At 41.8% G+C, this 253,478-nt stretch overlaps 6 protein-coding genes across 8 annotated transcripts; 3 read left to right on the forward strand and 3 right to left on the reverse strand.

The window, feature by feature from the left end:
- Window positions 1-9,376: 9,376 nt before the first annotated feature.
- Window positions 9,377-17,858, reverse strand: LOC146611096 (YTH domain-containing family protein 1-like). The gene is made up of 6 exons (XM_085343890.1): window positions 17,415-17,858; window positions 16,578-16,602; window positions 13,701-13,780; window positions 11,783-13,429; window positions 11,591-11,635; window positions 9,377-11,417 (listed from the first exon to the last, which is right to left on the reverse strand). The coding sequence occupies exons 1-6, from the start codon at window positions 17,439-17,441 to the stop codon at window positions 11,391-11,393; spliced, it is 1,851 nt and encodes a 616-aa protein (XP_085200016.1). The 5' UTR covers window positions 17,442-17,858; the 3' UTR covers window positions 9,377-11,390.
- Window positions 17,859-19,046: 1,188 nt separating this feature from the next.
- On the forward strand, window positions 19,047-22,468 carry birc7 (baculoviral IAP repeat containing 7). Its single transcript, XM_085345174.1, has 7 exons — window positions 19,047-19,587; window positions 20,072-20,171; window positions 20,557-20,638; window positions 20,765-20,810; window positions 21,564-21,773; window positions 22,022-22,087; window positions 22,269-22,468. Exons 1-7 carry the CDS (start codon window positions 19,047-19,049, stop codon window positions 22,466-22,468), a joined length of 1,245 nt encoding a protein of 414 aa, XP_085201300.1.
- Window positions 22,469-24,564: 2,096 nt separating this feature from the next.
- nkain4 (sodium/potassium transporting ATPase interacting 4) lies at window positions 24,565-77,065 on the reverse strand. The gene is made up of 7 exons (XM_085344393.1): window positions 76,802-77,065; window positions 58,379-58,516; window positions 57,118-57,198; window positions 48,960-49,160; window positions 35,221-35,281; window positions 25,752-25,836; window positions 24,565-25,013 (listed from the first exon to the last, which is right to left on the reverse strand). Exons 1-7 carry the CDS (start codon window positions 76,853-76,855, stop codon window positions 25,004-25,006), a joined length of 630 nt encoding a protein of 209 aa, XP_085200519.1. The 5' UTR covers window positions 76,856-77,065; the 3' UTR covers window positions 24,565-25,003.
- Window positions 77,066-82,827: 5,762 nt separating this feature from the next.
- LOC146611099 (uncharacterized) lies at window positions 82,828-129,318 on the forward strand. The gene is made up of 9 exons (XM_085345034.1): window positions 82,828-82,891; window positions 120,511-120,712; window positions 122,115-122,169; window positions 122,332-122,422; window positions 122,546-122,949; window positions 123,307-123,459; window positions 124,058-124,219; window positions 125,557-125,697; window positions 128,728-129,318. The coding sequence occupies exons 2-9, from the start codon at window positions 120,585-120,587 to the stop codon at window positions 129,235-129,237; spliced, it is 1,644 nt and encodes a 547-aa protein (XP_085201160.1). The 5' UTR covers window positions 82,828-82,891; window positions 120,511-120,584; the 3' UTR covers window positions 129,238-129,318.
- Window positions 129,319-133,296: 3,978 nt separating this feature from the next.
- On the forward strand, window positions 133,297-173,746 carry slc2a4rg (SLC2A4 regulator). 2 transcript variants are annotated; one of them, XM_085345137.1, is made up of 9 exons: window positions 133,297-133,756; window positions 135,495-135,730; window positions 156,751-156,851; window positions 158,925-159,163; window positions 161,681-161,781; window positions 163,226-163,499; window positions 164,545-164,685; window positions 166,506-166,633; window positions 167,944-173,746. In XM_085345137.1, the coding sequence occupies exons 1-9, from the start codon at window positions 133,487-133,489 to the stop codon at window positions 168,053-168,055; spliced, it is 1,602 nt and encodes a 533-aa protein (XP_085201263.1). In that variant the 5' UTR covers window positions 133,297-133,486; the 3' UTR covers window positions 168,056-173,746. The 2 variants fall into 2 exon arrangements, with proteins under 2 accessions (XP_085201263.1, XP_085201264.1); XM_085345138.1 differs by lacking the exon at window positions 164,545-164,685.
- Window positions 173,747-177,948: 4,202 nt separating this feature from the next.
- On the reverse strand, window positions 177,949-237,178 carry zbtb46 (zinc finger and BTB domain containing 46). Of its 2 annotated transcripts, XM_085344655.1 has the most exons (9): window positions 237,033-237,178; window positions 214,480-214,700; window positions 213,423-214,362; window positions 189,865-190,146; window positions 184,861-185,198; window positions 183,364-183,406; window positions 183,120-183,245; window positions 179,487-179,662; window positions 177,949-178,410 (listed from the first exon to the last, which is right to left on the reverse strand). In XM_085344655.1, the coding sequence occupies exons 2-9, from the start codon at window positions 214,663-214,665 to the stop codon at window positions 177,970-177,972; spliced, it is 2,532 nt and encodes an 843-aa protein (XP_085200781.1). In that variant the 5' UTR covers window positions 214,666-214,700; window positions 237,033-237,178; the 3' UTR covers window positions 177,949-177,969. The 2 variants fall into 2 exon arrangements, with proteins under 2 accessions (XP_085200781.1, XP_085200780.1); XM_085344654.1 differs by lacking the exons at window positions 177,949-178,410; window positions 179,487-179,662 and having other exon boundaries at window positions 182,449-183,245; window positions 214,480-214,703.
- Window positions 237,179-253,478: the final 16,300 nt, after the last annotated feature.

The following is a 253,478-nucleotide window of genomic DNA, read 5'->3' on the forward strand; positions in this document are numbered from 1 at the left end:
ATGCGCGTGTGAGTGTGTGTGTTCAAGTCATTGTTCTAAGCCACACAAAGTGACAGTCCATCTCTCAGCAAATGCACAGTGCAATTTTTCTCATTGTGAAATGATGAACAGTGACATCGTAGATGCTTTTTATTTGGTGGGTAAGAGCTGATAAAGTTTCCTTTTCACTGTACCAAGATCACTTTTAGGACAACTTTAATGGGAAATGCATAAACCTTTCTTTGCTCTTATATTTTCTAATTTAATTTGCAAGTTATCTAAAACTGTGTGGGTGCAATTATATATATATGTATATAATATTTTTAATACTTAAATACAGCAGGTTGCAAAGAGATTCCAAAACACTGCAAAAAATTAAATATCCAATCAAACAAAAAAGTTGGCAAGAAATAACTAATTGCAATTTAATTGATCCGAAAAATGTCTGGAATAAGAGTACCTTTATAGTGCAAGGGTAGGCCTTTATTCCTATTAGCTAACATCATATTATTATACAGCTTCACGTATCATATGGTATTTTATATTATTATATGACCCTTAAGACAATTACAGTAACAGACGAAGGCAATTATGGATATCTGTTTAAATTTAATTGTCTAGAGCACTAGAGAGTTATATGGTCAAGTTAAAAATAACATAACTTGTCAGGAAACAATTCAGCATTAATGGAAGCTTACCTGTAACCATGTGTACCACAGCTTCATAACTGAAGTTTGAAGGGGGGGGAGTGAGGTTTACTCTGAGCGCAGGTGCAGCCCATTGCATCCAAAGTACAGTAAAGTGTTCTTCAAACTTCCAGCTTCCACCTTATCTTTCTGTCAACTGTGTTTGTGCTTGCATTTGTACAGAACTTGGTAATAGCACGGTTTAATATAGGATACTGTTTGGAGTATCTTGCCATATATTACCATTTCTCCTTGGAGGGGCCCCTTGCATTCAAATCAGCGGCTGGCTGCCTGATCGTAGAGGACAGCTTACTAGGACCCTTGAATTGTTCACCAGGAACAATGGATTCCTTTGTCAACGTGTTTCTCTTTCTCTCCCTGGACAATACTAGAGGGTCCTTCTGGCTCTGTGCACTTAAGAAATGTTTGCAAAATTACACCTTTTTATATGCCTCTCAAAACAAGTAGCAGTGCCAGTATAAAAGTGTGGGAGGTTTAGAGGAAAATGCACCGGACACTTGTTTTTTTGTTTTTTGCTTTTTGCTTTGTTTTTCCCCCTCTTTGATAAACCTCATGCAGCGTTTTAAAGGAAATTTCCAGCATTTAAAGATCTATTTGAAACAGTTTTTTGTGTGTTTTATCCTTTTCTTTTCCTTTCTTTTTTTTTTTCTTTTTTTTGGGGGAAAACCCCGGCGTCTTTAGCTGAAGTGTAATGTGTTTGCTCGTGATTAAAAACTATATAAAACAAGAAAAGAATTAAAATGCAAATGCTAAAAAAATATGAATATTATAAACAAGATAGGAAGAAATGAAAATGCAACTAAAAACACAACTAATACAAGACGCAAAATTATATAAGTGTCATTACGGGGTTTTTCTTGTCGCCTGGTGAAGGTAATTTTTTGAAAACACCCTTTTCCCTTATTAAAGTTATAAACTATAAGCTGTGCATCTGCATAACGTGCTTATAGTGCAGAGCTGCCCACGGAGCAGCAGTGCTGACCTCTCCCTCCTCTTGATGAATAGGCCCATAAGCAGATGCCCAGCTGTGCCTATTCGGGCCTTCAACAGCATTTCGGAAATCGGTATGATTTCCCTGGGAAAGTTGTCTTCATCCGGACTATTTCTCCACAATCGAACTGTTTTCGCTTATTATTAGTATTTTTTTATTATTATCATTATTCTTATTGTTATTGTTGTTGTTGTGGTTGTTGCTGCTGCTGCTGCTGCCGCTGCTGCTGCTGTGTCAGATTTTATGATGACTGTGGATGTTTGTTTTCTTGCACTGGTCATTACTGCAGGACTTCCAGATGTTTTTTTGTTGTTGTTGTTGTTGTTGTTGTTTGTTTGTTTTTAAATTAAATTTTTGTTACAGCACAAAAGCTGCTAATTTTTAAATGTTACTATTAGCATAAAAACATGTTTCATTTTAAAATTACATTTTTCCGCAATGTTTGCAAATGCATTCATTTTTAATTGATTTGCATTCTGATTTGCAATTTCGCGCAGAGAGCGAGAGAGAGAAAACTAAACTTCACGCAGCATGTGCATGAATATGCAAAACTGTGTTTGAAACTGATCTATAGCTCACCTCTCTTTGCGCATTCTCTCAGCATTTTTTTTTTACCTGTTTGCGCCAACTTAACATAAGTTAACATTAACATTAATAGGCAGTTAAATAAGAGAGCGTTTTGTGTTTTACCTCATAACTGCTTTGAACGTTTATAGGAAAGCTTGCTGCACCTGCTGCAGAAAAGGTCAATATGTTAAAAAGGGATAGGCATTGAGAAATTATAAACAGCACGCAGCATACAAACCGTTTATTTTTGAAACGTTTTAATGGCGTGTTCACGTTAAACTCCACCGCGGCACGTTTCTTAATGTAATTCACATGCACAGGAATATTTTCCCAGCATACCTCAAAAGTCCAGGGGCCGCAGCTCGCACAACTGGGGCCGACTCTCCTCTCTCTTTTGTTGGGGCTATTGTGGGGGGCTCCATGTTGGGATTGGGGGTGTAATGAGGGGGCTGCGACCCCCCGATGGGGGTGCATTTGCTGTCCAAAGACCGTTAGACAGTGGCTGAATGAATGGGGCCTGAATGTCATTGTAATGCACAGGGACAACTCCCCCTTCATTCAACTTAAGATGTGGAGGCCGCTTAGCTCGGCAGAGGGAGAGACGAGGAGGGAAAAAGCAACTGCAATTCAATTCACAATCTAGCTGTCTTTGCTTCTTCGTCCATGTGGAGAGACACGGAGGGCATTTCGTTCACGTTTAGGCGTAATTCCCGCTCTTGTATGTATTTTTCTTTTATTTATTTATTTATTTTGTTAGAGCGTTTTTTAAACCGTGAAGAAAACCTGCGCTGCACAAAGTGGAGAGAAGATATGATGGAGCCACACTGTGGTGCATAGCTGGAGGATGCCAGGAACGACGAGAGTAAGACACTGAACAAAGGATTTCGAGTCCAAGCCGACGTGGATTTATCAGTATAGGCTATATTTGGATAGAGGACGCATCTCCTGTAGCAGGTGGCCGCTGTGCTATATGGGTTATTGCATTTTGGCATCAGGAACCAGCAGGCTTATAGGCCTAACGAATTAGGTGACTTGGGGAATTGACTTGAATTAAAGTAAATGCTGGAAGCTTGTTTAGCGATGCAGATTGCAGCGGGGGCTGGGATGAGTCAATAGAAAGCGCCTGGTAAAATAGTTAATAATTACATGTGCTCGAAAAAGACCACATTTGCGATTCTATGGGCTCAGTTATCGAGAGCAACGCAGCGGATTCTTCCTAAACAAGGCTGACGGTTCTTCCTCTCCCTGTCTTTGTTCAGCCAACAGTGGGAGGTAGAGCCACGCTACGGAAGAGGGGAGAAACATTTGAAAATCCAATGACATTTTCTTCAGGGACAAAAATCAAAATAGTGAAGGATTTCATGGGAATGGCGTTTAAATGTATAATATGCATACGTGTTAGTATGCGGCACTATTTAGGGGACTTGTGTGTTTACGCAAAATTGCGATGAAAACAATCATATAGATTTAATAACACTGTTCGATGCTGGTATGGAAACGGCATCTAAAATAATAAAATAGATCCAATGGAATACAAAAAAGCAGGGAACATTTAATTTGGCCCGAATGATATTAAGAATATTTAAAAGTATTTTACAAATAGGAACTGCAAGATGGAAAGTGAAGGAGGAAGCAACAGGCAAAAATATCTCCTCCAAAACAAGCAAACCAAAAATAAATAAATAATCAAACCTACCTTTAGGGTCACTGACAAATATACACCTAAAAGGCAGACAACCTAACAAGTCAACGCCTCTAAAACTAAAACATAAAAAATGTTTAACGAGACTGCTACAATACTATCAGTCAGGCTAAAGAATAAAATAATAACCACTTCCTAGTGTCTTGTACACCATTTACAGAGTGTGCATGATGTCGTGGAACATTATACACTGCGGCAGCATGTGATGATGGCCCTGACCATCCAGGATCACAGACCGCAGACCTTAGAGGCAATAACCGTGACTACAATCACAGTTTTGCAAACTGGCAAGCACCGATTTTCTGGATAAAACGTTTAACACAGAAAGCTTTACATGCTGTGTGACTGTTACATTTGCAACATGCTAACTCCAAAACCAGTGGTTAGTTTGCAAAGCAGAAACCCCTTCACCGTTTGCCACGGTTAACATCTCGTTAACATCTCCTAATCTAGTCATAATTTAAGATTAGACGCCAACGAGCTGTATTTTGGGTCCCTGAAACAAGCGAAAACTTCATTTTGTTGCTTTAGGAAATTATGCTGAACTCATAATGACAACAAAGTGCTGGTCACGTTTGAGCATGCTCAAATTTAATTATTTATTTATTTATTTTTACCACAAGCCTGAAACATCACATGAAGCAGGAATTGGCCGCTGCGCCTGCATCTGGAAGGAAAACCTTCAAGGGGTTCAGGTGCACACAAGCGACGCTGGACATCCCACGTATATTTGGCTTCTTCGGTAACCAGGCTAACTTGGATTTGTTAGTAAATTCTGGCTATGGACTACAGCTACTCTATTATCTGTAAGCATACACAGTAAAATGCACCGATGCATGCATGCATGACGCGTTGCAGAAAGTCAGGTCGGTGGTTTCAAGGACATTTGGGGCTGATGAGGATTTGGTTTTAATGGGGGGAGGTGAGGAGAGAAGGGGGGCGGGTGGTGGTTTGGGCCCAGGGCCATGACGTCATTGTGCGCCCATGTAATCCTCTTGCGCTGAAGCCCAATCAGCAGAGACTCGCGATTGTCTAGGATGGGAAGAGAGGGGCGCTCTAATCCGGGAGACAGTGGATCACACAGCCCGAAAGAGAGAGAGAGAGAGAAAGGGGGGAGCGAGAGAGGGGGCATGCATCCAGGGCTGGATTGTGCCTGAAATGGGTCAGATTAAAAAGACACGAAACGAAAGGAACCGACTGACTCTTGGTAGAGGAGGACATTTCTGAAGATGAAGAAGCCATTTTCCCCTCACCTCAAGCACGAGAAAAGCAGCCTGCCGACTCAACGAGCTTTAGGGATATGCTAGAGTGCTGTAGAAGAAGCGACCTGGGGTCTCAAGATATTCAGTAGCCTATTGTAAAACTAGCCTTCTGTAGTTTGTCAGCAGCAGAGGAGACATCGCGCGTTTTGTCCGCGTTGATCGTGGACAAGTCGAGGAACTGCACTCAAGCCAAAATGAAATGGAACATACAGTACTCTTCGCACTGGGATGTATGACTTCAAATAGCACTGCCATCGTGGTTGCTTTCTTTTACATTTACCTCTTTGTGTTTTTGGTCAGGCTAATGTAAAATGAGTGGGTTTTCTTTTTCTTTTTTTATGAGGAAGGACAAAGCGAGAGGCTGTGTAGCTTTGAGGTGTCAATCTGCGCGAAGTATCGTGCCAAGAGATGCGTAAAGACTCGCAACCCGCCGAATTAGACAGTGCAAGTGTTTGCAAAAACGTCACGCTAAGGTTTGTTTCTCATCTTTATGGATCGTATTCTGATATGATGGGGAGAGGGGGAGGAGGGAGGAGGGCTCCGAGTTGTGGCGCAGTGATATCAATATTTCTTTGCGTGCAATCTAAAGAGGCGCGGGGGAAAGAATGTGGCGGTGCGCATTATTGCTGGTGTAGGCTACAAATCGGCTTTTAGATCTGAGTGTCCGAAATGCTTGTGCGCGCGCGTGATTGTGTTGCAAATCGGCTTTACTTTTGCCTGTATGCCTGTAAGATAGAGAAGATGCGTACCTGTGTGTGTGTGTGTGTGTGTGTGTGTGTGTGTGTGTGTGTGTGTGTGTGTGTGTGTGTGTACACCCGAGCGCGCGCACGGAAACGGGAGCAGTACTTAAATCGCAGTCAAGCAGTCTTGCATCCTCCTTGGCAGAAGATGCTGGGGGTTTGAGCGTGTGGAGGTCAGGCTTTCTTAGAAGCTGCTTGCTCGTCTTCATTCTGCACCCGTCGGCGGGGTGAGAAGGCGACTTCTTAAAGGGTTGTCACTCTGCGTGTTCACAGCGGACCTTGATTTAATGTCCATACAATTAAGGCACGCGGTGAATGCCAAGAGAGGAATCTACACAGCATCATGCTTCACATTTTATTCCTTCGTTATTTCATCAGGTTGTCGGCTTAGAGTGCGCTCCTTTGACCCCGAATGCTAGGAGGGGAGGGGGACAGGCCCTGACTGCCGACCATAGCAGCAGGATAAAGCTGACTGCTGTACTGTCACTCAACGGCGCGTGTGTGCGTGCGCACGCGGAAGCTCGGATGTGTGTGTGTGTGTGTGTGTGTGTGTGTGTGTGTGTGTGTGTGTGTGTGTGTGTGTGTGTGTGTGTGTGTGTGTTGCTTTGACTGTATGGACGCAATGCGTACTTTAATAGGCCATTTTGGTATAGAATTGGGATAGTCCAATCTAGCGTTTATTTCAAGTCATTGGTGAGAAACGTATTGCTTTGAAATCCCTGATTAGTCCGGGATGTCCTTTAAATGCAAAGTGTATCTGAAATCTGGATACGCACAACGTAGTTGCCAAGTCAGAAGTCCACCTCTTGGTTTTATAAAACACTCTCGGGAATTATTTTAAAATATGGTCTTCTTCAGCCTTCTTCTTCTTTTAAATTTAGTACTCAGTGAAAGGCTTTCATTTTTAAGTGCGCCAATCCTAAAACAAAAACACAACAACAAACAAACACATGACATTTCTAAACCCAAGCGGGAGATTTGGGACCAATTAAATAAAAAAATAAAATAAAATGTTTTTATATTTGTTGTACTTTTAAAATTAAGCGAGACCGTTAAGCAGCAAATTGTTTTGGTGCACCAGCTCCGAAGCTTGCCAAGAAATCGCCAAACTGTATGTCTGACAGCGGAAACAGCTGTGAGCGCATGAATGCTAAATCCATATCGGTGGGATTCTGTGCTGTCCTTGTGTGGCAATTTTTTAAAGGTATTTTACCAAATGTAACAGAGGCCACCAACGAGGTGTTGTGGACTTTACTATAGCTTCAGCTGGGGTTGGCGTCTGATATATTATTTCTAGAGGAAAAGTAGGACAGCAGTTCCACTCCGACACACCTCACGGTGTGGCTGAATCCTCGGGCCCACAGCACAGGCTGAAGAGCCTCGAAGGGATACAAACTGACCATAGCGACAGGGTTTATTCGCACGGAGTCAGCATATAGAAATATAGGCAATTCAATGCCACCTACAGGCGTCCCTCAGACAACGCATCGCGGAAGCTGTTTATCACTCAGGGGGCATAGCAATGAATACTAAATAAGATAAAGTCCCACAAAATAATTGAGTGCTCCTTTTAGACCAGCTCGGATTTCACTCTGCTGTTAAACAGGCCATTGATTTACAACCAGCACTACAGAAGAATAGTGCCTGTGATAGTCCTTGTCTCCACTGGATGCTTTTGGTTGATACCTCGATCAAATTTAGCTCAGATGGGTATGCTTCTAATGATCATCTGAAGGTCTTCAAAACATATTAATAAATAAAAGCTTCATTAGATATGAATAAATGAATGGTCCAACATTACCACAAAGAGCCAAAGGTCGTGTTTTCTGTCATTTTCCAACACTTTTAGTTCAGTATTTGCTGCTGTCATGTAACTTGAAGCCTCAGGTTTGGAGCTTGTGCCACCTAATAAAATCTTTTTTTTCTTTAATTCACTCAGAAAGATTTCCAGCAAAAAGAACTCATCTCATTCTATTAGCAGTTATATAGCACCTTTTGCTGCTTAATCTGTATAGTCTGAAAATATTGTTTGCCTGTTGTTATAGCTGAAATTATATTTTGTAATGATGCAAAACAAATAAAGAATAAGCTGCACTGAGTTTTCTATCTGTTCTTGTAATTATTTTATTACCGATTGTATGCCCTCATCCCAGTTTTGAATCCATGGACTGTTTGCATAAGCATATTTTATAAATGTAGAACTAAGAGTTACACATTAGCAGTCTTGTGATTTAGGTTTTGTTCCACAGATCTTCCCTGATGATCTGGAAAGGATTCACTCATTTGTCCACACATCCTTTAAAATGATCACATTAATGTATATCTAAGGTAGAAGAAATTCTCCATTTCAGAGTGTTTTCACGCCAGATTGTGACTGGAACATCCTACCAGCAGGTCCTTCAAATCAAGAATTCAGCACCACGGAGAGCTCCTGTCAAGGGAAGAAAAGAAAATCTATTGTGGATCAATTATATCATTAACGGAGTTTCAAAACAACTTACATTTACAGCAAGCGAAAAAGACATCTCAGACTAAACAACTAGATTACCCCCACCCTTTTCCTAATTCAAACCTAAAGCCTCTATCTTGTATTATTTTAGAAGCGTAAAATGGCTAAATCAATTTCAATAAATGTCAAATCTGTTTTTATTTTTATTCCAGGGTGCAGTAACTCCATTTGTGCACTCAAATTCTTCTCTAGACTACTTGAAACTGTGGACACATTTGCCTTATACTACAATAAAGTATTTACACTGTTGTCAGCATCATGGTGAAAAACACAAAGAAAAACAAATTGCAGCAAAGAAAACCTTTCAGTGACATTTAAGCTCTGCAGGCTGCACTACAGAGATTTCACTCATTATATAAGGCCACATGTTTGTTTAGTTACTCACAAAGAATTCATGAGATCAAGACGAAGTAATTTCTGAATGGACAGTTTATTAAGGCTTGATTTTTTTTTTAAGATAGAAAACCAAGATAGATCTTTTGAACAAGGTATCGTCACTACAGTTGTGGCCTACAAGATAAGGTTTATTTAGTACTTTGTATTTCATTGATCCTTTAATAAATATAATTTCATGGCTAACCTGACATCCCTCTTGCAGCAAACATTTCCTGACAGTTTACATTAACATGCATTTAGGCCCTGTCCTACAATCACAACCAGTCGCTTCCCGAGAGAAAGACGGCTGTGGCTGCGATGGGTTGGCGGCGGCATCCTTAAGCTTTTCCCTGCCTTTACGCTACTTGGTGAGAGCGGTGATGGTGAAGTTAAACATGTTCACCGTATTGCTTATATCCACCTAGCTATTGATTAGTGCAGATTTAAAATAAAAAATAAAAAAATGAGGAGACAAAGAACAAAGGCTACTGTTAGATGGCAGTTCTCTCAATGATTTTTTTTTTTTTTGGGGGGGGGGGGGGTTTACACTGGTCAGGTGCAAACACACACCTGGAAAATACTGCTGTGAAGCAGACAGTTCAAATGATTTGAAGTACCTCAGCACAGTGCAGCACTTGTGCCATTTCAATGTTTTAACGGTGTTAACAGTCAAGACAGATCGCACAACACTCACATAATCTAACATAATCTGAGAATACAAACAGCTTATTTCCAGGACATGTTTACCTGACATTACTGTTAAGGTGACACGACTTCAGAGAACTGTGAAGTGGAATCTGAAAATTGAATTAGCTCACTGTAAAATCACAACAGATTAAAAATAAGAATTACACAGACGAGAGAAACAAAAATAAAAATCCCTTAAAAGGCAAAAAGGCAGTCATGAATTCCTCTCTTCATCTTTGTAATCTTTCAGTCCAAGATTAAATGACAATCTCAAACTAATCACGAGGCGCGAACCAACTGATCTCACAAATAATCTTGCTGTGAATGCTCCAAAACGGGCGTCTGAACACCCGTCATCACCCGAAAAAACAAGCTGCAGAGTAAATAATACTTCAGCCATCCCCAACAGACTTCCATTATGCAGCTTGCCATGCATGGGCACACACATCTATTAATATTTTTTATTTTTTAATATCCAATCTTTTTTTTCTTTTTTAAACATACCTCAATGTAGTTTACAGTATCATAATCAATGGCTTCAGTCTAGAACAAACTATAATCGCAACATCCAAAAAACACACAGAAACCACATCTCATTCTTCGTATTTTTTTCTTACTTGATATTAAATCAGTTACATTAATTTTTAGGTTATACATTTTTAGGCTTTCTCCATGAATATATAGGCTCCTACGTTAAAGCTTAGCATTATGACCAACATGATAGACTTAGCGAAACCAAATTAAAGGAAAAAACAAAGAAAGGATTAAGACAGAATGACGGTGACTAGACAAATATCGGAACCTTCCCCCTTTTTGTGGAACAAAAATATGATAGCAACAATTGATTCAATGCAGCACTTACATCATTACATAAATCTGATAAAGTAATTTAAGGTGGTGGATGCGACAATTCTCTCAGACTGGGTTGTGTACACAAGCAGAATCTCCTGATGAAACATACAAAGGACCCCTTCACGACAAACATCAAAAGAAAGCAAAGCAGAGGGGTGTGAAGGATGTCAATAGTACAATTTTTGATTTAAATGGTGAGAGTTCTGGTTGTGGAGGACACATCCATTATTTCTTTCCCAGAGGCCTTTGCAATTCCTCCTCTGAAATGTCTCGAGTCCCGTGTGACTTCACACTATCCCTGATTTCTCCAGCAGTGTCACTGTTTGAGCAGTTCTTTTGAGAAGTCACCAATAATTAGAAAAAAAATGTTAAGGCTCCAGAAAACAGGTTTCTGAAATGAAAATTGTCAGTAGTAAGCCAAAAAATAGAGATTTTGTCGATCTGAATGAAAAATAGATAAAACCTTGAAGAAGTTTTATTATCGCACAGTTCCAAGTCCAACATTGCCTTTGTGATCCTCCAACCCTGTTGGCACAGTTAAACCTCTGAAGCATGGCAATGTTGCCCCCAAATGGACAAATAGGGGCAGGACACATCCGTTCCTGATTGTACTGAAATATAAAGTGGCAGATTTATTTTTTCCTCCATGGTGCAGTCAAACCCTGATTCAATTGTAAAGAGGGGGGAGTGGGTGGGCAAGAGAGAGAAAACCAGTCTGTTGAGAGAAGAGTACGTCATGGAATGGGAAGAAAAATGTTTATAAAAAACTGAAATAAAAAGAGTGGTGGTGGTGGTGGCTAGGTAATACATTAAATCAGCTTGTTATCCCTGCACAAAACGTGGTGGTACATGGGGCAAAAAAAAAAAAAAAAAAGCACAAGTGTCAATGATGGCAGATTCACCAGGATTAAATTAATAAAAATAAAAAAAAGAAGGGTTTGCTTGCATTTTCATAATCTTCTGTCTTTTTTAAATCAAGTCCTAGTGTAACTGTTGATCAAGCCAAGGATAGATGTCTTCTATTGTTTATTCCTGTTCTGGCGCTCCTGTTCAGAAAAAAAAAGAACAAAAGCAACAAACAAACAAAAAATTACTCAAACATTACTCATATGATCATTAGACAACAACAAACTAAGTGCAGCATTTCTTGGTGAACAGATGTCTGCATGTATTTAAAGTGCTGATCAAACAGCAAAAAAAAAAAAAGTCAGCTTTTTACCTGATCCAACCAGGAGCGGTTCTGTATCTGAGCAGGTTCAAAAGTCTGTCAAAAAAGAGCAAAGAGGAGACAGACAAAAACAAGATCAGGAACAAATCAAGAGTCAAATTATCTAAAGAAACTTTCACCAGTTTTCCACTAAAAAGGTACAAAATCCTATTTTTAAGATAACAGAGAGATGACTGTACCCACCTTGCGCACCTCTTCCTCTTCTTCCTGTCTCTTCTCATAATGGGAGAAGTCATCAAAGATGGAGGTTGTGTGTTTGTAGGTGGCAATGATTTTGAGCACCTGCTTGGCCTTTTCCAGGGGTACCTCCTGGGTATCACGGGAGTTGGTCACTGGCTTGTTGTCGTTGTTCTCCAAGCGGATGTGGCGCAGCTGGCTATTAGGCACATCCTTAACAAACAACCAGTCCACATCAAACTTGCCTTTCCACTTGTCCTGTGCCCAAACACCAGCACTGGTCCCATAGTCCACTGGTGAACGCATCTCTGCCACACCACAGAAATGACCACTGCCATTGACACTGAACAGGAGGTATACAGGACCTTTACCATTCATGGCCCGGAAGGCTGAGTCCAGCCGCTTGTTGCCATGCTCAGTGCTGCACCAGATGGAGTACTTGATGGAGCGATGAATATCATCCTCAGAGTAGCTCTTAATGATGAAAACACGGCCATTCTTCAGGTTCCAATCAAAGTCCTTGGGGTTGTAGCTATGGGAGGCCCGCAGCTTCTCCAGCACTGGGTGCGACTCTCCACAAGGTCCTTGGCTGGAAGATGCTTGGGGACCATTGTTCCCACTACCAACCACACCCATCACACCACTACCATCATGGCCAGGTCCACCCTGGCCATAACCTTGGTTACGGTTGCGTGGAGCAATCCAGCGGGTCTGGGGTTGTGGGGGCTGTGTGTGGTTTTGGTAGGGCTGGGGTGGTGGCTGGTGGTGATGGGGGGGCTGGGGCTGTAAGGCCATAGGTGGCATCTGGGGTTGCACCAAAGACTGAGGAGGAGGGGGCTGCATGGGTCCTTGCTGCATGGGGGGTTGAGGTGGCATGGCATGAGGCAGGCCAAGAGGCTGCTGCTGTTGCTGCAGTGGAGCTGTGGCTACTTTAGTCACTGGGCCCTTTTCCCAGGTCCCAATGTTCATGTTGTGTTTGATGGGTGGTGGGGGAAGAGCTCCCCCTGGGTTGGGCATCCCTGGCTTCACCTTAGCTTTTAGCTGCTGTGGTTTGGCAGGCTTGCTGGCAATGGCCGCCCAAGAGGTGGGTTTAGGTGGGGGCATTCCAATCGGCGTTGCTCCGTTTCCTGTGGCTGCCACTGCAGGTCCACCAATCACAGATCCTACAGCCTTTACTGCTGACCCCTGACCAGTGACATCCCCACCGATCTTCAAGCCAACCATACCCTGCTCCAGGCTGTTCATACCAGGGGCTTTGTTCAGGGTGTCACTGTGAAACCCTGTCTGACCATCAGGCACCAGAGTGCCCCCCAGGGAGCTGGGAGGATAGCTATAGCTGCCACCATAGGCTGAACTTTGAGTCTGCTGGCCCTGGGAGCCACTCGTCCCCCAAGCAGAGAAGGCAGGGTTTTCAGGGAAAAAGTTAAACCTGTGGGGATAGATACTGCTTCCCAGGCCCCCTGGCTGGCCAAACACTGTGTCCGGCATGAAGTGATGGTCTCCATTACTTAAGGGTCCATATGGGGTGAGGTATGGAATAGGGGGGTCACCACCTGTGGACCAGGGAGCCTCACTTAGGGGGTATGGAAATCCAATGGAAGGAGCGTAGTAGCTTGGCAAGTAAGGGTCGGTGATGGACTGGTAACTGTTGTTCTGAATGAATAGAAGTCAGAATCACAACATTAGCAAATAACTGAGTTAAACTTAAAAATACCCCACAACAAATTAAATACAACTCTGCTAGTTGTGGATTTTTGATAGGTAAATAGCTAAAGGCTTCTTAACAAATCCCATTTCATTGCGTAGGTTACAAGGTTCACTTTTTTATAAAAAGTGACTGTGCATACATTTGCCATGCTGTGGCATTCGATAATGAATAACATTCTTACAACTCATGTGAGAGAAGCTGAAGAGCAGACTTTACCTGAGTTGATTGACTAGTGAGGTATGGCTCAAAGTCATTGTCATGGACAGTGTCCTTCTGATGCAGTGAACCATTTTGCACTGCAAAAAAACAAAACAAAACATTAATGGATCGTTTAAACTTATTTTGTACTGAGGATGCAGTTATGTTTTGAGGTCTATATAGCAACAGCTTTTTTAGCTTTCAAGATGTAGTGTGTTCAGGGATAACCTTATGATTGTATGAAACTCTTAATATATTTTTACAAAATCAAAAATCAAATCACACTGATGCTGTCTTCGATTTCTCAAACATATTAGTTCTATAAATGTTAGTTTAATCAGTTTTTAATGTCTCTGCTTTTCCAAAAGCACCCCCCCCCCCCCCCCCCCCCCCCCAAAAAAAAAAAAAAAACCCCAAACATTACACCAAAACTGCCAAACCATGCCAGACAACCAGATGTGGATGAGCTTGTGGCCTGCTGCCAGCCAGACCTGAGATGAGCACAATTTAAGACCTGTCTGTCCAAAAGCTGCAGCAGATCAAATATACCAATATCAGTGTTCATGAAGAACCAACAATAATAAATTGCAAGTAAATCTTTCTGTGTAATAATTGGTTGGGATAAAAAAAAAAATGTTCATTTACACAAATCAGCTACAACATTACAGTACAAAGGAGTCATTGTTTTGGACAGCTGCAGTAATAAGAATTTTGAGGCACAGGTGGAGTAATAATGTAATAAAAATGTGATTTATCGTCAAAAACTACATTTTGATATTTAAGGCTCTGAGTACTCAGGACTTTTGTGTTTTACACTGAAAATACCAAGTTTCTGGAGACACAAGTGTGCCCCTCACCTGTGAGATGAGAGCAATTTTGAAGCAACAGGAAGTTCTTATTGTGCCTTCAAAACAATATTAAGCAGGTTCTTTTCAAAATAGCTTTTTCATTGCAATTTTTAACAATTTGGTGGTATGATACAATTCACTCTGATTACAAGGGTTTCTGATTATGTTGGCCCATATGGAAAAGAAATAGAAAAAAATTATAAAAGACTTGCATCAGATTTGGCTTGCTTCATATAGTGAATCATATAAGGCTTATATGATTTACTCATGAAAGTGGCCACTTTCTCATTACTTTCATATATTGTTTTAGGAAGTATCCAAAACATACAGGTTTCATTTATATAATTTTTCAAGGGATTTTATATCTGTTTTCACTCTTGTGTGTTCATACAAGTTTCACACAAGACAGATACAAACTTTATAAGATTTATATATATATTTTCCAAATGGGAGTATTCACTGGAAAAAGACTGTTAATGTGGATGGAAAGTGTGTGAAGGATGTGAAATTTTATCAACATGGGATTTAGGAAATGTAAACTGGAATATAGTGCATCTCCAGTGATTGGAACCTTTATCCCCCCACCCTTTATTATATTGCAAAAATTTGCAGGCTATTTTCTAGGCTATGTGTGTGTGTGTGTGTGTGTGTGTGTGTGTGTGTGTGTGTGTGTGTGTGTGTCATACTGCAGAGATGGATTTGTGCCCTTACTATAAAATCATGAACTAAATAAATGCCAAACCATAAGAGACATAAATCATTGCATTTCATAAATATCAATCTCGTATGTAAACATAAAAATAAAACACGTTCGCCCAAATGCCACATTCTTCAAAAAATGTTACTGAATCCACAGGAAAGGGAGGATGTCAAATTTTACATCATAGGCCATATACACAAATGTAAGGCCACAAATGTAAGAGATCCGTCTGTACAAATAAAAACATTCTGCCAGCCAACTGCCAATTAAATGTCCATCCCCCGGGCCGGAACGGGGTCTTTGCCAGACTAATTCTGACCCACGGGCCTTGTGTTTGACACCCCCAATCTACCAATTTAGAGGTTTCTGAAATTTTTATTTTTAATAGCAAAGGTATTCTAATCTAGTATGTCCCTCTGAATGTGAAATAGTACAATATTTTGCCATTTGGCTTTAATATTATTTGTATTACATGTTAACACTTGACTTATGAAGAATAAGAGCATAAATTTTTTTAAAAATCGCTAGCGGAAAGGATATCACCTTTAAATGTAGATATTCATCTACCAGTGTCAAACACAATAAACAATGTAGTTTGACAATCCAATTAGATAATTTTAACTATAAATTTTCATTACACTGTATCAATCTCCAGCATAGTGTACTAATTACTCAGAAATATGGTATTGCACACCACAGAGAGGACAAGGATGCCAATCTCACTGGTTTAAGTAAAACCAGACTATGGTTCTTCGGTCTGTTGTAACACAGATGTTGTTACATGTTGTTACAGTGTTTTAAGTAGTACCAACCTGGGAAACTATCTCCTTTAATTGCTACATGTGGAAAAGGACAATTTTGGACACTGACCCAATCTTAATCTGCCAAATTCTAAAGAGTTCATCTATGAAAGTTGGCATTTATTCTAAAAAGTGTCTGTGTCTGGGGGGTGGGGGACTGTAAAAACATTGTACTAAAAGATATTTAGTGTTATGATAATGGTGATGGTGCACTGTCCAAGACATTGGTTCAAAAATCAATCATATGCTACTTGTGACATGGCTCTGGTAGCATATAATTTATATTTGAGGGATGAGGGTACTATCATCCAAAAAAGGCCACTGACATCTAATTAAACTTATTCGTCATAGAACAAAGGTGATCTTCAAGAACAATATTGTAGTAATTCAGATACTCTTCCCTCTAAGGTGATAAGTGGACTCAAACCACAACAGCAAAACAGATCCACTGGATATCTCCAGGCCAAGCATTTAAAGTTTTCCTTTAATTTGTCCTGGTCTTTAGATGTAAAAAGTAATTATCTTGATACAGTCATCCACAACTCACCTTTAGATGCTTGTCCCTTTGATCTCTGTGTCCAAGTAAATCATAGGAAAGGGGGGAAAAGAAGACCAAAAAGTTATTTTGAGTCGGCCTGAGATATCACACGTAGCTTGTGAGTACAACCCATAATGTTACCTATCCATTGCCTAGAAACTGAACATGAGACTACTTCCCGAAGAGAGCCATCTGAAACACTTGCCTTACGCTATTCTATATTAAAAGGTGTATAGTAATTACACTTTTATTTGACATATTGTACAATGTAATGGTCTATGATTAACTGTTTATTTAAATAACCAGTTTATGATAGCTCTAATCCACATACAACTTTGCTAACTACCATAGCTCCCTTAAAATGGCTCTACAAAAGCCATCAGACTTAATGCAGCTTTCAGCTTAGTGTTTCTTAGCAGATTCAAATATTTTTCACAGCCCAGACACGAGAAAATATTCCATTATAAAAGTTACTATTTAAAGAATAAGTTAGCCTGAGCCTTTATGTAAATCTGTTGACGTTAACTAGCTTTGGGTTTCACGTATTCAGGTATTGGCTGCTACTTTTTTCCCCGTCCCCAATAGGCAACAAAACATATCGATTCTGTTAAAGATACATCTGACAACAGCCTGAATATTTTCGCAAAAGTGTCATCTTTCTTACTCGTCCAATAAAACATTTAGCAATTTCACGGAAAGTGGCTAACTCGCTAGCTACAAGCACCGGCCAAATGCTAGTGGCTTGCTAGCACTTCCGAGCAATAGCCATAGCCCAATAAATCGTTAACGTTAGCGGGTGAGGTAGCCTAGAAGCTCTCTACAGACGAAGTAAGTCGTCCTTCCTACCTGAGGGTCAATGCTTGTGGCAGACATAATTCATTAAGCAAATCCCTGGATTCTCACAGAGCCTGAGCTTGTGACTGAATTGCAACCCCCGTGATTTGAAAAGCAAGTTCACAGCTCAGTTACAGTTAGCTTTGTGGCTAGCTGCGCCGCTTAGCGTGTGGCTAGCAGTTGTAGCGCAGGCTCAGCTGTATATTTTCCACTGTGTGGACGTATCCCAACTTCCACAGTTCAAGTCAGTCGCTTCGGATACTGCGTCCGAAAGCAGTCAAGTCCCCGGTAAAGGTATTCAAGTTGATGGTACGTGTCGCCGAACGGGCCTTTCCGACCGTGAATATTTTCGGTCGCCTCTTACTTTGTCTTTTTTTTTTAATTCCACAGAGGGAGAGAGAGAGAGAGAGAGAGAGACCTCCTCAGTTACGTTAAAGCCCTGTACACTTCCCCAATGGCTGCTCCATCCGGGCTTTGAGCCGCCGCTGTAGTTCACGTCGTTCCCCACGGGGTGGCAAAAGTTTGAGGCATCCTTACCATCGGCAAAGTGCATCCATGGCTGTGATTTAATGGTAGCAACGAATAAATCCAAGTCGTTTAACAAAAAACAAAATAAAACAAAAAACACAAAAACATAATTCTAGTTCTATAAGTACTATTCCAGTATCACGAGTGCTATTTTCTGCATCCCCTGTGGGTGTAAATAGCGCCAGGAGGTGTCAGCAGACTGCTGGTGGTTTTCTGCAGGCCCCCTAGAACTGACAGTTCAGTCAGACACAGCGCTCATGTGAGACTGTGTGCACAGCGCCACTGGTTTCCCATTGTTATGAATTTGGTATATAATCAGCCTGAAACACAGTGAGGAAAACAGTTGAGTTGTCATGATTATTTTAGTATAGCTAATTTTACATAGATTAGAAATGCAATTGTGCAGTAAATGTTACACCCTTTAACCACTAGGAGGAAGCAACGAGACATACGCAATCCCCTAAACTCAGTCAAAGGTCAAATTTATTTACTGTGTATAGTGTAAATAGATGGTGAAATGTTTGATTATCTATAATCAAATCAAAGTCGCTATAAGAGCTGTTTTATTTTCCCCATCTTGTGTAGGTTATGTTTCGACTTGGCTTGCCTCGTGGCTCATCATCTAGATATTCAACATCCCATATATTATAGACTATTTAGATAGAAGGTCTTTTAATTAGATTTAAATGTACACTTTTTTCCTTCCAAGAAAGAAGATGACACATCTTATTATTTTGTGTATTTAAGCAATTTGTTTTCACATTTTATTGTGCAAGCTCTCATTTTTATTTACCTGTATTCTCATGATCTATACATTAAGTTGTTTTCTGCTATTTTGTTTAAAGAAAAGCATCCTTTTAAAAATTATTAGTTATTAGGGAAAGGCATGCCGCTGAAATGTTTTGCAGTGTTTTCCTAAGAGGCGGAGCAACATGGCATGTTCAGGCTGTCATTCATTCAAGGATCAAAGAGCAAATATTCTGGCATTTGGGGGATTTTCTGGAAAGCAGTCTCCTGTAGGTCACTGTGCAGGCCCCCTGCAGCTGATCACATTATTTTCAACTGGATGTGCTGCGCTGACCTTCAGTGTGCACTCCACTATGGACCGCAAAAGGGATGACTGGCACAGAACAAAAAGGGAAAGGGAAACCTATATGCTACACAATGATGGATGACAGGCAAGCTATGCTTCACATCCTTGAGGAGCCTCAGATGCGAAGAGAAGGAGAGAGACTTCGAACTTTTCACAACTGGCCAGCAGATGCACCTGTCACATCTGGAGATCTGGCCAAGGCAGGGTTTTTCTTTCTAGGCCCTGGGGATAAAGTACAGTGTTTCTGCTGTGGAGGGATTTTAAGATGCTGGGTACAAGGGGATAGCCCAGCCACTGAGCATAAAAGACATTTCCCTGCTTGCAGCTTCATTCTGGGTCGAGCTGTAGGAAATATCCCACTTCAAGCTGACTCCTCAGATTCTGTGGATGGACAGCTTTTGAGTCAGCTCCAGAGGATGACTATGGATGACCAGGGAACAGCTGGGCAAGCAGTCTACCCAGAGATGGAAGCAGAGGATTCGCGGCTCACCACTTTCCACAACTGGCCCACCGAAGCCTCAATCCAACCCGATGTTCTTGCCAGAGCAGGCTTTTTCTACACAGGTACTCAAATGTCTGACTCTAAAGCCTAATAATGCTGATCACCTCTTGTTTTTAACAAACGATGAGCAAAACTATAGTATTTACTCGTATTTGTAAGTAAAATATCCAGCACAGATCTTGTCACTGCTAGAGTGACCAACCCCACTGTGTGAGAGTTCATGGTACAATTGTCCTGCTGACTCATGATGTTGTGGACAGAACAACCTAGACAAAGCTGGAGCTGCTAAAGAGGTAGGATGTGTACAGCTTCAGGCAGTACACAGGGTGTGGACACAATATCATGAACAGCATTCCAAGTAGTTTTGTCAAGACAGTATCAGGGAAGGCTTGATTAACCTTCATTACAATTTGTTCAGGTTATAGTTTTTGCATGTATTTTATTCCTTTGGTGCGTGAGAGATTTTCTGAGTTCGTTCTAAAGCTGCGAAGATTAAGTGGGCGTGTGTCATTGCTCCCTTTTCACAGCCGTCTTATATTATCGCAGGTCACGGTGACAATGTCAAATGCTTCTACTGCGACGGAGGGCTGAGGAACTGGGAGCCAGGCGACGACCCCTGGCAGGAACATGCCAAATGGTTTCCACGGTAACAACAGGACATTTCCAGGCAGATATTGAAACATCAGCTGAATGCTTTTTTTGTGTCATGCCATGGCAATATTTCTTTTTATAACGAGAAATGTGCAAAGGTTTTAGTCACTCTGGATGTCAAAATTCGCATCACATAATATCATCAGAGATGCACGTGATCAGTCCCAAATTCGTTCTGCAGCATGACCTAATTACCACAAACCTACAGCCAGAGTTATCAAGATCTTTCATGTTTGATTTGAGAAATGAACTGAAAAAATAATTAGGTGGTATTATATTTGAAAAGATGCTCTTGGCCAAATCTCTGACATACACATATACACCATATGCATAAATGTGTGTCTGTATATTGTAGATTATAAAGCAGCTTTTGTTTTCAGATGTGAGTTCTTAATCCAAACGAGGGGGCAGGAATACATCAGCAACATACAGGACACTCATTTCCACCTGGATGACACTATGGTGAGACCTTTTGCTTCTTATCTATTTGGAACATTGGAGATATTATAGCTGCACATTAATGAGCTGTAGTTTGTCACTGCTGCATTTAAATCTGTAAAAAAAAAAAAAAGTATATTACTTCTCCAGGGAGGATCACAGACCTCCTCGGGTAGAGATATCAGCTCCAGAGGCGGTAAGTCCTATAAAAAACAAAAATCTAACTTTTGCTGAGGAGATATGATTAACAACATAGCAGCCTTCTGCTTTCATGTCTCTAATTATATATGTGTACTCTATATATAGCAAAGATTTAAACCATCAACACTCAGTCTTGCTTGTTCACACAAGAGAGAAAAAGGGGGATCAAACATTTCTGTTTGCACTGCAAGTCACACAAAGAGAGAAAAGAGGTCTGCGGCCACTTGATTGATTTATTCCTAAGTCAACCACTTTTGTTGAAATACAGATCTGATGGATAAAGGCATACCTTTCACAAACTCGATTTAATACCTTAAATTAGCCACTGAGTAGCAGGTCCATTTCTTTCTATTCTCATTGCTTTGGGGGCAGCTGAAAATGAAATTAATGGGCGATCAATTACCTGAGCTAATGTTTGCTCTAAAATTGAAGTAATTAGGGAGAGCTATGGAAGCCATTTGACTATTGCTCATGGTTGCAGGGCAGGCATGACAGGGCAATTATTCCATACAATGAAGGAAGCACAATTATAATCCATAGCAGCTGAAATGCAGAAGGGGTCTGTGCTTTGAAATGTTTATATATTGGCAGACGGAGGTAAGCTTGCACAATTTGGCAATTATTTACACATTATCTTATAGAGGGTAGAGTGTGTGGGGTGCTTAGACTAGTATAAAATTCACATAGTGTCCAGTGAAGGCTGCTGCTTCTCTAATCATCCTGGCATCTCCCTTCCTCTGATCCCCAGATCTGGTTGGAGGTCTGGGAGCTTCATCGGCCATGCTTTCTCCTGTGGTACAGTCTGTGCTCCAGATGGGCTTTGAAGCCAGCCTGGTGGAGAGTCTGGTCCAAACCAAGTACCTTCTGACAGGCCAGCATTACACGTCTGTATCTGACCTGGTTACTGATGTACTGCAGGCGGAGGAGGAAGACAGACAGAGCAGGCCTCGAAGCAGAGGTAGCTGTCATTGTTAGAAAGCAACTAAGTTTATTTACATACATTTTCTGCTACTGTATATATTTCCACTTCACAATAGAAAGGGGGGGTGGGGGTTTCTACTTTTCCTTTCACTGTATTTGTTCAACAGCCATTGTATTTCAATTAGAATTCAAATGGTTTTGTTTTTATTAAGGAAAATTCACCATTTTAATGGATCCTTAAGTTCCGAATATATCTGACTGACTCTTAATGTTCGCATACATCAGACCCAGAGATGAGGCAAGGCTCCAGTGCTGGAAATGTAAGAACACAGACACCTGTCAGAGAGAAAGGTCAGCAGTCAATATCTCAAAGATTTTCAAAAAAGATCAAAATTTTGTGCTTGTAGTAGTTTTATTTATTTGAAATCAACCAATTAAACAGTAAATGTGTATAATTACTATAGGCTTGACTTACAACATTGTGCTTGAACAAATAGTTTGTGTGTTTGTCTTCATCGGTTTCTCCCAACAGTTAAGGAAAACAGTCCAGAGGAGCTGCTGAGGCAGCTGCAGGAGGAGAGGACCTGTAAAGTGTGCATGGACAAGCTTGTGTCCATTGTCTTCATCCCCTGTGGTCATCTGGTGGTTTGTGGTGATTGTGCTGCCAGCCTACGTCACTGCCCCATCTGCAGAGCTGTCATCAGAGGCAGCGTCCGTGCTTTCATGTCCTAAGGCTGTAGTGAAAAGCCACCCCTATACAGGTGTTGCATGAGTGGCCTTGAGTTTTCCACAGGCCCCAGTTTCTGTTGTACTGGAAAGAATAAAGAGTGCTGATTGCTTATTTTGTCAGGGTTACCAGATCATTTTCTACAATAAACAGTTCAAGCTGCCATCATATTTATAGCTTCTGGATTTTATTTTTTATTTTTTTACAAAAACAGAATTACCTACTAAATGACACATGGGACCATCAAAAGAGCACATTCTTTTATTAACAAACACATATTTACATGAGCACAAAGCACAGTTCTGGATAAATAGGAATACAAATTCAGGTCACATCGGGTTGGAGGAACACAGGACGCAAAATTGAAGAGAAAAAGAACCATTTCCACTTTCTATAAAAACAAAAAGTATCTACACAGAGATAGACTCTTTTCAGTGGAAATTTAACAAATATAACATGTTTCAACTAATACTAGTCACCAGGTTAGGAAAAGGCTGTATTGCACTGAGAGGAAGACCTGTTTTACATTAGGATTTTAGAAGCATTTTCCTGTTAATACTGATTATGTTACAATATGAGGTGCTTTGTGTTTTTACTCACACGCTAGCTGGCTTCCCAGGAGTGTGTAAACTTTAAATTATAAAGAAACAATGACACAAAAATTATTGCATCTCTCAGACAGCGAGGTGATCAATCGAATGGAAACAGTATTCAGATCATTTTAAGAATCCTAACAGTTGAAAAACTGTTTGTCTGGCAGTAAAGCACATTTAAGATCACAGAGGACTCTGACACGCACTTGATAGCTGAAGTTGCTGAAAACAGAAATGAAAAAACTTCCACAGAAAACAAGCCAAGTGGCCAACTATTCCAATCAATTAACACAATGCAATTACTTTCAAATGGACCAAATCTCAGTCTATATGATGTAGCATACAACTGAAGGCAAATACAACTATGACAACACAAAAATAAGAAACAAATCCTGGCCAGGGAAAGTGCTAAAAAAAAAAAGGGAGTTTTATGGAAGGTTAAGCATGCAGCAGAAACTCAGTAGCCTTGAAATTTGCACATGAATACTATGAACACCAGAGGGCAGTAGTGATTCACACAACCAGTAAGGCGTGAGCGAATCTGACTTCTTGATGACACTAACAGGAACAAAAGAAGTGCTACCAATCAGTATGGGAGATATGAACTTTTTCATTTCATTTCATTTGAATAATTGTCGTTTTTCTGGGTCAGAATACAAGAAATTTAAGTTGCCAGTTTATATAAAGCAATTTAAAGACACCAGTTTTGCTTTTTACTTATTACTTAATATGCATAAAATTACAAAACAAAAAAACACCCCAACATGCTCTCAAACAATCACAGCTGCGACTATTAACACTGACAATTTAATTTAAACTGCTGAAGTGACAGGAGAAAACTCTCTGATCTATTCATGTATATGCCACGCTACTTCTACACTGAAGACCATACCCAGACATCTCAGCACTGTTGTGCTTAAATATGAACAACGAAACAACTTCTATTGTTTTCTTCAAGTTAAAAATATGCTATGTAACCTTTGTTTGAGTGTGTGTAATGATCACCCTTGGCAGATCTGTCAGTAGTTAGAGGGGGACTGACGTGAAAACAAAGCTTTCAGCGTATCATTGAGCACAAACACCTGACACTTCAGAAACACCGACTTTGTTGTTGGTGAAAATAGTCACAATAATAAGACTCCCGAAATAAAACTAAGACTCGCATGCCATCCTTTGTGTTTGAATGCCTCTTGCAGGCTCACGCTATTTTGCATTCTTGATAGCTCACATTTTCAAACTCTAAATCAAAAGCTAATTTTAACCCTCCCACTTTCATTATTTACATTTTCTATTTTTGACAGATGCCCCTGTAGGTTTGGTGCTTTTGTTCCCTCCCCACCCTCTACCTCTACACTCCCCTGTCTCTTCCTGCTCTGCTTCTGTATTTATGCACACACATCCTGGCCTAAAGTAAACAGACAGCACACAATAGCTCATTCCACAGGCTCCACTCTGGCTAAGATTTGAGCCAAACCAGCAATAATATGCTAAATCAGTGAGTCCTCTAAGACACAGCACCACAGACTGGCAATGATGGGCAGCCCCTGATTACATCCACAATGTATTTAATAGCTGTACATGTTCTATACAGTCACAGTCTGGGAGGGGGGTATTTGCCCATTGTGGGCAGGTTGCAGCAGTGGGAGCACAGCAGAGAAATCAACACGAACAAAATGATTGATACTTGCCCAAATACACAAATACCTCTAAATACATGCTTTGTTTTACTGCAATTCCCCAGCTCCCTAAACCCGTCACGATGGACCCTTACAGAGAAATGTTGGCTTTTCTGGGCAGTACATCAGCAAATTACACGTTTAAAGGACTGAAATCAAAAGAGGGAGGAACGTCTCGTGCACCGAAGCGCACTGGGACGTTTGTGTCAAAGCAACCATTTTGTCTCTGTAGGAATTTGCTGCATCACCTCCCCGCTGGATGTTCTCCTATTTACGTAGACCTGGAAGGGACAAAAAGATAGACAGAAAGGGCATAGCTTTAAGACTTGTTGAACAACCAAAGGAAAAAGATATTTCTATTCACACAAACACACACACACACACACACACACACACACACACACTTAGAAGAATTTCTCCAGGATATACAGGTAACTCTCAGTAGGTTAAGAGGGGAGATGAAAACTTCCTCCTATTAGAGACAGAGTTGATTAAACTGTCAAGAAGCTAATAAAATATTAATTTCATGTTGGCAGAGAATTATTACATTACTTCCCAGGCTTATTTTTATTAATTCCTCTGCACGACTTAAGTGATTAATCCAATTGTAGACATATTTTTATGTGTTTTTCTACCAGTAGCTGCCTGTGGACACACACACACTTACGCACACGCACACAGTGCTATGAAAGGTCTCCATATTCCCCAAAGCACACTGACAGGATGTAGCATGTTTCAGACACTAGTTTACTCCCCAGACATGAGTCATTTCTCCAGATACTGAGTAAGCAACTCTGTGTAATCTCTGTCAGTAAACGCTGTGTTGCAACCTAGAGATGCTGACACTAAACTCTGGCACGGACATGAAAGTGGAGATTATTTTCTTGCACTTTCCAACGCATGTAAAAGTTTCACGATCACAACTTGCACCAACAACAATGTGAAAGGTCACATAAATATGCTTCCAACGCACAGAGACAAATACACATGTAATGGGATGAGAGCGCACTCGTACTTACGGGTACATGGGCTTTAAGAGGAGATGAGATGATTTCTCATTGACATGGTAGAGTGGGAATGGGTCAAATCCTCCAATAAAATCAACTGAAAACAAAGTATTGAACACATAAATCCCGGAGTAAATCAAAAGACAGACAACTAAAAATACATGCACGATTAAAAAAAGAAACTGAATGAAGAATGAAATGGAAACAAAAAGACACAATGGGAACAAATGGAGTGCACAGATGTTGTAAGGTAGCTTGTGAACAACAGTGCAAACTTTGAGTCTCTTTTAGTTTGACAAAATCTACAAAAGTAGAAGAGAGAGAAAAAAACTGTTTTTCATCTGTGCATCTGCCTCAAGCCTAAGGGAAAGCTTGGGAACAGGTGAAAGCTTGCCAGCTGTCAAAATAGCTTAAGCCTTTTTATCGCTCAGAAACAGAGGTGACCTTCAGCCACCAAATTGATCCTCAAACCTTTCTGTTTAATTTCTCAGTTAAGAGTTCAGACTCTAGGCGAGGTGCAGATGAGCGAGCGAGTGTTATGTCATGCGAGAAACAGAAGGACATGCTGGTACCAAAGTGCAGTGTGTTTTTCACACATGCGGAGAGAGGGATTTTTGAGATGGATGGAAAAGGCTTGGGGCTTTTGAGGGGACATAAACGGCAGAGAGGGAGACAGACAGAGAGGGGAGGAAAAAGGAGGAGAGGACGGGGTGCGTCACGCTTGTCGGTCTGACTGACAGGGAGCCAAGGAGATTAGGGAGTCCGTGTGAAAAAGGCCAGCGTGTCCAGGAGCTGCGAGTCTCCTCTAAACACAGCGAGTGGAAGAAAAGTAGAAGCTGCACCCTATTCAGTGGGAAAAGACACCAAATATATAAAGGACCCTAGCTGAGTGAATAACAAAATGAGCACATCTGTTTCTTTTTTGGAACCCAGCACCTGTGGTGGAAAAACACACATACAAGCCAGCCATAGAGACTAGTGGAAGGCCCAATCAGTTCCATCCAGATAAGAGGAGGCAGGGGTGGTCTGCTAAATGCTGATAGGTAGACAGGATGCGCACACCAGCCAGAGGGGTTGTGCTGTGTCACCCCTTTCCTCTGACCCTGTCCCGGTTTCCAGGCATTCACTGTTTCATCTGCACACCACAAACACACACACATGCCACCCACCCACCAAAAGATACAAAGATGCACACACTCACACACACACAAAGCCCTCTCCCCTGCTCTTTTCTGTACGAGTGATTTTCTCATTATAAGCAGGTGGGGATCCATCTCCTGCCATGATAAACCGTGCTGAGGAATACAGCTGGATGATAATCATGGTTGCCATTTTTAGACACGCTACAGCTCGTGGGATAGCAAAGCAATATCGCTCGGTGGATCCCTCCACCAGTCTGTGAATCTAATACTCTGGCTCAGAGTGAAATATCAGCTTGACTACTGGATGGATTGCCACAAAATTTGACACAGATATTCGAGGACTCCGGAGCAGAAATCCCAATGACTTTGGCGATATGTGTGCCTTTCATGTAAAACTACAAATAGGTCAACTTCTCCACTTGGAAAGTATTTGAAAGTCAGATTTCTGTAAAGAATCTTGTGACATATGCACTGACCAACCTAAACTTAAACTGGGCCCGGTGTGTATGATGTACTATTTTGTATTATATCCTTATTTTCTGTCATGTATATACACTGTTAGGATGCTAGTCTCTCTTATTTAGCAAAGCCAGAGCTAAAAATAATAAGCTCGGGCATGTGCAAGCAATCCACATAAGCTCTTTTCACAGTAGTCTTTTCGCATATAATTGCTAAGTAAACACAGGTATTACTAATTAACCAGTAAGATTAATTATGGCTCTGTTTTTTAAGACAGGAAACAGCTGTGAAACACTAAATAGAATGGGGCCGCTTCTGTTTAATCAACCTGAGCTACAATGCTTAAAATTGCTGCTTAGAAAAGGACCTATGAACTAAAAACTAAGGCTTTTACAGTACAGAAGCCCCACCCACCTGCTGTTCAAACCTTTTGTTTACCAGGGACAGCCAATCATAAGAAAGCTGGCTTAAAGGGAGGGGGAAGGGTTGTGAAAGAGATTGTTGCATATAGATGATGAACTGAGGGGCTGTGTCTGCCAGGACCCAAATAAGGATTATTTTGTGTGAATCATTTAAATCTGCTTTATTAAGATTTCAAGAACGAAAGAAAGAAATCCTGGCTTGGGCATAATAGGCTGCCTCTAAAGCTGCCTCTTTTCACTCTAATGAAGACATTCAGTGTGTCAAAACATTACTTTGCTCTCTATTAAATGCTTAATTTATAACCCCGACCTCTATTCCTCCTACAGACTATATTGTTTTTCAGCCAGTTAATTGCTTGTTCCATGTTGAATCATTTCCCTATTAATTACAGCATGCATCAGTCTGATCCTGCTCTGAGGCCGGTCTTCTGTGCAGCTCACTGATTCTTGATGGTTGAGAAATTACTGGAAAAAAAAATCCATATGACTGTGTTTTCAACATTAAATCTAGTAACACCAGTGCAAACAGAAAACCTTTAACAGGAGAGATTATTAAAACAGATACTGGCGGTTTTTTGACACCAACACTGACAGAAGCAAGATCACTTTCTTCCCAGCAGATTGAGCAAGCTGGTTTTTTCCCCCTTCTGCAGACACATGCAAGATATGAAAGGTATGTAGGTCAGTAGTTAAGGCATCTAAGTAGTGCCCCCAAACAAGCAGGGAGTAATGTAATGTAAAGCAGAGATACAGACAGTCAGCAGACAGTGGTGTGTGTGTGCATGTGTGTGTGTGTGGTGGGTGGGGACAGCGGGGCTTCGCTTGAAAAATTAGACTAAAACAGACAGAGTATAGTGTAAGGAAAATCATGAAAAACAAGGGTGAGAAATGGCAGAGACAAAGACAGAGAGAGTGATAAAAGACTGGACAGCTCATTCAAGACTTCTGTAGAGAGAATCTGTAATGATGGAAGAGGTCAATTAAAAGACAGTTGTGGTCCCTTTCACACACACACTCCTAGCTGGCTCTGCATGTCTGCATCTCTCGCCTCACACACGCAGCCATCTTTGCTGTTTTATGCATTGTTATTCTGCACATAAAAATGTTGGGTGTGTTTGATTGAAAGTGCATTTAAATTTTATGATCCATGCAAAGATGAGTGAGAGTAAGATGTTCAAGGGAGAGATGGAGTCTGTAGAAACTTTGTCTGCATTAATGATGTTTCTAAACTCCAACATCCAGCACCGTCTTCACTGGTTTTCACTGGAATTTGGAATTGCTTGCGCTTATTATGAGCTATTATTATAAAGTCTTTGAAGATAGTATATCATAAACAATTCCATTAACCGTCTAGCTTATGTTATCATAGTATGACCAAAATTATTGCAACTTTGTTCAATGAACTTGCGACTTTGTTGCCATTTTCAAAGGCAGGGACCAGATCTGTGATGATAAACGGGAAATGAAAAGAACAATTCAGACTGATTTCAATGTGTTGGCAATTTGTCTGTACTTATACAGTAATGTGCAAACCTGTCTGAGAACAACTGCAATCACTGGTCAACCACTAACTTTTACTAGTCGCAAAGAGGTTGCCACCGTAATTTTACTTTAATGTGACTGCTGATCCATTAAGCATGTATTGATTTTGAAATTTGCTGACCAACATAATAATATTTGTTTTATTATTATTTTTGCTTCAATTGCTTGTTGGGCAGCTTATAGACAGAAATTCATGCATCTTTGCTGCCTGGATCCTTGATTAGCATATATTATGGGGCTGGCTAATCACCCCGAAACACTTGCTTGTTGGCTTTTTGTTTGTTTTGGCAGATCACCCCCATTTCATTGTGTTTCTGCAAAAGACCCTGGAGAGCACACTTGTCTACTGTAAAATTTGCAATATTTAATGCATTCTCTGGTTCCAGCCTTTCCATTGTTTCTTTTTGTTTTCATATGTCTGGGTATTTGACTCTTAGTTGGGTAAAACAAGACCTTTATATTAGAAACTGATTTGTCATCTTGGTTGACTAACTTAAGTTTATTTGCATAAACATCAGCTATTAGGTCAATGCATCAGTGGAGCGATGTTTGATCCTCCAGTTTCGGGGATCTGATGTTGAACATTCTGACCCAGTGTCACACTGATGAGATGTTCATAGGTACAACATAAACATCAGATTAATATCAGCCATTATTTAGTTTGAACTACAGCAAATGAAAACAGCTTTGGTGAAAAGGGACTGTAGTTTAATTAGCACAAAATCTCTGACAGTATTGATTTCCAACTTGGTGGAATGCCACAGTATCATTAAAACCTCCAACTCTAGTGTCAGCTTTAAAAACAATGCATTTTATAATTCAGTTCAGTTTTTATATATTTTATTGCTGTGATATTTTACTTGTAACCCACCAAGGGACTGCAGATGCAAATTAGCTCTAAGCTAACTCTGATACAATGCTAATGTTAATATTAAACATGTTCCCTTAAAAAACAAACAAACAAACAAACAAACAAACGAACAAGCAAACAAGCAAATAAAAAAGAAAATTAAAAATTCTTATCCCTAAGCAAAGATCTGGGCTTGTCCCTACTGTTTATATCAGGATACTTTTGATGAACATGTGTCTCTGCCTCACCTCACACTACCAAGCTATGACTGGCTTTGTTTCTCAACCCATCATGAATCCACAAAATATGTTCGATCTCCTCTACTTAACACTTTGCTACTGTTTTAAAATTAGCATGTTTTATTCTTTTGGTCAGTTGCTTTATTTTCATGGCATAAAAAATAAGATGGACAATGAAGTACAGGTACCTCAGATTTGCAATATGAGTAAGTTAAATTTCATTTGTAAAATTGTGATTGGGATACTGTTAAATGTCAATGGAAATTATCTTAACGTTACAGTGTGTAAAATATCATTGCTAGTTGTCAGTAGATTGCAGACTGCAGTTAACCGAGTTCTGTTTTTTTTTGCCTACTTCAAGGGTATAATGGTAGTTATGGTGGCCACTGTTCATCTGTACTGACTGTAGGCTATAAGTCTGCTGTTCACCTCAGCTGGTGTCTACATGTATTTACTCTGAAGCAGGCTGTAAAACTGTGAAGAAATTCTGATACAAGTCAATGAGTCAGTGAAGTTCACTTGTGTCTATGACAACAACACTGAAATGAGTCATTGAGGATATCCTGAACTTTTCTCTCGGTACGTGAAATTTTCTTTGAAGTCGACCTATCATTGTTGGACTCTGACGCTTAGTGAATAAACTCTCATATGATGTGAGAACGTAATCAAACTGTTTATCAGAGGGAACGTGTGATTTTTAGGACACTCAAGCGTAACATTAACTGTCATAACGTTAACTTAAAACTAGCTGTTGTTGTTTAGTGGGCTCATTGTTGAGTTTCTCATCTGCTGACAGTAACTTTGTTATTATCAGGAATAAATCAGCACGCTTATACAAACTTTCACGTGTTAAAGTCCTGATTTCAAGAAGAGGAAGATTTTTACTTCTTTAGTGGGGGGGAGGGGGGGGACCCTTTCTTAGACGATAAAAATATGAACCTTCATATCTGAAGTCTGAAGGCCTTTACTCACCAGGCGTGTAAAATTCATGTGAATATTTTGAAGCTTAAAAATATTTTTCAGACTAACCTATTCATTCATGCCGACCACATAGTTTTGCTGGACCAATTTGTGGCATTTTTCTTAAACCCAGCTTGATTTTCCAGACTTTTCGGATACGAATAAAGATAACGGACCAATCTGATCACTGCCTTTGGGAACAAGTGGACTCGTAGCTCAAAAATGCAGTGGTACAAAATATACAAATAGTAAAATAATACTATTTTACCTCAGACACACAGCTAGACGCTGCTCGAGTCAGTCTGCACTGGGAAATCGTTTTTCTGCGTCCTCAGGTGTGGTCCTAACTCTGCCAACAAGAGCTTAACCTGCTCCACTGACATCCTGAAATATGTACTCCCGGATTAAACCATGAAATTCTCCCTGCTGCTGCCTTCTCATTAGAAATGGATGAACCAAGAATTTCAGTTTCTTCCTTTGCTTGTTTAGAAACATCAGGACCAGCTCATCATCACTTGATGTCGACTTCATATTCTGTGTGTTCTTTGTGAACAGGTTTTCCAATGCCTGCTCCTGTGTATTTTTAATGGATTCATTCAAAGTTCATGAGAACACATCAGTTTGTTGCACACTAATTAATGTATTTTTTTTTTATATGTACAATATTATTTTTTATGTATAAAATGACCTCAAAAATGACTGACTGCACTACTAAGGTTAGGTTAAAGTATTAAAAAGGTCCTGAACACGTGCATCCATGTTTTTGAAGATACTAGAACTTTTGTTATTTTGACCTTCTCACACAACTTGATGATACTGCCCCCTGTGCATCCTGCCGTATAGCTCCTCTGTCTGTTTTTAGAGCATTTTCTGCAGATGTGACTCAGCACAGAGGGCGGCAGCATAATTAGCAGACAAGCTAAAGCAAGCTTATCCCAGTGCTAGGCGGCTAACTCCATGACCTACTTTACAAAGAGGATTTTCCCCACCACTCACTCTGCTGGTGTGTCTGCTCACCGCAGATAACTCTGTGTAACAAATTCATGCACACAAATATAGACAATCACCTACACTCAGTCAGTCAGTCACACACAGTCAGCTAAACGCGCACACAAACGCATCCAGGTACGAACGAGTGCGCGACCACGTATAGATGCACTTGTGAGTGACAGAGGGAGAGAGACTCACATCAAAAGGGAGCTCACTCATGCACACGCATACACACTCTATCAGTAATAAAGCCTGAAAGCCATGTCAAACCCTGAGCTGATGGTATATGATGCTTGTTATTCTCCCCATTGTGTCTTCTTGGCTTTTTGCGAGTGTGTATGTGCCTGTATACACGTGTGTGTGTGTGTGTGTGTGTTCATTTTGCTAGTCTTTACGCAAGTCTGAGCACTCAAATCCAACTCAGTCCTGTCCCTGGAGAGTGAAAGAGTGCTTTGCGTGAAAGGAATTCCTCTCTTATCTCCTTATTCATGAAAAGCTCATCATGTCTCTTGTTGTTTGCATACTGGGTCCTTTTTCTCCTCCCAACTTGCTCCCGATAAACACCTCCCTCTGCTCCCCTAACGTATGCCCACTCTTTCTCGTTCTCTCTCTCTCTCGCTCGCTTGCTTCCTTTTCTCTCCATCCCTCCAGAGGATTGTCTCTACCTTTCTTCTCTCAGTAAGGCGCAATCAGCCGTGGAAGTTATTGACCAGCAAGGCGCTTAATGAGGCTGATACAACGAGTGACCAGAGACCTTTAACTTTTTACAAGCACACCTCATTAAAGTTCAAAAGCCAGATATGGTAAAAGAGCGGGGGAAAGAGAGGATTTCTTAAACACAATAAACCTGGGCTATGATATATTATCATTCCCTAAACCTGTGAAGAAACTGGGAATTGAAATGAAGCAAATGAGAGAGAGGAATATGGAAGATATACTTCTGAGTAGGAGGAGAAATGCTGAGACAGCCAGGGAGCTCAGTGGAGAAACTGGCTTTAATCTACACATCAAATAGGAGGAGAAAATGAGCACAGAAAGTGGCTTAGCTGGTGTGTGTGTGTGTGTGTGCACCTGTGTCTGCTCGAACAAACATGTGTATATTGGTGGGTGCGTACAGGCAAAGGGCTGATTACAATAACAAAGAGCTAGCACTTGGAAGCGATGTAGCAGCGTTTCACTTCAACACAGCCTGGGCCAGATAATTAAAACCAATAAAAATCACACCACAATCTTTTTTCACCCCAAGCTTTTTTCTTTTGCCATCCTTTCGCTGTTCGTTTGGGTTTTTTTTATCTCTTATTTTTGAGAGAGGATAACTATCCACTTCAGTTTTAATGGATGTTCTCACTGGGAATGAACAGAATTCAAAAAAGAAGGAGTTGCTGAGGGAAAAAACCCTACTTTTTTTTTTTTTAAAGCCCTACTTGATAGAACTGGTTTTGCCTTCAAAGCAGTACTTATGGTTGACTGCTGATTAAGTTGTACCAGCTAGAGCTAAGATGTGGTGATGCAAACCCCTCACAGCCTTTGGTATGTGACCACCTAAGAACTGCTTAGACCTTTGTAACACTGGTGTGTAGGAACACACACACACACACACACACACACACACACACACACACACACATGCAGACATACACACATGCAGACACACACGCACACACACACACATACACACACACACATATACATACACACACCACATCTCAATTCCACCAAATTACAAGAGCCTGCAGTTTTAATTCAATTAGTGCATGTAGTGTTTTGTTCATTACTCTGTTTTCAAATCACATTAAAAGCAACAAAAGAGACACGAACACAGCCAGGCTCTAGAAATTAGTATTCTAAAAATCGTGTACATAACTATGCCAGTGGTCCATTTAACTACTAAATGATATATTTGTGAGGACAGATTCTCAAGCTTGTGGACAGGCTTGTGTAGCTATGAGAGCTACTGCAGAACAAATCAGAAATTTATGACTACCATTGACCCTTAGATCAAATTTTTCCTGGCCTGTGATTGGCTAACCTCTTGCAGGACCTCCGACCTGCTGCCTATGAGGTCACAGCAGCTGCTGTCAAAAGTGTCCGTCTCTGCTTCCCCCCCATCTTCTCTTATTTATTTCATGGTTCCCTGCTGTCTTTTCCCACACTCTTCACCAGCTCTGTGCTTGTTTATGCTTGACAGGAAAAGAATGAGCCTCTCACCCTCAACTAACTTTAACTTAAGGAACTAACACAGATCAGCATACACCAGAAGAAAAAGAGCCCTGAGATAGCACATTGCGAGGAGCCGCTTCAGAGAAGAAATCTAGAGGTTTCAGTTGCTCCAAAAGAAACAGGCCTGGGGGGGGGGGGGGGGGGGGGGCAGAAGGTTTGTGTTTGTTAACAAGAGCCCCATCTCACCTCTACCAGGTATGAGACGGCTGGAGTGTTAAAACGTGGGGCACACAGAAAGAAGAAAGTGAGAAAACAAAAGGCCACAGTACATTAAAGGAGGGAAATAACAGGTTTCCAACAACAGCAAGGATGACAGGCTGCGAGAGACAAGGCGCCCAGCGTACACGTGAAAGCGAAAGGAGAGGAAAGAATGGGCTGAAGGAGGTGTGGAGAGTAACACAGGGCTCCTTTGGTTCTGGAGGGAAAGAAAAACAAGAGGGCCCAGCTGGTGTGGGGGAGGAAGGAGGTACAGATAGGAGAGGTATAGGGTGGGACAGGAAAAGAGGGAGAAGAAAGATGCAGCTTTATTCCCCTCAACTCAGGCGTTTTCGTCTCCCTTGTGCGAGTGGCTCTGGGTGTGATTCACTCATTGTTGTGAGGCTCCTTTGCAAGAATGAGTGTGTGTATGTGTGTTTGTGTGTGTGTTAAGTCACTCACAGCTGTCCTCCTCCTCAGTGATAGCGCTGACAACATAGCAGGCGTACACGAAGCCAAGGAGCTGCGAACACACAAGCAAACATAGGAGGTTAGACACCACAGACCTGCAAGGCTGAAGTTAAGCTGCTGAGTGCTTTCCTCGATAGACAAAGAGACAATAAAGGAGGAAAATGGGTTTGTTCTCCGCATCCTTAAGTAACTGGTGATGCAACACTGCTCAAAGAGCAGGGTCAAAGCCAGAATAACTTGTTCATTAATTAAATCTTTCTGTGAACAAGAATATCGAGTAATCATTAAAGACATTTATTGAGCAAAAACATTTTAAAAAGACACCTTACAAATTTGTGCTTTACTTCTTCTTCTTTTTGCAATTTTGTACAATTCTAATGAGCTTGGAAGTAAATATTTGGTATGAACACCTTTCTTCTTCTACACAGCCTGAACTCTCGTTCATTTGTCAAGATGATCCCACACTGCTTTAATAATGTTGAGGTCTGCACTCTGATAGTGTTCCATTGTGTATCCACGTATGGCTCTACTGCAGTGCCAGTATGGCGTGCTGAAAAATGAAGCCCTTGCCAATCAGACCCTTTCCAGATGGCGTTCCAGTGTGGCTCAAAATCTGAAAGAACTTTTCTGAGTTCATAATTGAGATAACTGTAGCCCCAAACCGTGACACATTGCACGTAATGCCGAGATATGAAAAGGTTTTATGGTAACAGCTCTAAGGGAATCACAAATATTTGCAAAATAATCTTTTATGCCTGGCAATTTGTGCCATCATTAGTTTAATTGTAGGTTCAACTAAAGAAATTAGATCAAATGATGTGTTTTTGCAACAGACTGCTTGTAACAAAGTGCCTAAAACTGGTTCTTTGCTAAGCTGTCTGTTTATGTGCAGACACAACACTGATTCATAACTTGAGTTAGATCCCTTTTTTTAAATGCTTGAATGATTCACAGGTCAGTATTAAGTGGCTTAACAAAAAACCCCAAAAACAACATTCCTCGGAAAATGATCAGGTACAACGCCTAGACTGAAAATGACTAAATAAGCAGCCAGTGTCCAAAGAAAAACTTTGGAAGACCTCCATAAAGCGTCTTGCTTTATATAACTATTCCTCAAGAGCACTTTAATAAAGACAAACAAGTCCTGCTCCTTGGAAGTAAAGTATAAAGACATGAGAGGTGTCTTAAGCACTGTAAATACCTGCCAAAGCACTTAGAAATTCTCTTTTGATAATGTGATATCCCTGTGGTGAGGAATCCTCAGAGAACTGCCATCTGACTCTACAGTTTCCCTCTGCTCTACAGAGCTTCATAGCGCCTCTCAGCAGTGTGGCTGGAGCTTTACTGTTTTGGACCATTCTTACTGCTGATACTAAATGTTTTTCTTGGGAACCAGGCAGCAACAATAACCTCTAAAACCTCTTTGCCACAATACCTGCCCGGCATAGAAAGGCAAAGTTAGTGTCTGGCTGGAATACACAAAGGAACATTTAGTCAGTAAAAGATACTGCAGTCGAGGGTTTCTGCCAGAAACGTTGTTAAGCCCAGTGGCTGGATTTGGCCCCACAGTGGGAGATTTAATGTTGCACTCTATTAGCACAGTTCTATTCACCAGCTGCTTCTGGTGAAGAGAAAGAGTCAAACACAGGGGAGTTTATTTCCCCTTTCTACCAAGAAACGTAGGATACAGCAGGAGAAAAACACCAAGTCACGGTTTCCCTGAGTACACATTAAACAATAACTGAAGGAAAAAGTGTGTTTAGTCATAACACTTCCCCATTTCTTTGTTTTCCATTTTATTTCTACTAACACTGCAACTCTTTGAGCTTTTAGACACTTATAAAATACATTAAATAACCCAACAGCTGCAACTTTTGTCACCAGAAAAATGTCCCTATGCTCAACCCTGTCCAGGATTCAACCTTGGCTGATAGAAAGAAAAGTTCCCTCCCAGAAAATAAAAATACAAAGCCATTATTATGATAGCATTTCTCTATACTGGCTGTATATGAATAAGTGTGTGTGTGTTCGCTCTAACTGTAATTTGCTTTACTTTGGCCGTAGGTTATGGAGTGTGCATAGAGTGGTTGCCCGTGTCCACAAACACAGCAGAAAGCAGCAGAGCCAGCACACAGCTGACTATAGGAGGAACACACATGTGGGGAAACACAGCACTGGGAATGGCCCGTGGCACTGGCAGATGGCTGTCATCAACTCAGAAATATACACAGCGAGTCTCTGCACCCAGCCACCCATCCATCACTTGGCACTCTGCCATGCCAATTAAAACAGCGTCGGGCACGCTGCCCTGCTCGCACACTGGGTTCACAAACACAAAACCCGAGGGGGCAATGACTGTGCGCGATGATATCTATTTATGTAAGATTCATTCAACATATAACTCAGCTTGGCTGATGTAATTATAGATGAAACAAAGATAATGTGCTGTTCGTCTCTGTCGCACAAAATCTGTTGGACCTTGTTACACCCCGGCCTAGGCAACCGGGGTGCAACGCAGAAAAACAAAGATAAGGAAAAATAAACCACGAAGGCCCTCCACCAAAATCCCAAAACGAAAATATCCCATGACGAAAGTATTTACAACAGACTATTTATTTATAACAAAACACCAAACACAAGACGTCAAACTATTTACAACGGGGGGAGATCGCGACCATGACATACTGAAACACAAGGCTTAAATACATAGAAGGAGCAATTAGGGAATGGACCACAGGAGGGAAACACAGCTGGGGCAAATTAGAACTGACGAGACAGGGCAAAACGTAAACTAAAAACACTAAGATAACACAGACTTTCAAAGTAAAACAGGAAACACATAACAGTCACGCCAAAAGCAACACACCGACAACACCGAAACGTAACATTTCCCCCCACCCAAAAATCAAACATGTAACCCCAAGTGAAATGTTTGATCAAACAAACGAAGGCTGAAGTGAAGGCAGACGAAGCTGATGGAGGCTGGAGCGGTCCCACGGACCCTCCAGCAGACGACGAAGGCTGGGGCGGTCCCACGGACCCTCCAGCGAAGGCGGATGAAGGCTGGAGCGGTCCCACGGACCCTCCAGCGAAGGCGGATGAAGGCTGGAGCGGTCCCACGGACCCTCCAGCGAAGGCAGACGAGCAGCTCACTAGCTGCACACACGGACACGCAGCCCACCAGCTGCACACACGGACACGCAGCCCACCAGCTGCAGAAGGCTGGAGCGGTCCCTCGGATCCTCCAGCGAAGGCGGATGAAGGCTGGAGCGGTCCCACGGACCCTCAAGCAGACGACGAAGGCTGAGGCGGTCCCTCGGACCCTCCAGCAGACGACGAAGGCTGAGGCGGTCCCTCGGACCCTCCAGCGGAGGCAGATGAAACTGATGGAGGCTGGAGCGGTCCCACTGACCCTCCAGCAAACGACGAAGGCTGGAGCGGTCCCTCGGACCCTCCAGCGAAGGCGGATGAAGGCTGGAGCGGTCCCACGGACCCTCCAGCGACGACAAAGGCTGGGGCGGTCCCACGGACCCTCCCCCCCGGCGAAGGCGGATGAAGGCAGACGAAGGCTGAAGCGGTCCTCGGACCCTCCAGCGAAGACAGAAGGCCGAAGCTGTCCCTCCTTCGGACCCTCCAGCGATCCCGGACGAGCCCCCATATGTTACACCCCGGCCTAGGCAACCGGGGTGCAACGCAGAAAAACAAAGATAAGGAAAAATAAACCACGAAGGCCCTCCACCAAAATCCCAAAACGAAAATATCCCATGACGAAAGTATTTACAACAGACTATTTATTTATAACAAAACACCAAACACAAGACGTCAAACTATTTACAACGGGGGGAGATCGCGACCATGACATACTGAAACACAAGGCTTAAATACATAGAAGGAGCAATTAGGGAATGGACCACAGGAGGGAAACACAGCTGGGGCAAATTAGAACTGACGAGACAGGGCAAAACGTAAACTAAAAACACTAAGATAACACAGACTTTCAAAGTAAAACAGGAAACACATAACAGTCACGCCAAAAGCAACACACCGACAACACCGAAACGTAACATTTCCCCCCACCCAAAAATCAAACATGTAACCCCAAGTGAAATGTTTGATCAAACAAACGAAGGCTGAAGTGAAGGCAGACGAAGCTGATGGAGGCTGGAGCGGTCCCACGGACCCTCCAGCAGACGACGAAGGCTGGGGCGGTCCCACGGACCCTCCAGCGAAGGCGGATGAAGGCTGGAGCGGTCCCACGGACCCTCCAGCGAAGGCAGACGAGCAGCTCACTAGCTGCACACACGGACACGCAGCCCACCAGCTGCACACACGGACACGCAGCCCACCAGCTGCACACACGGACACGCAGCCCACCAGCTGCACACACGGACACGCAGCCCACCAGCTGCAGAAGGCTGGAGCGGTCCCTCGGATCCTCCAGCGAAGGCGGATGAAGGCTGGAGCGGTCCCACGGACCCTCAAGCAGACGACGAAGGCTGAGGCGGTCCCTCGGACCCTCCAGCAGACGACGAAGGCTGAGGCGGTCCCTCGGACCCTCCAGCGGAGGCAGATGAAACTGATGGAGGCTGGAGCGGTCCCACTGACCCTCCAGCAAACGACGAAGGCTGGAGCGGTCCCTCGGACCCTCCAGCGAAGGCGGATGAAGGCTGGAGCGGTCCCACGGACCCTCCAGCGACGACAAAGGCTGGGGCGGTCCCACGGACCCTCCCCCCCGGCGAAGGCGGATGAAGGCAGACGAAGGCTGAAGCGGTCCTCGGACCCTCCAGCGAAGACAGAAGGCCGAAGCTGTCCCTCCTTCGGACCCTCCAGCGATCCCGGACGAGCCCCCATATGTTACACCCCGGCCTAGGCAACCGGGGTGCAACGCAGAAAAACAAAGATAAGGAAAAATAAACCACGAAGGCCCTCCACCAAAATCCCAAAACGAAAATATCCCATGACGAAAGTATTTACAACAGACTATTTATTTATAACAAAACACCAAACACAAGACGTCAAACTATTTACAACGGGGGGAGATCGCGACCATGACATACTGAAACACAAGGCTTAAATACATAGAAGGAGCAATTAGGGAATGGACCACAGGAGGGAAACACAGCTGGGGCAAATTAGAACTGACGAGACAGGGCAAAACGTAAACTAAAAACACTAAGATAACACAGACTTTCAAAGTAAAACAGGAAACACATAACAGTCACGCCAAAAGCAACACACCGACAACACCGAAACGTAACAACCTTCACTGAAGTTCCAGATGTAGATTAAATGTTTTATTTATGAGTGAAAAGCAGGTGTCACATTTAGTATAAAAGGGAAGGTCTCTGTCTCTGTGTGGGCTAGATAAGATACTCTTCTTTCTGCTTCGCTGTCACTATATTTTTTCTTTCTAATATCTAATTGCTGGTCTCACCCCATCCATTACACTGGCAGTGAAATGGAGGTGAATTAGCATATGTATAAAGCCAGTGTCAAACACAAGATGGTGTTAACAGCAGGGGGCACACCCCGTTTTTCAATTTTATTGTGTCTCGGTGTGTGTGCCCATGTGTGTTTTGCCTGTAAAAGTGTGTGCTCTTATGAGTTAATATATGCATGAGTGCATGTTGATTTAAACTTCATAAAAAGGGCCCTGATTTCTCCAGTCTGGGGTTGACCCAAACACAGGATAGGCAAAGCATCAGCGTAGAAGGCCAGAGCAGGAAGCAGATGCCTGTGTAGCATACACAAGTGAGTCGAATTAAAGTGCGCGTCGACATAAACTGTCTACGTAAGGTTTGTTGGATAACTGAGCTGCCAGAAAAGCTTTCATGTGCTGCTTCATTGATTTTGTCGGTGTCTGGACATTCTTTCACGAATAAATATTTTGCCATTTTGATTGAATACCTTTGCTGTTATGATTATGGCAGTGAAGAACAATGTAATAGTTCATGGTCAATTCAGCGATAGCAAAGAAAATATGGGCAGTAATTTTAAAGCAAAGCTATGTGCACTGCAGTGCAATTACCCAACACTGCTTTTGCCTAATACATGTAGAAGCAGGTTGCTGGTGGTACAGATGTCTGGCAGATTACACTGTAATGTGAACAGGGTAATTCTAGTGTGTACCTTTTGACAGATGAAAAATATTTCCTGTCTCTTAACAATCGAGAGATGCAAAATTGTGATTCATAGTATCATAAAATGCTGAGATGTTTTGGTGTCTGATATAACAATTTTACTGACTATCAACCGAAGCCAAACACTCAAAGTGTGCCCATCGAACGGTCAGGCATGGGAAATAAATGCTGACAGCAAGACAGATCAAACACTGCATGTTACAGCTGATTTTTATCTTCCATTCCTCTTTTATATGGTTTCCACTAAATTTGGACAATTTAGGAAGAATCAGGTCAGGATATTTTTCCCTGTTGTGCTTTCTCAGATTTGGCACACAGCAGGAAATAGTCTGCTTCAGATGCGTTTGCGCTTCTTCAACTACTCGGTGCGGTTAAAGCGAGACTGCTGCCTGCAGGCGGGAACACACATGATTCCAATTCACAAACAGTAAATGCACAGTTTTATTAGCTGCGCTATTCATGCACTGGTTCAATCCCAACACCACACAGACTTTGCACAAAGGAGCTGGCAGGTAGAAGACTTAATGTCATAAGCCTGAACCAACTCTGTCAGGTGATGTCTAGAAAAGTCAGGACTGCAGCTTTGATTTTATGTGTAAAAAGCCGAATTTTGGTGTCTGATAGAGCTCTGAAACTCCCACTGACAGCAGACCATTTTCACAAAAGCAGTTTGCAAGTACTGACGCGTAGCTCACAAATGGGAAAACTTCATGTGTCAAGAGGCCAAAAAATTCCAGCAGTTCTCCTGTTAACAATTAACAGCTAACAAATTACATCTCTCTTACTCATTCGCTCATAACAACTGGCTGCAGGAAAGTCGGACACTGCATGTTAGAGCTAATCTTAAACCGATCTGTCTTCAAGTCCTTTTTTATATTGCTTCCATGCAGGAAATGCGATTTAAAAAAAATCAGAGACGCGAACGCTGGGCGGCTTTTTGCTGGAGGCAGCAGCCAATATAGGTCGGTGTCCTCAATAACAAGTGACAGAGCTCCACTTATGTATCATTGCATATTAAGCGTCCTTAAATGAAGCTAATAAAATGCCTGTCTCTCTGTGTCTCACACTCAAACTTACACACACACACCAACACACTCAGTTTTCGGCACCTATGTGTAGAAATGAATGTCATATTAATTAAGCACATAAAGCCCCCGCATGTCCTCGGTGACTTGACCTCAGTCTTTCTGTGAAGACGTGCCACACTAAAGCCAACTAATTTGGCTGCCAATCATTTTTCCTTCTCCTTTGCGCTGTGCACTTTATGTGTCTTTCTAGTAGTCACTTTTCTAAACACAGGTCTATATGTTCCTGTCACTCTGCGATCTGCAAACCTCCTCTACTCTCTTTCTCTCCAGCCCTCGGTGATTCCCGATTTTCGGCTCTTCTAACACTAAATACCACTCTCTTCTTTGTTTTCTCTCCTTTGTCTCCGGGGCTGCTGAGCAGTGAACAGTGATCTCCAGAATTAATAACACAGAGAAAGAAGCAAGCAGGCGGACAATTGGATACTATAACTTCAGTTCAGGAAAACAAGTAAAGATGTCCTCCAGTGGGTCTTCATGCTGCCGAGTGAACTAAGCAGGTATTAATAGTATTTCAGTGCCATTTGCATTTCTTCTCTCAGATAATGAGGCCGAAGAGAAGTTAAAGGCTCTGACATTAATGTGTGTGTGAGTGAGAAGATCAGGCACAGAGCTAGAGAAAGGTTACTTTTATTTGCATAGGCTAATGAAGGTCAAGTTTACAATGAATGTGTCTGTCCAGAAAGACACAAAGCCACCTTTGAAAATAGACTTTCACTCATAAACATAAATCCACTGGGCATGCAGCTACTTTGGTCAACCGCTGTAAAATGAATGCAAAGTGCAGCTCACGATGCTCTGGTGTCAGTTTTTCAGGAAACGAATGTCAGGAAATCACTAATGTTATTTAATTTTGATCGAAATCATAAAACATCGAGTTCATCACTTGGAGATTATGAATGTGGATGTTAACTATAAAATCGGACCTGCCTGTGGTTTTCCAGTAAAAAAAAAGTACATTTGTCGTTGAGATATTTTAGTCATGCCTGATTGGAGCTGGTAGGATAAAAACCACTTCATGTCTAATCTGAGTCAGACAGTTGTGCTCTCGCATGCAGCTCAGCCAGGTAAAGTTAAAGGCTGCAGTTCATGTGTGATAATGACTTAGGAAGGCATTCGTTAGTTACAGCTTTTCTAACTGGAAGAAATGCTGCTTTACTATTTCAAATAAGTAATTTGATATTCATATAAATGACAAATATCAACAAAGGATTTTGTGAAAGATAATTAAGACTCCACAAAAAAAATATTTGACAGTTTATGAAAATACTGATCATTAGCTTTTTTCGGTCACATTAGAGTAGGTAAAAGGTAGCCTCTTTGCAACTAATGCTGAAATTGTGGTTCACTAGTGGTAGCATGTTGGGAGTCCATGGATATGAGAGGAGAAAACATCTGTGGATGGATAGAGTGCATAAAATATGTGGTAAAACTGGTCTGTGTGCTACTACTCATCTCGTTGTTGCTTTTTCCAGGCGGCTGGGTAGAGAGTAAAGTTATAACACACAAAGAACTAAAGTGAAACCGAGTGTTAAAAACAATGCAAAGTGTCCACAGCAGCCCCTGTTGATACCTTTTTAGTCTTTGATTCTTTTTAAACTTCTTCCTTTCCTGGTGATTTCTGCTGTTGGTTTCTTCCCTGCTCTGGTTCATTTGTCAACCAATCAGCATCCACAGCATATACAGCATCATCTGTGTCCAGCAACGTGCAATTGGGATTTTGAAGGACTTTATGGAAGCACACTTATAATGTTTCAAAACCTCTCTGTATAACGTCCATCGCAAAATACATACGCAAATTTGCACTATTGCGATACTACAAAAAAAAAAAAAAAAAAAAAGTTGTGGTTGTTGGGAAGCAACTTGTCACCAAACAATTGCAGTCTGCCTTGGAGTGACTGCAGTCACTGCCTGACACAGTGCAGTTTGTCAAAACTATGTATGTAGACGTGCTGCCAGCATGTTGCAAGCAACTGGAGTCAATCTGTGCTGAGGACATCAGCCCTGCAATTCATTTTTCCAACTCAATTAGTTGCCAGCAGGTCATATTCGAGGGTTGCCTGGTATTTTGCTGTTAAATAGCTGTTTTGCAGCAATTGCATCACTTTTTGTGGAGGAATTTCAGTTTCAAATCTGAGGCTCTGGCTGGACTCTGCATTTCCGATGAACATAGACTACAAACGAGTCGTAATTTTTCCAGATTTATCAAAGTTAATCACCATATTATCACAAACAGATTGCATTTAATTGCCAACTTGTTCCCATTCAGCCACAAACTGATAGAAGACTGACTGTCTTATTGCTGTTTTATCACCATCCATCACTTTGAAGACAGCAACTGACTGCAAATGGTCACAGGCCTGACCCCCTCCCCTTCAAAGCAACCATTTCAAAGGCAACAAGATCTCAAGTTGTCTCCAGCCACTGTTTTGCCTTGCACAACTTCAGCCTTAGTTAACAGTTTTAGCCCCATATACTGCTCTTTCCACCATGCCACACTTAAATTCAGTTTATCTCAAGACGTCGTCAGTTCTTTGCTGCCTGGTTAATGCATGTGCTCGTAACGACGGATATCTGGGTCGATCTGACAGCTAATTAACACAGTATTGACTGTGGCTCAGTGTCAGGAGAAAACTCACTGAGTGCACTACAATTAAAGGAATTTGCAGGTAAAACATACCACATGGGAGAAAGGGGGAGGGGATGCAGAGAGGCGCAAAACAGATAGAGAGGTGGTACAGATGTCCTGTAGGTTAATTGCACAGGACTCTGCCTGACAATAAGGTGCCAACTCATCTGCAGAAAATTAGATGTGTGTGTTCGTGTGTAGACAGCTGCATGTTTAATGACAAACCATTATAAGGGAGTGCACAGTCCACATTTATCAATGTTTTCTCCCACATACGCAAGAACACGGGTCTGTACAGCTGACATACAACCACAAGGCATTGGGAAGTGTCTGCGGTGCTTATTTGCATCTTCCACATCAAGTAACTGCACTTAACAGCGTGCTAATGTCACACAAACACAACAGGCTTACCCAAGCAGAAATAAAAGCTGCATAAAGAAAGCAAACACAGGCTGTTCTTCACACGCTGCCCCACACAATAGATTTTAGATGAAGTCTGAGTGAAGGAAGGAAAAATGGGGCTCTGTGGGATAAGAAACGAATGGACTGAAGCCGAAACAAGAAGGTAAATAACAAAACAAGTAGGCGCTCAATGAGCAAACAGGTAAGCGAGCATCGCACTGGAGATGAAGTTAACTCATTTAAACTTGCTTGTGTTTCACTTCCACGTTCTCCTCTGTTGACTCTTCTTTTTGCGCTCTCTATTAAGTTTAAAAAGACCAAATACTATAATAAGATAATCTTTATCCTTCACCCTGCAAACCAGATTAACAATTAAAGCTCTTGGCCGAGACAGCCTTTGAAGTATAACAGCGACCAGTTGCTTTTTTTTTTCTCCCCTTCTTCTCCTCTGGTCTTGAGGTCGTTCTCTTCTCCTCTTCGCTTTTGGCTGCAACCAACAGCCCTAATAACTGCTCACTACTGCATTATAAATCTTTTAATCCCAGAATCTTTATAATCCTTTGAGGCAGAAGCTGTAAAACTTACAGTGCAGCTAAAACGCAGTGTCAATGCTGACATATCAGAGAGGTGCTTTGTGCCATTGTTATACTGGACGATGCACAGCTATTTAATGTTTTTGGAGAAATCCTCCACATGGCTCCCAGTGCATCTTACACAAAAACAGAAAAAAAAATGCATTCCCAGTAGTGCTGCTCAGCACGAGAGCTGGAATAAAGAGCATGGACTAAAGGACTTGCCAGAGAGAGCACTCTGACCTCTCCGATGTATCAGGGGGCAGCCTGGGTGCCCGTGATGTTTTAACGCTGGTGAGCTGAGAGATTCTCAACAGCCAAAGAACACACACAGACCCTGTAGACAAACAGACCCCAGAGTAGTGATCACAGCGGTCTACTCATGCCAACCCTGCTGAAAATACCCATCTAATCAACTGCGGCTGCTTCATCCACCATATTACCCTGCCCCCTGGTGCTAAAGCAAACTGCGCCTTTAAAACAGAGAGTAGACCGACATCACAGAGCTGTCAAAGCGCAAGAGAAAAAGGAGCACAAGTGACACTGAGTGAGCAAGAAATGCATTGTCATCGTTTGTTGTTTAGGTTCTTGTGAATTTGAATGACGTGAAGGTCAAACAGTGCGAGATCTGTTCAGGAAAAAGACAGGAAGACGGGCTGAGCTGTGAGAATGTGATGTGGGAAAAACATGAAAACAGAGGAAATGAGCAATGGAACGAGAGAATGACGCACACTGCCGATTCTCCCGTTATCATCTTCCACCCATTGCGGGTTTCTAGGGAATAGAGATGCAACAGAAGAAAGCATTGCCTGTGGCAGCAATAACCTACGCTAAATGATATGATATCTGCGTGTGTATGTGTGTACACGAAAGCACTTTCTCCGGCTGTTTTATGAGTAGCACAGCATCTCAGACAGCTTTCACTGTTCCCTTTAAGCTCGTAAGAGTTATGTCTACAGATGTAAACTAAATTTCACATCCTGCACCATTTTTCTTTTCCTTTTTTGGCCGTCTTCCTACCCACACTCTACCTACCACACTGGAAATGTTTTCTCAGACACAACTGTTTTATTTACCAGTAAAGCAAGTTCACAGGAGTGAAAGAAGAAAGACGGAAGACGGGACGATACAGAGAGACGACAAAAACAACTGTGGGTTTTCTGCTGACTGCATTGATCTTTTAATGACTCATTCTTATAACGGTACTATGATAACCAAACCCAGTAAACAGCGATGTGTACTATAATATCGATTTAGTGAAGGCAACAAAGAATAGAAGGACAGAGATGAAGGAAAATATCCCTCGCAGTGATAAATGAATAATACATTAACCCAGTTCGAAAAGGTTGCCTCCACTTCAAGCTCATCCTTCAAATCTTGAAGTTCCTTTTTTGGCTGAATGTTGCCTGCAGCAGCAGTAAGCAACAAAACAAGGCAGACTCCCCCTAACCCAAAGCTTTACTTCTGAAGCCCTTCCATTCAGCTTATGACAAATCTGAGCTGATAGATGACAGCGATGCCTCCATTATTGGCCGATGGATCCACATTTTTCAACTTAATGAAACATGCTCCTTGGAGCCCAAACTAAATATTTAATGGTCTCTCACTGCGACCTTGAAACCCTTCTAACAAAGACAAAGGGACACCCCACTTTCTTCCTTTTCTTTTCAACCATCCCTTCAGCTCTTTCTTTTTCCCCGTCTGGCCCCGTTTTCCAGCGAGAGAGGAAAAGGGGACTAACCAAAACAACAGTGGACATCTCAAAAGGATTCAATTTTCCTAAGCAGAGCCCTGCATTTACCCGGAGAGGAAGTGGGGATACAGGGAAAACGATGTCACTCGTGACGCTAAGATTTCAGTACCAATTTCCCTGCTCCTCTAGGGAACGAGTCCCGTGGAGTTGCAGTTGAATGCTTGGTTGAACAATTTCATGTAAATTGCAGGCAAAAGGGTGTTGCCATCTCATGTGGAGTAGAAATCCAACGAAGGCGAAGGATAAACCAATTCACTGTGCATAATGCAAGTAGTAATGAGGTTCAGCGAGAGTGCCGGGGCTGTAAAGTGAGGCCAGCCATTTTATTATCCTTCTCCGTGGGGGCCATGGGATGAATGGTAAAATCCAGTGCTTCTCATGGATGGGTCCCTTTGCTTGTTTCCAATCTATCAAACTGCATTCACGACACTTCCCCAGTTGTAAATAATTCCAGCATTAGATAAAATCAACAGGACTCTGAAACACACTGGTACGTCGTAGTTCAAGGCTGACAACATCACTGTGTGTTCACTCTCTCTTTCTGTCTGTCACCTACTGCCAACATTAACTACTCCACATGTATTAAAGTGACAATAACTGTGAAAAACAGGTGTGGGTGTGTCACGGTGGAGTCAGAGGGTAAGTGACTGTTAGTGTGAGTAAATCTGTGCCATTGTGCGTGTCTTGAACCCAAAACTTCCTGCAGAGCTGGTCACCAAGAGTGCCCCGGCACCCATCCAGGATTGGGGCAGTCGGTCATATATGTGTGTGTGTGTGTGTGTGTGTGTGAGAATGTCCATGCTGGCAGGATGGGAGTTTTTGGCGAATTGATACAGAGCTTATAAAGAGAACAATAACAGTCCTTCCAGTGTTTGAGTAACCTGTTAGCATCTGGCAAGTCTGAGCCTCAGCAGACAAAACAACTGAGCAATTTTTCATTTGGAGACCAGGGCAGAGGAAGCTGTCCCGGACAAAATAACTTAAGCTTAAAGTAAGACAAAAACATCACCTTCCTTTCTATTCTGTTCACATTTAACTCACAGATATCCAACTTACTGTGATACAATGAAGTCCTGGCCATCTAGACTCAGCGTATGAACGGTATTTTAATGTGCATAATGTCAGCGGGTATTGTTAACTTGTACTCACAGCAACAAGAATCTGTGCCCCACTGTGCATGACCTCAATGTACTGATAGTCCACGAAGCAGCCCATGACAGTGATGTAGGAGTGGCTCTCCGTGGTATGGTCCCCAGGAGCCTGTGGCATCTCTCTCCGCACACAGCCGGGGCCATGTTCACTCCACCAGGAATGATGAGCTGAGATGTTAAATGTTAGCAGGTCACTGTCCTGGAAGGAGAAGGAAAAACATTAACTTCTTTGCTAGGACTGTATTCTTTAGTTATTAAGCACATTCATGTATTTTTTATAAGGAAACCAAGGCTGGCTTTCAAAGCAACCAAAGCACCGATGCTCAAAAGGCAGGGAGCTTAACTTTGGAAACTTACAGAAGCTGTTGGAAGACTTTTTATGATTGTAATCCTTTGCTGAAAGGGTTGGTTCATAAAATTACAGACAAGCATCTTTAGACTGCTAATGACTCTCCAAAGCCTTACTTATGTTAGCGCTGCATTGAGCTGGTTCTCAAAACACAATATAACAACATGTTCACCGTCTTTCCTTAGTGTGCTAGCATGTCAACGTTATGCCAGTGCAGCTTTGACTAATAGAAAATCACAACCAGGAAAATGTGGTTTAAAAAACCCTTCAGGCAAACATAGTGGTGACAATTATTACACTTCATCCAGCTGCAGAGCATCTGGTTCATTTGAAGGCAATCCACCAAATAACTCACCACTAACGTTTTAGTGCAAAAATTCTTAAATTTTGACCTCGCTGTAGCATTGAAGGGATTGCGAAGGTACACTCATCAACCACTTTATTAGGTACACCCTGCTAGTACCAGTTTAGACCAACTGATGCTTTCAGATCTGCTTTAAGTCTTTGTAGCATAGATTCAACAAGGTGCTGGAAACATTCCTCAAAGATTTTGGTTTATATTGATGCATTACACAGTTGCTGCAGATCTGATGCAAATCTCCCATCCCACCACACCCCAAAGCTATTGGATTGAGATCTTGTAACTGTGGAGGCCATTTGAGTACATTGGACCAGTGTGTGTGTTTTGAGTTTGTGACATGGCGTGTTATCCTGCTGGAAGTAGCCATAAGAAGATGGGTATATTGTTGTCTTAAATGGAATGGACATGGCCAGCAACAAGACTCAGATAGGCTGTTGCATTTACATGATGTTCAGTTAGTACTAAGGGGTCTAAGTGTGCCAAAAAATATCCCCCACACCATTACATCACCACTACTCTTAAACTTTGATACAATCCAGAATGGATTTCATTTTTTTTTATGTCAAATTGTGAAAACAAGCAGTCTAGTCATTCTCCTCTAATCTCTGTCCTTAACTAAGAACAACCTCCCAAAGAACTACCATTCACTAGATAATTTCTCTTCCCAGTACATCAGCAGTTTCTGAAATACTCACACCAGCTCGTCTGGCACCAACAACCGTGTCACTGTGTGTCACATGTCACTTAAATCACCTTTCTTTCATACTTGGATTTGAACTTCAGGAGGTTGTCGTGACCATGTCTGCACACAGATGAACACATTCATCTAATACAATAAGTGACCGTACATCACATGTATGTCAGGTATTTAGTATGAGCACATTTTCATGGCATTATATACTGAGTGGACTGAACTTGTCATACCAAAAAACACATTCTACCACTTAGAAAAAGTGCGATCTCTCCATGTAAACAGTTATTGTTTGCATTATTTTTTCAAATGTCTGCTTCCATCACTATATTTGACGTAAATAAAATAGCATTTATAGTTTAAAAACATTAAAAATGTCATAATTTCAAATCATCTATGTGCCTTTCCAGAAGCTGCTTGTTTCTCAGGATAACTTGGAAACATCTCAGTCCCTTTTTATGGAACTACTTTCTGAAAAAGAAAAAAAAAAAACAGCATAAATGATAATATTAATGCCATCTTTCTGTTGACATCTTAAAAATGCACTCCTCTCTCTGGACCTCAATTGTCTTGGGTTGAACAGAGAAATCTTCAGAGGCTTATATCCTACATTTAATCGAGTAAAATCAAAAACAACTGCCGGACTAGACAAATAATATTTCAGAATTTGGCTGAACTAAATATTATTAATATGTGCATAAGTCTCAGCCAGGAGATCTGCTGTTTATGTGAGGTTTATAAATTCTTAAGCCATACTACAGCAATACTGCAGCTTTTGGAGAAAACTTTTTTATGCATAGAAGTCTGCACGGTGTTGCTCAATTTTTACACAACCATATGAGCTCATGGACACACACACAACCAAACACACACACAAATCAATACCCCGATACAGCAATCTAACCTTGCATCTGCCCCTCAGTGACAAGACATGCATTATTAACGTTGCCAAGTGCTGTCAGGAAACATCTGATTCCTATCAACCCCCACTGGCACATACATGGACACATCAACAACACATACATCATAATATAACCAGATTATAAGAGCAGGGGCAGAACTGGCTCAGGAACACCGATCTTCCGGCTCAGGATTCAGATGTTTAGGGGTTCCAGTCCCCAGAAGCTGTAGTCCACATGCCAAGATATCAAATCTAAATGTGCACCTAAGACAGGCATTTGCGTGCATAGAAGAAAGCACAAAAAAAAAAAAGTGTGTGAATGTGGCTCGCAGTGTTAGAGCACGTTGAGTGGTCAATAACACCAGAAAAGTGCCACATAAACACCAATCCATCTGTGCAGTCAGTAGCAAAGTCTTCAAGGAGTCAGAAAAATATTAATCATGATGCTGATATTATCACTCTTTCTTCTTGTAGATTACCTATCATCCCCCTCAGTTTCTTATTTTATTTTGCCATCATTCTGTCATTTTCTCAACAGTCACAAAAACAAGGACAGCTGAAGGTCAATAGATAGGATTGTGAGGACTAATGACTTGACAGATGCCACTGATGGATCCTGCAAGCGAAGGGAACCATCCCTATCCCAGCTGTAGCCATGCTCACAACTGCATTACGTCAGCAGTCGATACTGAAGAGGCTTTGGGCAACTTACTGTCAGGAGTGTTATTGTTATGCTTCCAGCACCCCAAAGCAGAAATCAATCCCCCCATATCATAGATTTAAGATTAGTCTACTGATGTTACTCAAACTATTTTCTCTAACAAAAGTCAATAGAGATTTAGAGACAGCTCTGTTAGAGGAATACTAGGAACACGAGGCAATCTATGAGGCTAAACGTCGAAATGATTAGGCTCTTATTTAATTTGTCGTTTGTGAAATAAAAAGATTAGAAACTATGCTTGAGTGATCGCATTGGGGAAATAAACCTGCTTAGATGCTTTAGATTCTTCTAGTTCTGATTAGTCTCGAATTTACTTAAATTTCACAACCGTGAGCACACACCGTGAGCCGCATATTGATTCATGAGCTGGAAAGAAAGTGCTCGCGGTGGTCTTCTATCATCTCTAAAACACAGTCAGCAGACACAGTGTGTGCTGGGGATGAGTGACAGAGAGAGGCAGAGGGTAAAGTTTCACGCTCCGTTCACACTAAGGTGGATCGGTATGAAAATTTGTCCGAGTTATTGTTTTAAGATAAGAAAATAGAGGAGAAAAAAAACACTAAAAATTGATTTAAAAAAACCAAAACTAATGGGAAGTCGAGGGAGCTCACACACAGTCACATAAAGGAGAACTTAATCCCATTTGACTAACATCTGTCCAATGCTGTAGGAGGAGCAGGGATTTTTGTGAATTGCAGAAGAACGGACAACAGACTGAACATCACAAAAGCTCAAAAACTGTAATTTGTGATCAGCTGCTTTCGTCAAAATAAATTAAGCGATCACAGAGGTAGGCATATTTATGATAAACACAAAAGTAGAGTTTTCAGATTTCTCTACTGTGCAGCACTTTTATTCTTACAGGAAGAATAAATAATTGTCCTTTCACTTTCAGACCAGATAAAACTAAGATTAGGAAAGTATTTACTGTAAGTATTAGGCAATATTAGTCACATGTCAATTTCGGACAGTGTCTGCAGGTTTGGACACTATCTGAGCTGCGTTAAATCTACAGGTTTGATTTAGGCGAGAAGCTGCCAGGAATGAGTCAGGACAAAATGTTTCCTTTATGAGTTAAATTGAACATTACACAGATTTTGTACTAGACATCTGGCTGGCTGAAGTCTTTTTAATGTGTGGTCCAACTAATTTGGACAACCCCTCTGAAAAAAATTCAGAAAAAAAGGGTAAAATGTCAATTTTCTGTGAACCAGTGTCTCGTGTGCAAAGCATGAGAGAGAATTAAGACTGTGAATGACCAGGGACTCTTTAAAACAGAGGTGCGTGCAGAGTAGCAGGGGTCTGTCTGTCAGTCTGTGCTGTACCATGGGGGAGGGGATAAGGGATCAATAGGAGGTGACAGAGCATGTGGCATATGACTCTGACAACCTGCCCCCTCACTTTGAGGGTCTGGCTAGCACACACCACTCACACAAACACATGCACACCCTCCAGTAAAGTTCTGTCAACATCACTCAGAGCAAGCCAGATAAAATTAGCTGACGCTGTTTTATGATAAAATGTGTTAGGGTCCTGTGTGTCAAGTTTGGCCATGCATGTGTGCATGGGATATGGTTGTGTGCGTGTGTGTGCTCCATTAGCCAGCCTTTCTCCTGGCCACCATATGCAGAGCTTGGAGCCCAGGCCGGCTCCATCTGTCGGGTTAATGCCCAGCCTCAGCCCCGAGCAGCTGTCCCCTACAAGCCTCATTATTCTAGCAGGAACCATGCAAAAAAATCACAACCGCCACACGCACACCCAGCGGACGCACAAAGACATTCGCAGTGAGAGACAGACACAATTGATGGAGCCAAGGACTATCACACAATGACAAAGTCGCCAGAGCCTGCCTGGGAAGGTGTTTCTGAAACTCATTTTGGCTGTCTGAGCAGGTGTCAGATGAACACTGCCGACAAGAATTCATTATTCTCAACGGTCAAGCCTGCAACTGGACAAGCTACCCATTAGTGAAGTGGAGTGGAGAGGAGCTGCATTTTCTAGGCTTTATAAGTTTAGAATAAATAAAAAAAATATTTTTTATATGTATGTATGTATGTATGTATGTATGTATGTATGTATGTCTATATATAGATATCTATATATATCTCTCAAAGGCACAATGAACAAAGTGAAAACACTTGGAGAAAGAGGGAAAGAGGAGGGGGGTAGAGTGAAGGTGACAACCCAAACACTTGCCTTTGTCTGGTTGAATACCAATTTGATCTGTGCTGAGGAACCACAGGGGATCCAGCCACAGAGAACTCAAAAGTATGCATGTGTGTGGGTTTCACACTGCTTTGGGAGGGATTGTTCCTGATTATTTACCTATTACATTTAAGCTTCCACTTGAAACACAGCAGGGTAACCCACAGGTCGACAGAAACGCACCAGCCAAATATAAGAAAACACACACATACATGCACACACACATGCTGGGGGTGTTGCTGTTGTGGGTGAATATTGTACAGAATCCTCAAGGGAGTGATTTGTTCAGAGAGTGGATTCATAGATGGCTGTGTCACACATTCATTATACACTGCAAGTAATTGTGTTTACTCTGCCTTCACTGTTATTCTCACCAAGGCCTTCGGGCTTGTTCAGGCAGAAAAGACCTGGCGGCAATGCATCATATCTAATTAAAGCTGAAATATGTGTTCAGTGCCGATAAAGCTCAAGAAGCCTTAATTATGCTTTTATATTACATGGCAACAATTCTTATAGGTGCAGCCTGCATGGTGCAATAAAGCAACAGCACTGGCACAAGGTCAAAAGGAAGCTGAATCATTTTCAGGAAAACTATTACTTGAGGCTTTTTTTGTGGCTTCTTTTCCAGAGAACCATCTTTGCCTTCATCTGTCCTGGCTCTCAGGACAACTGCACCCTTTCTCTTTTGGAATTTGTAATCAAACCTCAAATTTGAAAACACTAAAAATTTAATTAGCTAGCCTTTCACAGAGATTTCACCCTCTGTCCTCGAGTGGAATAACAAAAATAAGATTTTAAACCTTATCTAAGTGTGGTTTTTGAAAACAAATGCCTTCCAACATGGTTAGAGAACACACCTACCAGAACCTGACAGTTACCCTTACAGGATTTAACCCACTCTCTGCTCATCATATCAACACAGATTGTACCAGACTGAACAACTCAAACTGAACACCTGCAGAACAAAAGCGTCAACAAAAAAGAAATGCAAAAAATTTTAATGGCCTTAAACAAAAGCAAAGGAAAGAAAGCAAGGATTCAAGACGTCCAGGTCTGCATCTGGTAACATAACTAAAGTGAGGCATATGTACACATTATAGCTCATTGTGCAGAAACTCTTGTATTTTCACTTAAACAAGCAGCTGTTTTTTATGTGCATTAAAGCTATATAAAAATTTAACAGTGCAAAAGCAAATTCCTTGCTGACAGTTTAACCAAAAGGCATTTCCAGTGGAAATTGGCCGACATACCCTCTGCATAACCATGTATAATATCCACAAAACTTAACGGAGGTTAAACACACACAATACGGTAATATTATGTTGAAGCACAGTACGTATTAATCCACCAGGCTCCTGACTACGGTAGCCGTAATGCTCCAACAATCCATCAAGAGTTGCAGCTTCGTAGCTTGCCAAAGTCGTATTAAAACTAGTTCTGTCAGCGTTAATCTCATTAAAATGACGTTAACGCCATAAGCGCGTTAACGCAGCAAATCTCCGTTAGCCAGTTAACGCGGATCGGCCCGTGCGTGGGGCTGGATGGTAGGGCTGTGCGATATGACCAAAATCTCATATCCCGATATAAGAATTCTATCGTCCGATAACGATATAAATCACAAAATTGTAACATTTTCTGTAAATTCTGTGAATCTCGGGCAGCTCGACTTGCGAGAAGTGTTTCCAGCTGCGCGTCATGTAGCTGGAGTCGAGTGTTTTAACAGATGCATGAAACTATACATTTCTAGACTTAAGTTGTAGCGGCCGCCGTTTTCTTTGTGAGTATTTATTACACGGCGTGCTGCGGGGAAAAGCCTGTTCTAACGTTTGAGTCGAAGGTTTATTTTTTAGCACCTGGCGGCTCTTTTTTACTTCTCATCCGTAAATAATCTGCTCTTTCATGTGATTTAGTTTATTTTGAAAAGTCTCAACAGGATCTTGAGCTTTATTGTGAAAGGTTTATGTGGAACATAAACAAGCGGACACGCAATGGTGTTACCGTTGTTGTTGCTAACGACAACGCATAAAAACAGGCGCTTGTCCGTCTGTAGTGTGGTTATATTAAATATAAGAGAAAGAGAGAACTTTAAGAAATTAACATAGCCACTACAGTGGCCATCAAAACGATGAAAAAATATTGCCGTAAACAGTTTATTTTGCGACACCACGAAACAAACGATAGCGTAAAATGAAACGATAGACGTTTTTATATCGTCATCCGATATATATCGTTATATCGAACAGCCCTACTGGACGGTGCTAATGCGTTGACGCTGTGCAGCCCCAGGTTTTTCGGCCCGCTTGCATGTTCTACCAAAAACTGTGCTTTGGTGGGTATCTGACGGATGAAAACGAAACCAGTTCCACACTACTGAAGTTGGCACCATTTTTACAAACCAATTGTGGTTCATCTGTTTCATTCAACGATCCGCTTTTGCCCTTCACATTCTCTGTCGCCGCCATGCTTTTTTTCCGCCATGTGCATATGAAAACAAAGGCACTGCGCATGGGCGTTTTACCCATATTCTATGGGTCAGTTATATAAATATATCTGGCAAGTTAACTTGTGATTTTTATTTTTGGTTTATCATCAGTGCTACAATGGATTTCAAACAACACCATCACTCGCATTTTGAATGTATATTCCCGGCCCTTTCTCTCTCATAATTTCGTTGCTAGCTGGCTCACTGACCAGGTTTGGCTACTATGTTACTCTTTTATTTAGTACTCAGAAAGTATTAGGGGTACATCTTACAAGTCACATTTTTTAATAATTAATTAAAAAAAGTGGGAATGTTTCCATCCACCTGCATGTGCACATACATAACAAACATTTATCTCAGGCACAAACAGTAACGCTTCAATGGGACGAAGACACATGAAGGAAGATCCTGAGAAAACAGCTAGGCTGGAATTTTGACATTCTCACCTTGGACAGGCCTCCTACTTCCAGGTAAAAACAGATGATGAAGACGTTCCAGGCTACCCAGATCGCGGCCCATACCGTGTACTGGAGGGGAATAAAAAACTGTTTAGCTGCAGGGAAAATTGAAGACAATATGACAGTTTCAAAATAAATGACAGGCTGGATGAATAAGGTAGTAAACAAAGAAAAGGTTGTGGCCACTGGGCTTTCAAACCTACATAGCTCTATACACATGCAGACACTATACACACACAAATTTATATGGAAGACCTCTTTTTTTTCTTCATGATGCCAGTAAGTTCAGCAAGTCTATCTGAGCCCTAAGGGGGCTGCAGGTTTTTAAGAGCTGAGTGAAGTTCAAAACTAAACCACTTCTAAAATTGTACGCTTAGACAGCCAACTGTTGACAGCTATAGAGTGCTACTGAGCGGTATTCACTGACAGACTCATCACAGAGGATTGTCAAATCCTCTGACTCATGATGAACTGTGTGTTTAAAATGTCAGCGAAAGAGTAAAGGGCAAATCAGCGCCCCTGTAAAAATGTTCGTGTTAGATCTTGGAACCCCTTAGCTTGCACTCTTCCATTTTCCATCTGACAATAGACAATGGCTGAAACTTTTCCTCCTTCCTCCCCTCCCTTCAATTCCTGCTTCCTCTGTGTCTTCATTTTATCCTGCGTGGCTTCAATCTATCCTCCCCTGCCTCTCTTTATTTATTCTGTTCTCTGTATCTGTTGCACACTCCTCCAGTCTTTTCCTGTCATTAACATCGCCATCTGTGCTTCCACTAATGCTGCTCAGAACAGGCTTTTAATGCCTTAGATGAACGTTACGTTGTCAAATAAAAACCGACGTGCGTAAAAGTGCATTTATAAAGCCTTGTAGTGGTGCTTTCTGGCAAAGTAATGAACAAGCTGCATATGCATTCCACTGCGCTTTAAAGAACGACCTTATCTGTCCCCAAATTTGAAGCCGTGTATAAATCTGATGAGCTCCTTAGTGGCCCACCACCCCCTCAAGATCCCACCCCCTTTAATTAGGCCTAATTACCAAGGGATTAGAGTGATTTAAGGGTGTCGCACAATGCACAAAAGAGTGCAGCACAACTGAAAAGCAACAACATGTCCGAGGTATGGTACATGCACAGACAGAGAGCAGACGCAAAGTGATGCAAAACCCCCACAAAAAATAGGATTATGTGAGAGACTGTACAGAGTTTCAACTGAACTGCAAGACAAATGTGATTTATTTATGTGCACTCACCACTACAATGTAGCGTGGCCGGTACTGGATAGTGCCAAAGAGGCCGAGGATAACGATGATGATGTGGAAGAAGTTGGCGAGGATGGGGGCCCACTGGTAACCAAGGAAGTCAAAGACCTGTCTTTCTAAAGCCAACACCTAAAGGGTGAGAAGAAGAAGAAGAAGAAGAAGAAGAAGAAGAAGAAGAAAGTCAGGTTAACATGCAATGGAAGAAAACCGTCTTTCTCGAGGCTGCAGGGAACTGCAAGAAATGAAACCTGATTACTTAAATCTGGAAAACACCAACGGGCAATAATTAATAATAATAAAGAATCAAGATAAACACTACAAGCCTGTGCTGCTCTTGGTTTATTGAAGACAACATGTGTCTCCCTCAAAGGAGACACTGAGCCACTTGACATGAACAGCTTGAGAGTTTAGCCTCAAACGATGGAAGCACCCAGGGTGGGGTGGTGGTGGTGGGGGGGCAGAAGTTTTATAAAATAAACAATGACAGATTTATTGATTCAGCCCCTGCTGAGCCATGGACTAGATCACTATTTCCAACCTTTCTGCCAATGCCTGCCAGGAAAGAGAATGCTCTGGGATCTTTATGGGAGGTGTGGGCCTTCCTTAATAATACCACTGCAGTGAGCTTACGGTATGTGCTTACAAACAACAACGAATATTCACATGCACAAGAAAAGTAAAACCATCTACAATTTTTAAAAAAAGAAGAGAAATTCCACAGTTTTCCCAGTACAGTAATCATTCTTAGTCCTGCATCAATAATGTTTTAAGGCTAGTTACGTTTAAATAAAGATTTGTTCTAGTATGATGTCTTTGGTTTTTGCTTTATTTCTTCTTTTTTGTTTGAAGAGGACATCAGTCTCTTTCACCTTTCTTTGTAGCTCCAATCTTTCTGTGCAGTATTTTGTGACATGAAAAAAAAAAAAAAAAAAAAAACACAAAACAAAGCAAGCTGAACTTTCAAGAGTAGCAGGCCCTATTTGCATCAACGCAATTAGCATGCCATTTGCTGGAAAATACAGGGAGAGGGTGCAAACCGCTTAATTAAAATTCCATTGCCAATCCAATTCCACTCCATTCCCAATGTGTGTGTGTGTGTGTGTGTGTGTGTGTGTGTGTGTGTGTGTGTGTGTGTGTGTGCATGTGTGTCTCAACCAATGATGTGTTTCGTTGGGTGCTGACATGTCATTTACAGCCAAGCGCTTGAATACACCACGGTGGCTGCGCTCCTTGATGTAATGGAAATGTTACTAGAAACTCAATGAGACATTGTGACAGGGAGGGGAGGGAGAAGATCAAACACTGAGTGATAATTAAAAATGAACGAGGGGAATAAGTCCACAGGCAGGGTGTGAAGTGACAAAAGGGAGAGGTGAGTGAACTGCATCAAGCCTTACCATGCCAAAGTCAACGAACATCCCCACGAACTGCACTTTTCATGCACATGAAAATAAGACAACAGACAAGAAAAGATGGCTGGAAAACTGAGACAGATCGGGAAAATGCTGGGGTCTAAGTCTCTAAGTCTTCTTCCTCAGAAGACTTAGAGACTTCCATCTGCCACTGAAGGTGCTCAAGAACTTCTACTCCTGCACCATCGAGAGCGTCCTGACGGCAAACATCTGCACCTGGTTTGGGAACAGCACCAAGCAAGACAGACGAGATCTGCAAAGAGTGGTGCGCTCAGCCGAACGCATTATTCAATCAGAGCTCCCTGACCTGCTGTCCATCTACACCAAGCGGTGTAAGTCCAAAGCTAGGAAGATTATGATGGACCTCTCCCATCCCAACAATGGACTCTTCTCACTGTTGAGGTCTGGGAAGCGCTTCCGCTCCCTTAAGGCCAAAACAGAGAGAATGAGGAGGAGCTTCTTCCCCCAGGCTATTCGGGCCCTGAACCAGGTGTAGGACTGGACTCTCCCACACACGTCACTATAAGACTGGACTCTCACACACGCACCACCACACATTTCCTATAATCCTATAATTCCTATAATTTATAATCTTTATAATCTCTTCTGCTATTTGCACATTCTTTACTGTAAATTCCTAAGTTAATTTGTAAATTCTGTAGTAAACTGTAAATTGTAAATATTGTAAAACTTTTTTTCTGTCATTTAATGGTCGGGCATTGTACAGCTACAAGCATTTCACCCCCATGTCATACTGCTTATGGTTGTGTGTGTGTGACAAATAAAATTTGAATTTGAATTTGAATTTGAAATACATGGTATAAACTCAGAGAGATGGGAAAGGATAAAGGGGGGGAAAAAATCACAAACAACATATGCTAATGCAAGACGACTGAGCTCCCCCAACTCTCCTGATAACTTCTGTCTATCCCCAGAATTGAGAAAGCCTGGAGGGAATGAATAAAATCAGGAGTCATAGATCTTCTGGCCAGCTCTGGGTCACGGTTAGAGAGCTAAATAAAACTGATGCATGAGGACTTCAGCAAAAATTAGATGCAGCTATAGGCTGCAGTTAATTTGTTTGAAGTGTTTGCCGGCTTGACCCAGACCCCATTATTGGAGTTATAATTCAGCTATGACTTTTAGATGCACGTCTGGATAAATATCTGAATTAATCCCTCCCTATTTTGTGAAGACATAAGAGAAGGTTAATAAGAATCAAGTGCTACTCCTGCATCACACTGGCTACAATCAAACATGAAAGAGACCCAGTTTTAAGCCTGATCAATGATTTTAATGCGATACCTCAGGCCGATCAATAATAAATTTTAAATTTTAATAATAAACTTAATGGAAGACAAGCAAACATGTACTGTTTGTGGTTTTAAAGGAGCTTTTTAAAACAGGCTCTTGAAGTTGATACAGATGACTTTCTAAAAAGCAGCTTTTTTAAATCCATAATTGATTGTGTAATGGTTAAATGAATTAATGCGCTGTACTTCTCATGTGGCAGGATGGATATCAGCTCTAGTTATCCAGGCTTGTGCTCCAGGCCGATGAACACAAAGTCCTGCAGCCAATCACATGCAGGAGTATTGAAGGAGCTGCACTTTGAAGTATCTTGCACTCCTTTCCTGCCTAATGATACCCTGTATATTAGCCCATTGTATGGTGGTGTGAGGTATATCCCATCTCCCTGTCAGCCTTCCTCAGCTCCACAGGGAAAGCCTGACATTTTGTTATACGTTTTTTTTTTTCTTTTTCTCCCATTTCTCTTGTCCTTTCAGTTGAGAGGAAGTTAAGATTGCAAAACTTTTTGCTTTGGTCTGTTTATCCAGTATTCACTTTATATTTGTTCTGTTCTCGGTTACTTGCGCTATATTTTTTTTGCCAGGATTCTCCCTGAGGTTAAAACTGAGCTTTATTACTGTTGCAAGAAAATCTGAAATAAGAACAAATTGACTTCTCATATTTTTCATCTAGTTATATGTTACTCCGAACTCCCCGAGCACCCTTGATCTCAAAATAATTATCTAAGTGGGGGAGTGAAATGTGGGTGGGGTGGAGAAGAAAAGAAATCAGAATCAGAATCAGAATCAGAATACTTTATTGATCCCTGGGGGAAATTATTTAATAACGGGAAGAACAGATGATACAGCTCCCCCAAAATGTTGTGCGCTAATCCTGGTGGAAGAAAAAAAAAAGAGATCAAATTCTATTAAACAGCTTTTATTCTCTTTGGCTAGATAAGTGAAAATAGCCCCGGGGTCTTATCTGCGTGTGCTTGGCACAATTTCTGAAAAGGCTAAAAGAATGAGGAAAAGTCACGAGGTAATTTTAGATATTTTCTTCATTAAAACTTAGCGTGTCTGTCGGTTTAGAGAACACAGACTGCAGTCAAGTCTACCATCTTTCAGTTCTAAGGTTTTATGCATAACAACGTAAAATAAAAACACAACAAAACCAGGTTTAAATTAGACATAAGATGAACAACAACACATGATAAATGGCTGTGTGTCATTTTTTAAGCTACGCAAAATGCAGAAGCAGTGAGGAAAAAGTACACCCTATGATTCAGCAGCTTGGCGAACCACCTTTAGTAGCAATAAGCTGCTGTTCCTGTATGACTTTATCAGTCTCTCACGTCGCTGTGGATGAATATTGGCCCACAATTCTTTAAAACGTGGCTTCAGTTCAGGTTTGCAGGCATTTATTTCTGCACAGCTCTCTTAAGCTCCTACAGCACTTCAGTCAAGTTGAGGTCTGGACTTTGAATGTGGCCATTGCAACACCTTAAATCTTTTCTTTTACAGCCAGTCTGTTGTAGATTTGCAAACCCTTTGGTTTGCATAATTATCCTGCTGCTTTAGCTGTCAAACAAATGGTAAACAGAAGAGTTCATGATCAACTCAATGACTGTGGCTGCCAAACAAGCCTGAATCCTGATGTGCTGTTTGCTTTTCCAGATGTGGTGATGCGTATTATGGCAAACATCTCCACTTTGGTTTTGACTATCCAAAGGACATTGTTTCAAATGTTTTGTTGTTTGTTCACATTAAACTTTGTAAACCTAAGCCATATTCTTTTTAGAGACAAGAGGCTTTCTCCTTCTAAACAAAGCATATTTGGTCAGTATTTTTCTAATTATACTGTCATAACCGTCAACATTTCACATGCTAACTGAGGTCTGTAGAGTCAGAATTGTTGCTGTTGGGTCGCACAGCGTGCAGTGTTGCACACTCTGATCTTTGGGTGAATTTGCTGACATACACACTCCTTTCTCTCTGTAAAATGATGGACTTGAAATTGTCTGGAAATGGCCTGTTAACGCTTCCTAGATTGACGGGCAGCAGCAATTGCATCTCTAAGATCATTACTGATGTCTTTTCTCCTTGGTATCATGTTAACAGACAGTCGATTGCTCCAAACAAGCAAAATCTCAAAACTTCTGCTTCTATCGAGACGCTCGGGCTTGCTGATGATCACTGAATCAAGTGCATTTAAATAGCAGCATCTGGCTGCTACTTACCCTCTTAATTCCTCAGGAATCAGCGAGAAGTTTTTCACCCACTGCTTCTGCGTTGTGGTTTAGGTTTTGTTAAATTGTTTGTCAGGTTTTATTGTTCATCTGACGCTGTATTTACCTGATTTTAAGACCGGTTGATTTTTTTTTATTGTGTCCTAATACTAAAACCTTAGAACTGAACTGGTGTACTTATCTTTTACGTATAGAAGATGGATGTTACATTTGGGTTTCAGAAGCAGCACCAAACAGAAATTGCCTTAACGCTGCATTTTTTTCTAATGAGTAACAGAGGTCAACTCCTTTGGATTCAGAAGGAAGTCTGATTATATAGAAGTCCATGGAAAAAATACCTCACTGCTGATGTAATTTATAACCTCAGTAAACACGCATTAAAGCTTTCAGTCTCTTGCCTTATTTAGCGCAATGTGATGTTCATGATGTAAAATACAGTTTCATTTAGAGTGAAATAGACAAGAAAGCAGAGTGTGCTTTACCGCATGGCCATCTGTTGTCCGTGACATCCATTTTGCAATGTGGCGCCAGCCAAAATGCTAAACTGTTTCCTAATAATTCTTATCCTGACACTGATTTTTTTTTTTTAATATTGCTTACTAATGTAAAAATACACACACACACACACACACACACACACACTGTCCTCAGCACATATGTTATCTGACATGGACTGCTGTCGCGGCTTGGGACAGAAGTCTAGTTAATAAGCATAAAAACCATCCATCCAACAAACATAATTCAGATCCCATGATGTATTTATTACACACAGCCATAGACCTTTTCCCTGAATTATTTCCACCAGTCATTGAATTAAAGATCATATAAGCATGAGGCATGTGTGGGTGTGTGCGCGTTGGTATGTGTCCTCTCCTCTGAGAAGCTGCAGTTGCCCTATCACGCAAGCTGCTAACTCAATAATACACCAAGATGACAACAATCAATCAAGGATAGAAAGGCCTTTGCCCACCCCCAAACACACACACACTTACACAAAAGCTATATAGCACAATTAGCCCACAATTCAAAGGGAGTGGGTTACTGGAGAGTGGGGTGGAATTTGATCAAAAGATACCAGGAATATTGAGCCGGCTACATAACGGCCCGTAAAAGCCTCCCACTGACCTCTCGCAAGCACAAATGACTCCCTCTTGGGTGACGGAAACTCTTAGTGTGCATTTTGGTTTTGGGTGTGTATATGTGGAGAAGCATGTTGGCCACACATACCACTCCTCCCACTATAAATAACTGCCAATTATGGGATGGGTACGGCAGCAGGATGCAACAAGCACTCCTCACACTTCTACTACTGTCCATTCTGAGTTCTCTCTCTTCTCTGCTTTTTAATATCTATTTAAAGCTGTCAATTACATGGCCATGCAATACCAAATTAGGAACACAGACCTCAGTGCTGCTGCTTCTCTCACTTAGCTGGTAAATATACTCAGTCTCTAGAGGTCTGCATACATGAGCAAACACAAACAGAGCAATAAAGAACACAGCCCGACATTATAGACCCCATTTTCTCCAATATGAAACTAGTGAATATCAAATCCAAAAGACATTTCAATCACCGCCACCTTTTAAATGTGCCACAACAGAAGGAAAGAAGGAAGCAAGCCACACATAAGAGTGATGTGGGGGATCAGAGTGAACCTGTCTGAGGGAGAAAAAAACGTTTGATCTGCATCGTTTGAGAGCTAATTAAGACGCGTATGTGTGCTCAAGATAAGTGGCTGAAATGAATGAAAGGCAGCGTGCTTTGACTGCGCATCCAACCGGGGTTTCAGACAGAGACCGAAACATGTGTCGCGCCGTCTTGGCAGTTGTTTATGATTATTAACTCAAACCGTGTTGCCGTGAGTTCGAGATATCCAGAAAGTAGGGCAGATTTCTGGTGAGGTGTTAGGTGTGATTTCCACCCCGAGCTAGAAGATAGAGGTGACTGCTGACCCTCTCATTTCCACAGCTTCCCACCTTAGCCTGCAGATACCAGAGATCACATCAGTGTTTCTCTTTCTGTTTGTCCTCAGTGAAATGTCCTCTAATAACATGTTACTAGATGTGTCATCAGGATAGGTGTGTGTGTGCGTGTACGTGTGTCCATTCTTTATGACTTTAGGCTGCATGAGTCAGACTCCTCTGTGTTCAAGCGTATAACTCTGACTCACACTGTCAGGCTGAAGGACAACACTGAGGCGAGCCAGGAGATATGAGGGGTAAATTAAAGACAACTCCTACTTATTCGGCCATCTCCCGTTTTCTTATCTCATTGGCTTTAATGGTTGATTTTACTTGCATAAAAACACACGACTCAGTGAGAGCAAGCCAGATAAAATGAGACTCACAGGGCCAATTTGTATGTAATATTCAAACAGGCACTAATGTTTCACGTGTGTCTTGCCCTCTAACTGGCACTATCCTGCCTGCTGGAAGTTACTGGGAATAGAGACAAAGTCAGCGCAAAGCATGGCAGACTATTAAAAAAATCTAGTCCAGATTCATGCTTGTCTCTTCTAATTTTTTGACTTTTCCACACCTAATAACTGAAATATGAGTTCCTGCATGGCCCCGTTAAAGGGGTTGCCAATTTGGGTATTGAAATACCCCTGAGGGGATACTAGTCTAAGGGGTCTGGACGAGACAGCAAATTAGAAAACTTTTCTGCTGCACATTTTATCCGAAATGTCATTTTCATGTTTTTTTTTTTTTTTTCTTGTGAATTTCTGGAAGAACTGAGAGACAGGTGGATCAGAGAAACAGGAAATCACCCTTTCCATGTGGATTAGGACAATCCTTAAACACGTTTTTCACAGGTTCACTCAGTCCTGAATAACAAACGAAACAGACCAGGTTTAGAGTCAAACGAACATCATCTTGGGTCTGTGTGTCAATATGCAAATGAACCTCAGTGATTCCAAGAAGACACCGTGCTTAAATGAAGTGCGACCAAACTGCTGTTACTAGAGGTAACTACTAAAATGCTTTACTCTGAGACTAAATAAGGAGCAGGACAGTAACAGGGACAAACCATGAATCAGAGGCTGGCTGTCATATCTTTTCTTTTTTTGCTCTGACTTGTCTTTTATTCTGTGACTCCCAGCAGGCACTAAAGTACTTCTCAAAAACTTTCTACAATCCAATTTTTCACCTCTTGCCTGGGTAAAGTTATTATACTCTGGTGGCTGCCTGGTCCTTGTGTAGCAGTGTAACTAATGGTGCCAATCTCAGTATGTGTGTGGTGGTGGTGGTGTGTATGCGTGTGTGTGTGTGTGTGTGTGGCTTTGATTGGGCACATGGAGAGTTGGACAGATAGATAGCCCTTGGTCGTGCCTAGTCTAGCAGAGCTGAGACAGGGATTAAGAGGTAGGGTGCCTTCATAAGCCACTTTCTTCTTCACTGTTTGAAATATGGCCTGCACAATGAAACACAGAGAAGCTAGTGCCTTTAAATATCAATTGCTTAAGTGGCAGTGCTAAAGAGAGGGGAAGAGAGGTGCTCGGGGCATCTCTTTTTTGAAGAAGAAGAAGCTATTTCAAGTATATAAAAAATAATCAACCTTATTTAAGATGAAATATGTAAAACCGTAAGTGTTCCTACTACTAATAACATGCTAATCTGTCAGTGCTACTGGGAGCACGTAAATCTGCCCCTCCTGAAAGAAACGTGACAAAAGCCAGCGCTTTGAACTAACTCTCTCTCTGAACTGTGACAAACCACTTTAAACTTTTTGGATTCTGCCCTGTGTTGTTGTGCTCGCTCTCTCATGTGTTTGCTTTAGGATCAGGTTTTAAACATCTTCTGGACTGGAGGCAACAACCAGCTCAGGTAATTGAGCTTAATCAGTTCAAGTGAATCAAGCTTACTTCATAGCATACGTTCACGCTGAGACTCAGAGTTCTTAGCCTGTCTGTCCACTGACCTCATTACGGGTAAAAGTTGTCCCACTTCCATTTCTCCATCTGCTACGAAGTTTCTTCACCCTGTACTTCTTTTATTTTGAGTTTGCTGTACTTTGCTTAAAAATTATTACATCCACTCTCAGAAATCTTTTAGATGGACGTTAAACATGATTTTGATGAGACAGCAGTCAATCTATAATGTATTTAAATCAGTGTTTGCGCAGCAGACATACAAGACATACTGTCTCAACGAAAAAGCAACAACTGTGAGAGACTATCATCAATAGGCATGGAAGATCAGTTTTCTGCATACCTTTATTTCTCTTGGCTTCTCTGGTTTTGAAGTGGGCAGGAATGTGAAGCTGCAATGTTAAAATCACCTACCTAATCTTTGGAAATTTCATGGTGATTACTACTGAAGCCCCAGAGCCTAAAGAAACAGTATTCAGGACATTCCTAAAAATAATTTCCTCAGAACTTAACTAAGACCTTGGTCCCCGTGGTGGAAATGTACTGAGCCCATCCAAAGGTTCTTGGCAAATCTTTAGTTACAAGTAAGGTAATATTTTTATAGTTAACCTTTAATGCATGCAGTCTTAGAGAATGGAATAATACACCTGGAAAAAATTGGCCAGCACTGAGAGGAATTAGCACATGTTCGTCATGAAGCTGACTCGGTGATTAACACTGAGAAATAACCCAAATGTGTACACTGTGACACCAGAAAGCCTTCTCGTTTCTGGTAAATGGCTGTCTTGCTCAATATCTCTTCCTCTTTCTCCTCCTTCAGATAACATTTTTAAGCTAATCAGGGACAGTAATGCTCACGTTATTGAAGGTTAAACGAGACTTTACTGCATCATCTTTCAGGTAAATGTAGCAGCTCTTATGAGTTTAGCCTCAGACCAGAGGTTTAATGTAAGTTTAGTGGGTATGTGTGCTTTTCTTGAAAAAAATGACAGCAGACTGAATCTTACTTCATCTCCAAAAGAAATAAATTATATCAGGTCACGTTAAAAAAAAGGTTCATGTGCAAAAAATATAAAGTAACAACATCTTCTAGGGAGATGATAGAAGAAAAGCACTACAAGAATAAAGTGGTGATTAAAACCCAAACACATCAACCATAGATGGGATGGTAGAAAAAGTTAAGAATGGGAGCAGCTTAAACCAGCCAATCGTCTCCGCTCTTCTGCTTCATCATGTCCCAGATTTAACAAAGAGCTGTTTAGGTTTCGCCCCAGTTAACAAGTAGGCAATTTAGCAGCGACAGAGGAAATTCTCATCAAAAATATGCAGTCAAGAACAGCAAACAGCTGTCAGCAGTTTGCACCCTCCAGCTCTGCTTTCCATAATTGAGTCAGTAATGTTGCTCTTTTCATCATAATACCATCACTCGTAATCTTTCATCCACCGTAGAGGAAGTTACGCTGCGTGTATCCGTGCTGTCCGACCATTTGATCACAAAACACAATTAGAGCAAAAACATCCGTGAAGTCATCAGCTGCTTGTAAAACAAGGACAGGCTGCCAAAAACTGTGGGGGGCAATTTGAGTGGGATGAATATGCATTGCAGCCATTCAATTGAGTATGATCTGTCAAGATAGTCATCCCAGCTGTGGTGCTCCCCAAGCAATTTATTCGATGCCACACTATAACAAATGACACCACTGGAACCACTGGAATGGAAAGAGAGAAATGGGCTTGCAAATAGTTCTAGTTCTATCTCCATTATAGCTTAATATTGCAATATCATTGATGTGGAACACACACACACACACACAGGCACACTGGCACAAGCCTCTGCATGGATGGGCATATGTGCACGGTCACATTTTCCCAGTCCACGGCTTTCTCTCTAAGAACATAATTAATGGTCTAGTAAATTGAAGACATTAAAATTGCAAATAGTTGTAAAAAGGGCAACAAGGGACAAAGGAGATGGGTTTTTTGACAAACACTCATATTATTATAAACTCACATCCATGAGCAATATCGTGACGGTGAAGGTCATCACCTAGCTGCTTTAATCTGTTAAACATCTCATCACGGACAGAGGTATATTATAAACACATTCCAGTCAGGACCATTCTTTTTTTTTTAGTCCGAATCAGGGTTGCGGGTGGAGGACTAAGACAGCTGTCACAGGGTGAGAGGTACACCCTGGAGGGTTAGGGTCACAGAAACTCACACCTACAGTCAATTCAGAATCATGCATGGGTGTTTTGGAACTATGAGGAAGCCGGAGTACCCAGAGAGAACCACTGCAGACACAGAAAAGCCTCAGTCTGGTCTTGACCCAGGACCTTCTTATGAGGCAACAGTGCTAACCAATGCATAACCATGCCCGCTCCAGTCAGGGCTACTATATTCAAAAGAAGGCTGTTATTGCCATCTGCACTGGTAGCATGGTTATGTACTGGGACCTCCTCATCTTCACATGTGGGGACACGCAACACTGACCCATTAAAAAAAAAAAAACTGAGAAAGCATCAGTAACTGGTGACACAACAGCATGAAGAGGAGATTGAGGTGGACTGCAAAGCGGCTTGCAGAAGCAGCGGTAGGCAATTTAAAGTAATATTCCCTGTAATATGTTAGGCTTTGTCGGTTGAAGGCTATCAGACAAGCCATCGGCTGACGGTTGGCTTGAGATCAGCTGATTCTTGCTCTCAGATAAAGTTTGTGAACAAACCAGGTGGGTCATACTGATTCGAATGTTGGATTTCAGACATTTTTGCGGCACGGTTAGAGGATACATACTGCATGTAAGTAAGGTTATCTTTAGAGTGACAGCTGCCCTGACAAAAGGATGTGAGCCATCATCGTTGCAGTCTAACGCCCAGAGGTTGTCTACTAACACTCATCTCCCTTCTCAGCATGCTAACTCAGATTTGCATCATACATTACCAAGCTTCCTTTTGACAAGCTGGCTTTCATTACCTGCAGGCTCCTCAGCATCTTATTGTATAAGTAAAGGTTTCCCTGATAACAGCGCACCAGAAAGAGGGCCGGAGAATGAAAGAAAATGAAAGAGAGGGGAAGGGGAAAGTGAAATGTAGAGATCTCAGGTCTCGAGGGTCATGCTCATAATTGGTCTAGGGTGAGAGGTTGAACTACCACAACCGCCCCTCTTTTGACTCCCTGCTTCTCTCCCTCTTTCTATCTGTATGTCTTCCAAATCTCCAGTGACTGTTGCCCCACTGATAAATTAGATGGTAATCAATAATGCAAACATATTCCAACCTGCCCGCGATCCCAGCAGGGGGAGAAAAGAAAACAGGGTGGGTAGAGGGGTGGAGGATACAAAAAGAGGGAAAGAAGATCGCGCAGAGCCTTATTGTCTTTCCACAAAGGATACATGCTAAAGACATTCATTACAGATTCAAGCAGTGCTTCCCATCCCCGAGTACCCAGGTTACATTAAGCTCTAAGGTGAGATGATGACACATTGGAGCTCCAGAAGTCAGCGATGTGACTGTGAATTTATTACGGAGTCACCTTGTCTTGGTGTCTCATTGTAAGCTGTTGTTTAATCAACTTTCCAGCTCAGGTCAGGCATGACCTGTCAGAAACTGCTCTTCTGTGGATGAGGGTTGTTCAGGAATAGCAATCAACAGAGCACCTGGGTCAAGACCACAATCAGCATTGAACACTGGGGGTCTATTTGACAGCACAAGCACAGCACTTACACACATACACCTACGGTACCTAATTACGGTGAACCGCATGACCTTCAAAACGAAAAGAATATGGGCCCATAGACAATATAAGATGAGGTTAAGACCTTCATTTCTGAGATTATCTGAACTAATGGAGCTCTGTGAGCTATAGTCATTTACTGTCAGACCTTTGAGCTCCCCGTTTCACACACAGCAATTTTTGAAAGGAAATAGGCTTCTGCATGTGAACTTTCTTTTAGAAAAATGCTTTTTTCTATTTAGCTAATGCAGTTTGAAGAGCAATTTGTAATGCAGAAAGAATTAATCAATTATAATAGGTTGGGCAGGCTGTTACATTATTATTTTTAAATACATTTAAAAATAATAATGTAATAAATGTATTATTAAGGCCTCATAGTGTGTTCAACTGACTCCAGATTAGTTTGATTTATTAGTTTATAAAACAGGAAGAACACTTAACTACAGTATAGAACAATTCTACATCGGTTGTCCCTGGTCCGTTAGCTGATAGGTGCTGCTCTAGGATTTAACAGGAAATTGTAACCCTCCCCCACCTAGTCCACTTCTTGCAAATCTGTTAATCAGCTTGTATAAACTGTATGATACAAGTAGCAATTCTTCTAAGACCAAAGCACATATCGGGACAGATCCAAAGCTACAGTACTGGACAAATGTCTTTAGCAATTCCTCATTTCTTTATGTTTTGCTGGGAAATAATTGCAGCAATTTGTGGACACATGCAAACATATATGGAAATACACTATGACAATATATAGAATTTATGTAAGTAGACTTCAGGAACAATTCTGAAATCTTGTAGAAGGACATTCATAGCTGTTCTTTGGATGTTGGATGTTCTCTTCCTAACAAGATGATTGCACACTGCTTCAATAATGCTGAGCTCCTGGCTCTGGTGAGGCTAATCCATGACAGATAGAGTTCAATTGTGTGTTTTTCTGCATTAGCGGTGTGTTTGGTATCATTGCCATACTGAAAAATGGAAGTAGTTGCCAAACAGATGCCTTCCAGATGGTATTGCATGGTGGAACAAAAACAAAGTAGTATTTGGCATACCTTAGCATCTTCTACCCAATTCCCTTCCATAAGAATAATCACTTGATCTACTGAAAATCCAGTTGCATCTTTCAGATTCTGTGTCAGCTCTTTGCTGGATTACCTACAGCATAACCTGATGTGCACCTCCCCAGAAATGTAACTACATGTAGGGCTGACGAAGCCTGCAACTGTTGAAACTGGCCTATACAGTACTGTCAATTACTCTTATGCATTTCTAGAAACTTTTTTTGTTGAATTTTGTAAATTTATCAGTGAGAGAGTAACAATTATCATCTCAATGTAAGAAAAAAATTAATGCTGCATCAACCAAAAGGACTCACAAATGACAGCAAATTCATGGAGGGACATTGCTGAAACCATTGGAGTGGATGTGAGAGAATTTACAAAGAAGTGGAAAAACTCAGGGGCAAAAAGATTTAAACAGTTTATACAAGCTCATTACCAGATTTGCAAGAAGTGGACTGGGGGCAGGGATGCATTTCCCTGTTAAGCTTAAGGCAGAGCATGATCACTTATATTGTTTTCAACATCTAACTGCCAGGGGACAGCAGATGTAAATTTGCTATATACTGTAGTAAAGTACTTGAAAAAATGACAATGACTTCAGTTCTGAAGAAGCTTATCGCATGAGAGGTGCAACGTCTTTGAGAAACTTAAAGTCCAGTCACTTTTCTGTCCAAGCTCCTTAGATTACTATGAGATTACTATGACTGACTGAGAGTGTACACAGACCGACCCAAGAAGTCATTTTGCTATTGGTATTCAGTGAATACACAGAGTTTGCGAGGAGTCTAACATACACTGACAACACATTTTGTTTTTGCATGGATAATTCAAGTACGGGTGCTGCCTTAGTCCTCCACCATCTGTGCAAGCCAAAACAAATAGTAAAAAATGTGCTTGTGCCCACAGTGATATAAATCACAGTCCAGAGAAGCTTTATAAAACATAATAGGAGCACCAGAGAGGTGAAGACAATGAGAACGGAGTGGAGCGATAAAGAGCTACGACCATTCATTTTATTCCTGCCGGCCTATCTCCTCCATCAACCTGGCAATGTCAAAGAAATGCAGTTTATTATCACTGATCAGACAGCTACGACTCCAGGTTCACTCAGGCACTCTGTAAAGAAGTTACACACAAATGCACTTAGCAAAACCCACTGAGCAGATGTCCGAGGCATCTGTAACTGGGAAAATTAAAATATTCTAGCACTTGCGCTCATATTTCTGTAGTAAATAGCTTTCAAAACATCACGCCACCAGTAAATTTGCAAGGCACGGAAGGATTACACAGCAGCAGTAACCCTCACACCCTGGTTTGCTGGTCTGACAGCATATAGTGTTTTATTGCCACACAATTTGCTCCAGCTGCAGTAATTATTCTTAATTATAGCTGTGCGACACATCAATATCAAAGCTACAGGCCAAGACCTTCCATGTGTTGTGTGCCCGCTAGCACACACAGATTAGTGAGGAGAGAGAGACAGTATGTTAGAGGCATCCAGCATGTCTGAGATCATGAATATTCAGCAGGAAATTTGAATGTTCGTGCCTCCATAAAGCAGATGAGTTAGCAGAGGAAACTGGGGAGAAACACAACCTAAATCCTTTGTAATATGTAGAAGATGACGTGAAGCTTGCCAAGGGATGATGTTGCGCCTTTAGAGATAACACTCTTCAGGACGAGGCGCTCTGTTTTTCTGCTAAAAAACTTTCTTGGAAGTACTTTGGTTGAACTCGCTTTTCTTCTCTGAAGCTTTCTCTACCGAGTATATTCTCCAGCTTTGTCATCAAAAGACTAGAGGAAAAGTGGGCAGTGTGATGCAAGATGTAACACACAAACACTCACACGGTGCTTGTGGGTAGTCTCCTTTAAAGGGTGAACATGAGGTAAAACTTGCAGTTCTCCTGTGCCGCTGTACCGTGGGTGACTTTTTCCTTCCTAGACACAAATTATGCAGCTACTGTGACAACAAGGACATTGTTTATTCTCCTTGCATGTGATCAAATTTAAAAAATAAATAAATAAATTTTTTTAAAAAGCTTCAATTTTCTTCCTTTGCTTGCCTCGTCTCGTCAGAGGTCAAACACAGCTGCACTCGTACGAAGGCTCTAATCTTTACCCACCACTAGACCTAATAACCTATAACTCAAAGTTAAGAATGTGCAGCTGTGACTGTGTGGGTGTGTCTGCGAGACGCATCTGTCAGTGTAGCCAGACTAGTTATGTCAGGGTCAATGTTCACTTCTAAGTTCATTGCCTTTGCCCACTGTGATTGTGTGTGTGTGCGTTTGTGTGCTGGCCTGTCTGCCCTCTCCTGAAAAACCACCATGACCACTGAAAAGGCCTCCTTCATCTATCATCAAGCTCCGCTGAGCCACAATAACCATCAGCTCTATTAAGGACAACCTCCTCGTCATTGCAAGTCGCTGACATTCATATGTCTAGACTGGGTCCTGTATCTGACCAATGGAAGTGCTTTACTTCCAGGTCAAGTTAAGGTCAACACCTCAAAAACCCAACCGGTTGATAACAAAATGAGCTCCCTGGTGTCTCTGAGTACAAACAAATCGTTACACAGACGGGGCTTCCTGCCAACGCTCGCTATTCTCTGGAGCTGATCGGGGTTCTGACAACCATCCAGCACTACTGTCTGGAACAGTTAGGCTGCAAAGAGAAGAGGGAACAGAGGCGTTTTCGATCAATACGGGCTCATTATCTGTTGCCTTCTGTCCCAGAGAGATCAGTCCCAGCACTCGGCCTGTTGATGAGGAAAGCGCACCACAATTCAATTAGGGGATGGCCGAGATGCCAAAAGAGGTTTGATCAAAGCACTCTGCCAGGCTAATTAGCACACAGCGGTTCACAAGGGCTTTTTTTTTTTTTTTTTTTTTACATCTGAGGAGCAGAGTATGTTGTTTTGTTAATGGTAGTTTTACCCTTTAATGGACTGGGAATAACCTGGCTCATTTTAAATGCATAGGTTTCAGCCAGGGGAGATTGAGGGTCCCTCTTGCTGCTCTACATACACATGTATATTCATGTGAACACATACGTAGACACACACACACTGCCTGACGACCTTTTCAAAGGTCAGGCAGGGTTTAATACAACCCCTCGCTGCAGTTTAAACGTGTCAATGTGCAGGTGTGTGTATGTGTGTATGTGTGTGTTCCTCCAGACAGGAAGTGTCAGGTCATCCAGAAATACTGCCAGGGGAAAATAAAGCTGTTTCCAGAAGTCTTTGGGGACTTTTTAGGCAGCTAGTTGACAGCTTTATAAACCTCGTAACAAATGGTCAGCCTCCTTCTCTCTAATGAGGCAAGAAGGTCCGAGGACTGTGAAGGAAAAACAGGTGTGTGGTTCAAAGTGGGCTGATAGCCTACTGTATTCGTGCGAGTGTGAGACGATTGTTTGTGTCACCAGTGAAGCAAGTCACATTTTAATCAAGAGGCAACACAAAGACCCCTGTGGCCTAATAAGCAAACTATCAAGAAAAAGTCTGAGTTCCCCGTTCTTCACATTGTGATGAACAGGTCCGAGACACAAAAGAACAGCAAGACACTGAGCAGCAGGAAGATAGCAGGAGCTTAAACAAATATTTAGGAGCTGAAAGAGCGATTGAGCTCTTAGCAGCCTTGCAGTATTTAAAAGGTATGACCGCGAGACAACCCAGCAGCCAGAAACCTAAAAACTGGTGTAAAATGTTGGTTTTAGGGCCAAAAGACTTTACAAATTAGAAGTTGTGGGCTTTGTTATTAAATCCGGATTTTTAAAGTTTGACACCAGCTGATACTTGCTTCCTTTTTGTTTTTAATGCTCCATTTTGAATTCCCTTCCGTGTGGTGCAATATATCACAACTTTCCCATTACACTCTTTGTCTTGAGACGATTTTATAGCTGTGTTTGTTTCTGAAAGTGGCATTTACGTGGGAGCTTATGGTGTGAGCAAGCTGAGTTTTAATGCCATCATAAATAACACTGTCACAGCCTGTCAGGTAAACTTCACTCGGGATAATGGCAAAGGGAAGCTAGCCTCTGAGTCAATAGGAAGCATCATCCGAGACGTATCATCAGTAAAATGTCACAGCCCACACACCACTGATCAGAAACTAAAATCTCTCAACAACCTTTTTCCTCCTCTTGTTATTAAAAATTCGCAAATTACAGCTGGTTAGAATTTCCAAGAAACACATTTCGTAGAAATTAATTTCAAAATTCACAAACTGACATATTAGCCAATGTTTTACATGAGAACTATACTACACAAATGTGAAATACATTAAGTGGCTATATGAACACTTAAGTAACACCAATACAAAGATGATGGTTAGTTAGAATGATGGTTAGTGCAGGTGGAAGATGGGACTCAATTATAATATTGTGATTAGTATAAATTTGCTCTGTCATATCTCTGTACAGCTGCTTAAGGCTTCTGGTGCTCAGAGAAGTTGAGTTCTTTGGACCAACAACTCATGTCAACACAACACTTCTTCACTAAAACACAAAAGTTAGAAATCCACGATTATTCCCAGAACTACTATGTTTAAATAAACTGGATTCAGTAGACATGACGAATGAAGATTTGTTTTAAGTAGGATCCTACTTAAAGTTAAAAATAAATAAATTATTTAACATGTCCTCATCAGTTTTCAGCATCCTCCAACAGAAGCCGAGCTCCTGCCCATGTAAAAACAGACACTGTATTGGAAACTAATTCCTTTGTCACACACGCAGTGGCTTCCTCGTAGAATACAACTTCTAACAGCTAAAAAGTGCAGAAGTGTGGAACAACTCACCAGCTGTAAAGTGCAAATAAAGATGAGAGTGCATCGTCCGCTGCAGCAGCCCATTGTGTCAGCGGTGAAAACACGGTGACTCTGGGAGGGGGAAAAAGAAAAAGTCAGAGGAGCTCTCGGTGTGCCGGCAGGACTCAGTGTTGATCCAAGCACCGGCGTCCCATTCTTCTCTTCCACCCCGGTCTCTTTTACTTGAGCCCAAAACACGATAGACGAGAGTCGCTCCGGATGCTCTGGATGTGTTTGTTTGCCTCCGCTCCAGCCGCTCGGCCGCACTTGAGGTGACTGACTGGGAGGGTGGTTGCAAGCCGGTGTGTAAAAAAAAAAAAAGAAAAGAAAAGAAAAGAAAAAAAGGGAGGAGGGGGTGGGAGGTGGTCGCGGTGGTGGGGTAGTAAAACCGAGGCTGAGACAGGGCTGACTGAGGGCGTCAACTGGTTTCTGACTGTGGCAGTCGATAAATTTCGCGCTTTATAAGTCGAAATATTTTAACACAGGTTAGTTTATTATCGTGGCGAATAAAACTCGGTCCCTGTTGGACTAATTAAAAAGAAATGAGCCAATTAGATTTGCAGAAATGGAGATTAATCTCATTTGGGCAGTGGAAATTGTCAAGAAGTGCACTTGTGTTTTTAGAATTTCGTATTATTTGTGAATTAATGACGCTAGAGAAACTCGGACGTATATTAGAGCGTCAGGACGGATACCAGGTTACACCGCTGCTATCTGTGAGGTTGCAGTTGATGGAGAACTGGCTCCATCTCGTGGCTGTATGTCGACACACACCCTGGCAAGTTTCAACAAAGACCTACATCACACAAAACATAATTTTCTACTATTTGCGTCAAGGCGTCTCTTTTCATATTTAATAAACCATCGTACTGGTGCTCTTGACAGCTTCTTCACTAATAATTAAAACTATTTAAGCTCCTGTGTGTTCCTTAAATCTTAACCCTCTGATGCATAGTGGTCACTGGAGTGGACAGCTACTAAAACGTACATATCTCTTTAATGCATTGGTTTCTATGGTGGAACTGCATATTAGCCTTTAGAGTGCTCTCTGCTGCCATGCTCCATTGAGGTCAATTCAGTGTTCAGTTAGTGCAACTGCAAGTAAATTTCCTCTGAATCAAAGATGGCAGACAAACTGTCACCCCTGCCGACCACTGCTGGCATATCCTGTCAATCCTTCTATGCTAAAAGAGCCCAACAGGTAAAAAAAATATGATGATATGCAGTAACATCTAGGGAAGGATATTATCTGTTTGGAATAAGAAATTGTTATGTCTAATATGTAGAAAACTACGATTAACCATGTGTCCACTGTAGTGGACATCATGCATTACCCACTATATTTTTTTAACATAAGTCATAAATTGTCTCACTGTTTTTTGGGACTGTTTTGGTTATAAGTAAGCATATAATTGTTACATTTATAAGCTACTCATTTAAAATATATATTTCTGTGCAGATCAGCTGTAGTTTGAGTTACTATAATAATTATTTTATCATATTTTGTAGACTTCAAATGCAGCAAAGAATAAGGCAGCGTACAGAATAGTCCAGGAAATTCCATCCAGCTCCAGTGATGATGATTTCATTGATGAGTGCAGTGATGATGAGTTCAGTGATAAGTCCAGTGATGATGAGAGTGGCTGCCAGAGCAGAACAGAGACATAGGAACTACGGACAGCCTAGGTGTGATGAACACAGAAGTGTTTGGAGATGCAGAGACTAAGATGTCAGTTTGTGTTTTCTTCCAGCATGCTACTAAGGGCTTGGTAATACTGTCCTGCATCGTTATAGAACTGTGTAGACTCAAAAATGTTTCTCTTGTTGGAGATAGTTTGCCATATTCAGGTGTAGGATTCACAGCTAGGACTGTTGATTGGTTTTGTTATTTACGTCTAAACATTGGGGCCTTATGAGTTGAAAGTTCCAAAAAAATTGCTGAGATGTTTTTCAAAGGATACAAGCAAACAAGTGTTTGTATATTTACAATAGAACACAAGGTAATTAATTTTTATAGTAAATTCACAGTATTTCATGCTAAGTGCTCAGGCGCATGTAGTCCACTGGAGTGGACAAGTTTATAACTTTATAAAAAAACATATTTTTGGGAAAAAAAGAGTTGAACATTTTTTTTCATGTCCTGAGAAGAATAAAAGCACTTAAGAAAAAAATCTTGACCAAGGCTTTCATAATTCATGCATCAGAGGGTTAAGGGGTTCCGTTTAAAGATGTTTTTAATTCCGTGATGTAATTAGCTTAGTTTATTTACGCACAACTTCCAGTCTGTTTTCACTTTACGTGCATCTTTTGTCCCCCCCCCCCCCCCCCCAAAAAAAAAAAAAACCCTCTTGCCCTGCTTCCCCAGACCTTTTGTGTGAATCTCCACTTGCCTTTTAGGCAACCAGTGGTCGGTATAATTTAAAAGAGAGAGGATCTTAGCAGCAAGTCTCTCAGTCTACCTCTCCCTCTGCAGGAGCGCACGAAGGCAGGTCCCACCTCTCCCCTCACTAGCTTCTTAAATCTTTTACGTGTCTGCAGGCTCTGAGTGAGGGAACACTTCACATCTCATTTCATCACACACTCCCGCGCTCTTTCCCTTTAAAGTACTGTTCCTCTCCTCTCTCCTCCTCCGTGCGCCGCCCTGCCCTCTTGCGTCCAGCCGGCCCAGGAGGAGCTCCTCCCTCCCATCGCCAAAAATAACCTCAGGGTATTTGAGGAAGCCGACGAGCAGGCACGAATCAGGCATGGAAAAAAGAAAAAAGAAAAGAAAAGAAAAACTGAAAAGCTGAAACCCGAGTAAACGTTCTGGCAATCCACCTGCCCCTGTTTCCCAATAGAGTGATGACTTACAGTTTGCGTATGCTCCGGTACTTTTATTTCAGAGAGATAAGCAATGGCGCATCGTGTTACATAATCTCAGCAGGTGAGCATTTACTACATGTTGTACAGCTGGACTATGAATTACTTTTTATTCAAAATTTGTGACGATGGCAATAAATAATTAAAAATCAAATCACTAAAATATGAAAATATTTTTTGCCAATGTATTCTTCCAGGCGTCAGACTGTCAGCCTTATATTTTTTCGCCAAATCACACCACCTTCATCAGCTGTCATGGTGTGCTCGCTTATGTACTCAAGATCCACCTGGTTCCTGTAAACTAACAGCTAGAAGTTATTTAAAGACAATCAAATACATTATAATAGAAGAATGACAGTAATTGCAGTTAATGCTCAAAAGGTTACGGGGACCTGAGTTAGTTATAGCCAGGAAATACTGTTCAAGCTTAACATTCAAGTGATACTGTTTTGTTTTGGGTTGTTTTTGTTTTTGGGGGCTAGGGGTGGTTACTTTCACATTTTTATTCCAAATTCTAAATAGTATTTATCTTGTCATATTTCATTGAATAAAGGTGTTTGCTTGGTTCCGTGTGAGTGATTGCTCTGTTTGCCTGTAGCAGATGGCATGTTTCACTGTTACACATCAAGCCTGTAAGTGCAAGACATACGTGAAGCTTATTTATTCCTAGGCCGCATTTCTCATGAGAACACGGCTTCTGAACGTGTGCCATAAATCTGTGCTTGTGTGTATTTGGGTTGCTGGTTGGGTGGGAGAGAGTGAGACAGAGAGGCAAGCACAAGGCTGAAATAAGGTCACTGTTAAAAGTTCTGTTGGAAGCCTTGATGGAGGTTCTCCTTGTGTTCTCATTTTGCCTGACACCTCCTATCTTCACAGTCTGCATAATGTGTGTGTATGCGTGTGTGTGTGTGAGTGGGTGGGTGTGTATCCAGAGTACTTCTTTCATGACAAGTGTGGCCCTCCGGGGCTGCTGTTCTCCATGAAGACACTAATGTGAAGTGACAGGAGAGCCAGTGGTGCACTGCTCTGAGGGGACCTGCATTGTGGAGGAGACCCAAGAGTCTGGCCCACAGTGGACAACAATAGGAAAAGATCTCAAAAGGACAAGGCCTGTCTGTCTTTGAAAAAGCGTCTTAGCCTGTCGCTTTTACTTCTCTTTCTTCTCCTTCTCTCCTTCTTTTTTCCTCACTGATTCTCTTCTCACACGTTTTTGGCGCTCAAACACACCAGTGAGGATTTTGTCCTGCAGCACTCAACAGAAGTCTTTTTCACTTTTATCAAAGGGCCAATTCATCATTTCTGAGACATGAGAGCAAAAGAAATTGAATCCATATAATTACAGCAGCCTGAAAGACTTGATTTCCCCCAAATTATTGTTCTTGCAACAGTAGTTTGCTCACACCAAAGGTTCGCAAATGATGTTATTATTCAGGCAGAAATGAGTATGTCAGCTAGGGGGGGTTAACAAAAACAACACCGGATATTTTTGCAGTGGTGCAACTGAAATACATTACAACCTAACTTTAAATCAAACGCGAAATGAGCTGCTCCCTTCAGCTCTGTGGGAGATTTGTCAACACGAACTAGCTTACACAGCTTCAAATTACAGCCACCGCCGGCTTTCCAACACGCATATGAATGTTTTCTTTATTTAGGCTATGCTCATAAAAGTTTAACGATATACAGTGCATGTGACGATGGGGGCGCAGTCCCATCTGATTTTTTTCCTTTTCTTTGTTTGCTATTAAAGAGTTCAGAACTCGATAAACAAGGAATACAGAGGCTGCTATAAGGAACACGTCAATAACTGACAATACTTCGGAAAGGAAATATTTCTCCTCAGGATAATTTTTTGAGAAGTCGGTGTTACTCTAACTGCGGTCGCTTGGAGGCACTCTCTGTGAGGTCAGTCTTAATTGAATGGGTGCCTTCACAGGTGCGTCAATAGAGATTGAAGCCGGAAAAGAGGTGAAGAGGAACCCCTTCAAAATAAAAGTAATATATTTCGTGCTGGTTAGACTTCAGGGGAAATCACAAAGTTTTCCTAACCAGAGAAGAAATCAGCTTGAGTTTATGCTAAATCAACAGCAGATACTGCTAGAGAGAGATATCAGCCCCACAATCGATTCAGACCAATTTAAGACAAGAAAAGATGAAGAAGGAACTAAAAAGACATAAAGAGAAAAACATGCAAAATCCCCAGATGACCATGTCAAATCTTGTCCTTAATTTTAAACCTATACAGGCCTCTCTGTTGTGTGGTATTAAAAATAACTTTTCCTTAGTACAGGCTTTAATTCTACGTTAATATTTATTAATGATCTGATATGAGAAAGACAGTGTTTGTGGCATTCTAAAAGGACAACAGCGCTAGAGGCATACTTTCCATCACTATTTTTTTTCTAATTTTTTTTTTCTTCTTTTTACTATATTTTATTGCCAGTTCAAACGTGGGATTCATGTTTTTGGTATTCGCTGTTGCAAACTTAACACGTAGCTGGGAATGGATATAAATAATATTTTATATGCAAATAAAAGCATTGTTTACTTTGCTTTTTATTTGAATTAATATGTCGGAGATTAGCTTTGATCAATGTTCATAAATGTCAACTATACTTTATTCTTTTAAATATTCGAAATAAACCTGTCTAATTTTATTTATTTATTCATTTTGCAAGATGAAATCAAATTTAATCTACTATCGTTTTGGTGATTTCTACTTTACTATTAATGGGATTCTTCTTCAGTTTCCTTTCCCCAAAACTTTAGATATAGTGTTTTATTTTGAAGTACGGTAACAGGAAGTAAGCGTGCCATCGCGTGTGTTTGACGCTATTTTCAGTCACATGGTGCTGTCCAACCGAGGGCTGCTGATGGAGCCAGATGAAAAAGACAGGAGGCGAACCCCTCCGGTTGCGCGTCAGCATCCCCTCAAATAGGAATCCGCTTCTGTCACTTCTGCCCTGCACACCGAGAGACGGACGAGAGCAACCCCGAAACAACACCTGAAGGAGAATTTTATTTGGCATGCAACGGGTTTGATTTTCTTCGTTGTATTTTTTTTCTTTTGTAATGCCAAAGAAGAAGAGTAAAGGGAGGCTGTGAGGAGGCTGAAGCCTTGCAAAGAATGATAGTGAGGATCAAGGCGCGCTGTCCCAGGAGAACTCATCTGAAAAGCTGGCCGTGAGAGACCGGGATGCTCCTCTAAGGCACCGGGGACGAGTGAGTACGACGCATCTGGTCTCCGTCGTTTTCATTTTTGCTTCCACTTTGGCGACATCTGGGCAGTTTTGGATAGTGTCCCTCCTTACCTCTGGTTTATGCCGTAGCCACTACTCGATCCCACCTGTCTGATCAATGATTCACGGGCGTCTTTGTAAAGCGCGCATAACCGTGTCTTCACCGACGTGTGAAAGTTGCCCCTCATTTGCAAATGGTGCACTTTCAGCGGCAACTTAATGCACGCAGGCGTCAGGGGTTTGATGTCGTGCGGGTGATTGGGAGGTCGATCGTGCCCCTTTAAAGTTTTGATTAGCGGGGACGTGTTGCACACTGCGGCCACAGCGTCGGTGTTAGGCTAATTAATAAAGCCTTTGTGAGGGGCTCTCCTATCAAAGGCACTTATCATTAATCCACTGATGGCTCGGAGGGCGTGGGTTGCTGTACGTGATGTTAAGAGAAAGGCACCAGTCCCGCTCACACGCTCGGGCTGATTAATTATGGACTCAGAACTGATGAACTCGCTGACTATTAAGTGCCGAGGAGATGCGGGCTTGTCAAAAAGAACCAGTGGCTTTTCAGATCAGCTTAAAGTTGGATTGTCACAATTCAGTCGTGGCATTTGGGCTCTTTTTTTCTTCTTCTTTTTACTCAAAATACAGGTTCGGGCCGTTAAGACACGTGGTGTGTTAAATATAAGCTCGCCAGTTAGAAATGACATCATTTCATAACATCTGATTCACTCAGTAACCTGAAATAAGAGTGAAATCCTTGCTGTGCTGCTAAATGTGTGGGTGTGAGCAGAACTTCTGCAGCAGGCTTAGTGCATGTAGATGAATGAATCGCACTTAACTATGCAATAAGGGTTCCCATCTCCTCTCTCTCTCTCTCTGTGTGTGTGTGTGTGTGTGTGTGTGTGTGTGTGTGTGTGTGTGTGTGTATTTCACCTCATTACACCCATTGTGTTGACTTAAGCAGGAGAGTCACCCCTGAGGCCCGTTCTCCTGCCTTATTGAGGAGTGATGCCCTGAATTTCACCATGCTCGCCCTGATTACAGACGAGGGAGAGGCTTTTCAGCTTACGTGTTAAATTCACGGCCTGTTATTTCGACTGAAGCATCATGCATGAGTGTGACGTATATTTCCTGCCGCAGATATGCCAGTGCATTACACAATCACCACAATGAAGAAGTACCCCCCTCAAAACAAGTGCTTTGTTTTTGAGAGGTGCTTAACTCTTGCACGTAATAGATTTCCAATTTGCTACGGAGCTCCGGCTTTGGTCCGAGTCTTCAGCAATTATATTTTGCAGCCTGCCCACGCATGCTTTGTACAGGAGCCCCACTATTCTTGGTTGTTCTACAAACTGACCAAAAAAAAACCCTCTCTCCCTTCCAGCCCGTGTGCTGCATTTCTCCTGAGGCATTTTCAATATTCTCCCTGTGTATGTATTAAACATCAAGCTTGTCGAACTGCGAGCGCGGGGCCGAGCACTTTAAGGCAGAGTTAGCCTTCTGTTGAGGGTGACAGAACAGTCAGATGGCCCCCACAGGGCAGAGAACAATTCCTGCTGCTGATGCACCCAAGGCGACAGGACTGGAGCGCTCTTTCCTCCTCCCTTTTCTTTCATCCAACCTACATCCCATCATCCCTTCCCACCTTCATCTCAGAGAAATGGAAAAAAAAATGAAAAAGGGGGGGAAAAAAGAGTCTCACTGGTTCTCTTGCACACCTGCACCACGGCGTCTCTTCTCTTTCCGTTTTCCTTGCGCTTCGACATATGAAACATTTACACCCTCCTTTATAAACACACATGCAGACGTGTGCCTCAGGACTAATATTTATGAGTGGCTGCTTAGGTCGTAAATCAGACCTGTTCTCACACACAGCACAGCTCTACTTCACATGTAATACCTACAATCACGTTTTTTAGCATTTTGTCATAATTACATACCCTGCTGTTCTCTACAACACACACATTTATTGATTTATTTGCAGTCAAATGCATTTGTTCTCTTATAAAGTCTCATTTTTATGAGTGTTAAACTGTGTTTGAGTAGAATTTATGTCATAAAGATGATTATGTAAAGGACTGTATTATGTTCAGAGGTGTTTAAAAAAGTACAAACACTTCTCACAATCATGCACCGCATCTTTATCAGCGATCTGTCAACAGCCTCTCAGTACTACAAACTTAAAATGTTATAGAAGAATTAAACTGCAGCGCTTTGTCATATACATGCAGTCAGTGTGTCATAAAGGTAGTATTAGTCACTTACACGTATACATTTGCTCATAAAGTCAGGCTGTTTTGTCACACTGTGAGATCAGTCTGATTTGTTGCACAAGCATGACCTTAAACTCACTAAATGCTCACGTAACTGCTTGCCAGCTGGGTAAATTAGCATGCTTAGAAAAGAGATACTGCAAGGCTGTACTGGAAGAGAAAAATCATCTTTGTATAAAATGTTGCTATTCTTGGTGAACAACTTGAACTTAGTGAATTTTTAAGTTCTTCTGCGGTTGGTTTGAAATCTTCTCTGAAACGTAAAGATAGCCAGAAGATACGATTTCTTTCCAAAAAGGCTGCGAGCCAATCAGAAACTGAGAATCTCAACAGCTTCTCTGTTCAGAGAAACTACCCCCTGTTTCAAATAAATGCTCTGCACACTGACACAGATGTAAAGTGCCTATTCACTGTCATTTTTTTTCTTCTGGTACAATCGTACTGACTCATAATATTCATGCAAACAATTATACAACAGTTATAGTCTTTCATTTATAATCTTCCCCACACACTGATGTGTGCCTACATGCTAGCTTTTAGCAGATATCCTTCTGATCCCACTCACAGTATCATGCTCTCTTTTAAAAAGATTTTTTTTAAATCATGCAAACTACCATTCAGTTATGCATACATGATAAAAAGAGGGATATGTTGCCCCGACTTTAAGTAAGAATGATAATGTTTAGAAGAAAAGCCACACAAATCTTCCTTTTTAAAATATGTTTGAACCAAGTGCAATTTTTGTGTCCAATTTCAACTTCTCTCTTTTGTGGTTTGTTTGTTTTTTCTCTAAGTGTGATTTGCCAATGCTAACTTTTGTCAGTTTTGATTTTCTTTAAAAGAACTACAACTGACAGCGTACAGAATCAAAAATCAACTTTTCATTTTTGTGCACTTTTTTTCATAAGAAACAAAGGTGAAGGTGATTTAAGTGTCTCATTAGGTTAGTTGTTAGGTGGTGTTCCTCTGCAATTTAAGTGAAGTTTGTGCCCTCCTCACTCACAGTGAAGAACTTGCTAACAGCCACACCATGGCGACATGTTGGTGTATGGCTGTGAGTGTGCCGGTGACCATTGTGTGCATGTTGCACATCCATGAAATGGGTTGACTCATAATCTGACAAATGTGAGACTGACGCTAAGAACGCTGATTACACTGATCCCAAATCCAACAACGGCTAACTTGATTAGCTAACTAATGTTAGATCTATGTCAACTCTGTTCTTCAAACTGCAGCAATACTGACTCATCCAGATTCAAAATACATTGCACGCTCTGAAGTGATTTGTGAAACCAACACTTTGCAGTTGCAAACTGTGCTTGTAGCAATGGAACAACACAACTGACTTTACAAAGCAGATTACTTTTTGGGTTACATGTTGCCGCTACAGAGTTTTCCCATCAGGATTCTTTATTATTATTTATTTTCCTTTTTTGTCTTTCTGTTATAATCTCTCTGGCAGAGACCCTCGGCAGCACGTAGTTGTTGAGAGCTTTGAAAATGTAAGCCATTGTCAGTGGCTTTTGGTTTGCTTGTTAAGCGTGATGGTAACTTTACAGATCACAGCGTTAATGGTCCATGAATCCTCAAAGTGTGCATGTGCATACACATGCAAGCATGTCAGCTGTGTGCCTAATAGCTCAGGGATCGAGGGGCTGTAGATTGGCCAGTCAGCCAGACAGATGTGCCCTAGCCTTGACTTGTAGTGCAGGGCTTCAAACTGGCCTGCAACCCAGCATTAGTGCCACGGATCTGTTACCAAAGGGCACCAAAAGTTACTCTCAGCATAAAATGCTCTAAATTATTAATTCTGTTGTATAAGGCAGTAAATGGCATTGCAGTGGCCATTCAAGGATAACATATTCAATAGATACATATAATGTGCATTCTAACAAATTTATATCAGATAAAATTACCATACCACAGATCAATACAGTGACTGCACAGCACTTCTCTTACTATTTGCTTAGCCTAATTAAAAAAACAAAACAAAAACAGGTTCGTTGGGCCTTCATCATTTTCACCATATTTTCCATGAAAAAAGCCTCGGAAGTGGTTACCACGGCTCATCCCCTGAGTCATCACTTGACGCAATTAACTAACAATTATGCAGGATCCTCCCGACTAATTGTCGAGTGCATGGAATGTTTAGTGTCCATTGTCTCGCTGTGCACTAAATATATTTCAGGCTTAGCGTGGCAAAAGCTTGCCATTAGAGTCTGAGCACGGTAATTCATACAGTAAGTATTGATTCATGTCTCAGCGGCACTACAGCATAATGTCCCTGAAAACAAACGCGAACAATAAATAAAGTAAAGAAAAGGCAGTGATTTACATAGTTATGCTTTTAACTCCCCATTATGTCTATTTGTAATGCACTTATAATCCAAACGACATAAAATAATGTACTTAGAACATTTTAGCTTTACTATTACATGTAAGTAATGTACTACAGCCTCTTCTGCTGAACGTGACCTGAGAGAAGTTATTCTCCTCTTTTGAACCTTGAATCAGAATCAGAAGACTTTATTTATCCCCAAGGGGCAATTAACAAACAACAGAGCAGCATGACGTTGAAGATAAGCACAATAAGAACAGGCAATAAGAGTGAAATAATGAATATACAGTATATACAGTTTTAAAATTAAAGTGACTGAAAGGTGAATAAATAACTGTAAGTGACTAAAAGTGAATAAAGTGTCGGTAGTATAAGAAGAGTGTAGTTTATGTTTATGGGTGTGGGAAATGGCCTTATCGGCTGGAGTTAAAAAGCAGAGTGGCTTTGGGGACAAAGGTGGCTCTCCTCCTCTCAGTCTTGCAGGAAATGCAGCGTCGCCCAGAGGGGAGCCATTAGAATGCAGGGTGAAGAATGTGAGATGGGTCGTAGATGATTTTGGCTGCCTGTCTAAGGGCCTGTTGGCTGAAAACCTGTGCCAGAGTTCTGACAGGCAGGCCAATGATTTTAGAGCACACTGATGGAGTGTGCTGCAGTCTGTTCCTGTTCTGAAGGCTGGGGGAGTGGAACCAGCAGGTGATGGAGAAGACCATGATGCTTTCCAGGAAGGCATAGTAAAAAGTCATCATGATGGGTGTGCTGACTCCAAAGGAGTTGAGTTTCCTAAGGAGGTATAGCCGTTGGTGGCACCTCCTGAGAATCTCCTCTGTGTTGGCAGAGAATTTAAGGAGGTTGTCAAAGATGGTTCCCAGGTATTTGTACTCCTCAACTACCTCTACTGGTTTCCCGTGGATGGTGGTGGTGACTGAAGCGGCCAGATCCCTCTGCCTACTGGAGAAGGTCACCACCATCTCTTTGTTTTGCTCACGTTCAGTTCAAGTTTGGAGCTGTCACACCACTCTACAAACTCCTGAAGAGCAGGCCCGTGGTGTTGTGAGGGGCCTGACAGCAGTGACAGGAGAACTGTGTCGTCAGCATATTTAACCAGGTGACAGTTGGGCTGTGTGGATCTGCAGTCATCAGTGTAGAGGATGAAGAGCAGGGGGGAGAGCACACAGCCCTGGGGGGAGCCAGCTTTTGGGCTTTATTTTATTCAGCATTACTTCTTGAAGTAAGCAACCTCATCCAGTAATTTGATGAAAAGCTGAAGAAAATGACCCTACTGTAATAAAATGCTGCAGTTTTTACATGTCAGGTTATTTAGGCAGAGGAAACTGTAGTAGACACATGAATCTTCTCGCATTAAACTTCCTATTAGCCGGTTTTAGAAAGTCTGAAACCCTTTAAGTCTCAACTGCAGGCATAGTTGTCAAATTATGCTTTGAGGAAATATTCCTTCCATCTTTAGCTCATACTCAGCATTGCCACTGCATGTGATCCATTATTTCTTTGGTAGGGTTGCATGAAGGCGAACAAAATGCGCTTGTGTGTTGGTTTTTTCCCCGTTGTGGGAACCACAAGTTAACTCATAACCTAGTTCATGTTTCAATGCAAACACGATAAATCACCCACAATAACGATAATGTGATAATGCAACCGTACAGTTCTTTGATACGTGTCACGTAGCAGGACAGTTATTTACAGTAGATCGAATCTATCTGTGGAAATGAGGGAGAATAAAATAACCATAAAGGTAAAAACTGGTAATTTTGTTTGATTTATTGTATTGTGTAATATTGTTTAATTAATTAGCTCTCTGAGTCACTTCGTCCAGCTGTCTGTGAAATGTCCCCTGTGAGTTTCTTCGTCATCTTTCATTCAGTAAGCTCCACCACAAGAACTCATGAAGTAGTAATTCCAGAAAATTAAATTTGGGAATCCACTCAGGACCTCTTAATGGTTTAAAAAAATAGTTATTAAAATATTTGGCACTGGTGTAGACCAGACCACTGTATCACATGGAAAGAAGTGCTATATCGGGTTACATAGTTTGTCCCAATCCTAATCATCACCAAAGTCCTTTCTCTTCAGAGTGCCAGACATGTGTAGGTGCCATTTTTGCCCTACTTTGTACTTGAGTCATGAGTGACTGAGCCTTTTTATTTCTTTAGAAAAAGGGGGGAAAAAATGAATGCATCGTAAACCAGTTGCTCAGTTTGCACAATGTGAATCCACAGAATTCATAACTGTGTGATGCATTACAGGTGCAACTTGAGAAGGTGGATTTTTTTCTAGATGATTAGTCAGATCGCTAAATGAGTCTTTGAGACTTCTAAAATTACCTAAGTAGAGGTGATTTCTGATAAACTCTGTCTGTATTTTCAGACTTTTTTCTTTTCTTTCTTATAATTTAGAAAATGTGGTGTGTCTAAGCATGTCCAGGGGTTGCAGAAAAATCTCTTCAGTTGTTGTGGCCAAAATTGTGAGTAACCATAGAATGTCAGTAAACAAATAAAAATAAAATAAATAGCTGCATGTGATGTCTTGCACAAATGTCCCCTTTTTGTGCGTGAACCGATTTACCATTTGCGACATTTGTGTAGTCACAAAGTGCGAAGTGTGCAAAGTTCCTATTTTTAAATAAAAAGTGAATCTTTTTAGTTTCATTTGCCTAAGGAAATTTGACTTGGCTCGACCTTTTCCAGCACTCCCGACAGCGTTCTGCTGTCTGCAGTGTTGCTCCTCTGAATGTTCAGGGCCACACTGAAAAAGCCTTACAGCTACAGTACAACAAGTACCCTGTTTCCATGCTGATAAAAGAGGGAGGAGAGTTTTTCATTCTTAAAGTTAGAGTTTCTGACTTCTTGCAGAGGTGGGACCAAGTCATTGTTTTGCAAGTCTCAAGTAAGTCTCAAGTCTTTATCCTCAGGTCTCAAGTCAAGTCTCAAGTAATGTCAGGCAAGTCAGAGTCGAGTCTCAAGTCACTGGTGTAAAAGTCCGAGTCAAGTCACAAGTCTGAAACTTTGAATTTCAAGTCCTTTCGAGTCTTTAAAAAAAAAACGAAAAAATAATGTTGCAGTTATATGCTAAATGTAAATATTAGACCATGTAATTTTAAAATCTGTGTTTTTCTCAACACATGACAAAATAGTGAACTTAGAAAATATACACAAATTGTGAAATTGCACCTCTTTAAAATGCAGCTCAATTAAACCTAGCTCCAAGAATAATTTTCACTGACAGTTCTGAGATAAGCTGCATGTTATTCTTGGATGCGGTTGTAGGACCAGCTTTAAAATCGCATGACAAAAATATCATACACATTAAAAAGAACTGCATCACCAACGTAGCCTGGACAACATTTGCTAGTTAGATGAAGTCAGCTATCTCATCGTAGCATATTTATATGCACATTTATAATTATACGGTTCTTGGAGTGAGTGCATACACTCGTGAAGTTTAGTAACTTCAGGTCACTGCAACAAGTCCAGGTACAGTTTACCGACGGATGGGTGCAGGACCTTGAAATGCACCGTGTAGAACGAAAGACCATCGTACGTATCATAAGTTTACCAGTCTCACAAATTGTCGTCATAAATACACATTCGTTAACCGTTTATTAATAGGACCTTTGAGCTCAAGGGTAATTAATTAGTAGTGGAAATAATTTCTGGTAGCATCACAGAAATGTAGCAGTGACAATAATATTGGATGCTGTAATCGTACTGGGCAATTAGTGATACAAAAAACCTGTTTTATCCTGTGAATAAAAGTATATGTTTTTGTTAATGTACCATAATAACAGAAGCGAAACACAATATTGTGTCAGGACAATTCACTATTTATGCACAATAAATAAAGGAGCATAGCGCGACAATTTCTGTTCAGCGCCAGACTTGCTTGTAACCTATATCACCAATTATGTTATGAAAATGACGTATTAACTACTAAAAAATACTGACCTTCGTGTAAATGCTTGGAGCAGACTAACCTGTGAGCTGGAGTGTTCTGGGACGTTATATTTGATCTTTGAATGGCTGCAATCCAGGCCATCCGTCGCGTCTTTGTTACTTCGGAAACATGAACAATTTCTCTTCAACGACGTAATCCGATAACAACCGATCTCTTTACCCGTCGGCTTCCCGTGGCTGTCATGCGACCGGCTATTGCAGTTAATAATACAACAGCTTCTTGACATTTTTGTGTTTCTTTTTATCGCTGTGTGACTGATTTCAATTGAAAGCCTGCATGCGCTACTACCGCTTGCCACGAGTTCCCAGAATCCTTTGCGGTTCTACCCGTGAATGACGTCACATTTTCAATCTCTATATAATATGCATGTTAAATTTTATATTTTGGGTAAAATATCAAGTCTTTTCAAGTAAACCGGTTCAAGTCCAATTCAAGTCCCAAGTCATTGGTGTAAAAGTCCAAGTCAAGTCACAAGTCTTAGAACATTTTTTCAAGTCAAGTCTAAAGTCATAAAATTAATGACTCGAGTCTGACTCGAGTCCAAGTCATGTGACTCGAGTCCACACCTCTGACTTCTTGTGGGTGGAGAAGTGTTTATACTGTAAGTTTAATCTGCACAAACAGAGCATATCTTCTTGATCTCATTAGCGAGGATGGGATGCTCTTCTTTAGCTTGCCTCTTGTTTTGTACTGCTGTAAATAACAAAAGAAATACTCCCTACTCTTGGTTCAAGAAAAGAGTGTTACATATGCATTTTCCATGATCAGATTTAGGCTGAGCTAAAGCCATCGTCTATATAGTTACAGAGGTGTTGCATCAGGTGTTTTACTTAAGCTTAATACCGGCATCTGTGCGAGAGACCTCTAGATTGGCTTTGGCTGCAAATAAATCACATTTGCTACCACCATCTAGCAAACATACATGGAGTTAGTTATTGGAGACATTTTTAAGTGTTTATTGATTGCAATGAATATCTGTTTGTGAGTGGACGTCAGCAAAAAAATGTACAAGAGGAAACGAGCTAAAAGTTCTTTATTGTCTTTTGAGTGCAGCTATATCTTCCCATTGAATGTATTAGATTTGATGCTATTATACCAGCCATCTGTCTCTGTACTTCCACTTATGTCGTATGCATGTTTGTTATATGTTTGTTCTCACTGGCGACTCACACTCATGCGTTAATTTGAATGTGAGGTGTTCCTCCGCCGTAAGTCTCTTTCTGTTAGAGACGCAGACAGTGGGAGCACAGTGTGCACTGGTGGGCGAGTTCACCTTTGCAACAGTAGCTGTTTATTGATTCCTCTGACAGTCACACAGGTGTTAGCGATGGAAGATCAGCCTCTGCACTCAGAGAACACGGTGACAGTGGGGCATTCATGCTGACTTCCCTGTTTATTTATTCATTAACAGGCGGTTTGCTCCTCAGCTCCGCCTCAGAGGACTATTTTCACCCGTTTCACCTCCTGAGGTTTTAGATAGTGGCACATCAGGCACCACATCTGTCACACATGCACACGCATGCACAGTAGCGTCAGCTTCACCCTGTGCTTACCATGAATGAGTGAGCCTGTGAAAGCCAGAGGAAGAATGAAGGGTGGAGTCGAGGGCTCCGGGGACCATGGCAAGACAGATCCTTTATTGATTGGTTTAGTAAGAGAATCCTCAGGCTTTTAGTGGGGCTGCTTAATAAGAGTGGCTTGTGGAAAGAGAGATCACATCATCTGAACTCCACTCCAGAGGCTGCCTCTGGCTTTAAAGAATAGTTCACAGCAAAATCAAAACATAAACAAGAGGGGGGCTAATCCGTTTAAATAATGGTTTTCGGCACTCCACAACTTTCAGGATTCAGAGGTATCTCGTTACACAAGAGCTCACATCAGAGTCGTTTACTTGCACTTTCTCCCTGAGGTCAGTTCAGGTTTTCAAACATGCAATATAATGGCCCAAAAAAACTTTTGACACATGGCCAGATGAGTACCCTGTCACAAGCGCGTCCATACATCCGATTCAAAACCTAAAAGGTAGAATTTATGTATCTACCTATCACATAGTACATAGCAGGATCACACAAAACGAAACTTGAGATCTTGCGTTGGGTTTGTGCGCCTGTCACAGCGGGGATGGTGTGGTTTTTTGTGCACTGACGTCTCTTTTTCTTTTTTCCTTTTTTGCTGCACGCTCCCCTATCTGCCTATCTTGGTGTTAAGTCAAGTGCCTGGCTTCAGAGAAACTCTGAGCTATTTAAGGAGGCAGCACATTGTGCTAAGCGAGGAAGTAAAGTGACACAACTGGGGTTGAGATTTCTTGGTGTCTGAAAACCTTGAAAATATCTTTATTTAGTACTCTGCTCCCCCGACACCTTGCAGATTGCACCTAGCTACCATCAGATAATGAGTAGCTATGGAAGCAAGCAGCACATCAAAGCTGGAAGATAAACAACGCATTACTGACAATAGTTCTTTTACATTTTATTGCAAAATGACATTTCTAATCAGAAAGCCTCTTATTGCTATCTTTAGGTCATTTTAATTTTTGAGCAAGTGCTAACAAAAAAAATAGTAATCATCATTTTGACAATTCAATTTATAGATAATTTAATGTCAGGACTGATACAGACTAATGTGACTCCAGTGAATGTAGAACATGTAATATGGTGCGTATATTATTGAAAGAAGGGCTGGGACTATTTTGGGCTGTTTTTGATGATTTAATTTTATTATTTATGTATTCACCTCCACATGAAAGAGCGCTTAGGTCCCATGCGGTTTGTCTTTTTCTCGCTCATGCACACTTTTTCATGCAAACACATGCACAAATCCATATTTATTTAGTTATTTGCTACCATTTGTGCAACTACCATCACCCTTTTTTATATATATATATGTGTGTGTGTGTGTGTGTGTATATACACATATCCACATACGTCTGCCCTTTTGCAACCAAGCTGGTGCAGTTCATTTCAGTGTAAAGAGACACATTTGTGTGCTGATACAGTCTGGTGGGTTTTTTCATGTGCTTGGACTTGTTTAATTAAAGCACCTGCTGTTTGTCCCCTTCATTCACCCATTTGATCGATAGCAGGCTGGCTCTGTCAGTGTGGTAGCTGTAATGGAATCTTTGCTAACCCAATTAGCAGTGCCCCTGCACTATATTAACCCTATTTACATCGGTACACATACATCTCCCTGACATGAAGCATGCAAGGCCATGCAGCTGGTCAGACATTCAGCGAAATGAAGTCAAGTGCATAGAACATTTCATATAACAGGTTTAGACCTAATGTCCTTATCACTACTCATACCCTTTGGTTCTTCCATAGCGAGCATTAATGGTTGTAAAATATTAATGGCCTGTAATGTCTGTTCCTTTGTTGTTGTTGTTGTTGTTGTTGTTTTTATTCAAATAAATTAAGTATTGGATAATTCAGGAAATAGGACTTGAATAGGATGTTTGGTACTTTTCCAAAGTCATTTCTGTTCATGAATGTTATCAATACCTATACTGTTTTTTCTATATACAGAAGCATTGTGACGTCTCCAGTTATGTGTTTTTTTCTTGTTGTTTTTGTGTTTTGTTTTTCTGCTGGCGACCATTAGTAAGTCGATGATTCCACAGCAAAAACGGCTGGTTCATTATGATGATGTTTGTTTATCCCGTGCTTATGTTAAAAATGCGTATTTTTATTGAACTTTTCTCAGCTAATGCTTTTCATCATGCTCAAAAATTCACTGCAAGTGGAGCTATACATATGATGTCAGCCATCATTGTCTCCTACTGTTAGATGCTTATATAAGCATATTCTGTTTATTTCACTTTTCATTATTTATTTATCTGCTATTATTTGTGCCAATAAAACAAAGAGTTATAACAACATATATGAAAAAACAACTGTTATGACGTTTTTTAGCTCTCATCGTGCTGTGTTTGAACATTATAAAACATTGCCATTAGCAGGTTTAATACATTATACTGTATATTTATGCTACAGAAGTTCATCTGTTTGGCTCTCATTTCGCTTGTTTTTGTACTATGTTTAGTTTAATTAATAATTAAAATGATTAAAATACTCTTGCTGGCCACTTCATTAGGTACACCTGCTCATCCACTTGTTAACCCTAATGTCTAATCAGCGGCAGCAACTCAATGCACTTAGGAATGTAGACATGGTCAAGATGATTTGCTGAGGTTTCAGAGCGGAGAAGAAAGATTTAGGTGAATTTATGTGATGGCTGTTGGTACCAGTCTGGTTGGTCTGAGTATTTCAGAAACTGCTGATCTACTGGGATTTTCACACACACAACCATCTCTAGGATTTACAGAGTATGCTCTGAATAAGAGAAAATATCCAGTGAGTGTCAGTTCTCTGGGAGAAAATGCCTTGTTGATGCCAGAGGCCAGAGGACAACAGGCAGACTGTTTCGAGCTGATAGGAAGGCAACAGAAACTATTGGCTTCTCTTCACTGGCTCCTAGACTCTAACTCAAAATCCTTCTGATCACATACAAGGTCTTGAATAGTCAGGCCCCATCTTATCTTAAAGACCTCGTAGTACCACATCACCCCAATAGAGCTCTTCGCTCTCAGACTACTGGCTTACCTGTGGTTTCTAGGCTATTTAAAACTAGAGTGGGAGGCAGATGTTTCAGGCCCCTCTTCTGTGGCGCAACCTTCCGGAGACAGACACCCTCTCTACTTTTAAGATTAGGCTTAAAACTTTTCTTTTTGATGATGGTTGATACACCACTCTGCATTTATTCATTAGTTATTATTAATCTCTGGCCTGTCATCCTCCCCTCACCCTAACTTGTCGCAGCAGTCCCTGAGCCTGGTTCTACCAGAGGTTTCTTCCTGTTAAAAGGGAGTTTTTCCTTCCCACATGTCACTAAAGCACTTGCTCATAGGGGGCATCTAACTGTTGGGGTTTTCTCTGTTTTCTGTGTATTATTGTAGGCAACAGCACCTTGTGGAAACAGTTTTTGTTAAATGGAGCTGAACTGAATAACCGTTCATTACAGCCAAGGGATGTAGAATGTTACTGTATCTCTAAATACACATTGTGTTAAACATTGTTAATAACCATTTCACGTTTGTGACCCGTGGTAGGTACCTATTTAAAATAGGACAGAGCCGTAGGCGCACAGTCAGTTTAAAAGAGTTTAATTTTTAATACAAAATAAAAGAAACAGTGTAACAGCAGCACCTAAAAACAATTAAAAACGTTACCTTATTAAAAAACGATAAGACTGTACGATTGCCCGTGAGGCAGGACAAGCGCTGCGGAGAACAGTTTAAAAACAAATCAACATAGCACACAGGTTAAAAATGGACGGCAACTCACACATGACCCCAAATGGGTAAAACACTATAGAAAAAAAAGGCAAATCTTCGGTGCCGTCTTCACTCGGGCCCCCCGCTGTGCATGCAAGAGCGGGGAGACAAAAAAAAGGATTTGTTTTCCCTGCAGCGCCTTCACCGCCTGCGAATCAATATCTGTGGTGCCTACTGATACAGAAAAAGTAAAACAAAAAAACCAAAAACCATCGACAGCCGCAGCAGTCAGTCTGTCGGCTTACACCAGTTTAAAACAAATTAAAACACACGGATGTGTCGGGTCCTTTGCCCGCAGCCAGAAATCCACCTGGCAAAGCAGCAGCTCGGTACTCTGTGAATAAAAGGCAGGAGATCACTAGCTGGACAATAAAACACAGGAATATTCCTCCACTGAATTGGTTTTGTTACCTGTCCACAAGTTCGTGTCACACCCTAATAAATGTGGGTCAGTGGCGATGAAGTCCACTATACCGTTCTCACGGGAGCAATGTTTCCCACCTACAAGGGTGCAAATAACTGTAAACCTCTGCCAACAGCCAGAGCTCAAGTGGTACATTTTTGTGTAACCTACCGTTCTAACAGAAGTTTAGGGGAGGACGCGTATCAGACTTTCATAGTTAAGAAACACCAACTTGCCCAACTCGGACCAAGCACTCGCAGCTTCAGGTTTGCAAAGGAATACCCAATTGCCCACACCTGCGCTTATGAAAGGAGCGAAGACCAGCTCCGCCCACCAGGGGCGGTCCCAAATCTCCAGGTCTCACCTGTCACACTTCCTTTATGACTATAGTGTGCACATCTTCTGATGGTTGGTTGGAAACATGGCAAGAAGTTCACTGTACTCAAATGGCCTCCAGGGTTTGGGGGCAAAAGGGGGTCCAACCTAGTACTACAGGGAGTGCAGAATTATTAGGCAAGTTGTATTTTTGAGGAATAATTTTATTATTGAACAACAACCATGTTCTCAATGAACCCAAAAAACTCATTAATATCAAAGCTGAATGTTTTTGGAAGTAGTTTTTAGTTTGTTTTTAGTTTTAGCTATTTTAGGGGGATATCTGTGTGTGCAGGTGACTATTACTGTGCATAATTATTAGGCAACTTAACAAAAAACAAATATATACCCATTTCAATTATTTATTTTTACCAGTGAAACCAATATAACATCTCCACATTCACAAATATACATTTCTGACATTCAAAAACAAAACAAAAACAAATCAGCAACCAATATAGCCACCTTTCTTTGCAAGGACTCAAAAGCCTGCCATCCATGGATTCTGTCAGTGTTTTGATCTGTTCACCATCAACATTGCGTGCAGCAGCAACCACAGCCTCCCAGACACTGTTCAGAGAGGTGTACTGTTTTCCCTCCTTGTAAATCTCACATTTGATGATGGACCACAGGTTCTCAATGGGGTTCAGATCAGGTGAACAAGGTGGCCATGTCATTAGTTTTTCTTCTTTTATACCCTTTCTTGCCAGCCACGCTGTGGAGTACTTGGACGCGTGTGATGGAGCATTGTCCTGCATGAAAATCATGTTTTTCTTGAAGGATGCAGACTTCTTCCTGTACCACTGCTTGAAGAAGGTGTCTTCCAGAAACTGGCAGTAGGACTGGGAGTTGAGCTTGACTCCATCCTCAACCCGAAAAGGCCCCACAAGCTCATCTTTGATGATACCAGCCCAAACCAGTACTCCACCTCCACCTTGCTGGCGTCTGCGTCGGACTGGAGCTCTCTGCCCTTTACCAATCCAGCCACGGGCCCATCCATCTGGCCCATCAAGACTCACTCTCATTTCATCAGTCCATAAAACCTTAGAAAAACCAGTCTTGAGATATTTCTTGGCCCAGTCTTGATGTTTCAGCTTGTGTGTCTTGTTCAGTGGTGGTCGTCTTTCAGCCTTTCTTACCTTGGCCATGTCTCTGAGTATTGCACACCTTGTGCTTTTGGGCACTCCAGTGATGTTGCAGCTCTGAAATATGGCCAAACTGGTGGCAAGTGGCATCTTGGCAGCTGCACGCTTGACTTTTCTCAGTTCATGGGCAGTTATTTTGCGCCTTGGTTTTTCCACACGCTTCTTGCGACCCTGTTGACTATTTTGAATGAAACGCTTGATTGTTCGATGATCACGCTTCAGAAGCTTTGCAATTTTGAGACTGCTGCATCCCTCTGCAAGATAGCTCACTATTTTTGACTTTTCTTTTGACCCATTTTGCCAAAGGAAAGGAAGTTGCCTAATAATTATGCACACCTGATATAGGGTGTTGATGTCATTAGACCACACCCCTTCTCATTACAGAGATGCACATCACCTAATATGCTTAATTGGTAGTAGGCTTTCGAGCCTATACAGCTTGGAGTAAGACAACATGCATGAAGAGGATGATGTGGACAAAATACTCATTTGCCTAATAATTCTGCACTCCCTGTAGTAAGGGGTACCTAGTAAAGTGTTTGGTGACTATATGTACTAAGTGCATTCAACTAAGTGCTGTAGTTGAATGGGAGCCTCTAAAGTGTGTACGCTATCATTTGCCCTGTAACACCTGGGATAATGAATGTATGGAAAATTAACCAAACTGAAATGACACATAAACCCCATCTTCCCCTTGGTTGGCAGCTCTGTTTGTAAGCCAAAGTGAACAGATATTAGACTCAATAGAAAGGAACTCCAAGCACAGTCAAAATGCTGTTCTTAACATTATTCACACAGGCGAAAGGCAGAAGATAATGATATTCTAGCTAACTGGTATGGGTCTCTGCTTCAAACCCCACATATCATTTTAGATGTAGCAGCACGATTTGTGCTGATAAAATTAGTCATCTGTGGCTTTTCTTCAGTGTCAGAGGCTGTGAGTAGTGTAATGGATGAGCAGGCGTAGTAACTTGGCAGCAGCTGTGCTACAGTGGAGGTGTAAGGTAGGTGGCCTTGGACAAGGAGTGTAAAGAAAGGCAGGATGACTCACCTAGTGAGGAGCATGCAATACTCCATTGACGAGCAACCCACAGAGCTCCCTCTCCTGTCTCTTCTCCATCTGTGGTGTTTCGTAGGACAGTCAGGGAAAGCAGGAGAGTGATGGGAAACATGCATGTAGGTTAACGTTTCAGAATTCACCTGGGGTAATGGTTTTTCCATAAGCTGCCATTGTTGAGGCTGACCTGGCTTTTAAGACTGAATCAAATCGATGGCTTCTCCGTCTGAGGCTGGGAGGAGCGAGGGAACCTGTCTCTGTCTGCACAGCAACGATAACACTGCTCAATAGGCACTAACCACCTTTCAAATGGAAATGTAGTATCCAGTGAAATTAGACACAGTTATCTGGATGGTACTGAGTAGCTATGGGGCTGTGAATGGGAGATGGTAGGGCGACTGTTGAGGGTGTGTCACGCTTTGACTTTGTTGTCCCAGAGCTTAGTTTGTGCAGAACATTCGAGGTTCACGTTTCATGTCTTTGAGGTTCGATAAACACACCCAAAAACACGCAAAAAGAAATTGTGTTTCATATCAAAGGCATGTACGATTGGATGCAAGCTTGCAAGTGCAGAGGGTGACTCACCACCCAAAACCATGGGGGTGTGTGGTACAGACAGTATGCTAAGTTACAGTACACACTCATCACAGTGCCAGTTCGTTCTTCCTGCGTCTCCCCCTCTCTCTCTCTCTCTCCCTCACTCGCCATGTCTTTGCTTCCCACCTCTCTCTATCACTCATTAGCTTGCTTGCAAACACACATGCGCATCCAGACAAATTCAGACTAAGGGGGTGGATTCACAAATTGCTGACATAGAAAGTGAGTGCTGTGATCAGGTTCAGTGCTGGCTCAATCCTGTAAAACCCCCAGGGAAAGGTTTAAAATAAATCACTCATAGATTCTGCCTGCCCTGAAGATTAAAGTGGGGGAAGAGTGTGTTTGTGTCTCTGTGTGATCATTCGAAATAAGACAGTTTGTCTGCATTTGTGTCTCTTTTGTTTCTGTGAATTTACGCCATGTGCATGTAGTCTGCGTCTTCGTGAGAGTTACTGACTGTAAAGGTGATGAAAAGAGCCACTGGGTGGGTGTGCTAAATGGCTGCATGAGAGTGTTGGCATGTGTAACTGCTCCAATTGGCTTGCCGGAGTTGTCCTCGGGGAAATAAGGGCACCGGCACAAGCGAGATAGCCTGCCACTGATACAGAGTTATGTGTCTTTCCCATATTTGCAGGTTTTTCTTGTGCATTAAGACTGATGCCTGGAGATGCAACAAATGTGCAGAATGTGCAGATACAGGATGCAGTCATTTACATTTTGTATGCGTGCATGTTCATGCATCTCATATCTAGCTAGACCCATAGAAGTTTTATCTATGAGCCTGGAAATGTCTTTGTTTACATGAACAATATGTCTGAGCATATGTAGACGTACTGTCTGTGTCCAAAGGCTACGTGTGTACAGTGGGTTTAGTCAGGTCTTCCAAGAGGTCCATATGGCGTTAGGGGCAATAAATGGACTCTAGGGGGAACAATCGGCAGCTGTTTGCAGAGTCACCCTGAACCATGACCTTTACCCTCCAGTGTGTAAGGGCGTGTGGTTAAGTGGCTCTCTGCTCATTATAAAGTATAGAGTGCTCTGGATTTGAACCCACCCAGACCACCTCATTTGCACATTACACCCTTTCTAACGACACAGCTGAAGATGCTGCACTGTCGTCCGCTGTTTTTGTCATCCGGGGTTTTTGTAGCCATGTTGCATGCCCTATAATTAATCCTATACAGTGTGCATCATCAGACCAAATCCCATTTATAGCTTTACTGTTAGTAAGTGCTGTTATTTAATAGATTATCGATACTGGTCAGTGTGTTAAGTGTTGATCAGCCTAAAGGAAACTAACTGGAAACTTTGTGATGAAATCAGATTCAGAATACTTTATTAATCCCAAAGGAAATGATATGACTTCAAAATTTAAGGAGTCAACTCTGTCAAATATACTGTCAATACAAGGTCAGATACTTTCAGGTAGGAAATGTTTTCTCACTTAATGTGGTTCATTGGTGGAAAAAGAACTAAAGTGCCATGAATCAGTCATCAAATAACTCAATGACATAAAAACATTCAGTCGTGACAAAATCATTCTTTCCTATTTAAGGATCGGTTGACTTGTACAGCGTGTGTGCACATAACTTGTAGGTTGTGACCTTTCAGAAAGGTCGCTTAAAACGTGACGTGAACACATTGTGTGAGATCAATAATTGTATAGGGTCTGCCTGGGTTTCCAGGCTAACTCTATCAGCATAGATGATACCTGGTGCACTGCCAAACATTTCTGGGATTTGCAGTCAGGAATTTCTACTCTGCTGTTGCAGGATTGTGGACATCCATCCATCCATCCATCCATTTTCATCCGCTTTGTCCGGGGCCGGGTCGCGGGGGCAGCAGCCTAAGCAAAGAGGCCCAGACCTCCCTCTCCCCAGCCACCTCCTCCAGCTTATCCGGGGGAATACCAAGGCGTTCCCAGGCCAGCCGAGAGATATAATCTCTCCAGCGTGTCCTGGGTCTGCCCCGGGGCCTCCTCCCGGTGGGACATGCCTGGAACACCTCACCCAGGAGGCGCCCAGGGGGCATCCTTGTCAGATGCCCGAACCACCTCAGCTGGCTCCTTTCGATGTGGAGCAGCAGCTGCTCTACTCTGAGCCCCTCCCGGATGGCCGAACTTCTCACCCTATCTCTAAGGGAGAGGCCAGCCACCCTTCGGAGGAAGCTCATTTCTGCCGCTTGTATCCGCGATCTCGTTCTTTCGGTCACTACCCACAGCTCGTGGCCATAGGTGAGGGTAGGGACGTAGATCGACCGGTAAATTGAGAGCTTCGCTTTTACACTCAGCTCCCTCTTCACCACGACGGACAGGTGCAGCGTCCGCATTACTGCAGCTGCAGCCCCAATCCGTCTGTCGATCTCCGGCTCCCTTCTCCCATCACTCGCGAACAAGACCCCGAGATACTTGAACTCCTCCACTTGGGGCAGGAACTCATCCCCGACTGCCAAGACTGGATTGTGGACATAATTATAGTATTCTGACAGTAACTGTTTAGATAAGATGACGTACCAAACAGAAGTCTCAGACGTCGGTAACGAACAGTTCAGACCGGATACATGTAATGTTACACCCATGCTTGTAATGATTAATTGCATGTTAATATGGAAACATGAGCAGCAGTGCCAACATAACAGAATACAGTGCATATCACAATTATACCAATACCAAACAGTGCAACAACGCAATTAATCGCCCCTTGGCATAGTCATAAGTCATCAGAGAAGCCGTCCTTCGGTTTTCTGCATGATACTGAGGTTTCACTGCGTTGGGCGGAACAGACACCCCCTTTTTAGCTCCAGTTTAGCTTTGGTTCAGCTGAACCTGTGCTTGTTTTGACAGAGCAATCAGGTCTAGTTTGGCATGCAGCTGCGCTTTTAACCCCTCTGGGTTCGAGATTAGCTGGAGCCACTCTAGACCACGGCTAAGCACATCAGATGCTAAGTGTTGGGTCTGTGTTTCCACAAACCCCGCTAATTCTAGAGACTTATTCATCATGAAGAAAACAAGACAGTCGATCGATCCATTACTTGCACAAGGGAGGCCTCGTCTGTGTCCAGCACGACAAAGAACCCCAAAATGGTGGCCTCCTCTCGCTGCCTTTTATTGACAAACTTCAAACAATAGTTTACAAAGCACCTCCCCTTGCAACCCCCCTTTGGTTACAAAGACAAGGCACTGTATGTAAATGTATACACTGTGTGTGTGTGTGTGTGTGTGTGTGTGTGACCTCCTGCTGACCAAAGGGTCATAAACCCAGGAAGCTTACATCAAAAGAAACAGATCTTTCAGATAGGATGTATCTACAATAAAACCTCCCCCAGCACAGAGTGGCTGGAGAGGTGGTCAGAATCAAAGGAATGGCTTTGATCCTACTGCTTAAACTAAGACTGTACAAATTTAAGAAACACAATGGCAACATTCAACAATTAGACTTAACACTAAGCGACAGAGTAATTGTCCCATTAAGTTTAAACTGGAAAAGATTAGGTGCACTGTTAATAAAAGGCTGAAATGTTATGCTTTATTTCATGAGTACAGCTGCTGAGCAAGAGTACGCGAGGTGGATAAAAAAAAAAGAAAAAAAAAAGCCTCTTGTGCTGAAAAGGTTGAGCGCCACGGTAGCTGAGTTTCAGTTTTGCTGGTAATTCAAAAAATCTTTTTTTCTTTGTAACTGTTGATTGAGCTGTAGAGGATTGGAAGGTGCGCGGTTGGCTTAGAGAGAAGATAAGGGAACTAATTCCTTGCCTCTTCTCTTTCTGCTCTTTGATCCTCACCTCCCGCTTCATATCTCTTTGATTGCCATGTTTATGACAGCTCCTTTTCCTTTTCTCCTCTTGCCTCTTTCCTCTCCTGCTGTGTGGTGTGGCATGTCAGCAGTTCATCTTCTGTTGGAGGTCTTCGCACACACGCGCGCACGCTCCGAATCGAGCATAGACAAGCGCGAGTGGAACACACACTCAAAGGAAGACACACCCGCCTCCATCCTAACTGAGGTAAAGTGAGTGCACCAGCATCCGTGATGAATAATTGAGTTATCTGGCTCTGCGCAGAAATAGCAATCTCCCCACATAAGTGTGAAAACATCACTTGCCACCGGAAACCTGGGAACTGGTGCTGCCATGTGGGTCTACACGTGTATGCGTGTGGGCTTCTGACTGTATTAGCTTATATTGGGACCTTTGTCATTTTTTGTGTTTTAATCTGTGAATATTTTAGAGAGGGAGTCACGGTCTCAACATGCCTTTCATTACATGCTGAGGTGGTGACGTTTGCGTATCTGAGCTACAAAATGAAAACGTATCAAATATTGTGACGTTGAAATGAGAGCATGCCTCCTTCAGCGTGATGCTCCGATCACTCAGGCCTGTGTGATTTGAAGAAGAACTAAAATGTGGAATCTTTTTGAGTCCATCTCCAGTCGTAAGAGCAGCATTTTGATCACACACCCTGCCCATGTAGCTCAAACCTTAAAAATATAATATTTTGCTAGAAAAATTTAAAGAGATGCACAAACATAAATGGAAATGGAATATATAACCAAAAAAACAGGCTTTGTACACTTCTAACAAGCTTTAAAGTCAAGTAACCACTTTTATTCTTCAATACAGCCTAACTCTCTTTCAAGCTTTCTTGCTATTTCTTTAAGTAGATTTCAGGAATAGTTGTCCAGGTTTCTTGAAGGACATCCGAAACTCTTCTTTGTATTGTCGAAATGATCTCACACTGCTTCAGTAATGTTGATGTCTGGGAGACCGGCACATGAATGATCCACTGGCATGGCTGTTGCTCAGGTGGTGGTGGTTCAGGTGGTTTGATCCTTTGCTGCTCCAGTCTCCATACCGAATATCCTTGGGCAGCATACTAACCCCAAGATGCTCTCTGATGCATCGGAGTGTGAATTTGTGTGAACATTAGATAGAAATACCTTAAACATAGAAAAAAGCACTTGTGTGAATAATGGGTGAGAATGGGCAAACGAGGCCTGTTGTATAATGTATTTTGAGTGATCAAGTAAAGTAGAAAAGCGCTATAAAGGAACCAGTTTATTTACCTTTAAAAAAAAAAAAATCCAGTTATGGTATGGGATCATAATCACGCTGAAAAATTAAGCCGTTACCAATCATACTCACAAATTCTTTCTTCAGGCAAAGTTACTTAAATTCCAGGATCTGGTTAATTACAATACATCCATAATTTTGTATAAAGCTTTTACTAAACTTTTACCGGCAAATTTACAAACTAGATTTGAAATTCGAGAAAAGGTTTATAATGTGAGAGGCTTTGGAGAATTCAAATTACCCAGAACTCGAACAACCCGTAAAGGCTTTTGTGTGTCTGTATGTGGTGTGAAAATCTGGAACAGTCTGAGTTTACAATTGAAACAATGCAAAAATATTCATAGATTTAAATTTCTCTACAAACAGTTGGTCTGGTCACAGTATACTCAATGATGGGTTTTAGTGTGCTCTGTAATGTCTGTCCTCTTACCATTGCTGGTATGGATTCCAAAATAAAAAATAAAAAATAAAGTGTGCGTATGTATGTACATATATGTACTTGTGTGTGTAGATATATATGTATGTATATGTATGTGTGTCTGTTACTTGTAGTTATTACTGCCTGTTACCTGTGGTAATGCAATTTATAATTTATATATTCTGTATTCAGTTATGAAGGCTCTAATTGTTGGTTGCGAGCTGCCGCTTAGATGCTTGTATCTGCCCGGGGCTGTTGATGGGTCTGTATGCAATGATGGGCGTAGCTGCGGGAAGTTTATTGTTTTTTTTTTGTTGATGAGTGAGTATAGGGGTGGGATTTAATAAGTTTTCTTCGTCCCACTCCTTTTTCAGGCAAGTTTTGTTTTTTGTTTTGTGTATTTTATGTTCAATATAGGTATTTGTTGTGCCTGAAAATGAATAAATAAATGAAATGAAATGAATGAAATGAAATGAATAAGATGCTCAGATCAAAATCGATACTACTAATGATCCTTTGTATTCAGTTATAATATATATATATATATATATATATATATATATATATATATATATATATATATATATATATATATATATTACAGTTTTCCAATAGTACTGCAACATGACATATTTTTCCATAAACTGTCGTTGCTAAATATAGGACACGACCTGTTTCTGTAGTTTGATTGTGGTAACAGCAGCTCTGGAGATTATCGTAGTTGTTTAAATAATCATAACTAGTGTTTTGTGCGGAGCTTAAGCATTCCATCTGTCTCAGAGAGGACTGACCTGATGTAAATCAGCTACAACGCCTGGCATATATTCTCCCAGCGAGCACCTCTCAGGAGCCCTCTGAAGCAGTCGAAACGGTGACATGACAAAGCTGAGGGAGCAGAATCACAGCAAAGTGACAAATAAGGCCAAATCTGACAGGCGAATCCTCTGAGCAGCTCCACATTTTGACAGATCCTTCAGCGGAGAAGCACAAGCCAACGCCCTCCACGGGAGCGCGATTGGTTAATGCTGTTTCATAACACTACGGTGGAAATGATGACGTATGTGGCAGATCACCTATCAGATATGGTACATATACTGTACTGTGTGCTGTACAGTATAAAAGTGAGGTTATATAATAAGGAGGAAACCTTTGAAGAGTAAGTGTTAGTGCTGCAGTAACACAGGCTTGGGGGTGGACTCAACCAGCTGTTGGGTCTAAACACCCGGTGTTCCGTTATGGGGAGACAGCAGCAGATTAAACAGCAATCCCGCTGATCCAGCCCCACACAGTTAGCCCGCCACTCCCCCTCCCCCTCATACACGCCCACATTCATCACGGCGAGGAGGTGCTACTGTGAGTGACCATTTTATCTTCTGCTGGGCTGTAATCTGTTCTGTTCATGTGGCAGTGTTTTGCCATAATAGGTAACAAACCTGAAAAGAGGGCGAGGGTGAGATAGGGTTAAATCTGGGGCAGGCTGTCCCAGGATGGATAGCTTCCACAGCTGTCAGCGTGATGGGGTTTACTGGGAGGGAGTGCAGGGATGACATTATCAAGACACTCAAGGTAGTAAGAGATGATGATGGAGCATGCTGTGAAAAAAATGGTGAGTTTCTGGTGTCATCATGCCGTTAAGCAGGTGTTGGCATATGTTTGACAGCACGCTTGCACTGACATTTACACTGCTGCGTGTGTGAAACTGGGATTTAGCGATAGTGTGCAGTTTGGTTTCAGGCAAAAAGAAGTGAGCCTCATGCCCCTGCTCTTTGCTTCCTATGTGTTTTCTAAGGGGTTAAGAGTCTTTAGTGTGGAAATCGTCATTAATCTGCTCTGTGCAGACGAGTCAAACAGAGCTGGGAATATTAAAACATGTAGGGAGAAGTCTCCCTGGATCATTCGAAATCCTGTTTGGATGTTTCACTACATTGCAGCTGAGAGATTGAGCCATTCCCAATCCCGCTTTACTGCATCTGTCTCACCCATTCTTTGTTCTGGTGTTTTCCTCTCCCTCTTCTCTCTCTTTCTCTGTCTTTCTTTTTTTCTGACATTCTTGCGGCGACTTCTTTTTCTCTAGTCTGCCTGTCTCTCTTTCTCTCTCTTTCTCTCTCTCGCGCTTCTCGTCTTTTTGCTGCCAGCTGGGGAATTGGGAGGGTTCCTCCAAATTGGCACACAGATGAATAATGCATCTAAAGCAAAAGCAGAGAGCTGGTGTTGGATATATCTGTCTGTCAGACTCTTTCTCTGTATTACAGTTATGTACGGAGTTCTGCTGATACTTCAGAAGAGAAAAAGAGACGTTTGACGCACTCTACCCTTCTTCCCATTTACTTTCCCGTCTGTTATTAACTCTTTTATTCTCGGGAAACGTGAGCATGTATGGTCGCAGAACACTGCGGATAACATGCAAGTCGGATGGTGATACATAGTGTGAAAGATTCTTGAATTTTGGAGCTTTTCTTTTTAGTAACAACGCACATACATAATGCATACATAGTAGTTTGATTTCATTTGATTCTCTGTCACTGTATGCATGAGTTTCTCTGCACGTGTGTGTGTGTGCGTTTCTTGCTATTCCCAAACTGCAGTGTTAAAAAGCAAACTGCACTCGTGAGCATAAGCTCACAGTAGAACCATCATTAAAGTAATGAGCAGGAAGTTAGCACTGAAGTCAACCATAAACAGAGAGTTGGAGAGGGAGAGGGGAAAACAGGGAGTGAGGGAGAGAAAGCGAGAGAGATCCCCAATCCCATAAGGACAAATCTTAAATCCTGAGTGTTGCTTCTGACTCATTCTGGTTAATTAAGTCGAGTCAAGTGAGAGGAAAATGGGGTCTTGCCTTCCCTGAGTCTGTAGGATCAGCACTATACTGTATTTGCAGCTTATGTAGTCTCTCACTGGAACTGTCCTCTGTGCACTCACAAAGCAGGAACGGAACAAATTGTATTGAGTCTATTCCTCCTATTTTTATTAGCTTGACCTGCACAGCCTCTTTATACTCAGAAGATTTCACACACACTTCCTGTCAGCTCTGAAATTTACATATACATCAAGAGAAAATGCTCCCATTCAGCATTAGCTTTCAGGCAGTAGATACGCTAATGGTTTCATTTCTCACACTTTATTATTCAACTCCCACCAATTCATGGTAAATGTTATTTGCTCTGCACATCCTGCATTCTGCAGTTAAAATAAACACGTATCCCACCCCCTCCGAAACTCAGAGAAACAAAGAAATCTGTTGAGCAACCTCTGGGATTTTCTTTGTTGTGTTATGGTGGAAAGATTTCGCCATGCGACAAAGGATGAGGCAAACAAGTGAAATGTCAAAACCCTGTGTAACTCTAAAAATAAAACAACACAAGGGCTGCCGTTCGAGGACATCATAGGCGCTCGATCGGGTGTGGAACAGATAAAACAAACAGTTCTTTGTACCCAACAGCAACCGGGGTAGAGCTGCCAACTGTCCTCTGGTGAGAATAGCAGAGAGCGGATTTTAGAAATGTTTACCTGTTTAACATTTTAAACCAAGTGCCCTTAAGATTTATAATGGCAGACAAACAACAAGGGCCTTTAATCAGCACAGCGTATCCAAAATGCACCATAATGTGCAAAATATCATTTATTTACATTTGAATTACATAATACGCTTTGTGACGATGTAATACAAATGCTGTGTGATGCAATAAAATCATAGTTAGTCCCATCACAGCCTTAAGGCTAAAGGATAAGCCTGACATTATTCTGTAGTTTCTGTACTCAAAGCAAATCCTATAAGAAGACTAAATCTAACAAAACATTAGTCCGTCCCTCTTCTGACGAATCTTTTAAAAGGCAGTTCTAGATTAGCTATTTCCTATCATGTTCTGAGTAATGTTAGGTCTGCAGGTTTTATCAAACGCTACACAAACAGCATTAATTGGCACATTTGTCAAGCTGAGAAAATAAACTACACTGTTGATTTTGGACAAGTATGCAGGGCTGTGGCATGGACAAATATGCGAGTTTAGTTCTTGGATGGTGTTAGTAAGTCTGTTAGTAATGTGATGGGTTTTGATCCATGTAATTGGTTAAAAAACATAAATGCAGAGTATCAGTAGATGTAGTAGACAAAATGTAAATATAATGTAATGTGAAAAATATGAAAATCTTTTATTTTTATTCATTTATTTATGTTATTTAACCCCGTGTTTGCGTGGGTTCCCTCCGGGTACTCCGGCTTCCTCCCACCATCCAAAGACATGCAGCTTCTGGGAATAGGTTAATTGGATAATCCAAATTGCCACTAAGTGTGAATGTGTGAGTGAATGTGAGTGTGACTGGTTGTCTGTCCCTGTGTGTTAGCCCTGCGACAGACTGGCGACCTGTCCAGGGTGTACCCCGCCTCTCGCCCTATGACAGCTGGGATAGGCTCCAGCGCCCCCCGCGACCCTGAAAAGGATAAGCGGAAGCCAATGGATGGATGGATGGATGGATGGATGGATGTTATTTAACCTTCATTTAATAAGGGTAATAGTAATTATACAGATCAAAAATCTCAAATTAGCATGTCTTGTCCAAGATGGAAAGCAGCTCAATTCATTTCACTTCAATGTTATTTGATTTATATAGTGGCAAATCGCAGCAGCAGCAGTTTCAAGTCAAGGACTTTATATTAAAAGGTAGTCACCCTACAACAATAAAGAGAAAACCCCCACAATCAAATGACCCCCTTTGAGCAAGCACTTGGCAAGAGCAGGAAGGAAAAAGTCCCTTTTAACTGTAAGAAACCTCTAGCAGAACCAGGCTCAGGGATGGGCAGCAGTCTGTTTAGTTACCATGGATTACACAATAATGCGCACACAGCAAAACATAAAAAAGACTGTATGTATGCAAAAGATGGACAGTGACATGTAAAAACATACAATATTATAAACTTTAAAGCTACAGAAACACAACTGAATTGTCACACAGTCGTCACAGGTGCACAGGTGAAGTGTTAACATAATACTAAATCGGTTGATTTTTGCACCTGATTCCAAGCAAATTTGAATATGCTCTTTCCTAATTCAGTAAATGCTTTGTAGATACATAAAAGGAACAACGCCTGGGAGCGAAGGCAGTGACTACCAGTAGTTTTATGACGGATGTAGGTCTGTAAATAAAAAATGGATAGCTGAGAGAGAGAGGGCCTTGAAAATAAGACGACACCCGTGGTTGAATTTAGGGAAAGACAAAGCAGACCATTCATCTCATAGACAGATCACCGCATCAGCAAAGTGCGTGCCTGGCTGTAAATTTTTAAATGTGTACAGCAAAGGGGTTTTGAATATGTGGCATGATTTTGGAATTATTTGAATGTTTAATAAGTGAACATATTAAATCACAAGTAACGTAAGGCTTAGGTGAAATGGCAGTTGATGATCTTGTGGTCAACAGAGAAAAGTCATACATTCTGTGCAAGAAAGACACATTCAGCAGCTCAGCAAAGGATAACTGTCAGCAGCAGTGCCAGAGCTGCAGAGCCGGATACTGATGTTCATGAAGTTAGAACCTAACTGAGGAAAAAAAAAATTTTTAATTTTTTTTTGATAAAACTTTAATTTTTTTTTTTACTTAATTTTTAAAATGTCAAAAAAATGTAGAATTTCCCCTCCAAAATTAATATATATATAACATATTTATTTATATCTCATAAATAAACAGGCTATTCTGAAACAAAACCAAAAAAACTGACCCTACACTTGCCACTTAATGCTTTTGCTCATTAAGGAAAGTATGCTTAGTAAGCTTTTAGCAGAGTCCAAATCACATTTGTTCTTGGTTATGAGATTAGAACGTTAGTCCAGGACAAAAGCTCAGCAGGTTAAATTCACTTGATCTTTTATGCGACCGTTTGTAACAGGTCACTTCGGGATAGGCATTAAATTGCAAACTGAATTTTCAAGTTCCTGTACAAGGTCTTAGTCCTGTGCCTGTGTGTGTGTGTCCGTGTGTGTTAGTGAGGCTTAGCTGATGGCAAAAATGTCAGAGGGTTAAGCTGCGCACCCCCATCCCTCCACCCCACCTGCCTTCCTGTGCGTCTCTTTCCCTTTTTACTGCTATCTCCCCATCAGTCCATGTTGTTATGCGCAGCGTAGCGGTGTCCCGCGGGGCCTGAGATTGCCACGGACATGATGTGATTCCGCGTCTCCTTTTAGCTGTAATATGCTGCACTACAGGCCTCTGATGAACTTGCCTCATAAGGCATGTTGTCCTCTACACTCTCCTCTTTCTTTCTCTGATTGCCATCTATTTCTGTCAAACACAGATAATGCGTGCTTCAATGACTGATCTTCAAATGGCATTATTGATTGATTTGGAGGTGGGAAGTAAAGAGGACAGACTGTTTAGTTACAAGTCGGTGCTGTGGAGGTGATTTAAGTGAAAATATGTCATATCACTCGATGGGCATTGGTGGCCTGTAACTGATGTGTTGATTTATTGGGAAAGAGCAGTGCTGCACACTCGCTCATTCACAAAGACCCACACACTTACGCAGCAACCCTCATATCTCAGAACTCCATTGTTGCCGTTGATTAATAATCACTTAGTTGAATTTGTCCTAATGTGATGACAGAGGTTGAAAGCTGTGCTCAGGATCATGGCAGGGGCATATCAGCCTTGTCTGGCTGCATTTACAAAAATTGCATGAATGCTGGCTTTATTAATCAAGTGTGAAGAGGGAACAGTGGGGTTTGGGGGAGTCTTTATGTGATAAATTCAATAAGCTTGGGGACAGAAGAGACAGTGGCCAACGTGGGAATTGGAGGGAAAAGAAAATTTAACTCACCTGTCTAGCATTGTAGACAGTTTCGGTTTTACATACTGAGGTTTTGAGATATCCATCTCTGAAAAGGTTATTGGTGCTGCTCAAAGTTACCAAAATACAAAAGCGTTCAACAGCAAGCTGTCAATCAGCGAGTCGTCGTCAGTTTTCATCGTGACTATTTTCAACTGAAGTTGACAGTCATGCCAACCAAAAAAAGTCTCTTTGCGTAGTTTTTGGAAACAAAATGGCCAAATCTGAAACTTATTTTAAGAGAAAAACAATGAGATAAAAAACTTTGTTGAGGTAACACAATGTTTTTTTTAAAACACCAGCCAAACTATAAATAGCGAAAAAAGGTGGAAATGATTGTCATCTATGAATAAAACACTGCATACTGTCACGTGTTGTTACGTTTGGCTTTTACTGTTACGTGTGTGTGTGTAAAAATAGTTTGTGGGATGTTGACAGATTTTCCAGATGTTACAGCTTTACTGATAAGTTTTTAATGTCGAATTACCTGCTAAAACTCTGATACTATTCCTGATTGTAACTATATAGTTACATAAGTAAATTTAACCAAGCAGTCTTGTTAGCGATATCTTAGTTTTTTGTTGTTTTATTATTGTTTATTTCTTATTTGAGCTATTACTAAATTATTACTATCATTCTATCACAAAGTGTTGCCCACAGTGGCTATGGCATCAAAATAACATTCATTGTACAGTCTGTATCTGTATCTATCTAATATAAAGCGCTTTGAGGCGACTGTTGCCGTGATTTAACGCTATCAATAAAATTGAATTGAAAATACAGCAATAGTTTAAAATGAATCTTAATATCTATGTAACCGAAGATGAAAATACACCCGAAGAAGCTGAAATTGTGTCTTCATTCACTACACTGTGGTGTTAGTTTGTTCTTTAATGTCAGGATTGTGTTATTTAATTTCAATATTGTTTACCCAAAGTGAGTTTCTTCTTCTTCGCTGCAGCTTTTGCTCACTTTCATTAAGTAAGCTGCATGAGAACTCATAAAATAATAACTCTGGTGAAACTGTTGGGTGTGTAGTTCAGTGACTGCATGTTTTTCTGAAGTACTGATATTTGTTACTACTCTGTCAATAATTGTACCTGAAGAGGAATCATTATAATGTATTGCCATATTAATAGTTCATTCTACCCCACTAATGGTAAGAGTGTCCTTTTTAACTTATAGTCTATTTTTGGATAATTTACTGAAATAAAGAATATGTTTATGATATTACAGTATTTTAATTTATGAGGTTATTTATGGTAACATTAATGTCTTTTCTCATTTACACACTCATTCTTAGTACTGATGTGATATTGGATATTATTATGCTTAAGTTTTAGAATAATAGTTTATGCAGTGGGGATGTAGGCAGAGAGTGATTTTCCTCTTTGTTTTGTAGTGTTCTGTTTTTCCCCACATTTAGCAAATAGATTCATCAACTTTAGTTAGTGGCGGGCATCAAATCAAAGATAGTGATGTGATTGATGGAAACAAAAAGGTTAATTTCTCTCCTTGGTGAAATACTGTGGTTGTGATGTGTAATCTGTCCAGTTTGATAATGCATAAACATGACAATGTGTGTTACGGTGAGCGTTAATTAACATCTTCATTATACAGTATGTTTTTTATGCTTAATGGAGACCAATGGCAGAGAAGTTGGTGCTGCATTGTCAAAATAATTTAATCAGTAAAATACAAAATAGATTTATTTTTACATAATATTTTTACTTCCATGTTCTGCATTGTGTTTACGCACGTGATGCTCCAAAAATGTCTCTTTCGCAAAGCTTGCCAAATCAGAAACTAAGTAATGTAAGTAACCTTATGTAAGTCGTTATAAGAGAGCCATTCTAGGATACAAGAAGAAGAAGAGCAGCTGCACAGATTTCTTTAATTTTGGATGACTGCAGGGAATCACTGTTGAAATGCTGAGGCGAACCTTAATATACTTAATATATACTCAGACTCCCCAAAGCCGTCCAGCTTGTGCTTTGTGCAACATTTGGCGCTGTTGGTATTGAAGTCATTTCTATTCAGCTCTTCTGCTCTTTCAGTGAACCCTTCATAGGGCACTCATTGAAATACTTGGAAATGTAAAATTTCGACCCTCGTGTGTTATTGGAGGATATGATGTGAGTTAAAATTGTTTTTATTTATTTATTTTTTCTTACTTTTGTAAGCTGGGCGATACAGCCTTAAAATTGAATCACAATATTTAAATGAAATTTGCTTTAATATTTCTGACGATATAGAAAAATAATTACTGAACAACATTTTATTAATGCTTGCAGCTTACAGACTACAGCAAGTGTAAGCAAGTGTGCTACCACCAATGATGACACACTATGTAATTCAAAGAGTGAACGTACGAGATGTCTGCAGCAGTATTACAGTGACACAGCATTGTATTCAGTGATAAAGCACAAATCAACTTAAACAGAAAAGTAGCCTAGGTCATGTTTTCTTTGTAAATTTTAAGTCAAAGTATAAAATAACTGCTCGACACATTAGTTTAACACTAACTTAACCTTGTAACACTTCAGAAGCTGCAGAAGATTGTCAGATAATACAGTTGAGATATATTTTCTACCTTGGATGTTCCATCTTACTTACGCTGAGCTGTTTAACCAGCTGGCTACAGTTATGCTTTTCCACCATGTAATCATATCATATGGACTGCAACTAGTGAGCACAGCTAGTGGCATGTAATATCGCGATGTGACACTTTTATATCACATAAAAATGTACATGATGTTATCGCAGACAATATGATATGGCACAGCCCCCCTTTTTTAATATTTTTATGCTGCAAATCAAGGTCAATTATATGATTTCTCACACATTTAAGGCAAAATAATTATTATTTAGGAATATTTATCTTTACTGATACTCGCACTTGTCAGAAATATAGCACACAGTGCAGTCCTGTCCAGTCATAGGGAACTGTTTCATAGCACTTGGTGAAACTGCTGTAATGTGGCAGCTCTTTAAGCTCTTTCATAAACATCGAATTAAGCATGTGTATAAATCCAAATACAGCTTGAACTATTCTCTGGCATGGTAGTTGATAGTCTGGCACAGCAACATCCTCTTTTTTCCATAAAAGGGAAGATCACAGTTGCAAAAGAAGATTTTTTTTTAAATCAGTATTGATATCCCACTTTGAAGTGAAACTGTAACAGTAAAGTGCAGATCCACTGAAAACAAAATACGTTGACATATAAATCGTAAATATATAACATTAAGTGGTACCACTTAATTTTTTTCCTACACAAAATTTCATCAAAACTATATAAATCCCAATATTGGATTACTAAATCAATTTTAGCTGCACCAAGTCTCACAGCATAAATATACACTAGTATATGCAATATAAGTACGTATAATAAAAACTGCTATAAGGTCATAAAACTTAAGAACGCACACATATTTGACTGTTTGAAAATGTCTATGGGTGAAGTAAACTTCTTACTGTATCACTGTATATTGTTATACCAACCTTTGGCAACATCCAGTGTACTATTAAGCACTACTGTCCAGAGTTATGTGTTATGGCTTACTGAATGCATCTGGTGTATGTCTAAAAATGAACTGGGTGTAAGAATAATAAAAGGCAAAAAAAATAAATAAAAACACATTTTGAGTTTAAAATACTCCGGGCTCATGTTTGTTCAGATCTTTGCTTTTTAACTGGGAGAAAGCCATGTGGTTCTACAACCTCACAGAGAAGCATGGGGAGGCTAATTTTGATGTTAGCATACATGGTTCCCTGCCTAATGAGGGGTTAAAGCTAGCCTTCACAGGAAGCTGACCCAACAAATCTTGACTACTGAAAGTTATTAAAATTGTATAACAACCCATGATGCAATCCACAATTTAAAGAGAAATATAAATGTCATCTTAGAGATGCAAGTGAGCCAGGTTATGTTTATTTTGAAACTTTACAAAAAAGCCCACTTTTGATGTAGTGCTGCAATCTAAGAGAGGTCGGTTCATAGTAAAAAAAACATTGCTCATAAAGTAGCTTGTTGATAATGATTTTTTTAAATATCTAATTAAAGGGATAATGACTAAAAATGCTTGTAGTTATTCATTTGCAGAAACGAGTCTGATAAATTTCCTCTGCTGGTCTCTAAAACAGATTTCCACGCACCTGAAAAACTTGCTGATGTTTTTTTTTTCATCAGTCTATTTTAAGCAACTAAAAGTGGAATCTATAATTAGCTTTAGTTAAGCAGAGATTGCAAAATCACAAGGCTGCACAAGCTTGCCAGACCCCATTTGCACGTTAGAGGGTTAAATAGTGTGACGATTTGACTTTTTATTTGCAAAGTGATTGTGCAATCCAAATACTGGCATTTGTAACACAGAAATTGTTTTATGTTCTCTGTGTGTGTGTTTGTGTGTGTATGTGAGTCTCAGAGACACACAGAGGAAACCTTCCACCCTGTGGTTGTGCTGCACCGCTGCATCCTGCTTGCTGCTCTCTCAGTTCTGCTGCTTGCATCCGCACCTCAGTGTGTCTTTGTAACAATCCCTTTGACCTCTTTACTCATTATCATCAGTACCATTACCATCAGTATTAGCTACTGCACCTTTCATCATCATTGCTGACATCTATATTATAATCACCAGCAGCGGGCCTCAATAGGGCTATCACCACCATTGTCATCTTTCTCAATATGCTGTTATTATCACTGTCATCATTTTACACGTAATCTTCTGAAATGAAGACAGATGCTGGAATAAACATTCTTGCACCCTAACTGTGTGTCACTGTTGAGCATGCTGCAGGGGCGTTGCGCGTCGTGCAGGAACTGCCTCTCCTCCTCCTTCTGAGGCTTGTTCACCACTTGTGAGCTTCGCGTACTGTTAAGTATGCTGCTAGACATGTGCTCCCGTCTTGCATTGTGTTCGCTGGCAGTTCAGAAACACACCCGTCGTATGTGTTTCTCCTCTGAATATTTCAGAAGGGGGCTGACAAAATGCAGGCAGAAACAGACCGCTGATGACCTCCTTCTCATCGACTCCTTTTTCTCCCTCTCTGCGCCCCCCTCCATACTCCCGCGTAGATCGCACATTCTCTAAGGCTTCCACGGCATTTCTCTGCTGTCCTCATCCTCCTAGTCTCATCACTCTCTTTTCTCTCTTCCCTCCCCCACTGTTTATTGCACCCTTCCCTCCTCGTTCCTCCTTCGCGTTTGAAGTGCGCTCCCCTCTTTCCCAGTCTTCCCCCCATTTTCTTGCATATCTTCCACCATTCTCCCCTTTCATCTCCACTCATTTGCTCCCGTGTCTGACCACCTCTCTCTTACCATTTGCCTTCATTCATTTTCTGCCTCATTCCCCCCCCCCCCCCCTCTCTCTCCACTGTGATGTACTCTGCCTGCCTGTCTGTCTATTCCATAAAGGGCTGTCTGAGGCCTCTGCTCTGCTAATTCATTCGCTGTGCATCGCCTCACATATCTGCAGGGTTATGCAGACAGACAGATAGAGAAAGAGAGAGAGGAAAGCAGATCTAGAGAGAGAGAGAGAGACAGATGAGAAAAAAGAGGACATGGAAAAGATGTAGTTTTATCTCCAAGAAACAGGAAGCCAGAGCCAGATCCTGTGGTGGTATGTTCCAGAATCACTCTCTCACACACATTATGTACAGCTGTATACAGCCTGCCATGACCTCTTTCTGTGCACTGTACGCTTTGTCACTTGGATGCAATCCTTAACCGCATGGATGCCATTGTCTGTGTTTCTAGAAGAATGCAAAGCATATAGTGTGTTCGTGTGCCTTATTCCTAATAACTTGGGCTGATAAGTTAGTAATTCTGAGTATATTTGGACTATATTCAGTTCAGGTTTTAGAGATAGATGAAGCAGCCTTTTGCAAAATTAAGCTTAGATGTTCACTTAACGAACTTAAGATATGAGTAGACATTAGTTCGTGTTAAATATTGACACTGATAACTTAACACTGCAGACTAACTAGATAACCATAGCTGACGTCTAGGGTTAGCTTGCAACAATGTGGCCCGTTAAAGCTGAAAGACGTAAATTAACACAAGGTATAAATACTCTGTTCAAGTGAAGACATAATATACTTAAAAATAAAGCCCAATCGATATACGAGTTTTGAAACTGATACCAGTGCAGATATTTGGACTTGGATCTCATATATTGGCTGATGTATGTATGTGTGTATGTGTGTATATGTGTATGTAGTATAGAAATAATCTTACTTTGGTCCATCTAGCTCTGCTCGGATCAGTTGGCTGTTGCCTTTGTGGACACACTATGCAACCACAACACTCATAACATGGTTGAAATGTGTTTGTCTCATTTTGTCTTCTTTGCAGTACCAGTATATTGGCAAAGAGCTACTAATAGTCAGCCTCTAGTAAAAAAAAAAAATGCAAAAAGCAATAATAATAATATCAACATAAAAACATTATACTGGTATGTGTATGTTAACTGTACTGATCATATAGTACTGGTAAAGTTAGTGTTGGCACTAAATATCATTAAAAAGCATCTAGCATTTTTCATTAAGTAAGACATTCGTCAAAAGTGTGAGTCTCTTTTTGAAAGCTAGGCTGTCCTGTAGTAACTGAAATGTAAGGTTCATTTATATTAAAAATAACTTAACTGGGCAAAACACTAAAATATTCTGCTTGGAATAAAACCAATACTGCAGCTTAGTGCACTAAAAGCTAAAGATCATTAGCGTAATTAAATAGTTAGCGTATCAGTATCCTTAATAGAGCATACAGAAAGTAGGTTATATCAGCTTGCTGCAATTTCACTGATCATTTTCCTCGATTGTCACTTTGGCTGAACCTAAATATACCGCACTAGGAAACAGACAGGGTAAAAGCAGTGAAATATCTGACTCATCTCACCGTGATGTTTGTGTCTCCCCGACACCTCTCTCTGTACTGTTCAGTAAAGTTTATGAATGCAGTCCATCTATAAAAATATATTCACAGAAATGCAATTGGAGGAAGAATTAACTTTTCCTTTACTACATACTGTACTCCATACCACTTTCAAATAGAAGTACCATACTCCCACAAATGCACAGGTATAAAATAAATTCAGCCTAGTTTGTAAAATACTCAATTTATTATAAAAATTGGTCATTACTGCAACCTTGTTGATGTACTATACTTAATAATATGCTGATATTAACACATTTTAACCTGATAGTAGGCAGCACATTTTGGAAAACGAATCTCATTTAAGGCTTATGTAAATCAAATTGAGTGTGTTTGTGAAGTAAATTATATAAAAAGACCTGAAGTGAAAATCCTACCTTGTATGTCGTACACTTCATTATTAAAACTGAAACATTTTGCTCGTCAGTGTTTGAGCCACTTGTGATATGAGAAAAAGAATTCTGCAGGCAAATGGAGTGTAGCAGCAGCGAGCCTGGTCCTTCCGTCAGTGAGGCCACACTCTTGGGAGCTCAGTTGGTTTTTCCTGTTAAACTAACTGCAAGAATCTCTCTGGTTAGTCAAATGAATGTTACGGTATCATTTGATCTTTTTTTAACAGCAAAAAGAAAGAATGTGATGAAACAAATTTTGGCGTGCTCGTAGCCGCTGCTTTGTAAGGTGTTCTATTTTCTGTGCATTATTCGACTGAGTCAAAAATAGAAACTGATATGTCAGAATGAGACAGTGACAAAGAGCCAGAGGCAAACCAGGAGCACACACACAAACACACACGCACATTTTTTCACCTTGTTCTAGGCAGCATTTTGCTTTCTTATCTCTCATGTCACTCATATGTTGTATCGCGTGCTTTATCCTTCTCCTCTATCTTTGCAGGTTTTCCTTAGCAGACGGTGTGAGCGGAAGAGTTTAAGCTTGAGTAAGGAAGTGAGCAAAACGGAGTGGGTGTCATGGAAAGACAAGGGGGCTCTCAAGACAACCTTACCTACCAAAACCTGCTTCTACTGGGAGCCATTGCAGCAGCGTCTGCTTTCGTGGTCACCATCCTGATCGTCCTTGTCTGCGTCGGCTGCCAAAGGTATGATTTGTGGTCACGTGACATTGAAATGTGGTATAAGTAGGCCGTGGAATAAAATGATGAACAGCCAGTTTTATGATCTTTGCAGCTTCTTGCTTTAGTGCCTTCCCAAATTACTCTCACTATCCCCTCTTTCTTTTATGTGTCTCCGCTTCTTCTGAACTCTTCTCCTCCTTCCTTTCTTTTCACTTCTACATCCTTCCTCTCCATCTCATTTATCCCCTGCTTTGAGCAGAGTGGCGCTAATGAATGTTAATGGCTGCGAGTGTCGGATCAGATGAAATGATGTTTACAGGACACTGACGAGACAGGCCAGAGTCAGAGCAGGATCACGTCATCCCTCTCCAGCAAACTACTCAGCAGGCAAAAGCAATGGGACACCCCACGGTTTACAAAGGATTAGACTCTGAGCCAGGCAGGAGCAATGGAACAGCCTATGACTTTTTTGCCGAGCCCTCAGAGACCAATCAGAGGCACTGCAGTTTTGTTGCTATGGTATACAAAGACAAGCATGTGGAGAGAACCTCGTTTGTTTTATGAAAACATAACTGCAGTAGTGTTAAATTGTAAAGAAGATGTAAGCTTCTGATTTTTAAGATGTAAGGTTCTTTTAAATTCCAAAGATTGCAGTGGATCTGACTTTATGCCTTCACGTCATTTTTACCTTAAACCCTTCTGCTGTGCCATGTTATTATGAAAAGCTCCAAGGGGAGCTCTCTTCTCGTGGTTTCCTTGGGCAATGATGGCCATATGTTTGAACAAAAGATTTCCAGCTTACTAGAGGAGATAATATCTAGCTCCAGTGACATGGATCTGCCACAACTTCCCGTGGCACCTTTTATATTCAGATTTATTTTAAGCGACTTGCATAATAAGAAGGTGCAGTGTATGGTTTCTGCACCTGTTTGCAGCGCTCTGTTTTGCAGCACAGCAGTAAGAGCTCAGATCTCAGAGATGGGGGTAGAACTGTTGTCACATTTGCACCTGCACCTAGGAGCTCTTGTCTTCTCGTCACACTCTCAGCCATATCAACTGTTTCCTATAGATACAGCCTCCGGGGATCCACAGTGCACTCCATACATTTGCTTCACGAGGTTAATGCTAGAGGAAAGTAACGTGAAATTGCAAAGAGAATCGGCACAAAGCAAACAACATATTAATAATTGTGAGCTTGCCTGCTCTTATCTTGAAAAACAAATTGCAGTGAAGGTCATTCTCCACTTTGGCAAAAAAGCCTGAGTCACGCTCGTTCAATGTTTTACTGGGCTCTTGTTATCAACCGAGGACTTTTATGCCCTAACCAGAGTTGGATGCTGATAGTATCTATCTGCTCTGAGTGTGTGTATATTCTCTTTCTGTCCACTGGCTTCTGTTGACCTTCTTCACTTTGATTTTGTGTCAGGAAAAGCAAAAGCAAGCACCCTCCGGCCGGGGAGAAAGGGACATCTGTAAATATGGTGAGACATCTTTTCATTATTCTATCTTTTCCTCCCTTCTTCGTTTCCTCTCTCCACTTCTCTATCTGCCACTGCTCTTTTTCCTCCAAGCTAAGTACAGATGCACATGCATACGTTTGCATGTTTTACGTCTGTATTAACAAGTCCATGTGTGCACGACAGCAGGGTACCCTTCGCCACCCAAAACTCAACTCCATGAGTAAATCTGACACCAGGCTCCATGAGATCAATCGCTTTCCCTGCAATGGAAACTGTAAGTGGTGGCTAACAGCTCTTAAGTGACAATAAATGATATACTACAATAAGCCGTTACACTGTTTCAGCCATGACACAACCATCTCCTTACGCTTCTCCCTCATCTTTCTCTTTTGCGCAGCTGTTAGTAAGAGCCGTCCAGCTAGTATGGACCTCCTGCTTCTCCACAGTCGCCGCTCCCAGACGGATCTGAGGCCCTCCCACGGCCGACAGCTCCCCCAGATCCCCACCAGTCCACAGAGATCTGGCCAGGGGGGAGAAGGGGAAACGGGAGGGGAAGGGGGAGGCGGAGGAGGAGGAGGCGAAGCAAGAGATCACACCTACACTGAGGTGGGCCTACGCAATAACCCCACCCCTACCCACTACCTGGATGATGGCCTATATGAAAGCGTAGGTGTCCGGGAAGGCCCAAAAGTACCCTCTGCCCCACCAACCACATCAGCCAACGCTCCAGCTATAGCCAGGGCTCCTCAAAGCCCCTCTACTCATGCCAGCGGAGCTCGGAGTGGAAACGGGCACGCAAACGTACGTACATGCATTTTAAATAGCTGTAAATATAAAGCAACTTGCTCACGAGCAATCATGCATTCATGTACATTTCTCCGAAAAACATCTGGGGAGGTACATGCACTAAGCAGTTTAACAGCAGCTATTAGTCACGTGAAATAAAATGTGCCGCACAAGAACCAGTATTACAACTAAAATCGCTGTTTGTTTGCATATAGATGGCTTGCATCATTGCCTTGTTCATGCAACATTAGCTTAGGGTGCTTTGCATGTAATTTTTGTGTGTCTGTGTGTGTTTTTGGATGGTTGACGCTAATAATTTTAGGCAATGCTTACATGTTTTCTCTGTTCCCATTTTATATTTTTTACTCCCAGGGTGGCAGAGGGAATGACACTATTAATGGACCAATGACGGGACGAGGTAATGGAGCAAGTGGGGTCAGTAGGTCACCTCTCTCTTCTGTGAATTCCCTGGCTGTTCAAGATCCATCTTTAGCCGAGTATGCATCTATACGAAAGTTTAGAAAGGTAATTACATTGATTTGTTTTTATCAGTGTTTTAAGCTGGTATCTTTTAAAATTAAAGAGGTGGCGTTTCCCTCATTAAAGCTATGAGTAGGGAACTATTCTAAGTCAGTTTAGTATAAGGAGTAAATCTTTAATCATTTACCTGCATTCACTTTAAAACTTCCAGCAAGCCCAACCTGAGGTAATAAAAGGACACAGATTCAGCTGTACATTCATGTATCTTGTTACCTACTGTGACTAATGGAAACTTTTTTTTTTATGTATTTACGGTGGGTACTAGATGATAGGTGATGTTTTTGTCATGTCACATGATGTTGTCTCTACAGAAGTATGTGTTTGCGTGACACTAATCAGTCAGGAAAAAGGGTAGCAGATTGTTAGTGATATGATCAGTGGTGGTTAAAGTATCGCACCGTAGTAATGTTAAGTAGTGGAGGTTGTGCAAGTAAGAAAACACACTAACTAAAAATTGGTGTAATTCATTGAATAAAGACGTTCGCTTTCAATCTTTTACACTGCTTTTTAAAATCGTCTATTATATTAAAAACTTTTATTAAAACTGCATATAATGTTTTCAATGATGATTCAAAACCTCAAGGCTGACAAGATAAACAGGAAGGAAAACAACGGCGCCGACAGCCAGTCAGACAGCCAATCGAGCGTGAGTGATTCACCCTCTGCTGGTCCTCCTCCACTACATCGCAGTCAAGAGTTTCCACGGAAACAACTGGAGCCATTTCACCTTCACTCCTTCCCAAAGGTAGAGAAATTATTGAATCAGAATGCTCTATGCGACCCATCATAACGCCCAACTATCCACCCACTTTTCCAAACTGTAAGGCTGTCTGATTACCACCAGGGGGCACTGTCCAGAAACAAACAGCTTTCTAAAATCAGATTGAAGATTAGTATTCTTGGATTGCTAAAAAAATTTGAAACAACAGCAGAAGTGGTCACGTTCACCACATCACTGACCTCAATAAGTTCTGTTTTTATTGTTTTGTATCCTATCTTAATTGTATTTGTTTTATTAAAATTGTTGCATGTGCCAGTTGGGATGTATTCATAAACACCTATGAGCATGGGGATGGCTATTACTGTGTTTTTAAGGAGATTTATTTAAGGGTGTTTAAAAAATGCATGTGCATGTGTGACTCTTTCCCTCCTTTGCACTTTGCTGTGCAGCGCAGTAATATTGAGTAAAGGGTGGAAAGATAGATTATGTAAGAGTTTGGCAGGCTGCCCAGCTTTGTGTGTATGTGTGTGTGTATGTATATATATTTAATATATATATATGTCCTGTTGAATCTATCAGCAAGTCTGTCTAGAAACGGCTAACAGGTAGCCAGCAGCCAGAGTGGGAATAAATATTGTTCACATATTGAAGCCATTTACTCTGCCCAGGCCTCTATTACTCACTCTGACTGAGGAACAGGAGGAACATATAAAAGTTTAATCATCCTTGATCACATGTGTACACACCACTACATGATTTCTAATTGGTTTTTCATCACCAGTAGTTACTGCGTCCATTTTAGTGTTAGTTTCCCACGCGTCTTCTGTTTCTTAGCATGGAAACAAATAGAATGGCATTGTTCACATAATTTGATCGAATCTATGCAACTGTGAATTCAGTTGTAGGAATTGAAGTTTAAGAAGGTCCTGTAATTTTGTAAAACAGAGATTTTTCTTAGCTGTTTTCCCTAAACTCTTGCTAAAATTGCCTCCTCCTCCATTTAACTCTTACAGGCAGAGTTAAATGGAGGTTGTGTTTTCGGAGGCATTGTCTGTGTGTCAGTGGGTCTGCCTGTCTGTCAGCAGGATGTCTTTGACTGAAGGGATTTGCATAAAAGCTTGTGGAAGAGTTGGCCACACAACAAGGAGAAACTGATTAACTCACTCCAGATAGAATCCATTGCTTGGCACTAGTTTACACCTCTAAAGCATTTTTCAAAAATAACTATACAGCTTATTTTGAAATAGAATTGTTTTTCAAAAGCCTGCTATTTGTTACATGTTGTGATATGTACTTTTTGCAGCGCTTAAAGATTGTAAATGCAATATTTGCCTGAGCTCTTACTTTGATTTTCCTAACAGGAAGCAGTGTTCATGGGCAATGGGGAACAGTACATCTGGAAGCCTCCAGAGGACAACGACATCATCACCTTGCACCCACCTCCACATCACCCACCTGGGGAAAATGAACAGGGACACCCATCGCCTCCAACTGCAAAGGAGGTAGTATGTGTGTCTGTGTATGTGGTGGGAGCTGAGGGAGGGACTACTAAAAAGTAAGGGCTACAAGAAGATGGATAGATAGACAGGTTTCTGATTACTGCTGTGTTTATCGAAGGGGGCGCCCATCTCATATGGCATGCCGTCATAGTACTGCTGCCCTGTGACCTGCCTGTCATACAAGGTTTCTGCTTACAGGCAAAGGTTGCGTGACATGGATCCAACACCCTGCTTGCGTGAACCCTGACCCTAATCTCCAGCCCCTCCCCCCACTCATCTATCTGCCTTGAAAGTATGAGCAGACAGATCAGACATGAGTATTGCTTGCCCTGAAATAATTAATAATCTCTTCACATTCATGGAGATGCTTGTTATATGCTAGATTTTGGTTGGGTTTTTTTCGCTTCATCAATCCAAGACCATGACCTCGACTGGGTCAGCATATGTCTGGTGGGGGAAGGAGGAAACCTGCGCTTTGCCAGTCATGTCAGATACTCCACCGCATGCGTTTCTGCAGAGCAACGCCACCCCCACTTTTCCACTCTCGGTCCCCTGTCTCATCTTTTCTCTCTGCTGGATACAGAATGAAGTGAGAGAATTGCAAGTTGTGTAGGAAATTCTGTTATGCCCGAGGGGCTGGGGGAGTCAGTCCAGCTAGATGGACAGACCCCTGTCTATAATTAGTCTGTGTTTAACACAACTTCTCTTTTTCCATTCCATTCACCAATCTTTTCTATCATCTTCAACAGGCCAGGGATAGTTTCTGTGCAGTAATAGTTTCTTAATTTTGACAACAAAATAAAACTTTCTTGCATTAAGGATGAGGAAAAAAGGATGAACTAAAATAAAGTATGGTTGTATCCATATTGTCTATCTGTAGGCATGTTCAGAACAGTAGAGCAGCAGTCCTGACAAGTTTAAAGCTACTGCTAAGTTTCTTGTCTACGCCTGTGTTGAGCCACACAATGCTGTTGAATGCTGTATGTGGAGACGAAGAGGTTACGTCTCAACTGTTTGGCTTCACTTTAACTCCTCTTTTTGCAAATCAGACTGATACACAGAGCAGCTGGCCTTGAATGCATCCTGCTATCTCTTTTTCTTTTTTTTGTCTTTTACAGACTTTTCTCTCTTTTTAGCGGCTGTTTTTCTGTTTTCAGTTGCCCTAACATGCCGATATACTTTGTATCCTCTAGAGTTTGTCAGTTACAGTCGTCGAAAGGTGTTGGATTTCCACTCCCGACTAAATCTCCTCCTCTTTTCTGGCGCTCTCTTCTTCTGCTCCACTCCATTTGTGGCTATTAGGAGGCGCTGCCTTCCCCAACCAATCGCATTGCATGAAACATGTCTTACCAGATGAATATCAACTGCTAGAAGACTGTTTGGAAACTTGCGCCATATCTGCTATTCATAAAGTTGATCACACACAGATGCATCATGCATATGGCTGTTTCCACTGCAAATCAGCAAATGCAGAAAATAAATTTGTGACTTAGCGAAGCCTCGGTCTAAGCAGAGTGTTCAAGCAATGCCAGAAACATAACAAAAAGGAGTACTGGGTGAGGAAGGAGAAAAGAAAACATACAATGTGCAGGCTTCCTCAACAGCTGCAGATACGAAGCCCAGTTTTGAAATCCCCATCATCTTGTGACTTCCTTCCTCTGCAGCAGAGCTGCAAATTCTGTGTGCACACGTGTGCATACGCTTGCACATACACACACACAGGCACACACACACACACACCACATTGGCTGCACACACTTACACCATACGCTAGGGTCTTTGTTTATCCAAAAAGGTCACAAAAGAGAGATTTGTGGGGGGAGGGAGTGTGCATCGCTTGAAATCTCTCAGAGATAGAACCAACAAACAGAGGAGAGAGAGAAAGATTTACAGACAGTGAAAGTGATTTACACTTAAAGTGTATTTCAAAGGGACGGTAAATATGTAAGACATATAAATGCAAGGTGAGCACACGCACAAAGAGCACTGTCTCTGTGTTCTCAGGTTTCAGTTGTTTGGGAGTGCACAAAAACAAGACTAATCTTGCTCCGCGTGTAAGCGTGTACATGTCTTTGTGTGTGTGTTTGTGTGTGGGGGTGGACACAAGAGTTTGCATAGCCAGTGTTTCTCAGGGCCAGTAGATCAGAGCTGCTGGCCTGGGTGTGAACATGGAAGGTAAACAAGACCATGTCCCACAATCCTCTGCTCTTATGCTTCTATTGTGGGGAATTCTGATAAACCAGTGTCGTGACCTCTGGTATTTCTGTGTCAAAATTGCATAAGACCTCACACATGGCCTTAAGTGGCAAATTCTAGATGTCCGATTTTCTCATTCGGACATCTGCATATGCAGTATGAGCTCACTCATACTGCATATGCAGTCATGCTGCACGCACATGCAGAGCACGAAAAAAAAAATGCACATAAGCAAATAATGAGCACAAAGCTTTTTTATTTTTTTTACATTTTTTTTTGCAAGTTGGCTGTGATCCAGCTCTTTCACACTATACTTCTGTTGCCAAAGCAGTCGTGGTGAAACTTTAACAGGTTCATCCACTGCACAGTTAATGCTGCCTCTCGGCCTAGAACTTAACGGACTGATAACATAGTTTACTCTTTCTTATCCTGCCCTGTAAAAAAAAAAAAAAAAAAATAGGTCAGGTCACAGCACAGAGCTCTGTCAACACATACACAAACTGTTGCATACGTACACAGTCCAGGCTCGGACAATTATTATTTGTCTGAGCCTGTAGTATATACAAAACGACTTATTCACAAATTATACCTTTATATCTGGAATGCATACAGAAGTGGACAAAAACGGGTAATTACAAAAATATTGGCGCTACATATAGATAACTCAGGAACTGGGAAAGAGGTGACTATTTAAATGCCAGTGCAAGTGTGGTTACGGACTTTCACCAACACATAGCTTCTATTTAAGGAGCTGTCATCAGTGGACTACAGGATAGAGTTGTAGTGCAGCGTTATTAACTAACAACATCTTCCTTCTCCTACTGTGTGTGTTCTCAGATTGCAGACACCTACTCTATCGTATGTAAAACCCAGAAAAAGAAACCTCCTATGGAACACAATGGAGCCAAGACCCTCCCACGATCCTTTGGTGGAGATAGAGGAAACATGGGTTCTCGGGGCCGAGGTAGGGGAGTCCAGAGCCAAGCACGTTCGCAGGAGGAACCCTGCTACGAGCCTGTAGGAGACAGGTCCTGGTCTTCCCCAGTGGCTGAGTCAGACCCTGCATACGCGACTATCGACCCACACCGGAAACGTGAGCAAGGGGGAACCAATAACAGCACAGCTGGGGGTAGTGCCACTCTGAAGAGAAAGAAGCAGCAGCAGCAGCAGCAGCAGGCAACACCAGCAGCACCTCAGGCCTCAGGACCAAGCACCCTTCCTACTAGAGGCCTGCCTGGTGGGGAAAACTTCTATGAGACCATCAGTGATGTGAAACAAGGGGGCAACAGCACTACCACCATCTTTACTTTCAATGATGGCATGGAGATGTATGTCACAGGCCTGTAGCTGACTGACAGGCAAAAGGGCCCAGAACCCACTGGTATAGAGTCTGGAGATTTTCCTGTTTACAGAACAACAGGTTGCTGTACATAGACACAAGGCCCTCTATAGTAAAACAACATGAGGATCCATTTTGTGTTGAAATCAGGTACAAACAGGGTCTTTATCCAGGTTCAGACTTCCTTTGATTGGTCTGTACTTAAGAACCAGCCTAAGCCTAGTCCAGCCCAAATATGGACTAAAATCATTTGAAAAAACAAACAAACAAACAAATAAAACTGGGATAGAGATCTTCAATCTGCTGTGTCACTCACCATAGTCACCTGTTTGTGCAACATTTTCCATAATATCTTTATTTTTATATGAAAACTCTTTAAAGCATATGTGGTGTAACTCACAACCTCAGAAGAACACACTTATATATATATATTATACTCTGTCCTGAGTATGATAAAATATAATATAAAGAAATGTGCATGCATTGTGCAACTAAAAACAGATAAAAAATAGTAGTAGCAGTGAAACTGGCTATATTGTACAAGGAATGTGAGGCACACTGTAACGTATTGTCCACAGTATACACACACAAACACACATGTACACGCCTCCTCTTAAGCACATGGATGTCACAGAGATTTGCGGTGCTATCTCTCCCTAAAATAAACACTCGAAACAGGTTTTCATTGTGCGCCGACCTGTTGCCTGGAAGACGCGATTGAGGTGTTGTGTCCAAATACTGGCTTATGATTTGTAGACCTGTTTAAATGTGAAGGATGTTGTCCTCAGAAATGATCCAACCCAAGCTTTTTAGCAGTTTTTGGTAATAGCCCACTTAATAATCACGACGCATATGTTTGGCTCGATAGTGTAACCTCCACTTGAATGAAGAGATTAGCTAAAAATCCACCTAAATTTGACATCTGTAGCTAGAGGCATGTTGACACACCCCAACACACACACACACACACATGCATACATATTTGGCAGTGATGCAGGGAAAAGTGATCAGGTCAGGGGTATTGAATGGCTTGTGCAAGAATCTCCCAAGAGTGATATGGATGATAGATTTCACAATGCAAGACTTTTACAGTATTATTGTGAATACAGAGAGAAAAATATTTTCAAAAAAAAAAAGGAAGTGAAAGAGTGTCCAAAATAATACAGGATGCTTCATCATGCGCAGTTAATGTCATATCTTTTGGGCACTGTAAACATCTGATTTTATGACCATTGTAATTTAGCGCTGGACAGCTGCAGGACTGCTGGGCTTATTTGTGCATTATTGTGCCGTAAAAAGCACAGCTCTGATTCGTTTTCTGGACTTAAGTTAAACCCAGAGCTCCCGGTAGCTTACCAGATTTAAGTCTTGTGGTTGAAATAGCAACAGAAGTCTTGGATTCCAAGGAAAATAAAGAGCTGGGCATAAAAATGACCAGCGAGTGTCTTTTGGAAGTTTGCCCCTCTCCCCACCCATGTCTCCAGCCTCTGTCCTGAGTTTGCTTCCATTATAAACAATGTCTTTCCCATGTAGCTGTGGGGAAACATTGAAGAAAAAAAAGGAACAGAGGGGAAAAAAACAAAATATTTGAGGCTTAATAAATGGGCATAAAGATATGAAGTGAAGAGGGATACAAACTTGCTCGCTGGCTGAGAGTAATAAGATGTATTTGATCTCACTGTGAGACCAAATGCAGAGAGAAGACAGGTTTAGTAAGGTTAGTAAATTAAATTAATAATGTCAGAAAGTATGTAAAAACAAATGCACTCTGTATTTTAATGCACTGTTTATTTTTTCTTACCTACTGACAATTCTATTGGTTGAATAGCTCATACCACTGCCATAAAAACAGTATGTTTATGTTGTTGGTGCAATATTTCCTGCTTGGTCAAAAAAAAGTGCATGCTTTAATATATCGAGATGAAAAATATTGTGGTACATAACTGATCTTGTTTGTTAATCTTTTCTGTTGTACTTTTGTTTTTCTTTTTTGCCATGTGACTCAAAGCAGTTTTTCCAAAGCAACAACTTGGAGGAGCAGAGCAAGAGAGCTAACAGGGAGGAGCCGCTGGGAGTTTAGGGTAGAGCTGTGTTTATTCTCTGCTCTGGGGGAGCAAGAAAGTGTCATGTTGAGGGGGTGGGGGTGAGGGTGCACACGCAGTATAAAGCTGGATGAGGCTCACTGCAAATGGACACAGACCCACAGGACACTCCTCCTCCTCTTTCTCCTCTAGTGTGTGCACAGAGAGCAACATTCAACCATGTGCTTCTCCAGTTTAGGGGAGGAAGCACATTTTGCTTACATTTGGTCAGCTCTTGCATAATGCTCCCTTTTCCAGCTGTGTTCATTCTATAATACAGACCTCTTTTTCCTTAGCTTCACCTTCCTCCCTCGCTGTGCAGGTGAGGTGTTTGATGTGCTATTCTGAGGGACTGGGAGCGAAATGGAAGTTGAGGAAGAGGGCAGAGGCTGTGGGTCACGCCAACCCCAGTCCGATATCAACAATGCACCCTCGGCTCAACTATTATCTAATGTGAGAAATGGCCAACAGCTGAGACGCTTAACAAGCTCCGCTGAAGCTTCCCTTAAACAATGCCGGCTGGAAGCCGCTATCGCACTTAATCCTTTTTCTTTGGCTGTCACCTAATGTGTCACATTTCCTTTATCCCGAGAGGAAAAAAAAGCACTGATGGATATGTTTGGTTGTTATACACACATCGAGACAGATGTTCATTGCACAAATACAGTATGATGATGTAAATGTGTAAAATACACTGTTGCTGTTCTGATGTTGTTGCAATGTAACATACAGTATACATTTGTTGAAAAAAAAGAGATGGTTGTCATAGACACATTGTACTTTGTGGATGCAAAATCTTTCATGCTTTCCATGCAGATACAGACCCTGTTTCTTAATTGTCTTCTTATATAAATATGGGCCAATACTGCTGTGACAGCTGTAGCCAATGTTGTATGTTCCTAAAGCACAGGTTTTAGTTTCAAAATAATTCATATATTAAAATATAGTGTGACAGTGCAGATACTGTATGCAGAAGATTGTAATGTTTTATATTAACCTTCATAAAATATTAAAGTGAGTTTTTACTTTTCTAATAAAGTGGCACATCAGAAAGTGTTTGTTTTGCCTGTAGTTTCATTGCTTTGTGACAGCTTTCAAACTACACCTGGTTCCTGCTCTGCAGCGGCCTCTCATTTGAAAGTGCAGCTTACAAGAAAATGCTTTTTTGTGTGAGAAATTAAGCAATACAGCAGGAACAGCTGGGAGGTGTACTGTGTCGTTCAATAACAGGAGCTATGCTGAATGAAGAAAGGTTGCTGAAATCTTTTTTTTTCTTTCCGACCACACTCAAAAGGCATTTTATAAAAAGGAAGCAGACACATGGACGACATATAAAAATAGAGGAATATGACCTGAAACCTCTCGTGCAATGCAGTGCAAGTCAAGCTTACGCAGATTTGAATTAATCACCATAAATCTGTACCTTGCTTCTGCAAATGACCTTATTTACTGCAGTGAGTTGCAGTGTTTCATGCTACTGTGTCCGGACGGTGTTAGTTTTCCAAAATGCTAACTTTTGAATTAGCATACATTTCCCCATTAATGCAGGCCAAGTCACTTATAAGGAGAAAGCAGTGTATGCATTTTTTCTATAATAACTCGCCTACAATGAGAAGTTCAGGTGTAATAGTTTGCAACTCGCTAAAGTGCTATTTGAATTGCAAAATTATAAATGCGCAGTTAGCCGCTGAGGCCTGCACGCTGTTTTTCCTGTACTCTCTCGACCTCGCCTCCCTCGCAGACCGGCTCAGCGTCGACAGACACCGGCCGGTAAACTGAGAACACGCCCCTCTCTCTCTTCCACCCACAGTACTTAGCTTCGAAAAAAATGTTATTGACAGAGTGAAACTAGCCAATCACCTGCAGCTTTGCGGTGGACGCGTGCCAGAATGTAATGTTTATATATGCAGAGCACCAATAGGAGTGGAGCAGAGGGGGCGTGGCAGCCGTTTGGAGGAAAGAGGCAAAACAATCTTTTATCCTCCTGACCGGGCGGCTTTTTGGGGCAGCGGCGGCGGCAGTGGTAGAAAACTTTACATGTAGGCTAGGATATAAGTAAAGACACAGACAGTTCCCATCAACTTGCGACAATCCTAATAAATGTATCTGACTCCAGCAATTTGCACTAAAATTTCTAGAAAGCTGGTTTTCTTTCTCCTGCTCGCCTTGTCTGAATATGGAGTCCAAATATATTGTGGAGAAGTCGTCGGTTGGGACAGGAGCTGGCGGTGCGGACTTTAACTGTCGGACCGGCCGCTCGGTGCTCCGCGACACCCGGGTCCCTTCGGTGGAAAAAACCGGTTCCATGTCGGCGTACACAAACGGGGCCGTGCCGTACAAAAACGTAATGGACGGCGGCTTGGCGGCGGAGATTAAAAGCGAGAGGACCCCTCTAAAAGGGAACGGGCTGTCTCTGGGTGGTCGGCTGTTGCACGACGTGGAAAAAGTAAGTGCAGTTGAGATGTTTTACGCGTGTGCGCACGACTCCATTAGCCGGTAAAGTCCCTTCATATACCCGAGTTACCGCTCAAGATAATATCGCCCACGTAATGTTAGCGTGTCTGCAAGCTGTGTGACTTCAAAGTTTTGACATTTTACGCCATTTTCATGTGCTGTTATTACGTTTTAACGGTTGCGACTGTGAGGCTTATACGTCACTACTGTGTCGTTATTTTTAAATAACTTTTAAGCGCCCGTTATTTCAATTCCTGCCCGTTCCTATCATTATTAACTCCATCGTACTGTAACCGCTTTTAATGGCGGCTCACTCTTTGCAAAGTTTACAGAAAAGGGGGCAGGGACGTCAAACTACAAGCCCAACCCCCCTCCCCCATAACTTAAGGGTGAAGCTACAGTTTGGGCTTCCTGGCGACATGGGAAGGCCCGACTATAACTACACATACGCCACGGACTTAACAGTAAAGACACGTGATATATTGTTGTTGTTGTTGTTGTTGTTTGCGTCGGCCTTGTACTTGCATTGTGTGTGCCTGTATTTAATTTGTGAGCCTTTATGCAGACAGCAAATAAATCTCATAATAAATATGCCAGTTACTCACGATATTAAAACCACGACATCAACTTATCAAAATAATCTCCTCACAATGTAACACTGCTGGGAAATACTGGGTCCTGCCATTCATATGAATGCGGCTCTGACACTTGTTGCCGGCTGGAGCATTTTTGCAGACCAAGCACACCCCGTAACAGTATGGGCCCTCCCCGGTTGCAGCAGCCTCTCTTTAGCAGGATAGTGCACCCTGCTACCAAATTCCCAAGATCGCAATCTGATTGTCCCAGCAGAACAAGCCAGAGCCACAGGAGCCCCACCCCACAACCCACAAAACCCAATGGATACTCTGCATCCCAGTGGCAGACACTATAGGACAATCCCAGAGGTCTGGTGTGCGTGGCCATGCCCTTATTTCTGTCACCTCAGATTTAAAAACTTTTTTAAATCTGAAAAAAGCATGTGGAAAGCAGTTCTGGACTGCCAAAGTATATTTGTAACATTTTATAAAGTTAGTGGTTAATCAGTTATATAGATAACACAATGAGGCATATAGTTACTTTTACACTGTACGTGCTAGTTATTTTCATATATTATCATGTAATATTCAATAGAGTTTCCATTTGCATCGCAGAATACACAAAACTGGACACTGGACCTGGCAGTTATGTGTATTTAGCAGATTTACACAGCTACTTTTCTAGATTTGTGTTGTTTTGTAATTTAGGTGGCAGGAACAGAAATGATAACCATATTCTAACCCAGGATTGCTTCTGTTCTGGTTGGTTCAGCAGCGTTCATGTCCAGTGGAGAGGACAATAACCTTGGGTTTATTAAGTGAGAGGAAGGAAAAATTAAAGAAGATGCTATTTAAGGCAAACGGTTACACTAAAAAACACCATACCCTGGCTTGTATATAATATATATATATATATATATATATATATATATATATATATATATATATACGGTTACACTAAAAAACACCATACCCTGGCTTGTGTGTGTATATATATATATATATATATATATATATATATAATTAGAGAAAAACAGTAATCTTATGCTCAGTTAAATAAGAACTTAATGGTATTGCTAGACTTAATGTTTTTAATCGAGGCCTGATTGTAACAGAGATAAACTCACTGTAATTTTTTCTTGCTGCATTTTCTAGAATGGCCTGTTGGACCAAAAAGACACAGGTTCCACGGGGATCCTGAAAAGGGCAAGCCCCACTCACTGCCTGGGTGTAAACGGGCAGTTGCCAGGTGGCTTTATGCATTTGGACATCAGAAACCCTGGGAAGCAGCCAGACCCGACCAACAACTTCAGAGTAGCGCAAGGGCAGATCCTACCACAGACAGAGAGATATTCCCTCTCATCATCCCACATCCCTGTCCCCAGAAACAGGTATGGAGAGGCTGATGTCATCTATAGTCATGGACACTTGGTGAATCTTTGGTTTTCTTTTCTCTAGTGTTCCTTGTTGCATGAAAGAGAACTTCAAGAAATATAGTTATCTGATGTGTTTCCTACTTTTATCTTTGCATTCATTCACAAGCTTGGGCATATGTGAATAGATTGTAGCTATAGATTTATGCAGCACATTGTAAACAATCAAACCAGATTTTGTGCTCTTATCTCTATTAAGCCCCTATCCCACTACTAGTTTGGCACTGAATATGTGGTGATAAAAGTGTTGCAGGCAGTTTTCATGCACAGCTCTGGACTTCTGTTCCTTGCCAATGCTTCGACATCTGGCTAAAACTGTACAGTGGTTTGGGCATGAATGGTGTGGGGGCGTGCTGGTTAACTGACTGCATGTTTGGTATTTCATCCAGAATGGTTTCGAAACTCGTCTTAAAAGAGCCAAAGCTTTATGAGGGCCAGGATTGCTCAAGCGCTTGACCAAGTGAAAAGGAGACTGCATGAAATAGTGACAGTGCATTTCGCTGATAACTCCACTATCTAGATTTCGGAAAGTTTTTTTTTTTACTACTCGCATGTCTAAATGTATTGATTGCACCTAAGCTCAATGCCATCTTTGTTGACCCTCTCTTGACGGGCTAGTGGATATATCAGCGTGATGTGTTCACTGTATGTCAGGCAGTAAAATGCACCTTTGCTGTGTGTGCGAGTGAGTGTATTTTATTAGATGTTTCATGTGCATTGCAGTTTGCTTTTCCTCCAGTTGTTTCACACTATTTTCACACAGAGACACATGAGTATTCCTGCCCAGAGCCTTCTGTGATTGGTCTTTGTTAAACATACATGCAGAACGTGCACCCTGAGACAAGCCTACTGCACTAAAGTGATTATGTAACAGTTAAAGCGGACTGGGAGAGGCTGTAGGTGGTGCCTAAGAGCATTTTCCTTCTTTTTATACAACTGCTGGGGTTATTGTCCGTGTCCAAAAACTGTTTGCCTGTCAGACTGCACTTTCACGCTGAAATACCTGTTAGCTGTATAAAAACTGAGCACCTTCTTGTTGAATATGTTTATATGCAAATGTCACAATTCTTTAAGAGGTTCTGTATGATAATTTCTGCAAATGTAATAACATTCATCGGTACAAATAGTAAGCAGGCATCGTTTTTGTATGGGTCTGGGGGTTTGCACAGCGCACGTTTACTGTTTTCCGTCCTTCTCTCATCATCACATGAATTTCACGTGCTGCTGGTCATGTATGATGTGAGGGAGTGTCTCCTGGGAACATGCAAGACTGAGCGTGCGTTAAAAACCAGGGTGATAGTGTTAAACAAAGACAAAATGGCTCTTTTTTTCTTTTCTTCTTCTTCTTCTTCTTCTTCTTCTTCTTCTTCTTCTTTTTTTTTTTTTTTTTTTTTTTTTTTTTTTTTTTTTTTTTTTTACTGATCTGTTCAGTTTAGAAACATTTATGTTTCTTTTTATCTCCACAAGGCACAAGAACATAGTCTGGGTTGACACTATGCAGTGGCTAAAAGAGGTTGCATAACATTATATAACTGCGCAGTGATATTAGCGAGGCCTCTTTGTTGCTCCATTGACCTTTCGGAGTAACTTCTAGTCTCTACTCTGCTCCAACTGGTTTTGCTGGTGATAGAATCTCCTTTCTCTCTCTCTCCATGAAATTGTTTACCTAGTCATTATTCATATTTGGATTTAAACTAGGTCTGTGATTGATTCATTAGTTGTTTGCTCTATAAAACATAAGAAAGTATTGAAACTTGAACTTCCAGCTCTCAAGATAATATTGGTAATATGAAATTATCAATATTTTATTGTTTGGTAGCTAATACATATATCTCTACGTAAAATGAATTTTGTACTGATTCTAGTAGGAGAGCTCATAATGCTTGTTTGATTTTCTTGGCTCATCTCAGCTCTCTCTGTTACCCAGATGTGCATGCATGTGGTATTCATCACAAATTATAAGAGCACTTTAAAAGGGAACTCTTATTGCCACACAAACCCACTCACAGTAATTTGGTTTTGACAAATCTGGCTTTGACCTTCACAAAGTAACAGCACTGCGCTGCAGTGTAAGGTACCTGTTTTTTCTGCTAGTGTTGGCCACAGTTGGAAAGTGGTAGTTGTCTATGTGGGTGTAACTAGGGCTGAACGATTATGGAAAATAATCTAATTGCGATTTTTTGCCCCAATATTGCGATTGCGATGCGATATGCGATTATTTTTTAAGGTCTTTGTCTTCTGTATTATTAAACAAAGACAAGCAATACATCATATAGTATGGCCAATACTATATTACATTAATTTTAAACTGTTCTTTCCTGGAAGACAGACCTCTGTTATGATGACATGAGGTGATGCATGAATTGATGACTGACATTTTTATTTAACTTCTTCAATCACAACAGTATATTTGAACATACACAATAGTTTATTTTTAGCTTACAAACATCTGAGCATAAAGTGCTGACAAGGAACCCTGGTGTAAACATTAAAATGAAAGTCAGTACAATGTGCAGATTGCAGAAATATACATAAAAAAAATCAGTGGCTTTACCACACTCAGTTTTTCGACATCTGTGAACTACTAGACAGTCATTCAATTAAAAAATAATATTAAATAAATAAAACTAATAAATAAAAAATACACACATCTTACTGATCTCTGCAGTCAGTAACATTACACATAAAGTGCAAACATAATAGCAATTGTATAAACACAAACACGCCTTTAAAGTTTAAAGGCGTGAAATTGGACGGTCTAGCCTTCTGATTAGCGTCACCGCTGTCTCGGTGGAGTTTAATAAACTCGGCCGTCTGCTTCTTGCTATCTAAAATATAACCAGACACTGGCGTAAATTCTCGACTGTCTCATACTTCTGTTTAATAAGTTTTCTGTTTGACGTTTAGTCAGCTGTGTGAAAACCAAGGAGGAACCCACCCGGGGGATTAATAAAGTTTTATTTTATCTAATCTAATAACTTTAATCTCAGCCAAACCGATTTACTCACGAACAAACAAAACACTGAAAAAAGCCCAACAATAACATTTTTAGGTTGTCTAAGTGACTTATATATTACGTTTAACCCGAGCAGCGAAACTCCGCGGTGATCTGAAAATGATGTGCCGGGAGTTGTGCCGTTCTCGGCCGCATCAGTAATCCTCGAGCTCCCGGCTAGCTGTCGAGCTGGTGGGTAGCAGACGCCTCTGAAAACGTCGAAGCACTTTTGCAAATATGGGATATCTTGATAAACCGAGCAGATATTTGATGTTTACACAACTACTTTCTCGCCTGAAAATATGTTAAAAGTTTATTTTGTGACCCAGAAAGATTAGTATGAGTAATTTTAAAACTTAGTAGCGGCCGCCATTGCTGGAAACTGGAGTTTGGCTGGGCCGCGCTATGAATTCTGGGATATGGTAGTAATTTGGACAGCCTTATAATCGCAGTATAATCGCAGCCTTTGCGGTTAGAAAATTGCACTTGATCATGTCGCGATATTATCGCAAATGCGATATATCGTTCAGCCCTAGGTGTAACCCCCAGTGCATTTGTAGCACTCTTTGCCTTGCGTTAGATTATGTCAACAAAGCCATTTATTTTCATTGGTTCTCCACCGACTTGGGTAATACCGTCAGTGTGGGACAGGATTAACTGTGTTTAAAAAGAACTTACTTTAAAGATGTCATTCAGTCCTCTGTGTGTTTTATATTAACTGCTTTGTCAGTTGCATATTGTTTCTTCAATACGACTTGATACTTTTACACCTTGTCTTGTTATTTTGCAAATGCCGCAAAGTAGGTCACTATTCCTTAGACAAGCCTGGACAAAGATCTTGCAGGAAGGAAGAGGAAGAATCAGCACATTTACTTGGGCACAAATGGTTATGGTCATCTAAACATAGTCAAACTGCAGCACATTTTTAAACATTCCCACCTGTCTTGTCAGCTGCGGTCTTAGTGTGTGTGTCTCCTTTTAACTCTCTTTTTTATGTTCGCTCTGCAAAGTCTCCCTTTCACCCACATGCCTAAGTATACCACGTCAACCTGTCAGTAGTCATCAGTGTGAGATCTAGTACCCTGATAACAGAACAAAGACCAGTTTGAATGAACATTAAAAGAGCTCTAAGAAGTGAAGGGGGCGGGGCTGTTTTGTTGCGATATGAAAAGCTTTTCTCTTATCGGTCCTTGGTCAGGTACACCGTTACCACAGTAGGGTAACATGAATGGAAAACATAGAATCAGCATAAACAAGACACCAGGAGGGAAAAACAGGTCTGTTTTTAACATAATTACTGACCGGCCTCTGACTCAGTCTGTATAAGAATCACCAGCAGGTTTTAGGTCTGGCGAGCAGGCAGAATGTAGTTCATCACCTCTCAATCCCCCTTCATCCACCTCATTACCAATACACTTCTCCCAAAGGAGACATTACTGGTGATTGTTGAAGGTCAGAGGAACATCTAACCCACCCCCACTGTAGTGTGGAGGTGTCTAACCCACATTCAGGGTGCTGACATTTCGTCCTGATTGAGGGAGATATAGTTGCATAGTTGCCTTGAAATGACACTTTAGGGTTTCCAGATTTGAGATTAAAAAAAATTACCGTAATGTCAGTGTTAAAGTGAGGAAAGTGACGACCGTTATCAGTATTATTGCAGTGCTGTTAAAACACATAAAAAACACACATTACACATGCAGCAACAGGACAACATGTAGTGTTGGTTACAAAGATGGCTTCAGTTTATATCGCTGGCAATGTGCTAACAAGTCAGACTGGCAAACTGTCATATTTCCCATTTTTGATTCTTTTTAAATAGTGGGAAGTACTTGTGAAGGGATTTCCTTCCTGTCTTTTGCAGACAGGGTGACAATTTTTAATCACATCTTTCTCAGCACTATGCTGAAAAATGAAATACGACCACACTTAAAAGTCAGTCCTACTATTAAAAAGATAAAAAAGATATCTGCCCTGTCTTTGGGCCAAACAAACTCGCTGTGCTGGTTCAGCTGCATCTGTTGCTAAATTTGGTTAATGGTGAATAGTACTGTTGTTATTTTTTCAAAATATGGCAATCAAACATGATTTCATTTATAATTAGGACTTTAAATGGTAATTGTATGTTAAAAATGTTTGTTTTTTCATAAAATCAATGTCTGAAAAATCCCTTCTGAATTAGAAGGTACATTTTCACCCTTGCTTGTAGCCTCCTTTCTTCCCTCCAGAGTACAAGAGGTTAAACCTCTTGCACTGATAGGCAGGGGTTAAAGGTCATCTTCAATGAATGGAGTCATGCAAGTGGGGAGGGTCAGATCAGGACGCAAGCAGGCATCTGGAATGTCTGCTAGGTCAGCCTCAGGATCTGGGTTATGAGCTACATAGGTGATTTATAACCCCAGAGGATTGTAGCAGACAGCTTATCATCTAACTATGCAGCTTTACTGTCTACTGATTTGGAGGGGCACGGAGGAATGAGGATCTACTATCAAAGTAAAAAGTTTTCAGGGTGCACCTTTGTGGCTGTCTCTGAATCACTCCTTCTTTAATACTAATAAAGGTCTCTGGAAGAAGCGCAGACTAATGGGGGGAATCTGCACTGTGTGTGTATGTGTACAGAGCTCTAATGAGACATTAATCATCTCCTGATATGCGGTGAAGAAGAGAGGCAAAATTTCATTTCAGTTTCATAAGTGAGGAGGAGCGTAGGAGGCATGCAGGAATGTTTTCTGCAAACAGCGCTCTGTTGTAAAAACACTGCTCTCTATATTATGTGTTGGATACATGTTCAGTTAAAAGGCCTGGATTGCTTTTTCGTGTTCGCTAGTGTATATGTCAGTTTTTATAGTGTCCTCGGGCAAGATGCCTTAAGGACAGGGAAAGAAATGCTTATCACGAGGGAAGGAAACTCTCATTGCGCAGCTCTGGCAAGGCTGCAGAAAAATGCTTTATCGCTTGCTCACACACACTAATAGATGCTTACATAACGCCTCCTGTTCTGCCTCAGCAGCGTTTAAAGATTCCAAAGTCAACTATCTCTCCTTCTCCTCAGTCAGTCTCTCTGTCCTTCTGCCCAATTCTTTATACCAACCACCAGCTGTGCAATCCCCTCCTACCCACCGACAACTGCCACCTTTCTCTTTCCTGTGTGTCATTATGTCCTTCCCTTAACTTTGCTTTATCTAAACAACTGTTATCATTCCCTCGATATCCTTCCCTCTTGAGTCATTAACATTCTCTGTTTCAGTGTTGGGAAGGTTACTTTTGAAGTTTTACAGATTATTTATCATTCTGTTATTTTTTTTTTCAGAAATAAATCCCTTTTATGTTAGTGTTTATTCCAGCTTTATTAAGACATCTTCAATTTTTTGCCATACAAGCATAAGGTTTGTCACAACTGTTATTGTTCCTATCAACTCTTAGTCAGGTGCAGCCATACTTTCGATCATTTAGATCTCTGCATCCTAATGTCTATGTGGCCCACACTACTTGCACATAGACTCCCACCAGTTCAAATCAACAGAGAGGAGTGTAAAGCAAAAACAAATCATCTGCAGGCTGGAGAGAGGTAGTTTCTGCTGGAAGAAACAAAAAACGCTTTACTCTGTACAGTAATGTCAGAGGCCTTTCCTTATTTTGGTTGGAATTTGAAGCTCTGAAAGACATTCTTGTCCCAAGACATGGCCACCTGCCTTGACATGGTCAGCTGGTTACTCGCATGACAGACTCGGGTTGGTTCAAGTAATGCATTTTGACATGCGGGCGGAATCAGAAACAAAATGCAAAAAGATATATCACCATTGTGGAATAAGTGGACACTGCATCAATGTAGAGACAGGTTCTTGAATGCTTTCTTGCACTGATGTTTGTCCCAGGCCTTTGCTCACCCGCGTGATTTGCAAAAGGGCCAATAGAAAATGCAACAAAAAAAGAATAACTTCTGTATTCTCACAGAAGCGTTGCATGGGACATAATGTATTTGGATGCAACCCAATATTTTTATTTGTAACTAATTTATTTACTTGTTTCCCCCGTAATTGCACCAGATTACAATTACTGGTATGTGCATACCATACTGCAGCACTGTTTGGTCTACATTTGCTGTTGGCTGTGAAAGAAAATGGTAAGAGTGCTTTTCTAAGTTGTTATTAGTGTCTAAATGTAAAAAAATAAAATGAAATATGATTTTAGCCCATTGTTTTGTTGTTATTCGGCAGCATCATGGGATTATAATGTATCCATCAGCTTATATGGACAATTGGATCCTTTTGTAATGTGCTGTAGATTGATAAAGTTTTTTTTTTTATCATGTTGCTATCATGTTATAGGGTGGCTGTAGCTCAGGTGGCAGAGCAGGTCAGCCACTAATTTGAAGGTCGGTGGTTCGATCCCAGGCTGCCTCCTGGCGGCATGCCAAATATCCTTGGGCAAGATACTAACCCCATGTTTGCCTACTGGTGGTGGTCAGAGGGCCCGGTGGCGCCAGTGTCCGGCAGCCTCGCCTCTGTCAGTGCGCCCCAGGGCAGCTGTGACTACAATGTAGCTTGCCATCGCCAGTGTGTAAATGTGTGTGTGTGAATGGGTGAATGACTGAATGTAGTGTGAAGCACTTTGGGGTCCTTAGGGACTAGAAAAGCGCTATACAAATACAGGCCATTTACCATTTCTAGGCAACATGATGATTACGTAATATCTGACATAGATAACAACCCCCAGAGATTTAAGATGCACTTGGTCTCGCAACTCCTGATGGCGTAGGAGGAATTAACAGATAAAGAAACAAACACAGACAGTCAGAGAGATCAAATCAAGTCAAACGCTCATTTGTTTTCTCTCTTTGTGCAGTTTGCTTTTGTAGATGTGAATACACAGTCGGATATGGACCAAAACAGTTTTACTAAAATTCTTTGGACAAGGTGGTCTCAGCCTGCTTTCAAACAGGCTCCAGAGAGGTTTGTTTATGATCCGACCTCAATCTGACTCAGTATATGCTGCAAGTTTTTTGAGCTAGCAGAGCACTATTGATTGTGTATCGTACAAAACCTGCACAATATTACCAGGTAAATACGAATGTTAAGAGTAAATTCTTCATGTTATCCACTTGTTCAGACCACAGCACCTTCCTCTCGTATTTACTTTGGTTGCTCCCTCCCCTCACATATCCGGCCAGTAAGCGTACCAGACATTCTCACATGGTTTGTAGTGCCACATTTTGGATCGCTTGGAGTTTTCTCTCTGTGAAAAGAAGAGTTTACCAACTCCTGAGCTGATTCTCCCCCAGAGGAAATGATCTATAAGTGTGAAAACACCCTCAATAACGTAATTGGTAAATGGACTGGTTCTTATTTAGCAGTTTTCTACTCTACCTGAGCTACACTACCAAAGCTCTTTACACAACCTGCCTCATTTACCCATTCATACAAGCACTTTTTTCGGTGCTTTTTCCATTTAAGTGGTTTCTATCTAACGTTCACACACATTTATTCTCTGATGGATGCGTCTGAGAGCAACTTTCCCAAGGATATTTGGCATGCAGACCAGGGATCAAACCACCAACCATAAGGTGTGGAAACGATGGCACACTCATCACTGGAATTTTCACATTGTTTTTGTTGGCATTGCAGTTGCAGATTTGCAGACTCAAAAGCCAAGGAGTGATTTTGAGTAGAAAATGTGTTTACTGGTGTGCAAGGTTAAAAGTTTTTTTGTTTTTTTCCTCCAAAGCATATAGTCTGACAGTATTATACATTTAAATTGTAAAAATCCAATGGCAAAGCTAAATATGCCAATTTTACTACTCCTTCCTGTGAAAGATAGATTGGCACAACACAGCAGGAAAATGAAAATGTTCTGAGTATGCTGCGTAATGCTTCGGTGCATTTGCAAATGGCATCCAAAACCAGCTCCAGGATGGCTGACAGCAAGCCACATTCATGGGTTTTCCTTTCCCTTGTTTCAAATCACAACACTTATAAATACACACACAACTCTATCGAAGTCATCTCGTTCTGCTGACAACAAGGAGTGAAATTCAGACAGTACTGCAAACTTAAAAGTTTGATGGACTCTTACTGCGTACTTTGCCCTGTGCAGAGGGAGGGGGGGGGGTCTTATATTTGTTTAAATTACTGATAATGGTTTTTGGGTTTGGTGATGTCACTGCTGATAACAGTTTTTAGGAAATAAAAATATTTGTAAAAAATCCATATGTTGGCTGATATTCTTTGTGGTACTTTTGTATTAGCACCCCCCTTTTTCCTTGGCAGGATGCTTATTTAACATTTCTTTATCTGTTTAACTAAAATGGTGTGTCCTTATGATGCTTTTTCTTGATAGCTTTTGGCCATTACTGAACTTAGAGCAGAAATTTCTACACATAATGTCAGAAAATTTTCCTCTTCTTTTTTCCTGTCTCTTCTTTGTTACACTGGCTATCTGCATCTCAGTTTGGTAGTATGCAGGACATGGAAAAAGCTTATTTCGGGTAGTGTCCTGAAAAATGTCAGGTGAACGTGATCTCACTTGTAGTAAACGACTTTGACAGCCCCGTCTTTTGGTTTAGTCAAAAATTCAGTTGTACTGGGCTACTGGCATTTCAGTCGTTTTTGTGTTGGCACTGACTTCGCAAAGTGCCAGGAACTGCAATTCAATACATCAAAATGGGAAGAAAATACCTGGAAGCACTACATAGACTGTAAGTCTTCTCTTCAAAATAATTTTCAAAGATTAGGGCTTAGATAAACAGATTATAAAAGCTACCACGCCCAGACTCCAAAAAAACAGTGGGCCCAAATCCTCACAAGCTTCTAGAAACCCCCTACGCTTTGTGTGTATCCTTAAGTGTGTGTAGACATGTGCATCCTGAACAAAAGAACTACAGTATACAGGCTTTGATAATCACTTATCCTCATGCTGGTGGACAAGATGAGCAGTCAAGCAACATGTGAACAGATGTGTGTTTTCCTTTTTCACCCCCCTATTTTTCTCTTTATCTCATCAACATGCACAGATGTGCACACACACACACACACACACACACACACACACACACACACACACACACACACACACACACAATCGCTTTCATTCTGTAGCCACAGTGAGGTAGTCAGGTTTCATTTAGCACTGATCTGCCAGTAAGGCTGTTGTCCTCTCACCTCCTGGTTATTGCTTCATGCGTCACACTGTTTGCTCTCCCCTGCTAAGCTATTCAGCAGTATTTACACACAAGTCAGTTATATGCACAAAGTCAAATTATAGATGACTCCATGATTTAGCCACATGATACACAGATGTTTCCATATTAATGTTTGATAAATGTATGTGTGTGGGTTGTGTGTAACAGAGAAATAGAAGGGAAAAGAAGTGGTGCTTTATGTGCATATTGTTTGCTTTTTCACCTGCTAACTTGGGATCTGTGCTCTCCACTTGACTGGATTGATTTTTTTTTCCACACACCCTTTTTTTTTGTCTTTGTGCTAGCTAAATCTTATCAGTCCTATTGAAGAGAAAGCACTTCACACAGCCCATATTTCCAAGTTTTGTTTGTTTGTTTTATAACTACAATAGTATTTTGCTTTACTTGAATTTAATTTTAGTTGCTATTAATAACACATGAAGATGGTTATAAGCATTTATTTATTTATTTATTTACTTTTTAGCTGAGTACTCTCAGGAACACAGTGACTGGACTCCTGACTGCTGCCAAGATAATGTGGAGATTTCCGGCCTGTGGAGATGCAGAAAGTAACCCCTCTTAATCTTAGTGGCTTCCAGCACCAACATGCCACTGCACAAAGCAGTGAGTGTGTGAAGCTGTTCAGTGAGGTGTAAAGTACAGCACCGATCACTTCCTGACTAACCTGTAGAACTTTCATAGCTGTTCCGAAGCACAGAAATACTGAGAGATTTTCATATTCCTGTTAGTCTTTCTTTTCAGATTTGCTGGATTTTCAACTCTGGCTTTTATCTGAAACTGAACTTTTTTTTTTCTTATTTTTTGGTTCATATATGATAGATCCAATGGTGAAGTCTCTCCAAGCTCAGCATTTTTCATCAAATCTATCTTGCTTGCAACCTCTTTAGAGGACAAGACTGGGCTGATCACAAGTCTCTTGTCTAACACCTTTTGCTCTGTCCGAATTGCCGTGACCTGGCTTGGGCCAAGATTCAAAACAATGATCAATATGTTTCACACTATATTTTTTCACCACAGTTGGCCCATGAGTAAACAAGAGAGAGAGAAAAGAGAGGAAACCATATGCTTAGTTTTTATATAAAATTTACACCAAGGTTTCTATAGAACCTGAACATTTGTGTTTTATGCTTTTTGCTTGCTGTCAAGGAAGTGACATCCTCAAGAAGATACTAAAGTAATTGTATAGTAAAATTACCAAAAAGAAAAAATAAATAATATGCATGGAAATATAAAAATAAAAAATAAAAGCACTATGTGCAGGAAGTTGTAATGTGTAGGAGTAAAGATTAAAGTAAAGATTTTTACACATTTATAAGGTAAAAATAAAAGCCAAAAGTTAAAGTTGTCATGGAATTGTAGATGTTAAAATTTTTATGCCTTGAAGCCTGCTAATGTTTGTCATTAATGCACAATTCCCATATGTAGTTCTAGAAATTATGTGTGTGCATGTGTGTCCGAGTCTGAGACCCCAGAGACTTGGATGAAAAAGATCTGAATGTCTGACAGAAAGACATCTTGCTTGCACAAAGCATGACTTTCACTGGGCTAGAGCTCCATCGGGGCAAGTTCTCCCATCTGTTTGTTTGTCTGTGTGAGAGAACGAGTCTGTCCTAGTCTGACCAACCACTCGGCCTATCCTTATTGGAAAATGCATAACTCTCAGAGGGGAACCAGCATTTGCATTCAGCTAGTCATACTCCTCATCATATTACATCCAACATTCATTTTTCAGTGAGCTGCTAAATGTTTTAAAAAACAAAACAAAACAGAAAAAGCTAGGAGGCTGGACCAGCAGTGAGGTTTAATATTATTTCAATAATCTGTGACAGTTTTATCATCATCACTACCATCTCTCTAGTGTTTCCATGATGTGCTCTTATTGCTACCATTTATCTTATTAACTATTCCATTCCTGACGTGGCAGAGTGATAAAGGGACCATTTTCCTTACCTTATTCCCAATACTGTCATAAGGCCAGAAGCTCCACAGGGAGGCTTAAATTACCAAAAGATATGGTTTATGGCATTTTCCTCTATATTAGTCACTACCCGGTACAGTTTGGCAGGATTAGCGAGGAGCTGAGAGTAGGATGATATTCAGTGAAGATCTGGGTTGAGTAAAAAAATAAAAATTTTTGTTACATATAATACAAAATAATATATAACAAAATGAGAGTCTGTTTTCATGCCATTTTTATAATTTAATCTATAGATAGTTATCCAATCCCTGTGCAAGTTTTTAAATGTATTTCTGCTAATGGTTCAAATACATGTCGCGCAAAAATTAGGATGATCATTATAGAATAGAATAGAATAGAATAGGCATTTATTGTGATTGTACATTTACCACGAAATTGTGGATTTTGTTGTACATTAAATCCACAATTATTAGTTTTTTTGTGCATGCTTATCAGTCCACCACGAAACTGTGTCAAAGGTCGTCCTTAGATGACAAACATAACTCCTAACACATCTTTGCTTTTACTGCACAGTAAGCAAACAGGCTGTAGACAAACATTCAACTTAGAAGCCAGGTAATACTTTTGCTTTTAACGTCTTGCTTCACATTCATTTTTGTTTAGTTATTTTTTTATTTTTTTATTTTTTTTTTCAAATTTTTTGCGAGAGTGCTTCTACTGATGTGCTTCGTACAACCCCTATCTTTTTTAGGGGTCAGTTTATTTTACTGGCTGGAGTCTTTGTCTGTCTGACGGTGCCCTGCAGATATTTGGCTTTATAGGAGTAAGTAGAGCAGTGTGGCTTTGCAACAGCTTTGGTTTGCCTTTGCAAAACACAGGAAACCAGGCAAAGGCCTGCTCTGGCTTGTGATGGCAGACGAACAAATCTCAGGAGTAGGCAAGTGTAGGAGTGAGAAGTGAAGAATTTAAAACAAAATAAAAGCATGACTTCTTCAGGAAGAGAACTTGACCGTTATTCAAAGCCTTTTCACCATTTCCACTAAGTAGCATTTCTAGTATTTACTTAGTATTTTGCCAGTTAATGTGAGTACATTGAGTGACTGGGTGGTTTAAATTAGTTTGACCCATACATGTGATATGCACTGATGACTTCTTACTACATCAAATATAGATTCATATTTGTTTTGATAAGGAGTAGAGGTTTTCAGGCAGAAAGGTCTTTTCTTGTTTACTTCCTAGAGGAAAATAAGGGCACAGGCCAGAAGTGAATACCCCACATTCCCCCTAGCAACAGCATTGTTATTGGAGGGAACTAAGTTAGTTATGAGAGACATTAACACTATTATAAAGATGTCTAAAAATAAAACTACTGACTAATTGTAGTATTTATTACTTTGTAATAATATTACATGTATAAGCAATATACAGCTATAATACAGATTTAATGTCTTACGTGAGGTGGTAGTACCCTAAAGTGTGGCTATGGAAAAGTGACTGTGGATTTTTTTTTTTTTTTTGTATTCATTGACGAGGTGAGGTGAGGTTTAAATTCAACCCTTCTTCACTCGGCGTCTGGTTGCACTGGACTGTGTCAAGCTCGCACTGTAAATCTGATCACCTACGATTACCCCATGCACAGTTTATGAGCATGGTATGCAAGTCAGGCAGTGTGTCATGATCTACTTTGTCATCATCCTTTTAAGTGCTGTTGCTGAGTCAACATTTTCTCACTGAGGCATGTTCGTCACAAGCACCTGTGTGATCCTGAAATGGGATGTGCGGTTACTCGACACGAAATAACCATTATTCACTGAGGTTTGAATCAATGCGAGCTTGTAGTTCAGCTGAAATTTGTAGATATCATCCTCTGTGTTGTGTAGTTTATGACATCTTGAGTGAATCGCCACCGCCACAGAGGGAATCATGCCTTTTTCTCAACATCTAGCCGGTATTATTTTGCCAGAATAAAGCTATCTGTTGTTTGTGCTTCTCCCTAAGGGCACAGATTGCATTCTAGGATCAAGAGAGAGAAAGAGAGGGCTTTTTGTCCCACCACTGAATAACCATCACACTCACAACCCACTTTAAAGAGACACGGCTCCTGTCTGACAGCCTCTCTCTCTCCGGGGGTTCAAAGCTCGGAGACTTACGTAAGCGGCAACATGTGTATTGAATGGACAATAATGGCGGACTTAGGAATATACACACACATGTGTGGTTACATGCACAATGATAATCATACTTAATGCCTACCCACACTTCTATATTTATATACTTCACATATTTTTACATTGTATTCATTCAGTTCATACAGTGCATAGTACCTTTACATAGAAGTGTAAAGCAGGAAGCCTAGAAAGAGGCAGAGTGGACACTAACACCAGCTTGTGTTGGGTCAGGGATAGAGTGTGCTAATCATTACCATCTGCCTGCAGCAAAAATAGTGAGACAGAAAAAGATGAACAGAGGGCATTACGTAATACTGTGGAGTCAAGGCAAGATGATGAGGGGCAGCGAGAGTGTGGGATTGAGAGTAGTGGGTGTGGGTGTGGAAGGGGCAGCTGTCCGAGCTGCACCCCAGGCAAGAGGAACATCAACAAAAGCCTGGTCTTTTCTAATAGCCTCTATTGTCTTAACGTTACCTCATTGGACAGAATATCCCAGTTAGATGACATTTTGCTGAATGTTCTTCATTTTTAGACAACAGTCCTCATTTTCTGAGGGCAGCATTTACAACCCTCTTAGTCTGAAATAGACTGAAATCAAAAAGAAAGAAAACACCTATTACAGCAAGGGAGGAAAAAAATATGTTAGCAACACACTTTGTGGCTGCCATCTATTTACCTGTCAGCCTCCTTCACAGAGTGTGTGCATGAGGATGACTAATGCAGGCGGAGATATTACCTTTATTTTTGGTGTGCATATCTCTCTACCCCATGTGCATTTGGATTTGTTTGTGTTCAGTAACGATACCTCATAAGAAAACAGGAAAAACACCAGTCAGCATATGCTGAATGTGTAGGGTTAGGTTCCATGATGACTCAAACAGAGAGGTGCTTCAAAGTTTATTTTACTCGTGTGATTGTGATGCCGTGTTTGCTGTCTTTCTAACTGCCAATCACACGCAAGCCTCTGCCAATTTAAGGAACGTGCACCTGCTTTGAATATGAGGAAGTCAGCACACATACAGCACATACAGGCACAAAAAAGCTATCTGATGCCTGTTTTGGGGATCATGTTGAACACATGATCACATTGGACAGATAAGTGCTATTTAAAACCTCCACCACCGGGGCTTAGGGGAAGATCAGAGATTATTGTTGGCAGTGTGTTGCTCCAGTGAAAACTGGACCTGTCATACTGAAGTGATACAACAAACGATAAATATTACAAATACTGCCAAGTCCCTGTCCCTCTGCCTTAGGGCTGTTCGATATAACGATATATATCGGATGACGATATAAAAACGTCTAACGTTTCATTTTACGCTATCGTTTGTTTCGTGGTGTCGCAAAATAAACTGTTTAGGGCAATATTTTTTTCATCGTTTTGATGGTCACTGTAGTGGCTATGTTAATTTCTTAAAGTTCTCTCTTTCTCTTATATTTAATATAACCACACTACAGACGGACAAGCGCCTGTTTTTATGCGTTTTGGTTAGCAACAACGACGATAACACCATCGCGTGTCCGCTTGTTTATGTTCCACATAAACCTTTCACAATAAAGCTCAAGATCCTGTTGAGACTTTTCAAAATAAACTGAATCACGTGAAAGAGCAGATTATTTACGGATGAGAAGTAAAAAAGAGCCGCCAGGTGCTAAAAAATAAACCTTAGACTCAAACGTTAAAACAGGCTTTTCTCCGCAGCACGCCGTGTAATAAATACTCACAAAGAAAGCGGCGGCCGCTACAACTTATGTCTAGAAATGTATAGTTTCATGCATCTGTTAAAACACTCGACTCCAGCTACATGACGCGCAGCTGGAAACACTTCCCGCAAGTCGAGCTGCCCGAGATTCACAGAATTTACAGAAAATGTTACATTTTTGTGATTTATATCGTTATCGGACGATAGAATTCTTATATCGGGATATGAGATTTTGGTCATATCGCACAGCCCTACTCTGCCTTCCTCTTTTTTTTTTTTTGAACTTCTAAAACTGGAGTCAAGTGAGGCACAGTTTCTTTCTTGGTAAACAAGATAGATACATCAATGTAGTCTCATTGACATGCAGGAGAAGCCCTAGATAAGAGGGGGATTGTTGGTAGTCAGTTTTTATAAAATGAGTATATTCTTTGGCAGACAGGTGAGATACATCAGTGGCATTACATGAAGAAGAAATAGCAGATAGAGAATCCTAAATAGAAATCTGTTTTACCCCTCTAAAGAGCAAATCAACAGTTGAAGTGGGAAATACATGAGCCAATCATAGATAGGGACAGTAGAGGTTCACAGCAGTTTTAACTGTGTAATAGCAGCCATATCTAGTTGTTATCTTAGACATGAATTTATATTTACTGATCCACAACAGGAATTTGTATAGAATTGTACAGTACTCTAATGGGACACGTAGTTTTTATGTCAAAGTGAGAACCTAATATAATAATTGGCCTTGTTCCAATTATTTGACAGAGGCTTCAAAATAACTGCCCAAAGGCATTACCAAGTAGTGAGACACTTCTAGAAGCACCTTGGATACACATGCAATTATCAGATTAGGTTGGGAAAAACTCAGATGAAAGGTGTACTTTAGAAAAGCCAATAAAGTATGACAAATCTTCAGCCATATACACAGTGTATCGCTTTTTCAGTCATGTGTTTTGTAGCTGTTGACCTGGATCTTAAGTGGGCTATCGTTCTATAAACCAGGCAGATCCTAGGGATTTTGACTGGAATGGTAACTAGAGCAGAGGTGATGTGTTAAATATAGTGGGGAGGCCCTGTCGTCTCCCCAACAACAGCACAGAGCCCACTATAGTACCGGCTGGTGGTGCCAAATCGTAACTCGGCAGTATCAGAGTCCTCAAGTGTCCCCTTAGGAAACTTGGAAAAACCCCATGTTTTCCACATCCAAGTAATAAAAAGTCAGCTGGAAAATCATCCCACGGAAACAGCCCGCTCTTGCCTGGCTTATTGCAGTGCACATTAGGTGAAATGGTCATCTTTAAAACGTGAACTCCCCCCCCCCCCCCCCCCCCCCCCCTCCCCGCCCTTTCCATAATCACACCTTGTTGTTGCTGCCTGCTTCTTGGCTGGGCTTTAAGTGGCAGTCTCTTTCTCTCCCTCTCCCTGTATGTGCCTGGGCCTGGCTTGTTGATTTTTAGCTGGTTGTGTTGTGCTACTGCCAGAGGGGAGTGTTTTTGGCCCAGCCAAGGCCAATATAAGTTGAGGAGGAAGGAAGGTAAGAGGTTGTGTGTGAGCGAGATTGAGTGAATGGTGTTGTTTCTGCATGTACTTAAGTGTGCCAAACGCTTCAACCAAACTAGATGCAAAACACACACACATGCAAGTACTGTAAAATAGAGTTAGAACTTCCCAACTGATGTATTACCTGTCTCATAAAAGAGAGTTGTCAATGGCACTGCTTGTAAATTTAAGAGCTTCAATTGCAAATTATGTCATTATAGTTCAACAAATACCAGAGTTACCACATAGTATGTGCCTACACATGTTCATGTGTGGGAGGGTGGAGGGCTGCTATGTTTATCATGTCACTATTAAATTTACTGCATGCCATAAATGCACCACGGATAGCCTCAATGGTTCGTGTAAACATCCTGGAAACCAAAACCCCACCCTTCTCCTCTCCCAAATAAAAAAAAAAAAAAAAAAAAAAAAAAAAATATATATATATATATATATATATATATATATATATATATATATATATATATATATATATATATATACCACACACAGACCAACTTTGTTGACAGCAATCGCTGTTCTCTCTTTGCCTCACTCTGGGCACTAAATAAAGACATCCCCAGTTTAACTTGCTCCAAAATAAAGCCTCTCATAAGAAGATGCAGACAGATTTACGGCACATCAATGCTGTTGCTCTTTCAGCTGTCATCCACTCTCACCATGTTTAAAGGCTCCTTAGTTAGTTCACAGGCAGATGAGAAGTGAAAACAAGAGTAGCAGGCCGTGTCATTTAGTGTGCAATATCTGCTTTAGAGTGAGCGACAGACAGGGATGGTTATCTCTCTAATCTGGTTTTTATAAAATGTAAAATGTGACAGCTGTCTGCTTCTAAGTTGATGTAAACATTGATATCAAAGACTGTGTGATATCAAAGTCTGTTTAACTCCTCTCTGGAGGGGAGAGGGAGGGGAAACAGGAGGACAAAGGAGGGGGGAACAACTAAGCTGTAGTGCCTCTGCACCTCACTGTACAATACCTTGTGCAATACTTTTTGTAAATAGTCAACAGTGCAATAGACTCAATACTTGAAATGTGCAATTCACTTGTATTTTTATTTTTTATTCCTATTTATTCTATTTATCCCCTTTGTATATTTTATTTATATTTGTCTCTGTATTTATATATGTGTGTGTGTGTGTGTGTGTGTGTGTGTGTGTGTGTGTGTGTGTGTGTGTGTATATATAACAGTTCTGTAACTGTAACTTTGGTCGTTGCTGTGCTTTTTTTGGAAGTCGAATTTCCCAGAGGAACCCACCCGAGGGATTAATAAAGTTCTATCTTATCTTATCTTATCTTATCAGATTAGCTCTGCTGCTGTCAGCAAGAATAGAAGTCAATCAACAAGTGCCCTTTTTAGAAAAGGTTTCTGAAGGAGGCCTTTACTGTTTTGTTTTTGTTTAATCAATGCACACTCACACACATTAAAAACTTGAACCAGATGCAATGAATCTGTGGTGTAGTTATCATTGCTTTTTCTGGTAAGGAGGAAGGAAAACACTCAATGTCAGGAAATCAGGGTGGGTTGTAGGGATGGGTATTAATGAGTGCTGGGGTGTGCTGGAATGGGTGTGTCTATATCAATGTGTACGAGAGGGGAATATCAAAGTTTGAATGAGGCCATACATCAACTACAGGGATTGTTGTCCTCCCAGTTTGTGTTTGTTTTTCCTAATCTCTCTTGCTAAGGCCACACACCAGAAAACAGACATGCATGACTGTCAGTGGTATGCTATCAGAGTACTGCACTATATGAAGGCCAAATGGAAGGTAACCAAGAGCCCTAACACAAATTTTATAGATGGATTTTATTAAACGAGAGATGGAGGAAAATCAGAAGTATGTCCCTGGTTGGCCCGAGTTATTGCTGAAAACAAGGCTAATGACTGCAATAGGACACAGCTAATCTTGTTATCTCTTTATCTCTTGTCCTCTGTGTGTGTGTGTGTGTGTGTGTGTGTGTGTGACCATGGCTTCTATCTTGGCAGTATTTGAATATTATAGAGTATATCCTACCATTTTTCCAAATGTCTGCGTTGAATTCACAAACACACACAAGTTTTGGGATGCTGGAGAGTAAAACCAACAACTTTTGTGGGAGCACATTTGTGCTCAGACTGGCTGAAAGATTCCTCCGTATCGGGTACATTCCATTTTGATCTGTTTGCTTCCTATCCGACGCATTCTCATCAGCGTGGGAGCTTAGGCACTTTTTAAACTTTTTTTCTGCGTGTGTAAAATGTTTTAGAGACTTCTCATTTGAAAATGTGTGTGAATGTGCGCAGATACACGTAGACTTGCTGATTTTGAAACGTACTTCTCTTGTTTGTTGATTCCAGCATGAAGTTTGTGTTTTGTGTGTGTGTGTGTGTGTGTGTGTGTGTACGCGCACCGAGAATTCAAGAGTGGATCTCTGCCAGGGCTTAGGGCTTGGCTGAGAAAATGCCTCAAACCAGTTTACTCTGGTTGTGTAGTGAAGAAGTCTGGGGCGGGACTAGAGCTCTTAAAGCTGCAGACTCTATTCTCTATGAGAATATGAGTATGTGTCTACTGTGTATAGCACAGATCGGTAAATTTGGATTTATATTTATTTACATACATATGGTACGGACACTGGTATATCTTTTTCAGGATGTTACATGAGAATTGAAATCTGTTTATGTGTGTGCAAATGTGAACAACTGTGTGGGGATGAACGCTTGGCCTGGCCTCAAATAGTTTTCCCCACATTTTGCTTTCAAGGACAGTAGAAGTCTTAAATAGAACCAACAGGAATAATAAGTGTGTGTCTGAAGCAGATAAGCTTATTTGTCTTTGCAGGATCTTTTTTCTTTTCTTTTTTTTTTAACAAGAATGCCTTATGCCAAAGCACACTGTTTAGGCTGTCTGTGCCTGTGTTTGTGAATGTTTTCTGGTGTCAGTTCAAGTGGGTAGTATGAATAAGATTTAAGATGAGGTTGGATTGCTTTGCTTGGGGCGTTCTGAGAAGGAACTGAGCAAAAAGCATGGTTCTCCCCTCTAAGCGAGGTTGCACAAGCTGTGCAGAAACACACCACAAAACACTTTCACTCTAGAGGCTTTGTCCCCGTGTTTGTATATATGCACACAAGCACATATTTGAACACACACAATAGTAAGTTGTCTAAGATTTACTGTACATGAAATTACATATCTCTCTGTCTTCTGGCTGCTTGTTGGACTTGTTTACCTCCTAATGTAAATTTCTTCTAACATCACAGTTTGTATTTTGTGGCTATATAGAGAATTGTATGTTTCTCTGGGGACAAGGTTAAACTTTTTTTTTCCTTAAATATTTTCCAATACTCTGAAAAACAGACAAACCTCTGTTTAATAGAGCATGGGGTTGGTTAGACAAGAGTACCCCTTAAAACTACACCAGATATGTTTCTTGTGCTCAGTGTGCATTTTTATTTTTCAGGAAGCCGTCAGGTCACGCTGATAAGGAGGTGATGGCTGCCACCGTCCTGACCTCACTGTCCACATCACCTTTGGTGCATTACCCTTCGTCTGCACCCACAGGTAACACCATTGGCTCGGCATCAGTTGCATTCATGCACCCATGCACCTACTGCTCCTTGAGTGCAAGCTGCTTTGTCACACACTGACTCATCCACTGTGTTTAACAAAATCAAGGACATTCACTTTGTGTTGCTCGCTGGGGACGGTGCTCATCACAAATCACTTGATGTTAGTTTACCCTGACACAGGCTGAGCTGCTGACTCGTTGATGTGTTAACATGTATTTATCCCAGAGAAGGGTCACGCAGTGTTATTAGCACTTTATTCCATCATCTTTCCATGCATGTATGTTTACCCAAGCCCAGCACTTACTGCCAACTGTTTAGCCTTGACCATTTCACCACAGCTCCTTTTGCTGTTTCCAGTGTTGCTGTGGTTGCTATTACCATGCCAACCACCAGACGGTCAAAGTCCTGACAGCTTTTTAGCTCAGCGCTAAACCCGGGCTGCTGGTTTTTTGCTCTCAGGAAGAGCTTCTATAGTTTTTATCTCTAAAGGCTAGAAGCACCCTGTTGACACTGCTGCACCATTTCGGACATAATAGAAATAAACCAAGAACTGTAAGCTTTCATTTTAGAAATGATCTGTGATGCAGTCATTAGATCAGATCAGAGGATGCTGTGAGTTTATGATTGCAATGCTTGATGAAATGCTTATTTGACAAAATATTTCAGAAAGGGGGTGTTGCTTGATTACTCTGTGGTAAATCACAGTGGTGCTTTTATAAAAAGTATCCATGGCTGTATGGATCCCTGTTGAGATTGGATAGTTTTTTTTTTATTTAATGCAACCTCCAAAACCTTTCCTTATATTTTTATAACTTAAAAATTAAATTGTTTATTTATTTATTTGTTTAGCTCCTGGTGCATTTGGTTGTTTAAAAAAGTGGCAGGTTTTTGTTTTTATGAGTTGAGACAGGATTGGATATCCTATTTTTATTTTTATATTTTTTGTGTGAAAACACACAGTCCACTGAAGCCCCTTGATAATTCTGAAAAATAGTTTGATAACCCTTATCTCTTTATATTTATATGGGAAACAGTTATTGAATTGTAGAAGGTCTCTCCAAAATGTATGATATTAGTCCTTGCTCTGTGTTTTTCACTATAATTTGCCTGATTAAAAGTCAGATAAAGCCATTGTGATAATCAAGTCTTAAAGCACTATATAATTGATCAACAAATTAACAAATGTATTGAAAGGGTTTCTGGGCCTACACACTGGAAATCGTATAGTGTTTGTTCTGGGAAGTAAAGAAAGTTTGGACTCAATGGTTGAAGTTTCAGTATACAGTAGCTAAAAAATATGTGGTGTAGTAAAGAATCCATTGTTTTAGATATTATATAATTTGTGGAAATAAGCTTCTAAGGTTTACAGATTAAGACATATGTTTTAATTATTTTGTGACATTAGAATTGGGATTGTTTTGCAAGAGAGCCCCAATATTATGTTTCCAGTAATACAAATTTAAAATTGAGAGGTATTATCAAAGAGTTCTTATAACAGATCAAGTTAAAATTGGTTGTCCTGTTCAAGGCCATCTTCTTGTGCACCCCCTGGACTGTTGGTTGTTTTTGTTTTTTTGTAGGGCAGCTGTCCACTTAATTTGTGTCTGCGATGGCCACTGAATCTGGTCCAGTGTGCCAAAACTGCTGCCCTTCAATTTCATTGTTATTTTTGGGGAATGGAGAAAGTTGCAGGAGGCAAATCTAATGAGGGGCCCATATGATGAATGAAAATTGTTATGTTGTCTGGCCAAAAAAACTCAAAGTGTTCTGAGCTGGCACTCTGGTATGCAGCATGGTCAGAAGATGACGGGAAGTGATTTGAAAATACCAGCTGTGTTGGAAGCTCAAAGCTGTCTTCTCATCCATGAGATGGCCAGATTTAAATGAGCTAAGTTTGCTGTTTTTATGGACCTGTTCTCAGAACTTCTATTTTTTTCTCATACCTCACTGGTTCACATTTGGCTCTTAGTTCATGGTCAAATTTGTATGTCTTCAAACATAAAACATCCTCATTTCAGTCACGTCTTGCCAATAACAATAAGTTGTTGTGTTGTATAAACTACAGCCCCCGAGCCGGCCGGCAGAGCTTGGAAAGAGGTGCTGTCAGCTAGCTACAGCAGTTCGACCAGCGGCAACTGGAGCTGGGATGCCAGTGACCATTCAGTCCCCTCCACTCCGTCCCCACCACTTTTAAACGATACAAACAAGAGCTTCCCGCTCTCGTCCCAGGGTGATGATGGCAGTGAGGATGTCACAGAGAGCCCGCACTTCATGTTTGAAGACCCCATACCTCGGAAGCGAAAGGTAAAGATAAACGCTTACGTCCTGACTTTCTTTCTTAACTTGGGCAGTTTTGTGGCATCCAAGCGGCTTGAGGCTTGAGGCAGTGGTGTCACACCTCTGCAGCTTGGACTTTGTTTTGGTCTCAACAGTTTTTTTTTTCACCTCACTACACCTTAGTACACCTGATGATTACAGTTTGTGTTTAGATTTGGTGTAGGCTGCTGGGGGCTTCCAATAGTGCACTGAGCATTTCTTCTTCTTGACCTTTTTTTCACTCTGTGTTTATACACCACACTGTGTTTCCACAGCATGTATTTTGTCCTGTCTCACTCCTCTCACCCCCAGCTGATTGCAGCAGATGGCTGCACTGAGGTTGGTTCTGCCAGAGGTTTCTTCCCATTAAAAGGGAGTTTTTCCTTCCTGCTGTTGCCAAGCGCTTGCTCTTAGTGGGTCGTCTGATTGCGGGAGTGTTTGCTGTATTATTGTAGGGTCTCTACCTCACAATATAAAGCCCCGTGAAGTGACTGTTGTCAACTTGATAAAGTTTCATAGAGAAGTTTAAAAGAGGAAAAAGCAGATTCAATTTTAGTTTTGAATAGGAAATAATCAGTGGTTCATCCACCCATCTGTCCATCTATTTTCTTAACCACTTGTCCAACTTAGGGTCCCAGGGGCCAGGAGGCTATCCCAGCTGTTATAGGGTAAGAGCATTTAACACATGTCTAGGCTAAATATATAGAGTACATCCTGAAGATAGTAAATCAAGCTGAGCTTGTATACAAACAGCTCTGTACCTTTCTAATTTTTAAGTACTAGGTAGGAGATAGAAAATCCACAACACAAACAGTCAAACATAAGCACTAGGCAGGTTAAATAACCTCTTACATATGGCCTGCCACTCTCTGGTTGTGTGGACGATTGATTATATTCTTGCTTTTACTTCACCTCCTCCGTTTTGTACTACAGAAGCAGTCCAGAACAGCAAAATGTTTTTGCTGTCAAGTAGCTTCCAATTGCCTTTTCAGTCCTTTCAGGGAAAGAGGTGGTAGGGTTTTATAACAATGAAAGAAAATCGGCAGACTGTGTAGGAATGAACAGCAGGAAGTAAGCATGCAAGGGATGCATAAAAATGAGGGCAGTTGGAGGGTATAAAGACGGAAAGGAGAACTGATGCACAGGGTAGCAGCAGAAGGAGAAATCAATCTCAATATTTCCTCCGGCCATACGGTGACAAAGGAGAGCTCATATACTGTATATGTGGGAGTTTGCAATTGAGCCTCCCTGGAGTGAGGCAGCAGTGAATATATGAAAACCATAGAGACTCCAAGGACATGCCATTCTATAGATAAGCAGACAGGAAATTAAGTAGGATGATGCTGGGGCAAGTATAGAAAAACAAGTTGTGTGGAAGTGGGCTTAAAGGTTGGCTAATTTGCTGGTTAGCTTTGTGTTGTGACATAGCTGTCACAAACTCTTAACAGCAACTACCCCCACTGGATTTTAGGCTGTCTGATTTTTGTGCGGGCATTGAATTAAGAGGATTATTTAACATGACATTCACTAGTCTTAATGTTACTGTGGTAAGAGGCAAGAAAAACACTTTGAGAATTAAGTGATTTGTGATTGTTTGTAGGATTACAGATTAGCTTTGCTGTGTACTTTTTGTTGTAAACAGCTTCATGGGGTACGTGCATAAAGCTAGCAGCAGTCAAAGAGTTTAGGAGTTTGGCCTCTTGTGTTTTTGAAGGGTTTAGGGGTAAGTGTATGCTGTAGGAGTCAGTGAGAAGTAGTTCAGAGGAATAGCGGTGCAGGAGAAAGTTAATGTAACTATTGTTAAAAACCTGCTTTAAACTCGTTTCTCTTGCCCTGCTTCCTCTGTCTCTCGGGCTCCCTCCCTCAGTTCTCTTCTTCTTGCCCTTTTTTCTCCAGAGGCTATTGGAAGGTAATAAAAGCACACACCCACTGTCTTTCACCCACTGTCTTTCATTAGCAGCAATGCAAGTCCCTGCCTGCTAAAGGGACAGCTGCCAGGGCCTGATATGTGGAAAAAGAAAATAAGTCAAAATAAAAAGTGGCAATCTATCTCTCATCAACTAACAGCTTCCCATTTAAATGAACTAAGGTCTTATGTTTTGTTCTTTTGTTGTTCTTTCTTTTGGTAAAATCACAAAAAAAACAAGAGGATCAGCTATGAGAAAAATTTCCAAATTACACGTCTAGTTTTGTGAGAGGTCTTGAATGTTTTGTTAAACAGTGTGACCAGCCTTTTATGTAATCACCGAATTATTTCCTGTGCTATATATCCCCATTCCATCCCAAAGAGTTCCCACTGTACTCTTACTCTTTCTCAACAGAGCAGTTCTTATTGAGGAGGCCACACAGGCCATCCCATGCATAACTGAGTTATGCAGAAAATGTGTTCATTTATTTATTGTTTTAATTGCAGCTTGATTCTCACTCAGAAACCAGAGCACAACTGCTAAGATTTTGCAACAGCCAGCTAACTTTAGTTTTGTTTTTGGTAAACGTCTCTTGCAGAACTCAATGAAGGTCATGTTCAAGTGCTTGTGGAAGAACTGTGAAAAGGTCCTCAGCACCTCCTCAGGGATCCAGCGACACATCCGCACCATCCACCTGGGGTTAGTTGGTAGTCATCACAAAGTAAACCCACACAGTGTTGAGTTACTGCCTTCAGGGCTCAGCAGACTGTATTTGTGTAAAATATGACCAGATTACAGCTGCATATTCATGTTGTGCTGTCAGATGTTTAAAAAAACGATTAAATGATTAGAAAATTGTAGGCTCTCAAAGATAGTTGTTTTTTTTTTATATTGTGTGTATCATGCACTTAGCACCATGCTTTTCTTAGCTAAATACCTAAACATACCCATGCCACCGTCATGTGTTTTATAATCTCAAGAGATCACACGGATATTCTTTTTTGTGAAGCTGTCATTGTTTAAAGCTGTGTTTTCTGTTTGTGTTAGTAATCTCTTTTCTGCAGCTCCAGATAATACTCCCATACCTTGTGATTTTAAAATAGTGTGGTAAGACAAGAAAAGTGACACACATTGCCACAGTTTGGATGGTGTCCAACTGGGCTATTGAATTACTGTGCCTCTGCACAGGTGCTCACAGGCACATTTGCTATCAAAAACCATTCAGCCATGGAACGTATGCAAAGGTTTACAAGTAAAACATTTTCATTTTCTGGCATGAATTTCTAACTGCTCAAAAATAAGATTTTTTTTTTAGGGGATTTAGACCTGCTGTGCAGATATAAATCCTGAAAATACAGGTGTTTAAGCCAAGAAGCAAGTACAGCAAAGATAAATGATCTGTCTCAAAAGATAGAAAGACTAAATTGATTACACCAAAAAAGGCAGTGCTTGAAGGAAGATTCTACATTCTTAAGCAAAGGGCACATAAAAGGTTAGGTGAATATTACAAAAGGAAAAATGTATTCACATTGTATTCACATCACAAGTTTATGGAGGTGAATAATTATGACTGCAACTGTGCATTGCCCAGTTAAGACCAATTTTTCTCAGCTTAACCCATAATTTATTACAGTGCATGGAGATGTTGTTTCTTTTGCAAGACATCACATTATATTATATATGGTCAACTGGCATTGATGAGTCATGCTGTGGCTGTTTTTGCTGTGCAGCAGGTACGCCTTGGGTAATCAGAAATCACTAACAGAAGGCTTGAAAGCGATTTCATACCTTTATGCAATTCTAAGTTAAGAGAAAGAGACACTGTTACTCGAAGGATTATTTTCTCTTGTGGGCGTTGTACTTAGTTTTTGTTTTTGTTAGTTTAATTCCCAGCTTGTATGTTTAAGGACCTTTGCAGCACACTGGGTTATACTGCCCCCTTCTGTTGGAGAGAGTACACTTTTTTTTGTTATAATCAACAACTTGTCTATCCGTATTTATAGGTGTCTATCTTGATTCCGTCGTAATGTATTGAGAGCCTGTTTGTGGTTTCTTATCATTATCACTTGTATGTTTACAGTTTTTCTTAAAAAACAATTTAAATGTTTATTTTAAATCGGGAATATATAACCTTCCCCTGTAGGCGAAGCAGCGACTCTGACTACAGTGATGGAGAAGAGGACTTCTACTACTCAGAGATTGAGGTCAACATGGACAGCCTCACGGAGGGCTTGTCCAACCTCACACCCACTTCCCCAACCACAGCCGGTCCGCCGCCCATCTTCCCTCCACCGCTCACCGATGTCCCTCACTCCAAGCACATCAACATGAATGGTTCGCAGTGCCACGCCCCTTCACTGCTCAGTCAGTCAGCTCCCTCCACACTCTGCCACATCCGCACTGACCATGCCTACCAGGTAATTCACATTCAGCGCGAGACAAGACACACAGAATAGCTGAAGCTGCATTTAAAAAAATAATAAATAAATAAACCAAGACAAAACATTAAACATTTGGCAAGTACAGCAAAGATAAATCCAGGATTCAGTATTCTAATATGTGGAATGTGCAGAGGCAGTTTTTCAAATCAGTGAAAACAAACAAATAAATAAATGAATAAATAAAGAGGCCAGGGTGAGTTACTTAGCTCCTACGCCAGTGTGGGAGTATGTAACAAGGAGAGAAGCAAAACTTTCTGGCAAATATTGACAGAAGTTCACATGACGAATGAAGTCCGAATCCAGTTTTTGCTCATTTTGATATCAGAAAAGTTTTAGTTATTAGATTTTCAGATCATGGTTAAAGTCCTGTGTAGTCCTGTTTTAGGTGTCTATGCCTTCTTAAACCTCTTCTCATTGGCCTTCCTTGCCTGTCTATGCGCCGTTTCTATTGACCCGTCCTTGAAGGTAAAATTACATGGTGTCAGCTGGAAGTTTGGTTAAAGTTTAAATACTTTAGGAATTCACAGAATTCAGTCCTTTTCATTGGCTTCAGGCAGGATCACACTTTTAGTTGCCATGACAACTGAATACACATATTAAAGAAACAGCAATGTTTCTTTTATGCAAAGAAACTGAATAGGACTACTTCATTTTCTCTGTATTGTACTGTATGCGTACTCTTTTATTTATCCTAACTTCATATTCTTCCTGCTATTCCTTATACTGCCGTTTGTGCAACATTTTGCAAGTGCCTGCCAGTTTTGGTTAACTAAAGTTTTCACTCAAATCTTTTTATTTGTGTGAATTTAAAAATATTAGCAGTTTTGTTGTACATTTGTGATCAGTATTTAGTTTAAGGCACCTTTCAGATTAAAAGCTGAAGATATGCCTTCCTTTCTAATTTATACAACCTATTCCCTCTGTGATCTCTTATTTTCTGTTTCTCTTTGCTCATTTCCCATCCCTTCTCGTTTCTGTTGTGTCTTCTCCTGGCTATGTGGGGTGGCTGTCCATGTTCCAGGCCACCGCTCCAGTGAGTATCCCAGTGGGTCCTGAGCTGGCTGGGATAGGCAGTGGTAATGGGATCGGGCCTGGAACTGGGACTGGCAATGGCATCAGTGTGTCGTGGCAGTCCCCTCCTGTCATTTTTAAAGGCATCCCGGTGAGTGAGGCTTTATCTCACAACCCTTTTAACTTCATCTTAACTTCTCCACTGCTCTTTTCATGGAAGCTTTTTTCACTTTTTTGTTTTTCCTGTCCTTGCTTCTTTACGCTATGTTCTTTTTATACAGAGAAGTGTCAGTCTTTGTTTCTGTACCTAAAGCAGTTGACGACTCTGTTGGTTTCAAATGATCATTATCTAATACAATTTGTTTGCTCAGTGCAATGGCTATAACATGATACCAACAGAGTTTACCACCACTTTGAATGAAGGCTCGATTGCACAACCAGCAAAAGAAAAGCAGAGTTCTTTTGTCTTCCACTGTAGATAGTGGTAGTTTTCCCACTGGTAGGAAAAATTGGAGCTGGAAGAAGGAGCAGAGTAATTATGGAAAGGCAGTTTCCCCTGTTTTGTTACGGTTGTGTTGCAGAGAACTTTTAAGTCATGCTCGTGCCAGTGTCTGAACCAAACAAATGCAAAATTTAAATGTCATTTGTATATTTGTGATAAACCTGTGTGTGTGTGTTTTATAGGTGTTGCACAGTACACTGCTCCACAAAGTGATCTTGTTTCTCTTAGTAATCAAAAACAGTGAAAAACATAGACATATAAAAATGACTTTTTAGATTGGTATTTTGTTGTTGTATTTTTAATTTCTTTGGGTATATCAAATGAACATTAATTCTGCATTAAAATGCAAAGAAAAGACTGCTATTTTTACTTTTCACTTCAGAAATATATGTAATTTGCCAAAGGGTGCTCAGACCACTGAACAGTATGTTCACCTGCCACTTCATTAGGTACGCCTTGCTAGTACTGCGTTGCTCTCTTTTTTCTGTAGAAGTGCCTAATTTTTTATGGCATAGATTCAATGAGGTGATGGAAACATCCCTCTGACATTTTAGTGCATATTGGCATGATGGCATCCTACGGGTGCTGCAGATTTGTTGGCTGCACATCCATGATGTGAATCTCCACTATATCCCACTACCTCTATTGGATTGAGATCTGATGACTGTGGAGGCCCTTTGAATACAAAGAACTCACTGTCCTGTTTAAGAAACCAGTTTGAGATGATTTGACCTTTGTGACATGCTGCATTATCTTACTGGAAGCAGTCATGATAGAATTGGTTCACCAGAATCCTGAAGAGATTGACGTGATCAGAAACAATACTCAGCAATACTCATGTCATGCTGTTTTAGTTATGATTAGTATGATTAGTTTGATACTATGGAACCCAAGTATAGCAACACACCATTACACCATCAGTAGCAGCCTGAACTGTTGATTTAATATTAATAATTTAGATTTGTATAGCACCTTTCAAGAAACCCAAGGACACTTTACAAAAGAGTATAAATAATCAAAAAGTCTAGAGGTTGAAGGCTTTGTTGAAGTGATGAATTTTAAAAAGTTTCTCAGGAGTCCAGTGATAGAAGGCGGCATGCTTTCATGCTGTTTAAGCTGAAATCACACTCTACGATCTGCAGGCAGCAGAAATTGGCAATCATCAGACCAGCTGACATTGTTCAAATCTTGTGTTATCCAATTGTTCTTTTTTTGTCCTATTATTAACTAACAGGAGTGACACGATGTGGTCTTGTGCTACACTAAGGTACTGTAGTTCATTAAGACAGGGGCAGAAAAATCCAGGTTGTGTCTTTCTGTTTTTCAGCTGTCATCATTGTGTGGTTGTAACTGCATAAACATCATGTGTCTGTTCAATCAGTATTTGATATCTGATCATTTCTCTTGATGAAGCTGGTCTGCTCTCTGTCAGTATGATTTTGAGTATTGACTTAATGACTCTTTTACAGGGGGCAACAACTCATGTTCGTACAGTTAGCATTGGAGAAAAGCGGCAGCCAGCACCTAGCTCACACGCCATTGTTAACAAGAACCACCCACTGATTATGCCATCGCCTAAATCAACACAAGGAGCCAGGTATGCATCCACAATTTACTTAGAGTGCTGATTAAGTCTGCTTGAGTCAAAGTGCTAAAAGTACTTTTGCTTCATAGGAAGAATGTTTGGGATTTTAAACTGTTGGTCAGCTGGTGCTTTTCTGTGTGAAGTGTGCATGTGTGTTCTAAAGGTGTTATAAATTGGTTATAGGTGTGGATGGGAGTGTGAATGACTGGCTCTTTCTCTCTGTTTGCAGATTCAGCATTTGATATCAAATGTGAAATCTTTTCTTTCTTTTGCATTTTTTTCTTACTTTTGCTTACAAATATATACAGTAAAAAGCATCTACGTAGCATCTGGGTTATAAAAATTAAACCTGCATTCTATCTAAAGGCCACCAGATGGCGAAAGCTGTGGTTGCTAAAAGACTTATGGTTCTATAGAAATCTATGGGGAAATGACTCTCTGTTTTGACCTTTGTAAATACTTGCCTGGTGAGTTTATGGGCTCACTCACCTGTTTTAGCTCATACTGAAGTAAAAAAATAAGATTTTGAAAATCTTGGCCATACTGTAAAAAATGGAGCATTATCAATGGTATGAAACCGCGTAGTCATTGGCTAACAACTTGTAAAACACAAGTCAATAGCCGACAAAGCACATGGTTTCACAGTCAGACGTGCCCCTCCTTGTCAGATGGCAAGAAACGCTCATTTCGAGGGTGTAAAACTGGACTTCAGAAACCAGTTGGTGACGTCATGATACCTGCGTCCACCTTTTTTTAATTGTCTATGCTTTCAACACACTTCCCATTAGTTCCCTTAGAGGAGTCTGCAGGAAGTCCATGCAAACTCCTCAGGCTGGGAACTAAAATGAAAGATTTTGGCTATTGTAGCTACAAAGCTATTATCATTTCAGTGGGTCACAGTAGGTTAAATGAATAAAACTGCTGCTTGCACTAATATACTTTCTGAAACGTGAATGTGATTACATTCGTACCTGTGTGATGTTATTGGGCTGGGTATTTAATTCTGCTGATAAGTAGTTTGACTGTTTTAAATTCTTATAATGGCGTTTGGATCATATGTGTAATTATAATTGTGCACCGCCAAAAGCCTGTGTTACTCTTCAAGGTGCTGAACCATGTCAGATATTACATGTGTATAGGTATAATAATATCGGCCTCTTCAAAAATGGTGTTCTTGTACTGAATCACTGAATTATTTAAAAGAGAGATACTGTACCTACTCACCTTTAAGCACATTGTACGTACATGTTTGCCGTTTGCCCATGTGTGTGTCTGGATGTCTATGTGCATGTCCTTATGCTGTCACATCTGCTGTTACCAAGGAAACCCCGTGGGGAGGCGAAGAAGTGCCGAAAGGTGTACGGCATGGAGAAGAGAGACATGTGGTGCACAGCCTGTCGTTGGAAAAAGGCCTGTCAGAGATTCACCGACTAATAAAGTCCCCTTCCTCGGTCTGCGATATGAGCTCTTCCCCTCTAGGAGCGACAGCGAGGTGGACACTTCCACTGAGGAAATAAGGGGAGTCTCTTCACAATGGAGTTCTCAGCACTGCTTCCTCCAGCCCAGCAGTGGGTTTCGCCTTCACTCTTTTCCGTTTCCAAACACAAAGACAAAACAAAACTGATGCTTCAAAACAAACATTTTAAAAAAACTTCTCGAGAGAGAGAGAAAAAAAATCTTTATGCAGGTTTGGATACTTTGTTCTAAGACTGAAACATTTTCACTCTGTTGAGTTAAGGAAAAAAAAAGAAACATTTAAATTCGATTATAAGCCTTTTGATTTGAGTTTTTGTTTTCAAATTGCTTCAACTCAAGGCATTGTTTAAAGACTACAAATAAGCTTTTGGGCATGCTCTGTTGTTTATCAGAAGAGCATCATGCAAGCTACTGTTTTTGAGTCGGATCATGGGTTAACACCTGATGTGCTTTGTAAGACCTCTGTAGCATATCTGTTTCTCAGTGTCACTGTTTAAGGGACTCCAAACCTACCAGGTGCAAAAAGCCTGTTCACTTACAGCCAGCAGATTTGGCGTAAGCTCTACCATCTCTGTCTTCAGCAGTCTGGCTGACTGCATGTCGAAATGCGTTTTGTCCAGTATCAAACAACTAGTTTGTTACACAGATTCAGAGTAGCCAAACAGCTATATTTGTTTTGCAAAGCTGCACAAAAACCCTTCACACTAAGTGGTACAAAAATATTTCCTGTGATGCACCAAAATGTTTTCAAGATATGTATTTCCCTCTGCTCTTCTCTCTACTTTTAGAAATATGCACCTTCTTTTAAAGTGTCACGGTAACAAAAAAAAGTGGACATCTGTTTCTTATACTGTGTAGTTTATTTTCAGCAATGAGTTGCTGACGCAACAAGTAGATTCACTGTGCAATTGGCAGAGTTGCAGGATTGATTATCATCTGTCTTGCTTTGTGGTTGAGTTGAGGCTGAAAGGCTGATAGTTTTTTCTTCTAACAGCTGATGCTCTTAAAGAGATTGTTTACCACGACGATACGTGAATGAGAACTGCCCTTTGAAACTTTAACTTACAGTCTGACTTATTATCTGACTTGATTGCCACCTGATGATGACAATCAGGCGCTCTAATTCATATTCTTACAGTTTTAAGAGGACAGGTTACTCACTCTGCCATATTTGGAATAGTTAGCATTAACCAGCATTGCACACCACAGTTAATTTCATAGGTCTGAAATTATCTTTTGCTCTGGTGTAACATTTGGAAATAAATAAGCAGGATTAAGTCAAGTCAGTGCGGGGCAGGGTTTTTGTAGATTGACTGATTTATGTAAACAATTAATGTAGCAATATTTTACCAAAATGAAGTCTTACTTTTCAGATTAGGCCTATAAGAGTAAAGGAGAGGCCAAGGTTTCCATGCTTTAGATAAAATATAAGTGGGAGATTTTTAGAAGGTTAAATTCTTTATTGTTCTTTTTTCCCGCTCAACATAGCCCCTTTAAGGACGTTTTACATCACTACTGGAAATTTAAAGTAAATGGTTACGTCTTAAAATCCCATTTATCTGAAATAAGCAACAGAGAGCAAAATAAAAACAAGATATTTTTTAGGTTGTCCCTGTTTAAAGGTTAACTAGCTTTAAATTGTGAGCGTCAATGGCAAAAAGCACTTATAATTGACAAATAAATGACATGAGTAATCTATGTAGTGATCTGTTTTTGATATTAATTAAACGAGCCATCTTCAGTGTTCTGGCTGACTGATGGAGGCTCTCTTCCAAGATTTTACAGTACACATCCTTGTCCATTGGCCCCTTTAATGCGGTGAAGTTGCCCTGTGCTCTTAGCAGAAAGACAGCACCAAAGCATAATGTTTCCACCTCTGACTGTAGGGATGGTTTTCTTTGAGTGATACTCAGCATTTCTGTTCCTCCAAACATGACAGGTTGCGTTGATGCCTCACTGCAGCACTTTCTCCAAAGCCTGCTGTGAATCACTTAGATGTTCACTGGCAAACTTAAGATGGGTCTACGTGAGCAGGGGGACCTTGTAGGTGCTGCAACATTTCAGTCTATTACAGCGTACTAGTGTGTTACCAATGGTATTTTTGGTGACTGTGATCCCAACTGTCTTCAGATCATTAACAAACTCTTCACGTGTAGTTTTGGGCTAATCCACCACCTTTTTCATGATCATCCTCACACTGTGAGGCAGGATCCTGCAAGGAGCTCCAGACTGAGGGCGATTGAGTCATTTTATATTTCTTCCATTTCCCAAAAATCACACCAGCAGTTGTCACTTTCTCACCAACCTTCCTACTGATGGTCTTGTAGCTCATTCCAGCCTAGTGCAGGTCTAGTGCAGCCAATCAGTGGAGATAAAGGACTATCTCTAACTGATTGGCTGTAATCTGTATGCCACATGGGCACATAGCCAATCTGTTGGAGCCTGAACTCTGGCTGGGTTGTAGTAGATGCTTATTTCACTCACTGATTGCAAGTAAATTTATGATGTTTATGTAATGTTGGTGTTTTTTGGGGGGGGGGGATTTTTTGTTTTGGTTTTTTTTTTTGGTTTGTTGGTATTCTCCCTTAAAAATTAGCCACTGTTTATTTCTTTGTAAGTGAGCAAACTTGTAAATACAGCAAGGGATGAAATAATAATTTCCCCCACTGTGTATGGTAGCACTTCCCCCTTCTAGCATTAAACACACACGAGCACTTATTGTTGTTATTGAACATTAATTTCCCCACCTTTTAAAAGAAAAGCATTATTCCAGTGGCATCTCACATAAGCTAGGTCAGCAGGCCTCTAACGTCAGAAAATTAACCATTTCACCAAGTGCCAATGAAGAGAACACAAAAAGGAAAAGATATACTGAACTAATCAAGTTGCACTAGGTTGCACTGTGCAAAGACGCGTTTTTATAACTGAAAATTTTATATACGAAACTTTTTAAGTGAAAGGGGTATTTTGTTTTGGGCGGGGTCGTGGGTGGGAGGCGTATCGTCACTGCCTGATGGAATAAATGGGGTGTCAGGGGCAGGGGTTGCGAACCTCTGCGGTTCCCCATTATTAGCACGTGATCCTGAGAGTCAGTGTCTTGCACTCTGTGTCAGAGTTGTTGTACTAAACACGGCAGTGCTGCCAGCTTTAGGAGCGTGGTACTGGAAGTACAGTGAGGTACTCGGTAGTCACTTTGCCTTTCCTTGGAAGAGTGCCAAGGGATGAACGCAGCACCAGCCTTGTCTCAGTGATGGGAAAACACCAGTTTTAGCCAGTAGCTACACATTATCAGCTTGATAACAAATGCTTTACAGTGTTTTATTGCCTGGAGTTTCTTTTCACAGTACAATTTTTATCCACAAAGCTCAGCCTTGTGCTTCCTTTACTTAAAAACAAGTTCCTGCTTCTTTACATTTTGCTGAAAAAAGTAACATGTACATATGTTATTAGTGCTGGATACCACTTTTTTATTTTGTATCCTTCGCTGAGCTTTGGGTTAGTGTCAAATGCACCCCATTTTAGCTCTTTCTCTCTCTCTCTCTCTCTCCTCCCCATCCGCAGTGCAAGCACTTTCAGATTCCACCAACGGCGGTTACAGGCCAGCGCTTTAGCAGGCAGAGAATGGGACTTTTAGCACCTGTTAAGCTAGTATGACCCTCTGCCTGCCACAGAGGCAGGTTTTTTGTTTTTTCTTAAGTTGCACTAAACTGGCGTGTGAGGGTAAGTCCCTAGACTTGTTTTATTAGGAGTTTTGTTCTTTGAGTGAATCTTGGGTAAAAACATGGGAACAAAATTGCTCTTGTGTTAGACAAGAGAACATTTGTGGTGACAAGATCAGCTATTACCCCTTTTCAGCTACATAATGAGAGATGGAGATAGAAGTTGACTGTTTGTGGGTGTGCACATTAGCAGTAGATGGAAAGCAGTGACGATATAGATGGTTTTGTGCATTTTCAGGGCTTTTTTGTACATATGCAACATAAAGAGAACCGTGAGGTTGTTGTGGGTTTTTTTTCATATATCGCTTTTCTTTTGTTTGTTGTAACTGTCATATGAAAAGGAATTTTTTTTTTTACAGTACCGAATGTTTTTCTTTCATTTTTAAAGTTGTTTGAGAAGTTATAGTGAACAGATTCAATGTATATTGTAGCTTAGAGGCAAAGGGGAGAAAAACAAAACATGTTGAATGTAAAACCTATAAAAAAAAAAAAGTATAAAGTCTTTTTTTTGTTTTGTTCTTGTTGTTGTAATAGTTGCTGGCTAGTTGGTATTGGCCTGTAGTGAACCTTTAACATGTCCTGATTTTTGGTATCCAAATCTTTAACACCCACAGACAGCTGTTGCCGCAGTGCTAAATCATATAAAATGGCACGACCTTGCAGTATTGCTTTACTATCCTACTTTGTGCAATGAAACGCTTTACAATGGAACAAGAACTAACTTGCTTTTTGGTGACGTTCACACTGTTGCTGTTCTTTTACCCTGGCATTTTTTTTTGTTTTTCTGTGTGGTTATCATTGTCAGAGGTGTTGTTTGTGGATTTGATGTTAAGTTTTGTTAGGCAGGATAACCTTCATCATGGGGCACCATGGAAATTTTTGATCCTGCCTTGCACATTCCAATAGATGGCATGCTTTTAGTGTCTTCCAACTTCTCACATAAAAACAAACAAAAAACAAAAAAACATATCCTTTCCACTTCCTTTTTACTACAGCGATTTTCCCGATCACCTTTTCCACTTCCTGTTCTTGTCCTGTCCAGCTTTATTGTGGTCACACCCAAGCCTTTACCCAGTATATTAAGCTAAACTAAACCCTTGAAATGTGCATCAGAAAGCCTTTGTTTTGCTGTTGTTTTGTTCTTTTTTTGTTTTTTTCAATTACGTCAAAATTGATGTGGTGCTTTTGTGAATGTCGTCTGTAAACCAGCAGCAGCAAAGCCAATAGATCTCCTTCCAAATCAAATGTAATGCATTGCAATGGCAGCTCTACACAGTTCTCTGCTTCTTCTACTACTTTGCTGTGTTGTTTGTCTGGGAGTTTACTCCGTCTGTCACTTCTCTCATCCGATGACCTATTTTTTCCCCGTACCATCTCGTGTTTTTACTGAGCCTTACGCTGGCTGGCATAAAAACCAACCTTTGCTTTTTATTTCTCGATTGATTGATTGATTGTCTGGTTGAGTTTGAGGTTATTTTGCATGTCTAGTATCGCTCATTTCCCCCCCTTTTTTTCTTTTTCGTTAGGAGATACAACACTGAAGGGTTTTATGTGTTAGATTTCCCCTCCAAGTATCCAATAACCCAAGGCTGATGTAGTCTGTTTTTCACCAGATGTAAAAATGCTCATTGCAACCCGTAACACACACAAACACACAGTGCTAAGAGCATTTTGTGGGAAACTTGACGTCAGTCTTGGGTCTTCACTGGAGGGCAAGATTTCTCCTGTGTGTGGGCTTGGCCTCTGGTCCTCATCAGCAGTCCCACGCACATGGAGGAAGCACTTTCTGAGGAGTGGTGCACTCAAGGAGTATTTGTGTGAATGTCAAGCTCATGACGAGAGCTTGGAAAGATGGATGAAACATGTATGATGTCGATAATGTGATCTCTGTGATGTAATGTGACAGAAAGGAAAATAAAACCTAAATGGAAGCAGCCTTGTCATCGGGTTCATTTGTTTATATGAAGATGACTATGACTATCGAAGTGTAAGCTTCAAAGGCAACAGTGGATTCATTCCTTCTGCTTTTGCTACCTCGGCTGTCTTTTGACTTGTGTATTCCTCCCCCTTGTGGACAACAGGTGGTGTGACAGCACCATTGCTATTAGCTGTGTTCATGAAAACAAAAGGCACAGCACACACTGGTCACTTCTTTACAGCAGCAATTTCAAAATTTATTGAGACTGATTGGTTTTTGCAAATAATAGTCAAGCTAATTCTTCCACTAAACATGAATTAGAAAGAGGCTTGGACGGCTGGCGGGCCTGTCCCAACATCAAAACAGGAGGCTCATGGTTGACTGTAAAAATGTTTTGTGATCAGTACTATCAACCAAAAAAATATCAGCACAAGAGCACTTAAAATCTGCCCAAAACAAAACAGGTGTAAAAACAGGACAGGTTTTTTTTTTGATTATTTAGCACATTTTGTTACAAACACAGGATTATGATAATATAAAGTCAGCATCATATTGAACAATATTCCCAATGAAAATAAACAAACCTCAAGCTTCAAGTGCGACCTTTTACAAATCAGAGACCCTCTGAAACTTGAGGGAGAAAATAAATAATATATAATAGTAATATAAATTTATATATATGAAGGTATACACACATCACTCTTAGTAGAAGAACAAAATCTAAAGTAAAAAGCGCCAATTTTGAAATATAGTATAATATAGATATACCCATATCTATGGCTTCATGATTTGCACGTGTGAATCAAGCTATACAGGCTAAATGAGGATTGCAATTTGTACATGTCTAAGAATACCCATATTCATCTGCAATAGAGCAAAAAATTCCAGTTTTGCATCGTGTGGAATGAGACAGTTGTGTGCAGATGCCGAAGATGCCGCTTTGGTATGACAAAATGAACATAGGCATGCAGTTAAGACCACAGAATCAGGGCACAAAAGGTCATCAACACACAGTGGGAAGGAGAATCTGGTCGCCCATCATGATTTGTCTCTTTGAAGTTTTCAAAATCCTCGAACGTTTCGGCCCTCTAATCTGATCGGTCGCATCTCGATAATCTCTATCCATTGAGTTACAAATATTCAGTCGTCTCTTGGAAACAAACACTCTTGCAAGCACACAGGTGAAATGTCATTGAGGCACATATTGAGGGGTTGATGGCAGACGTTTTCCTGAAGTACAACCCAGAATGAGGAAGAAGACGTACAGTACAGATCGTGAGAAGAGCGCGGGGGCCGGGGGAGTCACACATACATCCAGATGCCTCTCAGGGGCCAAAACAGCACCACAGGACAGAGATTTGCCACCGATTATGGGCTCCTTCCACACCCACCATTGACATTCATAAACATATTCTACCCCATTGTCTTTCTTCTTTTTTTTTCACCCCAGAAAAGTACAACTGTTTGATAAGTGGGTCAAACAAAAGCACAATAAATAATGCAAATAAAATAAAGATATCTGTCAGACATAAAGAAAGCATCACAAATCTCACTGTACTGAGAGTCTCTCAGCAGGGGCTGATGGGAAGTGCAGTCCATGGCACCTACAGAAGAGGCCAAATGTGTGCGACCAGCACTGGCAACAAAATGTTTCCCAGAGTTACTACTGCAGCACTCTTTCCCTTTATGTAAATGAACTGGGGTCAAGCCAGGAAAGCACTGACATATAGGAATACAGCATGTGGACTCAACGCTCTACTGTCCGATAGACGTGTTTCGTCTGCACATTGCATTTCTACTTGATTGCGTGTCATCAAAGGCGTGAGACACAGCAGTAGCCAGAAAAAAGAAAGGAAAAAGAATCAGCCTGGTTTTAGGATGCGGTCTTCAAAAGCTAGCTGGTCCTTTCACACAGCCCTTCATATTCACAATAATACCATAACGTGCACTTTTTTGTTTTTTGTTTTTCCAAACTGTGACGAATAATGACAGGTTCAAAAAAATAAAAACAACCCAACAACAAAACTGTTTACCACAACAATAAATCCAGAAGCACCTGCACACACAGACCGTGAAACAAAAGCACTTTATGTATACAAATTACTAGATTGTTTTTGGTTCGATATTAATCAATTAGTGTACATTAGTGATGCAAAAGCATGTGCTGAATACATGTTTCAATCAATATCTAACAGAGATGTTTGACAGTGAATGTGTTTTCCCCCCTGGTAAAAAAAAAAAAAAAGAAGAAATAAAAATAAAAGCAAATACGACAGAGAAAGCATAAACTGGCACAATAAAAGATTGATAAAAGCCCCATGGCTTGCTGTCCACAACAAGGCAAAGTATAAAAGCTTTTTTTTTCTTATACAAGATATAAAATATCCAAAAAAAAAGAACACACCATAAAGCTTAGCATCCAGCACTTAATAATAATTAATAATAGTAACATCAACGACAAGTAATCATAGTTCTGATATTCATAATAATAAGACATGTCATCTGACTCACTTGAATTGTCAACTTTGCCGAAAACAAACAAACCAAAAAACAAAACAAAACATGGAAATAATCTTAAGAACTGAATATAGAATATCTTTTGGCCACTGGACACTCATCCTTGCATACAAGCAGCCATCCTGTTCCACTCAACACGTACAGAGAGGGCGAGAGCAAGGGAAGGACTTCTGAAAATTAGGAATCCACAAATAAACAAACAGGTTTCTCAATAAATAGCTGTCAAACAAAACAAAGTCAAATTACACTCTCTGCAAAGAGCAAACTCTGAATTTCAAGCACAATTCTGCAATTCTTCTTGTTTTTTTAACCTTGCAAAGCCAGAGAAAGCATATCAGCAAAAGAATCGTGGAAAGAGTCTGCATATTCTGATTCCAGCAAGTGGAATTACATGACTCACTTAAAACGCGCACACGGCAAACGAACAAACCAAAAAAAAAATTTACACAAAGGCAGCTCCTCCTTAAGTGTGAGAGACTTAGCTCTCAGGTCCTATCGTCACAACCTCCAGTGTGAGAGAATCTGGACCAGAGAAAGCGAGAGAGAAGGAAAGAGTTATTAGTGTAGAGCATCCACTGTGTGCTTGAATTGATTTTAAAAACAGGAAGCAGAAACTGATGTCCACTCTGTGGGTGAAGACGGCTGAAACGCTAAAAAGCATCTTTCGGTCTCTCTGTCTCTCTCTGTCTCGCACAGCCTACAGCCCCTTTTAAATTTCCACCCACCCCCAAAAAAACAACCCCAAAACCAAAACAAAACTTTATGTACATTTCTCAAAACTCCAGTATTTCTTGGAATGGATCAATAGAAACCAGGCAGTAAACTTAAGTGAAGAAAAGATTAAGGACCCCACTGAAAGGCATAGGCTATATAAACAGCAATCTGCACAAAGATTCAGTGATTTCTATTTCGTGATAACAGTCAAGAGGACATAAAGTATATCCTTAAAGGTAGGTGCGGTCACCGAGTTGTTTAGGTAAGTAAAGATCAGATCAAAAATGTAAACCACGGGTTCAGGGTATTGATAGGAGTCAGTTGTCATTAAAGTGCAAGTCTGTGGCAGTAGGACTCAACAATGTGCCATTGGGCTGCCCGGTCCTCTGACACACGTAGCTTTGCAATAGATTTAGACCCCCCCTTCACTCATAGGGAGACACTTTTCCCAGAAGCATTATAGTCATAGTTATAAGACCAAGACAGCCTTCCTCCTGGCTATTTCCCTACACTGTCAGTGATCCTTGATTTCCATGATGATTGTGATGGCAAACATACATAGCAGTCTGGCGTTGGCCATGTCCTTGGCAGCGCCGCCATTGATTCCTGTTTTGACAGAGTAGAAAACTACTGGACTCTGGCCTGAACCCTCGAGAAAAATAACACAAAAACACTGCATCAGAATTAAAGGAGGTAAGCAGAAAAAGCCTTGCACTGAGCCATCTCTTCCTCTACTATGGCAGTCAAGGTTGAGAAGAGCGTGCGTGCGTGTGTGTGTGCGTGTGTGTGTGGTAAAAGTGTGTGCATGTCGGTATGTGTGCATTTGAGTGTTACTCGTAATGGTATTAGATCATTGTCGCGCATCACCCTACAGCATTTCCACTCAAAGGAAGGCCTGCCCCAAGTGGGACGAATGGGTAAAGAGAGCAGAGGATTCTGCCTGAGAGATCACAAAAGATCTTCAGAGATCGGTCGATGGGTCACTAACAGGAGCCGGACAGACTCTATGAGATCCAGGCAAAGTCCTTCTCGCTCCCATTCTGCTGTTCCCCCTCCTGTGCCGAGGAGTCACTCTCCTCTTTCTCATTGTCCAGCGTTCCGTGCGTCTCAGCGGTCATCCCTGAGTCCTTCCACTTCCCTCTGTCTTCCTCCCCTTCTCCCAGCATCTCTCCGTCCCCTTCGACCATCATCTCCTCCTCCCCTTCTCCATCTCCATCACACTCTGCTTGGTCATCGTGGAAACGGTCGCCAGGATACAGCTCCTCCTCCGGAGAGATATCGCCACCCACCTCACCATTGTGGTCCAGGAGTGCGGCCATGCCTCTGCCAGAGCAATCAGCGCAGACGCCGTGGCGGCGGGAGCCATGCTTGATTCCAACACTGGCTGCTGACATGAAGACTCGGCTGCAGACTTTACAGACGTACTTCTTGTCTTTGCTGTGGACCTGTGGGATGGAAACACAACATTTTTGCAAAATTTTTAAATTCCAAGTGGAAGAGCAAAAGCCTGCAACTTCACAGCTGAAACTGAATGTGAATCCATTCAAATTACAATTGCAGCAATATGCTAGTGACAGAATAAATAAAGAGGAAGAGGAATACAATTTATTTGCTGGCAACAGGTGACTGCCAGGGGGGTCATTGACCAGTCTGCAGACCTGTGTGCATGGGGCTTTAGCAATTTTCATTTGCCATCAACCTCCAGCAACCACTAATAACAAGTCAGGAAATACAAATATTTTCACTCACGATCGGTGATTATGAGATGGTTTTGGACCACTCTTTAGGTCTCTGTGACTGGGGCCTTGTTTACTTAAATTGTGAGCTAGGTTGTGACCATGATTGTAACATTTCCGGCAGACAAGCTAACATCATATGATGGATGGTCAAATGTCTGTAAACCCTCAAGAGAGATCTAGGGCCTCCTAATTTGACCTCTGTAAACACTTTCCCACAGAGTTTATACACTCACTGTGTCACTCGTTTTGGGTCACACTGAATAAAAAATTCTGCTTATTTTGTAAATCTTGCTCATACTGTGTTTCGAAATTGAGTATTTTCTGTGATCTGAAGACACACAATAAATTGCTAAGAACAAGAGAGTGGTTTTAAAGTCTGCGGTAAACCTCACATCACATCCAGTATTTTGCAACAAGATGGCGATGGTAGAAACGTTAATCCCAAGGCTTCAAAAGGGGCACTTCAGAACCCAGTGGTAGCTATGTCCATCTTTTATACTGTCTAAGATTGCTTTGAACTAAGTAGCTGGTGTCTGTGAATGCACTATAGCATCTAAATAAGCTGGCCTTTTGTCCAAATCACTTATGGCTCCCCCCCCCAAAAAAACCAAGATGGTAATAGCATTGATGTTAAATCAAAGCTTCTACACAGGAATTAACAAACGAGTCGGTAATGTATATATAATGTTTTGTCTGTCTCTTATATATAACATCTTTAAATCTTCACTTTGAGTAAGGTGTAATTTGCTACCTCCTACATGTAAATGAAGGCCTGCACTCACCAGTGTGTGCCTCTTCATGTGCTCCCTTCTGGTGAACTTCTTGCCACAGATTTCACAGGGGTAGGGCCTCTCACCAGTATGGGAGCGCATGTGCCTCTTTAGGATGCACTGGTGCATAGCAGAGAAACTGCAGTAGGGGCACTTGAACTTTTTGCGGATCACCGTGAAGTCATTCACTGAAAGGAGAGAGAAAGGGAGGGAGGATAGAGAGAAAAAAGGGGGAGAGAAAAAAAGAATTGAAGGTTGAGTGAAGCTTGTTTAAATAAACCAACATGTCACTTTTTAGTTACTGCATTTAATTAGCGGCATGGTCTAGAAATGTACCATCAATTCCCATGGTCACCCCAATCCCCGTCAAAGCTACGGTTGCCCTGGCAACAGCTCTTCCTCTATACTAAAGTAATAAAGGCAAAGAGATACTATAAACACATAACACAACAGCCAGTCTGCCTTAGTTGCACTAGAGGGTCTCTACTATGGACAGCGAAAAACACAGACAGAAAGACAAACACAGACAATGACAAGAAAATAAAATCACCCACACAAAGAAGGAATATTGAGTCACACAAGGGGAGGCAAAATACAACAAATATTAATACCATGTCTTAGTGTTGTGTCGGGGTCTGGTGAATCTTTTATTTAAAGTCTAGATTTAAGTGGTAGCTTAGGTAAAAGACATCGAAGTAAACTGTTTCTCTGTGTTTGTCTGTTTCTAGCCACTGACACAAAGCATATGACTCGGGGAGACTGGAATTGGATTTACGAATACAAAAACACAACAAACACTAATCACGTATAGTTGGGAGTCAAACATACGGTAGGGGTTACAAGCTTTTACAATATATTTACCTCCATCTGCAAATCGACTTCTGCTCTGATTAAATATTCAAGAAGCACATCACAAAAAAAGCATGCAAATACACATGAACTGCACAACAGTTTTGTTTTGTTTTTTTGGTTAAAGTGCAAAAGTAATGAGAGAAATATTGCAGTGTGTGTATGTGTGCACATGTGTACATAACACGGATAGCTTCATTGAAGAATAAAAACGGCAGCAACGTTTAAAAATTTCCATCATAGTTTAATTACAGCATAAAATCTACAAGTAGAATCTTGTTTGAAAAGTACAGCTTTTGTACAACACAGGGATGTCAATGAGAAAATCTAGAATATAGAACAAAATATCTTTCAGTATTTTCACATTTTGCAACAGCACTCAAAAACAGCCTTTCAGTATTTTTCATTTCTACTCAGTGACTGGCTCTGACTATTTCCTGACTTCTGCGAGCCTGCTGCTCTGTCCCGGCTGCTGGCTAGGACAGGGCGTGCTACCTGAAAATGTGGGATTCTGTGGTAGAAAGGATTTGGCATTTAGGAATTCCCCATGTATATACACAGGATATGCACACAACAGGAAGCGGACAGATTCCCAATTGACACCAGTTCTGCTATTCTAAGCACAAAGAAGTTGCAGCTCAGTGTGCTCAAGTGATAATTAGAAGTAAACACAGGTGAATAGCTTCTCTTTGGGCATAGTAATCACAGTATGCGTATACACAATAAACCTATTTACTGTAATTGGGTTTTATCAAGACAGTATCTTGTTGCATGTTAAAGGCCTGCTGTAAACGAAAGAGTGAAAATTTTGGCAGAAATTGGTGTGAATTTACATTAGCAATGGGTTTCAAGCCAGTGTTCAAGCTGATTCCAATAATCCTGCTTCTGCCCATCGACATCCTCCACCACCTCTCTTATTATTCTCCTGCATTTGCCTACTTGTCTCTCTTGATCTCTCATTTTCTACCCCGTGCTCACAACCACACCATTATCTATCTGCAGCCGTGACATCACTAAGATCATCCAGAATCTGCCCTTCATTGCCCACTTCCTCTTCAGATGAGGGGTCAGAGGTTAAGAGGGGCCGGAGCCGTGAAGGACCAATTACTGTCCAGCTCCAACCACACTCAGCCGTTGCAAGAATTACAGATCTGGGAGAGAAGAGATGGACAGAGAAAGAGAAAATGACACCACCCAACCCCCCCTTCCTAGCTGCTACTGATCTATTGTTTTAGCTGGCTTTGTCTCGTTCAGCACATCCCCTCATCTGTACCGATATGACAGTCTTTGACTGAAAGCTGTCATGTCGCACTGAGTTCAAGATACTGTGCTCAATAGCGGTGGATTTTGGGGTCAAATTCTCAAATCGAATGTTTTTGTTCTGTGTTTCAGTTCTTTTATGACAGTTCCTTCTATCAGCTGAGGCGTACTGCCCCTGGCATCAGTCATATTCTCGCCTGGGTTTTTATTCTGTCCTTATGATGCAATGCTACAAAATTCCTGCAGGTGGTGTGGTTGTGTGGGCTGTGACTCAGAGTAATGCCTGGCAGATATCTTTGAATGTCTTTGTGCCCCTAATGCAGGGGTGGACAGAAAGATAAAGATCTCTCTGCCTAAAAAGGAGAGAAGAGTTTAGTCAGACTGGTGGCTGGCGACAGAGAGTGAGACAAGTGGTTAAGGTCGGGGAGGTGGAAACCCCCATCCCCCCCCAAATCTCTCAACCCGGCACTGCAGTGGAAAGTAATTCACCTGTTCATGGGTACACTCAGTGCTCACTAAAACTATTCGCTCAGTCTAAAAAGACCACATATATTTTCAGTCAAAGGTTTGTTTTAAACGTATCTCTCTTTTTTTTTGCATAGCAGTTGTGCAGTTTTGACACATTAGTCGTCAGTTTGAGTCACCATTAAAAAAAAATAGTGACATAAAACTTTGCAAGCAATAGAAAAAGTCCCTAGATATTTATATCCATAATCAACAGACATATGATTTTAAAAGGAACTCTTACTTTGTTACTGCGATGACACCACAGAGTATTTTTTGGCATGAACGTAAAACACATTTGAGGATACACGACTAACTGATGGGTAGGAAATTGTGTAGCGTGCTGCCTGTAATTCCACTCTCAGTTTTCCACATTGATACTGTGATTGTGATTGTCAACCTTCATCTGTTGCGTTACTCGCCACAGTGGGTCTATAGTCCCACCATGAGACATTTCCATTCCAATGTTGCCTCCCAGTATAGCTCCTGGCACTGACCCCACCTGGCAGCACACCTTTACATGTGTGGCCAGGTTTTTCTGGGTGCTAAAAGCCTTGGCACAGGCAGGGCAGATGTGCCCTCTCTCTTTGGAGTGAACGGATGACAGGTGCCTGTGTAGGTCTGTGCGGTCTCTAAAGTGTTTCAGACAGTACACACACTGCATCAACTTCTTCTTGAAGTGGATGGTCTTCTCGTGTCGGTCCGCATTAGATTTGAGAGTGAAGCTGGCGGGGCACTGCGAGCACAGGTACCGCGCCGGTGCAGGCTCAGCTACCGCAGGCCGGTATAAAGACTGAAAGGGAAAAGGATGATTTTGCGGATGTTGATGGGGCTGGGTTGGTTGGTGGTGCGGACCTTGGATGCTTGGCCAGTCAAGGGACAAGGCCATCAGAGATAGGGTGTGGCGGTACTCGTGCTCCCTGAGATGCTCCAGGCTGCGGAACAGCCGTTTGCACAGGGAGCAGGCGAACCCCTGTGAGGGCCAGGCACCGTGCTCTGGCACAACCCTTTCCCCTAATCCAGCCTCTTCACCCAGCCCAAGCAGCCCTTTAGTCCCTCTGCCAACCACGGGCACTGACGCAGGCACAGTCAAGCCACCCGCACAACTCCCCTCGCCCATCTGATCCCTCTCGACAGGAGACTGGTCACCTTCCAAGGCTGAAATAGTGAGAAGGATGGTGAGAGTGAAAGTCAGAGAAATAATGAGGTACAATAAGCACAAGCTTAAGTTATCACGACTATTAAATTGTGACAACTTTTATAGCATACTCCATACCTGTGTTGTATTCTTTCGTGTCTTCTTTGTCTTTCGTGCCCTCCTGTAAGCGCAAAACATATCGTTATGTCACACAGGCATATTTATACAGCCTGTATGGAATGTTGTCTGGACATGCAAGAGGAAGGAAGATGGTACAAGCTGTGAAGGCAAGCTTATTTAAAAAATAATTGTAAGAAATGGAGAAACAAAGACATGGAAGCAGAAAATTAAAAAGTAAAGCAAAACAAGGTCATGATTATTCAACGACTTTGAAACTGGAAAGCAAACAGAGAAAAAAATAGTAAATCATTTCTGGATGCTACAGCTGTCTCATGGGCACAGAATGAACAGTTATGCTGAGCTACAGTGTTAATAAATGAATTACAGGAGAGATACTCATAAACTCAAAACTCTCTTGGGTGTAAGCAAGGTGCACCTAAACACCCGTCCCCACACTTTCTTTCCTTCGGCAACTAAACTAAACTCCACTCTTCTTCTTCTACTCCATGCTCCTGCCATTCCTTCACCCCCGCCCATTTGCTCAGCCCCTACACTCCTCCTCCTCCTCCTCCTCCTCCTTCCTCCTCTCTAAGAACAGAACACCATGCACTGGGCAAACAGATGGCTTGTCCGTAGAGATAGGGAGGCTTGTTGGGAGGCAGGTCCACTGAAATCAAATGCTGCTCCTAAATGCTCACCCGCACACACAGCGCACACACATAGACTGGCACAAAACTCACTGCTACACATGCTCATATTGCCATGCTCTCTCTTACACACACACACACACACACACCCACTCTCTCACTCACACACTGAGAAGAACAAACAATCTCCTGGGCTGCGAGAGCAAACCTCTCATTGTCTACTTGTATTGATTCTACTCACTCTCATCACACTACCTTGCCTGTTATCTGCCATCTCTAAGCACACGCTGCCATTGTGACTAGACGTGTCATCACTAATGTAACTACTACGGACTACATTACCACTAATGTTGAGCAAAGACATTTCTGGCTTGAAGGTGAATTCAAGTCTAACTATATTAAAAGATTATTTGAGAAGGGAGACATGAGCGAAGAACTGGCAATCTGAAAGGAAGAGAAAAGCAAACAAAGCATACAGAAAAGAAAGAGCAAACAAAGGAAAAAAATAGCATTTCTTCTCCAGCGAAGCAGGAAATATGCCAAATTCCACAAAGAGAATGAGATACAGAAAGGAATTGAGCAATGATGTGCTAACATTTTAAAAAGAACTCTCTCTGAAATAAGGGTAATATCCCCATTAATCCCCAATTCCTTCTTGCAAAAACTCCTAGCTTGCTCCCACCACATCACTTGCCACTTCCTACCCTCCATCACCTCTCAAACCCCTTCGGTGTGTGCGTGTATAGAAACAGGGTGATGCTGCCCCCTGGATACTTATCTCCACTGTTAGAACTTTTATCTGAGTGGAGTAGCAGTGCCCAGAGAGCAGCCTGTGCCCTGGAGCTGAGCCAGGCTCTGGTACACTTACCTCAGGCAAGGTGGAGGGCTCTGGGCCCTCAGGGGCCTCTTCAACTTCCATGTCCAATCTCTCTGAGTGCAGCAGGGGTGCCCCAGCCCTCAGACCGGGGGCCTCCAGGGGCCGAAGCTCAGAGGGGTGCAGTGGTGTGGGTGGAGTGGGTGGGCAGTATGCTGATGTTGATGTTGTTGATGATGATGATGATGGCGGTAGTGGTGATGATGATGGTGGAAGATGAGGAGGAAGAAGAGGAAGAGGAGGAGGAGAGGAGCCAGCCCCCTGTTTGTTATGAATAGTGGCCCCCGTGGCCCCTGGCCGAAGCGTGCTGCAGTAGTTGTTGGAGTAGAGCCCTGAGGAGCACAGGAAACGAGTCTCACCCACCCACTCACGTACAACTGCAACTCTGCAAGCAGCTGGCCACCAGAACACAACGGGAGAGAGTGGGCAGGGGGGCACACAGAGGCTGCCAGTGCTACACTATCAAACACTATGCAGAGGGGGAGGAAGAAAAACTCTGAAGTTTCACTTTCCACCAGCCAAGGGGAAAGGGTTAGGGCTTCTCTTCTCTCTTTCTCTCTCTTTTTTTTTCTTTCGCTCCTCTGCTCTCCTTCTCCTTCCACCCACATGCGTGCGCAGAGGATGGCAGCGGGTGTGTGTTTTGTGAGTGTGTATGTGCCATGTTGTGTGAGTAAAATGCATATAAGGAGAGGGCTTGAGGATCCTCTGTAGCGTGGAAGGAGATTGTTTTGGAGAGGAGCCATCTTGCAGCTCAAGTGAAGATTTTTTTTTTTGTGCACGCAGGGTAAAGGACGACTACATCGACCATGTAAGATGTTTACCAGCAACAAGTTAAGACACGCTGGATAAAATTTCAATTTTTTTCACAGAACCTTTAGCTTTCCACAACTATTCACACAGAGCCTTTTTTCTGCTACATTAATATCACCATTAGCTGGTACTGAGAGCGCATTTCTTTTTTTCTCTCTTTCTTCGCTTTGATTAATAGTGTGTATTAATCAAAGCATAATGTATCGCAAGATTCTCTAGACAGTGCGTGTACGCATGCAAGCGTGTGCAAATGTGGGCAGCATTTTGGGGAATGTCTCCAGAGTTATGCAGTGGGTTAGCCATTCATTACCCTCCTCTGCACAACGGACAGAATCACACAACCATGAGGCTCGGCCGTGGATGGATTCCTGGAATGTTAAACTACCGCACCCGACACTCCCCACTCCCACTCACTGAGAACACACACAAATGCTTAACTCCCCATCTCTTCTTCCCCACCCCATCAGTGACAGGGGAAACAGCATTAACAGCGAAGAGGAAGTAGAGACCGAGAGTAAACGGATGAGATACAGGTGAAAGGGAGTAGCTCATTAACAAATGGTGTTCTGGCAGTAGACGGTTCTCAGGAAAGGGCTTTCATGGAATAGTTAATCAGTTTTGGTTCAAGCCTCTTGCAGAAATGCAACATGTAACTGAATATATTACAGTGTCGTATCACTGAGTTTAATATTTCAGTTGTGTCTGGCAAGCTTTAAAGTATGCAAATAGCAGTCAGCTGACTGCCTGCACAGCGGCAAGAAAAAAGAAAGACAAGAAAAAAGTAAAATAATTGCATTACTTAAACATGGCTCAATAGGAACTAACATACAATCGTCATCCCTTTCTTTCACCTGCCATCCCAATGGAGTCTGTACTTATTACATCTGTTTAGGCTTTAGGGAAGCAATTACTGGACGGTGACTGACCAAGGTTACTAATTAACTAAAAAGCTCTGTAAGTTTGTTAGGCGAAAATAGCAAGATTGGATTGGATTTTACCTCTCTGTAACCTCACGGAAAAATGCTTAATGACACATGGCTAGTCATAACCTTTGGACAGTGTTGTTTACTTTTTATTATTTGAAAAACTATATGAACAAAAGACCGTGCAGGTTCGGGTTCATGGCAGCTTTGTGCACATCCGCGTATTAGATCCCTCCACTTGCAGGTAAGAACTGTTGAATCCAAAAAAGTTGATATATAAAGTAGACTCAATTTGAAAATCCAAGTCTGGATTAGATTCATTTCCATCTGCTTTTTGAATTAACCCTCACTGTTCTTCCTTTACAGTACCAAAAAAAAGAGAGAGAGAGCCAGAAGACAAGCTATATAGGATCCATTTGTTAAATTTGGAACAAAATTTGTGTCACAATCATAAATAAATTTTGAAAATCTCTTGGCAGTAGCTGTGGAATGAATGGTAGCTAGTGCACAGAGGTGAGTCAATTTTTAAAAGTAGATGTGAATTGATGAGAGCTGGCAATGGAGGGAAAAGTTCAATAATGTCAGTATAATCTCTATAGTTAATTGGATGTTCCTAACATCCTGTACATGGTGGCAGTGTGGGCAGGTGTGCAGGGATGGTTTTGCAAAATCCATTGTCTGGAATTGATTCTCTGACGCACAGAGGGGTAGTGGGGCCAAATCCCATTGATCTTAATTGGATTTTGGAGGTTGATTGACATACACACTGATTCCACTGTATTTTGGCATGTGGTCCGTGACCCATGCAAAGGATAGCAAAAAGAGAAGCTGTGCATTTTAATTCCATGTCCTGTCAACAAGATGGGGGTCGAATCAGTTTGACTTGCTACATACAGAGAGAGATATTTCCAGTATGATCTTATTTTTGGATGCGTGGATGTTTAGCAGAAACCCGGTTTATTAAATCGTCAGTTATGTCGGGGGAAAAAAAAGAATGAGAGAAAGAGGAACAAGATGAAAGGGTGTGGGAGGTGGTAGCTCTATGTCAAGGCCTTTTGCTTATATGCAAGCCTCTCTGGAATTGGGACAGGTGACCTTGCTCTGCCTCCTCCGCGCCTAGATCAATACTTTCCCACTATTTTAGACCAACATGCTTTGATGCTCCACAGCTGAAGTAAAAGAGGGGGGGAAGAGACAAGAGTGAGACAAATATGGAGGAACTGCAAGAGCTGGCCAAAAGGGGAGGGAGTGAGGGAGAGTGTGAGGGATGAGTGTTAAGGAGGGGTGAAGGAGAAATAGATGGAGGAAAGGAGGGACGGATAGCGTGAGGGGGAGTACAGGAGGGAAAAAGGACAGGAAGGATGTTAAGATGGGTTGAAGGAGAAGCGGGAGGAGAACAAGAGGAGGGGAGGGGAAAGGGCTGAATGGAAGGAGGGAGGCAGGGAGCAGTGATCTGTCAAACCAGGCAGACTTATCCTCCGCCCAGTAATCTGAGGTACAGTGTTTGTTTATTTTCTGTCCTCATTTAGACACAGGGACAGACCTGGGGAGGGAGGGGAGGATGTTGGCCATCTCGACAGGCCCATTTCCCCAACCCCTATTGTGTAGGGAATAGAAAATAGGGTTTGGCTAACCAAAACCCTCCCTGAGGTTTCTTTGGTGACAACTAAAATACAGATATAGTGCTCATTCAATGTGTTTTTTTTTCCATGCACAGAGCAAATGATTAACATTCTCTGAATTCTCCAAATCCCCTATTCATATAGTCAAGGCTGAGTGTATCTGTAAAGTCTGAGTGTGTATCAGAAAGCCTCTTCTTCTCTTTTCTGAGGCTTGTGAGGCTGTCTATCTGTGCTGTGACAGCATCCGATTCTCCTCTTTAAGCCAACAGAAACATCTCAATCCCACACACTTAACACTGACACAAAAGGAACGATGTGATGTGGCGTGCATGTGCGAGCGCGTGCAACTGCGAATGTGTGTTTTGGTCTATTAAGTCTTGGCCCTGTCTTTTATTTTGTAGGTGAGTGGGGCTCAACTGAAAAGACATGACTAGGCTCAGAGTTGTACCCTTCCTTTGCTTTTCTTCCGCTCACAAAAACAGGCAGAACTCGGGACAAAAGATCCAATTACTAGACTGTAAAAGCTAAAGAAACAAACACACGAGTTGAATACACACATGCGCGCGCACACAAATGTGCCCACGCGGACGTGGACTCAAGCAAATGCATGCTCACACTGGGACACACACACACACACACACACACACACACACACACACACACACACACACACACACACACACAGTTTAACACCCTCATTGAAGGCAGAAAAAACTGACAGAACAAAGAAAAAAAAATCTCTTGTTAACACAGACAAATTAAGCACCAATGCGGCCGCTTATTGATCTATTATTGATATGATTAGGAAATGATTTATTACAGTGTAACAGGAAAAATTCTGTGATTTAAGAGCTTATTTTACTAATTTTAGCTGAGCATATCAGATTTTAAAGAGAAGAATAATTATTGGTTGCTCGGTCGTGCACAGATATATAACAAGAAGCAAAGATTTGTAGCGAACAAATAGGTGAAGATCACCTTTTTATTGCTTGCTGTAATTGTGTTCTTTGTTTATGACATTTGGTGAGTTTGGATGTATTTGTTCATTTTGAAAGACCTTCTAACAGCTTGCAGAGATTTATATATTGTAGTTGGAGCAATTCGGTAAGTAAATATCTGAACAGTTGCTGCTGCACTGTTGTGTTATTTTGCTGTGGTGAAATACAGCCGTAGACCCACTGATACCCACAAAGAAACTGTCACATAAAACCAAACAAATTTTCTCGAGACAGCACGAGCGATCCCAGCAAAATGTTCTCTCACTGAGTCACTGCTGACTAGTCATCACTGGCATTACCACACAAACTGGTTACACACTCAAGTGGCACCACACACGCACACACGCACACACACACACACGCGTGCACCAATATGCACACACAATTGCACACACAGGGATTCAGAGTTATCCAGATAACAGTGGCTGATGAGGGAAAGTACTACAACAGAGGAGGCGCATGCCAGAAGCAGTCACGCCTATATGTTTTATGTATCGCAGGTGACTACGTAAGCAGGTAGTCAAAGATAAAGTAGTAGAAAATTTGTGTATGTCTAAGTTATATTGAGGTGTGTGTGTGTGTGTGTGTGTGTGTGTATGTGTATAACAATCAGGGTGAGTGCAGTGTTAGTAAATAGTGACTTACAAGACAGGGAGTGTCCTCCTTTGGGCAGGTACTCATACAACAAGGGGTTATCATCTCCCATCATCTCAGCCCGCAGTGACAGCAGGCTGTTCTTACTCATCAGCGCTGCCTTCAGATTGGCTACAGATGAGATTGTTCCACCCCCGGCTCCTCCCCCGGCCTCCTCCAATTCGTTGGTGCCCAGGAAGCTGGGCTCTGTGGCAAGAGGCTCTTCCTGTTTGAGGAAGAAGTCGAGGCGTTCGCCACGGCTGTCTGAGCTGTTGGGTTCAGTCACGTCTGCCCCTGAATAGAGATGAAGTAACAGAAGACGGGTGAGGTTCTTGTGTCCTTATACAACTAAAAATGAGTGACATTAAAATGCTATTCAAGCTCAAGCTGGTGTTTTAAATCACTGAAGCACTGTTTTAATATATTTGAGGGATTATATGTTTCTCTATAGGATGAAAATTCCATCACTTTTGACACTGTGAAGCATCTCCAAAGGGGATAAACAGCGATGGCCAAACTACAAAAAACAAGAAAAAAAGTTGACACTTTTAGGTTTCACCTGACAGTGATAACAGCCTGAGTGAAAGCACAAAAAAACACCATATTAAACCAATCCTTTCAACCCTCTCAGCCAAGTCATCGTTTACACCCAGTGTTTTTGGTAGCGACTACCAACACGTCACCACTCTGATTCATCCCTCGCTCTCCTCGACTCCCTAACATACCTCATCATCGCCAGTCAACAAAAATACAGAGAGATCATAAAGAGACAGTGTGAGACCGAATGGCAGACACAGACGTGATCCATGTGTGCGCGCGTGTTTATGCGCTATGCCTGTGAGCGTGTGTGCTTGAGTGTGTGTGTGTGTGTGTGTGTGCGCGTGTGTGCATTTAGCCATCAGACTCGTTGAAAGCAGAGAGAAGCTGTCAGCAGTAGACATGTCGCTGGAGGTTCCACTGTAGATCTACAAGACTGTCAGACCACACTGCTGACGACAGCTCTGCTCAGCACACACACACACGCAAACAAAAACACACACAAATACAGACACAAACACACTTTTATTACCTCCTAATTGACATTTAGCTGATGACAGGTTGCTTTCTCCAACAAAGAAGTAGACAAAAATACACACCAGGCACATCACTGGCTTAGAGTCTTTGAAAGAATGGCTTGTCTACATCTAAAACAAACACAGAGACTTCTGAGAGCTAATGCAGACTTGAGTCTTGCCTTAAGGAGAGGGGTGTGTGTACATAATTATGTGTGACTGTTCTGGACAGAAACCTTCTGACATCCTAATATATAAGTTTACCGTTGCACAGCGCCCATGCAGCGACAGCTGAAATCACACTCAGAGCTAATGGGGAATAAACAGAGTGAGGACAGTAACTAGGGTGATGCGGGGGCACTGAGAACAGAAACGGGTGGGGAAGCAAAAGAGGAAAGAAAACATGAAAAAATTTAATGGAAGCAAGAAAACAAAATAGCCCTATTGTTCATTTTAACTACAGTTGGGCAGTGTTAAGTGTTTCCTGTGCAGCCTGGTGGCCGTCTGCTGCAGGGGAGTCAAGGTGACAAAGACAGTAGTTTGGCTCCACGTCTGGAATACCGATGGGTATACAGCTTTTTCTCAGCTTACTAGGTCAATGCTGACCACCCTCTCTCTCTCCCTCTCTCACACACAGACACAGGGAAACTGTCAGTCATTTTTCATGCTCAGGATAGATAAATGATCCCAGATCAGATGGATGGATACACGTTCTGTATGCATGGCTGCACATATAGATCTGAAAGGTGTAGAGAGATATGAGTGAGATATTGAGGATGGGCCGCCTCAGATGAGAGTGATATACATACGAAGTAATCAGTAGTCATCAAACGGCTAGCTAACGTATCACAAGATATTAAAAAAAATAAGGGTAGGGGGAGTAAAGAGGGAAAAAAAGAGGAGGCATGGGCAGCGTAGAAAGAGATAAAGGAATAAAAAAGGCAAGGGAGTGTAAAAGCGGGGGTGTTGAGCTGTGGAGGAAGCACAGATGATACACACAAGACACACATGCGTGCATCCACGCACACCCCCGTCCCACCCGCACACACACACACAAAGTTAATTAAGGAGGGGGTGTAGGGGTTGGCGCACAGGGCATGAGGTGCAGGAATTCATTAGAGCTCTGCCCCCTCCTTCAGTGGGCAGCCCAGCAGCCACAGGAGTCAATCAATAACATAGATCTGCTGTTGGCCAACAACAGCACACACACACACACACACACTTGCACAAATACACACATATATGGAGAAAGAAGAGGAGAGAGGGAAAAGAGGGTCATCTCTGACCCCTATCTCCTTCCACTCATCTGTTCATTGGGTGAGTGAATGACCCCAGAACGGTTTCCCAGCATCCCCTTAGACACGTGCATCTACAGATGGAACATATCCGCACTCCTCACAGTCATACAGTAACAATCCTTCAGTCACACATTGTAGATTGAATGGAAGGGTTATGGAAGAGTGATTGCTTCATGGTCTCCTTGCAGATGCCGGTCTAACTTCTGTCTTGCACAGAAAAATGTGTGAAATGAATTTTTGTATTTGATGCATTAGTGAGCCACTTTCCCTTGCCTGCAACATGCAGTGCCATATCCTGTTTTTCTGAGGATATACCCACATATCCGGGACTAAGCGGGAGATATTAGAAATTAGTATTCAGCTGATCGCAAACAGGCTTCCTCGCTAAATAATCGCAATATACGGTATAATCCGCCTTTACTTATGTAAGCTTTATCGGGCCTGCGTAGATGCTGTCTTACTTAAACCTCATCCTGTTCTTACAGATAAAATCATTTACCACACCAGAACCAGTCGCACCTAATCCCATGCGCGCAGCTTATGGATTTCATCATACATGTGCCGGGTTTGGTTGAGGATTTGTAGATACACATATTGTGGTATCTTTCAAAGGCAATAGGTTTATCCCGAGTTTTAGAGACACTGTGGTTACATCATTCCTTTGTGCACATATGCTGAGTGTTAACGTACCGGTTGTCATGAGGCAACCTATGAATTTCAATGGCGTGGAATATGGCTTTGAACTGCGTGGTCAGATACAAAAAAAAACAATAGCATTTTCCCCGTCTTTTTTTCCCCCTCCTCTTTTCTTCTGCCTTTACAGTGCAGTGGTCTCTGTACAGTGAAGGGAATTTTCATTTTCCCCTTCATAAAAGAGTCCGAATAATTTAGATTTCTGCTCTCTGAAGAGATCTTCCGTTTAATTTGGTTGCCATGGTAGCCGGGCACCCTTGGCTTCAACATTTATGCTAAATAAAACCCCCTTTTAAAAAGAGAGACAAATATATGGAAATGGTGGGTTCTCTTTGTTCATGTGTGTGTTTTGGGTGCGTGTGCGCGCGCATGAGCGATGCTGCAAGCTATGCAGGGGCTTGAGTGGGAAAAAGCAAAGCAGGAATAAGACTTGCCTTGGAAATAAAATAGGTGTGCGCTGAACTATACTTCAAATGTGTTATGAGGAATCCTGAATTTATCATCCATTGAGCGAGTTACGGCTAATGGATAGAAGATAGAGTTTTATGCGCTGTGGTTGGAGGCTGCACTGTATCTAAGTGATATGTGTGTGTGTGTTTCACAAGGGGAGTTGTGTTACTAGAGAGCACGCTTTGACGCAGTAAAAAGGAGGAGAGAGAAGGCCTGAAAAGGGAGGGAAGGGTCGGGTGACCCAGTTTGACCTCTGATCTTCTGTTCTGATTGTGTGTGTGCGGGCGGGTGTTTGTGTGTGTTTCGCGCTACAAATGCCTCCCTCTTCTCTAAATGAAGCCTGACACTGTTTTGGGAGGGAGTTTCCATTTTCCAAATATAAAGATTCTAATAGATTTAAAAAAAAAAAAAAAAGAAAGAAAGAAAAAAAGGCACAAAACTCCCCCCAAAAAGATTTCTACAGGTTTCGCACTCAAGCGCACATGACCTGGCTAATGATGGACACGCTCCTTCAACACCTCGAGTCACAAACACACACTCACATAACTCACCCCGCCTTCAAATCAACAGAGACAGTAACCAAACACAATGGAGAGAAAAAGTCCAGGGTGGTTAAGCAACGAGTTACTGAGGCTTGACGACCACAAGAGAGCTGTCAGAGAAGAAAGTAGGGCTTGTGTGCATGTTTGAGTATGAGAGAGCGCAAACAAAGGAGAAAGACTCTCTCAATGTGTATCTCTCCATGCATATATGTGCGCATGTGTACGTGAGAGACAGCGGAGGATACAGAAAGAAGCCTTGCCCCAAGTCGGCCCGGTTAATGGCTTGACCAGCCTGAGGTTGAAAAGGACAAGGCATTACAAGAGCCGTGTTGCTCACAAGACTGTGAGCAACACGCGCGCCGCCGTCACAGCGTCAAGCTTCCAAATGAGAAAATGAAAGTCTCTCCTTCACCTTTTATTACAAACAGTTTCGTACGCTGAACCTGTGATTAGTGCCTGTTTGTCCTCGAGTGGACAAAGAGGGGAGGGAAGGTGGAACTTGCTTCCTCAGCATGCCAGAGTTTGAGAGGGTAAAAAAGTAATTTCAGCTAAGAAGGGGGAGTGAGGCACTAAAACAGCTCAAGAATTCAGAGGCAATTTAAAAAGCAGTGTGGGAGAGGAGAATGAAAAAAATGCTGGGTTAAAAAGGAGGGAGGATGGAAAGTAAAAGAGGTTGTTATCCTCTCTCTCTCTCTCTCGCTGTTGCTTTCTTTCTCTGTTGTTTTTAGGGACTAGCCGGGCCACAACCTCCAGGAGAGATAGGGAAGGATGGGTGGGTGGGTGGGTGGTGGTGGGGAGGTGGATAGGGAGGGCAAGCATAAATCAAGCAGTGCCTGAAGGCTTTAGAGGAGGGAGGGACAGAGAGAAGAAAGTGGTAAAGGACAGGAGAGAGAAAGAGAGAGAGAGAGTGAGATGATGGTGCTGGTAGTGATGGTGGTACTGCTGGGGGCTCGGAGGAAAAAGAGAGAGTGTGGGTGGAGGGGAGGAGAGGAGAAAAGAGAAGAGGAGCACAACGATTGCAAGAGTGGTGGGGTGAGAGGTGGACGGTGGGGTGATGGAGCGTGGGTGGGTGGGTGAGTGAAGGGGAAGCGAGGAGAGGTGAGGGGGAGGTTACAGAGGCTCCGGGAGGGAGGGTTGGGTGGTGACGGTGGGGGCGAACGAGCGAGTGTGAGAGTAGGCTACGGAAAGCCAGCTAAATTTGAAAACGCTTGCCTTTCTCTGTGCTTTTGCCCGTGTCTACATGAAGACGGCAATGCTAAACAACCACAAGATGCAAGCATGTGGGCAGAATTAATCAGGATGTGATCTCACGTAATCTGGCTACGGTGCAATATCTGGCCACGGTTAACCTCCTCAAGTGTTTTTCCAGTGCATTTGTATTCACGAGGGGGATATACGTGTATTTCTAGGTAGGATTTATCCCTTTTTAAAATGGCGGTCACACTTCAAAGCAGTGCAGCACAATTCATCGACACATCCGTAGGCCCACCTACCCGCAGGTGTCAAGCTAACAGCTAACACTTCGGCCAGCCTCTTTTGCACTTATTCTCGCTTACCGTTTCCTTTCTGTGGCTTACGTGTTATATAAATATCACTGAGCTGAGCATTGTAGATCACATCATTCAACAGGGAGTGACTTAAGAAGAATAAGCTGTCCAAATGAGAACAGTTGGATTTGCTTGATCCTTAATGGATCAGTGCTCTAAGTTCCAAGAAGTTCTCAGACTAAATATTCAGATTGGTTGCTTGTTAGCATCCATATGGGAGGTTTAGCTCGTACCTTCTGAAGCCTCCCATGTAAGTTGTGGCAGTGGCACAAACACAAATGACTCTCAGCCAGGTCCTCTTAAGTGTCACTTTTACTCGCAGTTTGATTTTCTTCTTGAGGTTGATAATGGAGCTTGATGAATGATGTAGTTAGTGTTAGGAAAATGTCATGGTTGAATTGCAAACTTTTGCAATGCCAAACACACATAGGGCAGGGCTCCATGCTCTGTTTCTTAGGTGCCACGTTTTTCTACGTATACAAGTGACAACCCTGGCATGCATTTTATATCTACTTAGTCACATGCTTCCCTTTAAAATGGAAATGACCTTGTCTGTCATTTAATACACTTTCTTTAAACACACTAAATATATTTGTACCTTTAACTTCTGCCTCGCACCTGTCTGCTCTTTTGTGGACCAATCTGTATTCTGACAGAATAGATTCAATAAAAAAAATGTCAGAACACAGCATACGAGCAGCACTTTTTTTGTAATGACCTGATGTCCCTTTTCCTGCCCTTTTAAATGCTGGTATGCACAGGACTTTCATCCACCAGTAAAAGCATAATGGAAAGTATGTGAACCACTAGTATCAGAGATTTCTAATGACATACAGGTAAAAGGTAGCGTCAGTTCAGTCAAACAATCCCAGCTGGTGGAGGATATCATTGTCAGCTGACGTGGGGTTATGGCTCAGCTGATATCCTTCTACACATCCAATTAGAAAATCTCATTTAGGCCATGCTGTTTAGGCAATTTTCTGTTGATTTGAATGCTCACCATAGTGGAGTTTCGTTTCATTTATAATTCTAAAAGGCTGAATTCTGAAGCATTTTGATGAGCCTTTATCGTTAATTTGCTTTTGTAAAACTACTGGCTTGAAGGACCTCTGTGTGTACAGAAGGCCTAACTAAGTATTCACATCTGACTCATCTTTGATGGTCTGTGATCACTGTTCTTTTTTTTACTTGGCTAATTTTTGGACAGTAGAAAGAGAAAAATATCTAAATTAGAAAAAGAAATTGTATCTTAAAGACGGCTGTGTATGCCTCTTTCCTTAACACAAGTCAGTGAGGCACAGTTCTGTTAAGGCCAGTGGACTAGAGATCTATTTTTCTACAGTTTAAGTGTTTGAGCGTGGACAGAGATCTTCACAAAATGCCACAAAGCAGTTGTTTATCCACACTGTCAAAATTAGCTGTGGACGTAGTCTGAGTGAGCAAGTGAATGACTGAAGGAAGGGAGGGAAAGAAGAGCGGGTGAGTGCGTGGGGGATGGAGGATTGCAGGGCTCAAGGTAATCTGGGGAGTTAATGCAGCTTAGAGGGACTGAGAGGAGTGGGAGGGAGGTAGAGAGAGGGAGAGAGGGGGAGTGATGGCAGAGAGAGAGAGAGAGAGAGAGAGAGAGAGAGAGAGGGAATATAAAAATAATAGGGTCAGCAGGGAAAGAGAGGGAGAGAGAAATAAATGAAGATATATCAGAAACAAAAAAGCCAAAGCAACTGAGGGGGTAGACAAAAAAGAGAGAGAGAGAGAGCGGGGAGTGTACAAGCTGGTGAGATAGGGAAAGAGAGAGAGCGATCCGAGTAAGTGCGTGAGATAAAGAGTGGGCTAATGAAAGGTAGGGTGAGGCTGAGTGAGTTGGCGGGCAGGAGGGAAGTCGACAGAGAGAGAACGAAAGAGAGCGGGGGAGAGGTCTGCATGGGGAAAGAATGCTGGGTGGGGAAGGAAGGCAGACACGCAGGGCTTTGTGCTAAGAGCAAAAAGAGAGAGCGAGATCGAGAGATTGAGAAAGAGTGAGAGGTTATGTCTTGGATTTATACATGGGAGAGGACCCGGCTCCAATGCCCCCGTCCAGCCCAGTCAGGGTTGTATTTTGAAGGGTGAGTTGGGACACGGAGATATTGAGAGGAGGGATAATGGAAAGTGGAGGAGGAAAATGACAAACACTCAGGGTGGGGATGGTATAGCCTGTGGGTTACTGGTGTGTGGGTTAACACAATATTTGACTCACACTGACCAACAGAAAAGCTCGAGTCTAACTATCCAGCCGGTATAATCTTTTTACTGCTCGGTGGAAATAAATTTAAGACAAGTTTAAGAAGCAAACAAAGTTGGCAAATGTCAAAAATATTTCCAGCTGGACATCCTGGAGCAGGTTGTGGAACTATAAATGAGATAAATGGCATATTAATGTCCACATATTCAAGAGAGTTCAGTGGTGAGGAAAAATGGTATATTATATTTTCTTAAAAATATCTCACCTTTCCACAAACTCACCACATAGTTGTGATGGAAGTTTCTGGAACTGATTACAGATACCACTGCCTACTTACCTACTTAAAATTACAACAATATGATTATTTCATTTCATTTCAGAAACAATTAGTCATGAAACCAATAATTCAAAACACCTGATTAACGAAAAATCATTAATAAATCATTTGCACTGGACCCAAGTGTACAGAGACTCTTATTTAATGTTTTTAGATTTCTTCAAATTTAGCACTCGGTTGTGTGCAGACAATTGCATTTAAATTCATTTGGTTAATGTTTTATATCCAAAGAACGGCAGCTCGAATGCTCCCACCAAGTGACTGCCTGACAAATGTGCAAACACACAACACAACACATGCACTGCAGTCATACAATACAGTCACAACAGGTGAGCGGGGAGCGGGCGACCAGAACAAAAGTTACTCCACAACCCACCAGTGTCACTGTGCTCCATCCACACAGGAACACTTCACAAAGTGGGAAGCATAGGGAGTTACATGTACTCTGGAGAGCATTAGCTTGCTGTGGAGCTGCCCAGTGACCAGAGAGGCTATTGCCCCTCTTCCCTTCTCTCTGCTCATCTCTCCCATCTCATAACATTAAGACTGTGCCTCTGTGCTTGTATCCTTGGCAACCTGCCTCCAACAATGGAGGCAGAGAGCTCTGGCCTCAGCATGGGAGGAGTATGGTGCCATGGAGAGGAAAAAGCAAGGGCGAGGAAGATAGAGGGAGATGGAAAGCTGGCACGGTGACTGCAGAGAAAGGGAGAGTGAGGGAATCACTGTTTGGCTCATATACAGACATACGAATGAAAATGAAGGAACAGAGCAAAGGGTTAAACAGGAGAAGGAAGCGCAACAGATGAGCTATATATGAGCATATACACCTGTGCTAGCTGCAAGCTTGGTGCTAGTGGATCAGGGGGGATCTGTGTCACTCCTGAGCTGATAAAAGCTAGATGGATCTCAAGATCAATCACGACAGATCTGGACCTTGAACCTCGCACTACTCCACGAGCCTGTCAGCAGTCTGAAAACCAAAATCGACGATTATCTGTCCTAATGCAGCTCTGAATTGTGGTGCTGTAACCAGCGTGGAGCTGATTACACACTAACTGTGCAAATCCAAGTTTGGCTTTCCAAGTATCAACTTGTATTTTTATACTTGACTCAAAATTTTGCTAATCCATATAAGTGATTCATATGTTTGCTAACCTTAGACTCATTAAAAGCTTTTCAAACCAGATTGTGAAAAAAGGAAAAAAAAAGGGGATTTAGTACTAATATTTGTCTGCAAAGACAAAATTTGCTGGGGTTGTTCTGCAGGGGAAATCACAAGGGACGACATGGGAACGACCGCAACAGCAGAATCCCCACAGCTTGTTCCCTCTATGATACAAATATAAGGGATAAGAAGTGTAAAAATCACACTGCATGGACGGAGGGGAAAACCAGAGCAAGGGACGCCTGCATAAAGAGGACTGTGTTCATTTCTCTTCCCCCACTGCACCCGAGCTGAGCCATTGAGATTAATTGCTTATGATCAAATCAGCAGAAGCTGTGCAAATTAAAGAGCCCCCACCCCACCCCAGCCCAGCCCCCCACCCGCACTACCCTCCTCCCTCACCTCCAAAACATCTCCCACCCATCCCCGTGCCAGACCCAGTGGACACTGCGCGTGATGAGCTGCAGAGCTTATTCGAGGCTACAAACGTGTCATTTCCTCTTTCCCCAGAGAGGAACAGAGAGCAAGGAAAGGCCTTCAAATGGAGCAAGGGTCGGTCAAGTAGCGCAGACTATGTGCGCGCACAAATACATGTTCAGCTGTACGCACAGCCTCGTACAGAGACACACGCACGCGCACACATGCACACACTGAGTCAGTACCCCAAGCAGAACTGCTGATATCTCACCCCACTTCTCAAAAGCGCTTCTCTCCCTGCTTCTCCCTCGCTCTCTCTTTCTCATTAAGAAGCCATTAGAGGAAAGGGCAGCGTGAGACCACATGACCTCTTCCTAACCCCTGTAACCCACCCTTGAAAGGGAGGGAGGGAGGAATAAAGCGAGGGGGGAGAGAGAAAGGGGGCAAAATATATAAACAGAGTTGGACAGCAGAAGAAGGACACAAAAGAGTGGAATGAATAAAAAGAGAGGTGAGCAGTGAGAGATGAGACAAAGAAACCCCACTGCAACAGAGTGATAGGTAAGTGGCAGAAATACCTGAAAATCTGTGAGAGGTCAATTTGACTTAATATTTGGCCATACAGTAAGCTTTTATAGTGATTTTGGTGTTTTTCGGCTTCTATTAAAGCAATCCTAAGAGTGATGCAAGACATAATCTGAACTTGTGTTTGCATTGCAAAACAGGGACATTATGTCACTGTACCACCAGATCTTTTTCACTTGTTCTAGTAAAACATTTTACGCTCACTGTGAGATGATTAGACATGCTGTTTGCACCGGGCTCAGTGGAAGGATGGAGAAAGATAGAGGAGGTATGTATGAGTCAGAATGGAAGAGAGAGGTAAAGAGGTGTGTGTGATAAGTATGTAGTGATTTTAGAAGAAGGGGATAATTTGGGAGTGGAGGGGAAGACGGCTAGGCTGCTTCCTTAGTCGGACACAGGAATGTGGAGCGGGCGGATCCCAATGTGTGTGTGTGTCTTTGTGTACGCATGCATTTGTGCTAGACAGGAATCCCTAACCCCCACAGACTTCGGCTCCACTTATCAAGGTCTAAACAGAGGGGTATGAAGGGGGAGAGAGGGAAGAAGGGTCTGGGTGTCCTCCGCTATCAAATCTACCTCTCACCCCCGTTGCTCGCTTTCTTCTTTCCTGTACAGCACACAGACACACACACACACACATCTACAAAGACACACAAAACTAAACCTTGAAGTTGGATGTCTCTGAGGCTAGATAAACTACGGGAAGGCCAAACAGTCTAACCACACAGAGGGGAAAAGAAAAAAAAAAGCCAGGGTCACAATTACATTTCCACCATATACAAACTTTTCTCTATCTCTTTGTGCCCTCCTCAAACACATGCTCACTTACATATTTACCACCATGTTCCACTGCCTAATTTCTCATTCACTCTGACTTTATCAGAGAGGTTTAACCTTTTTTTTATGGTCACTCAGGCGAGGTGTAGTGTCAACTGGGGGATTTGATGAAGGGAAAAAAAAGATACGGGTACAGTTGCTGGGGCCCACCTGAAACAAGCCCGTGACCCAATTCAGATTCAGATTTACTGACATATAAGAAAGAAGGTTTTGGGGGTGGGGCAGAAAAAAAGATAGAGAGGAGATTAAGTGGATCAGATGAAGTTATTGTTTGCATGCTGCTGCTGGAGCATGAGGGTAGCGAGGAGGAAAAAGTTGCGAGGCGAGAGGCAGAGGAAGGTGGAAACAATGAGGAGTGTGGGCAGGCAGGTGATCTGGGGCAAAGGGGTTGGGGAAGAGTGGGAGACAACGGGAACAAAAGGAGACTGTGGCCTCCTTTTATCAAACTATGTTAAGGGACAGCAAGGCACAGAGGATACAGAGACCTGGAGTCCTGACGTCAATTCTGGGCTAACCGCTGTTCTAACAGGAGAAATATGTCGCCGTAAGTTCGTCAGAGAAAAACCCATCGATGTTACACAGAAAGGCAATGCTAATACAAAAATAATGAATATAGACACTTGGGAAAGGAAAGACTGGCCTGTGTTTGTAACCTCTGACAAACCACCAACAGTGTGACATCACTTGTTTTTTTTCTCTCTGCAGCTTTTCCCTGATGTGTGTTTACATGTGAAAGAAGTCACACAGCAACTAAAAGCAGGCCATTTATAGGTCCTGCTGCTCTTTTATAACAATATATTATATTGCATTTATTGTAACTGAGTGAGAAAATTTAGAAATGAACATTTTAGTATGAATTATGAATCATGTTGGGTATTTTTTATGGCGCTAGCACTGATTTGTGTTTAGAAATGTAATAGCACATGTGTTATCATCATGGGATGATTATATGAATTGTATTGAATAGTGGAGTGTAAAATCAGGAGGAACTGCTTTCAAACTGCAGTGAGGCAAGGCAAGAGGAGTTTTTTTTTTATATGCAGTGGGGCAAAAAAGTATTTAGTCAGCCACTGATTGTGCAAGTTCCCCCACTTAAAATGATGACAGAGGTCAGTAATTTGCACCAGAGGTACACTTCAACTGTGAGAGACAGAATGTGAAAAAAAATCCATGAATTCACATGGTAGGATTTGTAAAGAATTTATTCGTAAATTAGGGTGGAAAATAAGTATTTGGTCACCTCAAACAAGGAAAATCTCTGGCTCTCACAGACCTGTAACGTCTTCTGTAAGAAGCTTTTCTGTCCCCCACTCGTTACCTGTATGAATGGCACCTGTTTGAACTCATCATCTGTATAAAAGACACCTGTCCACAGCCTCAAACAGTCAGACTCCAAACTCCGCCATGGCCAAGACCAAAGAGCTTTCGAAGGACACCAGGAAAAGTATTGTAGACCTGCACCAGACTGGGAAGAGTGAATCTACAATAGGCAAGCAGCTTGGTGTGAAAAAATCAACTGTGGGAGCAATCATCAGAAAATGGAAGACATACAAGACCACTGATAATCTCCCTCGATCTGGGGCTCCACGCAAGATCTCATCCCGTGGGGTCAAAATGATCATGAGAACGGTGAGCAAAGATCCCAGAACCACACGGGGGGACCTGGTGAATGACCTGCAGAGAGCTGGGACCAAAGTAACAAAGGTCAACATCAGTAACACACTACAACGGCAGGGAATCAAATCCCGCAGTGCCAGACGTGTTCCGCTGCTGAAGCCAGTGCATGTCCAGGCCCGTCTGAAGTTTGCCAGAGAGCACATGGATGATACAGCAGAGGATTGGGAGAATGTCATGTGGTCAGATGAAACCAAAGTAGAACTTTTTGGTATAAACTCAACTCGTCGTGTTTGGAGGAAGAAGAATACTGAGTTGCATCCCAAGAACACCATACCTACTGTGAAGCATGGGGGTGGAAACATCATGCTATGGGGCTGTTTTTCTGCCAAGGGGACAGGACGACTGATCCGTGTTAAGGACAGAATGAATGGGGCCATGTATCGTGAGATTTTGAGCCAAAACCTCCTTCCATCAGTGAGAACTTTGAAGATGAAACGAGGCTGGGTCTTCCAACATGACAATGATCCAAAACACACCGCCCGGGCAACAAAGGAGTGGCTCCGTAAGAAGCATTTGAAAGTCCTGGAGTGGCCTAGCCAGTCTCCAGACCTCAACCCCATAGAAAATCTGTGGCGAGAGTTGAAAGTCCGTGTTGCTCGGCGACAGCCCCAAAACATCACTGCTCTCGAGAAGATCTGCATGGAGGAATGGGCCAAAATACCAGCTACTGTTTGTGCAAACCTGGTAAAGACCTATAGTAAACGTTTGACCTCTGTTATTGCCAACAAAGGTTATGTTACAAAGTATTGAGTTGTATTTTTGTTATTGACCAAATACTTATTTTCCACCCTGATTTACGAATAAATTCTTTACAAATCCTACCATGTGGATTCATGGATTTTTTTTTCACATTCTGTCTCTCACAGTTGAAGTGTACCTCTGGTGCAAATTACTGACCTCTGTCATCATTTTAGGTGGGGGAACTTGCACAATCGGTGGCTGACTAAATACTTTTTTGCCCCACTGTAGCACCTTTCAAACACTACAGCAATTCAAGCAAGTACAAGATTTTAATAAAAAAAACCTTTATTACAAAAAGGTATCATTGAATTATTTGCATTATTACAAATGTGACTATGCACTAGCATTTCTTCTTGCTTTTTTAAACTTTTGGAACCTAACCTGGAAATTCTGGTTTTACACAAGCAAACAAACTGACACAGATCCTGCTGATGAGGAGGAAGTTTAACCCACAGCTCTGCCTTTATTTGAAGCCCATGTACTCAATCTGAAACCACACACACACACACACACACACACACACACACACACACACACACACACACACACACACACACACACACACACATGGCCGCGCACACACACAAATGCACGGCACAAGAAGTGGCTGTAGCTCCAGTGTACGAGATGAATGAAAACAGAAGTGACAGCGTAAATTGACAGGATGGTTAAAAAAGGTCCAAACAGACGGAGGGAAGGAGGGATAGAGGAGAGAAGAAGGGGAAGAATACTTGTGAAGGACAGATAGTGGCTTCCAGGACTGTTTTCAACAACGTCACTGTAACTATCAAACCCAAAAAGAACCGCACACAAACACACACACGTACACAGCCCAAGCCATAATTGTCCCCTGTGGTGATTTTGGCCTCTCCCTCCTAGTTTCTCATTGCTGTTGGCCAACTCTTCTGTATCTTTAACACTTTCTTTTTTCCTTTTTTTTTTTTTTTTTTTGAAAGAAAGGCAGAGGGGTGGGAGGTGGGGGGTGTCACAAGAGAAGGAAAGACGGATGAAGGAGAAAGAAAGGTCTAAAGGAAGGAGGTGTAGAGGGGTGTGACAGCGGAAAGGGGGAATGAAGGGAAGGAGGGAAAAAGAGAGAATGAATGTGTAAGAGGAAGGGAGACTTTGCCCTCCAGCGGGAACACTCCCACGATTGTGTGTGTGTGTGTGTGTTTGTGCGTGTGCACGCTTGAGTGTTTGTGTGCGAGTTGTGTCACAGCCAAACCGACACACCCACAGGCTGTAGACCTCTATATCCTGTTCGGGTTGTCCGTTTGTCCAAACATCATGCCCTCCTCCCCCTCCTCTTCCTCATCGCTCCCCTTTTCTAACTGGTCGGACAGGGGTAGAGGCTGCTGAGGGAGTGGGTACAGTAAATAGAACAAAGCCACCTTTCTAAAATAAACAGACTGGGAAAGAGGAACTTCACATTGACTGAAAATGAGAGAGAAAGAGAGCGCATGCATTTGACTTGATGAACTTACTGTAAAGTACTTTATTTTAAGGTTAAACTCTTTCCTAAAGTTGCAGCTTCTGCTTCTACATGTCCGTCACTATGTCGGCGTACGTGTTTGCCCCTCTTTCGCTCTCCCCCACACTTCAGTATCAGTATCCTCCCTGCTTGTGCTTGACTAACTCTTGGTAATTTTTGGGTACCATGTCACACACCATGAGCTAGCAGTGTTATCCAGGCTCACTGACTACAAGGACCATTACTGGATATCAGATCACTGGAGGAGGGAGGCATCCTAGCGCACATCACATCACATCTCATGTGTCTAAATCAGGCGCTTTGTCATGGATCCTCCATCAAAGAGTGGAAGCAGGAGCAATCACTCATGTGTAAAACCAATTTGTTTTTAACATTAAATTGCAAGTTAACAAGTTAATTACAAGTGAAATTATAGTTTGTCATGTTTCTTACGCAGTTTTGTCCTGTGCCTGGCCTTCTGCACAGCAGCACCTTGAACTTATTCAAATGGAGCATTTCATGTGTGAAAAAATGTTACCGTATAAGGAGAATGGATTTACAGTAAATAAGTTCCTATTGTGGCAAATTAGGATCAGAAGTTCCCAAATTTAATTTTAACTGTAACACTATGACCCTGTCAGTTATCTTGCAACACCTTGAGCAATTCTGAAACCTGTGCAGAATGATGGGCATGTTCTGCACACCCAGGCATGATACAGGGCAACTTACTTCTTACTCATTCTATCATCATTATTGATAATCCATCAAAAAGAAATGCCTTTAAATCCACTTAGAAATCACAGGACCAAAGTGCATTAAAAACCACACGGCTATGTGTGTCTTCACCACAGACATCCATGTGTGCACTTCAAAGTGTAGCTGCTAACTGCTAATAAACCGTTACATTGCATCAATTTCCCAGTAAATAATGAGTAAATAAATGCAGCCCACATTTAACTTTACACAATACCCACCTTCTGTGCTGCCTACCTTCTATCGAGCATAACAAAGAGTCAAAATCCAGTTGTAGTAACGTTCTTTCATGTTGTGCTTTCATTATCTTGATATTTTTTGTCTCTCTCTCTCTCAGACACACACACATGCACACACTCACTCACAGACACACACACGCACGGGCGCGCACAGCAATGTGTCTGAGTAGTTAAAATGAGATAAGGTAAGTGATAGGTAAGCAAAAATAGAATGGTTATAGTGAGGTGTGCTTGCAAGGCAAATACTATTTAAAAAATCGTGTTTGACACAGATTTTGGTATTATTGATTTTTTTAGGCACCGAACAAGTAGAGTAAAACAAGCTGTATGCGGTCATTGATATGAAAGGAAAAACGCGTCTCCAAAAGTCAACAGGAAAGCAAAGACAAATCAGTAATCGTCTTCTTTTTTAAAAGATGAACCTGAGCGTTAGAACAAATAACTGATAACTGAGAGTATAACAAATGTGTCGTCATGTCTAACTTCATAGGTGTGTGTTTTTGAGCCGCAACCACAGACGTTAAATTTATCTTCCAAAGAAGTTTGAAGAGTTGCGTGTGGATGTGCCGGGGCCATGTTTTAGCTGTGGGGGTACTGCTATGAATGTTTAACCACAGAAACCTCTTGACCCACCCACCCCTGCATCGTGCCAACAGGACATCCTGTCAGGATGCATTCTGGGTAGTTTAATTCTGAGACCTGTGTGATCAATGCCAAGATGTTTGTGTGTGGTGCGTGTGTGTGTTGGGGGGGTCTATTTGGCCACATTTTGAAGTGAGATGTTGGGATTATACTACAGAACATTTTAGAAGACATTTCCAGCTGCTGCGTGTATGCGTTTACATACCCGCGCTTTAGTGGGTGAGAGTCTACAGGTTGTGTGTGGGCTGTGGTTGACTAAAGCACACGCGCTGGCACGACCCAAGTTCACTCAAGGTGGGATGGCTAATCTTTAACCCCCCCTCAGCCAATCTCCAACAACACACACACACACATACGCAAACTATATCCTTCCCTTCTTCTTCTTCTTCTCCTCCACCCAGCAATCCTTCTCTGGATTGTTCCAGGGGCAGGAGGTAGAGAGGTGGGGGGTGCTGACGTTCTGGAAAAAAGCCACGGTCAGGAGTGGGGAGGGGGCAGCTTCCTGTCCAAAATGGTTCTTTTAAAGCCAGAGAAGTATAAATAGAGCAGGTGTCAGTATTGAGAACTCAGAGAGAGAGAGAGAGAGAGAGTGCTGTGAGAGAAAAAGACAGACAGCAAGAGTGTGAAAAATTGTGTGAACGCGCGCGTGTGTGTGTGTGTGTGTGTGTGTGTGTGTGTGTGTGTGTGTGTGTGTGTGTGTGTGTGTGTGGGGTGTGATGCCGTGGTGGAGTAGGAGAAGGGGCTTTTAGCTGGTGGACTGCCCGTAATGTCCAGCAGGATGTGAGGTCATATGACAAAGAGGGCTGGTGGGCGGTGAGAAACGATTGGTTACCACAGTGATAATGGAACTTTTTTTCTTTTTAAATTTAGTGGGGACTGAAAAGGAGATGGAAAGAGCAAAAGGGGAAAAAAGAGTATTGCAGTGTTCTGTCACAACTCCCCAGAGAACATAAAAGACCATACAAGGGGGCAAATGAGTTTGTGTATGTGTGGTAGCAAAGGACAAAAAGGGGAAGGAGAGGATGGAGGGGAGAAGGGGGAAACTGAAGGAGGTGGGGTGAACAGGCCGTAGAAGTCAATAGGATGGGAGGAAAGGTCCAAAATCAGCTATGCAGTCAGAGAGGACAAAGCAGCAGAGCAAACAGAGGGTGGAGGAGACAGAAAGAGGCATAGAGAGAGGTCTTCAGTACAAAGGCGCAGAGAGACACAACTGATAATAGAATGACGGCAGAAAAAATGAGAAAGATGAACCAGGAGGCACGAGAAAAAGTGAACTGGAGTGAGTGAAAAAGTGAATCGGGGGGATTGACAAGAGAGGCCTCAACATGATGTAGTTATCTAACCCGTCATGTGTCAAACACTAAGCCATGAAGAAAGGGGTTAAAAATTAAGTCTACACAGTCTAAAATATTAAATCTATTTTGGTTTTTAATGAAGGAGGAGTGAATTAGGGACGAAATATGAGAGTAGATTATTAAACCGTGAGCGAGGAGATGGGAGAGGAAAAAGTGGAGAGGTGTTCGAAGGGTGTGGGGGTTGAAATCTGTTCATGGTGTTTTAAATATTAAACCTATTTCAAGTTTAATGAAGTGCAAATACTATGGGGAGAGTCTTAACTGGAATACAGAGAGGAAGGGGGCGAAAGGGGGATCCGATTCATTATTTCAAGTGTTCACCTTTAGACTGCCGAGACTTGGGGAGAGGAGCGCAGGGAGACGAAGAGGGAAAAAAAATTAGAGAAAGTTTATGCGGAAGTGCAAAGTAGAGGGCAATTTTGAGAGCACCTGTCTGCGGGCCCCCGAGTGGCTCCAGGAGGCTCCGGAGCACGAGAGGATGAAAATGTGAACTCGAGGACGCCAAAACACGCAGCACCAACTGCAACGCTTAAGAGCTCGCGCGAATAAACAGGATGAGTTTCTATGGAAAAACGATTTCACTCTTTTTAGTGCATCTTTGTGGGTATATGTGTGAGCGAATGTGAATAAGTGGTTTAGGAGGGGAACTCTGAGGCCACAGAGCAGAGAGGAAGAGAGTCAGATAAAGATGTTGGATTTCAAAAAAGATTCTCGATGTAATCAATGTGCAACAGCTAGAGGGAAATGGAAAGAACAGCCCACGTGTGATTGAACTGTTCACGTCTACATAATCAGATGCTCTAAGCTGTGTGTATGTGAGCGTGTATATCACACCGGCCATTGCCAAAATCCCCCAAGCTGCCACTAAAGGTCACTGTGTGTGTGTTTTAATACCAGCAAAAACACACGCAAAAAGTATTTCCAGTGCTGTTATTATGTGGGATAAAGATCAAGTTTGTGTTTGCCCCAAGTATAAAAGCAGCAAGAATTTTTTTTTTTTATCAATCGTTAACTCGTGTTTTCAGCAGCTCTGGCTTCTTCTCAGTCTGAGGGGGCAGGTTCAGAAGAAAGGGTGACGTCTGCCTCCAAAATGTCATATCCACCAACCAAAGAAGTGACTCCTACTTTAATAAAATAAGTAAAATGAGCACAGACGGCACATAATGTCTCAAAATGACACTCATATAGTCACAACTTAGCCATCTTCCTGATATCTGGCGATATCTATAAATACTGTATGAGATTGTGTGTAGTGTGCACAATCTTACGTTTCATGAGTTGCCAAGAATATTATCGCTCATATGCACATTTGAGGTTCACTTTCATGGTTAATAAAAAAATATTTAATATTGTTTAATCAAACGAACTGCACTTAAGTAGCAGCTCTACAGTCTTGTGGACCACTCACAGCCGCATCCACTAACACACTGACACATCGAGGGCAGCCAGCGCTGGGGTTGAGTTTCTTGCCCAGGGACACTTTGACATGCGGACTAGAGGAGCCGGGGATTGAGCTACCAGCCCAAGATTAGCAGACTACCAACTTTACCTCCTTTAAACACAGCTACCACATTCATCAAATTGATTAACTGATTGCACACCCTGCGTGGATTACACAAAGAGAGGCTGACTCAAGGCCCCACAGAAGAATATACTAAACTGATTAAAAAAAATAAAAAATTGACTCCTGATATTCAAAACAATGTCTTTGATTTGCTGGAGCTTTCTAATCCAGGTCTGGACAAAGCAGCGGGGGCCAAACTAAAAATAATCTTGGATAATTATTCAAAGGTTTGAGACGTATGCAGGCAAAAGAAGTACAGACTATTAAAAACTCTCTTCCTCAAAAATTGTCACCTCTAATATAGTGTTGTGTAAAAAAGAAACATACACATGTTTCAGTTCCCTGAGATGTAAGCGCGGCTGGTTTCTTTTCTGGCTTCACGTGTGATGTTTCAAACATTCGTGGCGGCAGACAAGGTGAACGTAAGAAATGCGGAGATCAAGCGTTAGCACGGGAGAGAAAAGGATGCTGAGTGCTTACTGGCCTCAATAATGACATCAAGTGAACAGAGCAGATGCTTGCAACGGAAGGGGATCTAAAGAAAACAAATCCTAATTCCCGCAGCTGTTTATGTCAACATGGGCACATGGCATTTTCATGCACGCTAATACACTGAGCCTTTACGCAGCTATACATTATCCTTATATTAGAGAATGATCCAGTGAAATCCTCGTGGTTGTGCGTCATATAAGCGTTTCTAATAGCAAAGCATAGACACTGATTACAGATGAATGAATGAGAGAGAGAGGGAGAGAAGGAGTGAGGGAGAGAGTGCGTCTAGGCACTTCTCATCAATAAAGAATGAAGCAATTAAGCTAATCTAAGACTGAAGGTGCCCTTTCTCCTGGATACCCTTTATGACAAGCAACAACTGGACTTCATGAAACAACACCCTCACCACACTAACGAACTAACTCTAAACCGTTAACCTACCACCTCACAATAAGCACATTTAGCAGGCTTTGTTGTATTAGTAACATTTATTATGTCTGCATTTTTATTTCAACGTGACTGATTTAACGCCTGCTTGCAGTGTCTTGGCTTACTGTGAGAGTGAATGGAATGAATCATCATCATTATTATGCATACTTGCCATGTATGCTTTTTCTTTTCAACTGATGTGACCATTCAGAATGATCCCTACAAAAAAACAATAAAAAACAGCCTATAAGTCAATCAGCAGGAACTCAGGCAATTATTTGGAAAACTTGAAAATCGTTTATCAGGCAAACATTAAATGCGCTCTGATTTATATAATTGGCAGTAGGATAAACTGCGTTCGATCCCACACGTCAGTAAAACTAATGAAGTAAAGAATGAATGACTCAGTAATTACAGACTTTATTGCCTAAAGAATACAGTAGCAGACCTGCCATGGTCACATCATCAAAATAATGCAGCGTGGGCTTTCTATTTGTAGGGATAACAATCGCAGCAATAGGCTGTGTATGTACGTGTTTTACGTTTGTTGGGTCTGTTTGTTTTCATCTTTAAATTAATATTATTTATGTGTCAGCGGGAGCTTTTAGTGTTCCATTATTATAAGCTCTTTATTTGTCAAGTAGCAGCAAAGAATCTGTCATAAAACAGACGTAACTCTTTGCCATCGCTGTAACGCTTTCTAATATTATATTTGAAAAATCTGTAACAGAATCATGCATCACTTTCTAATTCTTTGGCATTTCCATACAGCTTCACTCCTGATTGTGATCTTTGCCTGGAGGTGACAAAATCCTGGACTTAAGGGGGACTTAGGACTTAAGAACACTAACTCTCATAAGCTCACAGACATCCTGTATATTTTTAACCCTGACTTTGTCAAACAAACTTGTGGACATTACACATTACGAGCAGAGGAGCACTCCCACAACCAAAACAATTCACCACTCCCCGTACAGGCTCCCTGACTAATATCAGGCCACTAAACTTGTCCAGCAATCCCCTAAACTTTTACTGAGCACACAGACACCACCCACTGCAAACGGACTCAATACACAATATGGTGTCACACATCCTGATATAAACTGCCGCTGTTAAATCTCAAATAAGCCCACTGGTAACATGATGTTTTACTGCTAAATGGCATCCAACTGAAGGAGACCCAATCCTTCCATTCTTCGCCATGCTGAGCCCAGTCCCAAAACCCGGGTGAAAGCGAGGATAAATGGTTGCCTTTTGGCGAGCACCAGGCGAGTCTACACCAGCAGCAACACTAGACTTCCTCTAACCTTTAGGTGAGACAACACCTTTCTTATTAATGGCTGCTTCACCACAGGCAGGCTTAAACTCTTCTTTCCACCACAGCTCAGAACCATGGTTATAGCCAAGGGACTTAATAGAGCCATTCAGCTTGTGAGTGCATGTGGTTCTGGCACCGTACTACAATCACAAAATCAGGGACCTGGGACATTTTTATTAATTTAATCAGTTTACTTTTTGTTGATTTCCAAAGTGGGTTTAATTAGTTTTAAAGGCCTTTTTTTATTATAACATGCGGTTGTTTACCAAGGGCAAGAAATTAATAAGAATTCTGTCTCCTCATGCTTTTGATCAAATTCAATCTTTCTTTAACTTAAACTTCTTCTTTCTGAAGTATAATTTTTAATTTCCATTTCAGTTTGTGAAAACATTTTTTTGTTTTTCATATCCACTCCCGGTTTTAGCTTTAGTAACCGCAATAACCTTGCTTAGAAGACTTTGAGATGCACAGCCTAACTCTCGTAAGCCCGGTACGATGCACTTTCCAACGTCCGTTTCTTTTTGTCTCTGTCGTTTTTCCTTCTCATTACCCCTCTCATCTGCCACTCTCTCTTCCTTTTCCCTCCTCTCGCCCTTTCCAGAAGGTCCTTCCCTAAACCCCAGAGAGAGGGGAGGAGCTTGGGATGGCGAGGACGCGCTGGTAATCCGTGCAGTGACCCAGGTCAATTCAATTATCCTGTTTTCTTTCGCTGCGCGACGCGTGTGCCCATTTCACAGCCAACTCCCTTAATGCGCCCAGGATTAGCTTCCCTTACTTTTAATGATCTACCTATCGACGCCTTGGGCTTCACATAGACACACACACACGCTCACACTCACACAGAGGTGAACGAACACACACACACACACACACACACACACACACAGGTAAGTTTTTCATGTATAAGTTTTAGTCTAAAGGAATTCACTAAACACACAAGGCCGAGGATCAAGACAGGCTTTCTCAAAATAAATATGTGTTCATGAGTGTGTTTGCATATGCATTTGCTTGTTTATGTGGGAGTGTGGCTTACATAAACTGCAGTAAGGAGAGGATTTCATTATCCATCTGCATTTACCCAGGCTTCACCTCACACCTCCAAGATTTGAGATAATCATCTTAGGCCTAACACGTTAGTGTATAAGCTCGCTAATCTCAACCCCGGAGGAGGAAAAGAGGTCATTTTATACTAGTAAACTGTGGATAGCTGACATGCATTGAAATACGCATGCAGGAATGAAAGTATTAGGCACTAATGCACCGTATTGTAAAGTGTCATGCACACTCTAATGCACATAAAGTCAACAAAGCAATTTAATTGCTCCAACACATCTACTGGTCTGTTGGTTAGAAGATGGCTTTTAAAAGATAAATTAGATTTTGCTACAGTTAGGTGTTAGGTGACACTCTCACCCAATTAAATAACCTGATCTTATTATCTCACCAGTAATCACTAATTACATGACTGGATAACTAACTAAGTAGGGACCAGCATTGTAAAACTCTAGCAACTCCAGGACACCCTAAAGCCTCAAAGTCATCAAATCAGCACTACAAAGGGCTTTCTTTGGCCTCCCTCCATCCTACCAGTTTTGAGAGCCTGTCCAATTTAATTCCATCTGCTGCTGTTCTGTTGACCTGATAATCTAAAGACCACATTTCTGACCTAAAGACACCCGGTTTGTTTTCACTATTACTGCTTTTAAACTTTCCACAAATAGGAGAAAGTGTTCTAAGCTTGTCAGTCCTACCTGGGATATCCTGCCCGTTGTAGTTCCATCCAGCTACAGCCAGCATGGAGGGCAGAGGAGATCCAGGCCTACTGTCTCTTTCTCTCTCTCTGTCCCGCTCGCGGTCCCAGTTCCTCTCAGCCTGCTGGGTAATATGTCTGACTGTGTCCTTGTTCTTCCTGTTCTTCCTTCGCCCTGATCCTGACAGAGGTTGCCAGGGCCCTTCTCCACCTCCTCCACCAGGTCCCCCAGTCCCTTGCTCCGCCTGGCTTTGGGCTGCCCCCCTGGGAGTGTCCCGGGGATGAGAGGAGGAGGCAGGGGATACCTGTTCCTCTTTGACAGTGATGCCAGGCCGATAGTCGTGAGGCCATGCAGGCTGAGAGTCATGGCAGGCTTCTTCCTGGCTCTCATGGCTCTTCGGTGGTTCTTGGTCCTCCTTTCCATACGTGCTGCCACCCTCATGGCAGCTGGCGATGGCTGAGTCCCCAGAAGAGTTGGCCGGGCTGGTCCGGCGAGCCAGCCAAGGAGAGGTGCTGCGACCAGACATGATGGAAGCAAGGGCTTCAGACGCCATGCCCACTATGCCCCCTCCGCCTCCTAAACCAGCTCCTGCAACACCCCCTGCCCCTGGTAGACCAGCTCCTCCTCCACCACCTCCAGCGCCCCCGCCTCCACCTAGGCCAGCAGCAGCCACAGCGCCCATTTCAAAATCGGCCAGCTCATCAGCCATCTCTGAGCGGATGCTGATGTCTAGTGCAGCCTTGATGAAGCTGTGGCAAGCCTGGACAATATCTGTCATCTGCAGGTAGCTGGCAGCTGACATGACCTCAATCACATTCTTACTGGTGAGAGCAAGGTGCGCCGAGTACATGAAGTCCAGGATGGCTTTGAAGCCTGTTGCTGTGACAATATCCAGATGAGTGACAGTAGTCTGGTGGTGAGGCTCTGCCCCCTTTTTAACCTGGAGGGTTATAAGAAGGAGTATTAACAGCAGTGGTTTAAAAAAAATATTTACCTCATGCTATAAAGGAAAAATATCTGTAAAAGATCATTTTTTTGCCCCAACGAGGTCTCTTACCTGGCAGTAAAGAGTCTTAAAGTAGCGTGACGATCCCAGGAGGACATTCTTATGAGCTTTGAAGATCTTTCCGTCCACAATGACACAGGCATCGCAAAGGATGCCATGCTGCCTCTGCTCATTGAGCTCTCTGAGGAGCTGACGGTAGTGAGACGAGATCTCCATGTCCTCCTTCCTGTTGTTCATCTGTGTAGTTGAACAAAAGCCTCTCCTCCAAACATCTGCTGGAAAATTAAAGACGACGTGCAATCAGTCAACTAAATCTGCAAAACATATCAAAATATTTTAAGTGTACCATTTCAAATGTACAGTACGGACATCTGGTTTCTGCAATGCAGAGAAATAGATAAATATGTATATATAGCAGCAATAGAATCTAATCCACTTTTGCAAACCTTATTTAATTTTCATGTAACGAGGGGAGAAAAAAATTGAATTTAACTGAACCACTCTTTTATAGATGAGCCAGGGTAAGGATATATCAGTAATGACTGTGACATAAAAAAAACAAAAAAACCTGACATCAATGGAAACCACATCTCAAATGCCGTAGTTTGATGTCTAAAAACAGCCCAGTAACAAATAGTCAAAATTCTCTGTGTTTAAACCGTGTCTGACAGGTACATTTATGTGTGTGTGGGAGTGTGTGTGGCTGCGAGTGTGTGTGTGTGTGTGTGTGTGTGTGTGAGTGAGTGTGTGTGTGTGTGTGTGAGTTTGTGTGTGAGAGAGAGAGAGCATGTGTAAGCTCATTAAAAATGTCAGTTAAAAAGTGTAACACTTTCACAAAACAGTTGTTGAGGGAGCAAACAGACTCATTTAGTACGGACCACTTCACCATTACATATATCAATAAACACAGCCTCGGTTCCTATTTGTTTTATTTTTATTTTTTTTCTCGTTTCCCTTTGACTATGAATATTCAATCAGCTGTCTAGTTAAGACAGAAATCCACTCTTGAACCTTCACCTCAGTGTTTGTGATCTTGCACGGTTCAGTCAAGGTTTGCGAACACTGAGGGTTTTTTTTTTTTTTTTTTTAACTACAAAGAAAGGACCCTTAATGACAAATTGTGGAGTGGCTTGACTGTCAGGGAACAAAGATCTAACTTTCATGGTGGTACAACCGGAAGACTGTCATATTTTATTGTTATTCTTGCAAATTAAATCCCATAAAAAAGCTCACGACTTGAATGTTTACAATCTCTTATCTCATAAGAGAGATTCTACTTTTAGCCACACAAATAACAATTTCTGATTTGTCTTTTTGTTTTGTTTTTTTTGTTTTTTATCATTTTTTTCCTTTGAATGTAGATGAAACAGTATAGCCTGCTGTGCACAGGTTAGGTGACACATAAGATGTACTGTGAGCTCAAACACTGGAGAAGCGCTGCAGGAAAAGGCCATAGCGAGGGGAGTGAAGAAGGAGACAAAGGGAGACGTGAACATCGTTATGTTGAACCAGGGAAGAAGGTGGCAGGAAAACAAAGAGAAACCACATTAAGATTTTTCAAATACAAACATGTACATGCACACAGAGAGAGGGAGAGAGAGGGAGAGAGAGGAAGAAGAAGACCCACACATGCAGGCAGTACATTAGCCAGAGCATTAGCAGCCGCCGCTCCTGCTCTTGTCTCGGTGAGGGCTAAATCGTGGGGACGCAGAGTGTTACCAAACGCAGCAGTGATTTGTTTTGGGAACGCCACAGCTGTCAACTCTCATGGGCCATTCTAAGAGATGACAGCTCGGGTTGGCCAAGGTGACAGCAGCGTTTGCTCGGGGGCCGGCACACTTCAGGTCATGTTTAGCAAAGCTCTGCTCAACCTGATGGCTTGTAAGATCAGATAAATCCACAGTGTCTCCCACGTCCACTTGGACAAACACACCTCCTATGAACAGCAGTGGACAAGTGGATGGAGTGATGGTGACAACTAGTGAAGCCTGCCTTGCACAAGTAGAAAAAAAAAAAAACAATCAATGCAAAGCACGCTCAAAACCTTTCGCTGTGATTGGTGTTCGTCAGAGAGAAAAAAAAACTGCGAGGAGGAGGAAAGTTGGATGTGAAGGTAGAATAACAGTGTCCCTCAAAGTCTCAAAAGGTACGTTTTGACGCAATGCTTTTATCCACCAGCTCACACATTTCTCAGAAAAAATCTATTGGCAGTTTAACCTTGAAATATTTTTTCCTTTCTGCATTGCTCTGATAGAGGTATTGAGAGTCTTCACCTCTCACCTCTGAGGACAAACCGAGCAGCTTTAAAGACATAGCTGTTCTGCTCCTCATCCCTCTGCTCTTCTTCTCTCAGGGCCACTGGCACATCCAATTGTATAGACAAGTCTATAAGATAGACTTGCTCTCAGAGCCAGATAAAACACAAAAGGAGTCATTTATTCACTGAGATATCTTCCTGTGGTTTCTGTGCCTGGCGTTTTTTTCTCCCAACCAACATGGATGGAGAAATAAAGGGTCACTGTACAGCACACACACACACCGTTCAGCAGCGGTCAGCACGATTTCAGACATAGATTTGTTGGTAGTTTAGAGGAAGTCAGCTATAGCAAGTCATTAGGTGGAGCAATAATGTCTTCGCTCACACATTTAGGATCAGCCAGCTCTCTGTTTCCGTCTGTGTTACAAAGATGACTGAATGAGTAACATGAAAAAAAGGAAAAGAAATTAAAAAAAATTGTGTTTCTTTGTCACACTAACCAAAATTTCTTTGGGTTTTAAAATCAAAGTTGGACAAAGGACATCTTAAGAATCACCTTGGACTTTCTAAAATTGCACTATAGGAATGTTCATTATTATTTAATGGTGTGTAGAGAGAGGGATTAACGTCTAAGTTGAAAAAGCCGGCAGATTAGCAGGTGATGAAAACAACCATTAGTTACAGCCTGTGCAGGAATCAGTTTGTAACAAAATTCATTGCACATCTATAACTGAGAGAAGTCAGAAACGTCTGACACAGATATCGTGCATCAGTGCTACGCACCACGAGATGAGGGGGAAAAAAATGTGATTGTAATTTGATCTGACTTATTTTAAATACAGCTTACAATCCTTATCAGCGTATAGTTGCGACTTTTCATATTCTGCTGTGATGGGTGTCCATAGATCTAATGATAATGGCCCTGTGGTAGTGCTCTGATACAATAGACCAGGTACAAAAAAGGTGTCATTGAGTTTGGTTGAACGTAATGTGAGCGCGCAGCTAGAATTGCACCCCAAAACATGTTAAATGATGCCTTAGATTTACCAAAAGCAGCAACCAGTGGAGTGTAAAACAAGAAAAAACCCCAAACAGCAGTGACTGAGAGCAAAAGAGAAAGAAAGGGAGAGGTATAATCAGATTTATTGCCTCAACAGACTCGAGACATACTGAGTTAGTCGTTAGGTAGAGAAAAGCAGCTTTAATGGAGAGCGCTTTGACCTCTAAACTCTTTGCTTGCCTAATTGGCTTGTTTAATTTCAGCATGTCCAAATCCCTCCAGTCAAAGACTCCTTTTCCAGAGGAACCAATCCTGAGCTACACATAAACATCGTGTTCATAGTAGCTTCTCTCTTCCTTAAAGGTCTCCGCCTTTTTACCCCAGAATCACCAAGACCAAAACCCATCCCTTCTACAATATGAGTACAGCCTGCAGTTATATTAAATCATTACTTTTTTCAAATATACTGTATATATCTGATGCAAGAATGGAAGGCAAGGTAAAATGAACTTGTCAAACAATCAGCCATACAGAGAGCGAGCCAGAGACTTTTGCGTCTCATCCAAAGCATTAGCAGTCTCACCAAGGCTACAGAAACTAAAGCCTGCTTTCAGGCTTTAATGTTTGTCACACAGCAGGAAGAAAAAGCTTTTCATCCTTCTATGAAATTTCACTGCAAAAGTGAAAAATAAATAATGAAAAAGAAGCAAGGAACAAGTCATCAGGAGGCAGGCTGACAGTCTGTGTGTGCGCCTGTTTGAGGTCAGAGAAGATTGTTTCAGTAAAGCATGCCACTGGAGCTCCAAGTCCCTGTCACCCTTCTGAGGCCAAATCAAAAGTGACTGTCCTCCTTAACCCCTCCTTTCTTCACACACACACACGCGCGCGCGCGCACATACAAAATCAAAAGCACCGTTCCCCTCAAAACACGCACACACATTCAGTCCCTGCCCCTAAATACACAATACACATGCAAGAACTAAAAACACCCACGTTCACACGCTTAGCAGAGCCGTCATGGCATCACACCGGTTTGTCCTGGTCACATCACGGCAAAGTCACTTTAGGCCCCAGCCAGACGACTAAAGAGATGAGACGTGTGATGGAGTGAGAGAATGGGGCTTCCTCCTTCTTCTGTTTCTCTTAATGCAGCCTGTCCCTCTGAGCCACTTCTCTGCCTCCTTGACCGCACAGGACCGAGGGGAGACGGAGCGCAAGGTCCTTGTGGATCAAAGGCAGAGCGATACTTTGTTTGTACTAGGGTTTAACACAGAGCTTTCACGGCAGACCAACGCTGAGATTCCACGAGGGATTCGCACATCACTCTGGATGAAGAAGTTACAACATGTGCAACATCTTCGCACAGGGTGATAATATGGGATTGCACGACATATTTTAGCAAATACAACTCGCTCAAAAGCACACTTTTACTTTTGGTGTTTGTTGATTCAGCCGTCATTAACATTCCTGTCAGCAGGTACACAGATTAACTGGCTTTAAAATTCCTTCATGTGCATGTTAGCAGTATCTGGGCAGTTTGCAGTTGTATTTATTTTGAATTAAAGGATTTCCAGTTGGTCAGGGCAAATTATCATTAAGTGGCCAATGTGCTGCTCGCAAAACCGCCACCCTCAGCTAATCACTCCAAATTCAAATTGTGGCCTTCTGCTCGACAAATGTAACAATTCAGCTCATTATTTGATAAAATGAGTTCGACATGTCAAACCGAGTGAACACAGAGTTCACACAGCCCCCATTTTGAGTGGCCACATAAATAAATAAAGCCATTAATAAATCAAGAGAAAAAAACACAAACTGATCAAATCATGAGAGTGAAAACATTTTAAAAACATTTAAAGTACAGCGTGAACTTGTTTTTGCGCGTATAAAATTTGTTTGGTTCATTTACACCACTTTTCTGTGTTTTGCATTTACATTGTTGTTTCAGATATTTCTTTCAAGAGTCTATGGAGACCAACGGCAGCTAAACGAGATCGAATATTAGACTTATGTTCGAAATAATGAACATAGCACAGCACGGATTACAGAATACATGCCAAAGGGCACAGTGCTGCAATAGATCTCTTATCTTTACTAATACAAGATCAATTCATTTAATTCATAAACAAAAGCAGGCCTTATTACACTGAATTCCCCCCATTTAACATCCCTATCATTATCTTGGCGCTGTCTTTGACAATCAGCAGGGGAGGATGCAATAGAAACTGGCCAGAGATTGAAGAAGTGAATGAATATAAGGAGGTAGGCAGAGGAATATCAAAGCGGGACTCGGTAGCCAAGAGCTGGCATTTATGCTGTCAACCACCCCGGCTTCATGCCTGAGCTACAGAATTTTATCAGTTAAGCTAAAAAGGCAACATGCTCCTTTTTGCATATTTTCTAGTACTGACTTGCACCATCACCCTATCATATCAGAGCAGGCAGTTTCTGTGGAAAAAGGAACCGAGGTGGCAGGTCTGAACTGAATGATTATGTGCTGTGTTAACCTTTCAAACAAAGTAGAATAAAACTAAGTTGTTTATATTACGTGGCTTTTTGACACTAATACCGACAAAAATAAGAGGAAGTAAGAATTTGTTTATTTGAATGTGAGTGGACTCTTTTTTTCTGCGTAATGAGAGAAAAGTACTGGAACAAATTAGAACATGCATAAAGGGAATTAAAATGATATTCGGCTGAACAATAGAGGCACTGTTCTTACATACACATGTGGCACAGGGCAGCTGTTACTTTCTAGTTTCAAATCTACTGCTTCCACTACTTAAAAAACAAAACAAAAAAAGTTCTATTGAATTTCAAGGTTTATTATTTTCAATGTAAAACTGAATGTGTGATGAGTGTTATCGATGTTCGCCGAACACTTTACAAATCAGGGTCCTACAAGAGGTCGCGTTGAATGCGGGACGAGGTTACGCGAAAACGGAGCAAGGTGAAGAGTCAAAAGGGAGACAGAGGGAAAAAAACGTAGAGCTGGAGAGATGAGAATGGAAGAGATAAAGACCACTGAAAAACAGAGAAAAAAAAAGAGCTAGAGCAGAGAATCACAGAAACGCCAAGGCTAGAACGATGGAGAGAGAAGATAGAAAGAGGGGGAGACAGGAAGAGAGGGGAGAGTGACTCAGGCAGCCAATATTTTTTAAACAGCTTTGCTTCCACTCAACTGGGCATCAAGGCCATTATCCCGGGGTTAATCCCCAATCCGACGGAGCTGGCAGCCTTCCGGGACAAGCCAGGGTGGCAGTCCATCAACAAGGCGGGCACGAACAAAAATAACACACACATACTCAAACACATGCATATGACACAGAGCCAGGCCCAGGCAGGCATGCAAGCAATTAGAAAAAAAAAAAAACCAACAACAAAGCTATTAGCTGGCTTGTTCTTAGCTGCTTTTTCCTTTATTGTCAGTTGAAAAAAAACTATTGCTAATCTCTTGTCTGTCATTTTATCTCCGTTTCTGACTTCTTTAAATCTCCCTGTAGGTTTTCTGTGTTTTCTCCCCTTCTCCCCTTGTTTCTTTTATCACACGCCCTCCATCTGTCCACCTTTATTTTCTCCACCTTCCCCACCAGCTCTAATCATGCCACATTTTGCACCTCTACCTCACTCTCCCTTTCTCTGCCCACTCTCTGTTTCACTGGCCGGCATCCAAGGAGCCAAGGTGGAGGAAGAGATTGACTCAAAGAAGGATAGCCATGTTATGTGGAGAGGGACCAAAGAGGATCCGGGAGGCTTAGGGAGACTTAGCAAAACTCCCTTCATCCCTTGCTTTTCCATCCTTGGTCACACCTTGCACACACTGACCAAAAACAATACCCGCACCTCCCTTATTTTCACCTGAAGACTTTCATGCAGTTACCTGTATTTCTTCTTATTGTTTTGGGGTTTTTTTTGCACATCCAAAAAGATCAGCCTCTACAACCCTCCCATCATTCCGTCCCACTGATCTATACGGTTAAGCAGCTCCAGACGTTTTCCGGCACCATGCATTCTCACCTTCAGCCAGGCAGGTGTTAAGCCTAGAGTGATCTAATGGAAATCCGCTCCGCTACTTATTATTTTAGAGTTTTAAAAAAAGGGTGAGAAGATCCATGTGACCATCTCTCTGTTGTCTTTTTCCTGTGTCTTCCTCCTTCACACTCCAAGATGTGTGTGTGTGTGTGTGTGTGTGAGTGAATGTAGTTTCTGGGCTATCTTTCTCTCTAGGCCCCTAAGCCTGCTATGTCTCCCATGGTAACTCCCTGACTGACGACCCGGGGCTTAGCCTAAATTCTCCCTCTATTAAAAGCTGTGAAATGCAAATAATGAAACATCTCATTACCACTGTCGGAGAACCCAAAATGAAAGGGGGGGGGGGGGAGTGGGAGGGAGAAGCGCAAGGCTTGGGGGGTTGGGGGGGTGGAGGCAGCAGCCATGGACTGTAATACAACGAAAGAGGGCTATACCGGAGGGAGGAAAGGTGAGAGGACAGGGAGAAACAAGCGAGAGCTGGAAATAAAGGAAGCAAGGATAGACAAAAAGGAAAGGGAGGATATGAAGCGCGTGAGAGGATGAGAGCAGATCTCCAGACAGTGCGTCGTTTCTTCCATACACGCCGTCATCAACAGAAAGGGGACCGGGACTAGCCAGACAGAGGGAGCACCCTGATAAATAAATTGCTGCAAATGAGCAGGTTTCATTCAAATATCTAACAGCCAGTGCTAGAATCTTCCACAATCACCTGCAATGCATGTGCAGGTAAAGACGGGAAAAGGCTACTGGTTTGTGAAAAACGTTTGCGGTGTACGTGGAAGTGAAATCACCAACAGGAAGTGTTCGTTTATGGTTTTTTAGGTGGGTGGAGACAAGTGGTGTAAGTGTGGCATTAGAGATGGGGGTGGGGTGGTGGGGGAAGGTCACTTGTGAGAATGATCACATCACCTTATGTGGTCTGTTGGTGTGAAACCCAAGTTTCATGACTGGAATAGTTCAGAGACTCATCTGCTGATTCACAAACCCCTGATAGTCTGAGGAAATTTATGGGACGTGCAGGTTTTAGCGTTTGGCATTGTCTAATAGCAGGATTAGTCCATGGCTTCTTGAAATCTTTATTTAAGAAAAGATTCCAGAAAAACAGCCCCATTTGTGATCCATTCTGATGGATCACAAATGCATCGTGTCTTTTACCTTCCTCATGAGGGAGAGTAGTAGATTATCTGGACTGCTGGAACAGATAAATTCTCCCTCTTTCTTTATAAACACCAAGGTTATTTCTGTATTTTCAGTCCTATTGAAAAAAATTACTTTACACCCATCACTGCAAAATCTCTACATGTGTGTCATACAGGGGAAGGAACACAAGCTGAAGCAAAAAAAAAGAAAAAGAAAATTATGCAGACGAAAACTTGAAGACAGCTTTTGCTAACAGACTTTCAAGTTAAACTTTGGCCAACTGTACTGCATAACTGCATAAATATGTGGATGCCAGATCACAACACATGTAACATTAATAGTTCTTAGTGAACACCTCAGTCTCCGCTTTACTGAAATGGCTTTCCACATGATTTTGGGAACGAGCTGCAGGGATTTACTTCCATTTGGTAAAAGAGAATTTGTAAGGTCAGTTACTGGTGATGGGAGAAATTTCACTTTTTTTGTGAGGGGGGCATTGTTAAATATTTGCTGTGGTTCAGTCACCAACTCACTCCTGTCACTGCGTCAGTATACGGTATACTGCAGTGGTTATTTCCGGCATGTGTCCCTCACTCTGTCGTGACCAAGAGGTAGCCTATCTGAGGCTCTCATTCACCTACTAACTCACCAACTCCATCAGTCCTACACTTCTGGCATTTCCCAGCTCTCAGCCCCTGTTTATTCATTGTAAGCTTATCCTCTTAGTCCCAGGTTTAATTCTTAGCCAATCATATGCTAGCTTACAGCATGCCCTTACATGCATCATTGGCTGTCATTGGCCATAGGTGGTGAGTGACGCTGATTTGATTTTATGTTTGACAGAGAAGTGGAAGAAAAACAACGAGTTGCTTGTGCAGTAAGATGAATGTAGTGAATGTATAATTCTTTTTGGAGATTTGTTCCCTGCAAACAAATGATTTGCGACCATCACGACACTACCACTCCCTGTTGAAGGTTAAGCTCATCCCAAAGACCCTTTATGACTTTGAATTTAGGGCTCTGTTAGTGTTGGGTGCTTTTTTTGAGACTTGATATTTGTTGTTTATGCTTTTGTCTCTTTATTCTGCCGATCTAGCCGCCTGCCTCTTGGTACATACCAAACTTGTAAAATGCAACTGCTGAATAGCTGCGCAGTGTCTCCTTTTTGTTGTGTCGAGCTGCAGTTGTACACAGACGCTGACAGATTGAAAGCGAGATTCTGAATGGCAAATCTAGTGCAGCGGAGACCTGGCATTGTATAGTTGATGTTAAGTACTGCAGAACAAAGAACCGGTGTGAAAGTCTCTGTTCTCATGTCAGACAAGCATGTGAGCTAACAGAAGCAACAACTGCCGCACGTTACTGGTTGGAGATATTGATCATTGAATAACATATAAGGTTGTATAGTTAAAGTGTACAAAGATTCCTAACATCTTATAGCTTCCACTTGGACCCCCAAAGCTTACTGGTTTTGTCCAGTTTAAAACCAAACAAATATCTGAGAGGAGATTTTGCTTTGATTACAACAAGCAAGTGCATATGGGTGTAGGGGTTCCCTGCACACACACACACACACGCGCACACGCACACACACACACACACACACACACACACACACACACACACACACACACACACACACACACACCACATTCACACCTTTGTGAATATATTGGCAGTCACCAGTTTTTGAACTGACAGCACCCACCCAGTTGGAAACATTTAACATATCATCCAACCTAGACTCTGCGCAGGGAGTTAAGTACTGTACTTCCACATCAAACATAGAAAAAGAATAACAAAAGTGGTGCTGGGTGCCGTAGCGTTAACCCTTTCTAGGGCACTCGGTGAAATACTTTAAACTTCAAAAATCCAACTATAGAGAGTTATTGAATGATATTATTATTGGACTTTCTTTAACTTTTGTGACTTGTTCATTTCAGTGATATGTTGCGCATCAAGTTCCCATATACAGTGGGGCAAAAAAGTATTTAGTCAGCCACCGATTGTGCAAGTTCCCCCACCTAAAATGATGACAGAGGTCAGTAATTTGCACCAGAGGTACACTTCAACTGTGAGAGACAGAATGTGAAAAAAAAATCCATGAATTCACATGGTAGGATTTGTAAAGAATTTATTCGTAAATTAGGGTGGAAAATAAGTATTTGGTCACCTCAAACAAGGAAAATCTCTGGCTCTCACAGACCTGTAACGTCTTCTGTAAGAAGCTTTTCTGTCCCCCACTCGTTACCTGTATGAATGGCACCTGTTTGAACTCATCATCTGTATGAAAGACACCTGTCCACAGCCTCAAACAGTCAGACTCCAAACTCCGCCATGGCCAAGACCAAAGAGCTTTCGAAGGACACCAGGAAAAGTATTGTAGACCTGCACCAGACTGGGAAGAGTGAATCTACAATAGGCAAGCAGCTTGGTGTGAAAAAATCAACTGTGGGAGCAATCATCAGAAAATGGAAGACATACAAGACCACTGATAATCTCCCTCGATCTGGGGCTCCACGCAAGATCTCATCCTGTGGGGTCAAAATGATCATGAGAACGGTGAGCAAAGATCCCAGAACCACACGGGGGGACCTGGTGAATGACCTGCAGAGAGCTGGGACCAAAGTAACAAAGGTCACCATCAGTAACACACTACAACGGCAGGGAATCAAATCCCGCAGTGCCAGACGTGTTCCGCTGCTGAAGCCAGTGCATGTCCAGGCCCGTCTGAAGTTTGCCAGAGAGCACATGGATGATACAGCAGAGGATTGGGAGAATGTCATGTGGTCAGATGAAACCAAAGTAGAACTTTTTGGTATAAACTCAACTCGTCGTGTTTGGAGGAAGAAGAATACTGAGTTGCATCCCAAGAACACCATACCTACTGTGAAGCATGGGGGTGGAAACATCATGCTATGGGGCTGTTTTTCTGCCAAGGGGACAGGACGACTGATCCGTGTTAAGGACAGAATGAATGGGGCCATGTATCGTGAGATTTTGAGCCAAAACCTCCTTCCATCAGTGAGAACTTTGAAGATGAAACGAGGCTGGGTCTTCCAACATGACAATGATCCAAAACACACCGCCCGGGCAACAAAGGAGTGGCTCCGTGAGAAGCATTTGAAAGTCCTGGAGTGGCCTAGCCAGTCTCCAGACCTCAACCCCATAGAAAATCTGTGGCGAGAGTTGAAAGTCCGTGTTGCTCAGCGACAGCCCCAAAACATCACTGCTCTCGAGAAGATCTGCATGGAGGAATGGGCCAAAATACCAGCTACTGTGTGTGCAAACCTGGTAAAGACCTATAGTAAACGTTTGACCTCTGTTATTGCCAACAAAGGTTATGTTACAAAGTATTGAGTTGTATTTTTGTTATTGACCAAATACTTATTTTCCACCCTAATTTACGAATAAATTCTTTACAAATCCTACCATGTGGATTCATGGATTTTTTTTTTTCACATTCTGTCTCTCACAGTTGAAGTGTACCTCTGGTGCAAATTACTGACCTCTGTCATCATTTTAGCTGGAGGAACTTGCACAATCGGTGGCTGACTAAATACTTTTTTGCCCCACTGTATGTTTCCTTGCACAAAAGGTTAAGCTTGGCCAAAACTCGACATAAAAGAAGCAAGAGATTCTGCTGTTTGACTTCTACCCATTAATGAGTTGGACTACAGCAGCTACTAAAAAACAAAACTACAGTAGGGTGCTCACTGGGTTGAGCAGGTAAAATATGTGCTGCAGAGGCCAAGATTTGATTCTACCCCGAGCCATTTGCTGCGTATCTTCACCCCGCTTAAACTTTCTCGTCCACTCTCAAACCACCCTGTCACAATAAAGCCCAAACGAAATAAAATTACAAAATTGATGACTCAAGTTGTTTAAAAGGCATAATTTTCATTTATTGTACTCTTCTCCCCTGGGCTTGTTTTTATATCCCCTCATCTCGTCTCCTCTAGTTTCTCTTATTTTGGCAAATCTCAGTTCTGTTTTCAAAAGCACCAAATGGCTTTGTGGCCAGAGCGATGATGACAATATAAGGCTACGGACTGGCTCAGAACTCACATTTAACACTTACTCTGATCTCTCTCTCTCTCTTCCTCTCCATGCCAGCGAGCCACTCGCTGTGTGTGTGTGTGCAAATGTGTGTGTGTGTGTGTGTGTGGTTGTCCAGACCCTCTCATAGGTCTTAACACAAAACCTGTCACAGCAAAAAAGCAACCTGTCACGACTCAGCTAGACACGACTGTACATGACTGCACCACAAAGAACACAAGCAGGCTGTTCCCGAGCTGTTAAAACAGTCACTGCAGCCACCAGCTCCAAAGGTCTCAGGCAAGAACACACACTAGGACACAAGCACACACATATACACACATAAAGCAAGTGAACAGTGAGGAGGAAATGAGACAAAGGGTTACCAGGAGAGGAGGAAGACAACGTAAAAAAAAAAAGAAAAAAAAAATCACGTTGTATAGTAGGCCTCAAGGACTACATGTCTGAAATGTCTGACAGCTGAAAGCTAATTGTTGTTTGTTGGAGTGTGTGGTTTTTCGATGTACAGCTGAATGACTGAATGATGGTGACTCACTGCTGGTGGCCAGTCGCTATCTGGTGCCGAGGCGGGCGTCCAGAAAGTGTGTCTGTGTGTGTTAGGGTAACTTGGTGAGACTGTCGCTCTGTCAGACAGCAAACAGAGGCATCTTTCTCAAATCCACACTGGGCCACAGCTTACAATGAGCTCACGCAAAGAGGGGAGCAAAAAAAAAAAAACCCACGACAGCTTAAGTGTGTACTCACAGGTTCAACAGGCATACCCTGCATCACCCTGAGCAAATATTACGAGACTTTACTCCCTGCTAATCTTATTCACAAACACTCTGGAGCGCACATAAAACTAAACATTTAAAAAAAATAAAATAAACACATCATTGTACTGTATTAGCTTAGCACTCCACATACAATATTCACTCGTGACTAACACTCCCAAAACTAACTGTACTACTGAGCAGCTCTGGGATTTACATATAGTGAGCGAAGCGTTTATAAAAACACATTTGTATATAATAGCCCGGGGCTGTGTTGTCACTCATCAAGCTGATCAAAAAGCAGCTGCTATACAACACTGATGAATCTTGGAGTGCTTTTGCAAATCTGTCCTTCAACGGCAGAAAAAAAAAGGAGGTGAGATAAAGGGAGAGAAATCAAGGGGAGAGGAGAAGAGTATCTAAATATAGAGAGACTCGCATTTTGGAGTCAGAAAAGAGACAGTGAAGGGTAAGAAAGAGGCAGGGAGACAGGAGATGTAAGAGAACGGAAAGAGAGGAGGAGAGACAGGGAACTAATACAAAAGCAACAGAAATGGAAGGAGGTGGAAAAAAGTAGCCTTCAAGCTGCAAAAGAAGAAGGAGGGAGTATGGAAAACCGTCAGTATAGACTCATTAGGTTTCTCATCTACTGCACTGCTTAGTGGACTTCTGGAGAACTAAACACTTAGTGTTAAGTCCACAAGACTTAAGAGTTTAGTACATGACACAGGGTATCACCACAGGCATTAGTCAATGCATAGCATCGATATGGAGGCTCTACCTCTTCAACAAAAAGGCTGCAGCTCCTCTTCTGACTAAATTCTTAGAGTAATCAGCAAAGATACAAAATCAATTACACTCGTTGTCTTCCTTGTTTCGCTGCTGTGCTGTGCATGGAGTAACTGCTCCATTTTAATGGCATACCTCCGAAAGCTTCTGGCAAAAAAAAGAAGTGGATTTAAGGTAAAGTTTCAAGTAAAGTTTCTTTTGTTGGAATGTAATTGTTTTTTTGTTGTTGTTGTTGTTGTTGTTTTTTATAAAAAAGGGACTTTTTAAAGGACATTTGCATTGACGGAAGAGTGGCTCAAGGCCATTATGTCCACTGTGACTGACGAAAAGTGAGGCTTGATCAGACAAACGCTTCACTTCAATCCTCACTTCGGTCCTGATACCTCATTTTCTGTCACCCCCTCCCTCCTTATCTGTCTGTCTCTTCACTCAGCCAGCGTTAAGTTGAACGTGACGCTGACTGTCACCTGTTGACTGCTGCCATGGCTTGCAGGCTTTTGGAACTACTGCTTGCCCGCCCACCTCCCCGACCCCCAGACAGCAATGGAAAGAACTGTAAATTCATAAAGAGAAGAAGGCATAAGAAACACAATGAGTGAGGGAAGGACAAAAGGACCACTGTGTAAACTCTCACCATGGTGCTCACCATCGCTAAGGACAACACCCACCACGGAAACCTAATTTTGAAGAAGTCACACATTCCCACATTGTGAGCCAGTGCCAGTATCAGGTGTCTGTCCAAACCACCAACCACCAATCAACTGCCACCCCCTTCATGACACACCAGCACACACACCAAAACAACCAGGAGGGGGGAGGTGAGATACAAGACAGGAGGGAGGGAGGGAGGGAGGGATGCGGGGGTGAAAAAGATAGAGTAAAAAAGATGAGGGCACGGGGATAGAGCCAGCTACAGACAAAGGCAGACAGAATGGCAATGAGTGAAAAGAGGAAGAGTGAGGAAAAAAAATAGAGAGAGGTGAAAAGCTCAATGCCATCTCACTGTGCTAGAAGAGAACAAAAAGACAGCAACAATGACGCTTACATATGCATGTTTCAGTTAGTGTGTGTGTGTGTGCCCGTACATGTTTGAAAATGCGGTGTTGGAAAGAGTGGTGACAGGGCCGTTGGGGAAATTTGCCCCTTGCCACCGAAAAAGGGATGTGAACCTACTCACTTCTGTTCCCATGTGGATTGGCTTCACCTCTTTTGTTCATAAAGGGAACTACACTGACACCGAAGAGCCCATAAAATGTACGGCCACTATGACAAAGGTCCACTTGTTTCGTTGATTTATGAATTTCACATGTAAACACACAAAGGACGTGGTTTTGGAACAACAAAAAAAAGCTTTGTTAAAACCTTTCTGAAGTGAAATAACTTCCTCCAGTCCTAACAGAAAACTTACTGCAAGTTGAACGGCTTATCTTCACAGGTAATACCGCATCTGAGCTAAGTCTGTTGGTGTATTTGGCAGAAAACTGGACCCTGCAACTTTTCATATTAACAGAATGTATAAATATGCGCTAGGGTCAAGGGGAAGGATAAAAATGAGAAAGGGAACAGAGAAAGGGTAAAAATGAGAAAAGGAGTAGAGGGAGGGTAAAAATGAGAAATGGAGTAGGGGAGGCCACATGAGGCACCTGGCCCACTTACAGCAGAGGAGGGGGTGGTGGAGGAGAGACGGAGGAGGAGAGGTGGAAGATTAAGGAGTGGGAGGGGAAAAAAAGAAAAGGAGAATTTGGAGAAGGAGGAGGAAGTGGAGGGAGAGGATGAGGAAGAAGAGGCCTGGAGAGAAAAAAGTCAGGTTGATACAGCTGGGACGGAGCAAGGGGAGGTGGGCGCGGGGACGACGGGGGGCTAGGGCAAAGTGAAGGAACGCAGAAAGGTTAGGAGAGAAGAGGATGTGAGATGAGAAGGCAAGAAGAAAAAAATAGGAGATGAAATAATGGGAAGGGGGAGAAGGGCACAGGGGGAAGTGAGAGCGGGAGAGAAAGAGAGAAGAGGTGGAGGCTGGAGACGACGAGGTGGCCTTGTGATGTTGAGAAAGGAGGTGGTGTGCGTGCGTGCGTGCGTGAGCGCAACGAATCTGTGTGCGTGTCTCTCTTTGTGTGTGTGTGTGTGTGGGTGTCTGAAATTATGACGAAAAAACTAACACCTCACCCAAAGTATGAATAACCGACCACAACAGGCCAACGTAGGTTCAATCTCTTCTCCCAGCACATTCGAGCAGCCTGCCTATACCACTAATATCCCACTAATACCACCCACAGTCCTCGCTCCACCTCACATCAATGAATATTTCATGTCCTGATGGCACTTTTAAAGCAAAAACTAATTAGCAAATCCAAGTTGATCTGGCATTAGTCATATCAGGCCAATTAAAAGCCCAGTCCTACTGTACATGTTAATGGCAGCGAAGTGGAATAATTGTATGTTGAGCAGGGGAGAGAATGTTAAACAGGCCTTGTTAGCAGCACTTTAGCACTCTAGCCTGAGTCCATGGCTGGATTACAAAACTCTACAAAGCTGAATAATGTTCGTCAGAAACACGCACACACATACGGAGGCACACACACATCTTTGAAAGCGTCAAACGAAAACTCTATCCATTAATTAGAGTGTCGCCATCAATTCCATGGGTCTGATACTTATAGCTAAAGAAGAGAAATAGTTCCAGGGAAAATGATGGCTCTATGCTACAGTACTAATATTAAACTGAGATCCAAATATTGGCAGAAGCTTACAGGTCAGATGTTATTCAGTATTAGTGGGAGAAAACCATTCTCTGCTCCACACACTGTTTCTGCGGTCAGAGCCAGTCAACATAAGGTTGTAGAGACAGTTTTTGTGTGCTATTTGAGTACAGAAAGGTGCTGGTTTGTATTTGAGTCCTGCCAACCTTCCTTTCTGCGTGTGTGTGTTTTTTTATGCAGGAGTTTAGATTGAGACAGACAGCACTGACACACACAGACTAAACTGTGCTGCACAAAAAAAAGCGACAGAATAACAAGGGCTAGAGCGCTTTTGGAATGAATGTCTGTTTCATCACCACCACCACCCCTCCTCCAAGACAGTCACCCCCCTCTCCATTCTCTCTCCTTCACGTTCCCTCTTTTCCTTCCTCGCTCTGCCTCCCCTGTCTCGTTCTCTCACCTGAGCTTTGATATGGAAATCTCTCACCAGCCAGAGCCCGAGGCTAGTTGACTGTTTCTAAAGATGTATTTGCTCAAAGCCGCTCAATTTCTCATCAAATGCTCACACTATGTGTATAAAAGACAAACTCTTTCACTGGGAAAATAACAACTAACAACCATGTACTTATATGAAGCTTTCAACAGTCTGCAAACTCCAGACCTCAACAAAGAGGTTTTTCTAAGCCCAAAAACCTTCAAGTTTCTAATGGCTTATATAAATTTGACTAAGGAGATGGTGACCTTTCTGCAAAGTGGAGAGACGAGGACGCCAACTATCTTGTTGATAAAATAATTCAACTGAGCGAGCGCGCTCGTGCAGACTGTATTTTCTCACTGGTTTACCAGTTCATCCACGCCAGGTAATGATTATGCATTAAGGACGGCCTACCCAGCATATATACATATGACACTGAGCCAAAAACAGTGACAATTGGAAATATTCAAGGACGAGTAAAACAATTTGCAAAAGAGGCAGAAATCATTTAATCATCTAGAAAGAGGTAAGAAAGTCTGGGTAAGATAAAATATGTTTTTATCAACAAAAGCAAATCATGCGAACAACAACGCTAATCAGTCCCATGTCAGCTCATTACTAGAGAGTGGTGAAACAGTATCACAGGTTCATAACGCAGACGTTGTTCTTGTGTGTCATTCTTTTGCAAATTACTGTGATCAGTCCTTTTTTTTAAATAACTTGGATGCAAAAAGACAGATTAACTCTAAAAAGCTGATTTTTTTCATACTTCCCACAGAGATATAAAAGTTTGAGTCAGAATATCCTAAAACATGGGGTAATCTGTAGCTTAACACCAAAGGCGTTAATGGAAAAAAACATGAAGGGCACAGTTGCTAACTGCCTGAGACGGAGAAATATGTAGTGTAAATAAGCAAGCTTAAAGGGATAAGAAAACAGATATAATTTCTGTTTTGTCTCTTGTTTGTTTATTACCAACAGACAGAATGCTAACTGGAAGATAATATGTGTTTGTTATCTAACCGGCCTGCATTACCTGACGTGCAAAACTGCCATCTTCACTTCACTTGTTGCAATTTTGTTTTGACAGCTTCCGAGCAAGTGAAAACGCACAGAATATTAAAGCAACAATTAGAAGTGCGGTGACGAAATAATGGAGAGGATCTGATCGGTTTTCACAAGCTGGCCCGAATGTACGCATTGATGCAATTCATAACTGCTGTTAGATAATGTTGCCAATTCCAGAAAATTGCTCATGAAGCTGATAAGCATTGTGTGATGATGGCTCCCTGGAAAAAAAGCCGTTCTGCTCCACATTCCTAAATAAAAGAAAAACACACCCTGGTGAGAGCACGCAAAGTGAAATCCGTCATCTGTTTTCTCAGGAATGTGTGATCCAAAAAGGTGTTTTGCAATATCAACAGCTCCCAAGCAAAAATTTTCAAAATTCCCTTGCATTTATTTTTAGCAGCAATCAAATTTAAATTTTCCTTCAGGACTTCAATCTTTCTTCTGAAGTGTAAAAGACAAAAAAAAAGATTAAAAACTGGAAACGACCTTTTAATTTAAAATTCAGGGACAAAGTAACGAAAGAAAGGAACTTAACAGATTGTTATTTTCATTGACGTCCTGTGAGCGCAAACAACGCTATGAAATATTAAGATATATGTGAGAGGTAGGGAGTAATTCTGCACATGTGTGCGGGTCTGGGGTGGGGATGGATTAAACTCACCTGTTCTCTCTGCTGGGGGCAGATAGAGTATGTCAAATGAGTAGAAAGGGAAGCCAGCTGTTACACACAAATACATGGACGCACACACATCCCCCACAGCATCCGTGTAACCCTATGGGGATTAGGAACACCTGTATTCATCCCTGCACAATGAGCTATAGAACCAGTTAAGCTAAAGGGCCTCGGGAGCTATTACGAAATGGGGGGATGGAACTGGTAGAGATATGGGTAGGGGCAGGTGGGGGGTTAATATGTGCCAAACTGTCTAAAAATGAAATAGATGTGAGAATTATAATATCCACGATGTAACAGGTAGGAAACAGAGTTGTCACAAAACTCCAGAGAGATGTGTTGTGTCATGTAAGACATGTACATGCCAGAGTAAGTGGTTCATTTTGCAGTGAATTAACCAAACAGGTGTTCCCATTAACAAGTAAGCTCTGAGGGGCAATCGGGTTGAGAAAACTGGCAGGGAGAGATAGAGACAGGGAGATGAATCAAGTACAAGGTTGTTAACAGGGACAAATGTGTCTTTGTGGAGCACTGATCCTTCTATCTTTTGGGAAAATGTATTGTAAATTAGATAAACTTACTGTTTAGAGTATTGCCACACTGTTTATATGAACACACGCTTGATGTTGTGAGGGTGTAGTACACTACATCCCCAGGGTCTGCGTAGCTGAAGTCGACCAACTCGCTACCACACAGTTCAGCCCACAACCTGAGTACCACCTACACAGCTACAGGCTTGCATTCATACACACACACACACACACAATGAAGAGGCCATAGTTTTGAGCTTCATACCTGACCACCACCCAAACCAAGAGCCCTCCTTCTCATTTTCTCACCCTCTATTCACACACAGCCACACCCTCACCGTTTCCCACAGATGTCCAAAATCTGCTGCGGCGTGTGGATATTATTCAGTGCAACAACCTCCGCCAGCCTCCAGCAAACACGATGGGAAACTTTGGTTTCAACCGAGAAAAAGACAGAAAAGTCATGCTGATGCACTTAATCTTGTTTAATCAACTTCAAAAGGTCCATTCATGAGAGAATGCACAAGTGTAAAGTGCTTCAAATCCTGCTTTGCAGTCCCACAAGAACACGCGCAGCTAATATTTTTTCCATCTTTCGGCCGATCTCGCCTACACTCCTCCTCCACTCATCCTTGTAACTGTTGTCTTGGTCTGTATTATATTCTCCCCGTGGAACACACAGATGGAGGTGCAGACACACACACACACACACACACACACACACACACACACACACACACACACACACACACACACACACACACACACACACAGAAACACTGACATTCACTGTTCTCAATAATGATACTACACAACCCCACTTTAGGGAAGCAGCCCCACTGGGATGTCATGTCAGGACCCACAGACAGGATTGTGGATGAAGCTAAGGTGACAGTATGGATGGCATATTGAAATGTGTTTGAATGCCAGAACAGCTGAGGATTGTAGGCATTAAAAGAAGATAATTAGGCTTTCAACTCCTCATGAGGACTTTGCAAAATGTGCATGGCATGCATGCAAACACACAAACACACACACAGACAAGCCTACAGTAATTGAATTACTGAATAAAAGACTTTGGAGGATTTATCATATCAAGCGCCAACTCTTAACTGAGTAGTAGGAAGGACAAAGTAACCAGACAAATCCAGAGAGAGGCCTAAGACAATTTGGAAAAATGGCTTGATGGTCTCTTAATCCCAGAGATCCAGTTAGATGATGTCAAACAGAGGAAAAGACCTAGATCTAACTGGCATTACAAAGCTATAAGCCAAAAGGGCACGATTTAAATCTGCAGTGTTTTTGTTTGATTTGTGTTAGCACAAAAAAGCCCAAGTATATGTCTTCTCAGCCTTCTCTCGCTGACTTTTGTAACTTGTAACTTTGCTTCTGCCTATTCTGAAAAACAGGCTTTAACTGATGTAGGTTATACATAACAAGATGAAATAATTAAAATAATCTCATGAGGAATAAATCCCAGCGTCAGTCTAAGTTTGTCCTATGTTATATTAAAGTTTGAAATCCCCTGTGATAATGGACAGTGATTAGAGCAATGCATAGATCTCTTTGCTGAGCGCTCACCTGGCTGTGCAGGGGATGCACAACAGCTAGGGGCCCACCGCCGTTTTCTTTACAGAGCGTGAATGAAGTGGGGTTGTTCCCCTCTCACATGGTAAGCATGGTAGAAAATGGAGGAAGACGGAACTGACCGGTTTGAGAGGGCAGACACAGACAGCAGACATACACTGTACCCACAGCGCTGGAGACAGACCGAGCGGGAGAGACGCTTCAGCTTTAATAAACAGAAAACACTTGACGCCACTCTCTTTTCAACTCTCAACGCGGATCAGATGATGATCAGCTGTACCTCAACAATTACAAAAAAGAAAAGAAGAAGAAAAAAAATACCCAAGAGCACCATCTGCAAACAAAATCCCCCCTCTGTCTTGTCTGGTACTCTAGGGTTGGGTGTTGACGCAGCAGAAATTTCCAGCTGGAGAAATCCCCCAAACGGAGGTTAATCGAGGGGAGAAGGAGGAGGGTTTAAGCCCTTGTCTTCCAGACTCAGAGCGCTTTCATTTTGAATCCCCTCCAGACGGCTGTACGGAGCATCACTCGTATTTTCTGGTACGGCGTGTGCGCTTCACAATCCTCCCACACCCCAATCAGTGTGGCGATATCGTGTCATGCTTTTCAAAACTTTGTAAAAAAATTCAGCAGGATCCGGTGGTTTCGTCAAACTCGAGGAGCTGACACGAACCCCAAGAGAAAAATTACGTATGTGTCGGCAAGTGTCACATACACCTGCCTAACCTAAAAGATGGGCTTTTTCGAAAAGTCAAAAGGACACGTTTGACTAAGTGGTGCATGGTTTTTATTCAAAACCAGTCGTAAATTACGCAAACTGGAAACTGCATTTTCTTCCTGCGCGCTAACAATGAAAAAAGTATATTTTACTACCCATTTATACTAGTAATATTCATTTGGATTTGAAGCAGTTTGGTAGTATATTCAAACACATGTGGAAAAACACAGCAAAGTGGACAGGAATAGATTTTTTTGGTCTATCTGTTTAATAATTCGCCGCCTAATGTGTGGAATATGGCTTTAATATGCGTATCCATTCAACAAATTACAGCTTCTCCAAATATCAACAAGCGCAATAGACAGCTGGCTGTCACGTATGGAACAGGTAGGCGTACTTTCAGACTGTTGCCTGCTCACTCGGTCGGGTATATCGCTGTCAAAATGCACTCTGCGTGGCTAACATGATGCCGACGGACTAGACTAAAAAGCACTGAGAGAGAGAAAAAAACAGAAAGAAATAAAAAACAGACAGACAGGCCTTCATACAGTAGCTTTTCCGATGGCCAACTACTATAGCGCCACGATTTGTGAAGAGTTGCATTGTGTCATGTCTCCAACCTGTGCGCCCACCAACTATCAGCTGTAGACGCGATGGCTCCGTGAGGCAGAAAACTAATTGTTGGTAAGATAGAGCCTGAAGCCATGGAAATATTGCGATATCCGCCGCGTCTCAATGAAATCTTAAACCTGTTACCAAAGGGAGAGAGGCTGAACGCTGTATTTTTTTAAAGGGCTACTAGTAATATAAGGAAGTCAGACATACCTGTTACCCCATGGGGTCTGGGGTGGACGTGGTGTCGGTCCTTCGGAGTCCAATCTGGTGTGACAGCCTAAGAGAAGAAAGGAGGGGATGTCCAAAGCACTAGGTACTCTCCTTCCTCTCCTCTGTATGCTCTCTGTAAGTCTTATTCCCCGTTTTCTCCAACTCCCCGCTCCTCTTCCTCCACCAGCCCCTTTTTCTTTCTCTCTTTCCCTCCCCTGCTTTTCCGTGTCTTGGTATCAGGAGCCTCCCCCTCCTCCTCCTCTTCTGTGCATGTCTATCTCTCTCCCTCTCTCTCGCTCTCTCTCCCCTTCTCTCAGTTCTAACCCTACACACACACTCTCTCTCTCTCTCTCTCCGTGTCCCCGTATCTCCTCTCGCTGTCTCTCTGGACAGTCAGGAAATGAGACAGCGTGAATGCACTGTGTGTAGCCTATATCCATTTAATGTGAAATGATTCCGAAACGGATTCCGAAATGATGATAATAATAATAGTAGTAATAATATGCGTTATGATGTAAGCAGTGGGGCTGTGATGAGCCCCCGTGGGTCTTCTAGCTTGTGCGTCTGTTGCCATAGGGCTCAGTAGTGACCGGGGGATTATTGTAACTTACCCCCTCTTGTGGCAACAACAAGAAAACACCGATCAGTCAAGATTTTAAAAACAAAACAAAAACAAGAGTGGCTTTTGCAGTTTGACACAGTTTGACTGGAAAACACCTATGACAGACATGTGATGCTCAGGCCTGCAAGTGTCTCTTTTTTGGCAAAAAGTCAGGGGTAATTCCACTTTCGGCCTGAGCTCTCCTTTTCACACATGATGGATTTTTTCTTCTTCTTCTCATTGCATGCCTTTAAGTTCTGGGGAAAATTATGAGGTGGCAAACATTTAACACAAAAGGTAGGGGGGACATATGTGAGAAGTTCTGTGCTAGTCCAAAACAAACAGTGCATTTATTGGAATGTAGTGTACTTCCCGTTAAAGTACAGGTCTGTATCGGTGGGTTTAGAGTCAACAGATGGACTGACTGAACAGATGAAAATTCTCAGACACGGAAGAAGGACTTTTTTTGCTGTTGTTATTGGCGTAAAAACGTCAATACAACAATGTAAAAATACTCTGTTACTACTAAAACAAATTCATTCAAAATGCAAAAGCACAGATGTTGCTATTCTGAGGAACATACTCTTAGGAGGTGGGGCTTGTTTGTCTATTTATTTATTTATCTGAAAACTCTTGTTTAGTCCAGCTGGACCTGGAGTCAGATGCTTCCAAAGGGTGTTGAGATAAACTGCAGGTGTCATAAGATCAGGCAGGGCATCGCAGTCCAACTTGTGCTGGCCGACTGGCTGACATGTATTACACTGACTTTCACATTCATAGGTGTGTAGATAGCATTTGGTACAATACAAACTCTGAAACCTGACACTGTGTATTTCTGCTTCAGTTATAAGATTCATCCCAACATCTTCCACTATTCAAACATCCTTTTCATGTGGTATTCTATGCTGTAGAGCTACAACAAACACAAGAACTGTTTACATCGCATTTTACTATAGACTCACTAATCGCTTTATTAAGTACTGGGTTGGACGCCGTTTTACCATCAGAACTGCATAAATTCTTTCCAGCACCTAGTTGAGTCTTAAGTAGCTTGAACAAGGAGGGAAGGTTGCTCAGAGAGTTTTAGCCCAAGAGCAGCAGATTTGTCATCTGTGCATCCATGATGTGAATCTCCTGTTCCACCTCCTCCCAAAGGTTCTCTGTTGGATTGAGATCTGGTGATTATGGAGGCCAGTCGAGTACAGTGAAATCATTGTCATGTTTAGTTAGATAATCTGAACGTTGTGACGCGGCGTGCTATCCTTCTGGGACCAGCCATCAAAACATGGCTACACTTTGGTCATATAGGGTTCGTCATGGTCAGCAATTGGAGATAAAGTCTGAATTTCAGGAGTGGGACCAATGTTTCCAAACACACTCCTTCCGGTTCTTATCTATATATGTTCCTCCAGTTCTACAAGCTGTTCATTCTTGTTTACATGCCCCACCCACCTCCCCTTTTCAATTCTTTAACTTCTGCACTTCTGTTTAGTACATGGGGATCTGTCAGGCCCGGGAGCAGCCACCAGTCCCCTTCGAGGCCTTCCCCAAACCGCAGCTCAATTCATGTCCAAGCCATTCACCTTTATCTATTAAAATGCTGTCAAACCTAAAATGAGGACGTGGGCCCAGCTGGTGAATAACACTCAGGTAGACTGCTGTGTTTAAATGACACTCAGTTGGTAGTAAGGATTCCAAAGCGTACCAAGAACATAGCAACCACACCAGTACACCACCATCAGCCTGATCCAAGCAGGATCCATCCACGCTTTCATGTTGTTTATGCCATATTACTTACCTACATTCTGAAACTACCATCTGAATGCCACAGAAAAAAAATCATGACTCAAACCAGGCAACCTTTTGCCAGCCCTCTATTGTTCAAATTGATTGAGCCGATGGAGCTTAAGCTTCCTGTTCTTAGCTAACAGGAGCAGCCTGTGTGGTTTTCTGTAGCTGTAGCCCATCTTCCATGTGTTGTGCAATCAGAGATGCTCTTCTTCATATTTGTAGTTATTTGAATAGCCACCTCCATCCCCACCCCACCCTCCCACTCCAGGTTGATGGATGGATGGTTATTTGAATTAGCATTGCCTCCCTGTCAGCTTGAAGCAGTCTGCCCATTCGCCTCTGACCTCTGGCACCAACAAGGCATTTTTATCCCCAGAAAACTGCTGCTCACTGGATATTTTGTAATTTTTTGGACCATTCTCTGTAAACCATAGAGAAGGTTGTGCAGGAAAATCTCAGTAGATCAGCAGTTTATGAAAGCAGCCCATTTGACCCAACTACTACGCCACGTCCAGAGTCACTTAAATCACTTACCTCATTCTAATGCTCACTTAGAATTTCACCATAAAAACTTAAATGCACAGAGCAGTTGCCATGTGACTGATTGATTAAACATTTGCATTAATGAACAGTCAAACAGGTGTATAAAGTTTCCAGTGAGTGTATAAGCATTTGCTATGACTGGTCCCTTCTTTGATGTACAGAAATCCAGCAGATGAAGGAGTAGCATAAAATAGATGTACCTAAAATAAGTACAAGTATAAAAGTAAACAAAGAAAACTGAGGGGAAATGCATATTAACTCATAAGGAAACTTTAATTATTATTAATATTTTAAATATAGAACTTGTCTCTTTATTCGGAACTTTTACAGTGTCAACAGACTAAAGTTTGTGTGTGTCACTGATTATAGTGAACTTTGTGTGTGGATGTAATGAGGAACTGGGTATGAGCCTATTTCTTAGGAAATAGAATATATGGGCTATGACCAGGAATCATTTTAGGTTTGAGGAAGTGGGGACAAAATATGGGGAAGAGAGCGAGTAGTACAGCAAAACATGCACTGTGCGTGCATGCACGTGTGTGTGTGTCTGTGGAGAGTGATGTGTGGCGTGGCGCAGCAGGGGGTAGAGCTGTATCTCCATCAGTCTGGTAGTTGGCTGCAGAGGGCTGGATAACAGAGGATGTCAGGCCATGTGGATTAAGGCTGTAGGTCTGTAATGCCCAGGCACAGATCCCTCTCGCTCTCTCACACACACACACACACACACACACACACACACACACACACACACACACACACACACACACACACACACACACACACACACACACACACACACACACACGCTCTCTCTGTGAGTAGGGTCTGCAAACACAATCCCTCTCTGAAACAAGCTGCTTTACTCAAAGCTGTGCTCCCTCACGCCAGCGTGGCCTTCCAATCCGCCTCTCACGACAAGCATGACCCTGGCATCCCCTCCTCAACCCCACTCCTCCTGTCTCTCGCCCGCTCTTTTCTCTCCCCCTCTGTCTGCTCATAGATGGGTTTAGGCGTCATTAGGCCACTTACACATGTATTCACTCCTAGGAGCACTCATCAAGGCAATCCACCCAGGAGAGAGCGAGTGGTGTGAGGGAAAAGCGGGATTTCGGTATTACAGTGGGTTTAGCGTGTGAGTGTGTGTGGTACTTATGTTTACAAAGAGTCCTTGAAGCACAAGGTGATGGGTGTGTTGTGGGCTGCTGTTTACCCAAAGGGGCAGTCACTGTTCTTCTGTATTCTGCTTTTCCCACCTAAGTTTTGCTATTAAATAATGAAAGTAAGCTTGTTGTTTAGACTTTAACAGTTTGTTGCTGAGGCAGAGAAGAAGTTTAAAGCCAGACACAAAGAACACACATGATCTCAGCGCAGGAAGTGAGACCAGGTCCCTTTCTAATGACTTGTATTTGAATCAGAGAAAAAACAAAAGACAAAAAAACAGGATGAAGAATGTAAACGCACTTTAGGAAAACTTTTTGAAGTCAAGTATTAATTTGCTCTCCAAGCTCCCCTGCTGAGGATCGCGGGAGCATAATTGGTCACATTGAATTAAACAGCAAAAAAAATCTACAACTGTCACAAAAATAGCACAAGGCGCTTTCAAAGCCCCATCCACTACCCTTCACTATCAATTTACCAAGGGGAACAGCTGTGTGCTGCTTGTGCCATCCTAGCCCTGCTTGTATAGAAGGCAGAGCCTGCGGCTGAAAGAACACTATCTCTACCAGGTGCAGGCAGGGGATGGGGGAAGGCTTTACAAAGGAATATTTGGCACAAGGTGTGAGACAACAATATGTGTGAAGGTGCAGCTTAGTGATACTCAAATCAGTATTGGGAAACGACAAGCCTTTTATAAAGAGAGTCCTCCCTCGGAGAGAAAGGCCAAATTAAGAGTATGGGACCCAAGTCCACTGATGAGAGGATGGGAGGGAGGAAGGAAAGGAATGAGGGGTAAGAGGAAAGTAAGGAAGGGTAGCATTAATAATGGAGGAGAAGAATCCAGAGAATGAGCTGATTTGTCAAAGAAAGTGTAAATGAATGAATTACAATGTAGAATGACACCAGGAAAAGCAGAATGAATTGAGGTTATTGGATTTAAGGGATGCATAATCATCTGGAGGATTCAGAGAATGTGTTTGTGCTCGCTGCCCACACATTTTGTGCCAGCGTGAAGGCACCACGTGGAGTTGGGGGGGGGGGGGGGGGGGGGGGGGGGGCAGTGGAGCTGTTCACCACTGCCTGTCCTTGTGTCACCCGTAGGAATTTCTGTCCTCCCTAAGGCCTCAGGCCTTGGTGACTATTGTATGTATAAGATGAAAAGATGCCCCTGGACAAGCTGCGCATCACCACATCCAACATCGTGGCTTTCTTTGATAACAATTGCTCCTGGCTGACCTCATGCTGTCCATCGGCATGTGTGGACAAGGAAGATGTATTTTACTCATTTCCGAGCAAGGAGGATCTTCTTCCCAAATGAAACTGCAGGCAGACTCATATTCAGGCTTTTCATGCCCATTTCTGTGGCATCAGCCCCTGGCTGCCTTGCTCTAACCCTACTATCCACTTTACTTTAGGGGAATTCAGATCTTTCCTGTTTATCATATTCTTCTTCTCTGTGTTATGAATCCTACATTAAACAGCCCTCTCTCCCTCTGCATCTTTCTTTCTTCGTCTTTCACCGTCTGCATGTCTACCCTCTTGATCCCTTCCTCCACTATACTACCCCTCCAAATCTCATTTACTCCAATGGAAGTAAGTAGAAGAAAAAGAGAGAGAGACAGAGAGGAGTACAAAACGACCTTCTCTTCCCCGAAGCAAGAACATCTTCTTATTGTGGAGGTCACCGTCTCAGTTCAGCCCCACGCTCTGAACACTACTCTGCTTGTTTTAATGATGCACAGAGCGGAAGAAGAGGGAGGGAAAGTAAGATAGAGAGAGGGAAACTAACATAGTATTAGAGAGTGAGAGACAGTGAGAAAGAGACGAGTGTCGGGAGTGGATGGAGATGGGAGGATTGGGCTATTTTTTTTCTACCGACGCGGCTCACCCCCACCCCCTCTCCTACCTTCCCTCCCCCTCTTCTGTGCAGAAAGTGCACCTCTCTTTCCACATCCATCTTGAAAGGTTCTTCTAAGCTGTCTAACCTCTCAGCAATATTATATATTATTGCTCGCCTCAACCCACACTGAAACCTGGGTTGCTATGCTACAATAATATGACCTCTCATCTCTTCTCCTCCACTACATTTCCTTTCTCGTTGCTTTCTCTCGTTTCAGCAGGGAAAGGCGAAGGAAGGGGTTAACAGCCTCCCCCCATGCTGCTTGTCCCCATCAGGACACTCTGCCTCTTTAATGACCTCCTCGAGTTCAGCACTGCTACTTGATTTGACTCTGCTGACCATGTGGGGTCATGACCCCATTCCACACCACAGCAATGATCTTTGACCCTTGCAGAAGAAATAGGATCTTATTTGTTGTATCTAGCTAATTATATACAGCATGTAATGACTATCTATCTATCTATCTATCTATCTATCTATCTATCTATCTATCTATCTATCTATCTATCTATCTATCTATCTATCTATCTATCTATCTATCTATCTATCTATCTATCTATCTATCTATCTATCTATCTATCTATCTATCTATCTATCTGGTACCTCAGTCCCTTGTAGGCATTCAAATTAAGAAGTATTCCTTATACATAATGGCCTTTAATAGTCTTTGTTATTGGATCATATTATTGGATTGGTTTGAATCAGATTTTAATGCACTGCCGGGTAGTTTAATTTATTTTAATTTACACCAATGGACCATATGTTGTTCGAAACCAAAAAAGTATTTCCCTCTTAAATGAAGCAAAGTACAAGTAGAAAGTAGCAAGCTGGAAGCTGGAAGAAATACATAAAGTAAAGGTATCCATATGCATTGCAGTACAAGAGTACTTGTTTAATTCCCCCCACAGCTATCAACCTACCACCACTGGCTTCTTTCTTCCTGCACAAAACTAATTTCAGTATGATAGAGAGATACAGATATAGATAGATATGAACTGCTATGAGCTGCTGGTTCTGAAATTTTCAACCCAAATCATAATGCACAGCCAAAATTCTCTGTTACATCATCCATCTCCAATCCCTTCCTCCTCCTCCTCATTCTCTCCCTCCACCATCCTCTTCTTTCTCTCTTATCTCTGCTGGCCCCGTCTCTTGGGGGTCGTTCGTTTTTGTCATAATCACCTTGGAGATTGGGGACTGGTGCCCATGGCAGAGCTGAGCTGAGTGGAGGAGAGGAGGATAGAGGATGAGAGGATGAGAGGATGAGAGAAAAAAAATTTTGATTGGGGGGGGTGTTAAGATGAGCAGTGGAGGACAGTCTTGCGGGGGGGGGGATGACGGCTTGTCTGGCTCAGCCCCGGCTAATGTGAGGGGACAGCCTTGGCTATGCCTTAACCACACTCGCGCCGTCGATGCCAGGCAGAGCGGGGAGGAGAGAATAGACGGATGAAACGCTTTCCTTTTCAGCGCTGCCTTCTCCCGCTCGCACTGACTGCATTCCGAGGCGCGTGGGGCCCCAATGTCACACCCTGTAGGTGTTTAAGCTGCTTACTTACACCAACAAGAGAAAGAGATGAGGCAATAGAAGACAGGGAGACAGAAAGGGAGAGGAAGCTACAGAAAGGATGAGAGAGGGAGAATGGGGAAGAATTGGAAGAGGTTGGGGGCGGAGGTCACGGTTGTAGGAGGTTGTAATGTATAAGTATCCCAGTTAGACTGTCTTCACATCAAGGACGGGTTTATTTTATGTGAGGGGGATACTCATCAAGCGTTACGCCGGTGCAAATTGCACGTATCTAGGTGTGATGACTAGAACGCTGCATTGTAAGTGGGAAGAGGCAAAGTCATCAGAATGACAATATGATAAGTGTTTTTTCTCCAGCCCCACCCTGCTGACTCTCTGTCTTTCTTTTTTTTTTTTTACGCTCTTCGATAAGGAGAGGCTGAATGGGAAGGCGTGGGATGCACCAGTCAGGAGATGGTTTCATCACGAGCGGGAGCCAGGGGGGTCGCAGTGTGCCGTGTGAGTTTTTAAAAAATCCTATTTTGCTGTGAGGCTTCGTTGTGTTCAAACCTGTGTTTATCTCACTGGGATGTGAGGGGGTGATGATGACATGTGTTGGGGGTGGAGGGTGGGAGGGGGTTTAGCGTGAGGTCAAAGAGTGATGGGCACAAGAGAGGCTTCTGTTGGGATCATTTTAGAGGTGCTACACAAGGGTCAAAACGTGATAGTTTGGGCAAAGACGCCTCACACCAACAAACATGTTTGACATTTGTACTCGTGCTCTTTTTCTCTCAGTGTGTTGCGCTCACTGTTTTAACTTGTATTTCTGTCCTCTCAGCAGCCTTCTTGTTGATCCATGCTGGTAAGGTTCTCAGACACTCCCTCCTCAGGTCACCGGCTCTGTTTGTCCTAGTCCACCTTTCCTTCTACCCTTTTCCCTCCCACCCCTCCATCTCCTCTCTTCCTCTCCTCGCCTGACCAGTTCCTCTAATTTGGTTTCTAATTTTTGTTCTGCACCTCATCTCCTCCCCCTTCGTCTATGTGGGGGTAAAGTGCAGCCCCTCCCCTCAGCGGTGTTTGTGTTTTCTCTGTTAATATAATGTGTATGCGCACTGTGCCCATGCGGGTTTGTGAGTGAATCCCCTAAAGTACCTGAGGTTTTTAGCTGTGCGGTCCTTCTTCAAAATGAAGATTTAACACTGGTGGCCTTTGGGAAAACACGCTCCACATAAGACTCCTGGTTAACATGCTGGGAGAAACATGTTGGTTTATATCATGTGCAAAAAACCCACACATCCAAAAGTGCACGCAAACACAAAAATGAAGAAAAAAGTCAGACTGAACAGACCAATAAATAAAATGTGAGCCTGACTATGTGTATGATGTTTTTTTCTGTGTGTGTGGGTTGTCCAGATGTTACTCATGTTGTGGATCTGTTTAAGCAGACACATAATGGGGGTATGTCTTGGTTAGGGAGTCCCAATGATGTAAATTATTAAACTGTACAGTGAAGACATTCACCGTATTTTAAGTTTAGCATAAGGTCAGTTTAAGGTGAGGGTTAACCAAGTACCTGCTATCGTTAAGGTTAGAGAGAAATCAAAGTAAAGTCAGTATATATCTGTAATATGTGTGTTTGTGTGTATGTGTGCGTTTGCTGGACAGAGAGAAATTGTGCATAGCGTGGTAGTAGAGCTTACAGTAAATGGAGACATTTAGGAAAGCAGTACACAGACACAAACACGCGGATCAAAGAGGTTTGAGCATTACAGTACACTGGGGAACAAAAGGAATAGAGAGAGGGAGAGAAGAGGATGTGAGTGAAGGTGAATAGAAACCCCAATCAATATGGCATCCAAGAACAGCTTGAGCTAACGAAGGAGCGCAGAAAGCGGGAGAAAGCGAAGAGAGAGAAAAAAGTAGGTCAGATAATGAGTGGAGAGGGTGAGTGTTTGTGTGGAGGACAGAAAAAGGGAACAGAGCTGTGATAGAACAACACTGGGGGTCAGGACAGAGAGGAGAGACCGTGAATGAGGGAGTCACGAGCTCCTGACCCATACTGACCTCTCAGCCTGGAGGACCTGAAGAGCTCAGGGCAGGGCAGGGGAGGGGATGAGGTGAGGTCTTGTGGGAGGTTTGGAAAAGGAGGAGGTGATATTGATGTGGCCAAAACATCAGGGGAGGGAAATGATGGGAGGAGGAATGAGGTTGATAGTCAAAAGGGATGGGGGTCAGCTGGCAATCCTCTTTTTGCTCTCACGAATACTGTACACAACTCCGAAATTGAGTTCACCTCAATACTCACATCAGCTGTGTGTCTCCTTCATAGGCCGTTCTGGTAGCGCACTCACATTTGCGCATGTCACACATCTACCTGGATAACAGGAACATTTATTTTCTTATCACTAACATGTAGCAAAATAAACAACTTCACATTCCTAAAAGCTCCAAATGTGTGCCAGGATAACTGGCACACATTTTGTTTGTACCCTAGGATCATTGGCTAATCCACGCGACCCTGTCTTGAGGATGATTCCCTGTTCAAAATCCAGTTTAGTCCTTTGAAAGAGGAAACACAGGGCTCAACAAATGAAAATCTTTACTACTACTGCTGCACAGACACTGAGAAATATTCTGTGCTGAAAAGGGATTGCTAGGCAGGTTTGTCTCCCAGTGCCCCTACTGTAGGTTTTCTCATGAGAAGCATTTTCACATGTTTTCACACAAATCAAAGATGGTGGATTTCTGTTTCAGTTTCACTGCTGTACAAGGATCAGCTGTACTTTTCTTTATAATGAGTTAAAACGGCTGCTCTGAAAAGGCCTCTTGTGCTTTTGCAGACAGAGAAGTTGCCCAGTGGTGGTATTTGTTGTAAAGGAAATGAATAATGGACCCAAAGCAATTCTTTTTTCTTTCTTTCTTTCTTTTTTTTGGTGCTGCACATACACTGAATTTAAATTCTTGAAAGATAATAATGCAGTCAGCGTGGTCGGGTTGGTAGTCCATGTATGCAACCAGTATATGAATGTTTCTGTGATACGTGGCTCTTCAGACATCAACGTTGTGCATCGTGATGATTTGACCTTATTTAGCACTGCACTCCTGTAACATTGTTCAGTCATGATGTATGGGTTTGCAAACAGGATCAAAAACCTTGCAGCAGACTAAGAATTAGAATATCTATATATTTCTATTCCATACTGTTTTTTCCTTGTCAAATCTTGGCATCTACATTAGCTACTATGCAACTCATTTCTTGGCAGTTTGCTCAGAGATTTGGGTGTGATCTTTGGTTGGGCCTCCAGCCACTAGCCTCAAGTAGAGATGAAGAGCCAGCTCACCTCTTTCCACAACTGGCCACAACTGATACTGAGTCAAGGAGCATCACTTTAGGCTGTCCATAGCATGTTTTCTTTCTTCTTGTCCACACTGCACGTAGGCATGCAATCTACAGAAATAACCTCCCAAGATCTGTAAACACACCTCGGTGTGCAAATCGAAGCATTCCACCCCGTAAGATTTCATTCTGTGTAACCGTTTGATATAGGCTTAGGACCAGTGTTGCATGTTATTCTGCTGTAACTATAAAATAAATATAGGATGAAATTAGAACAAATTTGGTTGTCAGAATTGACAGGGGTTGCAGAGCACCAGCCATGTTTGTTCAGCTGTGAAAGACAGAATCAAAGTGTCTGCAGTGGCAGAAAGAACCTTGAATTTTGGAACTTTTTGTGAAAATTGCATCTTGATCTGAACGTGCACGCAGCAGTAGTCAAACATGGAATATGCCATCTTGATTTTTTTTTTTTCCAGAAGGCTTTCTAATACCTCAGAGTGCTTGCTGTGGATTGCAATGGATCGGGAAAGATTCATTTTGGTCTCCGAGTGAAGAACAAACTGCTTCGAAATTGTCTGTAAAGATATTTATTGTAACTTAAACAGTAAAATCAAGTAAAATTCTGGAACCACTTATGTAAAATGACTAAATAGCGAGTTCTCCTCCAGGCACGTATGAACACTACAGACTCTGCTGTCACTGCATGTAAATAATGAATTCAGATGATTTCAGTTAGATTGTACTCATATCTTGTGAATCTGAGTCTACATGCCCTTCATTGCATTTTAATATATGCTAGTAAAGCAAAGTGAGCACAAGAATAGCTGTGGGATGGCTTTGGCAGCCTATCATTATGTATATAGAATTTTTTCTTTAGCACAGTTCTTTCATATATATATAAAAAAAACACAGTAAGTGAATGTGGAGGCTTTGAGATGCACGTCTTTTCTTTATGCTCACATAAGCTTTTACATTTATTGTCTCTCTATCAAGTGAAATCGATACATATTGCCGACGCTGAGTACTACCATGCTGTAGAAATGTTTATGACCATGAGCAACATTCCTCCTTCTGTTGCTCTTTGTGTACCTCCATCCTGTCTCCTACAGCCTCAGTTCTGGCTCTCCATCCCTCCCTCCTCTCTTCTCATCCCTACTGCCTCCTTCTTGCTTTCTCACACACATGCACGCACGCACACACACACACACTCTCTCCCTTTCTTCAGCCTCCTCACAGTCCAGATGGCCTAACTGCCCCCACACTCACTCCCCCACATACACTCAGTCCACCATGCGCTCCACCCCACTCCTCCTCTCCCCCTACGGGAACAGCACTCCCTTTCGAGGAATAGACCCCCCCCCCCCCAAAGAAAAAACAACACCACTACCATTGTTCATAATATATACACACACCTCTCTCTCCCCACACACATACTCTTCCACACTGTCCCTCCACAGACCACAGGCTTATATACACCCACACAGACACACATACACACACACTGACACAGAAGATCTCGTTCACAATTCTCCTCTTCTGCAGCATAATGACTGATGGGAGCATAGTAGGAATGCTGCTGCTGTAGGTGTGATAAGGTGGCATAAAGTGAAATAGATCAGAACATGACTGTGCTTTGTTGTGGTTGTTTTATTGGTGTCATAAATCCCATAAAACAGATCATTTCATCTCTTTTGATAATGGCGAGTGTTGGAGAATCAGCTCACCGACATCTTTCATCGGTGACTCAGCTGTTGCTAAGCACAGACGGGATCTTTAGAATGCCTTTCAACGAGCTGGTTGTGCGTCTTGTTTGTGTGGTTAGATCACGAGCGCAGACCTACCTGCAGAACCACAGTGGCTCAAACAGAAGCGTGCCTACGTACGTTCATCCTAAATCATCTTCATGACAATTAACTGGTCCGGGGTCAGAGGCGGACCAGGCCAGGGAAGCGCAGAGATGGTTGCCAGGGTAGAGTCGAGTTCAAGAGCAGGGAGAGGTATAAGGGAAGAGGGCTATTGTTGGAGAGTGTGCGTGCGTGTGTGTTCATTGGCCAGGGAATGAAGGATAAAGAGGGGAGAGTTGTGGATGTTTTCTAGGGCCTGCTATGGTGGTGTGTGGGGGTGTAGGCCAGAGGAGGAGGGTGTGGTTAACGGTTCTAGCACTCACAGGAAGCCGTGAGGCAGGGAAAGGGGAAGTGAACCACCCCCACACTGTTCCAAGGTTGTGGCTGTGCTCTCCTCGAGGTCGGAACTAACTGACCTCAGCTTACAACTCCCACCACACCTTTAAACTCTTTAACACACATACACTCACACACACTCACACGCAGAGATGCCCACAAGATTGGTAGATGATGCACGGTCGCGTACTTTTATACATAATGATTGATTGTTGAACTACATGCCAGTGTTGTGACTGTGCGTTCTACGTTCTATGGTTGTTGTTTGGGTTTTTTTTTTTACAATGTAGCAAAACACTTAGCCAGCATTTTTATAAATAATTATATTCATAATTGTGTTTTACATCCACGTTGCTGGAGAAAATTGCTGTAAGTAGGATCACAATGGTGATGTATGACATTTGGCTCTGCAGCTGCAGAGCCGATGATCATCAAAGTATTGCCAGCCATTTTCCAAAGCCTACTACAGGTTACTAGATTGACTACCTCCTACACGATGCACACAATTAAGCACAATGAACGCACAGAAAAATATGGAAACCATCTAGCGATACACTGAAAATTAATTGTTAGAGGCAATCAATCATAAACATTCATTTGCTTCGTCTATTAAAGAAAAGTTACGCACAGTATAGTTAATGGGAACTTATTAGAATAAGTTTTAAAATAGGTGCCTAAAATGTTAGACACATTGTTATAAATCCACTCTGCATGACTTGATTTGGTCACGAGTCTTATGAGAAGATTAAATTTAATGAGATTATATAAAAAATGTAATTTTCATTGTCGATTTTCATCGCAAGGTTAAGTGTATTTTTGAAAAAATACATTATTATAGATTTGAAATCTTTCTTATCATTTTATATACTTTTTATGCAACTATAAATTAACAGGAAATGTGTTTTACTTTATTTTTTGCCCTATACTTTCATGACACGAGCTGACCTAAACCCCTCCTCTGACCCTCAGAGTTCACTGTGTGCCAGCCAGCTCGTCTCACACTTGGCCACCATCTTCTGGCTTTTCATTCCATACACACATTCATTTCCAGCCAAATGACCACCAGCAACATGGCTCAAACTCTTCAACTCTGGTCGGCTGACTCACAGACAGAATGCTGTGGGGGAACACAGGTTAAAGCTAGGCGAGCCAGCAGGAAAACACACACGCACATCCACACACACTCAAAGAATTTTTTCACTAAGGTTATGATTGAATTAAACATTTATTAATAATTCAAATCAACAAAGCCAATTTTACAAAATACAGACAACAAACATAAACACGTTCTCACCTTCAAGATTAATATATGTGTCAGCGTTTGCCAGAGTGACCCTTGTCATCACCAGTGTTCATAGCGTTACCTTGGTGACCGCATTTAATCTCCCCAGAGACTTCTATCCCAATCTGACCCTTAACCCGGATGAAAGGAATGTCAGTGAGGTCACACACTCCTCCAGTCCATTTTGTACATGACCATTTGCCTCTGAAGGGATGCTTGCAGAATCAGTATTCAGGGATAATAAAATCTTGCATTTTGCATATTGTCCAGATACATTTACTGCAAAACTCTTCTCTCCTATCCCGCCAATTTATTGGCAGTTTGCGTTAAATAAGATTTTAAAACCACCTCCTCGCAAAAATCATGAGAAGCCCCGAAAAACAAAAGAATTCTGCTGCTCTTTAATGAAAGTAAAATTGCCAAAAATACAGATTTTAAAAAGGCACATCAATTTTAATACATCATTGTACGTGAGGAATTTTTCACGCTTGTATTCTGATTTCAATTATAGGTTTTTTTCCCTATAGGTTTTAGATCAAATTACTTATTCATTTCAGTAAATCAGAAGATTATAAAACTATGAAGGCGAGTACATGGTACTGTACATAACTCACAAGAAATACATTTAATGTGGTCATTTTTAAAAGATGTGTGTCCTGCGTCTAAAATATCCTCAGTGCAATTTCCCATTAAAATATTTTTAAGAAATCTTATTTTATTCAAAGTTTTAGAAATGTGCAAAAAAACAAATGAGACATCTCAAGGGAGCAATCTTACAAGCTGAGTGGAGAATGATCTAAAAAATTGGGGGGTTTATTGAATTATAGATTATTAAATTGGGGTACTACATCTGTAGTAAACACGCTGGAAATGATACAGTGAGTAAATATCTTAACTAATTTAAGAGAAATAAATCCTTTTTAAAGACTTACATATTTCACTGACAGTTTCCAAGTCCAGTTACAACTAATTCATTTTATTTGGGCATGTTTAGTTTAAAATATTACAATATTTTTTTTATATTGTTGATCGATTACCGTTTCGGTTAAGATTCTGCTTTAAGCAAGATGATTCAGAACGTGCTGAACTACATTTGTGTGCCAAACAGGCAAATAAACTATTGAGTTGGTGCACTGATTTGTCTTCAGGGATATTAGCCACTTTACTCACTGTATCGATTATATAAATCAAAATCAAAGAAAAGGGAACAGTTAGATATTTTTTGTAAAACAGTAATAAATATAATTCTACTTTAGTTACAGATTCAAAGTGTTTTTAATGTTTTTCTACAGAATTGATGACAAAAAATATTAATAATGCAAAAAAGGTAAGTGTGGCCTAATTTTTTTTTATGAGCTTGTGCAACCCATTTACAATATGCAGGCATCACTTACACTTTGAATATAATTCTCAAGTTTTTTAAAGCATCTTTTACATTTCTCAGCCATGCATTCTCTTTAAAAAAATCGGAGACAACTTGAACGTTAACAGAGATGTCAAGTCGTCGAACAAGAGGAAGATTTTTTGCTTTATCGGAGCAAACAAGATTCTAGATCATTCTGGATCATCAGAGGTGGATTTTTCTTCAGTATTTTAGAAGAGAAAGCACATGCGCTTACATTATTAATAATAAAACATGCTGAGAGTATATTTTACTTTGGGTCTAATGCTATTTGACCATATTTGAAAAAAGTGTTTGTCCTCAACATTTAAAGAGCAACAACTACTTCATGAAGACATTAAAACAGAATTACTGAATAGGAACATTTAGATTTGATTAAAATTATCATTCTTAATACAATTTCCACAAGAAGCAACAGCCTCTGGTTTTTGGTTACTGTGTACATTGCTCCCTCTACTGGTTAATAATTACTGAAAGAAGCTGTTGTATTCTGTAACTCAACATTAAATATTATGACAATATATTTCTGTTTGAGGAAAAGTGACCTGTCAAACCATCTTTAATATAGCTCATAATGAACTTAGTAAGGGGTTTCTTTGCTGTTAGATTGCAATATTCCCGTTGAGTTAAGAAAACACGAAGGATCTTTGTGTTTTTCAGTTTTTAGCCATGCAATAAAGAGACATAAAGCTTGTGATTGTCAGCGTCCTCAGCAGGTAATTCAAAATCTTGATGCGGGAACCAAATT

This window comes from Diplotaxodon limnothrissa, linkage group LG20 (assembly GCF_057381915.1).
Source record: "Diplotaxodon limnothrissa isolate DT_005_m linkage group LG20, D_limnothrissa_male_GT1.1, whole genome shotgun sequence".
In the NCBI taxonomy this organism is placed as follows: domain Eukaryota; kingdom Metazoa; phylum Chordata; class Actinopteri; order Cichliformes; family Cichlidae; genus Diplotaxodon; species Diplotaxodon limnothrissa.

Coding starts and splice junctions, on each gene's coding strand:
- nkain4 (XM_085344393.1), bottom strand. CDS start 76,855: ATGGGCTGCTGCAGCGGACGATGCACTCTCATCTTTATTTGCACTTTA. Junction 57,199..58,378: donor GGCCACGCTACATTGTAGTG/GTGAGTGCACAT, acceptor ATTCCCCTCCAG/TACACGGTATGGGCCGCGAT. Junction 25,837..35,220: donor CACTGAGGAGGAGGACAGCT/GTGAGTGACTTA, acceptor CTTTGTTTTCAG/TTGATTTTATTGGAGGATTT.
- zbtb46 (XM_085344654.1), bottom strand. CDS start 214,665: ATGAACAACAGGAAGGAGGACATGGAGATCTCGTCTCACTACCGTCAG. Junction 214,363..214,479: donor TTAAGACTCTTTACTGCCAG/GTAAGAGACCTC, acceptor ATAACCCTCCAG/GTTAAAAAGGGGGCAGAGCC. Junction 183,246..183,363: donor CACGAAAGAATACAACACAG/GTATGGAGTATG, acceptor TCACTATTTCAG/CCTTGGAAGGTGACCAGTCT.
- LOC146611099 (XM_085345034.1), top strand. CDS start 120,585: ATGGAAAGACAAGGGGGCTCTCAAGACAACCTTACCTACCAAAACCTG. Junction 123,460..124,057: donor CTATACGAAAGTTTAGAAAG/GTAATTACATTG, acceptor CAAAACCTCAAG/GCTGACAAGATAAACAGGAA. Junction 125,698..128,727: donor CGCCTCCAACTGCAAAGGAG/GTAGTATGTGTG, acceptor GTGTGTTCTCAG/ATTGCAGACACCTACTCTAT.
- LOC146611096 (XM_085343890.1), bottom strand. CDS start 17,441: ATGTCTGCCACAAGCATTGACCCTCAG. Junction 11,636..11,782: donor AAGAGGAAGAGGTGCGCAAG/GTGGGTACAGTC, acceptor CTTTTTTGACAG/ACTTTTGAACCTGCTCAGAT. Junction 11,418..11,590: donor ACCGCTCCTGGTTGGATCAG/GTAAAAAGCTGA, acceptor TTTTCTGAACAG/GAGCGCCAGAACAGGAATAA.
- birc7 (XM_085345174.1), top strand. CDS start 19,047: ATGACTGGCACAGAACAAAAAGGGAAAGGGAAACCTATATGCTACACA. Junction 20,172..20,556: donor CATGCCAAATGGTTTCCACG/GTAACAACAGGA, acceptor TTTTGTTTTCAG/ATGTGAGTTCTTAATCCAAA. Junction 20,811..21,563: donor AGATATCAGCTCCAGAGGCG/GTAAGTCCTATA, acceptor TCTGATCCCCAG/ATCTGGTTGGAGGTCTGGGA.
- slc2a4rg (XM_085345137.1), top strand. CDS start 133,487: ATGGAGTCCAAATATATTGTGGAGAAGTCGTCGGTTGGGACAGGAGCT. Junction 156,852..158,924: donor CCCTTCGTCTGCACCCACAG/GTAACACCATTG, acceptor TATAAACTACAG/CCCCCGAGCCGGCCGGCAGA. Junction 166,634..167,943: donor AAATCAACACAAGGAGCCAG/GTATGCATCCAC, acceptor GCTGTTACCAAG/GAAACCCCGTGGGGAGGCGA.